The sequence below is a fragment of the Hyaena hyaena genome, unplaced genomic scaffold, assembly GCF_003009895.1.
Source record: "Hyaena hyaena isolate Hyena2069 unplaced genomic scaffold, ASM300989v1 scaffold_729, whole genome shotgun sequence".
In the NCBI taxonomy this organism is placed as follows: Eukaryota; Metazoa; Chordata; class Mammalia; order Carnivora; family Hyaenidae; genus Hyaena; species Hyaena hyaena.
In genome coordinates, this window is record NW_024081361.1 from 313,327 (window position 1) to 601,684 (window position 288,358).

Here is a 288,358-nt window from a genome sequence, read left to right on the forward strand (position 1 = left end):
CCACATTTCTTGAGCACTTGCTATTGCTAGGGCAGAGGTAGATACTTCCACATATATTATTACTTCATGTAATCTGTGCTATAACCTCAAGGGCCTTGTCCAAGGTCATCTGAGTCCAAACTGAAAGAATCCATACCCCAACCTCTTTCCAAACCACCACGCTGAATCAAGAAATGACAGCCTTGGAACTGGAGCCAAAAGCCTTGATGGGGGCCTGAGCTCTTGCACTTATTACCAGCCATACCCCTTGAGCCAGTCTCTTCGTCATCTGGGCCTATTACTTCTCTTCTAAAATGGAGGTGGTAAAACCTACCTTGTGGAGATTCCGAGCTCCTGCCGCATGGAGCTGGGAGGCAGCAGCAGTTGTCTGAGGCTGGCTGTGGGAGCAGAGCTGTGGTGGGCTCTCCCTCCTTCTCCCGTTGAGGGCTCTCTGATCTTCCCTCCATGCCTTCTCCAAGAGGAGCCATCGTCTGACTGGAGGGGCGAGAGATTATTTCCTCCCCTGGAGGCAGCACTGCATCGCCTTCCCCGACTCCCTTCCTTAGGTGCCAACATTATTTCTCCCTCTGTCCACCCCCAACCAGGGTCTCCCTGCCACAGGCATTGGCAGCAGCTTAGAAAACCTCACTGTCACATGGGGGTGGGGGCAGGGGACTGGGGCCCTACCTGACCCATTTCCTTCACCTTGGCTCCAGATACCTATCCAGGCACTGAAGGTGGTTTGAAGACTAACGTGCTATGGGACATTCTTGGTTGAGATGAGGGAGAGGGTCCCAGTCCCTGGGAAATCATCATAGCACAGGGTTTTGCACCTTTCCCAGCCCAAGGGTGGGAAGAAAGGAGGCAACCCAGAGCCATCTCCAACCCTAAGTCCAGGAGCCAGGAAAGCTGCTCAGTGACCTACCAAATTATTTAAAACATAATTCAGGATTTCAAATTGTTTAATTCTCTGGGCATAATAATATGAAAGTCTACAGCTTGCTTTTTGGACATCCTACTTTGAAATGCATTTTCCCTTCTCATTATATGTGAATAAAAATGGAAGCTTGCCTCCACTACACCAGGTAGATGATCATAGCTCCTCACTGACTTTTCAAGGGCAACTACAATCCCTTAGTTACAAGGGCTGCAGTAGGAGTCATACTGTCTGGGTCAGTGCTTCTCAGTGCTACTGCACACTAGAGTCCCCTGGGGAAACTGAGGAACTCGCAAAGCCCAGATCCCAGGCTGACTAGTCCAATCCGAATCTCTGGAGCAGGTATGAGTATTTTTTAAAAAGCTCCTCCACTGATTTTAATGGGCAGCTGGGACTGGGAACTCCTAGAATAGTGGCTGAGAATTCAGTCTTTGGAATAGGCAGACCCACAGATGTTACTATCTGTATAGCAATGGGCAAGTCACTTGAACTTCATGTACTCGTCTATAATGCCAATAAGTGGTGCAGCACTTCCCATTTTTTCATGTCCCAAAACACAGAGAAATTTTTAAAATATTTACAAAGCATTCCAGAGTAAACAAATGAGGGACGGCGACCTTCTTGGGTGCTCAACCATCCCAAGGGCTGAGGGTATGGGTATCTGCATACTGTGCTCTCTCAAGGCACACTGGTTGGGGGCTTTGCAGAGACAAGTGAGGGAGGGATTTTACCAAATCACCCAAGCATAAACTGTTAGATCTAAAAGGGAACTTTAAAAATGGTCATCAGTCGCAGGGATTGCCTTTGGTCAAAATCAAACACCTGGCCAGGATGTGCTTAACTTCTCTTTGATCAGAGGGCAGCCTGGGTCCCCTGTCAGGGAAGCTCACCTACATCCCCCTGGGTGACACGTTGATTCATCGGGCCGCAGCTTTTCTTGCAGCCCATGAGCACGGCTGGGGGACAACTGTCTTAAAGTGCCGCGCCTGTGCGGAATGACAGCCCACAAGTGTCATTGCTCTTTTTCTTTTCCTCTTCAATCTGAAAAGCTGCAGTCAATGAATGTGTGCAGAATTAAAGCGAGGAGTGTGGGAACAGAGGCCTGATCGGAGAGCCACTCAAGACTGACAAGTTGACCACTCAGCATGTTGAAGTCATTTGTCTAGCTGGAAGATTGTTTTTCCTCTTTAGGTTTATTTCATTTGCGGAACGGTTGGGGTTTCGGGGAGCTGTTCGGGCCCTGACACTTGAGCTGCTTCTGCACCGCTGATTTATAACAGACTCTTGATTCTGGAAACGCTGGATGCCCTGTTTACATGCAACCCAGAACTCCCTCCCCCTGCCACCTCCGCAGTTCCATTCCCTCCCCCTGCTGCATGGAGATGAAAAACCAGAATGTAAAATATCAAATGTGCTGGTGACAAAGAAAGGCTACAAAGCCACTGGTTACATGGGCTTGAAAGTGGAAGCCAGGTGCATTTTCTCCAGTATGGCTACAGATCGTCTTTGAAACAGATGTCACCCGCTCCTCCGCCATTCTCTTCCCGTAAGGGAGGCGCAGAGCTCCAGAATGGGAGACAATAGGCATTAATATCCATTGGAATGACAGCTGTTTATGACTCGCTTTGCACGGGACACGTGTCCCCCAAGCAGAATGATTAGCGCTCCGGCAGAATACGATATTTGTGGGTAATCAAAAGTGAATGGCAAACCGTTTGGACTAATGGGAAGCAGGGTCCATATGAGCCTTTCTGGAAGTTCCCAACAAGAGTAAATAATAAAGCGAGCTCACAGCAGTAGAGCAATAGCTTCCCTCCTACTCCTAACATGGTGGATTTATTTAGTGTATCCTGGGAAAACTTACCTGCCTCGCCAGGGTGTTATGAGGATTAATTAATGTTTGTAAAGTGCTTGGAAATCCACTGAAGAAATGTACCTTGTCGATGCAAATTATTATCATTCTATAGTGCCTTTCATCCCAGAATCTCAAAGTGCTTCCCCAACAATTAATTAAGCCTCACTACACCCCTGTGAGAGAGGAAAGCATCATTCTGTTGCCGCTAATACAGCAGAGTTTTTGCACCTGAGTCACAGAGTCTAATGTTCAAGTCGCCCTCCAGGAGGGAGAGAGACCCCATTAGCGAGCATCCCTAAGTGCTTCATAATACATGAGTCACTAACAATGCAAGGCAAAGCACTATACTCGATACCTATGGCCATAAGGACTTGTTTAATTTTGTTTGGTCCCTAATTGTCTGGGCTGCTTGTTTTATTTTTCTCCCTCCCCTGTAAAGCAATAAGGTGCTTGTCAGATGAGAGCCCAATTAGCAGCTGTAACGAGTTACAGTGTTCTGACTACACCTTCTAATCCGCTTCCTCACCATCTGTAATTCCAGAAACAGGTTGCACCCGTCTCCCACCCTGCGCATCCCCAAAGAAGTTAACTTACCTTTCACAAAAATTTTAATGGCATTATTAACAGGATGGGCAGTTAGATGCTGTGTTAGCAATCCAGAAGCCATGCACACATCTAACATATGAGCATCTCAAGCATGTATTGTAATTCTTTTTTCATTACAAGTGCAATAATTCATAAGCACAAATCTCTTGTATTGGCTCCTTTTAAAAGAAGCCTGGAAATCAAGTGAGCATGTATAGCATTCCAGTGTATGCTGGAGACAAATCAGCCTGCAGAATCCTCACCAAATGCATTTTGAAACAGAATTTTTTTGGCATCAGCTCCGGACAGGTTTAAGACAGGCTCAGGAAGCCAAAGTTCTTTTCATGAAAACCTGGGAGGAAGATCACGATTTCTAACTCTAATCCTATTTCAAGGGTTGAGTCATGGTGTGATCTCAGAAACATTCCTGAGGCTCACATGACGATTCCAATTTCTCTTGTGTTCATCTTGGAGCTGGAAGACCCAGGTTTCCAACTGGGTTGTCCACCTACCAGTCATTTTAGCCCAGACAAGCCACTAACCATGCTGAGGCCCCACTTCCTCATCTATAAAATGGGAATAATGATGACTAATCCTATTTCAAGGGTTGAGTCACAGTGTGATCTCAGAAACATTCCCGAGGCTCACATGAAGCTTCTGATTTCTCTTGTGTTCATCTTGGAGCTGGAAGACCCAGGTTTCCAACTGGGTTGTCCACCTACCAGTCATGTTAGCCCAGACAAGCCACTAAGCATGCTGAGGCCCCACTTCCTCATCCATAAAATGGGAATGATGATGACTACCCTACGTACTTTTTGTGTTGCTGTGTGAAGGGAATGAGATCATTTTTATGTGGGGGTGCTTTGTAAACCGCGAGAGCTAGACAAGCATGAATGGCTGCTAATAGCAAGAGATGAGTCATCTAAGAACGCTGCAACCATAGGAAGACACATTTGTTCGTAGTCATAAATCGCATGGCCATCTGTAGGTGCAGCATACTTATCCATGCTAAGTAGCTCCGATAAGAGAAACTGAAGAGCTCTCAGGTTTTGAAACTCTTAGGCGTCATCAGATGGATTGTGGCAGTTTGGTTCTGCTAATCTAGCTCCTTCACCACTTCCTGACCCTATCCCCATCTCCTAGTCCTCTCGTTCTGGGGAAGATTCCTCCCCAACACCATGTAATCATGGTGGGGCTTTCATGTGTGGAGTTTCTCTGAGAGGAGGCACATGACCCAGGTTGGCCAATCAGAACGCTGCATCCCCTGGCCTAAGGGATGGGCATCAAGGGAAGCATGGCCAATTGGAGACTTTTCAAAGATTAACGTTAGGATGTTGGGAGAGAGAAGTTCTATTCCCACTGAAGTTGCTAAGCTGGGAGGATGCAAGTTGCCTGGCACTTGAACAAAGCCAAGACATTCTGAGGCAAGAGAGAAATGATTGTTTGAGGCACATGTGTTAATATGGGGCAATGACTTAATGCCTTGACAGCATTGTTTGGATTCCCAGATCTTGCTGTTCCTAGACTTCTGATTTCCTAATTAGATGAGCCAATGAATTCCCATTTCACCTGAGTTGATTTGGGTTGAATATCTGTTCCATGTGATAGTAAATGTTTAGTTCATTCAGGAATGAACTGACCAGTGAAGAATAGACAAGATTTATCATTTCATCTTTGGGGGAAGATGAGTCACAAAACCCCAAACTCCATAATTGGATGAAGCAGTTGTTTTGTGAACTTCTTCGTAATATCTATAACATAGATAGAAAAGGTGATTTGAAATGACTCTGCTTTTTAAAGAGAATACAGTTGGCCTCCTTGCAAGTCAGTTGGGCTTCATCAGAAGTTTGGCGTCTGTTCTCTCCGTCTGCTCCTTATCATTTAATCCATATTGTCAACCAGTAACTGTTCTCCTGATGTTAGCTCCTGTGCTGGGCTCCCCCCTCTCTTCTGCACACCCTAGCCAAAGTCTCCCTTCTCATCTCGGTCTCTCCGTTGCATATTATTCTCAGTAGGGTCAGTGCTGTCCCGTGGGAAGATTGGGGAAAAGTTTGGAACCTCTGAAAGTATAGCACACTGCCTGACACATAGAGGGATCTTGAACTTACTAACCAGTATCGGCTGTGACATACTGCTCACTGGATTTAAGGGAAAGCCAAGGCACAAAAGAATGACTTATTTTTATTCTGACATCAATCTGGTTAGGCCAATCAAAACATTTAAGGATAATTGGGGCGTGTCTTGTGTGCGTGTGTGTTTGTGTGTGTGTGTGCGTGCTTTAACTCACAAGATTTTGGTTGACTGGATTGGGGTAAATATGTATACTTGGGTGCATGATGATGAACTCCAAGTCTGATTCCAGATGGCCTGAGTTCAAATCATGATACACTGTGTGACTTTGGGCTAATTATTGCTTCTCCATGTCTCATTCTCCTTATCTGTGAAAACGGGGGGGAAAAGAAGCCTATCTCATGATCGTGAAAATCAAATTGATTTGTGCCAGGAGAACAGATAGAATAGTGCCCAAATCATAGCAAATATTCAAAAAGAAAAAATGTAAGCTAGCATTATTGAGAGTGGGCTCTGCCTGACAGTACTCACTCAACTGTGGGTGTACAGGTAGAGAATCTATCAGCTCTCCTCAACTGTACAAGCTGCACCTCAGAGTTTACTTGACTATTCTGCCTGTGGAATCAGGTTCTTGTTTCTCCACGCTGAATCACTGTCCTGTGGGGTTGGGCAGCAGAGGGCATGATCAGCAAAGCCCATGATGGTGCATCACCACCACAGCAAGTCACAGATGGTGTTCTGGGGACACCAGTCGCTGTTATGAAAACCAGCGAGAGGAGACCAGGGATGCCCATCAAGGTTCAGTTAAGAATCACAGAGCTCTTTTTCTGGTTCTTGTTGATGCTTTTTCTGGCTAGTTACCTTTGTGAACATTTATTTGTCTTGATCATGTCCCAATGGTAGGTTTCTGCTCTCTCTGTTTGGACACAAACTTTTACTTTTTTGCCAGTTTCCTTCCCCACTAGCCCTCATCTGATCTTTATTTGCATCCCTTTGCTTGCGTGAGAAACAGTTGTTCATGAGTGTCAAATGGATGAAACAATTCTCATGGTAAGGCAAGGTTATAAGTCCTGAGGCTCCCACAAGGTAACTTCTGACCTACATGCACTTCATTCACAGAGCTTTGAAATTTGTTCAACGTGCTAACAAGTCAGAGAGTATTTACAGAGGAGGGATGAGTCAAATGGGGAACATGAACAGATGGAGAAGAGCCAGTTGTTTGCTTCAAGAGTACACTTCCCACATTGGAATGCATCAAAGCCTGGCGGTATACACTGCATGAAAGTCACCCACATAGTATAAAACTGATTTAATTTACTACCAAACGCTTTGTTTTGCCATTACATAATCACAAATGTGCCCCAAAAGAGGCAGTATTGGAATGTAAGCCAGGGCAAGGAGCCAGCCAGACATGAGTTCTAGTCCTCATTAGGCAGTTTCTTCCCCTTTCTTACAAATCCTCTGTGGCCATTCTGACCTGCGACAGAGACAAAGCATGACACCATGCTTGTCTGTTGACTTGTCTTCCATTTACCTCACTGAGGGGTGCGGTTTACCGGGCAGATTCTAAAGCATACTGAAGATATAGAAAAGGTAATTGACATTGTGCCTTGGGGTGTTGAAGTGACTCCCAGTTCCACCTCCCTACATCCTGCCTCCTCGCTTGTGAAATCACTGCTCTGAAAACAGAACTCAGTGTAGCTAGAGAAGGGCCTGGAGAGGAAAGCTCTCAATGCATTTTCCCACAAGGCCTTGCTGTTAAATCTCCTACAAGCTCTAGGAGCAAATTGTCAGCGATCCACTTAGCCGGCCCTAAACACCTCAGCCACCTCTACTGGATGAGGGAAATTGCTTTCAGGGATAGATGCATCTCAGGAAAGTTGGCTACAAAATGGATTTCTATAAAGAGAATTCCATTTTCTCCTGGCTTCCATTACAAAATTGGAAAATTTGTCACACTGGGGGGGAATCCTCTCAGGAGACTAAAATGAACATTTGGGATGAAAAAGAAATTAACGTAAAGCCATAGCAATGGCACGTCTCTTGCTGGAACGCATCAGTGCCTGCTGGGATCCACCCAACGGTTCACTTTCCTTTTGAACCATTTCCAGCATTTTGTGGAAGTGTTGGAACTCATGAACCTTACACACAACCACCCCTCCTTCTCCTTCCTCACCCAAATCTATTAGAATTTTCCCCATGATCGAAGGTTTCGTTTCTATGGTCTTGCACCTCTCACAACTTGCTAGTGCTCACTCGTATTAGTCTGAATAGGGCATTAGTTGGCAACATAACATTTTATTCATTCATTCACTTATTTATACCCTGCTTCATTCCTATAAATAATTTGATGTGGCTTACCGAGATGATAAAATGGTATGTTTGTATTTCAGACTTAATTCTACTTGTTTGCCCTAATTAAGTCAATTTTGACATTTTAATGTTGTAAGTTATAGCACTGAATAATAAATATTAATCTGTTGGAGTTGGAAGAGTTTGAGAGGTCATCTAGTCCTACCTCCCACCCAATATAGCTTCTGTCATATCTTGTCCAGTGAAATGGAGAGAGATCCCTACTTCAGCTCTATAACAAATTATTAAGAAACAGAACAAAATTCCCTCATGAAATGGTTCGTGAGAAGCCCTCATTGGTGATGTGAAGCTTGGGGGGTTTTCCACTGAGTGGAGAAAAGTTTGAGTCTCTGTGGGAAGACTCCGCCACAAGTAGCCCTAAGTTCCCACTATTAGGTGACAGATGTTACTCTCAACAGCAACACCTGAGGCATTTCTTCCTTCTCTTTCAGTGCTTCTCCCTTTTAAGGGTTCCTGGAAAAGCAAGGGTCTTTGTTCTCTGAACTCTAGCTCCCTCTCCCCGCATGCCCACCTCCAGAATAAAACTGCTCACTTCATGGTCATCCACACTGATTCAGTGGAATTTCCTGCACCCTGTCCACGAAATCCCTCTGTCTCAAACTTCCCCTTTTTTGGGTCAGTTCCTCCAGTTACTTCCTCTTTAAAGACTTTGTGAATAAGGCATAGAGTCCTTCCCTTGGCCCCACAAGGAGTGACAGTAGCTCTCCTGTGGGGAGAGGAAACATGAGCAGGAACATTCATGTGATAGCTTAACTGGTCAGGTGATTCTCAGAGACCTCTCCTGATCTCCCTACCCATGCCGCAGGGCCAAGGACACCGCCTTCTGGCGAGGACACACCTCCCTCAGAACGCTCTAAGTCCCATCACATCTGTGACGTTGTTTCAGGATCCCTGGGAGCCTCCATATAATGTAAAGTGGGTTTGCATAATCTGCATCCACGAGATCCTGATGTCATAACCCCAGGCTCTCAGTGACTTCCCTGCAAAGGTCTGTGTCTCACCCTCGGCACACATCAGCATGGTTCACCTGCAGCCCAGCTCCGCTCCTCGTCTCCTCCGCATGCAGGGATCCAGGCCGGTACGTGCCATTCTCATGGCAGAGGCAAAGGACAATGGCTGAAACACACAATGACTCTTCCACTTGCAGGTTATACATGTCACTTCCCCTCAGACTCCAATGGCCAAAGCACGAGTCTGGCCAAGTCTGACATCAAAGGGGTGGAGACAGGCACTATACCTTAGAGAAGGCACTGCACACCGCAGAACAAAGGACGGATGTCTCATCCTTTTGCAGTTAATGAGGTGAATAACTGGGACCAGTAGTACAGCCTATATCAGTGACATTAAAGTTTGGGGAAGGGTCCCACAGAGGCGCTAACCTGCTTGTTCCAACTCTACAGTATCAGAGAGTTCCGCTGCCCAGATTTTGGGGGCATCACCTCACTGCTATTTCTTCAGGCAGCCCTGCATATCCTTCAAGGAATTTCTTTTTTTTTTTTTTTTTAATATTTTATTTATTTCTAGGAGAGAGAGAGAGAGAGAGAGACAGTGTGAGCAGGGGAGGGTCAGAGAGAGAGGAAGTCACAGACTGAAACAGGCTCCAGGCTCTGAGCTGGCAGTCAGCACAGAGCCCGACGCGGGGCTCGAACCCAAGAAACGCGAGATCATGACCTAAGCGAAAGTCGGACGCTTAACCGACTAAGCCACCCAGGTGCCCCTTTCAAGGAATTTCTTATCTTTGCTTTATACCACACTCTTCACTCCTTAGCTCCCTCCTCACCTCCCCCCCCCCCCCACACACACACACGGGGCTGGGTCTCCTTTGCTCTCCCAAGTCCCCTACCTCCCCTTCATTCCCAGGCTGTAGCACTTCCCAAAACCTCCTCTTTTACTTTGGAAATCTTTGGGGACATAAGGGATACATGTTCTTGCCTGTTCCCATTTCCTCCGGTGGGTAAGATAACAGGAAAGTCTCAAGTCCTTGTGGTAAGAGAGGGAAAGAAAGACATAGTGTGGGCTTGACTTGAGGAAGCAGTTTGTTGTTGTTTGCTCTCTGAATTCCTTCACTTACAGTAACATTTTAAAGAGACCTGATATCTCACACTGCAAAAATTTATCTTCTGCCAATAGGGCTTCCCTAAGTTTATAGATGAGACTCATATTCTTCCTGCTAGCAAAGCTTTTGTACCTTCTTAGTCTAAAAAGATATGTCTCCTTCACAACCTTTGTTTACATACAAATTGCTTTTCTGATTTATCCTTGAGAGATGAGCCCCAGGGTGACACTTTTACGATTTTTCAGTGTGTGTGTGTGTGTGTGTGTGTGTCTTCCATTTTTTTGCTTTTTGTTGTTGTTGTTGTTTATTTGTTTTCAGGACTAAGTAAAATCACTTCTGCGACTCAGTCAAATGGAAGCCAGATGCAGGGTACCATCCACATCCATTGAACAATCTCACCCTCACACGACTGCTGCAGTATCTTCTCTCTTCCAAAAGTACCATTATTTCTTTATATTCCTCAGGACCTTCCTCCTGCCCAAAGGGCCACGTACAGATGAGCATTTTCAAAGTCTTATGTCCACATGTGCTTCTCCCAGCCTTGCCCTGTTCCTTATCATTGGACCATGATTTCTTATCACTGTTTAAGCTCCACACATTTCAGGGAGATAGCCCAAGGCTGTTACCGCACACCGGCCCTTCTAAATCATCTCCAAAACAATGCTGATGTGCAGCAGGGCCTTCACTTTCCAGTTGCCCAATTGTCTCTCTACAGTCCCTTAAGGAACTCCCACCTGAACTCTGGTTCACCATCCAGTCTCTCCCGATGGTGAGCACCTCTACCCACAGCCAGTGACAAAATACTCTAGTGGAAAAGTACCTTGTGACTGGCCCAAAGCAAGACTCTAGTGCCACTGAGGTATGCAACTTTCTTGGTTTCTACGCCAAAAAGGTCATGGCCTTTGACCTTCATGATGTTTGTATTCCTGCCCCTGTGCCTAACCCTGCTGCTCCGGGACAAAGGGAGCTAACCTGTAAATTGCCTGGCTTTTTCCTCCAAAGTACAGATGACCATTTGAAATCATGTAAAGCTAACCACCTCTGAAAGAACACACATTGAGAGAGGGCGGTGGGTACAAATGTCCGGTGAACTGACGCTTCATAAGGCCATAGAGTAGAAGAAAGACTAATCTTCCAGGGAGACCTATCAGTTCCAAACCCCTCATTTCATAGAGGAAGAAATAGAAACCCAGAGTGTCAAGTACAACTCGCTTTCAGGGCTGCCGAATGACAGAAAGTAGACTCCCTGTCCCCCAAAAGAATGCTCTTTCTGCTTTACTGTGCCCTCTCCTTGGGCTAAACACAGTAATTTTTTTTTCAAGCAACAAGATACCAACAAAGAGATATTTGAGATATTTCTCTTTTTGAGAATGTTACATGACAAATAATGGCAATGTGTCCCCATTTAGATAGGAGTTGATTTAACTTAGTTCCCATCAAAGCTGGTAGAAAGAACATTCAGTAGTTCTTCCCACCTAAGCACGCCCTATCTGCTTGTTTCTGGAGAACGCCTGCCGCTCAGGAGCGGATGTCTTTCTACATTTATGCACGTCATGCCTGGGTCTTTCCCTCTTTTGCTCACAGTCTACCCCCATGTGATCTGCACTCACAGATGCACTGGAGGAGGAGGAGCTACCGCTCTGCACAGTCCCAACTACCCCCGGAAGCAATTTGGTGCTTAGTAAATGCTATTGTTGGGTGACATGTTTTTACTACAATGGTGATATCTATTTTGCTTTTTTTTTTAAATCAACATCCTAGTGACGGACCCCAGTTTGGCCAGCTGATGCTGGTTTGCGGGATATTGCAAGATGGGGGGTGGGGGGGCGATCTAATACCAAGTTCTTTTGTAGGCACATGAGTAAACAGACCATGTGAGGTGGGGAGAGCTGAAGTTTGAAGTCTAAACACTGCCCTGTGGTGAAAGGATAGCACTTGGTGCCAGGAGTTTAGAGTTTAATTTCCTTCTTAGCCAACAACTCTTCGTGTGGTAAATAAGCTGACATTCCTGTACCTACAGGCAGAAAGACTGTCTACACATCTCTGGAGCATATGTTTATTTTGCAATTAGCAAAAGGTAAAGGGTCTTGTCTGAAACATTTTGTGAGGATCCCAGACTTTGACACTGCTTCCATTGACGGTAAGCATCTCCCTTCTCTTTAAACATTGCTCCTGCCACCACATTTTAAGACTCCAAGAATTTTTTTTACTAACTCTAACAGACAGCACAGCAGAATTTGTTCAAACTGACTTTTTAAAATCGTTTTCATTGGATCTGGGGTTTCTCCCGCATGTTACTCTTGAAAAGAAAGGATCAAAATATAAAAAATATAAAAGCTATCATAACGTATCGTATTTCTGATGGAATTGCCCTGGTGAGTATTTTAAAAATAGCAGCCAAAGACGCTTTCATTTCTTCTCATCACAATGTTGCAAAAGAGCCTAAATACAGCTTTGCATTTGTTTAACTGAAAGCTGCCATTTCTCAGTGTCAGCTGGGTGTTGAGTCCCAAAATGATGAGCACAGTTAACTTCAGCTACAAGGAAAAAAAAAAAAAAAGATTATGAGCCTTAGCATATTTTTTTTTACTAGAGTCGCATTGTTAAAATGATTCTATGAGACATTCCACAAGGAGAAAATCTACAAAAACTAGAATTAGAGAAATACGTGGGATGGATTTGGATTTGATATAACTTCTATTTGGCAGTGCAAAAAAAGAAAAAAGAGAAAAAGAAAAAAGAAATGCGGATACATTGAATTTCTCTGGTTCTCTGGCCTGGGCAAATTCATCATTAGTAACAGGAGCAATAATAACAATAAAAATAACACAAATAAAGACCATAAAATGGTGCAAAAGCCTTTCATGGTTTTTATACATTTTGGCCTAACTTAATGGTTTCAGAACTGATTCCAAGCAAATATACTTTAGTTAGTTCCAGATCAATCTATACCCATAGGGCAAATCAACCTTGCTATCCTTATTCACCTCAAAAATACGTGCTCTCTTCAAACAGTGCCTTCTTTTATATTATGTATAATATACTTGGACTTACAAAAACGTTGTTTCTTTATGTCATAGCTCAACTGCACATTTCTGCCTGAACCAAGGTGCCCATAATGGAAATAACCATGACCATTGAGTTGTCCTGAGCTGGGCAAGCAGTTGCAATGTGACCAGGGTACTGTGATGCTGGTGTTTCTTCTATGTATATGTGTGTCTGCTTTGCTTTGGGGAAAGCAGGAGGGGATAGATAACAGAAGGTTGGGTGTAGCAATCCTAAACTCTGAGTCAATTTGCCTGGCCATGGATTTTCAGGCAATTAAGGAAATGGACTTGAAAATTAACTCATGGGTATGTGCGTTGGGCCTTGAGCGAGGTCCATTGACTCCTGCCTTTCTTAAGGATGATGTATCATTGATTCTTCAATGGGATTGCCTCGGTCTGGTTCTCCCATCCCAATGGACGTCAACAAGGGATCCAGGCAAGGAAGGATGGAAGACTTGGGTCATCTATTTCTAATCAAATGTGTAATTTTAAAAAATTATTCTTACACTCAGAATCTTACTATTTAAGCCATAACTAAGGGGGGGGGGGGGAATCTGTGTTACAGGAAGATTACTTCTGCTTTGAAAAAGCTGTCTTAAGAAATGAAAACTCACAAGACCAGTTTTAGGAAGGCAGAATTATCTGGATCCCCAAGGACAAGAAATAAAAAAAATTCTCCACTAATTCTTCTCTTTCTTTAAACATTCTAAAGCCTTATTGAATTTCAGTTATAAGTGGGAAGAAGGCAGTTTACTCTACTGGAGAGAAGAACATGTTAACCTCTTTTTTTTCTTTTTTTAAAAATCTTAACAGAGTGTCTGAGAATTCTAGGAAAAGACAGCTCTTAGCATCACAAGGGCAATATAACTTTGAATTTAGTTTGTAAGGCTGGCATTTGGGGAAATATAATAAATTATTTTGATACTTTGGGAAGTTATTTGGTAATTCATATTAAGTTGCCGTATTTATTTTAAGACCTAGTGCATAAATCTCATGTTTTCATTAATTCAAAAAACATTCATCAAGCACCAATCATATGCCTGAAACTGGGTTAAACACTGAGATCCTCTGATGAGCAAATGTTACTGTGTATTCAGTTATAAGTAAAATCTAGTGAGAATGAGCCTCCATTGGGCCCTTGCTATAAAAATTTAATATAAACATAATTTGAAAGTTTAAAAATACTTCAGAGATCACCGAATTCACAACCCACAGAAAGAAACATATTTTACATGTGACCCAGAAGACTTGTGTTTATGTATATATGAAATATATATAAAAATGGAAATAAGTTTCACGAACAATATATACTCTGATTTTATTTGGATCTATTGAAATTTTTTAAATGTTGATCAAAAACTGCTAAGTTGACTTTGTAACTCACTGATGGATCTCATCCTCAAGTTTGAAAGATATCAATATAGTACAAGTCCCTGTCTTAAAAATGAGAGTGAGCCTGAGTCGGTCACTTGCTTATGGCAGAGGCTTGGTTGGTGGAAGGGCTAACACAGATTTCCTGTCTGCTGGTTTTCTGCTCTCAATCACATTCTCTTATTTTGTTTTCTTTTCAGAAACTCACAACCACCTTCTGAAATGATCATGCTCATTGTTGACTTGGGTGTCATCTGTCTCTCCCACTAGGAGAACACCCATCTTCACTGATTACTCACTATTATTGCCCCCCATGCAAAGCATATAGTACGTGCTCAATAAATACCTTTTGAATCAGTGAGGGCTCTAAACTTATCTTGCTTTATATCAAGTGCAAATTTGCCTGAATACTTTGATAGGGCCATTGCTTCGGAATAATCACATGCCTTGTATGAGTCAGAGAACAGAATCAGAAAGAGGCAAACAGATCTTGTGACACAAGGAGCACACAGTGTCAGTGAAAAAACTAGAACCAGGAACTAAGTCTCCTGACCCAGTTCAGGGACCTGTTAGTTCCCTCTGACATGTATGTCTTACATTTTCAACCTAATGATTAATGTCACTGGGCTGACTTGTCCTAGAATACTCCTCACCCCTGAAGTGCAACTTTCCCCTTTTCTAAGGGCTAGAAGAGCTCAGTGTTGACGAAGCCTCAGTCTTTGTGATCATACTGCCAGTCCGGTATAGCTACAGGCATACTTCCAGATGTGTTGAAAGGTCAAAAATTACATTTACTTCTTCTAAATTATGATCAAATCAAATGGGAAATCAAATGGGAAGTGTTTTTACATCCAAGCTCCTAGCCAAATTCTAATAAAGAGACAAACTTGCTTTGTAATTTAACTTTGGGGGACTTGTTTAAAGGAAACAAACTGCTTCTAGTCAGAGAGGTTTTTTGTTTGGCCAAATTTCCTGTATGATTTTTTTTTCAGCTTCTTAGATACTAAACTCCAGGCCTCTGTGTCAAAGAAAAAGAGAAAGGGAAGTTTAGAGAGAGCTTGTGAATTTAGGCAACAGAGGAAAGCTCAAATTCTGCAAAATGACCACTGTTTCAGATAGCTTATATTGCAACTGACTGCAATTCATCAAAACTCCAGTGCCCCCTTGAGAGAGCCCCAGCTCCGTCTGGCACAGGGTTGGGGGTTCCTTATTGCAAGTGCACGTTGGGCTTTTTCCATAATAACCCCCCACTGTGCCCAAAATGTCCCCGGCCCAACTGAGGCCTTCATAAATATCTAAGTCTAACAACTGTGATGGAAGATTGAGAGGAAGTGCCTTTGATTCTAAAACAAAAGTTTCCATTGGATTCTTCTCAGTGACGTTGAGCACAGTGTTCGGCATGGCCTGGGAGTCTTCTGTATCAGATTTAGCAAATAATAAACATAGGATGGCCAGGCGTTCCATACCTTATCTGGTGACCCTCGACCAGGGATTCCTCAGGTTTCTCCTGTCTAGCTTATGGGAAGTTTGGATTAGAAAGGGAAAAGGAGACAAAGCTAAAAGTGATCATATTTATTGTGCTCTAGAAGTAATTTTCCGTTTCATATTATTCCAGCATAAATGTTGCCCCTGCATTCCATTCACAATGCAAAACATCAGGGTACAGAACTCCCATGAGGGCTTGTTTCTGCCTAATGTACCCAGGGGGAAAGCCTAGAAAACATGAAAGCAGTAGCTAGAAGCTTTAATGAAGTTAACCTGCTGAAACCAGGGGAGGTTTGCCTGAACTACACCTGAAAGCACTTTGATTATGGCATCAGCTTCAAAAGAAACCCATTCCGTCATTTCTGAGCTCTGCTGCATTGAGAAATAGAATTGTACCTTTATATTCAGGCTAATTTTGCTGCCTTGCTGAGGGCTGAAAGCATTCTGAGGCGTTCTAATGGCGTAAGGGAGGGGGAGTACTCCTTCCCATCCCCACCTCCCGCATCACAAGCCCCAATGGACAGAGGGTGCTCTCAACCCTCCAGATCCTAAGAATGTAAAGTCTAGTCTGATAAATGCCTTCTGGTTCCAAAAAAGATAACCTCCCACTTTCTGGTAACATGGAGCCAATTCAGGTTCTACAGGTTTGCTTAAAAAGGAAAAACAACAAACCCTCAAAAAAAAAAAAAAAAAAAAACCCTGGCCTTTGTAAATTTCCCCTCCCTTTACATTTATACTTTGGTTAGCTTTTTAATATAACTTCCTTCTCCATTTCCTTTTATTTCATAATGCTCTGCTTTTATACAGTCCTTCTTTCTTTTTTCTTTTTCTTTTTTTTCTTTTTTTTTTTACTTTTGCTGATGTCTCTCCTTAGTGTTCTTTTCATTTCCTTGTGCATTCCCTTCTTCTTGGATTTCAGTTCTGCATTTTCTCCTGTTGTTTTCTTTTCTGGTCACAGCTGCCCCCTAATGGTTGTCAAGATCATTACTGCTTAGGGGGAGACACACACAGAGAGAGAGAGAGAGAGAGAGAGAGAGAAGGAAAGAGGGCAGAAAAGAGAGCTGTAGAGAAACATAAAGTGTGTTTTTGGTCTTAACTTGGAAACATAGTATCCACAACTCTGGAAGAACTGAACCCAAATCCTCTGTCAATGGGGAGGTGAACTGGGGTAGTAAATTACAAAACTGGGGGATTGGGTGGGCAAGAAGCTTGAGTTCTCATTGAATACATTTCATGCTGTTTACATTTGTTTAAGATGTACACGTACCACTTATCCTCTTTTTAATTTAGAAAACAAATAGAATCCAAGTCTGGAGATGGAAAAGGAGACTGCCTCTGCAAATCATCTTTCCTTGCAAAAAGCAAGCATCATTCCAAGCCTCCTCCCCCAACAGGGATCCCATCCTGATACTAAAGTTGATTGGCAGCTCAGTAAACTGCGTAGGAGTAAATATGAAGGAGGAGAGTGGGAACTAATGACTAGGGTGGGTGTGAATTAACCCACCCTGAAGTCTCCTCAATTGCAAAAGGTCATCCTCCTGACTCTTGCCTTTCCATCAAGACTTTCATGCTCAAATTAGCAGCTATCGCCATCATAATGTAACAATCACCTGACATGTAGATGTCTAATTAAGGCACCATAAGTCACAGGTTACAAATTTGAAAACAACAATAACAGGAAAAAAAATCCCTTGTAAATCAATGGGGGTTTGATAGGGTATGTGTGCATGAGAGTGAAGGAAAACACGTTCATGCATGGGTGGAAGATTCAAGTTTCCAGGAATATTAATCTATACATGTAGTGAGAGACTGAGAATTTTCAGCTCAGAATAAGATTTTCCTGAATGGTGGAACATTTCAGATCATAACGCTAAATTTTCCAATCACATCACATATAAAAGCCATGAAGTTACAAATAAGTTCTGGGCTTTTGTGATTGTCAAATGGAATCTGTTTCTTGTTTTGTTTGGGGGCATTTTGTTTGTTTGGTCGCTTGTTTTTGTTTTTTTCTTGAGGGTCTAGGAAAAGGCTTTGTCCAGAAATGTCTCTTCTGAAAGCCCTGTGAAGATGCCTAACATACTCACTATTACTCTTTGAGAAAGGTACTCAACGTAAATACTGTGACACTGGAATATCCAATTAAGCCCCATCCATGCATTAATGTCTTCTTGGGAGATAAATGGTTATTAATTTTGATTACTTAGGGTGGCTTTGGAATTAGGACTAAAACAGTTTTAAATTTATGAACAAGGATGGCGTCAAGAAACATTCCTAGCCAAAAATCTAAACTGTAAAGGGATGGAAGTCATTCAATCTAACCCCTTCGTTTCTACAGGTGAGGAAACTGGTCCTGCATTAGTTAATAGACTTTTCAAGGACACCCACAGGCAGTGGAGACCCAAAGTCCATCTGTCGTGACCTCAGGTTTCTGCGTCCCAACCTGCTTCTCTCTACTGAGGCCTGGAGCTGAAGCCAGGAGCCACGGGAGCACTACTGAGTATCTGATTCCTGGTGAGCGCTCTGGAAAAGTCATCCAAGAGAGCACAGACGGAGCACAGGATGATAGATAATAATATGATCCAGCCTCTTCCTCTTTGCCAAACAGACACCAAACATTTTCAAATCATCCTTTTTCTGATGCTTGGATTCCCATTTTGGTGAACAAGTGAAGTTGCCCGAGAGACTCACAAGGCTATGGGTGTCTATGGGCTTCTGCAGGAAATCTCAAGCCCTGGTATGTGATCATCTAGAGCTGAGCTATCTAATGGGGTAGCTGTTGAACACAAATGGAATCTGTATTTTTTGAGGGGCTCGGAAATGTATTTAACAAAGTTAAGTACAACTTAAAATTCAGTTATGCCTTCACGCTAGCCAAATGCTAGTGTGAAATGCTTCAAATGCTCATTAGCCATAGGAAAAGCACAGGTGTCTCCTTCATTACAGAAAGTTTCGTTGGAGAACGCTGCTCTAAAGAAAGGGTCGACGGTACTAATGCCTCCGATGTATAAAAATCAGTGTGGTTGAGAGAGATCTGCCACAACTCTTGCCTAAGCCAAGCAGAGTAGAGGAACACTTTGCCAAGGATTCCAGGGATATTTGAATGAATTTGGTACATTTTGCTCATTTGTTTTTCATTCATAAGGTCCCCTCCCACCTGATCTAGTGTCTGTGTCTGTGTCTGAGAGAGATGGGAGAGACACAGTTCGAAGTGAAGGAGGTTCTTGATACTTCATAGAAACCTGTAAAGATTCTGGGAACCCATCAAAGGTAATATCAAGCACTGATTACGAGGTAGTATTCAAATGCATTGAATAAAATAAAAACGTCATTTAAAGGGTGAGTGGGAGACAAACCTGCTGACCAGGGTTCAAACCAAAGCAAGAATACAAAACAAGGACTTATTACATTTTAACTGAAGCTTTGCCTCTGAGACAGATGTAGCTAAATATTAACTGGGGCGATGTAGTAAATTACAGATTAAGACGCAATTATGCCTCGTATCTCCCCCTTTCAGGGTGAGAGCTTGTCGATGTTAGGGCTCACATAAGAGGAACCACCATGTGACAGGTGGTGTCTACTGTGGAAGCATGAAACTTCTGGAGCCTTTAGATCCTGTAATCCCAGGAGACAAGACCCAAGTGTCTTATTTGCTTGCACACCTCGTGCATAGTCATGCTTCCGTGAGCATTTAATAAGTACAATGTGATGAACGCAGATGGAACACCATACCTGAAACAAAACTCTAGTACCAAGCAGTGGTGGAGTGGGCTGGCGGTGAAAGGGCTAGATCCAGCTTCATCAACCTCATCAGTTGGCACCTTGGACATGTTCTTGCAAACCTCCCGCCCCCACAAGGGGAGGCTCTTGGTGTTTTCAAAAGGCTCTTTGCTGTTGCTGCTGAATAAATGTCACAAGGTAAAGGTGGAAAATACCACCACTCTGGCATTTTAAGAGACATGCTCTTGGAGACTTTTCCCTATGTTTTCCTTGAAACACCTGCCCCCTATCTGAAAAGTGCCTGGAGAAAAAAAATGCGGAGAAGAAATACTTGTCTGGGTATCCCTCAATGGAAGTATATATATATATGGCTAAGTGTAAATACAACATCTCAAAAGAGAGGTTTTCAATTCCTGGCCTGTTGAACATTTGCATCAGAATCATCTAAAAAGTGTTTAAAAATAGACTCCCAGCGGCGCCTAGATGGCTCAGTCAGTTAAGCATCCAACTTCAGCTCTGGTCATGATTTTGCAGTGAGTTCAGCCCTGCGTCAGGTTCTATGCTGACAGCTCAGAGCCTGGAGCCTGCTTTGGATTCTATGTCTCCCTTGCTCTGCACCCCCAGCCCCCCGCGACTTGTGCCCTGTCTCTCAAAAATGAATAAACATTAAAAAATAAATTAAAAAAAATAGAGACTCCCAGACACCACCCTAGATCCGAGGAATCCGATCTGCAGGAAGATGGTGCCCAGAGATGTGAATTTTTACCACTTGCCCTGGGTGATTCTGATGCACCTTGAGGGTGGGACTGTCTAGCTGGGCACACCCATTTTCCCCTGGGGTGTGGCTAGGCTACAGCTTTCTCTTACCATCTTTTACAAATCTGTTTTATGCTCCCTATATTCCGTCCTGTCAAAGGAATGGAATGTAGGATGGGATTATCTATTATTATTTCACAATTAAGGATAATGATGTGAAACGTCCCAGGTGAGTCAGAGATGCTGCCAGGAATCTCAGCCTCCCTAAGTTAGCTGTTTTCTAGTCAGTTCTGTATTTCTGTTAACAAGCCCATTGTTTCTGTCCATGCTACTAGTCTACTGGTAGGCAGGCTCCTGTGTGGGCTCCCAAAATAATGAACAGTATGGAGCCTGGCTCCTCACCCCTGAACCGCTGGTCAAAACCAAACCAACTGCAGCCACCCCCCCCACCCCCCCGAGATTCCAAGTCTAGACAAAAATGGGCTGGCAGGTCTGTGCCAGTCCCAGGCTGGAGAATCTCCCAAAAGATTTATTTTCCATCAGGCACAAATGGGAATTTTGTTTAGTTCCCGGGAGTCCTTGGAAGTCCTGGATTAAAGAAATTCTAAGTCCTGCCTGGGCCCATGAGCCCTTGTTCAGTGTTCTGGGGGTGATCCCGTGTCACTGTGAATCTTCCCTGGTCTGATAAAGGGCTTTTAGCTCCTGGAAGTAAAACCACCTCCCAAAGTGCTACTTGCAGGTAGTCCTAGCATTATTTATTGAGTGCTGCCCCCTAGAGGATTACAAGTGGTCTGGCAGCTTGGAGTCCCCAGGGCTCTGAACCAGACTCACCCTCTCTACCCAATGGCAGGAGATCACTCAAAGGGATGGATGAGAATGTCTTGCAGCACTTGTCCCAAGGACTGCCGGGAAATAAGTTAGCTCCCTCTTTAGGACACCTCTGAACAAGTAAAGTCCGTAATACTGGGAATCAGGTCCAGAAACAGAACACTGGAACTGACCCTTCTCCTTAGGTGACATAGGACCGTCAAGGCAGCCTGATGGGGGACCCTCAACCCAAAAACCCCAAGAGCAGAAGCCCAAAGTTGTCATTCTTATAGTTTCCCAATGGGCCTCGGTGTACTTTTTCTCTCCTCTTCCCTGTACCCTTCACCTAAACTCTGGCTGTAATGTTCCCAGAAATAAGATTCTTCCATGTGGGACACTTGATAGACTGGGTGGGCACACCTGGTGAGTCGTGGGGGTGGTTGATACTAAATGGCTTTCTTTATTCAGGCTGTGTCACTATAGATAGTGTTATTTGTCCTTGGGTTAGCATGTTGGCAATGATAGAAGCCAGGATCTCTGCTGAGGGTTCAAAATCCAGACTGCCTCTTTACTCCATTAAATATTGATGAGAGGCAATCTTTCTGTGCAGCTGATGTTTAAACAGGGAAAAAAAAGTAAACCTGGAGTTTTCAATAATGTGGATGTGCTCTCAAACCAGGGAAAGGAGGAAGAGGGAGAGAAGGGATGAAAGGCAGCCTTTAGGCCAGCCAGGGGATATGCTCCCTGGAAGAACTCACCAGGCCTCTGTTAAATGCCCTTTCAAACCAGGCATCTAAGATGAACAGTGTGATATGCGGCCAGTGGGTTTACACAGCACTGTAAAATCCCTCCACGGCTTGGCTCAACTATTTGCAAATCACTTCTGATTCAATTTTGTTTTGGTTATCTCAGTGTAAATAACAGTTAAGTGGGAGTTACAATTTTTCAAACACTAAAAGTGATAAACAAAGCTAATGGCAAGTCCTGATAAGGAGGGAAACCACCCAGAAGAATCCGCAAGTACAAGCAAAGAAATAAACAGGATAGTCAGATGTGTGTGTGCTTCTTGTCACCGAAACTTTATTTTTCTTAATCTGCAGAGTGGCAGAGAAGGTATATGCAGACTGTTATTTAGACTGTTCTTGTTAGAGTCTTTATGATAATGTAGTAATAGGTGCTTAGTGAAGCAAGACAGTTTGGGATCCACAAAGCCATCCTCGGAAACAAAGATACAAGTGTTTCCCCAGCTGTTAGCTTGCAACTCCGTCTAAACAGTTTTCACACCTCCGTTTAAAAATAGTTGGCATAATGCTGTTTTCTTTCTCGGCGCGCTGTGACCACATTTCCATGGGGAAAAGGTGGTAGTTACAGTAGCGTTTTGAGGAGCCTTCATGTACCTGTACTTTGGGGGAGGATTAGGGAGACCTCAATTCAGTTACCTTAAGAAATTCTTTGCAGAAAGTCTCTCTCCTGATAGTTACAAGTTGGGTGCGCAGAGAGAACTAAATCCTCCGCGAGCGAAGACAGGAGTATGTTTGGGACACAACAAAGGATCTGAGCAGTAAACGCACGAGTGTTTGGGGTGTTATTCAGCCGGGGCTGACGGTGTGTGCCGCCGCCACGCACTGCTGCCTGTGCGAACGCAAGGCCGAGCTGCCGCCTGGTTCCCCACACCAAACACCGTACGCCACCCAACTCCTCCCGTAACGCCATTGCGCGTGGCATTGTGCTGGGTTCTACGTGTGTGGCCTCGGAAGCAGGGAATATGGGGGAACAGGGATTTCCCCCATTTCCTGCAGAGTCTCCCTCGGGGGTGGGGGTGGGGGGACAACGCGGCCAAGGGCAATGCGCCCTGGAGGTGGCCCGGGGCGCTCCCTCTCCGGGGCGGTGCGCACGGGCGGCCGGGCGCAGCCAGCCGCCGAGGTGCCCGGGGCGGGCGAGAGGTGCCGGGTGGGAGAGAGAAGCGGCTGGGTGGGAGAGGGGAGCCTGGGTGGGAGCCGCCTCAACTTTGATCGGGCCGCGGCTGCAGGGGCGGGGGGGACCGCCGCCGCCCCGCCCGAGCCGGGTGCCACGGCGCTGAGCTGTGCGCCGCTCGTCTCCGCGGCTGCCTCTTTAATCAGGAACACAGAAGGGGCGGGCCCTGAGCCGGCGCGTAATCGGATAGCTCTGCCGCGGCTCTGACATCCACATGCTGCTCGGCCTGAAAAGGCTGGGGGGAGCCGGAGGGGAAGCAGAGAAGGCGAGCGAGGCACCAGCCCGCAGCCCGCCCCCGGCACATCCTCCGACGCGCAGACCGCGGCGAGGCGCTGGGCGAGGTGGAGGTGAGGGCGGGCGCGAGCGAACTCGGAGAGGGGCTCGCTCACTCCCAGGCGATCCCAGCCGCCGCCGCCCCGCCAGCAGCAGCAGCAACAGCAGCCGCCGCCGCCGCCGCCGCCGCTTCTTTCCTCGGACTCCCCTCGGCAGGCTGGCCGAGCGGGTGTAGTCGTTGGGAAGGCTCCCGCTAGGGCAACCCGGCGACGGCAGGAGCTGGGCGGCCGCCTCTCCCACTCGGGCCGTCCGGCGGTCGGTGCCTCCGCCCGCGTGTCGGTCCCGGGTGCCGGGGGATGAGTGTCAGTTTACGCCTCTGAGACCACACAGCTGCCTGGGGGCCGTGTGATGCCCAAAGCAAGTCTGGGCTTTTATTTTTATTATTATCATTATTTTTTTACGCTTGGCTTTCGGGAAATTTTCGTGATGTTGTAGGATAAAGGAAATGATACTTTGAGGAACTGGAGAGGACATAGATGCGTTTTGTTTTTAAGAGAGGAAACCCGTCCCCCCTTCCCGGCTTGCTCGCGCTTTGCTGATTTCAAGAGCCACCCTCCTCTTAGGTGAGAATCCAGCAAGAATAAAGGTGAAGACGGGCCGTCAGGACCCAGGAGGGAAACACTGACCATTAGAAACCTTTGCAGAAGACACTGTAAGGAAGAACGTAAGAGAGAGAGAGAAACACGAAAGACTTAAAATTATACAAGAAATCTACAAATCCAGCTCTGGAGAAAGCCTCCTTCTCCAAAATGGATATGTTTCCTCTCACCTGGGTTTTCTTGGCTCTCTACTTTTCAGGACACGAAGTGAGAGGCCAACCAGGTAAGACCCTAAAAGTTTTTTTTCTGTTCATTTCAACATGCTTTTCCCTTTAAAAGCAACCGCTCATACTGGCCACACAGAACGGCATAGAAGGAGGCTCCCTCAATACTAGATAATTTAAAGAGAGATCCCAGCCGGCCCTCCCTATACCACCACCTCTTCTAAAACCCAACTTTTCTCTCCTGCTAGCTGTGTGTGTGTGTGTGTGTGTGTGTGTGTGTGTGTGTGTGTGTGTGTGTTTTGAAACATAGACAGAATTTGGCGGTGTTCAGATGTCACATATGGACTGAATCAAAGGTTTAAAAATACTACAAAGCCTCTGCATTACAGTTTTTGGGATTTTTCCCCCTGTCTTGAGGCAGAACACATCTCCCTTGAGTTTCTTCAACCTAGCCAGTGAAATATAAATCATTTGCATTCTCTCCACTTAGCTCCATTGAGCAATGTTAACTGAAGGGCTTGGGAAAGACAAGAGTCTAGTTTTGGTTTCCCAATACTGTGGATTCTTTGCCGAATGTGTGGATTCGCCTCAGAATTCTAGGGCTCTGGCTGATGGAGTAAGTTGGCCTGCGGCTGAGCTGGGGGCTTGGGGCTGAGCTGGGCACTGCTGGTTGGCCCTGCTCTCTTTCCTGCATCCATGTGTTTTCTGGGAAAGTAAATCGTGTTCTTTGAAAAATTCGAATTAGATAAAACAGACTGCGTGGCCTTCGAAGGTCTCTTACTCTTGTGAAGTGGTTAGAAACTTCTGAGTGGAATTTGTTCTCAACCACTGCCAAAAAGGGTGTGTGGACAGACTGCAGAGATAAGAACTGCAAGGCCCAGAGCAGTCTGGGGCCAGTATTTGGCAGCAGGGAAGAGGGCTGGCAAGGGGCACCCTGCCTGAGAAGGGATTTCTGGTTGCAGGGAATCTGGTGGGGCTTGTCCTTCCTTCCCCACACCGCTCTCCGGGGTGAACCTCTCTCCCCTCTGAGAACAGTGCCTGGAATCTGACAAAACTCTTGGAAGCTGCTACAGGTGATTGAGAATGGGGAAGCCATCTAGGGAGGAAACAGGGAAAAGAGAAAGAGGAGATAAAGCCTCCCTGAAGTGCCCTTCCCAGAAGGCACCTCCAAGGCTAGGGCCGCAGTGGTGGAGCTAACCCTTTGCAGCTCCCCGGGCATGCTTCCCGCCCCTCATCACAGCGGGCTGGTGGGTCCTGTGGGAGCCTAAGGGGAAGCGTTGTGCCTGGTGCCCTGGTTCTCACCGCCAACACACCCCATTTAAGGTTGAGTGTTTACTAGAAGGGACGGAAGGCTGAGGAATGCCCTTGCTGTGGAAATCCACACGTTTGCTGCTCCTTCTCTGCCATAGCTGGTCTTCAGGGCAGCTGCAAATCGTATCAAAGAGATGGGTGCAGGTCCCACTCGGGGAGATTTCCTGTGTCTCCCCATTCCCTCTTGCCTTAATTCTAAGTTCCCAGCTTGAAGCGAAATTAAATTACCTCCCACAGACCTAGATGCTGCATAAATTATGTATGTTTGTGTGATTCGCTGTGTATGTGTATGTATGTGTGTGTGCGCGCGCGCGCACGCGGTGAAGATGCCCACGGTATATTATGTATTCAGGCACGGACTCTAGTAGGCCCTGGCGAGCGCGCGCACACTGAGGCACACACCGGCTCGCGCGCGCGCACACACACACACACAAACACACGCAGACCACACAACTTGTTATGTGTGCTCTGCGGCGCGGGAGGGGCCGTGAACACTCAGGGGCCATCTCCTACCCCAGATGTTCGCACATCTGTCCCCGAGCTCTGCGCGAAGTGTACGTGTGTGTGCGACACCCGCTCGAACCCACTCCCGCTCTGCCACCTGCCTTTCGCGCTCTCTGCAGAGCCCCCTCCCCCGTCGCCCGGGGCCGCGCTGCGTCACTTCTAGAGAAGCCCAGAGGCGCGGTGCGCGGGACAAGTCGTCCACTACGACGCTGCCGCAGCAGCCTCACTGCCGGGGTGGAACCACCTCGTGGGACGCGGAGCTGGGACCCGCCCTAGGTGGATATTCTCCAGCCCCTTGCAAGAGCGATCGCAACCCGCGGGCAGCTCCGGCTTCCTGTCGCAGCACCAGACTGGCACCCGGGGAGCTGGCAGCGGGGGGTAAAGGGCGAGGCCCTGCTAGCCCTCTGACTCACCCGGCGCGCGCCTGCCGGGAGGGGGCTGAGCCCAGCCCGCGGCGGCGGCGGCGGGAACCCGTTCCGAGAAGGAGTGAGGGGAGCGGGAAGGCGAAGGTGCATGAGGGGGAGCAGCTGAGCAAATAACCCTGCGGCCGCGGCGGCAGACTCGCACTGGCCCGCAGCCGGGAGCCCGCACGTGCTGCGCGCATCGGGCTCCTCCGCTCTGCCCCGGGGCCGACCTGCCTCCCTCTTGCCTGTCTCGGGGGCTCAGGGCCGCTCCGAGGGCCCTGCCCCGAGCGCCCCCTCCTGCCCCCCGCGCTCCGCCGAGCGCTGAAGCTCTCCCCTCCCCCCGCCGCCCCTGGAGGCCCGGCTCCGAGGGGCTGGGATCCGAACGCCCGCCGAGCTGGGAGGCGGGACGCCGGGGTGGGATTTCGGAACCCAGGGCGGAGAGGGGCGGAAAGGAGCCAGCTCTAGCCGCGGGAGCGCGCGCCACTTACACTGCCTCTAGGAGCGCCCAGCGCCCGCCGGTGCGCCTGAGCAGGTGAAGAGCACGCGGCGTGCTGGCATCCACGTGGTGGGGACGTGGTGGGGACGTGGTGGGGACGCGGTGGCCCCCCAGCCCGCCCCACCCCTCGGCGCCGCCTCTAACGCCGCATCGATTTGTTTGGGCTGAGCAGCAGAAACACAGCCGCACGATCCATAAACATTCTATTAGGCAAAAATATTACGAGCGAAGGCAAAACCAAGGCTCGAGCCCCGGAGAAGTTGGCCGCCTCCAACTCCTCTAGCCTGGTCCCCTCCTCCTCCTGACTAAGGACACCCCCAGGGAGAGGCCTGCGGCATTTCCTCCACGCTGCCCACTGCCAGAAAGTTAAGTCGCCGCCGCGGTTCTCTGCTCGGGAGAATCCCCTGCAGTCGCCGGCGCGGTCCGCCTCCCCTCCCCCGCCGCCTCGCTCCTTGCTTTTCCACGTGAGAAAAAGAAACATTCACGGCCGCTGCTCCATCTTCACTGACGGATTTCTTTTTAATATCAACACAGGTTAATGGAGGCGAGGCGAGCGGTGATTAAACGGCTGCCCCCACCCTTTGCCTCAGGCTGACTGCACCGCAGTTTTTTCCAACCGGGTCCCAGGCGCCCGGCGGCTGGGTGGGGGACACCCGCAGAGCCAACGTCCAGGGGCTGGCGGGGGGGTGGGGGGAGGTGGAATGAACCCGCTGCTCCTCTGGGAACCGTGGGGGTGGGGTGGGAATCGGCTTTCCTGGCAAGCTTAGGGGATCCGGCTCATCCTTGTCGCAGCTTCTGCGGCTCTGGTTGAATTTCTCTAGAAGGGGAGGGGATCCACACTCTGGTTTACTGGCGTGTGCTCAATGCCCGCTGCCCTCCCTCCACCTCCTTTCCTGTCGGTTTCAGACAGAGCAGAGCCCCCTGGCGCTGGCCACTCCTTGTCAGCGCCTGGCCTCGAAACCCTTTTGCTAGAGTTAATGGGGGTGGGGGTCTCGGGTTTGCTCAGATCATTCAAGCCCTGACAATGGGTTTCTTCAGATCGTGGCAACTCCCAGCCCCAACGCCCCTCCTCCGGGACACACCGCTTGGGGCGCAAAGAACCCGGACCCTATAACCAACAACCTTCCCCCGCACCACCCCGCCTCTGAGCTTTGATCTGTGCTTGGTTTTAAACACCATTGCCATGGACACGGGCAGACCCGGTCAATCAACCTTGCGTCCAGAATGGATGATCAGATAAGAGGTCTAAATGGTCTGTGGGAGATACCTCTGGGTTTAAACGAATCCTAATAGAGAAGCAGTGACGTTCCAGGCGCCCATATAGGGCAGAAGTTCTTTTTTAGCCTGTCTCCCCAAAATGCGGGATGATTCTGGCCAGGTAGAGGTATAATAATTTTTGAGCAAATGTGAACTCCTAGATTGTACACAGACAGTCTGCTCTAGGCTCTGGACTGCTCTCGTGCCCACGTTCAATGCGTGCCCAGTAAACTTTACCCCATAAGCAGCCACTGGAGGTAATGAAGCTGTTACCAACTGCCAACAGAGCACACAGTGCAAACCAGTGGAAAGAAGAGAGCTCCCCGTGAGCGTTCCGGGCAAGCACCTTCTTGTCCAGGATGTGCCCGGTAGAATTGTGAATGCCCAAGCTGCACTGCTGGCTTGGACTTTGATGTTATTCTGCAGAGCCCTCAGATTAAGTCACAGAGCACACAACTGGCAAAATGGAAGGTTGGAAGGCTGCAGTGGCTGGAACCCCAGACAATCTAGACAGGACTCCTGCTGTCTACCAAATGGCTCTCCTCCCCTGCTGTCGAATGTAAACTCCGCATTCTGCAGCCAGAATGGTCAGTTCCTATCTTGGTAGCAAAGAAAAAGTTAGGAGTCCAAATGCTAATCCATATGCAATGGGGCATGAATGTAAGCAAGGGCAGAGAAGGGTCTGGGGGCATCACTGGGAAGAAACGCCATGCACTCAGGTGATTCTGAGGCCCATACCCGCTATCTTTCATTTCATTCAACTACTCATTAATCAAGAGAATGAGCTGACTCTGGGTGACCAGTGTGGGACAATTCTTGGTTGACTGAATTCAGAGCCAAGTTCATTGGTAAAAGTTTTCAGAATAAATTCCCCAAAAGTCAAGGGAAAGATGAGGAAATCGAACTGAGATTTTCCTTTTTTAAAAGATGGAGCAGAATCATAATACCTTTTTATTTCTTGCACGGAAGCAAAAGGACTTGAAAAGTAACATCTGGGCAGCAGTTTATGTTATCATTAACATATTTTAGGTATTTTATCATTTGACCTTTATTTGCCACTGTATAATCTTTGAGGGACCCTCCTTGAATGTCAGACATGAATTTGAGCCCCAGAAGTTAGTCTTTGTACCTTTCCTTACAGGCTAGGAATTCACTTTTCTTCCTTTTCTTTTTTTGATTAACCCATTCATGGAAGAGACTGCAGAAGTTGGTCCTAGAAAGCCTACAGCATTTTTTAAAGCTTTATCTGCCCTGATGAGAAATGGCCGAGGGGCTTCATGGTTTCATTAGCTAACAGGATTCGATGAGGCTGGATTCCTGGACACAGTGGCCCTGTAGCATGGCTGGCCCTCTAGGAGAAAGCATCTTCTGAAGGTTTAGGAAGCTGTCAAGTTTAGATAAGGCTGAGCTCCTATCCTATGGGACCTTGGTTGTATTAATAAGAAGAAATTAATTTTTAACCACTGGGAATGTTGCCAAATTATGTGACCTTTGGCAGACCAGCTGTGCTATAAAAATAAATCCCCCATTTCTGAAAATGCTGCTCCTATGCAGTAGAACAATAACAATGTGGCATTTAGGATAGGGTTGAGTGGGGTTGAGAAAAGGAGACAAATGGGAGTTACCAGCAAAAAAAACCCTCAATGTTGTAACACATGGTTTCAGAGCCGAAACATCTATCCACACCACCCTCCCTCTGCCAGGGACATACGTTGGTTTTTCCAGGACACAGAAAAGACATGCAGGGTGACAAGGAGCCGGGTGCCAGCCTGCGCAGGGAGTGGAGAAGGTGCTATGTGCTTCTAGCCCTCCCCACAGCCTAGCCTTGAACACATCTCTCATTGTTCATGCAGACAGATTACTGGCACAGGAAGAGAAAAGGGAGTTTTCACACACGCAAAACATTTGTCTTTCCCTGCATGGCACTAAATAAGTTTGTCACAGAGAGGTTTTGGGGAGCCCTTCTTTGGGCTTCCCAGCTTCTAAGGCCTGGAAGCCAGACTGCCTGGGTTTAAAATCCAGCGCAGCCATTTGCCAGCGCTGTGGTCCCCAACACTTAATCTCCCTGTGCCTCAATTTCTTTATCTGTGAGGTATGTTTGATAGTAATACCTGCTCCATAGGTGTTTCTTTTTTCTTTTGTTTGTGTGTTTTTGCACTGTGCCAGATTATGTGCACTACTGTTCAGTCCGTATCAAGCCCATTCTGAAAGTATTTAATCTTCGGAGCAGCTTCAGTGAAGTTAACTGTATCTCATGATCACAGAAAGCACATTATAACCATTGTGGTAAGTTTATGTTATTTTTATGAGTATTTTTAATAAGTAAATAATTATTCACTCCCGGCTCTTACCCCACTGAACGTTTGTCTGTGTTTTATAAGCTTCAGATGATCTCTCAGCACACTGTTCTTCAGAGAGCAATATTCTTTGCTGGATTTTCATCTTAGATTTACTCCTCGTTGCATTTTTTTCTCTCCTTGTTCTGCTTCCACTGTTCTCATCTCTTATTTTTTTAAATCTCTCCCCTTCCCTCCCTTTCCCCTTCCTCTTCCCCTTCCTCTTCCCCTCCCTCCCCTCAAGGAAAGTGTGCTCAGCAGGGAGCACTGTGTGGAGGGTGCTCCCCTGAATGTGCAATAACTTCTACTCTGGCATTAAGGCCCCTCAGCAGCTGAACTCAAGAAAGTCATCATAAAGACAAAATAGCTTTTACCCAGCAAGACTCTTAATAATCCCATTTCCCTCTGGCTCTTCATAAGAGTCATGATCTAATCAATAAAAGGGAGGGGGGCGGTCTGGGAATAACAACAGGAAAGCTCGCCGCACCAGTGTGCCGTGGACGGGGCTGCTGGCCAGCTTAATGCACATAACCAGTGATAGCCTGCTCAGCGCCTCTAAGGAGTCTGATAACCAGCGATCAGGGTTCTGGCCAGTCTTTCAGCAAAGAAGATAGAGGGAATTGCAAATTACTGGGCTGAGCAGTAATAATAATTGCTTTGATAAAGGGGAAAAAATAAAACAGATGTGCCCTAAAGGCATAATGGGGACCAGGGGAAGGGAGATGGGGAGATGTAAGTAGCGAGAAAGAAACGGAAACCCAGCAAGAGATAATCTGTTACCGGCAAGCAGCTTAGTGATGAAGTAGTAACGTGCATCTCCCTGTTGCTACTGACAACAGATATCTAGAGCTCACCTTTGCAAGAGTGAGGGAGGCAAAGAAACCCTCAGATAAATTATTTTTACCATCATTAGGATTAAAAGGTAAATATCTTTTGAACTGCATCATTATTATCGGAGCTTTAGAGTGTCTTTGGAGACATGGTTCACATAACTCAGCCCTGACTTATGACCAGGGATTATTATTCCAAACAAGGTAACTGAAACTCTCAGTTCGCCACTAAAAAATCTTCGCATTTAACAGTGGCTGTGGGTTGGGAAAGAAGGGTCGTACTAGAGAAGCAGAATGATTTGTGATGAGGCTTCGTCAAGAGTTTGTGATACTTCTGGTGATAACGTTAGCCAGCTGGTAACTGAATAACTCACCAAACCTCACAGACTCTGACTTTTGGGAAAGACTCAGAGTCTGATTCTATAAAGTTCACCAAAGGCAAATGAGGAAGGAGTCATCCCCTCGAGTTGCCGTGATCGAGCAGAACAGACAAGGCCTTCCGGAGCCCTCACACACCCTAGAAGACATTCAAGAGCTTCAGTCGCAGTCTGGGAGGTTCGAGACAGGGAGGGGGTAACAGTAGTCTTGGTGTGAGACACCAGGGAGAGCCGAGGTCACAGCTGAGCCTGGATGGAGAGGATGGATGGGCTTTAGATTTGGAAAAGGTGTATAGGGGAAGATGGGAGCAGAGGAATGGATACTGGTTTATTTGGGGAACACTCAGAAGCTGCAGTTGAGACTGTGTGGAGGGAAATCATTGCGAATAAGGTCGGAAATGATCGGTTCGGCTCAATGCAAGGCCCCATTGCCAGGCCAAGGGGGTTGGATTTCATTCACTAACCAATGGGGAGCCATTGATGTTTCAACATAAGCCTTCAGTTAATCAAAATAAATGAAAAAAAATATTATATTACCTTTTATTCTCTTTTGGTTTTTGGAGAGGCCTCAAAATTATTCTTCTTCCATTTCCTTCCCCAAATGTCTGTTGAAGTGGTCAGGAATTGTAATCCCAGATCTCTCATCAATGGCATCAAAATTGCATTTGCAATGAGGGCTGGAAAGGAATGGACATAAATATAAACTAATGATATTATATTGGCTGCCCTATTGGAATTGCATTTGTTTATGATATAAGATGACAAATAACAAGGTTACCACAGGTGGCATGATTCGAGGTCAGAGGAGGTAATCGCATCAAACGTACATTGTAACAATTAAATGAAGGTTCATTTTTAGAATCCAGATTAAGGGGGAAAGACTTTCCAAAGGTCCTATTTACAGACCTGATTTCCAGTTCTGCTCTCGCTGAATCCACGGGAAGTGTTTCCGAAGCAAAAGCCTGCCTGGCCCCTCACTCCTTTCTCCATGCTCATGTGCTGGCCTCAGTCCGTCGCTCTCATCCCCTCCTTCCTGTCGTCCCAGAGGTTCCTTTATTCAGATTTTGAACTTTATCACTGCGAAAGTTCACAGGGATTTCCATTTGCTGTGCCTTCAGGAGTACATCACTCACTGCCACCCGGCCCCATAAATTGAATAGATTGCATCCCTTCCCAGTTGCCTTAGGAAGTGGTCAAACAGCCGCATTCCTAGGCTGATGGATTGGTTCATTTCTTCCCAGCTTAAGCCAAGATACAGATTTTATGAGACTGTCTTGTGACAGACTGAAGTCGCTTTGAATAAAACAAAATCCAGCCTCGGCTCACAGAAATAACTCTTAAAAAGCAGCTTATCCAGGGTTAGTGAGCAAAATTTGGTTAAAACCCTGAGCGGAGGACTTAGATGATTCAGGCAAGGGATTTGAAGAAACTCTTTTTGGGCTTTCCTTTTATGTGCCACTGTTGTTGACATGCTCACACACAGAGCTGCACATCCACACTATTCATCAAGTATGCAGCCACAGACTCAGTTAAGGAGAGAAACACACGTCAGTAGAGTTAATGTGATTAAAAGAGACATTTGAACTCTCCATAATGCAAGACAGGAAAGTCCTTTGGAAAAATCCTAGAGGTGGCTTCAAGGCTTACCAAACAGAGTGAGCAGGAGTAATACCTCAAATAAATGTCTTGTTCTCTAGGAAGGGAGACAAATTTTAAATTTTGGGGTCCATCTATTGGTTCTAGGATCTTTTCCTCACCTCATTATACAGGCTTTGAATTTTAGAACTGGAACCGACCTTTAGAATCACTCCCCTCATTTTACAGATGAGAAAACAAAGGCTCAGAGATGTTTACTGACTTACCCAAGGTCACACAGCTTGCCCTTGGTGAGACCATGTTGAACATAAGACTTCTTGCTAGTCAAGGGTCAAGGTGAGAACCGTCTCTCTTTTTAAGTGGGAGAAAGAGCTTCCTCTTTGCCTTGGTACTAATAATTTAAAGAAGGAAATGCTATAGAAGCAGAAACTGGATGGGCTTATGCTGTGGATAAAGGATAGATTATATAATAAATAAAGTATCGTATTTTCACAGGACACGAGACTGACTGCTTTTCTCCACCAAGTATATGGCCCTCAGGTACATACAAGAAATAGATGTTTGGAGTGCCCAGGTGGCTCAGTAGGTTAAGCATCCGACTCTTGATTTCAGCTCAGGTCATGATCTTGCAGTTAGTGAGTTCCAGCCCCACATCGGGCTCTGTGCTGCTCGTGTGGAGCCTGCTTGGGATTCTCTCTCCTTCTTCCTCTGCTCCTCCCCAATTTGCTCTCTGTATCTTTCTCAAAATGAATAAAAGTGAACTGAAATAAGTAGACGTCTTCTAATCCGTCTACCCCTTCTCTTTTACAAGGCATTTTAAAGTAACAAGGGAACTGATATCTAGTTCAGTGGGTTTCAAACCCTGTTCCAAGAAGCCCAATCTTATAGCAAAAGCCCCTCGGAGGTGATGAGGGAACAGTGGGGCCCAGACTCGACACCCTTCTGGCCTCCCGACCTCCCGCATCCAAGAGAGCTCCGCTTCTATCTGCTTTGGACATTGGAGTTCTGGGCAGTTTCATTCAAGGAGAAAAAGAATTTTGAAAACTACACGCTTAGTTCAATCCACTCATTGAATTACAGTTTAGGAAGCTGAGACCCAGGAAGGTCACCAAGAATCCAAGTGCTGTGTCCCCTCTTGCCACTGTCAGACCATCCTACCTCCCCACTTCGTTATCCCAGACCCACCTCAGACAGCAACCAGCCTCTCCAGTCCCACCTTCAGCCAGTCCTAAACTTCCGTTTTTGCCGAGGACTTTTTCCTTCAGCTGGGCTAAACCAGGTGATCTGGCTTTTCTTCTTTGCTATGAGGCTGTCAGCTTGCTGTCACCTGGTGTCACCTGGTATCTCTGCCTTTCCTAAACTAAGCCATTGCAATTCTATTTTTTTTTTTTTCTAGCAGAGAGAGAGACAGCGTGAGCAGGGGAGGGTCAGAGAGAGAGGGAGTCACAGACTGAAACAGGCTTCAGGCTCTGAGCTGGCAGTCAGCACAGAGCCCGACGCGGGGCTCGAACCCACGAACCGCGAGATCATGACCCAAGCGAAAGTCGGACGCTTAACCGACTAAGCCACCCAGGCGCCCTGCAATTCTAATTATTTAAAAGTACTCACAACAGTCAGGCTTCTTTTTAGTGAATATTGCCATCTAGTTTAGGCCATACAGTGTTCCTTTAAAACAACACCGGTTGAATTTACTTAGAAGGCAGAGCAGAATTTTTTTTTTAATTTTTTTTTTTTTATTTATTTCTAGGAGAGAGAGAGAGACAGCGTGAGCAGGGGAGGGTCCGAGAGAGAGGGAGTCACAGACTGAAACAGGCTCCAGGCTCTGAGCTAGCAGTCAGCACAGAGCCCGACGCGGGGCTCGAACCCACGAACCGCGAGGTCATGACCTAAGCGAAAGTCGGACGCTTAACCGACTAAGCCACCCAGGCGCCCCTAGAGCAGAATTTTTTTTAAAGATTTTCCTTAACTCCTTGTGACTTCCTAAAAATCTGGTGTCACGGAGGAACTATGCTTTGTCCTAATTGGGTTCCACAGGAGGGCAGTTCCTTTGGAAGCCGGCAGAGCACCTTAGAGTTGTAAGTGGGTGAATACAAAGTCCCTTTCCCAAGACCAGATGCCCGCTTACATGTAGGCACCATCAGATGGTACTTAGGTGAGTAGCAAAACAAGGGCACTGGAGGAAGAGAAAAAACAAACAAAAACAAAAACAAAAAAAAAAAAAAGGAGAGAGACAGAAAGATAAAGATGTCAGAAATAATCTGACATTTCACATGTCAAATAAAAACACCTAAATACTCATCTTGGGGGCTAAAAAAATCAGACCTTTGTGACTTTAGGACTTTATTTCCAATTACATCTAGAGGTGCCACTTCAATCCTTTTATTCTTGGGCCTTTGGGTCTTTATCTGGCCTGAGCTGACTCATCCCTCAGACTTCCCTCCCAGATGTAGGAGAAAACCCGATCTGAACAGCCCAGGCCTGGGTTTGCCTGCTTCGCTTTGGGACATGAATTTGCCCCAGGTGAAAGGTATTAGCAAAGTAGTTGGAGAAAGAAGTTCCTTGTCAACTCACCAAACAGGCTCAGTTGCTTAGACTTCACCAGGGTCAACTTCCCTTCTGTGTGTGGAGACTGGCCTAGAGGGGTTTGCCCTTGCGTTCAACTCTCTTTTGCCTGGGCTGGACTCCTCTGAGACAGGACAGAGAGCATTTATGCTGTTCCTTCTGGGACACAATACGGGCCTCCAGAGTAGTAGATGGTATAGCTCTTCAGAAGAAAGCCTAGCTCATTTTGGTTGGGGTGTGTTTGTGTTTAAGAAATGAAGGGTCCCCAAACCTGGATATGAAATATCAATTATCAAGGGGAGGTGTAGAGGGATTAAGTGTGTTTTCCTTACAAGTTTTACTGATATCTTTCACGAATTCGGTTCTCTCCAAAAAAAATAGAGACAGAAATTCTAGTATTTATCTTGGTGGATGTATGTCTGTGCAAATGATGTGTGATATTTTATGAGAGGGTGTGAAAGTGTGTGCAGGACTGAAGTGTGACTTTCTAATATGTCTGCATACCCGATGTGTGCACAATAGCCACGTCTGTGTGTGTTTCTGAGTGTGAGTGCCATCCACACGAGAATGTGAGTTCATAAATGTTTGGATCTCGAAAGGGTTAACTACACAAAAGCAAAGTCGATGTTTCAGTGAGTTTTCAAAAATGTTAATAAAGCGCCTTGATTTTCTTCCGGGTAAAGAAAGGACAGAAAAAAAGAAACGTGTTACTCCTTTATCTTTCAGTTAAGTTTTTACCGTGGAAAATACAGACTATCAGCTCTGGGTTCTATATCGTTCAGAAATGTTTTCTGAGTGGGAAAATGATTACTCCTGGTGTGGATGAGAAATGAAACCTGCATATGAGGAAGTTTCCTGTCTTTATTGCTGATTATGTGTGCCCGGTCTAATTACTGAAAGGCTGAACTTGGGGGGGAGTGGAAAATTGAGGAGGAGAAGTTCTTCTTTCAGGAGCAGCTGGACAGAAGCAGGGCAGGGGTGGGAGAAGGGGGTGGGGGTGATATGGAAACCATAACAGTTACTAAACAGGAGCTCAGCTCAGATTCCTTCTGCTGAGCTCCAAGGCGAGAAGTGTGGTTTGGGGTGAGCGTGCAGCAGGGCGGTACTGGATGGCAAACTAGCTGGCAGAGGAGCGGACCCGGCTCCAAAATTCCCTCTCCTGCCAGCTCGGTAAGAGCAGCTGGTGATCGAAGCTCCCACACCTCTGCTTTCTCAGAGGGTCCCTCTGGGCCAATTTCACATGCATGAGCCGGCACCCAGGGGCCACAGTTTGACTTGCTGGAAGGTGCTAGGCGCCCAGCATGGAGGTGGTGCGGGCATCCGGGCAGCCTCTGAGGTGTGGCCGCAGGGGAGCGGGCGGCACCCGGCCTGACTGCTGGCCTCCCCTCTCGCTGTGCGGAGGGCTGGGCCCATTGTCCTGCTGGACTGGGGAGGGTGCGGGGTCATTAGTTAGAGGATGATGTGGTTGCTGCTAGCCAGAGGAAATGGCCTGCTTTTGTTTTCCACCCAGTAGGAAATGGAACCTGAATCCATTAGATTCTGGGCAGTTCAACACGGCACAGTTTGAGCTCTCGGAGGCACGTTGCCTAAAAGGCTACTTGTGTGGATTTGTGTGTCCCAAACACCATTGTGCGGCGTGCCCATCTTTTATGCATTTAAAGTCTGTCAGGCTGGTAATCTAAAGCAGAGGTCTGGAAGACAGTAATGCCAACAGACATGGGGAATAGTAAAGTGCACCTGTAGAGTTAAAAAATGCATGACCCTTTCCCTCAAAGAGGGAACACAGGAGAAAGACCCCGTCCTGGAGGGCGGCTGCTGAGCCGTGATACATAATTCACGGGCCCATGCTGCTCCATGCAGATGGCGATATTAACTCGTGATTGATGCTAAGAAAGGGATACATCTCAGGAAGGTCTCCAGGAGGCTTCTGAATATTTCCAGGTCTCTTGTGCCTTCCCATCTTCTGTTCTACTATGGTATTAAGCAAAACCCCCATTCCCCAGGAACCCCTCCTGGGGATTACAGAACTTCACTCCCAAATGTATGAGAGTCTTCAAATGTCATCGCCCACCTTTTCTGCCTTTGAAGTCGCCCCCTTGCCTCCTGGTTCACACGGAGCTGTTTACCTCCAGCCAGGCACGCTAGGAAGGTGGGGGCCGCCACTTCCCCTGCAGCCTTCTTTCAAGCAGCGGGTTACTGGTGGCTGCTGGACAAAGCAGCAGCACACCCTGGTGGTGGTGACCAGGCAGGAGGGACAGTGGGTAGAAAGCAAGAGAAAAACACAAAGCACTTTTGTCGAAACTCTGAGGTCAGAGCCAGTGAATTCTCCAATGCAGATTTTTCCACTCGGTCTATAATGAAATAATAAATCAAATTTGTGGTGTATATGGAATTAAATGTTTGGCGTTTTTGCTGTTTCTTTCTTTAAAAATAAAAGAAGAAGAAGAAGAAGAAGAAGCTAGAATCACCCTCCAGGGCCCGTTCTGGCCCAAAGCTGGAAAGGCTTCCTTCCCCATCACGTGTAATTGTTACCAGGCTCGCTTGTGGGTCGGCACCACAAAACCGCTATTGTCAGTTCCTGGAGCCATTACTTCTGGCTGCCTGGGCTGGGCTGGGAGACACCGAATGAAACGAAGGATTTATGAGATAAAGATAGAGATGAGAGGTTTGAGCAAGAGGAAGACAGGACAAGGAGGGAGACAGGAAAAGGCAGGGGGCATGTTACGTTTGCAGCTCTCTTGTGTTTTTAATCTCAGACCACGTAATTAGGAATATTTATGATCATTTTCTGGAATATTTTCATTCGAGGAGTGCTTGCGATTGTGAGCACATCTGTGTGTGTGTGTGTGTGCACGCGCGCGTGCGCATGCACGCACACGCAGTTGGGTGAGTGGGGTGGAAAGGATGAGCTGAAATAATCTCTTCCACTGCATGAGTAAGTAGGTTAGTCTTCTGGACTGCCATAAAAGGTCTGTAAAGCGGTTTTATTCAGCCACTGGTAGCAAAGAGAAACAGGGAGGGGGGGAAAGGCTGTAGCATATTTGAAGTTCTTTGGGTTCTTTGCCTTCTCTTTCAGACTCAGCCTGTGGAGGTCGTTTGAATTCCAAAGATGCTGGCTATATCACCTCCCCAGGTTACCCCCAGGATTACCCATCCCACCAGAACTGCGAGTGGATTGTTTATGCCCCTGAACCCAACCAGAAGATCGTCCTCAACTTCAACCCTCACTTCGAAATTGAGAAGCACGATTGCAAGTAAGCACCATGTTGCGCCGTTGCGTGTCCATGAGGCACACACTCCCCGCCCCCCTGCTCCCCCCCCGGCCTCCCTCCCACCACCTCTGCCACCGAATGGCAGGACCCCCTATCCCAGCATCTACTCAACAATGGCCCTGGGGGGAACCTCAAGATGATGTGTACTTTCAGGGGAAATCAAAGCCTAGTGCATCCCACAGCATGGAGGAAAGAGCCTTCCTGAGTGAAGAGTGTAGAGAATAGCACCCCATCTTCAAAGGGGGCAATGTAGGAGAATTCCATCTGGGGGCAGGGGTGGACTACAAGATGCCAGCCCTTGACCTTGGGATTCACTTTTCCCCTGGAGATCTCCCCATTTCCACTGCTGCCACCGCATGTAGAAACCCCACCAGCTTCCTTAAGAAACTAGCAGCCAGATCTCCCACGTGGAGACATCTTTGCACCCAGACCTAGAGGATCTGGCTGCCATTTGATGAAGCAGCAGCAAGAGAGTTAAAAATCTGAGTCTACACTGGTAGGTCCAAGATTCGCATTGACTCTTGTTATCTGTGCTGCACAGGTTACAGTCCTGAAGCCAGTGATAGCGATTTATTTAACAGACACCGTTCTAATTGCTTTACAAATATCAATCCATCCAGTCTTCACAGTGGCCCTGGGAAGCTGGTGCTGTCAGGACTTGCATTTTGCAGATAAGCAAACTGAAGCCCAGAGAGGTTGTCAGTCACTCAAGACAGCTCAGCCGGTCTCACGGCATCACCCCTGCTGCCCTGGAAACACATAGCTTGGGAGATACCAAGTGGGCATTTAGACACCTGTGAGTGCTTTAGAAACACCTCCTTGACACCGAGTTCCCTCAAATGAAGGTGAAGGAGCAGGTCGCATTGTAATGTCAAGAATATGAACGTGCTCTGTACCACCTAGTGGGCTCTATCTGAAAGTCTTTGCTCATTGAAACAGCAGTGCAAGTTTTCTGTGCAGAAAAGAATGTGCCAACGATCCTGTTCTGCTCCAGACGTGCACCTGTGATGTGCCACTGCTCTGACATCTGTTCAGTGTCCCCTTACGATTCACGAGCAGGCGGGACTTTCCTTGTGGCCAAGGTGTTGCAAGTACTGAAAAAGTAGCGGGGCCGGCTGGTGAGAAAGGTGCAAGGGAGCAGGGCCTCCGTCCAGGCCGGCGCGTCCTTGTGCAGGAGACAAGGCCCCTCTTCATCCAGGGCTAGACTGAGAGGCGGTGAATCAATGTCACTGTTATCCTCCGGAGAAGGCTTCACACCTACATAATGGCTGTCTCCTAGCAAGAGGTAGTCTTCACTGAAAACCCGAGGGTTTCTGGGATGGATGCTTCATGTGACGAAGAGTCATAAGATGGATTTTCTAATCCCAGACCTCCTCTTGACCCAGTGGATGACACAGGGTAACTCATCGGTTCCTCTTTGTCTGAGTTAAAGGTGCAGCCTGATAACACGTGTACAGCATCTCAAGCTTGCTGATTGCCCGCAGTGGACGTTAGCTAGAGTTTCTATTAGGAGAGCTCCTCTCTCGGGTGTCTTTGCTTCCGGTGCCTTTGGCGGGGCTGCAGAAGGCTGGCACAAACTGCAGCGTAATGCACAGAGAGCTTGGGTCTGGGCTCAGAGAAATTGACTAAGCACCTCTGTCGACTGAGGGCCAAATTCTGTTATGCTTATGCCAGCAAATCTCCCAGGGAAATTGCTAAGAGGTCATCTTACGTATATTCATAGTGGCAGGGGGAGAAGGCATGGCTCTGGGAAGGAAAAGCTCAGGGAGCTGGTGAGCGTGGCTTAACACGTGTTGGGAAGTAGGAAAGGCCAGGAAAACACGCTCCTGCCCTATTTGGGGCCCCGGGGCCGCCTTCCTCACACAGGACTCAGCCCTAGGGATGGGGAGAACTCAGATCGCTGGGGTCTCTGGCAGCAAGAAGGGACAAGGGACAAGGATGTGGCCTCACGCTGGACTTGGAGTAGGGGAAGCAGGCAAGTTACAGGTTATCTTCTGGCTTATCATCCTTACTAAGTGGCTTCCTGTTTTTCTCCCCACTCCCCCATGGATGCTTCTGGCTTGAACCAAAAAGGTCAAGAAGGTCAGAAAGAAATCTTTCTGGGGTCTCTTTTCCCCAGCGTCAAATTGTCAGGAAGGCTCTGTGGGGTCAAGCCTCCACAGAGGCTTAACCTTGTTCTTAATTCTCTCTCCCTCCCCCCCTTTCCCCCTCTCTCCCCATTTCTCTGTCACTCTTGTTAATTTCTGTTATTTGGAAAGACACATCCGGTTGTCTGAACTCTCTCACTCTGCAAGGTATTCTTAACATTCTTCCCTGGCCATTTGCATTCAGAATAAATAGGCTCCTCCTCCTCCCACTGCCTGTATCTCTTGCTTGTGAGAGGAACAATTAGCCTAATTGAAGTCCTCGAAGTTCTGTCTTGTTCCTTCTCTCTTGCACTCTCCTCTTTTCATTCCAAGGGAGCTCCTGGGTTTGGAAAGCATTTACTACCTAAGGAAATTAGGCTCCTTTCTCTTTTCATTTCCGGTGCATGTTTCGAATTGGACTTGGCTCTCCAGGCCCATGGCGTGGATGCTCACCAAGAGAAAACTGCCAAAGCTGTCCTCCTGATGAGAGGGCACAGCAGCAACACCCCCGCACGCAAGGCAAGTGAGTAAGAGCAGCAGGAAAGAGCTGGAGACAGGGCGGTGGTCAGCACCTCCCCCTCGTGGTTCCCCATCTCAGTCCTGTGTGTGAAGAGGTTGCCCCCCGATCCAAGAACAGGACCCAGCCAGTGGCCCCTGGGCCCTTGGCTCTCTGTCCTTTGAAATCGACAGCCCAAAGGTTGAGGCTGTTGATAAATAAACTCCAGACAGACCTTTTCCCCCTAACGGTCGCTTATTAATTTTGTTCCGTTTAAGCCTGCTGTCTGCATGGAAACTTTCGCTCACAAGCCTCAGCTTTGCCTGAGTCAGTGCAATCCAAGGTCACCGCCATCTGTGGCGAGGTCCCCAACTCCTCCCACAGGCTATTAGCAGGAAATCAAAGCCCCAGCACCCACAGGCTGCTCTGGGGCCTACTCACCACCGGCCGTGGGCAGGGTCCAGAGGCCCTGGTGGCCCTGCCACATTGATGTGGCCAAGGGACCAAAGGGCAGGACTCGGGGCCATCTGAGCAAACAGGGGCAGATCGCCCATTCCCCTGGTGAGGAAAAGGATACTGCTGCCTTTCAGCTGAGTCATCAGACAAGAGGCTGAACATTAGGGCTTTAGAAACATGTACACAGAATCGAATCTGTCTCTATTTCTGAAATCTAAAATGTATACATTTTTTAAAAGCCCTCACTCACGTGAGTGTGAAACGTGGCTTATTCATGAGTGCCCACAGGGGCGTGGCATCCTCCCCATTCCAGAGGCTCAAATGAAACCAAAACCGAGACTCTGGGTCCCGTTAAGAGGTAGTTGGTCATTGCCAGATGAGTATCTTTAAAAGCATGCTTCACAAAGCGCACAAACCACCAGGAAGACCTGAAAGAACATTTCTCGTTAAAAAACAATTTTGCTGAGGCGCCTGGGTGGCTCAGTCAGTTGAGAGTCCGGACTACAAGTCCGATCTCACTGTTTATGGGTTCGAGCCCGACATCAGGCTCTGTGCTGACAGCTCAGAGCCTGGAGCCTGCTTTGGATTCTGTGTTTCCCTCTCTCTGCTCCTCCCATGCTCATGCTCTGTCTCTCTCTCTTTCTCAATAATAAATAAATATTTAAAAAAAATTTTTTTAACATTTTTGCTAAAAAAAAACCCACCTGAAGTTTCCACTAATGATTTTATGTGTGTGTTCAGCATAGCACTATCTTACATACCTTGTGGCACTAAAGAGCGGCACTGAATCAGAGCGAAATTTTTAGATGCCCTAGCATGCTCCTTTAAAGTTCTGATGTCTTTTTTCGAAAGGATTTCTGATAATGAACGTTCTAAGTCATATGCCACACTTCCCTGTTTTCTTAAACAAAACCAATACTAAGGGGAGTCAACTTTTTCTTGATGATTCAGGCTTCTAATTTTATTTTTTCTGTCTTTTTTTTAATAGTTTATTGTCAAGTTGTTTCCATACAACACCCAGTGCTCATCCCCACAAGTGCCCTCCTCCATGCCCATCTCCCCCCTTCTCCTCCCCCCACCCCCATTAGCATTCAAGAGTCTCTCATAGTTTGCCTCCCTCCCTCTCCCCAACTATTTTTCCCCTTCTTCTCCCCCAAGTTCCTCCTAATCCGCCTGTATCTGCCTGACTTATTTCGCTCAGCGTAACACCCTCAAGTTCCATCCACGTTGCTACACATGGCCAGATTTCATTCTTTCTCATTGCCGTGTAGTATTCCATGGTATAGATAAACCACATCTTCTTGATCCATTCGTCTGTTGATGGACACTTAGGCTCTTTCCATGTTTTGGCTATTGTTGAGAGTGCTGCTATGAACATTGGGGTACATGTGCTCCTATGCATCAGCACTCCTATATCCTTTGGGTAAATTCCTAGCAGTGCTATTGCTGGGTCATAGGGGAGTTCTATTGTTAATTTTTTGAGGAACCTCCACACTGTTTTCCAGAGGAGCTGTACCAGTTTACATTCCCACCAACAGTGTAGGAGGGTGCCCCTTTCTCCACATCCTCACCAGCATCTAGAATCCTCTGATTTGCCCATTTTAGCCACTCTGACAGGTGTGAGGTGGTATCTCAGTGTGGTTTTGATTTGTATTTCCCTGATGATGAGGGATGCTGAGCATCGTTTCGTGTGTCTGTTGGCCATCTGGATGTCCTCTTTGGAGAAGTGTCTGTTCATATCTTCTGCCCATTTCTTCACTGGATTGTTTGTTTTTCAGGTGTGGAGTTTGGTGAGTTCCTTATAGATTTTGGATACTAGCCCTTTATCTGATATGTCATTTGCAACTATCTTTTCCCATTCCATCGGTTGCCTATTAGTTTTATGGATTGTTTCCTTTGTCAGACTTCTAATTTTAAACTTCACTTTTTGTGACAGAGGTTAGGTACTGTCCTATTTCAATCAGGTAGTTTGAGGTTTGAGTTTTGGTTGACCGTTTAAACTTCCCAAGACTCAGTTTCCTCATTTGCACAAGTGTGATAATAACTACATGGCAAGATTTCTGCGTCTTGTTTATGTGGATACATGATGAATTAGCCACTGCGTTGGCATCTTTGTACTTTGCCATGGGGAAGTTTGTGACTTTTTCCTATCAGTACTGTTTGTTGCTTGTCACTTCCTGCCTCATGGACCCTTCCTCTTTTGACTTGTTTTATTGTGACTTGACTGATTTGTTTGGACTCTTTTATTGTGTTGCACCTATTTTGCTTCAGAAGGTCTTGCTGTCTATTGGGAAGTTTTGGTGCTGGGGTCTCAGCTCTGCCCCAAGCCAGTGTAACCCCAGAGCCAGCATGTCTGGTTTGCTTCTGTCATTGAGCTCATGGCACAGCAGGGACTGGGGCACATCCCCAGGGACAAAGTATAAGAACATTAGTGCTCGGGGGTTCCTGGCATCAATGGAGAAGCTCAAGGCTTCTTCAGAAAACATCCCCTGAAGCCCACCCGTGTTCTGCATATTTGAAGTTTAGGGATTTTTGGCCTCTAGCTAAGTGTCCTGGATAAGCAAGGTGCTCTTGCATTTATTTATGCCCAGCGGAGCCCTCTAAATCTCAGATGATGTGTCTATTTCTACCAAAGTAGGGGACGATATCTTAGAATGGTAGCAGTTTCCCAGGTTGATAAACGGACTGTAGTAAACAGAGGGAGCATGCCAGACCTCAATAATCTCACCCTCCCCACCCGGCCAGCAATGATTCTTGCACTCACTGAGCATCCTCAATTCCAGCCAAACAGCCAAAGACAACCTTGTATCTGTATGAGACCCTGTGAGTGCCCAGGGCTTGGACCCTCCTCCCTCTCCCCTCTGCAGTGTCCAGCTGCACACTCCCCTTCTCTTCCCCTCAATTTCCTTGATTCCTCTAGCTCTTTTATGGGTCCCAGTGCTGAATTCCCAGAGCATTGTGTATTGCCTCGATTTGCTGGCTTGCCTTTAGTTTATACGTGGTCAGTGTTGTATTCTGAGCATGTAAATCCTCTAAGGGCATGGACCTCATACTTCATTTCTATACCCCCGGCAGCTGGTCTTGGAGTACTGAGCAGGCACATGCAGATGATTGTTTCACTGGTGTTTTTACATGTGAGATGCCAGGATATGGGTCAGCATGGCATGAACGTGCATTGAAAGGCAGGCAGAGCTGTCTTCCTTATTCACCCAACTTGTGCTGTGACAGGAAGATGAGACGCAGGCATATGGAAGTCACTAAGCTCTTTGTGACTTGGCCTTTCACCAGCCAAATGGCAATAGACGATGCATTCAATCATAGTTATTAAACACCTATGATGTGCCACATGTGATGATCGCGTTGGGAATGCCGAGATGGCACATCGTATTCTTGGTCTTTGTGGAACTTAGAGTTTGGAAGCAAGTAAAAGATACGGTTGGGGCGCCGGAGTGGCTCAATTGGTTAAGCGTCCGACTTCGGCTCAGGTCATGATCTCATGGTTCGTGAGTTCGAGCCCCGCATTGGGTTCTGTGCTGACAGCTGGCTCAGAGCCTGGAGCCTGTTTCGGATTCTGAATCTCCCTCTTCTCTCTGACCCTCCCCTGCTCACACTGTCTGTCTCTCTCAGAAATAAATAAAACATTAAGAAAATTTTTAAAAAATATGGTTATCAGTGATAAAGCTACCACATCTGGAGCATCACCTATGAGCTGGCACTTTTCTAAGTGCTTCACATATATCATCTCATTTGATCCTTGCTTCAAAAAAAATGTGATGTCATCATTAACTCTTCCCATTTTGCAGAAGAAGGAACTTGGGCTTAAAGCAGTTAAGCATCTGGCCCAAGGTCCCACTCACAGAAAAGGCAGAGAAGGGATTTGAAAACAGAATGCCCTACTTTGCAACCTGTGCTGTTTACTCTTATGCTCTGCTCCCCCCGCCCCCGCCCTCCCAGCACTGTGCACGCTGACTGGGGATATGGTATGGGCATGTGATGTGAGCCCACAGCACTGAGACCGAGCTTGGGCTGGGGAGATCTGGAGAGATCGGGGAAGGCTCCCTGGAAGAAGTGATGTCCGCACTGATCTCAAAGAAGTTAGGCAGACAAAGGGGGCGTGTGTGTGGCTGGCGATCCAAGTGGACAGCATCAGGCCAGAGACAAAAAGGGAAAGAATTTGATGCCTTTGGGAACAAGAGTAATTGAAGGGTCATCCTTGTGGCTTGCTGATCAACAAAACTTCTCAGTGAAGAGGTACCTGAGCAAAGCTATTGAGTTTTATTTCCTGGCCAGGCGTCTCCCATCTCAGAGAGGGACTGTGGTCAGGAAGTAGGAAAGACTAAGAGTTTAAGGACTCTCTGCTGCTCTCACCCTCCCTGGCCTCTACAGTTTTGTACCCTATATCCAGGGACCCAGTCCCATCCCCGGGTTAATACCTGAACGTGGGGTTTGGCCTGGAAGAGTCCAGAAAACACTGATTTAAACTCCACTTGCCAGTTTACTCCTACACAGCACTCTCTCTGAACACACGTCTCTTTCCTAAGAATAGAGGGCAGGAGGGAGGCCACATTGCCCAACTGGAGGCGTGATTTCAGCTGGTGTCCACCTGAGTCTCTGGAAATCGACGCAGAGTGTAAATTCTCTGGTTCAGGAGAGTATCTTGCACTCAGGAGAGAGCCTCAGGTTGATTACTCATGACATTATTATAGATTTACTGCCTGCCCAACCACAGAAATATTCTCATTCCCCCAAGGAAACCACGAGTGGCAATTCTCTTCTGTATTGCAATCATCCTGCCTAATGACGGAAACAGACCCTCTGCAGGTGCGTGGTGCCAGAACAGATGGCCCCCGGTGCCGTGACTGTGGGGTTCACCTGGCAGCTGACCCCAGGTCACCAACTCTGACCAAGGACTCCACCCAGAACTTAGCTTGCAGAAGAAGCGGGGGGAAAAAACATCATAGACTGACTGCTCTCCTCCTCCTACCAAGGTTAAAGAGCAGTTGGGACAAGGGTTATTTTTGGCAGTTTGTTTTTAAATATGCGATGTTGCAATCACAACTCTCCAAATGCAAGCTTCGCTGCGGATGTCCTTCCTAACAATGCGTTTTTATCTCCTGATTGAGAAAATCACTGGAGGTTTTCTCGTACACAATGCCACTTGTTCTGCCTCTCAACCCTGGCACCTTCTCTGAAGCCAGAGGTCCCAGAGGGCAGGCGTCTCACCCCATGTAACTGCGTGTAATTCTCCCAGCTAATTACACCGGGTGAGAGGCTACCTTCAGAAATTCAGTGGGAGCGCAGGGTGTGGAGGGGTTAGAGAGGAGAAGGAAGGAGACCAAGTGAAGAAATGAGATTTTTCTAAAAAGGGATTTATGTATTTCCCTATAGTTATGAGTCCTATAGAAAATAATATGTACTCTTTGTCTTTTTCGGTGACACGTGGATTGAAACCTTTGGATTAAGAGAAACTCCATAGATAATTTAATTCCATTCTTGTACTTCTGCCCGGATAAATCATCCCCCCCAAAAAAATATACATATTAGCTGCCCTTGTCTTTCCTTCTAGAAAAGAGCTTCCATAATCGACCTTCATTATAAAACCTAGGGCCTCACAACTCATCTCAGTGATTGCAGAGTAGATGGTTGTATTTAATTTACATAATCAGAATTTTTTTTCCTAGAGGGAAAATCCCTGAAAAATGTTCGCTGGGTCAGAATAAAATTTTAAAAAAGAAGAAGAATGAAAAACGTGTGAACTGGGCTTAGGTTTGAAAAGCCGGCAAAGGACTTCATGCGAAAAAATCCACATGATTTTGGATGCTTCCCCCCGGCCCCAACTTCGTAGCCAGGCATCTTGGCGTTCTGTATATATGGGACCGGGTTCTCCTGTTACTCCCATTTAACAGGTGGAAACACTGAGGCTCTTAGAGATCTCACAGATAGTAACGGTAGAACTGGGATCTGAAACCCACCACACAGAGCTGCCTTTTCACACCTAGAGCTGTCACCTGCTGTGCCCATGCTTAGGTATCCGGGGCCTCTCTGATTGCCTGAGCCATCCTTGACAAGTCTTTGCTGTTTTTTACTCCTTTTCTTCTCCTCTTCCGGCCACTCAGTCCCCTCTGGATGCCAGCAGGGCAGTCAAGGAGAGAGAGATCTTTCTGTGACTTTAAATACAGGCTGGAGGCCTGACTCTCAGTCGATGGTGTCGTCTGCCCCCCTGTCATCCACCCCCTGATCCCCGCCAGCCCCCCTCACCATCCTCTTCAAATTCTCTGCCATCCCTCCACCGCCTCACTCTGCAGCTGGAATCTGAAGATGTGAGGGCTAGTAATAGAGTGTCAGCGGAAGTAATTGATTCCTCACACAGAGAATTCTGCTGCCTTCAGTGTCAATGGAGCTGAACCAGAGTCTTGGAGGTGAGCGAGACATGTAAACAGTCCATGGCTGAGCTGTCAGGGCGAAGCCAGACACACGGGAGAGCGAGCCAGAGGGAGGACGGTGGAACAAATAATTGTTTTATTGGGAAGGAAAGGAGTAAATAATATTTCAGCCCAGGAATTGGCAGTTCGAAAGAGACGGTTGAGAGCTTGCAGCAGAAGGAGTCGTGATGCAGGTTTTAATGGAAGGGTTTTTTCTTTGTCTCAAGGTAGGTTTCGTCCCCCCCCAGCCGCCCCTCCTCCCATTATCATCATTATTATCATTAAAATAATTACCGTAACAATTACGGTTGATGAGACCTGGAGTTTATAGAGCACCTTTCATCTAAAAGTTCAAAGTGATTTATCTGTGTGTCATCCCTGTGAGAGTGGTAGGAGGGTAAGAAAGTAGTTTTTTTTTTTTTTCTTTTTTGGTCTTATCTGCTGGGAAACTGAGGTCCAGGCAGATTCGGGATTCAGTGTAAGCCTCTGGACAGGCGGCTGGATTCCGTGGTGGGGGTACTGACTCCTCTCCTGGGGGATGCTTGTGTGGCCCTCAAGGCTCAGCCCCGCACGCGGTTCGTTCCTGCCCACGGTGCCCGGGCCCTCCTGGCCCCAGCTGTGAGGTCATGGGCAGCCAGCCAGCCAGCAGCCCGCGCACAGAGCAAGCGGTGTTGGAGGCTGCAAGGTCTGACTCCCCCCCGCTCCCATCCTGCTGAGAGACTTCCTGCAATCCGGTTCCCTTTCTCGTAGGAGCTGGTGTCCCTTCTAGACCTGTTTCTTCCTGGCTCTGTGGAACCTCCAGCCGAGAGGACCCAATATTCCCGAACGTTCACTCCTCCCACCCCCAAAAGACGCCGGCCAGTTCTTTCAGGATAGAGGGCCATGTCTGTGATGGGGAGGGGCGCGTGCTTTCACGAGCTCTGCGTAGACCCGGCCCTCTTGCACCCATTGCAGCCACAGTGCTTGCACAAGGCAGCCGTCGAGGAAAGCAGGGTTAGCCAGCGGCGGTTTGAGAGGCGGAAGCCGTTCCAGCTGACCGGCCACCGAGTGCTGTATTCAGAATGTCCACCCTGGCGTGGCAGCAGCCCTTCCTGCTTGGACATTAACGCAGGCCCATCGTTTCCACAGCAAGGTGCTTTTTTTGCACAGTTGTGACAAGGCTGCCCCTGGAGCCGGGAGAAGCTCTGAGCTCTGTAACCTGAAGCTCGCAGTGAATGACATCCAAGGACGGGGCCCATCACACCAGCCACGTATTCCCAAATTGTCCCCTGCTTGGATTCCTGCGTGGTACATTTTCCAGGCAAGCTCTGTATTTTCCAAGTTTTGTAACAGAGGCTGGATGCCAGCAAAGGGGGATAGAAGAAATGATCGGGAGCCCAAACCTTTAGAAAAACAGTTTTCTGACGCTGTGTTTGATTCCCTGGTGCCCGGTGCACCTCATTCCCAGCAGGCTCCAGTTTTTCGGACAGATGGGAAGGTGATGATTTGCTCTCACAATTAGACCCTCTGGGAGCCAGGGTTAGTGAGTGCCTGTTCCAGAGGGAACCGTCTGCCCGGCCAAATGCAAGGATGCTGCCAGCACACCAGCCCTGGGATGGTGTACTCCCATGTCCCCTCAGTGGATACCAGTCACAGAGACGTGATCCCTGTTCCCATTTCTGAGATGAGGCAAACTGAGGCATGCAAGCTGGATTGACCCAGGCCAGTGTAGGACAATTTAGGGAGTCTCGGGCCTTGCTGGGGTTCACCTTCACATCCAAGCACCAGCACACTGGTACACAGACATAAATTATGGGCTTCTCTTACCTCCTTCCTACTCTAGTATCATTACCAAATGCTAACAAGGGGCCCTTTAAGCTAACTGCAGGAGTGAGGATTTTATAGACGTGTACAGCAGACAGAAAAAAGACCCAACCGTCATGCTGAAAACAGCCTGCCCAATAGCCTTAAACTTCACGTTGGCACTGGTCGCCTAGAAAATCAGCCCTTACATAAGCAAACACGTTCCGTCCAAGCCAGCCTCCACAGTGCTCGCGGGTCCAGGAGTGGAACAGATCCATGGCCATACAGCCCCAGGAATGTGTTTTGCCTGGGAGCCAGGTCAGTGGGGGAAGCGGCGTTCAGCCAGGGGGTCAGGGGAGAAGGGCTGGAGACTTTGTCGTGTGCCCTTAGTTCTCCGAAGGTTCATCCACCGTGAGACTTCTCAGACACCCTGTCTGGAGCGGCCTCCTTCCTCACATTGCGAGGTGTTCCTGGCAGCCTGCTCCGTCAGGAACAATGAGATCGGCAGGCCCCTCTCCATCATCTCAGGGCCTCTGTGGAAAACAACCAGCAATTATAAATAGATGGTATTGTAGTTTCCATTTTCTTGCCTTCAAGGTTTTCTGGAATCATTCCTTCAGTTTGTTTTGGGTTATTTTCTTCGCATACTTCCTTTGCTGGGTGGTCAGGTTTCCTCCTTTCTAAAGAGCCACGGTGACCCTGGCTGTGTGGGGACTGTGGATAAGCTCCACACATCAGAGATTCGTGGTGGGAAGAAATGAAGGAAAAAAATGAAACTGCCAACAGTCGCCATGGATAAGGCAGCAACGCTGACACAGATACGCAAACAGATGTAGAGTCTTGGCACCATTTGAGTCCCGTAGTTATTTTACAAGTAATAACAATAACAACAACAGTAATAATAGCAGCAGTAATGACTAACGTTTCTTTATTGAAGCCTTACTGTGTGCCAGGCGCTGTGTTGAACTGTTAACATGCATTAACTCACCAAACAGAAGGAGGTTGAGTAGTAGTTGTTGTTCAAGACCCACTCACAGGTGGGGAGCAGGGTTGGGGGGGTTGTTTGAGTTTAGCCTGGGCTCAGAAACATGGGATTGAAAGGGAATCTCAAAAAACTTAAGGGATTGAAGCACTGTTGATGGATTTGTACAGAAGGTGGATTTTTAGAAACCCCCATCCCTAGCACTGAGGTTGGGGGGCATCGAGACTGTCTCTCTACCTTTATGACTTTTCATTCCATCTCCACGTGTTCAGTTTCCAAGATGTTAAGTGTATGTTACCTTTCTCTCCCCCACCCCCGCCACCCAGCTTTATACCAACAGGGGCAACAGTAAAAATAGCCAGGGGATCCCTGTGACTTTCTAAGGCATCCAGCACTCTTCTGAGCTCCTATGTACTTTGGTAATTCTTCCCACAATCCCTTAAGGTGGGGACTATTATTATGTCCATTTTATAGATGAAGAAACTGAGATTCAGTTTAAATGCCTTGCCTGCAGTCGTGCCATTAACGAGTGCTGAAAACCAGATGGGTTTACCTGCGAAGCCCATACACTACACCTCTCATAGTACACACAGGCTTGTTTATAACAGATAGGTTTCTCTATAACAGTAATTTAAGATTATGCTTGTCACAGACCTAGGAAAATGTGCATATACACAACCACACACAATTTCTGCATTTGACTTATCAGGGTTTCCTCACCCACTGAAACTCATCTGTGGACCTTACTAGACATGCACAGGCTTCAGAATCCACGCTCTAGATGATACTTTAAGAGCTTATAAATACACAGGATACTGTTTTCTCACTCGATGGACCATATGTTCACATATGGGTATATATGTGCTTATAAAAATACTTCACTTGCAAAAATTAATATGTTATCCCATCTGAACACTTAAAAGCAGAACTGGGTGAATCTTGAAACCATGAATTCCAAGTCTGCTCACTGCTTCTATTGGTAAGATTTGTCTATTAATTTTGGCAAGTCCCGTGGGCTTTGTTTAAACAAAACAGCTAAATAAAAAGAGCAAGATTCTGTTAAGTCTCTAACCGAAACCAAGCAGTTTCTTTATACCCAGTACCTTCTAAGGGTATTGTACGGTGGCAAGCTGTTATTCTTTCTGCTCTCAGATCTTCAGCCAGTAGTGAGGCAGAAGGATGGAGGCAAGGCCAGTATGCCCAGCGTGAGACCCCCTGGATCTAAAGCCTGCCTCTGACCTGGGCGGGTCACCTGGCCTCTCTGAGCCTAGTTTCTGCATCTCTAAATAGGTGATAACCATAACAGGGTGTGGTGTGTATTCAATGAGGACTAAATGAAGGGCTATCTAAACTGGGGTCTAGCCTGTAATAAATGCTCAATAAATGATCAGTACTTTTTCCTGTTGATATTCCCATTGATGTCCCGGCTTCTTATGAAATGGGTGGCCCCGATGAAAGGGAGAAATTCAAGGAAATGACATTTGCTTCTTAAAATAATGTGCCCTGACAGTGAGCCGCTTTTTCCATTAAGGCTGGATTTCACTGTTGAGCTGGAGACCAGGTGACCTGGCTTTGGCCTTGAATGGACCAGAGACTTCACCATCATGCAGACCTGCCCACGGTCTCTTTGTGTCTCAGGCGGCTTCTTCACTGGGAAGTTGTACATGTTGCCTTGTTTTTCCCTCCTATTTTCCCTGCAGGTTTTAATGTAAGGATTAATAAGACAGTGTTTGTAGATGTCTTTGAGCTTCCCAGAAGAAAGGCACTCCAGGAGGTGGTAAATTCTCTGGCCTCCATAATCTACTCATGAAATATGGAACTTTGAAAGTGTGAGAAAAATCTCAAATCACTTTGACAGCATTTTAATTATAGTTGATTTGTTTGCCGCTAATAGTGAAAATGCTGTCAGCATGATTTGAGATGTTTCTTCCACTCAAAATGTTATATTTCGTGTTTTCGAGTCATGAGGCAACATTTCGGTTTCCAGATAAAACCAGAATAGCTCAGCGAATGTGTTAGAACACAAAGGCGAAGATCGCAAAATGGACCCAGTGTAGCCAACCTCTCAGAAAATGTTGTCACAGAGTGAATTCTTCCAGAATTCCCCAACCTTAGGCCCCTCATTCGTGTACTCCACAGAAAATCGTGAGCCCTCCAGGCACCGTGCAAGTACAAGAGATTCAGCCGTAAAAAGGCGAGGTCCTTGCCCTCATGGTGCTGTCTATCTAGTGAGGACACAGATTCTAGACAAATAAACAAGTATATTGACAAGACTTGGACAGATGAATAGCTATCAAGGCAATAAGCCGGTGGTAGCGTAGAGAATAAGGGCATGCTGCCTGAAGTAGGGTGGTCAGGGCAGACTTCTCTGAGGAGGTGACATTTGCCCTTAGAAGGATGAGACGGCACCAGCCAGAGAGAAAGGTAACAGAGTATCACAGGCAGAGAGAAGAGCAAGTGCAAAGGCCCAGAGGCTGGCTGGAAAGAGCTTGCCGTGTGCAAAGTGTGAGGTCTTAATCGTTTGTGATACAAGCAGCATAAAAGGAGGCACTGACTGGTTGGCAAAGTTTGAGACTTCAGGACTTGGCTGGGCACCCGGGCTCTGATGTCTAGTGGATCTTGCAGCACAGGCTCGGTTGGCTAACCCGGTGTTTTGGTGGCCTGCTGGGAAGTGTCAAGCGTGGATAGAGTTACGGGAAGTAGAATGCCTCTTTTCATGTTTGCCTTGGTGATGAGAGGAAGGGATGAGACTGTTGCTTTTTCATACCTCTCCCGTGGTCCCTGAAAATTAATTCCGCTGTCAAGATCCCCACGCCCCAACTGTGGGTTTGGGGAGAGAAATTAAGACTTTGAAGTCGAGGAAGAACAGACAGAAAACGTTCTCTAGACAAATGCTCAACATGCAGATGTCGGAATCTGTGAGGAGAAGAGGAAAAAGGCATTCGGGAACCATTTTGGAGAGAAAGAGAAAGGTAGGGGTGGAAATGGCTACTTGAGCTTAGGAAAGTAAATAGATGAATAAAATAATAAAAGGTAGCGTGAAAGCTTTGGAAGGAATTTTTTCATTTGAGGGTGATTACGACTAATGAAATGCAAACACAGTAGTTAATAGGTCCGTTAGCTGGTTTATGTTTTCTTCCGGAGAATGAATAATGTGTTCTAAGAGGAATGGCTTTTCAGGTTATCCTACCTGACTGTCGCTGGGGTAAGCCCCGGGGTTAGACCCCAGATTCTTTTACCACACAAGCGCTCGGTATCAGATGCTAGATGCGGGACCATGTTTATTCCAAGGCCACCAACTTCCTGATCCTCTGTGAGCTCTTCCAAATGAACCTGACGACGCCGAAATTTCTAAGGAGATTTGCTCCAGCTGTAGCAAATCCCTAATAATAAAAAATTTTCCCCAAATGAGTCAGTCACACAGGACGTGAGACGTTCTCTGTGAAGTCAGCATGTCATCTGGTGTGTGCCCTTTACACAGAAAGCTGAGCCAGAAGACCTGGTGGTTAACTGGGGCTTGTCCACAGGGGAGATCCCGGAGGCACTGGAAGTGGGGGCGAAGTGGGGGGGCCGGCTAGCCACCCAACTGTCACTCTGGGCCCCTTTCCCCTCAAGCAAACCCTGATAGGAAAATCCAGTTTTTCTAAGGAGTTTAAGTGAGAGCTGATGACTTGCTTCACAAAAGGATTCTCCAGAGAGGTCCTTTAAATAACAAGCTCAGAAAGAAAATGTATAGTGTGATTGATTTATAGGAACCTTTTTCAAAAAATGCATCCCTTCGCTTTCTGTGTATGTAAATATCTACATATTTTTGTACATATATTTGTAGCTGCCGGCATTACAGAAAAGGATTTGGGGTAGTGTGTTCACTGAGCCAATTGAGGCCAGCTTATAGCTCCGGCGTGTGTTAGGTAGCCCTGCTTCATCGCTGATTGGGTTAATCCCCTCAATTACTCCTTGGGTGATTAGGCAACCAGATAAAACCCTCCCTTTCTGATGAACCAGCCAGTGGGATGTCAGGGCCTCTCTTTGTCCTTTCCAGAGAAACAGGCAACAGAAACACTGGAGGTATCTGGTGGTCTTTTAAAAAAATGTGCTTAAGCATTTACTGAGTGTGGGCCATGTCTCTGGCACTATTGTAGGTGACCCAATGCCGTGTCTTATTTAGTCCCCGCCACGGTTCTCTAAGGCAGGTGGTGATGGTGATGCTGATGGTCATGAGGGTATTTACATTTTCATCTGCTGCGTTCTGAGAGCCGGGTTATTTTCCTCAGCTCTCCTACTTTGAAAAAAAATCTTTTTATCTTATTTTTTCTTTTCTTTGATTCTATTATGTCTTTATTTATTACTGAAGTGCGTTGACATACGATGTTATGTCAGTTTCAGGTGTACGATGTAGCGATTCCACAATTGGATACATTTCACCCTGCTCACCACCATGGTGCGCTTACCATCTGTCACATGAAAAAAAATTCCTAATGTTAGCAGCATTATTTTATATATTTGCAGCTTTTTAAGAAATGCAAGCCCATTGTAAGCAATTCAGATAATAGAAGAGAACAAAGAAGGAAGTAGAAATTACCAATTATTTCACCACCCATATATATCTCATTACTGTTCATATTTTAGTATGTAGTCTTTCAGATGTTTTTCTTTATGTAAATGTAAGAATGTGTACATGTGTGTGTATATATATATTTTTTAACACATGCTTTTTTAAAAATCTATTTTTAATCTAACAATATATCATGGCTATTTTCCCATAAAAACAAAATATCTGGACCTACAGCATTATCTACTATAGCAGTGGAGTATTCTATTTTATAAATACAAAATTGATTTTACCCACCCTCTGTTGTTGGATATTTAGATATGATGCTGTTTATAAAGAAGTCATCTTTCCACTTTTCTTTTTTAATTTTTGTTTAATGTGTGCTTATTTTTGAGAGAGACAGTGCGAGCGGGGAAGAGGCAGAGAGAGAGCGAGACGCAGAATCTGAAACAGGCTCCAGCCCCAATGTGGGGCTCGAACTGGTGAACTGTGAGATTCTGTGCTGAAGTTTGATGCTTAACCGACTAAGCCACCCAGGTGCCCCTACTTGCACAAAGATGCATAAACATCTTTGCATAACTGTCTGATTATTTTCTTAGGAAAAATTCCTAGCAGCAGAATTGCTGGATTAAAGATTTTGTCATATTTCCAACCAAATGCACTCCAAAATGTTTTAATAGATGTTCATTCCACTTATACTGCATCTCACTTGCTGTATCTCTTCGCCTCAGAAATGGGTGTGGGAATACAATAAATCACAATTGACGTTCACTGAGCAGTCACTAACTACCAGGCTCAGTACTGACACTTTATACGGATTAGGTTGGTCATTTGAATCTCACAACAACCCTAGGAGGAAGGTTCCAATATCCCATTTTACTGTCATTTTCCCCACTGCTAAGGATCAGAAAGGTTAAGTAACTTGCCTGAAGTCACCCAGCTAATAAGGCTGAACTGAGATCCAAATTCAGTTCTACTTCTGGGATTCGCTGGGGGTGGAGGCCAGGGGGACGGGACTCCTCCACGCACATTCATACATTGGCTGCTCCAGGTGAACTGGATAATGTCTGCTTTGCTGGACACAGCTGGCTTCTCCACTGTTGTGTACCCTGTCAGGCATCCCCATTACTCAGCAGACAGTGCCTGCCCAGCAGTGCTTACCTCAGTGTGGAAACAGTAAGGAGGGATTTTCCAGGAGGTTTGGGGGATTTCCTCTGAGAATAAATTAAGTGTCTTTTCACTTTTGTTTTGGAAGTGGGGAAGCACATTTTCAAAGTCAGCATCATCTCCTAAACTGAAATCACAGCTTCCCCCACCCCCACTGCCTTGCTCAGTCTGTAGCTATCTCATCAGAGCTCCTGGGGAGAAACTCTGCCATCTTGTCTTCTCCAGACTAACCAGCTTCTGTAATTCTTTTGACTGTAGGATTCCAGGCCTGTGGGGTCCAAGATTGAACTAATCCTGGTCCACTCCTCAGACTTCCTTCACAGGCCTGTTTACTCATAAGCATCTGTGCAATCTGAAATACGGCTCCTGGGGGCTGCGTCAAGGCCTGGGGCCACTCCAGCTCAAACAAGCCATTTCTACAGGCAGCCAGATCCTACGGACCCATGTGTGTGGCAAGAGCCTGCAGGCACATCCCAGGGAGAGTAGCTTTTCCAGTATCTCTCTTTACTCCCCCACCCAAAAAAAGAAATGTTCTCCATGTTGTTTTAATAGATTGATGGAAAATAAACAGGGAGAGAGAAGGAAATGGCTGGTTGTTGGTAAATAATCGTGCAGTGGCCAGCAATTTGCAGGGAGCTGGTGGGGAAGGAATGTCCCACCTCAGCAGCTGAGACAGGGATGTTTACTGGGGGCCCAGAGAAGGAGCATGGAGTCGTCACAGCAAGACTCTTGGAGCACCAAGCCTGGATATGTGTGCCTGTGCAGATAAAATGGCGCCCGTGGTGTGTGCGCCATTCCACGACCGGAGCCAAGGATCTCTTTGCCGTGTCTTCCCCAACCTGGGGCCACTCTGATTCCATTTGAAATGAGCTCAAGCTTCAGAACAGGGAGGGCAGCCTGCCCTGCAGCTTGCTGAGGCTAATAGTTGTTTGCTCGTCGACTCTGGGTCCCCGGGGATTCACCCCCTGCTTTTGGAGAAAGGTTTTTATTGCCTTATCTAATATGATGCTGATTCCTTTTAAAAACGTGTTGTTGACTAGACATTGCTGATGTGGACTTTGCAGAGTCATCTCAAGGAAGGAGGGCGCCCGTGGTTGGGAGCTTTTGTCACTAACAATTAAAGATAAGGGAAGAGGGGATGACCCAGGAGAAAATGGAAACATGGGAGAGAGGGCAGTAAAGAAAACAAAGATCCCAGGAATGTCCCTAGTGCGCCTGGCTCAGTGCCTAGCACCTTCCTTACACTTTTCATTCCGTCTCCAGCCCAGCCTTCTGAACTGGATATTTTTATCCTCGTCTTTACAGATGAAGAAATTGATCTCAGAGGGGTTAAGTAACTCGCAGTGATGAAGAGCTAAGACAAAATGACTAAGATTCAGAGAGATCATGATGGAAATAAAAGTGGTGCTACGGAAGGAAGGGAAAATGTTTGTTTTGAGATAATTTGATAGAATGATGCTACTGCTTTTACGTGGGCAAGAGATAAAGCCTTAAAATCTAGCCATCCACTGAGGCGCCCATTCTGTCCGTGGCTTCGATAAGGCAAAGCAACTTCCTATATCTAGGTTCACCGGACTATACAAACAAACCAAAGTGCCCTTTGTTTATCATCCTGAAACACCTGAACATCTAGAAATGGAAGGCACAGGAGCTGGAGTGAGACAATGGTCCCTTTCATCTCCCGAGTGTGATCGTGGCTCACATGTGTCCCTTTCTCCCATTCTCACATAGGTATGACTTCATTGAGATTCGAGATGGAGACAGTGAGTCCGCAGACCTTTTGGGAAAGCACTGCGGGAACATCGCCCCGCCCACCATCATCTCCTCAGGCTCTGTGCTCTACATCAAGTTCACCTCCGACTACGCCAGGCAGGGGGCAGGCTTCTCCCTCCGCTATGAGATCTTCAAGACAGGTCAGTGTGGTCATGGGTGGAGAGCGGGCAGCTGGGCGTCTCCAAGAAGACAGGTCGCCGCCATCTGTGTCTTTGGGCGGGGCACTGTATAAGGGAAATGTGTGAGAGTCGTATGTGCATGGAGGGAGCCCAGGGAGACGGATGGGAAGAGCTACAAAAGTTGGAGTTGGAAGAGAGGTTCAGGGTGACCCTGGAGACAGACCAAGATGAAAACCCAGTTTAACCTATGATCCAACTGGAAAGAGTGCTGGGGGCTGCCTGTCAGGCAGACAAGCATTTGTTTGTGGTACCGGAAGAGTAGGAAGGTCAGTTAACTAGAGAAATGCGTTTGAAAAGAATTGGATGTTTGTGGGTTTTTAAAAATCACAATAATCTTCATGGGGGAAAAAGCAAAACTCAGTTGAGTTTCCTCCTAATTGCTTCATGGTTTAATGTTGCCTTTATCTGGGATTTCATGGGCAGAAGGACATAATCTTTTCAGTAGTAAGAGTCTCCAAAGATCTTTACTGTGATCCTCCCAGTGGGGTCATCCAGGAGCGTTTAGAATCAAATGTGGCTCCTAAGAACTCCCCTTGCTGATCCATTTTACCACTTCTACCTGCCGAACCCCTCCTTCCTAAGTTCAAGGTATAGCTGTCCACTGAAAGGCAGTCAAAAAGATAGAGACAGAGAACACGTCACTTCTCTTAAGGCGACTGCCTGCTTTCCACAAGGTCCGCCTTAGATTACTTTAGGCCCTGACATTATGCGCCCATTCTTATTTCCAGACCTGGATTGAGCCAACGTTTATTCATAAGTCGCTAGTTCAGGATATGCACTAAGGCACTCCAAGCAGCATGCCCTTCCTTCCGGTGTGAGAGCTCATTGTCTTGGGGCTGAGCAAAGCAGCCTCCAGCTCTCCCCTCACCCCCAGCCCGCTTCCCAGCCTCACAGGCTCCCACCCCGTCTACCAGCCTGGCCCCTCCGGAGCCTCCGTTTTACAACTTGTGGACAGAAGCTGGTACAAGGGGAGGCTGGCTGCCTTGTCATCAAGAGGCCCAAGTCCGACGCCTCTTGAGTTCAGTGTAAGGGGACCTATTCATATATATTTTCCTTTCACTAAACAGTTCTTGAAAGGAAGTGGGAGCTGCTGAAAGCACTTTTTATATCCACTCTGTCTAAATATTTGTCAGATTTGTCTGCCTGAGAGCAAGAACGGAGAATCGAATGAAGGGGCGGGCGGAGGGAACTCTGTCAGGCATCACCAGGCCCCAGTGGGAGCACGGACTGTCCCAGGGCACAAGTCTCAAGAAGGCCCGTCGGTCACGGGTTACCATGCTCCCAACCCACATGAGGTCATAGAGACTGACAATGTGTGTGTCCAGTGTCTCGTGAGGCTGGGGTAAGGCTCCTGAATTCCTTGATCCACATTCCCTAGAGTCCTGCGCAAGACTCAGTCCATGCCACCAGCTCAGATGGAACATTCACCATACCCTCTTCTGCTGGGGAGCGTTCGGGTAGAGAGAGGCCAGAAAGGAATAAAGCACTAGAAGAGGGCCAAACAGGTGGGGAAACCCTCAGCACCTAACAGATGCACCGTAGATGTGGATGACCATAAGTCAATAGATATGTAGATTGAAAGGAAAACTGTAATATGAGGCAGAAGGCGTAAGCGCTAAGTAAAGGTATGATTAACGTGCTATGGTTATGAAAATGAGGGCTCCACTGAGTGGGTTGGCAAGCAGGGGATCTGGGAAGTCAATTAGAGAGCAAGGTCACCAGTGCTGAAGCTGTCACTCAGCTCTCCTGTGCTGACAGTGAACAGAAAACTGCTCCAAGCAAGGTCTTCCAGGGAGGTGGCCAAGTCCAAACAAGGGTGAGCAGGACCATTAAAGCTCATCTCTCTTTCATGCTTCCTGACTTAGTATTTCACAAGGGATGATGCCATATTCTCCAGAAAGGGTGAATGTTAACCCTAACCATCGTGCAAATTTGAAGGGACAATGTTAAAAGTTAAAATGCACAAGAGGGTGTCTTAACTGAGCAGTGCTGTTTTGAGGACAGTTAGTCTGTGGATGTCTAGACACAATGGTGCCAGCCATGGAAGGTGGTTTCGGCATGGAGCACCAGGGCAGCCTACTTGAAGGATGAGGACTCCCTAAAGACGGAGGACAGAGATTCCTGTGGTGGGAGAGAGAGCCCCGCCGACAACTGCCATATTTCTGGGGAACGCAAGAGAGAAAATGAGAGCCCCATGGTCTTCTTGGGAGCCGCTGTCACCTGCCTTCATGCCTGCCTGAGAGAGAAGCCCTCAGCATGAAGGCCAACCCTGTGGGAAACACATACATGTGCAGGCCACAAAATTCAAAGCTGGAAAGTCTAGGAAGATGAGAGTTCTTCCAGATGTCATGCCCTCCGTGCACCCACATTTCCGCTGTGGGAGTCCTGAAAGAAAATACACAAAATTTACGTCATCCACAAAACATGAGAGAAATGCGTGAACATGCTGAAGAAATCCAAACAAACACAGCTATGTTTGCTAGTCACATTCATAGAGAGAGAAGCGGTGGGGTGGGGGTGAGGGGTGGCGTACGACTCGAAACACAGATACACAAAATAACGATACAGAGGACTGTGGAAGCCTTTGACAGCACATTGCCCTGGCAAAGCTCAGCTGCTGAATTCTACTGACAGACACAAACCCACAGTTCAGGTGCAGAAGTTGGGGGTGGGGGAGGAATGTGGCTTGAGTGCAAGGTGTACATCTGCCCTGCGTGAAGTGGTTTATAAAAGAGTCTATATATTACCAGACTGTCCACATACAAAAGAGCACACCGAATAGCTTGCAGACTTAAAGGAGCTCGAATTGCCAAATCATGAGCAGGACAGAGAAAGGAATTTCAAAATAACTTAAAAACTAACATTGGGAACTGAATCACTGGAAAACGTGGTTATTTCATCTGTTCATTTTCTGATACCCTCTTGACCAAAGTTCAAGTTCAAGATTTCCACCCTGGTGCCCAGTGACATTTCAGAAACTGACATCTCTGGGGTCATTTGCAGAGAAAACTTGGGAGTGCCCCCCTGCTCCTACTCCCTGAACTGAATTCACCTTTTGGGGTCAGGCCAAGCTCAGTTTGGATAAATCCACCACCACGTTTTAAATAGCTTTCTGCGTGTAGATTCTTCCTTCGCTTGCAGAGTTATTGTAAAATTTATAGTGGAAAAAGACGGAGTGGGCATTTTTCACACCAGAGTCCTTTGGTATGAAATCATTCGCTGCAGCCGACATCCTCTAGCTCGTGTGGACAATCTGAGCTGAGTGAACCTGAGTATTTGTTGACTGGGCTATTTTTTTTTAGCCTTTGATTCTTTTCACACATTGCAGAAAAGGATCTTGGATGAGGTAGATGTCTGCAAGACTCCCCTTTTGTCCCAAGATGGTCACCCTCTTCTGAGATCTCTCCTCCACATTTAACATTCAGCTGCCTGCTTTCTGACACTTTGACCACAGTCCAAACCGTAAGGTGGCACAATTACAGACGAATGCACCACTGCAATGGACAAGTCTGACTGTTCTGCATAAAACGGATAAAACTGTTTTTCTTCCTCAGTTAAAATAAGCCAGAGAATATACCCATGTATAGCCATGTGTCCGAGATAGATACATACGCTTTTTTGGTGCTTTTGTTTGTTTGTTTTGCCATAAGAATATCATATTGGGGGCACCTGGGTGGCTCTGTCGGTTAAGTGTCCGATTTTGTCTCGGGTTGTGATCTCGCAGTTATGAGCGAGCTCTGCGTCAGGCTCTGTGCTCCAGAGCCTGGAGCCTGCTTCAGATTCTGTGTCTCCCCCTCTCTCTGCCCCTTCCCCACTTGTGCTCTGTCTTTCCCTGTCTCTCTAAAGTGAATAAACATTTAAGAAAAAAAGAATATCATATTGAAAAACTCAGACCAGTCAAGTGCAGGACCTCAGAACCCTGGAAACCATGGCTACTTAGAATGTCATATTCCCTGGGCCTCTCTTGGGCTTAATAGGTGTCCATTGTGGGAGAAACCAAAGAAAGTTTCCACCCAAAATTCCTCACTCCTGTGTGGGGGTGGGGGAGGATTCAGCTGGCGGGGGGAGTGACGGGGAGGGGGAGGAATTCCCCTTGCCCTGGAAAGGAATGACAGACAGCAAACTTGAGGAGGGAATGTCAAGATGCCTTTTCCAGCTCTGGAAGCCAGTTGTGGATAGAGAGTTAATTTCCTCTGGCTCAGTGACCCACATGGAGAAGGCTGCACAATGGCAATAAACACTAACCTTTTCAAGATTCCTCTCAGCCCCCCAAAGACCGGCCAGCTGGCTTGGCTTTGCCAAACTGCCTCATCCCAAACCATTGAGGAGGCCCTCCGGAGCGTGGGGCTTGACAGTAAACAAAGCTGGCGGCTCAGGGGTAAACAAACTGGGGAAAGGCCGGCGCAGCTCAGCCCCCTGGACCCAGCTGCCCAACGGGCCACCCCACCCGTGACTGACGGAGTGCAGAGCCTCAGAGATGCATCGCTTTAGGGAGCCTTGGGAATGCTGAAAAGGTTAGCTCTCGCCTTTCCCCCATCCCCACGCTGCCAGGGCACAGCGCAGGACTGAAGGGCGAAGGTGATGGATGGGCAGGTAGGGATGCTGGAATTTCCGGGCCGAGGCTAAAGGAAGTTGCAGTCTCCCTTCTCCCACTTATTTGCATGGCACCTTTTCCAAGTCAGATGTGTGCGCTTTCCAGAAAGCCATCATCAATAAAGAGCCTCGCGGAGGGCCCTGCTGCAGGAGCCTCGGATAAAGACATCGCTGAGGGCTAAGATCAGCGTATTGACATCACGCAGTTATACTTCAGTGGGATCCCCAGAGGACACTTCCTGCCAGTAAACACCTGGTTTATCGAGTATTTCTGTATTTTTTCTTCATGCTTAGAGTGCTTATTATCCTCCTCATAAATCCTGCTACCTTTTTTTAAATTTTAAAATCAGTGCCTAGTGAAATCAATTGTGATTGTCCAGCTTTTACATCCACGGCGCTGACTGGCATCACCTCTGGCCCCTGCCGCCCCGTGGGCCCAGCGTCCCGGGACCGGCCCAAAGCTCACGCTGGCCAATGGTGGCTGGGTGCGAGCACATGAGGGCCCTTTTCATGTGACTCCACCTAGAGGCATTCGCAGATCTGGTGGCTGTAATCCCCTTGGAGCTCTTACTGCCCTCGGAGCCTGCACCGGGATGCGAATGTGTGCAGCATTTAATAAGAACGCCTCCGTGAGTCCCAAGAAAGCAGACGCAAGAGCTTTGGAGAAAAACAAGGCCATCCGTACCACAAAGGAACCAGAAGCCTTCCAAATGTCAGTACACTGCCGCGTTTTTCCTAACTTGCTGCTGGAGCGGCCTTTAACATCCCCAACGCCCTGCTGTGATCCACCAGCTACAAACGTCGATTGTTAATTGTCTGGCCACTACAGAGCAGCTCGTTTTAATATAGTCATGACATGAATGAGACCCGAGCTCCCCTTTGCCCCTCCCCTGAGGCACCTTGGATCTTGGAGGGAGAAGGGGGCACTGAGTTGGCTCTGGGACAATAGGGGTTAGTGTTGAGGTCAGCAATAAATAAGGGGTAACATTGTTTTCCCTGCTGGCAATCAGCAAGCCTTCCTTAAGGATTGAAATAACTTACATTTCTGGAGCAAGCAGCTGAGTAATTGAGAAAGAAGACTCTGTTCCTCTTTTCAAGGGAATCTCTCCCTTTCTCTCTCTCGCTCTCTCCCTCCCTGTATCTCACACACACTCTTCTTTCTAACCCCAACTCCTCAATGGCTGAGCTTCCTGTATTATGTAGAGCAAGCCCGCTCTCCTCCCCTAATTTCTGTCCTAAAGAAAGTCTGACTTAAAGGCTTGAGATGTGGGTGTGAAGACTATGTTGCTTCAAGGGCCTCTCCAGTGAAAACAAAAGCCTCCTGAGTAGGGGGATTGGGGCTCAAACATGTAAACAACCCATGTGACAGAGGCAGGAGAGAAAGGCATTTTCTTCTCCTTTCTTAATGCTTACAGTTCTCTTTGACATACAGGCTCCGAAGACTGTTCAAAAAACTTCACAAGCCCCAATGGGACCATCGAATCCCCTGGGTTTCCCGAGAAGTACCCACACAACTTGGACTGTACCTTTACCATCCTGGCCAAACCCAAGATGGAGATAATCCTGCAGTTTCTGACCTTTGACCTGGAGCACGACCCTTTGCAGGTGGGCGAAGGAGACTGCAAATACGACTGGCTGGACATCTGGGATGGCATTCCGCATGGTAAGTAATGTCGCTATCATGAGCCACTTCTCAGGAGCTTCGTCTTCGCCTGTGAATTGTTTTAGTAACAATAAAACAAAAGAGAGAGAACAAAGACTTCAGAGTTCCTTAGGGTTTGTGTACGACCCATGATGACTTTCTCTTCTTATTCTTCACCAAGAATGATTTCAGAGAAATTTCAGGAAGGCAGTTTCCTTTCTTGGAGATATTTCTTTGGAGAAGGGTAGGAGGAAACTGAGTAGATACTCGAATGAGGATGAGAAAACCTATCGGTAATGCTCTTTTCTGCCCCGAGTTGTCAGGATGTCCACAGAAAATGACTCAGTGACCACCCTCTATGCCCAAATAGGATGCTAGAGCCAGACTGACTAGGTTTGAATCCTGGCTCTGCTCTGAGTAGGTCTGCAACCCTGGGCAGGTCACTTAAACTCTGTCTCTTATGTGTATAAGTAAACCGTTTTCATCACCATTATTATTACTATGGTTTTACTGTTATTAAACAGTCACAGATACCAAAAAGGTGAATCACTCAAGGCCCAGAGGAACCAGTGCTTCTTGGGTGGAGGCCAACCTAGGCCTTGAGTAGAGTCAGTATCAGAAGAAACCAGTCGTTCATTTTTGTAGTCAGTATTCACCATAATGGAGACGTGATGACTAAGCAGTTTCATTTCCTTAGAAAATCATAGGACTTAGTCAAAAAACTCGGGTTTGAGTCCCAGCTGTGTTATTTCCTAGCCGTATGAACATGGAAGTCATGTGACCTCTCTGAACCTCAATTTATTCTTCTGTAGAACAGGAAGCTTTCTGTAGAAATGATAGCTTTCTGGCCCATCCCTGAACAGAGCGAGAGAATAGAATGAGGCCAGGTCAGGGAAGGTACAGTTGACCTTTGAACAATACTTGGACTGCCTATGCAGTTGAAAATCCACATATGACTCTGATTCTCCCAAAACTTAACTGCCAGTAGCCTACTGTTGACGGGAAGCCTTACCAACAACATAAACAGTCAGTTAACACACATTTTGTATATTATGTATGGTGTATACAGTATTCTTACAATAAAGGAAGCTAGAGAAAAACAAAATGTTATTAAGAAAGTCATAAGAAAAAGAAAATATATTTACAGTACTGTACCATATTTATCCAAAAAAATCCATGTATAAGTAGATCCACACACTTTAAGCTCGTGTTGTTCAAGGGTCAACTGTACTTTTTAATGTTCAGGAAAAATACTACACATTGTTCTTAAGATGTATTTTTGGTCATTCTTTGATGTCAAGGCATACCCAAAGAATGCTCTATGGAGTGACTTGTGATTGTGGCAAGGGTAAATGTATTGAAAATGGAGTAGTTTGACCTTCCGTTTCTACTGACTTGTCTTTGTTTGAATGTCCAGTTGGCCCCCTGATTGGCAAGTACTGTGGGACCAAAACACCCTCTGAACTCCGTTCGTCGACGGGAATCCTCTCTCTGACCTTTCACACAGACATGGCGGTAGCCAGGGATGGCTTCTCTGCACGCTACTACCTGGTCCATCAAGAGCCACCAGACAGTGAGTTGGCCAGTTGGGAACCTCTGTCCCATCCTTCAGTCCAGGGCTGTGAGGATGTATAATGAAGAAAGGCTGGCCTCTGGGGGAGCAGGAGAGAGAAACCCTCCAGAATTTATAGTAGCATCTGAGGTCAGGGAACAGGGGCTCTATCTTCTTGCTAGGCAGAGATTAATGAAAATAGAACAGATGTCAACTGAGTATTCATTTCTTTAAAAGTAAGAATGTGTACCAAGAGTTAGTTATTCCCAGAGTAAGTCTCAGAACCATCTATGAATGAAAGGGAGATTAGTTAGGATATCTATCTAGAGTCCCCCACCCTGTGCTAACATTTTTTGAGTCAGTGGCTATTTTTCTGTCTCTCTAAGTCTCAGTGGCCATTGTCAGAAAACTAAGCAATGTTTACACCTCTCTCATATGAATATATATATTTTACTTTAAACATCTCTGGCCCCGGGTAGAGCTTCTCTCACTAGACTGGTACATGCATGCACTTTCCCTTCATGCTTCCAATATACACAGCTCCCGAGCTTCTCCTATGTGCCAGGTGCCATGCAAACAAAGCATAAAGTGCGGCTCTGGTCCCGGCTACCCGGGAAAACCCCAACCCGGCTGTGAGTCTCCTGCCTCCACCCACATTGACTCTGAACTCCCGCATCTTCAGATCAGCTCCTCTAGCACGTGCTTCACATGTGCTACCATTTCCACTTAGAAACCAAATGATAACGTTAAGTACTAAAGAAATAGTTGAAGGCCGCTTGGAGCTGGGGACATGATGCCATGGTTGTAGACAGCTTACTGCATGCTTACCTATGCACATGGCAGCCTGGCCTGCTGGAAAGGTGACGGGTTTTGTTCTGGGTTTTGCTTTTGTGCTCCTTCAAAAAGCCCATGAAGATTGAGTGACAGGAAAACAGTACTGCAAATTGCACCAAGCTCCGCAATTGGCCGGTTCAGTCACAGAGCTAGAGAATGGATTTGATACCTGGAAAAAGTGCTGGTCTTTCTCAGACACATGCGCACACAAATATTGACCAGTGCCTGTGGTATCCATGGGAAGGACAGCGATTGAGCTAATGGCGCATGGCCAGAGTAAGTAACTTCTGGTTCCATTTGCCCAACAAGTGGCTCAGCGGAAGGGAGTGACACACATGTGCTCATGGAGAGGTGTCCCAAAGACAGGTATTTACTGCTTTGCAATGTCTGTCTTCTGCCAGAACTCGAGACAGTTGAGTGAAAGAAAGAAACAAAAGTGCCTCCTGGGTGTTTATTAATAAAGCAAGCTTCCCACAAGGTATCAGCCCACCCAGATCCCCACGAGTCTCACACGTTTTACCTGCATTTCCGTAATGGTGCATCTGCTGTCTGAGCATCCATAGCCTGCAGCACCAACAGTTCTTGTCCTTTAGATTGTACTTTTAATTTGTATGATGATTCTTATTTACCCACAGCCTGACTTCTTTTAGGTCCAACTTGGTGTCTTTCACACCCAGAGGGGTTACCAGTGTCTGTGACTTGGCAGGGTTGTGGTTTAAAATGTGAGTGTATAATGAGGCCTTTGAGATGAGGGAGTTCCTGCAAGGACCTGCCCCTAGAAGGGAGCAACATTGTGAGGGTCCCGGGGGTTTGAGGTTGAGAGACCTAACTCTGCCCTTGACCATCTCCACCCCCTAGACTTCCAGTGCAATGTGCCTCTGGGAATGGAATCGGGCCGGATTGCGAACGAACAGATCAGTGCCTCCTCTACCTACTCTGATGGAAGGTGGACAGCTCAGCAAAGCCGGCTCCATGGTGACGACAATGGCTGGACACCCAACTTGGATTCCAGCAAGGAATATCTCCAGGTACTTAGATACCATAGGGAGTGCAGAGTGCACGTGTATCGTGGACAAGAGAGGTGGCTCCTCAGCTGGTGCGGACAGAGGACACAAAGAAAATAAAGACAGCATCCGCGAGAACCTCATTCATCCATCCATCCAAAAACACATGGGCCAGGCACGATCAGACTTAGCCTGGCATTGTGCTAACTGCTGGGATAAAATGACAAGTAGGATGGACACTGCCGCTGCCCTTGTGACAATTAGCAGGCCTTGGAGAAGTTGTTTGGCTTGGGTGCTATTTGCTTCTCAGTAGAGATAATCCATGGAACATTCTATAAACACTTCCAGATCTTCCTCATTCTTGGCACCGGGAGGCATCAGAGACTTGGTAGGGGGAGGGCGTCTTCCTAAGGGCAGACTCGAGTCGCTAGCTGAGCATGGCAGCTTCTCATGATCTTTGCTATTTGGAGGGAGCCCTGCCAGGAAGGTTTTGCACATAGCTATCAGGAGAACACATGGGGAAATGTCACTACCGGGAACGAAACTCTAGTTGCCCAGATGCTCTGCAGCATCTTTTCAGACTATTGTTTGCCTTCCTTCTGAATAAGACTTGCAGTTGATGCCGAATAATTCCCCCTAAAACCACAGACTGGTCCAGCTCCCATCCCCCGGGGAAGAACAGCTGCTGGGTCCATGCTAGAGCAATGACTGCTTTTATGACACACACCAGACAGCCTTGTGACCCGTTGACAAGCCTGTCCTAGTTCTGATGTGACACAATGACCTCTGTTCTGAGAAGGATGTTGCAGAACAGACAACAGGAAAGGGAGAAGCACCACTTAGAAACTTCCAGGGAGTTCACAGAGGTTCTAACAGCACAATCCTAAAGCCATTTTGTATCTCTCCTCTGCCTCTCCAAAAACCCTTCTAATCCTGCAAAGCTTCCAGAATGCTCTCCTGTATAATCAACGTTCCATTGATTTTACTCCTTATTTTTGGTCCCCAATCATAAACTTCTCGTATTGCTATCCAGCTGTTTATCATACACATATACAGCTCTGCATACATCTTCCAAATTGCTTACTATGCTGAGCAGATAGTAAGTAGCCAATATATGCTTCCTGAATCAAATTTTACCAGTGAGTGCTGGCTAACTTTTGATCACACGGAGGTTGCCATTAAGAAACACTATGGCCAGCAAAGGAATGACACCGAGCAATTTCCAAATGGGTTTGGTGTTGTGGGGAGAAAGGTGCCTCAGAGTGTTGGCCATCTTCCTCATCGAGCAAAAGGTCAGGACTTGGTGCATAAGCCTAATTGCTTGGGCAGACTCTGCATGCTCTTTGACCCTTTAGTGACCTGAGTGACTAAATACACAATGGATTGAGGGACTGAGGGGAAGGACTGCGGGAACTGAGCGAGGCAGCCCTGAGCTGAGATGCTGCAGCTAGGGCATCATAAGTGAATTGGATGGGACTGGACTGGACTGGAGTGGGGTGGAGCGGAGTGGATTTAGCCATTGTTCCTTAGAATAGCATCTGCTTTCGCTACATAAGGCAGGCTGTAGTTTAGTAAGAAGGGGTCATGGTTCTAGATGTGCAAGGATCCTTTTAAGATAAACTGAATACTGTCTATTCAGATTTGCAAAGAAGAGAAAAAAAAGAAAAATAATCAAGTTACAATTTCAAAGGGGTCCAATCAAGTGTCAAGTAAGTTGAGTTGAACCATCTAGTTCACACTGATTCTGAGTGAATCGCAGACATGACTTGTAAGCTGAGTATTACATTTGTGTCCTTTGAAGAAAAAGCAAGGTGATGCCCTCCTGTTCAGGAGCTGCAACCCCCTTATTCCTCCTCTGCCTTTCCTCAGGTGGACTTGCGCTTTCTAACCATGCTTACAGCCATTGCCACGCAAGGCGCGATTTCCAGGGAAACCCAGAATGGCTACTATGTCAAATCGTACAAGCTGGAAGTCAGCACTAATGGTGAAGATTGGATGGTGTACCGGCATGGCAAAAACCACAAGGTAAAACCCATATCCCCACCTCGAAGGCACGCGGGGGTGGTGCAGGAGGCTTGGGACAAGAGGAGCTTCAAGTTGACCCCAAAGGGGGGAGGGGGGCTTGTTCCGTGAGGCTCAAATAATTGATGGAGGCACGGGAGGCGGTGGCCCTGAAAATATTCTTTCTTATGCTAAAGCGATTGGAAAACACAGTTTCTCCAACAGCCTGGCTGCTGTTACATGTTGCACAGCAGAGAGAGAGAGCAGGCAAGCTTGCGGAGTGCTCTCTGACTGCAAATGAAGGAGAAAATGTGTTCCCAGTCCGTGCCTCCCTATACAGGACTCATTGAGCATTTATGGCCCGAGTCCCTTCCACATGCTGGGTTAACAATCACAAAACCACATGAAACTGTAGTTCAGGAGTTACCGAGGTCTGGAAATGAAAGGGCACAAATCCTGAGAGGGAATCACAATGTCCCGAAGAAGAAAGAGAACAATAAATAATGAGGAGAAATTCAGTTTGTCAGGGATGGGATCTGAACTGGCAATCATGCTTGGCAGCAAGGCATTGAATTCGCTCAGCTGGTGCCTTCAATGTCTGTGGCCCCCGGAGGTGTGTCCATGTGGGTGACGTGGGGTTTTTGTTGTTCACATGGATGCATGTCTGGCGCTCCACTTACTTAAGACACATGGCATTCTGGCGGTGAGCGGGCCTGTGGCCGGCGCTGGCGATACGCCGGTTAGAAGGTGCGCTCCGCGTATGATGGCTTATTGGAAGTGGCTGGTGGTCTTGCTGGGCAGGGGGAGAACGCTGTCATGCATTGGCTCCCAGCTTTGGGAGGAGAGTGCCTGTCCTTGCCTGAATGGACGTGGGGACAGGCAAAGAGACCGTCCTCTTTAGAGCTACAGATCCCCTGCCTGTCGAGTTGTGAATGATTAAAATGGGACACGTGGGACCAAACCTAGAGAGCCAAAGATCTTTTCCAAACACAGCCTCCTCGGCTCCTACCATTGCCTCGAGGCTGCTGGTCCCCGCTGGTGCGACCGGAAACCTTGAACCGAGAAAATGCCGAACTATAATGTCGGCACTGATTTGCTCGGGAAATGTGAGTTTTTAAAGCAGTGGATTTTTTTTATTATTAAAATCGCCATAGTAACATGGCACCATTCATCTGAAAATCACGACTTCTAGATATTACCAGGTGTCTCTCTCTCTCCCCCCTCTCTCTCTCTCTCTCTCTGTCTCTCACACACACACACACACACACACACACACACACACACACACACTTTCCTCATTTCATGAATAGAGAAAGTGAGGTATTTAATTGAAAGACCTAGACCAGGTCTGGTTTCTCGCTGACTTTGTTTATTTCAGTTGCAAATATCACTTGGAAATGGCAAGCCGGAGTTAGCATTGGATGCTGGGAGCATGGGCTGAGTCCTCACCCCAACCTAGTCTTTTCCCTGCCTTCTCTCCCCACCCACCCTGTTCAGGAAGAAATTGATAGAACCTAGAAGCTGCGCCAGGCAGGCGAAGGCCAGTGCTGAGTCGGAGTGGGTCCTGGGGGAGAAAGAGGAGCTTCACCTGACGGCTTCCCCGGCCAGGCGCAGTGACTAAGCAGTGCTGGCCAGAGGGATACTGTAGCAGAAGCTGGTTTTAAAAGCACGCAGATGGACTGGGATGCTATTTAAAACACTATTTGTAGGAAATCTGCTTTTGGAAATACCTTAGCACTGCACATTTTGACAGAACACTGTCCTCCCTGGCTTTATCCCTGGTATTCATTCTGCAGGGAAGCTATTCCTGAGAATTGAATTTAGCTTTCTGGGCTCCTTTGGAATCATTCTCAACTTTTTCATATTGGATGCATTATTCTCTCTCTCTCTTTGTCTCTCTCACTTTCTCCTCTCGCCCTTGGCTAAATTTTCTTGCCCAGGAGCCAAGGGGTAATTTCATTTTCATTTTGTTGTTGTTGTTTGGCTTTTTAGTGAATCAGTCCTGCCCACATAAAAGTGCTGGGGCAGAGGAAAAGCCCCTTCTCTCCCGATTAGATAATTCATTCTCTGGCTACCTAGAAGGAGGCTGGAGAACGGAAAGCCTGCCAATTAGGTGTCACCCCTGCCCCACACTCCCTTGCCCCACTGCAGGTGTGGTGGGAGATGAGGGAGACCAGCCCGCCCTCTCCCCCAGGGGTGATCTCTGCTGCTCTGTCATTAGCAGGTCTATCGCCCAGATGTCTGTATTTAATGTGCAGATTCTGCGCCGCTCACGGAGCGTCAGCGCAGCTCTCTGGGCTGTTCAGGTTGAAATAGTTGAGTGAACCATGCCAAATAGATTTGTCAAGTCTGCTGCAGTTTGATTCGATGCCATGAAGAGGAGGCGGGTGAGGAGGGGCGTCGGGGGCAAATGGGGGGAGAGGCTTCGTCTAGGCCGATCGTTAGTGCTGAGTTTCTCTTTGTAGCCGCTGGATGATGGGCGCCGTGCCAGGCCAACGGGCCCTGGGTGGTGGGCTCGAGAGCACAGTTCCGACAGCAGAACCCGTGAGCAAAGCATAGCAGGGGTGAGGGCAGCAGCCTGCTCCGCTCCATGGTGCTGAGGGAGGCTTTGCAGACACAGGCCTGAGCACGCGGTATGAAGAGGCGATGGTGACGTTGGGGGCAGAAATGTGGGAACTTGGTTTCCACTCCCTGGACACTGTCAGCACCAATGCAGTGTGCTGAAGACCAGGGAATTGGGGAAATCGGAGGAAAACAAGATTAATGAGTGCTGGAGGGGGTAGGGGGTGGCCGTGCTATTTCCTTGTGAAACACTGTTTACAATTTGGACCCAGGCTGGGCTGAGGCAAGGCGTGGGCCTGTGGGGGAACGACTTCCTTCTCTTGGCCACGAAGTGAGGAAGACGAAGGAGCTCTTTCTAGCCTCCTGCAGCCTGTGAGCAGCCTCTTCTTTGTCTCTTTCCATCCAGTAGGTCATGATGAGGTTGCCTATGAGGGAGGCATTTCTCTATTGTGGGGGGGAGGGGGGGGAATTGCAAGCATCCTGGCAAAACACAGCCCCCTTACGCAAGCCACATGTACAACACATCCCCAAATCCTTATCCAATTACATATGCCATAAATATGGAACCTATGATTTTCCTATAGGGTGGGCCCTCCTTATGCATATTTATGGTGTAACCACAAGGCAGAGAGCTTGTCCGCCTGATGGAGCCCATATCCAGCCCATGTGCTCCCTTAGATTATACAAATTTCTTCAGAGATATTTCTTCAGAAACCACAAGTAGAAAACTACAGCTTTTGGTTTCACCAGCTATATTAATAACACCCCAAACATAGATGTAGTGTTGTAAGTACAGTATCAGAAGGTTCGTGTATGTGTCTATAATTAAAGGCACAATTACGTACACTAAGACCAAGAGAGGGGCATGGAGAAAGATGGGAGTAGCTGGAGGCTCGAGGTCGTGGCCAGGCCCCCACTTACCTCTGACTTGCTGGTTCTGTGAGTGCACACTGGAGGGAGTGAGACCAAGACTGGTGTCAGGACAGGGGGACAGAGGACAGTGCCCTAATATGTCTAAGCCAAAGCCCTTGTCTTCCTTTCTCCCTTATTTGGCAAGCGTGGGCATCTCCTGTTGACATAGCCCTGGTTACCTTGCTCTTAGTCACAATGCTGCTGGCTTTTCTGATGTACTTGGAAGAAATCTGGGCTCAAAGAGAGAGTCTGTGGGGGTGCTAAATATATCTTGATGGCCAGATTGAGGATGGGAGGGTGAGGGACAGGGATGAGGTCCAAGCATTTTCAGAATTACCCTGTAATGAGTGGCAGGAATGCACGAAGCCCATCACATGAATGCAATCGCGGCTGCCAACGGGATCAGAGAACCTTCAGGCACCACTTCATTTGCTACGGAATGTAATGCTGTTTCAAAGACTGGAATGGAAACTCTTAGAGTAATTTGCCCCAGGGACGTGGGAAACCATGGAGTCCCCATGAAAGTCACCTAGTCACAGGGCTTGGATCTCCAGGAAGGTGTTCCCAGCGATCTGATCTAGGCCTTGACATCATCTTGGATCCAGAGGGAAACTGGCTTCCTAGATGTTCAGTCTAAGGGTCAAGAGGCGTACGTATTCCTGGAGAGCCTCCATTACTGTGGAGATCCGAACCTGTGCTCCCGCCGTGTGGCTCAGCACGGCAGGCTCCTGGAGTTACATCCCAGAATGGGCTACGTCGTGGAATCCCGAGGATGGAAAGCTGAGAGCGGTTGCTTTGTGTTTGATTCGGCCCTACGCCTTCAAGACACACGAACGCCTCACTTCAAAAGTTCTCGGTCCTGTATTTATTTTCTAGATTAAAACAAATCGCTTTGAAAGCCACTTGAGAATTTAAAACCGTCTGTGAAATTACCGGAGACTTAAGAGGAGAGAGAGTGGTGTCCTAAAACCAAACCCCCCGCATCTGTCAGTGAACAGAACCACGTGGCAACTATTTTCAGATACCCTTAGATGATGCATTGTGTGACCTTGGAAATTTCTCTGAATGCCCCGTGCCTCAGTGTTTCCGCCTGCCCAGGTGGAATGGAGCCGCAGCTGCTGTCGGCAGAGCACCTTGGGATTGGTAGATGGAAGGCTCTCTGCACACAGAATTAATATATTAGGTCCACAGATCTCTTCTTGAGATCTTCTTGAGCAGAAGCAAGTTATCAATTTAAAAAGTAACAAGACCCCATGGGATATTTATCTGCGTCTTTTAAAATCGTAGGTCTGGAAGGGACCTGACAAGTCATCTGGGCCTCTGCCTGCATCTGATGGGCCCTGCACTGGTGCTGCCCCCGACGAACACGAGCCTCCTCGGCTTCACTCCTCTGTGAGGGATGCAGTTGTTCCCCCAATTAATAATGTGTAATTTTCAAAAAAATACTTTTTTTTTTTACCTCCTGTTGGATGACTAGCTTCCCCTTATCCTTTTCATTGTAGATTTGTTTATTGTGCATAAGATGACGACAGTGACTCAAGCTGTCAGCTGGTAATGGGCCCCAGACTTCAGAAGTCATGCATACAGTTGTCCTGTTGAGCCGGGGTTGTGTGCATTCCGAGAAGGGCCGATGTCCTTTTGAAATTCACGTCCCCCAGTTTCTCTGCTCCCCTCGGTTATAACAGAGAAGAATCCAGGGCCCTGGTAATTAAGTTTGTCCCTTACGCATTTGCCATGAGATGAGCTCAGACCTTTAGCCTCTCCACTTAGGAAGCCCAAGGGAAAATGTCATTACACATAAGCTTGGAACCTTTTCTCTATTGGGCTCCTGTGGCTGGCTTCACCCAACTCCCATGGGTGCTGAATTATCTCTGGGAGCTGAGGCAAGCCTCCCTGGCGCTTGTGCTGCTCCCTGCCAAATTCCCGATGCTTTCCATCTCACTGCTGCGCAGAGGCCAACAGGACAGAGCAAGCGAGCAGGGCTTATAAAAGGAGTAGTCATTTTGCTTGGGCTGGAAAAACCCAGCGTCTCTAGATGAGCATTGGCGTGAACACCTCATCTGCTAGGTTGCCGGGTTCTTTGCCTTCACCATTCCCTGCTCGGAGATGTGCTCAGATCGCACTGGAACAGGAAGGCGGTTGGCAGATAGGCTCGGGACCGTGACGCCTCATACCCTTTTGTGCTCTCTCCTGCCCCCCTACAAGTTAAAGGTGCCGTCTCAAAAAATGTGACCGTGTGTGAATGTCTGTGATTCTCTCCCGACCTTTCCAGGAGGACACTGGCCATTCCCTTCCGTTGCTCTGATGCTGCGCTCTCCTCCACACCATCTCTCCCCCAGCCCCAAATCCCTGAACTGCCCTCCCCTCCTCTTCTCCCTGGTGCTTTCCTGTCTCCAGCCCCGAAACCCTAATCCTGTTAGTATGCTATGTTCCAGGGCTCAGCGTCTCGATGGGGGTAACATAATCCTGCAGTAAATCTAACGGGGACCCGCTAGGCACACACAGATGGGATGCGCAGTCCCACCCACCTCCACCCTCACCCTCAGGAAGAAACCGGCCTCCCCCGCCCTCCACCCCATGACACGTTCCTGCTCCTCTGTCTCCTCCTTTGCATCAGCAGAACTGCTTGATGACAAAAACAGCCCTAAGTAAAGGAGCAGGAGACAGGAGGGCATCATGGTCAAAAATGAGCATTTGGTGGTTAAGGAATTTTCTCCGCCCTGCCCCCCTTCTTCCACTCCCTGAAAGTCTCCCCCGCTTCTCTCTCATATCTGTATATGTATACACATATATATGAGACGCATCCCTTCTGACTCTGTCTGGCTGAGTTCCCACATCCACTAGAATGAAAGCAGCTTTAAAAAAATTTTTTTATAGTCTTTAAGGAGGAGTTTTAAAAGAGAACTGTCAAGGCCATGATTTACAAAAAGGAAAAAAAAAAAGCGTCCATTGCCTTAACATCATTCTCCCCGAGTACAACCGTGCCCCTACCCTGCCCCCCACCCCTCGCTTGTTCAGTGCAACAGATTCATTCAACAGGATGGTGTTCGTTGATTGACAGTTTATTTTTATGTGTAGACCCGGTGGCTGGTTTTAGAGAAGATGCCAGGGAAGGAGGCGGGGGACAGAAGACAGGCATTTGGTTCTGCGACAAGGATGAGTCTGCTCAGTTGTTGCGGAGAGAAATTTCTAACGTGTGCCACTGGTCCCCCAGTCCCTGCCCTCCGTTCATGCCACCTCTTTTCTGCCTGCTTCGTTCTCCTCCTCCTTAAGTGTCCGTGCCAAGTAGACTGAAAAGGAGAACTTTGGAAGCAATGAAACATTTATTAGCAGAGAGAAATATTTATTAAAAAAAAAGGAAGAAGAAGAACATCTCCCGCACAATTTCTACCTCAGGGCTCCAGCACTGCGTTGCCTTTGAAAAATTGCCTGCTTTCTTTGCAGTCCCTGGAGCTGGCCACGTTCAGATATTTACAGCAAAATGGGAATAAACTGTAGGTCATAGCATAGGTAACGAAGAGAAAGGCGTGTGCAGACTGAATCCCAAAGCCCTACTCGGGTGGAAGGCAGTGCACGTAACGGGAGCCTGCGTGTGTGGACTGAAGGGCCCGCCTGCTTGAGGAAGGGCAGACAGCCGTCTGACACCGCGAGCCTGCATCCTGTCTCTCTGCCAAGGAACTCAAAGACTGTGGTGGACGTGGAGTGGCCACGCCATCCCGGGCCCCTGGGCGATGACGGCGGAGATGGGTGGTGTGTCGGAGAGGGTCGTGGGTCTGGCAGGAAACACCCCTGCCCGGAGAGGCCTCCACTTGGCTCGCACTCCACTTGTTCTCTGCTCTGCTAAAGTAGCCGCATACTCTTAAAAGAAGACTTAAGGACAGGGCAGCAGGGAGAGGTGGCTGTAACAAGAAATGGGGTGAAAACTAGAGAAAAGATGACCTCAAAACCATCAGGGATGCCTTCTGGCTAAATGTTTCTTAGGTCACATATATTATTTTCTTTTATTTTACGTACTAGTAGAGCCCATGCCTTAGGAGCTCATAGGTGTGGTCAAAACATGCTGGTTTTCTTTTCCTGGTCGGGGTGTAGAAAGTAACCACACTGGGATGTTGGGTAGCAGCCATGTTAATTGGCAGGTGCCTCCCACCCCCCCAGAGGTGCAAATCAGAGACTTTTTCAAGTGCTACTGGTTCTCACTGAAGGTAAACCAACGGTCCCAAGAATCAATGGGAAAGTGTTGGCTTATGTTCAGAATTCAGCAAGGCACCAAATGGATTATCCAAACCACTTTGTTCCCTGAATTCCTTTTTAAACTTGGTTTACAGAGATGCACTTAAAGAAATCTAGGCGTTCAACATACACACACACACACATACATATCATTTAATAATTACATCAGTCAATGCCATCCTTACCTCTTAAAAAACAAAAAACTAGGGACGCCTTGAACACACTTCTGGTTTTCTTTTGGATGGGAAAGCAACCCTATTAGCGTTTTTCTTTTTTAACAAAAATGTATACCATCTGTGACAGCCAGCTTTTAAAACAGATGTTATGACGTGTTATCATCACATTTTGATGATCTGGGTGTCTTATGCTTATCTGGGTGTGTACCATACACTGATGATCTACTGAGTCTTCTCAGTATGATGGACACCTTACTGTCAAGTTATGGCCTCGAACTAGGACGTGAGAGTCAATGGCGCTCAGAACTTGAACCTGGCCCATTGAACAGAGACCCATTTGTTACTTTCGATGTCACTTTCACTGTAACATCTGTCCTGGGTGCCGTGCGGGCATTGGAGCCAGCAGGGAGGGCTGGTGGACTTTCGTGTTTACCTGCAAGCCTGTTATGGACTTTATTTTCCTGAAGGAGAAACCGGGGTATCTAAGGATTATTGATTTGCCTATCGTGATTCAGTGAGTCGGCGGGGAGTAGGGAATAAAACCAATTTCCTGGCATCATTTCCCATGCACACAACCCCTTACCTTGCAGCGCCTAGACTAGATGCCAAGAATCCATCTCAGAGAATTTGATCAGAAAACATATGAAGGGTGATTCTGAAACCACAGAAGCATTGAGAAAGTCATAAAGATGTATAATATATGATAGCATTTACCAGCTATAAATAGGAAGATGCGGGGAGAAAAATAGAGACCTTGTAAATCCATTGGGTCAGGAGAAATAGAAACTGCTTAATATTTCATTAAAAATGGATTTTCATAAATTGCACTTGGATATCTTTGGGTGAAAGACGATATGGAAGGACTAAGGTGTTGTTATTCATTACTTTTCATTATTAATAATTTGAACTGTTATTGAGCGAAAACATCAACAAGGTATACCCTCCCTCTGAGCGAGGCACTCACCGTGTGTTTTGGGCACTATGTGAAGGGTATTAAAACCCACAGCACTCATCCACCGAAGCACACGGGCTGTAAGGGACAATGGACAACTAAAATGCCTTGTTAGAGAGTGGACGCTTGCTGGGGCAGTTGTAGGTGGAAACTCTTACGCAGAAAGCCTTAGAGTCTAGGAGCCAGGAAAGGCCTTCCAAATCAACTCATTCAATAGAGAAGGAAGTTGAGGCCTGGGGGAGGTAGAGATAATTGCCTCCTCTGTGTGTCCTGGCTCCTGCTTCAGAGGCGTTTTGGGGATTATTTTCCCCACTCCGCCACACCCAGAGTGTGAGGCGTATCCCGAGTTTAATCACATAAGGTGGTATTCCTTCAGCAAAGGGTCGAGAGAGCAGGGGCAGATCTGAGCACAAGGTCAAGGGCAAACAGGAAACCAAGAAGAAGCTATGCTCAGAAACTCAAAGGATAATTTGAGGCCACATTGAATGAGGCTTCATGTGGTTCCAGGCAGGGGCAGGAGCAGAGTGAGCAAAACAGAATTAGAATGGAGCTGAGTCGGAGCAGCCCGCTAGGTGGCCTCCGCAGAGAAACCATGTGCCCGTCCCCCCTCCAACGGGTGCCACCGGAGGCAGAGACCCAGGGGGTTCACCCAGAGTCTGGGACCTCATGCGTCTGTGGGAAGACCAACCCCCTTGCCAGACCGGCTCACTCGCGTGTGGCGTGGCCATGCCCACGTGCAGCCACCCTCACGCACATACCAACCGCCCAAAGGCAATCCAACGACACAGTCATTTCCTTCCTGAGCGGGAGGGAGGAAAAGGTTTCTCACTGTTGTCTGCCAAGGCTGAGAAATGAAGGGGTCAGATAAGATAAAATTGGATATTAAAAACACATAAGACGTGCTGTGTTTCTAAACGGTAACAGCGTGGTGTGTATGTTGTGGATTAGCAGCTGTGTTAAAGTTCAAATCCACTCAACGCTCTAGTTCTGTATTCACATGACAAACCAAGCTCCCCTCCCCATATGAATTCCTCAGCATCTCCGGATGGAAGCCACACACAGTAACCGTCACCATCCCCATCCTCAGGGAGCGGGCTGGTGGTGGCCCCTCACTGCTCCCAGAACCCTCACCAAATAAGCAAAGTGCTGCATTTGCTTCTGCCCTGCCAAAGCAAAACAAAAAAAAAACAAACAAACGGGAGCCTCTGCCTCGTGCTGAATTCTAGGAGAACTGATTAATCTCATTCTCTTGGATCCAGTTCCTCCATTCCTTTCTCAGAGCTACAGAGTCCTTTAGAAGCACCCAAGAAGCCATGGACTGGGCATGGCCAGGCCAGAGCTGTCCTGTGCCCTGTCTCCTTTTCTGGTCATCCCTCTCCAAGATTAAGATTACAGAGGCTTGAGTACCTCTCTCCCCTTCTCTCCCTCTGCCTTTCTGCAGGTGTCTGACCTTAAGCCTCTTTCCTCCTGTCTCCCTGGTCATTCTTCCCTTGTTTTGTTTTCTGGCCCCTCTTTGTCCCCAGTCACTGTAAAGGAAGCAGCCAAATCAAACCTGGGAGAGACGGGTGGTCAAGCAGTTCTGCCTCTTGCTCCCTGTGGGTTAGCAAGGCAGCAATGGAAGGAACTTGGCCTTAGGACTGGGCAGGAGGCTCCCCAGGGAGGAACGGGAAGCAGCAAGCTGGGCAGGCTATGAGGGAAGCTCCCCTGGGTCGGCCAGCTCAGCACCAGGAGCAAGGGGTTTAAACTGAATATGGTGGGCCAGTGATCTCCCATCTGTCTTAAGCGAGCCACTTCCCCTCGTCTGGTTGCATAAGGTGTAACGTCTCTTACCCTTCACCCCCACCACTCGTGCTGTGCTATTAAATGGCTCTAACTTTTGACCTCAGCAAGTGGGAAATATGGAGAGTTCAAGGTTGCCAAATGGCAGAGCTCCTAGCTACAGTTCGTGGGAAAGAAAGGACCACGTTGTTAATTAGCTCTAAGCCACCGTGCAGCCCACTGCTGTTACCCAGAGCTTTCTGAGTCGGGATTATAAACACACATCCTTGAACAGCAACTCCACCTCCATTCAGCCCATGCTTGGAGACCTTAAAGGCTCCAAGACTCCTAGCCAACAACATAAACGCTGCAAATATGTTAAAAAGAGATGACAGGCAGTGTAGGAAGCCACAAGCCTACAGCCTAAAACCATGGCAGGGGCTTTCGATCCGGACAGACCTCTCTGAGCCTCCGTGTTCTTGTCAATAAAGCAGAAATAATAACGCTTACCTCCTGGGGCATTCTAGATGTAATTGTTTTTACACCGTGTCTGGCTCAGGGGTATCCAGGCATACCAGTTTCCCTCGTCGTCTTGTTCCAGCCCTGTCAGTGCCCAAATAACTGGCATGTTATAGGTATCATGAGCTGAAGTATTTAGTCCCTCGACCCAGAAGAAATTGCTAGTTGTTGTAGAGCTGGCTGTGAGTAGATTTGCAAAGTCTCTTGGTTGTTAAAGCTATGACAGGTATGATTTAGAAGGGATGGTCGGTTGGTCTTTCCCCCCACCCTTAGCCAGAGAAACCAAGAGAAACTCACATATACTTGCGCCAGCTACTTTTGTTTTAATGGAGAGCACGGAAAAACATAAGGTCCATATGGCAGTTATTGATTTGGGCCATCTGGTAAACTAGGACTTACTCCTACCATGTTGGCTTGGAAGCTACTCCAAAAAGCCTTTCCTCCCCTAAGACATGCATTGGTCAGATGGGGACAGAGATGGATTTCATTATAGGGCGGGGATTACAGTGAGAGGAAGCCAGAGCGGGACTCTGAGAGACTGTCTGCAACCCTGACCCTACAACAAAGACCAGAGAGAACCAAGAAAGTGTTGATTGACACAGGGCCATTAGGGGTAGATGGCGGCCCCCAAGCTCTCACCCGGTCATGGAGCAGGGAGGCCTCAAAGTAACTAACAAAACAACTGTTGAAGCACTTTATAAAAATACCCTGCGAATATTCCTATCTGCCTGCACCATGACGGAGGGGGAGAATCAAGTTCAAGCTAGTGAGCGAGGTCTGCCAAGCCCTAAAAGATGACCTTTCTGCTCCATTTTTAAAGAATATTCCCCCTTTTTTGCCCCTCTCCCTCTCTCTGCTTCTCAAAGTGTTTTCCTTGTCAAGGCGCCTTCCTCTGCTTGCTCTCGGCCAGAGGCAAAATTTTCCTTTCCTCTAAAAGTTTTCGTGAAGACCGTTGATTGTTCTCGAGTTAGAGCAGTGTGGGAAATTAAATTTCTTTTTCACGGTGCTTCTATCGAAGCCCCAAACAACAAACGCACTGATTATTTTTAAACTGGAGGGAAATGATTTTCGACAGAACTTTTGCACCGCCTTCAAAGGCCGTGTGAGTGGCCAAGCTACACACGGGGACGTCAAGGGTGGTTTCCCGTCTTCCGCTCCAGGTGTTCCAAGCCAACAACGATGCCACCGAGGTGGTTCTGAACAAGCTGCACACACCGCTGCTGACCAGGTTCGTCAGGGTCCGGCCCCAGACCTGGCACTCCGGCATCGCCCTGCGGCTTGAGCTCTTCGGCTGCCGGGTCACAGGTGAGGGGGAGCCCCGCTAAAGGCTGGGAAGCTGCTCGTGCCCCGGGCTCTGCTCCCACCTTCCAGCCCTCTGCAAATGGCATGATTGCACCGCGTGACCTTCCCTGAAGGTCCGCTTTTACCCAGAACTCTGTTTATGCGCATCTAATGCTCCCTGACAGCAGACCCTGTCTTGCCGTAGCCATTTACCCGTGTCTTCGCCACTCGGCCATTGGCTGCACAAGTATTTCTTGAAGGCCTGCTGTGCGCCAGGCCCCACACTGGGAATGAAAGTGGACAGGAGACGTGAACGAGCAGATGGGGTCTCTAACGTCATGAAACCTTTTCAGGCTGGTGGCAACATAGATAATAACGTAATCAAGCACCGGATAGTTATCAGTTAGGACGCGTGTCTGAAGGAAAAAGATCAGGTGCTTGAGAAACAGTGGCTGAGGGGACCTAACTGACTGTTGATTGGAAGCTTGGGGCTGGGCTTTCTGAGGACATGGTAGTAAAGCCTGGGGATGAGTAAAGGCTACTCTGATGATGACCGAGGGGAACAGCATTTGGAGTGGCAGGAACAGCATGTGCAAAGGATGCAAGGTAGTAAAGAACTGTGATAACGAGTGGAAGCAAAGACCTGACCCCAGGTATGTCTCCATCCGGTTGGGAAAACAGTCACCCAGGAAGCGGTTCAGGGCTCAGCTGAGCTCCCCTGCGCCCACCGCCCTGGGAGGCTCAGTGGGGACTGGTGTCATTGGCAAGGATATGAGAACCTTGGCTAAGTGTGAGATGCTTAGGTCTGCCAGGCGCTGTGCCATGAGCATTTGTGTAGTAACTGGTGGAATCCCCGTAACAACCCCCGAAAGGTAAGTTCTGCCACTAGCCTTCCTTTAGACTTAGATAAACTGAGGCAGAGAGCAGTTCAATCATTTGCCCAAGGTCAGACAGCTAGTGAGCAACAAAACACACTGGGACCCAGGCAATCTGGCTCCTAGTTTGGGCTCTTAACCATAATGCGAAGAAATCGGTGCCTACTTACAGCATTTGATAGTTGGGTTCTTCTGTAGTTCCCTGTTGATGGGAGGTGGTACCCGGTAGGCAGGGTGCCAGCTGCGAGCTCTTGCATCCCCCTCCCCTCCACAGATGCCCCCTGCTCCAACATGCTGGGGCTGCTCTCGGGCCTCATCCCCGACTCTCAGATCTCGGCCTCCTCCACCCGCGAGTACCTCTGGAGCCCCAGCGCCGCCCGCCTGGTCAGCAGCCGCTCGGGTTGGTTCCCCCGGATCCCTCAGGCCCAGCCAGGCGAGGAGTGGCTTCAGGTGGACCTGGGCGTACCCAAGACAGTGAAGGGCATCATCATCCAGGGGGCTCGCGGAGGAGACAGCATCACTGCCGTGGAAGCCAGGGCGTTTGTGCGCAAGTTCAAAGTCTCCTACAGCCTAAATGGCAGAGACTGGGAATACATCCAGGACCCCAGGACCCAGCAGCCGAAGGTAAGTCATTTCTGGAAGATTCCCTAACTTTACCCCAGACAGGGAAGTTAAGTTGGGAGGTGCTGCCTTCCCAGCTAGACAGTCCTCACCAAACCCCTGTATTCTAATAAAACAGGCATTAATTGATCGGTTACTTTGTGCCCGCCACTCAGCTAAATGCCATATTTAATTCTTACAGCATCTCTGGAAGGGCGATGGTTTTGTCACTGCCATGTTAGAGGTGACAAAACTGAGGCTGATGACCTGGGGTCATACGTGTGGAGAGCCACAGTTCAGCCACGGCCTGACTCCAGAGCACAGACACCTACCCATCACTCAGCACTGCCTTTCTGTAAAGTTTGACACCCTTTACACCCTCTTTCAGATGAAGTTTCCTTGGAACTGGCCAGACATCCAAATGGGATGTAGTTTTTGGAGGCTAGACTATAGAAACTAGGGGATTACTTCCAAAAACAACTGTTTTTTTGGATGTCTCTGCCCTCTTTATTTTCCCAGTCTTGAATCTGCTTAGATCTTTCCCACCTCTCACACTGAGGCTGGGGAGAGGCAGGAGAAACTTACCCAGGCCAGCGCAGCCCACCCCAGGGAGAAAGGTGCAGAGGAGCCCCAGCAAGGGGAAAAGAAACCGTGTCTTTGTCCCTCACCAGGTCCATCTTGGGGGTTCTCAGGCATTCTGATCCTAACTGTTAAGTTACCCTCATTTTCCTCAGAAGAGCAGGCCCCTACCAAAGAAGGGGAATTACACGTCTCTGTTTGATCCTTTTTGCTCAGCAAATGTTTCCATTCTTAATGCAGAGGCACGGGCTGGTTTGGAGGCTTTACGGTGCCGGCGTAAACACCCAGCTCACAATTTAGAAGCCTGGAGAGGCTCAGGAGTTGGTAACTAGGATCTTTAGTGGGTACAGCGCCCCATGGGTTTTCCCGGGGGGCGCTGACCCTGGCTCTGCTTGACCATTCCGGTAGCCTGGGAAAGGAGGTGATCTTAGCCAGGGTCGGGGCCTGGGCCTCGCCATGACAGCGCCCCCTTCTGGAATGTGGGCATCCTGCAAGTGAGGTGGCCGCACTACCTCCCTAGGTGCTAACCAGCCACAGCCCCTAGCACGTCTCCACACCGTCATCGCCCAGGTCGGTGGCTTCCACATGTGCTCTAGTTTGAGCCTTTGACCAGGACAGCCACACTGTCCTCGGCGCATGTAGCGGGGCTCCAGGTGACTTTGTTGTGACAGAATTGCCTCTGCTAAACAAAACTGAGGAGCATAGTCTCAGACTATCAAATATGTGGCGAGAGGGTGCTGTCATGAGCCTAGAGAAGAGGACGGCCACTCCACCTTCACCCTGTCCGTGACCTGAGAGCTAGCAATGAGCGAGGACTATCTACATCTAGACTTTCAAGCATTAACAACAAGAGCCTCTAAGACAATGGGCAAAGCAGCCAAAAGCTCACTTCTCCGCTCTCCAGCCAAGTCCAGCTTAGGGCTCATTCAGAGCCTAATTCTTTCCCGAGTCCTCAGTCTCTCATCACAGGATAGAAGACAGAACCTGGCAATTGCCACTTGCATTTGCTCCCTCCTTCCCATGTTTCTGGGACCCTAGGCATCTTCCAAATGAACCACAACCTTGGTCTGAGAATGGAGCTCCTGTGGGTTGTAACGTCCAGCGAGTTGACTATGAGGCTGCCTTCTGGATGGATGTGAAGGGCAGGGAGGAGAAAGGGAAGACGAGGAGGAGAGGGGAGGGCATCCCACAGAACAAGGGCTCAATGGCCTGTCTCTCCTGCAGCTCTTTGAAGGGAACATGCACTACGACACCCCGGACATCCGAAGATTCGACCCCGTTCCTGCCCAGTACGTGCGCGTGTACCCCGAGCGGTGGTCCCCAGCAGGGATTGGGATGCGGCTGGAGGTGCTGGGCTGCGATTGGACAGGTAAGGCCCATTCTCCACTCCCGGTCTCACTCACGTGGTCTCGTGACACCCAGGGAGGGGGTCAGACCATGAGGTGGATGTGTGGAGGGGGCAGCCTTCCCTGCTGACAGCTGGAAACCCGGCCCACCCCAGGCCCTGCTGTGTTCTTCTGCCTCCGACCATGGGCATTGCAGCCTCTGGACTCAGGACAGTTCCTCAAGGGATGTGCTTTGTCTTTTTTTAAAGACTCATTCCGGCTCCCCAGCCCAAGTCTCTCAAAAACAAATCATAACCGCACACCACCCACCCAAATTCAATTAGACCCTGACTCTTCAGGCCAGAAGGCTGTGGCTGTTGATTTAGGGAAGGGAAAAAACCCCCTCATGATAATAAAGTAATCGGTTTATGTCTGAATCTGGCCTCCAGATGTCAGGGGCTGAGAGACTTCATTTTCATTTTGAAGCCACATCTGTAAAAGGCATTTATTTGCTCAGAAGGGACCCTGTTGCAGGGAAGTCGACAGAACAGGACTTCTTCCCCGTGAGCAGCAGGAGGCTTGCTCATTCCTGCCCGCCCCTCGTCAGCAGCCCAGACTGGGGCCGGGGGGGGGGGGGTGTCCTCGAATTCTCCTTAATGTAGATCAGGCCCACTGAGCATGCCCACTCTTCTTGTTTCTGGAAAGCACCCCTCTCTTCTGAGTCAGGCCCCACCCTTCCCGCGGGCACCTCCTTTAGCAGAGCTGGCACCAGACCTCACCTGGAGCTGGCCCCCTGCCCTCCAGAAGGAGCTCAGGGGACCCCCCCGAACCCAGTGCCAGCAGGAGCAGCAGACAGGCCGAGCCTCCCTCCCCCTCCCCCGGGATCCCAGGTATCTCCATTTGCCTGTTGGTACCATACCTGTCACGGGCTCACCCAGCAGGGCGGCGGGAAGGATTAATAAGGGCATGTCAGAGAAGTGCTGCTGGCTCCCAGGGAGAAAAGTGCTGCCCGTGTGTCCGCCACGATGGCAGGAGGAGGGGCCCCATGGAGGCACGCAGGCTGGGAGTCGGGCCCAAACGAGCCTCTCCCTCCTTTGGATTGAAGGCAGCCCCCAGTGAACACGTTTTAGTGGGAAGACGCTTTATTCCCCGTCACGCAGGGGAAAGGCCAATTTCCCTGCAGCCCCTGCACGTCGCCTGTCCACGTGCAGGTGCTAAAAACTGCCATCCAGCCGCGCTACAGGCTGGCTTCATTTACAGCCTCTTCGAAATCAAAGGGTTAGAGCTGCAGGGGCCCCAGGAGCTTCTAGGCCAGTGGCTTTTAAATATTTTCGACCATGATGGACAGTTTAAAATTTATATCACAGTCCACTTGACTTGCAGGCACACATACAGACACACAGTGTGTGCATATGGGCTGTCGTGTATTGGTAAGTGCCTGGACCCTGGCACAGATTGCCGAATACAAGCCCTGTCTCTGCCAGTCGCTGGCTGTGTGACCACAGACAAGTCACTGAGCCTCTCAGCATCTTGGTAATCTCAGCTGAAAAATGGGAATCATAAGAGTATATCTACCCAACCCCCCAGGGTTGTTATGAGGATTCAGTAAAATTATGGATGTAAAGTACTTAGACTGCTGCCTGGCACCTAATAAACCTGTTATAATAAGTAAATACAACGGAACGAAAAGTTCCCAGATCAGTGCCCATTTTCCCCACATGAGCGCACTCTGAAATATAGTTCACGTTCAAAAATTGCCAGTCATGACCCGTCACATTGATTCCACAACTTACTAACGAGTGTGGCACACACTTTGAATAAAAAAAAAAAAAAATCAGAGATCTAGGCCAACATCTCTTTTTTAAAAAAATTTTTTTAATGTTTGTTTATTTTTGGGAGACAGAGAGACAGAGTGCAAGTAGGGGAGGGGCAGAGAGAGAGGGAAACACAGAAGTGAAGCAGGCTCCAGGCCCTGAGCTGTCAGCACAGAGCCTGATGCAGGGCTCGAACCCACGAAGCGCAAGATCATGACCTGGGCTGAAGTTGGACGCTTAACCAACTGAGCCAGCCAGGCGCCCTGAGGTCAACATCTCTTTGGAGATGGGGAAACTGAGTCCCAGAGAGAGGAAGCTACTTGCCAGAGCTTGCTTAGCTAGCTGGAGGCCAACTCCTGCTTCCCTTCTTTGCTCTGGCGTTCTGTGCCCTTCCTCTCCCAGGCTGGCCCTACTTTATAACTGGCAGGACAGTTGCTAATGTCCTTTTCCTCTTATTACCCCCCTACCCCAGCCTGGCCCAAATTGCCCTGGCGATGGTCAGCAACAGGTTTCTCATTTCAAAGTCCTGCCTGGCCATTCCTTGGAAGATCAGAGTTGGGGCTTCTTACCCTCCACCCAGCCTCCTTCCCTTTGAAGTCTCTGGACATCTGGTTTCAATTGCAGGGGAGCGTTGCAGTTTGATGGGCAGTTACCTCTGGGCTCCCAGTAAAAGGCAGCGGACACGGCCCCGCCTTCTCCCTTTTCCTTCACACGCCATGCCCTCTCGCCTCATCAGCCCCCTGTGCCCCTGGATTTGACATTATCCTTACCAGCCAGCTTCCTAACATCCCCCAGTTTCTGTTCTCCTAGGCCATGTGGCTTTTTTTGCTTTTCCAATTCCCATTCCTTTCGGCGACTCATCCTTGGCTCACTTCTTTCCTACCCTGAAAAGGATAGCAAGATAGATAATAGGGCTGGCCTGAGTCACTGCAGCTAAATAATTTGACAGGGCGGCTTCACCTGTTAGTTTGTTTGTGTTTCAAATGATTACTTCTTGCTTTGCTGCCCATAGTTTGCTTTACAACCGAGTTTTGAGATTTTGTGACACAGCGACAAATTTGAACTTACAAATTAGGACGCTTCGAGGTTATTTTCTATTTACTGTGAGCAAGAGGCAGATATGGCAAAGGGAAGTATGAAAGGTTATGTGCGTAGTATTTAATAGCAGAAAGATGGGAAGTCGACCGTGAAAAAGCTATTCAGCGTATTTAGCGATTTCCTTCAGCTCCTGGCTTTATTAAATGGTATCCTGAAGTGTGCCTGACAAAGGCGCCTAATCACGTACAATAGTGCAAAGGAACATGTCTAGAAATCGGAGGAACAATGCACCAGCTTATTCGGGGAGTCGCGTTGGAGGGCAGCTCTGGGAGGAAGACCCCACCCCGCAACACACGGACTTGAGCGCCAGTTACCAGAACCCGTCCTCGCCCCGCCCAGGGCCTGACTCATTGTTTGGTTCATTTCATAAAAAAAAGTTGCTGAATGAATGACTGGCAGGAGCAAATAGATAAGTGAATGGAAGGGTGAGTGAATCACCTAGAGCCTGGGACAGAACGGACTGCCTGCAGCCAGGTTTGGCCCGGCCAAGCTCTGTTGCGTGCTCCTTGTTATAATACTTTGAATAAGTTGCCAACATTGACAAGTCTAGAGAACTTCCATGGGGAGTTTTGGCTTCATGTTGGAGAAAAAATTCTTTTGCAAGATCTGGCCACATTGGGCCACCTCCCCTCAGGCCTTCAGTGTGCCGGAGCCAGTCCTGTGGCCGCCCTTAAATCGGGCGTGCGAGATGCCCTCTGCCACCTTCCATCCCACGCTTCACTCTCCCCGCCCCCACTCAGCCGTCTACAGTAGCTGTTTGTGTCCAGGAAGCGTTTGAATTTGCCACACCCTGACCTGACCTAAAGGCACATCCTAATTATTTCCACGATGTGGAGCATGAGTCCCTTTGAGTCCATATTCCTTCCCATTCAGTTTTGTGCAAACACGAACAACAATGTCTGGAGTTACACCTCCCCAGCTGTCTGGCTTGGCCCTTGGCTTTGGCTATTGTGCTTCTGATTATCTTGCTGTAGGTGGGCCCCCGAGGTCAGTTAGCTTGGGTTCAAAAAAGTTCTGGCTGAGTCAGAGAAGACTGAAAGGAGAATGTCTCTTCCACATAAAAGAAGGGGTGAGCCGGGCAGGGAGGCACGTCAGCAGTCGCCCGAGGGGCCAGTGCACAGGAAGCTCGGTTCGTGAAACACCGAGATTTTCTCAAACTATTTTAGAGGGACACCATCCATTGTGTGTGTGTATGTGTATTAGATCACCCAGACCACGGATTACCCCGCCGTGGGGTCAGTGTCCCCCACATCCGTTATGGTCCCACGTGGCCTTTTGTGCTGGCCCCAGGACCTCTGCTGTGGAGTAAGGAGCACAGGATTGTGTCCGTGCCTCTGTCGCGGCCGTTTCTGCAGCTTGGGACCATTCTCGTTCAACTCAGACAACGCCCCTGACTTCTTGATAGCACACAGAGATGACTCCAGAGGGGTGCGTGTGTGTGTGTGTGTGTGTGTGTGTGTGTGTGTGTGTCCATCGTCAGTTGTTATCCTTTCCCTCCTCTATAGGCCCACACTTAGGGGTACCTGGGTGGCTTAGTCAGTTAGGCATCCAACTCTTGATTTTGGCTCAGGTCATGGTCCCAGTGTCTTGAGGTAGAGCCCCACATTGGGCTCTTCGCTGGGTGTGGAGCCTGCTTAAGGTTCTCTCTCTCTGTCTCTCTGTCTCTCTCTGTCTCTCTCTCTCCCCCTCTGCTCTTCTCCAGCTTGTTCACATGTGCTCTCTCTCTCTCTCTCTCTCTCTCAAAAAATAAAAATAAATAATTTAAAAGGACACTTAGTTTGGGGCACCTTCCCCCTGCTGGGCTTCAATGCAAGCTACCATATACAGCGTTCATTCCCCTCTCTTTGTCGTTATGCAGACTCAAAGCCCACAGCAGAGACCCTGGGACCCACTGTGAAGAGTGAAGAGACCACCACCCCCTATCCCATCGATGAGGAGGCCACGGAGTGTGGGGAGAACTGTAGCTTCGAGGACGGTGAGAACTGGGGCCAGAGTCATGGTTCATCCCGGAAGGCACAGTGCTGACAATCAGAGGCAGCTGGTCTGTGGCTGGGGTAGGGACTTGGCTGTCCCCTGGCCAGAAGTCAGGGAGGTGTGTGAGGTCAGAGGCTTGGGACAGTGACCGTTCACAATCAATCTAGAATCACTCAGATACGAGAATGAGCAGTACAGCCAACAGGCGAACCCGCTAGTCATCAGCTGAAGATAAGAGTCCATCGAGGGAGGACCCCCCCTTTGAGAAGGCTCCCTTTCCAGCCCTCGCTTGGCATCATTAGAATTCTCAGCCTTTTTCTACTCAGCTATGTCTCCACCATCCAGTCAGGTGAAGATCTGGCAGTCATCTGGGTGACTTGGTCCACGGAGCACGGTGGTCAGGTTAACAGAGCAGTTAGCCACTCCTTGACTGAATCTCACTGTGCCTTTGCACACTGCTGCTTGAGAAAGTGTAATATCAAGGCTCCATAAAATGGCACATCCCATCCTCCATGGGGTGAGTCGGAGTGACAAAGACAGGAAGCTTCAGAGGCACCTCAACCCTTCCTTCAGATCACAGGGCCCCCTAGTTCTGGATCAGCCTCTTCCCCTGGGCACCCTGTGTCACCTGCTTTTTCATCCTCTAACCACATCCAAGGGAGATAAGAACACTAATTGGCAGAGCCCAAAAGAACATCACCTTACCGAATATGAGGACGTTCCCAACAAACCGCAAACTGGAACACCTGGCATTTCTGGCTAGAATTTAATGCTTGCCAGCATCCACTTGTGGTAAATTGTGGATCATTATTAAACCTTCGTTAAGTGAAATGAGGGAAGACTGGTGGAGAGACCTGGGAAGTGGCGGAGACACACAACATAGCCCTGGCCCGGTAGGTAGATGGCACAAAGTACCGAGGCCGTGCCAGCGGAGTGGATGGCTCCAAACGATGCCTACAAAGGAGAATGGGAGGGAAGCCAAAACTCAAGGCTGAAGTTGTGTGACTGAAAAATGATAATTTAATGCATATGATTTTAGGAATGTGCTTTTGTATATTGTGTGGGTGGGGGGACACTCTTGGTCAGGGCTACTTGAATACAGGATTCTGACATTTTAATGAACTTGTTTTTGTTGTGTAAAGAGGAGAAAGAGACTCGGAGAATCTTCCAAGACGTGTTTCAGATAGTTTGGGAGCTCACAGTGGAATGCACGGGGAGCTCATGTACGGTATGGGATTAGCAGAATTGGCTTTGGTGGAGGACAGGCTCTATCTAAATGGCAGTCCAAAGGGGAATGTCAGAGTCCTGCCGCAGACTTTCAGAAGTTGCACATCATTTTCCCGTTTATGGTGGTTTGTTTCATGTTAGCTTTCTTTGGTGGTTCCTCCCTTTTCTTTTTTTCTTTCTATTTTTTTGCAAAAGGTCTTTTTGTGGAATTTGGTTCCTGAGATACAGTATGCGTGTAAACATTAGAGAAGAATTATGGTATATTGAATTACCCCATATTTTTTAACGGAAAAATAGAAATTCAGAAATTGTCGGGGGGGGGGGGGGCGAGGGCTAAGGGCTGGCTTTTCCAAGCCACAGGTTGATGCTTCTGTAATAGATCCCATGTGTTTCTCCTCAAGCCAAGCTGACTTTGGCCCAGGGCAGGCAGACGTGAAGTAGTGCCTCAGGAAGCGGAGGCACAACTAGAGCCTGGTGGCGGTGTGCCTCCACGCCCGGCGGTGCCCTTCCCCTAAGAGGTGCCCTTCCTCACCCCCGTGGCGCGAGCAATTTGTTTCCACCAGTCTGTTGTACCCTTTAGACTTCCTAAGCTGCATTCGAGGCCTTCCCCACGGAAATTCCTCTCTGGGAACCCTGAGAAGGGAAGTGAGAAGGCCAAAGACCCCACTTCCTCCCTGCTACTAGCGTTAGCCAGCACTTTTCCGCTGTCTCTGTAGCCGCTGTCGGCAGGCATCCAAATTTGGATTCCCATTTCCTCTCTCCCCCACCTCCACCCCCGCCCCCACTTAATCACGTATCTGGCACCAGCTTACACTGGGTTTTCAGAGCTGAGTGGTGCTTAGGTGAACGGGGAAGCAGACGGGACAGGCCAAGGCACGGTCACTTGGGACACTTCCACGAGGAAAGCATTCTCTACTGCCCCTGGGATCTTGGCCTGCAGGCTCTCGGTGCCGTGCGGAATTATGTTTTCTTCTGGTCAGCGCCGAGCCAGGCGGCCGGCTGGTCTGGCCCCCTCGTCCTGCCCTGACTCGCCAAATCACCTACCTGGCAGTACCACCCCACGGGGATGCCGAGCTGACCCTGTGTTTCTGGAACAAAAGACCCATCACAGGAGGTGAAAGGGAACAAACAAGACTTCCTTGTTTCTAAGCTCACTTTCTCCTCCCTGGCCAGCACCTCCCCAGCATGTCGGCCCCTCTGGATGCTAATGGGCTGCCCCATCCCTTCTGAGAGCCAGGTTGGCAGGAACCAGCCTTCCACTGAGGCACCGGGGAGACATTCTTCATGGGCACTTAGGGAACAGCAATTTTCACATGCGTCTGCTCTCTGAGGTGGACAGAAGAGCCTGATTAGAGCCCGAAGCCATTTGGTGGCCTCATTTATAATTGCTTACTATGGGAACCACTGGCAGACTTGGCTTTCATGCCTGGGAAGGATGAGACCAAAGGCTGACCCGAAAGCCAACGATCGCCAAGATGAGTTAAATGAATAAGCAAAGGGAGCCACTTCTTTCTCTGCCCCCCACTTAGGCCTTGCCAGCCCTTTCAATAGCACCGCTGTGGCTGTTGTCCGAACCCATTTCATTTGCCTTCTTTGGGTTCTTTCTCCCCCCGCTTTCAGACAAAGATTTGCAGCTCCCTTCAGGATTCAATTGCAACTTTGATTTCCCCGAGGAGCCCTGCGGGTGGATGTACGACCATGCCAAGTGGCTCAGGAGTACCTGGGCCAGCAGCTCCAGCCCACACGACCGGACGTTTCCAGGTAAGCCAGCTCCGGAGTCAGAGACGGAGGAGGTCAGGGGAGCCTGCTCCACGTCTCCCAGCCCCAGATTCCCTCACGAGCTTCGCAACTCCTCACCGCAGAGCAGTCCTCTGCTCCGCGCCCACAAACCACCGCAGTCTTTGCTTACACCGTCACCCTACACCATAGTTGGCTGTTGGTTCCTAGACCCGTCTTGGGATTGTGGTGCAGCCTAGGAGTGGGGAGGGAGCAAGAGAGGCCAAGAGAAAAGAAAGGAAAGGAAGAAAGAAAGAGCGACTGGGTGGTTTTAGGAGAAGGGATGAGTCAGTGTCCCCTTGTCTCCATAGCCAGCGCTCACGGCTGACATCACAGAGCCTCTTGTCAACACCAAGCCGGCTATTGTTCCTAAAATGACTCCTTAGGAGACCACTGGCCTCCAGCCTGACGGCTACTTCTCCAAGGGTATCAGCACTTTCATAGTAAACCAAGTCGAGGGTCCGAAATGCCACCACACCCATGGGGTCTAGCAGAGCCGCCTGGCACGCGGCCTCCAGGAGAGTGTTGATGCCAGTCCTTGAACTATTGTTCAGCCGCTCTTTCAGAGCCAGGTTTTGGCAGCCCCTCCTGGCACTGTTGTTCAAGGGGGGTTGCCTGTAGCCCTCCTAAAAGCCCCCGGAATCGAGGGTCGTCTCTACTCTCTCCACTGCAGCGTGCTTTTACAGTGGTGTTCTGGTCGGGGTTTAACCACCAACTCTGAGGAAAAAGAATAACCCTGCTTTGTAATGTTTGCAGCTTTTGGGGGTGTGTAGTTGCCTCCCATGGCTGAGCTACCAACAGGACGTGATCAGAAGTGGGGCCGGGCAGCATAGTAGCTCCCGGATGTTGTTTTTCACTGTCCAACGGCTAGAGTAGATACGAATGACTTCAGGAGCATTGATACTGATCAAACGTATTAAAATAATTAGGAAGTGTTGAGTCTTGAAAATGTATCGCCTTTCATTTTCAATATAATTTATTTAATGGTAACTTTATCTAATTTAATTTTTAATAATGACTGCATTTACCAACTACCTTGCAAAATTCCAGAAAATTTAGCTGTCGGCTCTCACAAGTCACTAGTTATGTTTCCGTTTCTCGGCACCCCTGGCCTGGACCCATAAGCATTTGGGAGGAAAGGGTGTTGATTCTGGAAATTAGTAGATCAAACGTTGCCTGACTAGAGAATAAAAGGAAGAAGGGGCCTCCCTTTCTACAGGGTTCCCCAGAGCTGCTCTGCAGCCCCCCAACCCCAAGGACTGGCCACATCCCCTGTCCCCCAGAGGACAGCAGTGGGACGGATGCCAGGAGAGCTCTGCGGGCTGGCCTCCTGACACAGCCTGCACTTGCTTTCCTGGAGGGGTCACAGCGTCTGCTCTGGAGAAAAACATTTTCATATTTCAAGTGTTTATCTCTTCAGCATTTGAGTGCTCGGCGAGATTAATATCTGAAGATCACTGCGGCCTCGGGCAACGGGAGAGAGCACTTACCCTCATCCCAGCCTTAATCACCCTCCCCCCTCTCGTTCACTGCAATAATGTTTAATTAATATAATGAGCCTCCTGCACGTTGGAAAAAAAATACTTATTTTTATAACCCAGGCTGGATTTTTCATTTCATTTCCTCTCCTTTGAGACTTGGCCCAATTAATTGCTTGTTTTTCCCAACCTCCACTCTTCATCCCAATGTAAAGAAGGTTTGTGGGGTATGCATAAGTGTATGTATGCATAGTGTGTACTTGTGGGCTATGTGTGTATGTATGTGTTGCCTGTGTGTTTCTCTTTCAAGGTGTTTGTGGGTTTTGTGTGTATGTGCAAATGCTATGCATTTTATGTGTAGATGTTTAGGTGTTTGTGAACATGTGTATGCATGCATTTCATGCATGTTTTGCATGTGAATGTATGTGTTTGCATTTGAGTGTGTTTGTGGTTTGTATGCATGAGTGCTTTGTGTGTGTGCGTGTGTGTGTGCACGCGCGCGCGTGTATACGCATCGTGTGAGGTGTGTATAAGGGGGCAGCTTGGCAGAGGCACTTTGGAAGAATGGACATAGACGACACAGCGTGGGGGAGATTTACTGGCTCTTACTCAACATCTGTCTTCAGGTTCTACCTAAAAATTTGACTGCCTCCCTTGCCATCTTCTGAGCAGATTTTCTCTAAGAATGTCTAAGGCCAGCCCTGTCCAGGCCACAGGCCACCAATTAGCAAGTGACACTTCTGGGAGACCTTCAGTTACTCTCTATTTGAGCCTGGCCTTTACCTCTGTCCCTCTGTCCCTCTGCCCGTTCACCTCAGCCTCCCCCTGCTGCAGGCCTCGCCCTCACCTGAGTGCCCCCTCCACCACCCTGGCTACTGGTTGGAAATTCTAGTTCTTGTCCTCATTCCAGTTGACTCATTCCACCCTGCGGTTTGGGAGGGTTTTTCAGAGCAAGCTCACAAAGCGGGCAGAATTCCAGCGTTTGGCTGGATAGATGGGGACAGAAAGAAAATTAGGGCCATACGGAACTGCTAGATCTAATGTTGTTTCTCCCTTAAGATATTGAGAAGGAAAATAATTATTTTCCTCTTCCAGAGGAATCCCTGAAGTTTGAAAAAGTGACACTCGTAACCTGTCTCCAGAAAACATAACCCTAATATTGTTTTCAGAACCCTTCCTTCTATTCTCTGATGATTTTAATAGTCATTTGCTGTCCTTCCCATTTTCCTTCTCCTTACAAAACTCAATATGGGGCTTTAAGCAGGGAAGGATAGAAAGCCCTTTCTGTTCAGGGTGGTCCTTTCTTCAAAAAAAAAAAAAAAATGGGGCCCCGAGGGGAGCAGTTGGGAGAGAGGAAACAGCTGTGCCTGATCAGGGACAGGGCAAATGCTGGACCTTCCCAGTCAAACCCAAAAGCCCTGTATCCCCCACACTTTGCCCCTCCACAAAGAGGAGGCTCTCTTTAAGAGAAGTGTGCCCTCTGTTTTATCCCCTCATTGGATAGATAAACTGAAGTAATTGCATGCAAGAAAGGAGGTGGCTCCATCAAGTGTAGAGGGTGTCGGGGTAGACGAGGAGGGAAGAAAGGAAAAAGAAATAGCCATGTTGAAATATCATACACAGCCTGTTTGATTAGAAGTGTCTGTGGAAACTACTTACATTCCTTAGATAGTTTCTGAATTAGTTCTTTACTCGTGTTTTGTTTTGTCTTTTTTTTTCCTTTTCCTTTTAAGTCAGCAATTATTTCTGTCCTTTTGGCCCGTGGGGATAGTTGCTCAAGGCTGACAAGACACCCCCTGGTTTCATGCCACTGTTTTTGTTTTTCAAGATGATCTTTCAAGCCACTCAGAATTCCTTCTTTTAGTTCTTTGCTTGTGGTTTGGAAGCTGGAACTGTGCTTGCACCAGCCCCTGGGGACCCTGTCCTGAAATTCAGTGACCCCTGGTGGTTGTAGAGGAATCGGTCCGTGTCCTCTGAGAAGCCACATTGTCTTTCTGTGTGGCTACGACACAGGAAATGTCTTCCCTATGGGAGCTGTAGTATTTTCTCCAGACGTTCTCAAGTGCGATGGTCATGACCCCTGTTGAGGATGACCAGGTCTTTACGGAACAAGGCAAAACCTCTGAGATGATAATGGTGAGCTCACATGTCTAGAGCTGTACTCTTTAATATGGTAGCTATTTCCATTTTAGTTCATTACAATCACATATAGCTAAAATTCCAGTTCCCCATTCCAGGGGCCTGGTGTCCATGATAGACACTGAATGGCACAGATGTACAACACGGCCGTCATCACAGAATTGTCTTGGTCAGACAGCTCAGATATCTACCGGCATTGACATACATGTGACCTCTGGGGTCCTTGCTGATGCTGCCTCCCCCATGAGGGGAACCGATCCCATTGTAAACCAAGAAGCAAGTAATTAGGTTGATGTGCCTTCTCTGTGGTCCCTTAGTGAGAATGTCCAGTGACAGCTATTTTTGTCACTTCACCATTCAAATTCAGTGAACAACTATAGTAGAGTAAGCAGGGAGCATAGCATTAGACAGTGTGGGAACTAGTTCATTCAACCAAAAAAAGTAAATGCTAAAGAATACCAATAATATTAATAGTAGTTGTTACTGTTACTATTATCACCATTATTGTCAGGAATGAGAGGAGAAGACTAGAGAAAGAGAGTACCATGTCAGCTTCAGAATCCTCAAGTGTGTGGTCTGCCTAAATGTGTGTTCTGCTATACATTTGTTGACCTCATGAAGTAGGCTTATAGTATTGGTCTGTTTCAATAACTTGAAGTCATGGAAGTGATATAATGAAAATAGGTAGGGGAGCCTGACTGGCTCAGTTGGTAGAGCATGAGACTCTTGGTCTCAGGGTTGTAGGTTCAGGCCCCATGTTGGGTGTGGAGCCTATGTAAAATAGAGGGATGGAGGGAAGGAAGGAAGGAAGGAAGGAAGGAAGGAAGGAAGGAAGGAAGGAAGGAAGGAAGGAAGGAAGGAAGGAAGGAAGGAAGGAAGGAAGGAAGGAAGGAAGGAAGGAAGGAAGGAAGGAAAGAGAGAGAAAAGGAAGAAAGAAAGAAAAGGAAGGAGGGAAGGAAGGAAACAAACAGGGAATGCCTATTTGTAACAGTACACCATTATGGAAAGACAGAGCTTTGGCTGCCTAGCATTTATATGTTTATTGGATTGAGAAGACCGAACCTTTACTCTGGATTCAAAAACAAGCTGAAGACAGAATAAGAATACAATGTTCTGAAATATTCGAATTTTATTAATGGTAGCTATTCCATCAAATGTCAGGGGTAGAGTTGTTAATGTCTCGTGGGGTTGTTTTGATGCAGATTGGCCATTTATAAACTCTATGAGAGCAGAGGACCAGAACTGTGGTTCACTGGGGAACATGTACATGAGAAGATTAAGTGTGGAGGAGTAGATGGTTGCGAAGAAATTACGGAAGAGAATTGATGAGTGAACTTGCTCATGATGGGCTTGATATTTGACAGTGAACTAATAGTGACTGGGTGAATTAAAAAGCAACTCTCTCTGAACTCAAAAGACCTCCCCTGTAGGTGGGATCGATGGTAGCAAAGAATCCAGAAGCTGCATTGGCATTAGCTTGAGTTGCCTTCAAAAGAGGTTGATGAGGCTTGGCTGGGACACAGCCACTGCAGACACAGACACAGGACATTCTCAGGCTTAAACTGTGATAGATAATTAAAGATCAGGAACAACTTGGCTGAAAGAAAGCCAGTATTTAAGGAATAACTTCAATTGGAAAAGGAAAGCATAGAGGCGCTTCTTTAAGAAAAATAGGAAGGAAAACAACTCTGACTTTATAGAAAAGACAGCAGTAAAGAGAAGCTGTTATCCTTTTTTTTTTTTCCTGAAAGTCCTGATTGGCTGAGTCTCCCAGCCGTGTGCAGATTGATAACGAAGGGCAGAATGATAACAAGACCGCCTCAAGTGCAAAACCTTCATGAAAGCTGACACACTAAAAACACACACACACAAACAAACAACCATCTCTAAGAAGACTCCTGCAAAAAGCAGACCTAAAACCTCCAATGTCCACAACATGGTCAACTGTAAACCTTGCAGACATCCTGCTGAGTTCACGTAAAGTCAATGTTTCCCTTAACTGGTTGTTAATTTGAGGACCTTAGAAGAGATAGACTGACCTTGGGAAGCCAGCTGACGGGCTGACTCATGTTTTAAGCATGACCTATACAGAGAGATCCCCATATCCTGCAGCACTAAATATTCCTTCAGATGGTTGTTCTGGTAGGAGGGCAAGTCGCTAGCCAGGAGATGTGTGTGTTGGACAGATGGCGTGTTTGGCTTCGTGATAGCCAGGAGGATCAGACCGGGGATTTACCTCAGGGTTTGGTAAGGTGTGGACACGACTGATACCGTTACTCTTGGGCCAAACACAGTCACGTGTTCACACAGCAGTGACGCAGCTGAAGCCAGATGCGGCCATAAATCGCCAGGTGAAATGTCAGGAGACCCTTAATAGAGGCAGCAGCAGGTTACAATGCCTGTCCGCTGCACTTCCTCTCTGCCCTTTTGAACTCCTGTGGTTCATTCCCGGGTGATTATTTTCCCCTGGATCATGGGCAACAACAGATGTTTTGAGTCAAGAACCTAGCAGAATGCCTCCCAAATATGTCAGGTCCAGGAGGAGAGGGATTGAATCTCTGGGACATTATTTCTTCATTCTCTTCCAGCAACTGAACATATTTCCTTTCTGTAGTCTTGTTCTTGGGAGCTATCCCTTGCCGGCATCACCACCATCAGCTGCAAGAACAAGAGGACGACCTCCAGTAGGCAAAGCTGGCTCTTAGCTGATCAGTGGTCACGTCTGGGGACTTCTTAACAATCCAAAGGGCTTTTCCTTGAAGTCCAAGTAAATCACTAACGTGGCTCACCCGTGCCATGCCAGCCATTTGCTCTATCAAGTAATCAACAGCCCCCGTGTACTTAAAACTCCTTCCGTGTTTGGCAGAGGTGAGCCATGAATTAGAATGTTCTGGAAGAACACATACATGGGTGCCATGGCTTAAGAGCACTGAAGCACTTAGCTTAGAGGAAGGTTGGTATAGACCTCCCACCATAAATGAAGGCTTGGAAAGTAGACGTGGAAAGAGGCAAAGATTGCGTTTCCCGAGAAAGTGAAGATGGAGGGCCTGACTTCTTCATGGGTGAAAATGTTTCCAAGTCAGAGGACAGAAATTGGCTGTGCTCCATCAGGGATAGAAGGGGGAACGTGTGTCTAAATGACAGCAGGAAAACCTAAAACTGAATTTAAGGAGTTCCTGACAGTTAGGGTTATGACCCAGAAAACACATTGCTGGTGCAGCCTATGGAATCTCCTTCTCTGGAGAATTTTAAGCAGAGGGTGGACAGCTGTTCTGGGGATGTTTACAGCGTGGTTCCTCTGGGCAGCCAGGCTGACCCGATCTCAACCGTCTCTTGAGGTCCTGCTCTCATTCCAGAATCATGTAGTACTTTATTTCATCTACTGTATCTTGACAGGAAAGACATGTGGTAAACAGCACAGGATGCACAAGTATAGGAACTGGCTGGTTGCTGGGGTTGGATGGATCCATCAATCCAGAGAGCATCTTCACTGTCCTCAGGGCCAAACCATACTTCCTTGTGAGTCTAGATTGGTCTTTCCAGGCTATTCGTGCTCTTATGACCCTTTTTCTTTCTTTAAAAAAAAAAAAAGGCAAGTATAGCAGGCAGTGTGTGTAGTGACATACAGATCATAGCTTTTATTGAGCACTTACTATATCCCTGTTACTGTGCAAGGCACTTTGCATGGCTTATTCTATTTCCTCCTCCTCCTCACAGCCATATCCAATAATGCTGTTATTATATCCATTTTACAGATGGGGAGACTGAGGCTTTAAAAGACTAGTGAGCATTAGGCCAAGATTCCAACCCAGTTGAGAAGCCATGCCCCGGCAACTCTACTTACACCAGTCAGGGCTCCCGTAGGACATCACTCTCCAGCAGTGGTCTCGAACACATTGCCTCAATTCTGTGAGCCTCTGTTTCCCTTCTGGTAAACCTGGAGGAAACAATACTAGTTTCACAGACCTAGACTGCACAGGGAAGGTCACATAAGAAAAGGCAGACAAGGCTTCCGGTGCAACATCTGGCACATAGTAGGTGCCCAGGGAATGTGAGTTCTCTTGCCTCTGCGTTTCCTATCCCCTCCCTGGGCTGTCCCTGGTCTGAGCCATTCCTTCATGATGTCCTGCTTCTAATCAGGCCTTTCCCAGTGACAGGCAGGGACATTTTGCAGCTCAGCATCCCTCTGATGTCTACTGCTAATTCCTTAAATTTACATATCATCTTTCTTCCCTCAAGCTCATAGCACTTAACAGACAAGTGGGGCACAAATGATTTAACTAAGTGAAATTCAGAGGCCGGCTTGTCTTGAGATTCTGCAAACTAGTGGATTAGCTTAGATGTCAGCACTGAATTATGATCCTTCAGCTGCTCGTGCTTAGCACACCACCAGCATTAACTCCCTGGTCTTCCAGTGGTCCTTTAAATCACACGAAGCAATTATCGGTCTTATTGTGAGGGAAAGGGGTGGGGGGAGCGGGGGAGGAGGGGGCTAGCTCTGGTCCTGGGGCGAGGCAGTCGGCAGTAGTCGAGGAGACCTGTGGCCAGATTGTGCCTGAAGTTTTAGCAACAGGATGGGTAAATAGAACAGACCCAGATAAAATCCAGCCAGCACGGCTCTTTCCACCTCCACACACATTTTACTTACTAAATTCTAACCATTATGCTATGAATCCCCTGCCGCTTAAGAATGTAAATTCACACAAGTGACAGTATTTCTGCCAAGCAATTTTCAAGCAGCAAGTGGGTCTTATTTGTGAAACTGTGAAGGAAGAAGGCTGAATAATAAGTCTCTGAAATCTGGTTTCCTTTATATATGAGGTAGAAACAGTCAGGGCTCGGAAATTACTGCAGCATGGGAGTGTTTGGGGGCTTCTCACTGGTGGCTCCGTGGTGCATCCACAGGTCACCCCGTTATTGTCAGTGCACCTCGCCTTTGAAAGGGACTGTGGGCTTGGGAGAGCGGGAGGGAATTGTGAAGAGACTGTCTGAGTCTGTGGGATTCCCAGAGGCAAGCTGATTCTCCCTCTGTTCTTGCTTCTCTCTTATGAGAATATAGAGCCTCATATCGTTTTTTATCCATGTGTTTGTCATCCATCCAGGGGAGCAAAATTTTCTTGAGTGGTGGCATACATGTGTCACTGTCTAGGGGCAGGGAGAAGGAGCAGTATTAACCCTTATGTGTGTGTAAGACCGGGACTTAATCATCTAACTGGAGCAATGAGAAAGACAGCGATGAATCAGTTAAATTACAGCACAAGGTAGTGGGCGGTTATCTGCTAAAATGCATGCAAAATGGCCTTGAGTCTTCTTAAAAACAAGGTGAAGGGGCACCTGGGGGCTCAGTTGGTTAAGCTTCCAATTTTGGCTCAAGTCATGATCTGGAGGTTCGTGGGTTCCAGCCCCACATCGGGCTGTGCTGACAGCTCAGAGCCTGGAGCCTGCTTCAGATTCTGTATCTCCCTCTTTATGCCCCTTCCCCGCTCTCTCTCTCTCTGTCTCTCTCAAAAATAAACATTTTTAAAAATCTAATAAATAAATAATAAAAAAATAAAAACAAGGTAAGATTAGTGATACGGTCAGCAAACTCTCAAGTATGGAGAGGAAAGAGGCATTAGTTGAAATGTGCCAGCAGAGTTAGGTGAAGAACTAGCAAAAGAGGTGGGAACAGTGAGGTGTTAGGGGAGTGAGGGGGATGGTAAGGAGTTGGGGGGGGCGGGGAGGCCAGTCTGCCTTGAATAGAGTGTGCCTGCTTGCCTGGCCTCGGGGCAGGTACCTGGGGCATGGCTGAAGAGAGGAACCTACTGCAGGCATGTGGAAAACCTAACTCCAGGTACAGCTCTAGTACCCACTACCCTCTCTGCTTTGCACAAGTTGCTCGAACCTTTCTGAGCCTCAGTGTCTTTATCCTGTACAAAGTAAGACTAAGGAGATCTAGCTCACAAGCATCTAGCATGGATTAGATGAAATAATGCATGCAACGTGCTTTGGAATCCGCAAAGCGCTCTGCAAATATGACTTGTAATTACTATCATTAATAGCGGTGGTAATGAGATCTGATAGGAGAAGCTTAGGTTCGGAAGATCTTTGAGTGTCTCATTGTGACGCCCATGCCTCCTCCCTTGGCAGATCACCACCTTTAAAATCCTCTGTTATAGGCAGCTCCTTAGGTATCTGCACTGACTTTGACCTTGCAGAAGTCTCATGTTGTGGAGGTATTAGACAGACATGGTTCTGGATGGTGAAGGAGACAAACTGGAATCCCAGCAATGCGTCTACACTGGTCTGATTTGACTCCAGGGGAGGGGAGCTTCGGGAGCAATAATCCCAGAGAATCTAACTGGAGGGGACTTCGGGGAGCCAGGAAGGAAGAAGGGAGATGCCTGGGGGGAGGGGGGAAGAAAGGAGCTGGTTTGGGGCCATTGATAAGAAGACTGTCACAGGCTCATTCTTGCGAGAACTGTGATGTCAGCAGGAGTAGCAAGAGCAAACCAGTGGCCCAGAGACTAACCTGTTGATACAGGGCTCGGGAGTCCTCTCCCCTCCTCTGCTGACAAGCCTGGGATGTTCACAGTCCCTGGTAACTAAGAAAGCTGGGTGCACGCGTCTCAGATTAACATGATCCTGAAGTGTCTGATGGGCTGGCTGTGTGGTGTGAAAGTGCCCCTTCCATCTTGCAGAAGTGTTCAGCATAAGACGTTTCAGGGCCAAATGGAGGCAGTGAGATTGTCTCCTCGAATCCCAGCCTGTTTTCTGTACAAGTGGCCAGGATGTTCCTGTGCAAGGCGGATTTGCAGCTGCAGGCCCCCGTGCCTGTACCTGCAGCACATGAGGTGTGCAAATGGCAACAAGAACTCAGTCTTCTGCATAGCATCTGATGCACTTGAAAACTAATCTACCTAAAGGCCCATTCTCCAAACATTTGCACGGGTGAAATCTTAATTTCCCATCATGCGTATATTCTGTTAAACACACAGCCTGCGTTAGTGATAACGACAGTGCCTGTTCTCAGTGGAGCTCTGTTTGCCAGACTCTCTGAAAAAGGCCAGTTCTGGCCTCACCAGGCTGGACAGGGGAGGTAGTGGGATGTCGAGCTTCTGCCTCACCCCTATGCAGCCACCGTCCCTTCTTGTGCTTGAAGTTGACCCTGGGCTTCTGAATTGCAGTCCCCAGAGCCCAGGCACCATCTAGTAGCACTGGTGGAGACAGACGGTTTTAAATGTCAGCCATTTGGACAGCGCCCAGACAAGATGACAGAGGCTTGAAGCATGAACCACCTGGCTAGAATCACCTTCCAGCCTAGCAGCCACCTCAGCCCCGTATAACTTAGTTCATTAGGCTGCATCGGGCCTCAGATAAGCCACTGGTGAATAGGACATGGGTCTGGCATCCTAGCACCCAGGAAGAGAAGACGTAGCACAGACACCACCAGCCAAGACATAAGGCCAGCCGCACCGAGTGCCATGTGTAAAAGAGGCACAGAGAAGGTGATGCATGGAAATAGGCAGGAAGGACCACCCGGACAGTAGAGACTCCAGAAAAGGGTAGAGACTCCAGAAAAGGCTTCAAAAGGAAGCAGCGTTCGAGCTCAGCCCTGAAAGCACCTTGGAAAAGAAACACGGGGCCTGGAGAACAAAGGCACGAATAAACAGGCACCTAAGCTCTTGTCCCAGCTTTCCCGGGGAGCCGGGGGGGGGGGGGGGGGGGGGAGGCACAGCTGCAAACTGGTCTCTTTCCTAAGCATTTACCAAGACCCTCTGGGTTTGTTTCCCTCAGATGACAGGAATTTCTTGCGGCTGCAGAGCGATGGCCGGCGAGAGGGCCAGTACGCGCGGCTCATCAGCCCTCCCGTGCACCTGCCCCGAAGCCCCGTGTGCATGGAGTTCCAGTACCAGGCCACGGGCGGCCGCGGGGTGGCGCTGCAGGTGGTGCGCGAAGCCAGCCAGGAGAGCAAGCTCCTCTGGGTCGTCCGCGAGGACCAGGGCAACGAGTGGAAACACGGGCGCATCATCTTGCCCAGCTATGACATGGAGTATCAGGTAGGGCGGTGACAGGAGGTGGGTGCAGAGATCCGAGGGGATCTTTGTGATGTGTAGTTCTGTATTTCAAAGGGCCCTGCCCATTCATCATTAGGGAACGTGGTTAAGCGCGGCTGTTTTCATTGTGTTTCTCACATTGCCATGGCAACTAAATGACACTCTTATTTGTTATTCAAAACGTGCCTATCTCCACATCCAGACTTGGTTCTTTGTTCCTCCTATTGCCTTTTATATTGCCAAAAATCTTCCCAACAAATGTTTCTTCTCTCCGTTTTAGTTTAGATTGCTATCAGGTAGGCTGACAAAGGGACACAGAAGCCAGGGAAATAAACATAAACCAAGCTCCGCACACGCACACACGACGGAGGACTGCCCAGCCCTCTCACACCCCAAGGAGAGGGGGACACCCTGCCAGACCTGTCCCCGGGTGAACCTGGGAAGCGAAGAGTTACTGTTTGCGCTCGGTGGCCAGCAGACCAGAAAGACTCCCAAATGAGTGGTTTCTCTCCCAGGAGCGGAGTTCTATTATCTCTGCCCCACAGAGCGAAAGACTGAGGCGCAGATGGGTCTGCACAGCTGTGGCCGAGGCTTGGGTAGGAGTAGACACACTGTGGAAGAGGTGACCGAGCACCAGCCAAAGCATTAACCTGCTCCTCCCCAGACGAGAAGCAGCAACAGATGGCTGGTGAGGCAGCCCACTGCTCGCTCAGCTTGCCAGAGGACATGTGCTGGTTTGCGGAGAGAACCCGGGGACGGTGAGAGTGAGGAGGCATTGAAGACCACAGAGCAGAGGGGCCTCTGGGTGCTGCCCACCCGCAGTCACCCTGGAGGCTGTAAGGTTTCCTGAGTTCCGCCCCGCCCCTCACCGTTTTCCCGTTTGTAAACCTTAGGGCATCCTGTTCTAAGTACCTGTTTGCATTTTTGTCTCCCCCACCAGATGGTGAGACTCTCTGGGCAGAGGGCCTGGCTTATTAGATTTTGTAACTGCCCTTGTGCCTGGCACATAGTAGGTCTTCAGTGAACTATTGGTGAAGGAAGAGGTCCTTTCCCTCCTAGTTGTAATAATGGAACCATAAGACTGTTACCCCAAGGCAATCTAAACCCAGTGCTGTTATTTCCCACCTCACGACCACCTGTCATGTGCTCTGAGGTTCCAAATACAGTACCTGGATGGGGCATTTGAAAGATTCATAAGAAAGGACCCTCAAAAATCGCTAGAGACATCTCAAACCTCCTTTCAACGTGTCCTAGTTCTGGTCCTTTTAATCAACACATTCTGGTTACTAGACAACAGTGTCCATCACCTTGTTATACATATTTTTAATCCTCTCAGATATACATTTGATTTGAACCTCTCTTTTTATTTTTATTTTTTTTTTAAAGATTTTTATTTATTTCTAGGAGAGAGAGAGAAAGACAGCGTGAGCAGGTGGAGGGTCAGAGAGAGAGGGAGTCACAGACCGAAACAGGCTCCAGGCTCTGAGCTGGCAGTCAGCACAGAGCCCGACGCAGGGCTCGAACCCACTAACCGCGAGATCATGACCTAAGCGAAAGTCGGACGCTTAACCGACTAAGCCACCCAGGCGCCCCTGAACCTCTCTTTTTAAATTAAGATTTCAAGCACCGTAGCCATGTGCTCAACAGATGTGTACCAGGTATAGTCACACAGGCACACGCACACATGTGTGTGCGCGCGCACACACACACACACACACACACACACATTTTAAGCTGCAGTTAACAGAAAATGGGAAATCTTTGCACCGTTTGAACCAGGCAGCTCAGTTAACCATGGTTCTTGTTCTTCTGGCTTCTAGATTGTGTTTGAGGGAGTCATAGGGAAAGGACGTTCGGGAGAAATTGCCATTGATGACATTCGGATAAGCACTGATGTCCCACTGGAGAACTGTATGGGTACGTGAATATCTGTCTCTTTGTGGCTCTTCCAAATAAGATGCCAAGGGCTAGGATATACAAGAGGAGGCAGCATGCCATTTTCAAACCCAGTGATACCCCGGGGGTAGAGCAGCAGTCTATGCAGGAGGTGAGGTATGAATGTAGCTGTGTCTTAGGCTGCATTCAGGAGGGGAGGGGTATAAATGAGGTGAAGTCTTCTATCTCCTGTTCCCATTCAGAAATAGACGTGCATTAAGTATATGAAGACTCAGGATGCCAAGACCCCATCATCAGACTCCAGCTTTTAGCAAAGAAAATGCTAGAGAATGAGAGCAGCTGCCAGTCAGAATTACATGCTGCAAAGATTTGATGTTTTTAATGGAAGCCTTCACTGGTGAGCGGAAATAGTACATATGTTATATCAGACTGATAACACAATTACCCAAGTCGTTCTCTTACATGAATGAATTACACGGCAAACTATGGCAGGTGAAGTAAGGTTTTAGAGTTTGCTTTGAAACTAATACCTTCAGCACTCAAGATCCCAGAGTTGTAAGATGAAACATCGCATGGCAGGTGACCAGCATAAGAAGGACACCGTGACTGTCCCTTTGGACAGAAGTGCTGAGCAACCAGCCCACGGAAGATGCACACACTTTACCCAGGCCACCCCAAGGGCATCCTGACCATCTCCCATGAGAGCCATGGACATTTCCAAAAGCAGGAGGGAATCCTGAGAAGGAATGGGACCTGCTCTGACTTGGCAGAGTAACTGTAATCACTCACCAAGTGCTTTTCTTGGTACACGGGTCCCGGATGTGTGTGCCTGATGATGTCAGGAGCGCCTGGGACCACCCCAGTCCCTTCAGGCCACCCTCGGGCCCAGGCATCTAAACATAATCTAGGCTCTGAGAAAGTAATCAGTGGTAAGTGACTGATTACAATCTTTAGGGACCCATTGCTCTATAAAGGACTTTTTGTTCCAAAGCAACTTTGGGGCTCTCTCCCCACCCACCCAGCCCCCGTGATAGTATGCTAGACTTAGACGTAGTCTAGAGCGTGAGGAGGACACGGGACACTTTCCATGGGGAATTACCAAAAAAAAAAAAAAAAATTATTGAAAGTCATCATCATAGCCCTATTTCTCCTTATCTAACTCAGTATTTTTTCTTTTTTTTTTCCTCCAGAACCCATATCGGCTTTTGCAGGTGAGAATTTTAAAGGTAAAAAAAATTGTGAGTTTTTTTTTTTTGCATGTCTTTTTCTTCTCCCCATGTGATGTGAATTTAGCATGGGGAAGAAATCTCCAAACTTGACAAACCTCACAGGAGAAAAGAGACACCACACCTTCCCGCCACTAGATGGCACCAACCATACCTGTAGATTCCGGGAAAGGGGATTGAGATCTTCACTGTCTCCTGTTTAATTAAAGTTTAGAAACCTATAATAGAGACAAATAGGTTACAGATAAACCTTTCAGCCTTGCATTGTCCAACGGGGAGCAATGAGGCTGAAAATGCATGAGTGGCAAGAAAGGAGAAGCTGTGGGGGAGACTGAACAACAAAAAAAAATCAGTAGTAAATTAAAAGTGAAATGAGGTGGCAATGATTTATTTTCGCCTGAAGACGGTTTCTTTCCAGCTGCAGGGCACCCAGCAGCGGTCTCAGTGAACCCTCAGTGACGTACAGTGGCAGGGCGTTTTGCGAGGAGGGAAAGTTAGGGGAAACACACAATGAAAGATGATCCTAAGGGGAAAAATTGCAGAATTCTGGAGCTGCTGTCTGGTAAAGGCAAGAAGGAGGCGCATTTGCTGACTGGAGTTAGAGCATTCATAGGGGACTGAGAAACAGCACAGGCCATTTTCTCCCTACTTACGTAGAGAACAGAGCAAAGAGAGGGGAACTGGGGAGCCTGGATGGTGGTAACCACTGTGCTGTGGGGGTGCAGGGGTCCCACACTCTGCCCTCCTTATGCTCCAGGGAATTCTCTCCGATCAAATTTCCGCCGACATTCCCCATCCTGAGTGTTTAGAAGCCACTGTAAGTTCTTCCTCTCTGTTGGCCTGGGTGGCAAAGATATTCAGACACTCACCCTCACCTGAGGGCTGGGGATTTTCATACCCTATTTTATGCGATCAGTTGTGAGGCTTGCTGTGCCCCGTTTGCACTGGCTGGCCTTAACCCCAGAGGTAACGGCATTCCAGAGATAAGGAAAGTCATTTTTATATCTGAAGTCTAGACTCGTTATCTTTGCCCTCATTAATCTGTCCAGCTCGTGGCTAGAAAGAGATGAATTCCCGGTTTGCCACCTAGATGCGCTGTGGACTCCAAATCATCTGGCCTCATTTTCCACCCCTCACCCTGTAAGCAAATAGGTGGGGAAGAAAGTGGCAGAACAGAGTATGACAGACGGACGCAGAATACAATTTCTTTCTTTCTCGCCCTTGCTTCCTCCCGAACGGGACCCCCACTCCCTGCTGCACATTTAAAGTGTGGAGAGCATTCATGTGCATGTGCTGGTTCTCTATGGGTGTGAGATTTATGTGAATGCGGATCTGAGCATTGGGAGGGAAGCTGAGATCTGAACTGAATCACTTGGATCGCAGTTGAATTCAAGTTCTAACCTCTAGGACCCAAGGTAATGTTTGTGTTGGGGAAGCGAAACCTGCTGATTAAGACCCAAAGCTCCCGGGAAGGCTGGCTCTAGGCTCACAGCAATGGCCACGGACATGGTTGTGAGTGAGGGCGCGTGTCTGGGTCCATGACTGACAAGTACGGGGGCTAAATGCTCTGCTTCTGTAAGAGAATAAACAAACCGGGGCACATGTGCTTCCTTGAGGTTGTGTTTACCGTGAGGCTTTACAGTCCAGTCATGTTCTCTTGTAAAAAATATATAAATAAAATATCATCGGAGCTGCAGTGCTCATTTAGCCAAAATAAACACAGAGCTTAGTGACTTGAAGGTAAGCATCTCCAGCACTCTCTCGATGGGCTGATCCGGAGCGGGGGGCGGGGGAGGGGGGGGTTGAGCAGTGCGCAGGTGGTGTGCATTGGCCCATGGCTGTTGTCTCTGGAGGTAACAAGCTCTTTGGAAGAAGGAAACTGAGTCTTGAGGGGCAGAGACTGGGCCAAGGAACATAATCAAGAACAGGAGTGGAATTGAAAATGGACACTTTCTATCTCAAGTGGTGTATGTGGAACTCTGAGTCGGTAGCTAGCTGAACGCAGGGCCAGTCCTCTTTTGGGCGGAGACCCCTCTGGCCTCAGCATGCAAGTCTGGTTTGACTCAAGCAAAGCCTTCCACGGGGGAGAAGAGGACCATCTGCCCTGTCTAACCTCATGACTGGTACACCGTTCCTCTCCTGGTCAGGGCACCGGTGGCCCTGGTGGGGACCTGGGTGTCCTGGAATTAAGTCAGCCTTTTCACTCAAAAAGGGGAACAAAGAGAAGTCAGGTTTGGGCAGGCAGGATGCAGAGAGTTGGTGGTTCAACACTAATAACTGTAGATGGTTACATTGTTAGCGTGTTTTTTTGACTCTGGGTTATTTTTCTTTTCCATTATAAATTAACCATGGGACAGGCGAAATCTCACTCTTTGGGAGAGCCCAGTGTGGGCTAGGTAAATCTTTAAGGAAACGCAATGAAAGTGACCACTGGGCTGGGTCTTGTTCGGTACTCTTGATCTTTTATACTTGCAAGTGTCTTTCATTTTTCTGCCTCTTACTCATTTCTCGCCATGAAACATTTTTTTATTACAATCACCTTGTGTTTTCTGCTTCGTGTGTATACTTTGATTGTAAACCAGGGTGTGAGTCAGTAATGAAGAGAAACAAGCCATAGAAAGCGAGAGAAGGCATAGAGAGAAGAAACAAGGAGAGGAGAACATGAATAAGCTGCCTTGTCATGTGATTTGTAAAAAGACTTTTGTTGTTGTTATGAGTCACATTTTAAACAATGTAGCCCGGGTGTGCATTTCTTTCTTCCTTTCTTGTATTTTTTTTTCTTAAGCATCGGCTATAAACACAGTGCCGTCATGTATCTTTTTCTAGAATGTGAGCTTTAACAAATGAAAAACTGTATAAAGGAAAAGAAAAAAAAAAGAACCGAAAAGTGGTATAATTAAGGTGATGGATTATTTCCTCTTAACCGATACTTTCTTTTTTCAATAAAAGAAAAAAGAATAAAAATAAAGAAGCCAGTAAAAACATGGAGGGCCCATGATTAGAGCTCTGTAGTTGTTGACCGAGTAGTTATTTTTAGGAGCTCACGGTAGACACGAGAGGTTTTGTTCATGTCCGAGGTTGGGGACTTTGAACAACTCAGGAGCAGAGTCTGGGTCTGGTGTCCTACCCGACAGAGAGCTGTGGAAATCCCAGGCACGTGGGGGGACGGGGGGGGGGGGGGGGGGGGGGGCGGCTCTCAGAGAAGGTGGTTGTTACAGTAAAGGATTCAGAAGCCCCGTGTCTACCACTGATGGATGCTAAAAGTGCCTCGTATTAATGGCTGTGAACTTGGGTGTTTAGACCAGTGCTGAGAGCCGTGGGCTTCACTAGGGTTTCGCTTTCTGCAGCCCTGCTCACTTTTCATCCAGGTACAAGCAGGAGAACATGGAACATCTCGGTCAGTCTCCTGGGCACAGAGGGGAGCAGTCTTAAGAGAGACCCATCCTGGTGTAGTGACAGAGCTGGCCGGGCTGTGCCTTGGGTTTTAAGTTCCGTTCATTTGGTGCCAGCTAGTCGGTCTCCACCAATTCCCACCACCTCTCCTTTTTTATCCCCACCCCCACCCCCCGCTGGCTGTCTCCCAGAGGCAGTGGCCGTCAGTGTAGCATCGCCGCACTGTCCTTGGATGCAGGATCCGAGGCTGGCCTCCAGTGCCCTCTCCCCTTGGGCTCCTCTCTCCCAGAAGCACTTCCAGGAGGCGGGGAGGGTTACATGGCCGAGAGGCAAGAAGCAGTCCTACCCCCTGCGGGGCTCCAGACGGGCGGCCGCGGCGTGCAAGGCCCGCTCCTTGGCCCCCTGCCCTGGCGTCTCCGGCTGCCGGACGGAGGCTAGGTGTTGCTGAGCGAGGCAGCCTGGAGATGGAATGTGTGTAACCCGCGTAGCTGCTTGGCGGCCACAGCTCGCCGAAGGGGACACTGAGGCATTCTTTGTGAGGTTGGCTTGTGCAAGCTGCCTCTCCCGTCACAGAGGCCCGACGCGCCCCTCCTCGCCAGCCCGCGGGTCCTCACAACAGCTGCCCGCGTCAGCTTCTCTAAGGGGAGAAGGAAATCTTTCTCGCCGACTTTTCCTCTCTCCAGGAAGAGAGCGCCACCAGAGAGAGGTGTCCGAAACCGCAGCCAGGCACAGCCCCAAATTCAGGGGCACTTGGGGGAGAGGCGGGGGCTCAGGGAGCTTCGGCGAGCCCAGAGCCCACCGGCACCCTTCCAAGGCCCCTCTAGACGCTGCCTGTTCGGCAAATTGAAGGGTCGTTTCTCAGGGAGGTGTTGTGCTTTTGCATTCTTCTTCCAAACAGGTCAGGGGACGTGGCCACATTCTTCTACTATCTTCTGTAAACTTCTCCAGAGGAGCCAGCCTTTTTTGCTTGTTTCTTTAATCTCACAAACTCAACAAGCCTTTTTATCTGAAACACTCCTTCACCAGCACCTCGTTTCCAACCTGTGCGGAAGGGAGCCGGCACACGGGCCAAGTCTCCTTACCCCCACGCCAGGTCTTGCTTGCAGTGAGCCTTGTTCCCTGCTTCCGGGAGAGGTGACTCACCACCAGTGTCTTTCCAGGCGTTTCTTTGGGGAACCTGGGTCACTCATCCAGGCCCAGAGCACGTTTGATAAACTTGGCTGTAGGACATGCTTTCTCTACACAGTGGTTCAGAGAGAACTTGACTGAGATAGTCCTCAGACAGGTTCAGACGGAAGCTGGAGGCAGAAAGAGAGGATGACTTCCTGTCCCATCCTAGCTTGGTTAGAACAGGGGTCTGCATGCTTCTTCTGGAAAAGGACAGATAGTAAGCACGTTGGGATTTATAAGGCTGTGTCGCAAGTCCTCAGCTCTGCTGTGGCAGCACAGAAGCAGCCGTAAGCGATATGTGAGGAGGGTGGCTGTGTTCCAGAATGGACACAACTAGGCAGCGGGCCAGAGTGGTCCTCTGACCCCTGGGTTCTGGCACAGGCTGGGGGTTCGGCGCACGTGCTTCTGGTCCTGACCCTGCTACTTCCCAGCGGCATGCGGTTCCCCTGAGGGCTCTGAGCCATCACTAGGGTTTTGCTATGTGCCGCTCTGCACTTTTCCTCGATTTTCCTCCAGGTAAAACCGGGAGGAAACCACTTCCCCTCTCAGATTCTCAGGTCTCCCATCCGAGGCTCATGAAGAACAAAGAAGGTGATTCATGAGGAGCCTGTCGCCTAATACCCTTCACATGGAAAGTGGGCACTCATGCAGCCGGTGTTATGGCCACGTTTCCCAGTGGTTTATTAACTCATTACCCCTGTGTGCGCAGGAGGAAGGGAAGGAGTCCTACCTACGGTCTCCTGCTGTGCATTGCTTCTTAGAATTTATTGTTTGTCAGAATTCAAATTCTTATGCCTTTGCATTGCCACTTTCTCCAGGGGGCTCAGAACTTTTACAGATGGAAGCCTGCTCAGCCTTCCAAATACACTTGGAATTATTGACTATTTAAATATCTGGTTCTCATTATCTCACACAATGAGAAAACTTTGTGGAGAATTAGAGGATGGTAATTAAAGAAAAATAGTTCAAGAGTTGAAGGCATTTTCCAATTGGGTAAAAAAAAAAAAAAAATGGTGGGGGTGGGGAATGTGAGTAAGTGACAGAAGTTAGGGCAATCAAAAGAAACATTCAGGTCCAGCACATTACCAGCTCTGGACAAGGCTGAAGTCTTATCCACCCTCTTTCTCCCATATTGCGGAACCAGCCCAGGCTCCTTTGTTACAAAGCAATGGCCCAGTCACCCCATATGACTGAGGGGATTTGTGGAGCCAAAATAGAGGCACCTGGGTGGCTCAGTCTGTTAAATGTCCGACTTTGGCTCAGGTCATGATCTCATGGTTCGTGAATTCAAGCTCGGCGTTGTACTCTGTGCTAACAGCACAGAGCCTGGAGCCTCCTTCACATTCTGTGTCTCCCTCTCTCTCTGCCCTTCCCTGGCTCACATTCTGTCTCTCTCTGTCTCTCAGAAAAATAAACATTAAAAAAAAAAATTGGGGCCAAAGTAGAGCCACTCACCAACTTGGGCACCTGGTGCAGGTGACATCTGTCTGAAGGGGCCACCTTTTGTGCAACTTTTCACCTAAGAGGCACAGTATGAGTCAGCAAAATCGCTAGGACTTTCCAAGAATAACTATTATGTGAAGTACCAGTGGGTTGTTAATGTTTTCCAGGGAATCTCGATGCTGTTTCAGATGCATTCTCCCACCCATTTGTTCATCCATCCATCCATCCATCCATCCATCCATCCACCCATCCATCCATCCATCCACCCATCCATCCCTCTGACATCCATTGGATTCCTGCTCTTGTCTGGGAAGACGCTTTGGAAGGGCACGTAACCCCTATTGATCTATCACCTTTCTTTTCTCTGTCTGGCAAACCAGAGCCTCAGTATATAGCCCCTGAAGGCTGCTACAAAGCCAGATTCCAAACCAGCAATCCACCTGCCCGTGGGAGTTAAGTCTCCTTAGCTGGAGAATGTTCTGAGAAACTCTGGCCCCAACTGTGGGTCACCCAAAATTCCATGTGGGGAATGAGAGAAGAATTGATAGATGGACCTTCTCTTTTCTAACTCCCTTAACATTAAAAGCACAAACTCACATAGCATGCTTTCTTGTTTCTAAAAAACAAATGTCCAAGGAAAACGTTTAAGGAGCTAATGTACTGTCCGTCATTGTCCATAAGATGGCCTTTGTCATGAATACTTTCTTCATGTTGAATACTTGGGGGAGGGGAGCACTGGAGGAAAGAGGAAGGAGTCTCATACCTAAAGTGGACTATGTCTTCCAAAGCAGAGCAGGGCTCTGAGACCAGAGGTCTTGCTGTGACTCTGAACGTGTCCATGTGCTGTGATTTCCCCTTCCTCTGGGGTCCCCTGAGACCCCCCCCCCCACCGTGCCCCAATGTTGTCTCTCACAAGAAATGCTTCAGGAGCAACATTAAGGCCCAGCCCTAGCAGTCTGAGCCCTGGGGGGCTTTTTTTTAATGTTGAAAAACAGCATTTTGACGGAAGGAAAGCAAGCCTTTGAACTGACACTATGTGATTTGGAAGGAACACGGGCGGTTGAGACCATTCTTTGCTTGACAAAAATTTCTGCTTCTCCCTTTGTGGTAAGGCCAGGTGCTTCAGGTGGGGAGTGAATCCCTGTGGGTGTATCACCTGCCTTCTTCTCATTAGAGGAGGGCTCTCACTGCGGTGCCAAATCGAAATCAGAGGCAAACCCAAGGATGCCCTTTGGGAAGAGGGGGTTGGCACTGGAGAACTTCGGCCCGTCCCCATACACTTTGTTGTTTCTCGTGCATTCTTCTGAGCCCACATGAAAATCCAATGGCAGGATGGTTGCCAGGCAGCAGATACTCTTAGTGACCTGAATAATGAGTTGACACCAGTTCACTGTGACTCGAAAGCTGGCCATTTCCAGGAGCCGTTTTCAGTGCCTTGCTTTCTCTTTCTGTTTCTATGCATAATCTTCAATATGGTCACAAAGATTGACAGAGAGAGAGAGAGGGAAAGGGAGGAGGAGGCGGAGAGGAAGATAAAGAGCTTTCTCAGCTACAGAAATGAAATTATTAAAAGATAGAAGTGCTTTAGGAATAAAGAAAACTAGAGTAGGTGGTAATGAAGAAGACAAGGTAGATCGGGGATGGCGGGGCCATAGACGTGGCTGCCAGTGTATATATATGCCGTGTGACACATCCTTATCAAAACTTGTCCAATACTGCGCCCTCCTGATGGCCTGAGAGGCACCAACAAACCCTGCACTTTAGCGGAAGGGAATCCCTAAAACTAGAGGAACCAGTGATGAAAAGCTGGACAGGTGGGCAGGCTCTAGAAGATAGTCCCAGAAAAAAACGCTCTCATTTTTCTCCCACTTCTGAGACAACATCAGAAGGTCTGACCCACCCCTCAGCTATTCCCCTAAATGAAAGAGAGGCGGCGTGGTGTTCAGGCTGAGGAGTTGGCCAACACTGACCCACAGACACAAGGCTTCACCTGAGAAACTCTTTAGGTCATAAGCATTCATGGAGTGCCTTCTTTGTCCATTCCCTGAGGTAGACATCAACAGGAGAGGGAGCTCTTCCACTTGAGGGGCTCCCAGTCTCGTCGGGGAGGCATGAAAATCTAAATGCACCCTGGCTGCCTCTTGAGTATAGATACAGCCACGGTGTAGGACCAAGGATGGATGAACAAGGTAGTGGCCCCTGCCAGCCGTGGGTCCCCTGGGGGATCCCAGGGATAGAGAGGACACATCTTTCTGGCCACCACCACTTGATGTAAGCAGCTAGGGATGTAAGCTTTCATAGGTTAAGCATACATCATTTTTCAGAAGTCAAGATCACGTCTGGTTTGGGCAACCTCCAAAGCTCCGAGTCCCATTCTGGGCCAGATTCTCATCTGATGTAAATCTTTGGGAGAATCAAGTTGTAGCACCGTTTTGCATCAAGTGGGACTCTAGCCAGCCTTTCCCCAGAGTTTCCCTGGGCTTAAATCTGCTATATCATCTCCATGGCAACCAGAGGCCGGCCAGTGAATGTGGTTGCCTTCGAAATCCTCTGCTAGCTTCTCTTCCCTCCTCTGTCTTTTCCGAGATTAAGAATGATCTCCCTCCCTTGGCTCTCACTTACTCACTCTCTCTCTCAACATACCCACTATCATGTGTGCCCACATTTTTTTTGTTGCAACGTCTTCCCAATCAGCTCTTAAAATACTCCATTCAATTAAAAAAAAAAGAAGAAGAAGAAGGTGCGTTCGTCATGGCTTGATAGTGATAACTGACCTGTTTAGACAAGACCAGGCTGATTTCGATGGGCACAGAAGCCTGGGCAAGCCAGAGTGGAATTCACCTTTAAGTCTAGCCAGCCTAATTAATACATTGTTTAAGAATGCTGGCCAACCGGACCAAATACTGTATTTCCACCCCTTCAGAGAATCTGCCTGCCGGAATCCCAGAAGTCATTCCAGCATTATTTACGTAATTGTGCGCATCTGTGAGTGTATGTATGTGTGTGAATCTTAACGATTCTGCCTATGGTAGAGTAACTGTGGTTTAATGGAAAGAGAAAGGAAGGAAGGAAGGAAGGAAGGGAGGGAGGGAGGAAAGAAAGAAAGAAGGAAAGAAGGAAAGAAGGAAGGAAAGAAGGAAGGAAGGAAGGAAGGGAGGGAGGGAGGAAAGAAAGAAAGAAGGAAAGAAGGAAAGAAGGAAGGAAAGAAGGAAGGAAGGAAGGAAGGAAGGAAGGAAGGAAGGAAAGAAAAGAAAGAAAGAAAGAAAGAAAGAAAGAAAGAAAGAAAGAAAGAAAGAAAGAAAGAAAGAAAGAAAGAAAGAAAGAAAGAAAGAAAAGAAAGCAAGCCTTGTAATGCTGTATAACCACTGTCATTTAACGTCTCTGAGCCTCCGTGTAAACTTCCATTTGTGAAATGGGTCCGACAGTATCTATCTCATAAGGTTGCGAGTAGGGAATAATGTCAATCATTTAAGATTGCTTGTCACGAGCGAAGTACTCAGTACCATCTTATCCCCCTGTCCCCTTCCCTAACCACTCCAAAGCATGTATGTGTTTTTCTTTTTTTTTTTTTTAATTAATTTTTTGAGTAGTCTGCATGCTCTCAGCCTAGCAACACTCTTCTGTGTCTCTCCACCAGGGGGCACCCTCCTACCAGGGACCGAGCCCACAGTGGACACGGTGCCCGTGCAGCCCATCCCAGCCTACTGGTATTACGTAATGGCCGCCGGGGGCGCTGTGCTGGTGCTGGTCTCCGTCGCGCTGGCTCTGGTGCTCCACTACCACCGGTTCCGCTATGCGGCCAAGAAGACCGATCACTCCATCACCTACAAAACTTCCCACTACACCAACGGGGCCCCTCTGGCGGTGGAGCCCACCCTAACCATTAAACTAGAGCAAGACCGCGGCTCGCACTGCTGAGGGCCGAAGCAAAGGACAGCACCCAAAACAAACGAGAAAGACTTCAGACACGTTGCCTCGATTTTGCACTTTTTTCTCCTCACCTAGTCTCTGTGTGGACTCTCAGACATCCCTCTCTCTCTCCTCTCTCTCTCTCTTTCTCTCTCTCTCTCTCTCTCTCTCGGCCCAAACCCTGTGTGCTTTTATTCATCCTGACCATTGTCCTTGGGTTCTGTGTGTGTGTGTGTTTTTCCTTTTATTGATTCCAAACCAACCACCCCCAACTCTAATGCTGCATCTTGGAATATGAGAAGAGATACACCCCTCAGCACTTCACAACTGAAGGCTCAGCTGGTTTTCTTTCAGAGACTGGTTCCCTGTTTCTTCCCCTTGCCTTATCCCATACCTCCTCTCGGTGGGCAGTCTGCCAGGAGATGGGAGAGGAACCTGGATCTGTGTGTTTGTACATAGTATATATATTTGTGTGTGAATAGCTCTGTGGGGGGGGCGGGGCGCGTGTGTGTGGACGTGACAGAGAGACTGGTTCATTGTGGGGGGTGGTGTGTGTGTGTGGGTGTGTTCAGAGAAGACCCCCTTTAACTCTTGTGTTACTTCTCCGGGGGTACATTCTATGAGAAAATAATATACTGTACTAGTTTTGTTTACTTGGAGAAGAGATTGAAGCTTTTTGTTGCCTTATCTAGCTCTGGCTGGCTTTCTGTTGGCTACCGTTGTCATCTCCGGGTACCTAAACAACCCGAGGCCATATGAAATGAAGTATGGCCCCTCCCACCCCTATCCCATTCCCGATCCACCCGACCCAAGAGGAAAGTTCCCCCAGCGCACTCAGACGTGATCCCTTGTCACGTCTCCTGGAGTCCTTGAAGTAGCAAGATGGCAGCCATTGGGTGCGTGCAGAACCATCTCTCCTTCCAGCCCTGAAGCAAATCTGTCTCATGTTGCCTTATGAAAGAGAAGTTCGTAATGAATGTGTAGCTTTTATCAGTTGAGTCCAATCTTGGAGTAAGTCATAAAGAATAACAAATCTGAGACTGGTTTAGGAAAAATAGTAGCCTGTTTAAGCTGGGAGCAAGGAGTGGAGGAGAGAAAGGCGGAGAAGGAAGGACTGAGGTGGGGTCTTTTCAAAGTCTCCTCCCTTGGGGGTTTATTGTGCCCAACTTGGGATGGAGTTGAGTAAGAAGCTTAAAAACTGTATTCTTTGGTGTTATATTGGTCATTGTAATAGCATTCGTAAAGTGTGGGGGGAAGGGATCATTTGCTTTCCTTTCATGGTGTTAATGTGTGCCTGACTCTATAGCCACTAAAACCGTTAAGACTGTCCAACTGACTTATTTAAATCTTATGAGAATATTAAAAAGTTATCATTTTTATTAAAGTGTCAATTGCCAACCCTTAAAATGCTACCCCTTAAAGCATCTGTAGCATCTGGCAAATACACCGTCTTAGGCTGGCCTGGCGTTTCCAGATGTTGCTGCATCGGGAGTGGGTATAATGAAGATAAATCTGTTGTTGCCCACGTGTCCTCTCTAAGCAACACAGGGAGAGGGACGTTGGCGATAAGTTGCCTAATGATATTGTACAAAGGATGGATTCAATAATGAAGTCAATTTCATTGATAGAAAACGTGTATTTTAACGAGATGCTCGGTGACTTGGGGCTCAGCCTTAGGGGTGTTGGTTTCTCAGCTTCCTGCTAGGAATACACTGGGGAAGCGTGAGATTCTCTCCAAAGATGGTTGCCTGGGCTAAAAGCCTCCAGGTACCTTCTGAGAACAAAATATTAATTTTTTTTGGCTGCTTGGGAGAGAGAGACTTTTAGCATTCTTTCAGAATATACTCACAGGCCCCTCCAGCACACACTCACTTTCGCATCTGGTTCGTTTCATCCTTCTGAAAGAAAGGTGCTCTCCCACTCTTATTCTATTTCAAAGAGCTACTCTTCTCAACCACAGCAGCTCTGCCAAGAAAAGAAAAGATGAAAGGCTAGAGCATGAGCTACCTTGAGATTTCAAGTGTCCTACCCCAGCTGAAGATGGAAAAAAGGCTGGGAGAGGGAGGAGGGGCGCAAGCCCAACATACCGTGTGATGAATTCCATGCCAGTCACTACGGGCTTTTTATCTCAGGTGTCCACATCCAGCTGTGCACTTGGGGCCAGGCATTCCCTCGGAATGATTGACATCCCTGTAGGCACCCCGTGGAGGCGTGGTGTCGGGAAATTACACCTGGAAAACCCAGCCAGTGTAGCAACTGTCTGAGTTACTCTATACCCTTGAGGATTTCCCTTCTTTACAAGAAGATGACAACAACTTTGTGCATTTGCTGTGTCTTTATCTGGTGCCCCATGTGGCATCATCTTTATGTACACGCCATAGTTGAGAATATGAGACTGCTCAAATCTTTGTGAATCCCATGAGCACTGCATCTGGGGATGTCACACTTTCTCCTCTCTCTCTCTCTCTCTCTCTCTCTCTTTCTCTGGCCCAGCCACTTTCGTAGTATTACCAGGTACCATGCGAAAAGGGCAGCTCTTTGACAAAATCATGCTTTGCAGCTTTAGAAAGCAAAATTCTGTATTTCATGGAGGGAGGGAAGGATCACTCTCTTCTAAGAAAGATAGACTGGACAGGTGAATGCATGCATGCATGTGTTTAGAGTTGCTTCTCAGAAGACAAAAAGGTGATAGCAACTATTAAAATATAAATGAATGAATGAATGAACTCAAGGTCTAGCTCGGGCTGGTAAAGTTTTTGCCTTAGTAGAGGTTTCATAGTAACAGCTCCAGGAGGGAAACCCGTATCTCTGGGGTTTAAAAAAAAAAAAAATCCCTTCCTTGATATTACTCTAATGATTGCTATCCCCTAATTGCTGGTGAAGGCAAGAAAATTTTTTAAAAAATCATAGCATTGCCATTGATAAAACAGGACCCTGAAAATAAAGTGAAATTGTCTCTTCCCTCATACCACATTTTTGAGATTAAAACCAGAATAGGATAGGAAATCCAGTAATGTTTCTGACGTTGATACCCCGTCTTTAAAAAGACCTTGTCTTGAAACTAAAAATAGCAGGCAAGCACCTAAATAATCGACAATTACCAAAGAACAACAGCAAAACAGGAACACGTAAAGATTTTTACTTCCTATTCTTAGTCCCTCTTCCTATAACTGTGACATCTCTTGCATTGCTCAGTTGCCTGTGTGTCAAAATAACTTGTGGACATTGGAAACTATTTGAAAATGTATTGTGTGGAATGTAATAAAATGATGATATTTTTATACAAACATCTGGGTTTTTTTTTTTTTTCCGATTTGCCTGTGAGAACAAAGTTGAAACGTAGGCTTTGAACAAATGGATGTTTCCGAAGTTTGACTAGCGCTTTCTGAGCTACAGGGCATTGCTGTGGGAGGTAGGTAGGTGGGTTTTCTTCTTGAGGCTGAATGCCAGTTTTTTCTTCTTTTATTTTTATTACTGCTTGTTAGGAGTTTTATCCAATTTGTGCAGCTGAGCCAACTTTTATGATTGGTGTGGGATTTTGCAGAAGTTGCTAAGTGCTAAATTGCTCAGTGTGATTCCACAAAATTTCTCTTGATGACAAATCCCTGGAGATTGGACTCTGCTTTCATGGGCCCCCAGGGGGAATGGGACCAGTGGAGTTGAATCATGTACTCGGCCCCACGGAGACAGATAGCTTCCTTTGGAGAAGAAGCGGCGACATCAGACCCCTCGCCTACCAAACTATTTCTTCCAGGGGGACACTGCTGTCTAGTTTATGAGTACTTTCCCAGACAAAATGGGACCTTACGGCATATTCAAGGCTCCAGAAAATTCCAGACTTCATTCTGGAGCAAGTAATGAAGATCATTATATGATGACTATGTACCTGGAACTGTCTGGATACAACAGTGTATAAAAGGAACATTCCATAAAAACTTTGAGAGGGGCTTGGGGAAACTTGCCCAAACAGCCAGATCTTGTTGACATGTGTTTTTCTTAGGTTCTCCTGTTTGCATCGTTAGTGAATAGTTTTATAAAATATTTCTATCAGTGGGGGATGGGTGGGGAAATGTAGACAATACAACCTCCCAGAGAAGTAGTAGCCAAGAAGAAGGCGTGGAAGGATTTTCCACCTGCCCCCCGCCTTTCCTGGGGTGTATTCAGAGCATTCCATAGCCCAGAAGACTTCCTCAGGGGTCTGAGAACCATCCTTAAAGTCTCTAAGAAAAGGAACATGTCCAGAAGACCCAGTTTCCGCCAGAGTCCTACTTTTCCCCTCTAAACCCAGATCCAGGAAGGAATACTTTTTACATCCGTAAAACCTGCCCAAGGGGTGCTAAAAGGAAACAGGCCTTTGCTTTTCAGATCTTCCAGGAAACTCTGTTAGTGCACATGGCTCAGTGTAGATGTCACTGTCTTCTGCTGGAGAATAGAGTAGAATGCCCATGATTAGAGAGCATTGTTTGTTCCTCTAACGACAAGCATAATTACCCATTTTGTCTAAATGATCTTTGGCTTTCCTTAAAGCCATTTGTTCCCATTAGTAAAGGATAACATGAAAGCCTCTCAGAAGTACTTATTTTAGGCAAAGACCCAGGCTCAGTCAACACTTCCCTGAGCTGGCCTGGGGCCAGATTTGCCAGACTAAATTAAACCAGCCATCACTTATGGTTCATTAGCGTTACTGTTTTTGGAGCCACCGTTGAGAATTTCATCATTGCTCTTCCTGCTTTGGTTCTGGTCCCAGGGCTTATTCTGGAAGCATTCTCTCTTCCCCAAAAAGGGCAAAGACTGTTAGGACTCTAATCTTAGGCATCAAATGTGGCACTGTTATCAGTGTGGTATTTCAGACCGAGCCCAAGCGTAAATGTTACCGACACTGTGTTTCCATGGATCATAAATACCAGATGTCAAGGCCCAGTATGTCTTCTTTGGCTCCCACCTGGCCCTTTATGATGGTTTAAATGTGTGTTCTTGCTGTTGAAGCAAGACACTGCCCTCCTAGACCAGGTAACCCAAGCCCAGCCAGTCTGCTACGGCACGGCATTTGTGCCCATCACCCCTCTTCACTGGCTTTGCAGTTGTTTTGCACAAACATTGTGGCCTTTCTGTAATCTTCGATGAAAAGAGCTTCATTTTTAAGTTTTGATTTGTCCGTGCTGTGGGCTACACATCTGAGCCAAACTGTAGGTGCGGCTTGCTTTCTCTCTTTAATTGTGCACAACACTGGGGCTCTCCCAGCTATCATTTGCCTTTCATCCCCTTCAGTGATGGCCCAAAGAAAACACAAAACCAATCCAACCAGAGGAAAAGGAGGGGAGAGAGGAACACCAGCTGATGGTCTTACAATCAGCAGGGAAAAGAGTTGCCTTATATAAATAAATTAAAAGCTAGGAATAGTGTAGGACTTAATTAAGCCTGATGTAGATCAAGTGCACTGGAGTATGTCTAAAGGTTAGATATAACCAGAAACCTGCAGCCTTAAAAGGCATCAGGCCACATGCCTCAGCCAGAATTCACTTGCAGTAACTGTGTGGAGGAGTTCTGTCTGGCCCCAGACCTAAGGGCTGTAGAGATAAAAGATGTGGAGAATCGCCAAAGAACAAAATCCCTCTTAGCCTAGTATGATGCAATGGAGAATCTCGGTGGTTGGGGGTAACCAGCAGAAACCATTCTTCCCTCCCCCCACAGCCCAGTGGGCAGAAGACCCAGAATCATTCTACTCTCTTCTGGGTAAAGTAGTTGTTCTTAGGCTTTGCTATCACTGACCTCCAAGAGCCCAAAAAGACTAAATGCCCACAGGCATTGCACCAAGAAGTAGGAAAGACTATTTGGGAAATCAGCACCTGACATGCTAGCGGCACACTGGGCATTGCAGAGGGAAATATCTTGTTTGGGAGGCTTAGACCAGAGTGGCTAGTGATCCTGAAAGAAGTTGTTGGGAAAATTTTAGGATGATAACTGGCTGGGTGTTTCTCTCGCTCTTTTTTTTTTTTTTTTTATTTAACGTAAAAGTCATACACAACTACATCCTGGAAACGTGTAAATCATAGAGCAGAAGCAGATGTCCATTTCATTGCTAACCTGTCCCACCCTCTTCCCCCGAAGGGAGTAGTCACTAGACACAGCTTGAGGTATATATGTCCGGGCCTTGTTTTAGACCTTTACAAACCTGTATGTTTGTGTCCAGTTATGTGGTCTGGCTGGCTGGGGTTCGGTTTTGTTCTGCATAAGTGGTGTCACAGCATTTGCTCCTTTGTTGGACAACTTTGTCCTTTTCGTTTCACAGACTCTCGACAATACTTCAGCACGCACTGCCAGATTGCCCCAAGCTCGCGTATAGCTTTCCATATGGTACCCTAGTTTACTAACTGCTCCCCTACCGGTGGGCACTCAGGTTGTGTCTAATTTTTTTTTCTATTATAAACAATACTGCGATGGACATCTTTGAAGTTGCGTCTTTGTGCACGTGTTTCTCTGCTATAGAATTAATCAGCCAATGGTGTGCCTGTTTTCGTCTTAACTGATGCTTCCAATGGCTGAGGTTAACCTTTCACAGTAAAGCTGTCCCCATTTGAGAGAGTCACAAACTAGTGGACATCCTGGGATTCTGTCCCCTCCCACATCTGCATAGGCCACTTAATCTCTGGGACTATCTCTCCTTCCTGAAGTGGGTGGAGTGCTTGCAGGAGAAGACTTTGGATAGTTTAGCTGAAGGGAATTTTAATTGCAAAGACCTTTTTTTTTTTCCTAACTGTCAATCTGTGGAGAATGTGGCCTGAGTGTAAGTGGCAGCTCACCAGCTCACTGTGGCAGCTGTGGCACGGGTTAATTCCATCGCTGGGTTCTGTAGGCAGAGCCCTGTTCTCCATGATTAATGAGTTCCACTTGGTTTCTTCAAAGAATGACTGTGCTGTGCCTTGCTGTTATTTATTTATGTTTCCTATTAAAAAATTCATGTAAAAAACATCCTTTAAGGTCAGTGCACTGTATTGTGCTGCAGACGAAAATATTCCAGCGGCCGCAAGTAGGCCCACATGCCAACAGTAACTCTCCAGTCCTTGAGGCCTTAGGACCAAAGCCCCCATATCGGCCTCACAGTGGAGCAGGCTTTCCAGGCCAAAAGGTGGTGTCCAGCTTTTGAGGAGGTCCAGGGCTGCTGTGACCCGAGGAAAGTCACCAGGAGGCGAGGTCATTTTCTAGTGGGAGGTTTGTGTGCGTAGGCAAAGCTGCTAAGCCCCAAGTGGCTCCAGCAAGGAGTGGTGAGTGGAAGAGAAGCCAAGGGGCCTATTTGTTCAAAACACCTTTTCTTCCAAGAGTGCTACCCTGATTTCTACTGTGCACTGAGACAAAGAGCTCTTGGGACGTGGACTCTAAGCATAATGGACAGTGTCTACAGCCATTTATGGGCTTTATGGGCTTTTTTCTCTGACCTGCCAAAAATCCAGGACTTCTGCCTCTTGAGCATGAGGTCCAGGTAGATAATTCGGGGTGGCTCAAGAAAGAAAGCATGAGCATGACATATGGATGAGCTAGAATACATCACTGCAAACACACCAACATACACACACAAGCCATGTTTCGTCTTCTATGTGTAATTGTGCAAAATTGAACTCTTTAAAGATCATTAGCTAGCGTGCCCCTAAGCAAGGGCTCTGATCCAGAACTGGAACGGTACTATACCACGTCATGGCTTTCAGCAGTAGTGTGTTCTTTGTCGGGGAGCAGGCCTCATTAACACGGCGCCCGGACTAGAGTTCTCTGACTTGCTAGAGAGCAGCCAGCTCCAGTAATGATGGCGGTGTAGAGAAAGCTTTGAGCTGGAGGTGGCCTTGACCGAGGTCCTATTCTCAGTCAGCTCGCTAGTTATTGAGGCTGCATTTTAGCACAGCCTGTTAAAGAACCATTCCGTCCCTTTGTGTTTCCTTACTGCCACCTAGGGGATGGGAGAAGGGGACCCATGTGGACTTCCTCCTGGGCAGTTCCAATAGCTGGCACTAAGGCAGGATGATAGGCATTAGGGCCTAGACAGGGGCTGACATGGATGGTAAAAAGCAGCTCCCAGAGTACCTCATTAGCCTCGGCCAACTGCAGACCAAGAGTGTAAGCTCAATAATAGTGTTCATAGGCAGTCCAGACCCACAACACCGTCATCCGTCTCGCTCTGCAATTCCCAATAGGGCTGCCATCCCCTCCTTTTCCCCAAGGAGGACCTGTCTCCATCCCTCTGCCTTTGTGCCAGATATTGTTCGTCTTCAGCCTCCAGCCTCCCCTTTCTGCACCATCCCTGTCTCCTTGTGGCCCCTTCCCCTCTCCTCTGTCATTCTCATACTTTCTCTGCCTGCCCCCCTTCACCAAACTCTTTCCCAGAAAAGTGTGGGGCAGATTCCCTCAAACAAAAGCTCAGTTGGTTACTTCCAAGTAGTCGTGTTCTTACTGGAGACCAAATTATTCTCTTATGTTATAATTACAGTCCTGGGATACCAGCAAGCTCCTGGGGGAAATCACCTCTTGAGTGGAGAGAGAGAAGTGCCTTTTCGGAAGCCCTAACCTCTTACCACAGTGTTGTTCATTCTTATGTTCTGAAGAAGAGCCCGCCTTTTAAGTATAGCAAACTTACTTGGTGGGACGCTTAGGACATTTTTTCAGGGACTTACAAAATACGAGGGGACGTATTAACAGGACATCTCTTTTTCACATTGGAAGCGAATGCAGTTTTGCTTCTCTGACGCCATTCTTTCGCCCTAGGTTGTAGGAAACTACTCCACCTGAGTGGTGTTCCCAGTATGCACGCTTCCTATCAGGATTGGAGGAGAGAAGAAATGTCAAAGCCCACTGAGGGAGCTCTCTGAAATGTGAAAATATAAGAATTTCCCTGAAAGTTTAGGGTTTTCTCACCTTTCTACTCTGAGAAGGTAGCCAACAAAAGAAGAGTCTATTTCTTCTTGTTGACATGTCCACTTAAAGTTATGAAGAATATCTCTGATTTTTCAGAGACCTAGGGTGGAGGAGAGATTCCAGAAAGTTCTTCCATCTCTGGAAGTTTTGTTGCTGGGTTTTTCCAACCTGCACAATTGTGAATCCCATCTTTATAGCTAAATATTTCTCTGGTTGCATTCTTCTTATTCTCACACCGTTGTTGGGGCTCAGTGGAGCCATTCTGGCCTCAGCTGCTCATCTGCGTCCACACTTGAAAATACTGCTAGTTCATCTCACAGCTTTCTCATTTGCAGTTAATATTTCCAATCCTTTTTAGTGTTTTTACCTAGCTATACAACTAAAAATAATAGGAAATAATAGCTAAATTCAAGGTCAGACTCCAGATATCTCAAACCAAACCCCCGTGTTTTCCAGCTCGAAACCATTTGAAAACTCCAAAAAATATTTTTTCCATGACTTTGGATATATTTGGATATAAGCCCAAGAGATAAAAACGCATGATAAAGGATCTTCTGGTGGTGTTTCTAAACTCAAGCCAAACCCAGCAAGGGATGAATGGCTCTCGAGTACCCTGACTCTCTAATGGAGGAGCTTGGCAGAGCTTTCATCAACATCTGAACTTTTGGCTCCTGTAGCAACTGGGGATGAACAAACTGAATTAGGGAAATTAAGTGTGGTGGGGAGGGGGGACCTTCAGCTGATACTAAATGTTAAACTGAATTAAATACTGTGAAAGGCCAAGAAATATCTCCTAGTCCTTCATTATTTCTCATTTATTTCAGTCCCAGTGTTACATTTCCTGCTGGGATCAAAACGAAATGGCTGAGAGAATTTTCTAAAGACCACTCCCATCTGAAGAGTCCAGTGATTTAGCTGGCTCAGGGATTTTGAGAACTTGGAATCAAATTCAGCAAGGGTTCTAAGTAGCCAAGAGCTTATCCCACATAAATCACGGCCCCAAACAAGTTGTCGAAAATGTGGCTTACTTGCTTCACCACTGATTTGTTCAATGACTTACTGCATTTTTCTACCCTCTTCTTCAATTTCATTCTCTTTAAAGTAGAAACGATGACACCTGTACCTGTGGAAATGAATGATTTCAATGATTTTCTGTGTGTAAGAGACTGTTCAATCCTTGCTTTGAAGGCTGATTGCAGTTTGGTGGGTTAAGTGGCCATGTTAAGGCTGGTTTTATCAGTCTGGCTCCAGTTGAGGTGGAAACTTAAAATTTGGGGCACAATTTTCCCACTTACTTTTTCGATGGCCAGTTAGCAGGGCTGGTTTCTAAGGCAAATGGGCAAGTATTGGAAACATGGGACCTCATAGCTTCCCTTCACATGTCTTTTTCATGGTCTCCTCTTTCCACACATACCTTAAGATGGCTGCCTTCAGGGAGCAACAACACAGGAGAAGAGAAACCTAGAGTGAAGACTGGGGTAGTGAGCAGCGTGGGGTTCTTTTCTGTGGGAGTCACCTTGTCTCCTTCAACCAGCAGCCTCTTGAGAGTGCCCTCATCAGAAGGGCCCTCAGGCCTTTCTCATTTTCTTCCCACTGGACATAGAATACTAGAGCAGGGAAGAACATGAGTGTTTAATTTCGGGGGAGCAAACTGAGACTCAGAGGGTCAATGACACATCCAGGTTCTCATACCCGCAGTGGATAGTGGAGCTCAGACGAGAAGTAGGCAGCCTGTTCCCAGTGCAGCACTCCTCCAAATGCCATGCTCCTTCCCTTCAGAGAGAGAGCAGAGCTGCACTACATGGTTCCTAGAGGGTCTCTGCTACACACTCTGGCTCACAAATTTGTCATCAGCTTCAACCAGGCTTCTTACTCCACTGCTTGAAGGTGGCATGGAAGGGACTCTTCCAAGAAAAGCAGTGTATTTCAGTGTCCTGAAGTGATCTCCATGCAAATAAACCAGGAATGGACTGTCCTAAATGATTTATCTGAAAGTAGCCAGTGGTTTGGGGCAGGCTTTTCACTTCCCCAGCAATCTTGTGGAGTTCCTTTTATTGATGCAGAAAGCAAACAGAACAATGTCCACGCTGATCCACTCATGGTAGACCACAGCATAGCAGTAGTGGTGAAAGGGAAAGTCGAAGCTCTTCTAAGAGTCATTGCAGAAGAGCAGTCTAACACCAAAGGATATTAATTTAAGAGAAAAAAACTGGAAGAAAATGAGGGAAAGAGGAAGATAAAGTGTGTGTGTGTGTGTGTGTGCGTGTGTGCGTGTGTGTGTGTGCGTGCGCGCACACGCACGTGCCTATAAGGTGGGGAAGGAGAGAATGGAAGCCAAGGCTGGGAGAGAACTTTCCTGTTTGAGACCTAAATCATACTCAGTGGGGAATTCCCCAGCTGCAGGTTGAGTGTCTCGGGGTGTTTCTCCTGCATAGCTTGTGTGGTCCACCAGGCAGTGTTCCAGACCCCACAGGGAAAAACATCTCTCCTTAGAGTAGGTTCAGTTTATGGCTGCTATGGCCATTAACCTTTTATGCCACAGTGTTGCAATTTACTGACAAGGACACTTGAAAATATGACTCTTGTTGGATGGAAGGAGTTCTGGAACAATCAGTGTTTTGATAACTAGCCACTATGGGCCTCTTGCCCTGAAAAAATCGGATTATAAGAGATGGGCTAAAACCCTAAATCACTCCTCACTGTGTACCTCACCCACCTCTTGATGGTGCTAAGGGAAGGGACTCCTGAGGAGACAGGACTTTGTAGCCTGATGCTTTGATGACAGTATGAAAATGACCAGGTTTTATTGAACTGGGTTATTTGTTTGGTTTTTAAGTAGTGGCTGCTGTGCTCCCTTGATTATTTAAACTCTATTAAACTCTGTTCTGGTCCTTCATGAGTTGACTTCTTGCTCTTAGTGTGCTGGTTCCCACAGCAGCTGGTGGAGGAGAGGAGCAGAGACCCGACTCTCATGTAGGGGAATCCAGGTGGAAGATATGTGGCCAGGCATGGCAATCTCTTTTGAATTCCTTGATGGAGAAGATAAAAATATGAGTAAAAAGGCTCAGGTGCCATGTTTAAAGCCATTCCTATCCATCAAATGGATAAAGGAGCTTGAACTCGCCAACTGCCACCATGCCACAGCCTCTCTTTGAAAGCACCCTCCTCCCCCTGCAAATGTTTTCCTTCCTGGCAGTGGCCTGGCCTCACATCCCCAGTCCCTACCCTGGATGCCAGCAGCCCTTGGAGTCCCCTCTACAAGCCCCCACATTCTTTTAATGCTGTTTTGTCATGGACAAGTCTTTGTTTCCCAGCCATGCTGAAGGGCCTTGATTGTAGACACCTGGTCCCATCTGTCTTCATTTTTCAAAATCCTCAGTGTGGTTCCTGGGCACTTTGTAAACTTCTTTAATAAATGATGATTGGTTGACTGGTTGGTTAATGAAGACTACCCTTGGATGAACAAGTAAATCAGCCTTCCCCCTCTGAGTAACGCCTATCACGGAAAATGTGAGCTTCAAATTTCAGATCATATTTTCACAGTCATGAGAAGTCCTCCTGAGTTCCCATCAAAGTGGTTGGAGAGTGAGACAGGCAAACAGCCAGAGAGGGTATATCCAGCCATCTTGGATCCAAGACAAGGCAAGCCCTTTTTCACTGTTAGAATAAGGTAGTAATTATATGGTGGTGGTTGCAGTGTCTTTCCTATACCCAGAGAACTTGAGGGCAGACCTGGGTGGAGGTGGGAGGTTACCTCTGGCCCTCACACAGTACAGAGAGTCAGAATTCAGGCTTTGGGGTCAAACTGGCTGAGATTGAGTCCATACAGGGTCTCAGAGGAAGTAGGGTCATATGAGCACAAAGGTGAAAGTGGAAGTCATGTGGGTGGTAAGATCCTTTCCAGATCTGTGTTATCCTAGAGGTGTGGCCCATTCCACTCCCCCTTGTCCGTCCACCAATCATAGACACGCCCACCAACTAAACCAGGGTCCTAGAAGGTCCTCTCCAAGTTTGTCCTCATTACAAAAAAAGAGAAATTCAATTTAATTCCAAGTCCATGATCCCCTACATGCTTGTGCTATCTTTTGCTATCCAGGGAGGTGCTACCTCATCATTTCTGAGCTCATCATTTCTCCCTCCTCTCTACCCTTGCCTCTTCTTTCTGGAACTTTAGGGACCTGGTGGGAGAGCCACACTCCTTCCTACCAGCATCCTGAGGAAACAAGCTGAGGTTTACCTATTGGGCTTAACAGAAAAGGAAAGTGGCCCATGAGGGACAATGGGGCTTTTGAGAAAGAAAGCTCTTACTCACAGATATCAAGAATATTAGCAGGAGGGCTAGAGAAAATTACTATCAAAGTAAATTGCTTTTTTTGTATAAATGTTCTCTTTATTTGGGTTTTCCCTGGTGTGCCATTCTTTCCTTAAGGCTTGATGAACAGATGCACTTTTGGAAATGTTGATTAACTTACCCTTTTGTTGACCCTTCCCACTCACCCCAACTCCTGGGAGCAGTGATTACACAAAAAGCCAAGTCAAGCCCCTAGAGTGTTGTTCTTCACCTTAAGTAGCCTTTGATTCACCAGGTGCAGAAATCTCGGCACATCTGAGCAATCAATTACATAGAACCTTAGAAATGGACCAGTTCTGGGGCGCCTGGGTGGCTTAGTCGGTTGGGCATCCGACTTTCGCTTAGGTCATGATCTCGCGGTTCGTGGGTTCGAGCTCCGCGTCGGGCTCTGTGCTGACTGCCAGCTCGGAGCCTGGAGCCTGTTTCAGTCTGTGACTCCCTCTCTCTCTGACTCTCCCCTGCTCACGCTGTCTCTCTCTCTCCTACAAATAAATAAAAAAAACATTAAAAAAAAAAAGAAAGAAAGAAATGGACCAGTTCTTGGGAGGTCATCTCATCCATTCTTCCACCTCCAGAGACAAGAGGCTGTGATCTCCCAGGGCAAAATGTTCTCATACTCATTACCATCCTTTTACCCTTTTTCCTTTAAGATCAATGCCACATCCACCCCCTTCTAGCCATGATCAATAGAGTCCTAAGAATTCTTCCCTGAGGGGGTGAGATGGAGCAAAATGGCATTCTAACCTCCAAGAATCTGTCACATCCTTGGCAGAGACCAAATCCCTAAAAGCAAGAACAGGATTTGGCCCAAAAGTCACTGGCAAGAGCCCCAAAGTTTTTGTATTAGGCTGATTTGCATATTCTTATCCAATGTTCTGCATCTCTTAACCATGAAGGTGTTAAGACATATGAGCATCCCATCAAAACAATTAATGGATGGAAATGTGATGCTTCTCTTCGATGTTTGTTTGTTTATTTTTTCATAAGGTTAAAACAAAATCTCCAGATTGACTTTCACAAGCTCAGTTTGATCCCTATGACAGACACCACCTGCCTCTTGTTGATTCATATTCACATCTTCATTCCAGGGAAACAGCCTGCATTATAGGGGCCTGGAGAATAATGCAGGGGATGGGCACTGAGATGGGGAGGCTGGCGTGACCTGCAGGTGCCAGTTGCTGTGCTAGAAATATGCCAGAAACAGGCTGGATTTATGGCAAATCAGTGCCACATGTCATTGATCCTTTCAGGTGGGGTCCTGGCAAGTTGTTTTGTTGCCTCCCTTACTAATGACTGGGGGGGGGGGGGGGGGGGATGTCAAAATGTGCTTTAGCACTTTGGCCAGAAATGAGGAAGACTTCTGTCTAACATGATTAAAATCACTGCCTCCAGGAAAAGACTGAATTTCAAGGGTGGCAGTGATAGATCAATCCTCAGTTCATGTCATGGTCAAGTAGGTCTTCCCTGAGTGTGCTGATGAGGGAAAGTTCAGGCCGGTGTTAAGTTCTTTTTTTTCCTCTTGTTTGACAGTATTAGCTATTTGGGATTTGGGTTTTGATTTAGACCTGGATTTTTAGGTATCAGTTTATAGTGCTGACCTCAAGGTTGTTCACCTGACTTGGGGTTCAGTAAAACTCCTAAGGGGTCCATACACTTGCCGATGCCATCTTGAGCTGACAGCCAGGGCAGACATAATTAACCTGTGAGAAACAAAGAAATGATAAATCACCACATATTTGGTTCTCATTTTTGATGTTTTACCATTTTAGACAGGTAATTTTCATTGGCTCTGATTTCTAGAAGATGGACAGCATAGTGAATGGACTGTCTTTCCCACATCCCCCCAAAAATTATCATAAAACTTATCATAAAAAAGGAAAAGATAGACAGCGATTATACTGGAGAAAATTCACAGTAAATTAACCTAGCTCTTTTCAAGCCTGGGCTAGTCAGATTGGATGCCCACGTTTGACCTATTCTAAGCCATAAAGAAAGCCAATGGAAAAGTAAACTGAGAAGGAAAGACAAGAGATACCAGCACAGATACGTGGAGGTGGAGAGCCATTATGACATTCTTTCCAGTTCTACTTCTACATTAAAACACACAATGATGAAATGTGACTTTGTTAAACTACCATGTGTTTACTTGAAATCCAGAGGAGAAGGGCCCTTATAGTATATGTCTACTTAGAAGCATGCATGTGAGGAGCGTCAGTTACACTAAATAAACATCACAGTATGAGCAACTGATGGTGGGCATGCCATCCAAATTGCCTTGGATAAATGCAGACCTATAATGGCAATGAACTACAGTCATTACCAAGACACAAGTAAGGATTTACTTAGAGCTAAAGACCTTTTTTGTGTCTGTTCTTCTGGTTGCTGTTGGAAATAAAGACAAATCATTTGAAGGGGAAAGTATCCAGTAATGTACTTACTAAATGATCTAGAAGCAGATGTGATTCTTTAGCTCCCCACTGTACTGGGGAGTCATTCTCAGAAAGGCTGCATCTCTGCCTGTTAGCTATGGCAATAGAATTTGTTATAACCTGATTTGTTTGTTTTCTTTTTCATTACAGTGGACATTCCAGAAATACACGGAAGAGAGGGCTATGAAGATGAAATTGATGGTGAGTATTGCTATGATTTAGCAGATAATCATGAAATTCAAGTTTGGTTATAAATACGTCAACAAAAATAATGCCTAGGGTATTAGAAGGCCAGAATTTAGAACTACCAGTCAAAAGTATAAGGGAAAAGAATCCAGAGAGAGAAATGGAGAAACCATCAATTGCTTTGTCAAGGTCAAATTTCGAAATTTAGAAAGTTTATTGAGTTCCTTCTGCCTAATCTGAAACAGGTCCCCTACTTCAGGCAACTTTTGACATTGATGAACTTTGAATCGGATAAACCCTTTAGAAGTAAAAGCGAGGCGCTTCTATATGTGGTGCTGCTTGAACCCATTGACCTCTTCCCAAAAAGGACCTGAGTAAATGAGTATAAATGTGAATATTCTCCTAGGCTTTCTGTGGTTTCCTGTTCCCTGGCTTCAGGGGAGCCTTTCTCACACTATCCAAGACTGCAAGTTGGGGCTCATTGCCAGATTTAGGTTTCTTTTCTACAATGCCCATCTTGTATTTAGTTCAAGTTCTATCTCCCACTTCAAATACACATGCTTCAAGAGGATGAAGCGAGAGCCCTGACTGGATGACCGCTGAGCAAACATGGAGATATAATTTCTCCCCTCGACTCAGAGCAGCACACGTCTCTCTGGGCTTCTCTGAGTGCCAGAGTTGATCTCCGAGAGAGAACACCACAGTTCCTCTCAAAGAACAACGTTAGACCAAGATTGATGCATTTAAGAAGAGCCGTTTATAGAACAGCTGCTTTTAACCTGACCTTAATCAAACACTTCAAATGTAGTTATAGAAACAGAGTGACTAACCCAAACAGCACCTTGTTAACTCAGCACAGACTCTCCCCGTGAAACCCCATCTAACGCTCCTTTTATGGGCAAAGCTGTGGAACTGGCCTACAAGGAAAGGCTGCAGTAGGTGCAGCAGTAGAAGCACTGTGATGGGTACAGAGAGCAGGGGATGAGGACACAGAAAGTGTGATTCCTATTCCTAGTTTAACTGCTTGCTAAGTCTGGAACCTCCAGTGAGTTACCTGGTCACCTAATTTCTTAGAAACTTGAGTTTCTTCATCTTCTTCTTCTTTTTTTTTTTTTGAGTGGGGGCTGGGGAGGAGGAGCAGAGAGAGAGAGAAGGAGAGAGAATCCCAAGCAGGCCCTGCACTGTCAGCATGGAGCCAGTCACAGGGCTTGATCTCCTAAATCATGAGATCATGACCTGAGCTGAGATCAAGAGTCGGACACTTAACCAACTGAGCCATGCAGGCACCCCTGAGCTTCCTTACCAGTTAAAAAATTATAATACCCTGACTTCTTCATGGGATTATTGGGAAATCTTACAAAATGAGCTGTGGATGTGGCCAGGCCTTGGCCACACTGTTGAAATAATACGTGTATTAGTCTGCTAGGGCTGCTGTAACAAAGTACCAAAACTGGGGGGTGTCAACCCACAGAAACTTATTTTCTCACCTTTCTGGAGGCCAGTAGTCCAAGATCAAGGGGTCAGCAGGGTTGGCTCCTTCTGAGGACCACGAGGGAAAGAAGAATCTGTTCCAGGCCTTTCTCCTTGGCTTGTAGATGGTCATCTCCATGTTTCCAAGGCAATGTCCCACCTGTGCGTGTCTCCCAATTTCCCCCTTTTAATAAGGACACCAGCCATATGAGATTAGGGCCCACCCTAATTACCTCATTTTAAGTTGATTATTTCTGTAAAGACCCTATCTCTAGGAGCACCTGAGTGGCTCAGTTGGTTAAGCGTCCAACTCTTAATCTCAGCTCAGGTCTTGATCTCAGGGTCATGAGTTCAAGCCCTACGTTGGGCTCCATGCTGGGTGTAAAGCCTGCTTTTAAAACATTAAAGGCCCTGATCTCCAATAAAGTCACATTCAGAGGTACTAGGGGTTAGAACTTCAACATATGAATGTTGTGGAACACAATTCAACCCATAACAGTAAGGCAAGATGTATGTCAAGTGAGTGTGGTGGCTTGAAAAGCCTCTGCCGCTCAGATGTCCAGCAATACTAAATTGGGAAACTTGTCATGTGAAAATAGTCTCAGCCTGTCTATCCTTTGGTTTAACTTGAAGCAAGTGAATGTGGGAGGGTGAGGAGGCAAAGAAAGAAGCGTGCCCAGATCACAGGACCTCCCCAGTGCCCCAGAGTCACACTGAAGCTCCTACCAAAATCTGAGCTTACTTAGTAGGGTTCAAATTATTTAAATATCAAGTACTTAGACTGTACCAGCTATGTGCTGGACACTAAGCACTTTAAAAATACTAATTCATTTAATCCTCCTAGCAACCCAGTGAGGCAGCCTTAACAGTATCCCTGTTTTATAGCTGAGAAGACAGAGGCAGAGAGGTTAAGTAACTCATCCAAAGTCACACAGCAAAGACATGGTTAGGCTGGGCTTTGATGCCAGCCAGTGCAGTTCCAGAGTCCCCTTGTTTGTCTCTGTGCACTGACGAACCTCTGCAACTGGGCTGGGCTGCGGGGAGCGGGGTTCAGTCACTTCGCCTCCAAAGAGGCAGTGCCCACAATCTCTCATATGCTTGATGTCACAGATGAGTATGAGGTGGACTGGAGCAACTCTTCTTCCCCGACCTCAGGGTCTGGTGCCCCTTCAGCCGACAAAGAAAAGAGCTGGCTCTACACACTGGATCCCATCCTCATCACCATCATCGCCATGAGCTCCCTGGGCGTCCTCCTGGGGGCCACGTGTGCGGGGCTCCTGCTTTACTGCACCTGCTCCTACTCAGGGCTGAGCTCCCGCAGCTGCACCACGCTGGAGAACTACAACTTCGAGCTGTACGACGGCCTCAAGCACAAGGTCAAGATGAACCACCAGAAGTGCTGCTCCGAGGCATGACGGATTGCACCCAAATCACATCTGACGTTTCATTCCAGCAAGAGGGGCTAGTGAAGATTACGTGTTTTTTTTTTTCCTTTGGAAACTGAATGCCATAATCTCGAGCAAACGGATCCAGAATACCGCAGGTGTGGACAGAACAGACAGATGAGTAGAGGGAGGCAGGGAGATGCAGCTGCAAAGGGGGTTACGACCCACCTAGAAGCACGGTGGCAGAGTCGTTGCTGGGACTAAGATGGGAGCTCATCTCTTTGGGGGTCACAGTTCTATTTCATTTGTGAGTTTGTTGTTATTATATTTTATTTCTTCAGTCTGTGAGCAACTCAAAGAGGCAGAAGAGGAGAAGGACTTTTCCAGGACAGAAGCAGAGTGGTGGGCATGGTACTCTGCTTCCTCTTTCTAATCAACACTTGAAAACCAAAAGGTCTTTTCAGACTTCTCATCTTTAGAAGAAAAAAAAAAAAGCTCAAAAAAAAAAAAAAAAGCCGTCCAACTTATCCTGTCCTCTGATCGTCTTACAACTTTACGGGATTTGCTGTGTGTAGGTTCATGCCAGCCAACCCTACAAGCTGCCGTTTCCAGTCGTAGCATTTAAGTAGGATGTTGTTGCCTTTAACTTTTTTTATCCAGGGGAAAATTGCCATTTTAGGGTCAGCATGAATAGCTCTTTCTTATATGCGATTTAAAATAAACCAGAATGGAAACTTCACACATCAAAACTGCAGAGAAGCACCTCCATGTTAGAAGCAGACAAGCCTTAACGTGCTTCGTGACTAGGAGCCATTCATTAAATCTAGACCTAGAATTTGTGGCTGTGAGGCTACTTCGTGTGGGCCTCTGGTGGTGGTTTTACTTTTTCTTTACCCTCCTCCTTGCTCTTCTAAAACATATACATACACACACACACACGTGCACATTTGTCGGGTGTGTAATCCCCAAGGCATAGTATGGTTTGATACTCTCAGAGATGGGGTGGGAAAATACAGGCTGTTAGTATGTTTTGTCCCCCAGTGAGATGTAACTGGAGACCGCTGGACAGAAAGGAGAACAGTGGAGAGGGAAAAAGAAATCCAGCCTCTGTGATCATGTCATAGCAAAGGCTAAGCACACTGTACATTTTGATGAATTCATCTCTCCAACAGGCTAGTGAACATTGACTTCTCCTTGGGTTTACAGCCACCACCTCAGCATTTCAGGAGAGTCAGGTAGGATGTATACGAGCTGATTTGAACCAGAAGTGTGCAAGGACTGTGGACCAAACACTAACACTGCTTCAACCCCAGAGAGACTTGTGTTCTTACACACACACACACACACACACAATTTATGTGTTTTTTATTAAGTGCCTTGAAACAATGAAGAAATCTGTATTTTCCCTCTATGTAGAAATCAGTGAGTATCCTACAAGTAAGGCATCCCTTCTTCCCTAACCCCTGTGGCCCCACTTCCGGCTCCCCCAGCTCACCGCTGATCCTACTAATGGTTTGAGCCCTGCTGCCCGAGAGATAGTCATAGCCCTCGATGACTCTCAGCTACTCTAGAAGGGGAGGTATCAGAAAAATTGTGTGAAGGATAAGATTGTCCACGTCAAGATCGAAATCTTGATTTTGTAGTAATGCCTGAAGATTGCCTGTGTGCTGGAAATACCTTTGAAACCCCACCAGTATGCCCAGCCTATTGCTTATCAGTGGTAAACTGTCAGACCATTTTTGCTGCTATGGTCACCCACAAGTTCATTTGTCTCCTACCCAGGTGAAAGGGAAAGGGTGAATGGGACTGGCTGGTTCCTTTAAATGTTAACTTATGGAAATACTAGTTCAAATGGTAATGTCACAGTGTTTTGTATGCAGAGAGGGAGAGTCCAAACCGACAGCTATTTATTCATATGTGTGTGTCTTTGCGAGCCTTTGAGTTCTCTGTATCTACTGTGTATGTGAATGGTCACGTGGGACTCAGTGATGTTGTTGTGACTTTGACCTAGGGCCCGAGTGTCACCGCTGATCTCGCACTCGTTGGCACAGTGGTAGTTAGAGGTGAAAAGTAAAGCTGTCAAGCCCAAGGGCTTAGCTTTAGGACGCCCCTGAGCTGGGCATGCAGCAGAAGCAAGTTTTTAATTAGCCCATACTCCTCTTCGCCTTCCCATGTAGCTCAGTGTTCAGGAAGCTAGCAATCCTAGAGATTTCCAGAAGTTGTCTGCAGAAGAAGAGAAGTTCAAACACCTACTCTGGGGGGTCCCGGCCCACTCATGCTCAGCGGGCCATTTTATAGTTCCCCAAAGACCAGCTCTGTCTTCAGCCTGCAGTTCGCCTCTAAGTTACCCACAACCCAACCTGCATCCCTCTCCCAGTCCTCGAACCATACTCCCCATTGGCTGGTTTGAGGCCCTGGGTGGGCCCTGCTAAAGGAAAGCCAGCCAGCCAGGGCTGCATATAGATACCTCAGCAACACTGGAGGCTGGTCTGTCGTTAGACAGTAAGACAGTAAGACAGTGGGGCCTGATTCTAACTCGGCAGAAGGCACCCGGGTGCATTTGTTGTCTCTATCTGCAGGTAGGCTAGCTGACCCGTCTCCTTGAATCGTTCCCTTTGGGAAACCCAACTCACAGTATTGATCTCCTTTTTTGCCTTGTACTGAATGACACATTACCTCCACGCTCTCCCGGACTAGGCAGTCAACAGGGCCACAGGGTTGCTTTCTCTCTTAGGCGGGGATGGGGAGTTGACAGGGATGAGGGTCCGAGGAATGAGCATGAATGCAAGAACACAAGAGGAAAGGTTAAGCTGTCACACAGAACGTTAACTTTTCCAGAGTTTGCAGCTAAAGGTATTTGACCATTCGCTGGCTGAGCCAGATCACGGGAACTTGAGAGCTTTTACTGTGATTCTTCAATGTAAAAAATAAACGACAAGGTCAAACTGTGTTTATATGATTTGTATAAAGCCTTTTTAAGATTGCTATTTAAATAAACACTATGCCAGAGATATTTTTCTGCATATTTTTTATTGGCGACCAAGATACTCGGATTTAGCATGACCAAAACATCCCAGTTTGCCCGAGACGTTCCCAAGTGTTAGCACTGAAAATCTGACATCCCTGGAGACCCCGCAATCCCAGCCAAACCAGGATGGTTGGTCGTTCTCCTAGGACAACATTTCTAAACACTTTTTGTGGAGTTAGTACGTTGATCGGCTGGCTGGCTTTTCATAAAATGGAAATACGATGGGGCTGGGGAGTAGGCTACCTGGACAAGTCAGCTACTTTAACTCAAAGGATTGCGGGGATAGTGTTCCAAGACTATGATCCCTGTAAACCCTTCTTCTGCCAAGATAGTGCCAATCCCCTGCCACTTTTGACTCTTCTACTTCCTGGTCAAACATTTGCTTGTCAGTGTCCATGCTGATTTTAAGGTCTGTGACACCGCTTCTCAAAGTGTGGTCCCTGGGCCAGCGGATTAGCATCACTTGGGAATTTGCCCGATTTGTACATTCTCGGGCTCCGCTCCAGATCTACTGAATAAAAAACTCTGGGAGGAGAGCCTAGGGATCTGTATTTTAACAACCCTTCTAGTGGGTTCCGGGACACTTTCAAGTTTAAGAACCTGTGGTCTAGGAGAAAGGAAGAGTAGCCTGGCCTCACAAAATGGTCAGGGATCTTTTCACCTGTGGGTTATTGGATTCAAAGCAAACTAGACTCTGGCCAGGGAAAGCTAAATTAGGAAGTTGAGTTCACCTCTAGGTAGTACAAGGCCCCAGGGAAGGAGGAGGGAGAAGCTTTATTATGAACACATATATGGGAGACTCAGTAAGACAAATCTGCCCCCATCCTGAGGCTCTATTCACCCCAGAAAGGAAATTTGGTTCAATCATTTACTCAGGAAATGTTTTTGAGAACTTCCTGATTCTATAAGCTCTTGGAGCTTACACTCCAGTGAAGGGGACAGAAAGGAAATAGCCAAACACATAAAATAAGGACTGGTTATGTAAAGGCAATAAACCAGTAGCTCTGATGGAAAATTACTAGACATTGAAGGTGTAATATTTGTGTTTCTTAAGTTCATATTTGCAAAACATGACTCTTTATTACTGATGTTATAGGACATGCAGTAATTAAATAAAACTGTCTTTTAGAGTCAACAACATTTATCATAATGAAACCTAATGAATCTGAAGTCTAATACAACACATCTCTTTAAAACTTATTTAAAAAAAAAATTACGAGGGCCACTCCCACTAAATGGTTGATCGGAGAAAGCATCTCTGAAGAGGTAATATTTAAGCTAAAACCTGAATTGAGAGGAAGGGGTCGGCTCAGCCAAGTGCCTGGGAGAAGCTTTTCAAGTTGAAGGAACAGCTGTGGGAAAGAATTCGCTGCGCCCCCTAGGAACACAGGCAGTGGCTGGTTGAAAGCATGATCATGAGAGCGGTATGGAGAAGAGGCTGGGGAGCGGAGTCACAGCGGGGATGCTGTCGGATCTGTATCACCCTTTGGCCTTCCTTATAGAAAAGAGAGCTCCCCACCACCATTCCTTCCCATTCTTCACTGGCGGTAAGGCCCCCACAATCAAATTTCTGCAACTTCCCTCTCTGGCTTTCTGTGATCCTGACGGCATCGTGTGTCTCCTGAAATGCCTGCTTCTATCCCATTACTGACCCGAGCAACAATAAGAGAGGTTAAAATGAAAGCAAATTTTTACTTTCCTTTAACTGAGCTTTTGGGTATTTTTAAAGTCCTAATAAACTAATAATATCTCCTGGTCCCTAGCCATCTAGTGTTTATAGAAGGTCTTTTTTTCCTCCCTTATCTGCATCCTTCTGGAAATGTTTATACAATCCTCAGGGGAGGGAGTGAAATGAAGTTGGAACAAGCCCATCCTTGAGGGAAACAGGACCCATCTGGATGCTGAGGTACCCTTGTCTCTGCAACGTTGGTGGTAGCGATGGGGGGAGGGAGGGGAGCCTGAAGAAGAAATGGAAAGATGACTCGGTTCCAGTTCGTACAGGCTTCGGGCTCTAATCCCAGGCTGAGCTAAACAAATTCCTGGGGAAACATTTTCCCTCCAGGGGATTGGGTGTGAGAGGAGGAGGTGATGGTCAGAATAGGAAATGCTACCTGTGTGGGTCCTCAGATTTTCCTTCCATCCACCCACGGCCTTCACAGAAACGTGACTATTGTCCCCATCAACAAAATGGGAAGAGCCCCAAGAAGCCTGAGGAATGGGAGGCAAAGGCACAGCTTGCTGCTGAATCCCCGAAGTCCTGGGCCTCACGGCCCACAAGGCTCGACCTCCTCATTCCTTCATTTGACCCTGTGAGGAGCTTCTGGAGGAAGGGCATGCCTTCTTGTACTCCCGGAAGACCAGGCTGAGAGACCTCTGGGGAGGTTCTGCAGTTGTTTCTGCAGCTTATCCAGAGAACAACAGCTGTTTCCTCTCCCTTACCTGCCAGAAAACCCCATACACCTGTGTGTGCAGGGGCACTGTTCCTGCCATGGCTGGCTTTCAAGTGCCGTCAGAAAAAGAGACCCTGGGGCGCCTGGGTGGCTCAGTCAGTTAAGCGTCCGACTTCGGCTCGGGTCATGACCTCACGGTCGTGGATTCGAGCCCCGCGTCAGGCTCTGTGCTGACAGCCAGCTCAGAGCCTGGAGCCTGCTTCGGAGTCTGTGTCTCCCTCTCTCTCTGACCCTCCCCTGCTCATGCTGTCTCTTCTCTCTCTCTGTCAGAAATAAATTTTAAAAAAGAAAAGAAAAAGAGACCCTTCCAGTGAGGTGTACCTCACCCACCCCGGGCTCTGAGCTTCCCCTCTCCCCCCTCGTGCCCTGAAGCACCAGGTCAGCAGGGCCCCTCTCTCCACGGAGCACCCGGCCCACGCACGTCCCACACAGGGTGCAAAACCCTGTCCTGAGGGCCGGCCAGGCCCGTGTGCACACAGAGGAGCCCAGAAAAGTGCTCCACCAGCAAGGAGGTAAGGCCCAGGGACCTAAGACCCGGGATGTGCTCTCTGCTCCGGGCCGCTCACCAAACGAGCCAGCCTGGGCCGCTGCGGTCAGGCACGGACCCTCCGACACCCCCGTTCAGACAAAGTCCCCTGGAAACCCATGCAGCTCTTGCCAAGGGCAGGCGACAGCCCCCGCAGCCCCCAGGCCTCTCAGAACCATCCGCAGGGCCAGGTTGCCGTGGTTTGGAGCGCAGCTCCGCTAATAAATCTCCATCCTGAAGCCCTTGACTGCCTCCGCTGGGAATTGAAGCGAAGCGTCGCCGAGCACCCGCCGGCTGCCCCACCGCCCTGCCAAGTGTCACTCGAAAGTGTCCTGGCAGGGCCTTGCTCCAGAGCCGTGGTGGGCGGCCTTTCTGGATTTGCCCTCTTTCTCTACCTTAACACACACCCTTACCTCTTGTCTTCTTGATTACTCACATTTCTCTTCCCAGGCAATAATTTTTAAATCCTATGGGAGTTCAAAGAACCCTATAGAAGGTTTTGAAGTCCCCAGTGCTCTTCTAACCTTGAACGTGGGCATGCTGAGGATGTGGGAGAGCTCTGGACCCAGGACTTGAGAGACCAGGGTTCTCGGTTCTACCTCCAGCACAGTGACCTCAGGAAAGTCATGGATGTTTTGGCTTTCCCATCTGGGAGGAGGGCAGTTGGGCTAAACCAGCTCTGAGCCCCGGGCTCTGACATCCTAGCCAATGGAAGAGTTCTGTTTAGGTGTCTGTGTGTCACACGGCCCATGAGGAAAAAGCTCCGCAGAGCTTCCTGTCCCTACCTTCTCCCCGCCTCCCTTTGCAGAGGCACCTGGAAGCACATCCTTGGGCTTGACCCCACTGTGGAGCCGGCCCAAATCCAAGCTCCGTCTCAGCAGAAGTGCTCTTTGCCAGAGCCCCATGGAAGTAGATGTGCTTCCTGGTCTCCCACTAACTCTTGAGGAAATAATTTAGGCATGGATTCATTCATACAGTCAACACGTTTTATATTAAATGCAAACTATGTGCCTTGCTCGGTGGTAGGGGACAATGATACACATAACAGACCTTGTCCCCACCCTCACGGAGCTTACAATCTAGATGGACATAAGTGAATCCAATAACCACACAAATCTATCATCACAACCATGGCAGGAGCTGCGGAGTGATGTGTGGACAGCTGTGAGTATATGAGGGGTCAGGGAAGCCTGAGCACCACAGCCATTGGGAGCTGCAATCTCGGGCCAGGTCAGATGAATGGGAAGGGCAGGGGGAGAGTGTGTCAAAGAGGGCCAGCATGCACAGAGATTTGGAGCCAGAGGAAAACCCGGGTGGAGTAAAAGTGGAGAGTAAAGAGAAGCATCTCGTTCACCTCTATATCAGGACCTCCAACTCATACCTGGCCCTTACCATACAAACACAATAAATGTTTACTGAATGAATAAGCGACTTGTATCAATCCTTCCTCATTGCTGCCTATGCTTCACTATAGAGGCAAACCTGACAGCAGAGCTCCTAGAGACTGCACTGAGAATTTGTCCCCACGTTCCAGTGTGGAGATGGGCACTATCTGTTTCTGTTTAGATACAATGATTTTGGTTAAATGTATTCAGATTAAAATACTGTTGAAAAAGTTGGAGGCTTGCCAGAGTTAACGAATTAAGGTATCCCGTGCAGCCACTGTGGAAAACAGTATGGCGATTCCTCAAAATGTTTTACACAGAATTACCACAATTCCATTTCTAAGTACGTACACCCAAAAGAGTTGAAAGCAGGGGACCAAACAGACACTTGTGCACCAACATTCACAGCAGCATTACTCACTGTAGTCAGCAAGTGGAAACAACCCCAATGTCTATCAACAGATAAGTAAGTAAACAAAATTGGGTCAAACATACAGTAGAATACTAGTCAGCCTCCAAAAGGAATGACGTTCGGGGGATACATATTACCACACAGATGAACTCTGAAAACATTATGCTAAATAAACTAAGCAGGACACATGTCATATATTCCCACTAATAGGAGACACCTAGAACAGGCAAATTCAAAGAGACAGAAAGTGCATTAGAAGTTACCAAAGGCTGGGGGGAGGAAGAATAAGGAATTATTGTTTAACAGGTACAGAATTGCAGATGGTGAAAAAGTTCTGGAAATGGATGGTGGTGATGATTGCACAGCATTGTGTATGTACTTAATTCCACTGAATTGTACACTAAAAAATGGTTAAAATGGTCAATTTTATGTTCTGTATATTTTACCACAATTTAAAAAAGCAACTTGCCTTTTAAAAACTGTTTTATTTTTTATGTCTAATACTTGGGACATACTTAAACTGAAAATGTATTCTTTATCTGAAATTTAAATTTAACTGGGTATCGTGTGTTCTATCTGGCAACCCTAACTGGGGGGCTTTATCATTACCATGAGCTTCCTAGAACCTTCCCAGGACTCAGGTGCCATCATTTCAAAACCATAACTCGGTGCTTGCATCTGATAAGAATGAGTGTACAAGATAGACGCAGGAAACCAGAAGGGTGCCTGCCCCAATTATAGACTCAGCCCTACCCAGGGGCCACAAAGCGACTCCCTCAGCCCTCACTTGCTCCATCAGTGAAGAGGTAGAGATTAAAAATCTTGGTTGGGTTTCCCATCTGTTGTTTAATCATCATGATCCACAAATGCACTAAAAGCTGGTTGTAAACCCCTTCTTACGATTGACCACGTGGCTAGAATTACAGTTGCAGATGGTGACGCTCGAGCATATGACTCAGACGATGGCCTTGTCCCCCACCATCAATGCATCTTCACACCAGAGTTGGTAAGAACCCATGGGGTGCCCAGATGCCTAATTGTACCACCGCTTGCACCCATGCCTTCTCGATGAAAGAAATTGCCTACACAGCTCATCATGCAGCAAGAAACAACAGGTGCAAAAGGCAAAGGCCACTTTGGAACCATTTGGACCAGAGAACATGGCTCAGTATAACAAGAGCGCCCACAGACTTGGCATGCTTGCATTAATCTGCCTGCGATATGGGCCTGGAATCAGACCACAGCCCTGAAGTCCACGGCTGCCATTCCAGGTGGTCCCACCTACGCCTTCTCTCAACCGAGACGAAAGGCAGCTGGGGAGGGCATTTCGTGAAGAGATGGGTCGTGTCCAATTCATTTTTACTAGGTGCTGACAAGTCACTGCGAAAGTCTGGAAATGTGTAGCACAGCAAAAACACACGGGTCACAATGCACTGGTGAATGATTACCAGAGGAGAAATTCATTACAGGCTGCTCTCAGCTCCCATCACATAAGGAAGTGTTACATTAACAAGATGGAAGGCCCCTGTGCTCCCCTCCCCACCACAGCCGCCACTGCCACTGCCTGCCACCCCACTATTTCAATTTGTGTTGCACGGTGCGAGTAGGACCCAAAGGCGGGGAAGTTAATTCAGCTATACTAATCAAAAAGCGGCCGCAGTGGCAGCCAAAGCCAATTGCAGCAGATTCGACCTGCATGCTACGTGAAATTCTGTATGTCCGGCCCATACCAGCTATGACTGCTGTCGTCTGGCACCTATCCATGGCATTAAAACAGGGTGAGGGGTTTTTTGGGGGGGTGGGGGAGGGCCCGTCATATAATTTGCTTCTCATCCTTGGTGCACGTGTGTCCCGGTAGGTGTGCCTGGCCGTCGCCCCTCTTGGCCTCCAGGTTCCCTCGTGTTTCTAACCTTTGCTGACACAGACACAGACAGATGTAGATCCTGTGCTGGAGACAGCTGAGTGGCCAAGACGAATAAGACACACTGGGTTTGGAGCCCTTCTGGACCAGCAAGTTCTGGGGCAATGGGAACAGGGAGTCTCCATTTTGTAGTGGCCAAGAGGACGTTACAGATCAAGATCAAGTGGCCTTCAAGTCCTTGCTATCCAGTGTCACATGGCAGTCATTGTCTCATTCCCCTTTCTAATCCCTCTTCTCCAATTACCATTTCCCACATTAAAGAGTCACAGGCCACAAATGGAAGGTTAGCAGAGAGTCAACAGCACGCAGACAGACGGGTCAATAGTTCTTCCTTAATGGGATTTCTGCTCCTTCGAGATGCCATTCACATGCCTAGGGGCCAGCCAGCTGAATCTGCTTTTAAAGTCAAATGCGCAGCGAAGCCCAGAGCAGACAGGCTCTGCCTGGGAGGGGGCTTCTCCACAGGTGCCTCCACAGAAGACCGAAAAGCTCAGTCCTCTGGCCTCACCCTTGAACCCAGCTCCTCACCACTGAGAGGCCCGGTCACACTCCTGTTACAAATGTCACCGTAAAGTGGATGAGCGAACCCCCACACACTCGCCGGCCAACACGAGGCTGCCTATCCCACCTCCCTTGCAACGGGCATGGGCTGAAAGCTGCCGTTTCGTTGTGCAGCTTTCTCTGGGCTTAAGCAGAGAGAGTGCGCCTCTTCCAGAAGTGCATGGTGGAGCCATGCCCTCAGCTTTCCTCACACTGGGGAAACCTTCAAAACTGTTCCATTTGTCTAAGCCCCATCCATCTTTAATGTCAGAGCCTACGTTTTCTCCTCACTCCCTTTTTCAAAGCAGCCAAGAAAGAAAATGTCACTGCATTTGGGGCCGATTCAAAAGCCAGGCTTAGACGAATGTTCTATTTCATTCTCCTGCCCTCCATGTTTTTATCTCCTGGAGAGTCTGAAGGGGCTGCCCCTCCACCCGCTTCACTCCTGTGTTCATTTGGCATCACTCTGTCTCCCCTCTGTTACCTGCTCTTCACTTGCATTCTTCGAGAGCATCAGCCTCAGGGCTCACAAAGCTCTAGTTGTCTGCGGCCCCCGTAAGGAGGACGCCATGCTGATATTTCCCGGGGGGGGGGGGGGGGGGCTGGCCAGGTGAGGCTGTCGCCACCCCCATCAACATCCTGACAGGGATCTGGAGGTTGAACAGCTGATGCGAGCAAATGTCCCTGTGCTGCCTTTTAGAAACCACAATCCCCAAATTTGTCCAAAACACATGGAATCATCCCAAGTTGCGGCAGATGCGCTGGGAACAGTGTATGTACCTGCTCTCCCCCATATGCCTCAAAAAGACTTTAAGCCGTGAAGGGCAGGTGGCAGTTCAGATGAAAATGACAGGTAGACTGCATCCCTGACAGACCCTGGCTCACCCAGAAGTAGGGAGCTCATGCCCTGATTGATACCTGAGGGGGTGGCTGTCGGCAGGGAGGACAGGAGGGAGATAAGGGACTCAATCAGTGTCAGACCCATCCTGACGCACACAGCTGTAAATCACTTTGGGCAAAGATTCTTAGCTGCTGGAGTGAAGAAAGGCGAGCAGGCAATAGAAAAATAAGGGACAGGCACCTGTGTGGGCTCAGGGCTCTGGGATAAAGACGCTTGGCTGGGCTCTAGATGGAGATGCACGAAACTTGGAACTCCATCCATCCATCCATCCATCCATCCTCAGTCCAAGCAGAGGTGCAGCACTTTCCTAAGTCAATTGCCAAGAGTTAGAATACAATCTAGGGTGAACTTTAGAGTGTGTAAATTATGTCTCCATAATGCTGTTATAAATACATATATTACAACCAGCTGCCCAGGATGACCACAGCGGAAACCCCCCCTCCTCCCCTTCCACCCACTGCAGGAAGGCAGACGGGATCACTGCTGACCTCCTCGCTTGTCTCTGTCCACTGATACCTGGAGTGAGAAGCCGCACCGGTGAACTGTAAGGAAAAGAGGCTCAAAGGCTCAGTGCTTTGATGAGAAAAGATTTCTCCAATCCAAGAAAACCCCAAGACTGCACTTCAACAACTCCCAACCCTATTGCGGATGTGATTAGCACTGGCCAAACCCATTTCAGAGATTGTCTTTCAACATGTTTTAATTAGACATTTACAAAATAATAACCTTATTTTTCTTTTTGTCCAGGGGACAGAGATTCCTAAATTGGAAATAATGAACGGATTAGCGATTAACTAATTACTGGCAGGTGTGGGAAAAAGCCATCTACAGCTTCTTAGCATTTTCCCCCTTTCTCTCTTAAGATCATTCCTTCTAATTTTAATTAATTTTTTGCCACCCCAGCACTCCTCTTATCAAATATTCAAATAAACTAAACAAATAGAGTGTACTGAGACCAAAGTACTCAATATGGTATTTAATTGGAACTGTAGCCTTGTTTCCTCCCGGTGGGTCTCGGGGTTGGAAGCTTTCCCTCGCAGTAGAACTGGACTCCAAAAGTACATTTTTAGCATCTAGTTAATCTTCCTTTCAGGTGCCCAGGGTATGGCTTGACTGAAACGAGAAGCAGTAAGCCACTGAGTGGTTTGTGGTTCCTCTTCCCCGGTAAGGAACGGAGGCGGTAACACAACAAGGCGGTGGACTTTCTCCCGCCCACCCACGTCACCGTTCACTTCTGCGTGTCTACACCACGCGAGCCCACGCTGGCGGACGCACCACCCAGCTGCTGCGCCGGCGGAGGCCTGGTGGCAAGTGCGTGCCTTTGGCGGCCACACCACTTTCGGCCCGGCAGGGGGCCTGCTGGCACAGTTGCGCACCTCAAGGGCTAGGTCTGGCGCAACGATCCCGATCCGTGTCCTCAAACCCAAGTCATGGCCAGAGGAGGGGTGACAGGCAAGACACGTGCTCGTGTACTCACCCCCCAGGTCACGTGGACCTCATATAAGCTCTGCTCCTTCCAAAGGGATGGCGGCTCCAAACGGCTATGGTGGGGGCACCCGGGATGGTTTCCTGAATGAGCGAATGGTCCTTATCTAACTGCAAGAGAGGGCTTCAAGGACGTAGGTCTGCCTGTAATGGAGCCAGAGCTCTTGGCTGTTCCAAAATGAGTTATGGGCTTCAGGACATTACTCTGGTGCCTTGCAACCGTTGAGAGAGGGCCTAGGCTGTCTTCTGAAAAGCAGCCTCATCGTCGGGCCATGACCATAGATTTATCCAGAAATAGTGATTAGTAAGAATAAAGAAGGAATGGAAGGGGAGTTTTAAAAGTGCGTCTCTGGTGACCACTATGTCCTTCAGCTCAAAGTATTTGCCTGCAGATTGAGGCAAAGACAGAAGTAGTTTGCTGTGACTGATGGAGCCCAGATGATTCCCTGTCAAGGATTTCAGTAACCATGAACTGAAAGGTACAGCAAGGTGGGGGGTGGCGGGGAAAGAACCATGGGGATTGGGGACACTGCTAGTCAGGAAGCTGGCAAGGAAATGAGAGCTGCTTCTCAGGGCTCCTAAAAATCATGCGGGCGGAACAAGGGATCCAGCCGGAGGGAAGATTTTTCTGGTGCTTCTCTCAATCAATCTTTTTCTCTCTCCCAAATTCGGAAGCATGGAAGGACGGGAATACTGATCTAAGGATCCTAAAACAGCCGTGTATACGGTTTTTGTTTTTTAACTCTCAGGGAGAGACTATTGGGCAGCTGTAAAAAATCATAATAGCAAGAAAGTTCTTTACGTATAAATACGAAACGATCTTTAAGACATACAGTGAAGCCAAAAAGCAATGAAGAACCATGTCTAGCACGCAGCCCAGACCATATAAATTGCAGGGCTGTGCAAATTGAAATGGAGGGGCAGGGGGGTCAAAAATTATTAAGAATTGCAAGATAGCCAGAGCAGAGCATTAAATCAAAGGCAAGGCCCTCCTGAACACAGGGCCCCGTGTGACTGCACATGCGTTCTCCGCACCCACAAAGCCAAGCTTGCTCGCATGCCACCATGCGGTGAGCCTGAAATACTAAACAAGAACTAAATAACAAGGTTTACCCATGGAGGAGTAGGTGAGAACTAGGGGAAGGAAGAGAAGAAAGGAGAAGAATTTCCACCATAAGCCTACTGATATTTTTTTAATGTTTGAGCTCTGTGGATGAGTTACCTAGTCAAAACTAAAATAATTAGGAAAAACTTTTCAGGGTTCTAGAAAATTCCACATAGACTATAAGCTATACATAGGCTCCAATTTGCATTTCTCAGCGATTACATGTTGCTTTGTGAAAGTCCTAATAATGGGAAGAAGCTCAGAGAGAGAAACATCCAATTGTAATGGCGAAAGCCACAACGGTCCCCTTTCTCACCACTCACTCACTTGCCCTTGGAATCGGACTTCCAGGAAGCCAAATAAATAGCACTGGGGGGGGGGGGGGGCGCGGGGGCGCGGAGGGGTGTATGTTGGATCTCTGTGACTATCTCCTCGGCCTCCTGAACTTTGGTAGGCCTTGGGCACATGGGCCAGTGTCTACTTTCACAAAGGCTGCCCTCCAGGTTAATAAGTGCTACTCTTTCTGTGAGCAAAGGGACTCCACATCTCATGAAATGCATGGGTTAGATGAATGATCAGTAATAACAAGATGCTTCAAATTTAACTAAAAGACATATCCATGTGTCTGCAGACTGGTGCAACCCAAAGAAATAGAAGCAGAATCTGAGCTGCTCCTGAATTACAGAGTAATTACGCATACTGAGTGCCTACCGTGTGCTGAATGAATTATTCATTTTATCCTCATGATTCCCTGCAAAGCACATTCCACTAATTTTCTCATTCTGTGGATAAGGAAACTGAAGCCCAAAGAGGAAAAGTAAGTTGCCTGATATTACGTTGCGAGTGTAGGATAGAGCCAGCCAAAGATATCCTGGCTCCAGAGCCCACACTCTTAACCACTCAGCACATAGGAGGGAAGCCCCAACTTTAATGTAAATGATCTGTATGATACCAACCTAAAATTTAATCATTCTTCTCAGCTGTTCTACCTAATGGATCTTCCATCCAGACACCGTAGAGCTAAATTTGGAAGTAAGGGCTGCCTACTTTCATTTGGGCAGATTTGGCTATGAGTTCTTTTGTGCCATCAAGTCAAATGAACACTCGGCTCACCATTGTTTAAGGCCCGCATTAATGTTCAATATGGCCCTGGACTCCCGTTTTTTGGAAATGTTTCTTAAATCTTGACAACTTGACACCTCTTGGGGAACAACTCTCCCAAGCCTGACCCGTAAGCTCTACAAGTGATATAAGTGGGAAGGCAGTTAAGAAGAGTGATGAGGAATTGCTTCCAAGAGTACAGATAAATCAATAAAATAATCCTGAGGCACAGAAGGTGAAGATCAGAGGCAGATGTTAGCATTCCTTAGCTGAGGGAAAGAAGACTCCAGGACTCAATTCAAATTGGCTGTAAAAATATTATAAGGGCTGGACCAAACTGCAACATTCCCTTGGGAATTTTTCCCCTTGTGAGTTGGCTGGGACACCAGGAACAAGTAGCTATGTAGGAGGATCATACATATGCCTGTACCATCTATATTGTCTTGCATTTATCTTCCACCAAATCATGGTGACACTTTGATGAAACAGCCATATGTTTGTGGAAATGGTGAATGAATGAATGAATGACTCATCAGTCAACTGATTATCATAACCCTTAAATGGGTTATACAAGAAATATCTCATCATAACAATCCAACCCCTCCCTGCAGCCAACCAATGAAATATTCAAACAATTTCTTCCCATTGACACTTTATGGTAATTGCAGAAATTCTATCCCCAGTAGGCAGAAGCTGGAGATGAAACAGAACCAATATCAAATTTCTTCATCAAGAATTGGAAAGTGAAAACAAAGTGTTTTGAATGTAGTAAAAGAGGAACATTCTGCAGATCCGCTTAATATATTGCCCTTGAATGTCTAAATGTATTTGTGTGATACTGTCAAGTAACTACTCAATAAATGCTTTAAAGCTTGTCTCGCTTGTGCAAATTTAAAATATTAAGAGAGAAAAGGGATTTGGCTGAGTTTTACAAATGCAATACCCAAGGTAGTATGGAGGGAAATAAAAGCAGCTGGAATTTGTGTAGTTGCTAATTTAGTTGAAGAATAATCATCCCTCTAAGAAAAAAACGTCCCTCTCTCACGTCTGGAAGAACCAGTTATAGAAGGGAAGGTGTGGCTTGGTTGCCAAAAGGACTTTTTCCTCATTGAAAAATGAAAACCTTAATTTTATGCAAACTACCACGCAGTCTTGTCTTTGTCTTGGTCTTTTTCTTTCTTTCTTTTTTTTCCCCTTCGGTTTCAGAATGATGAAACAGGAAGCAAGGAAGTGGTTTGGGGACTTTTATAGGACTAATAAGGCCATGCTTTCTTGGGAAACATACAAGGTGAACCTCAGCCAGGTGATGAGGCACTACAAGGAGGTCAAAGTGCGAAAAATGTTCAGTAAAAGCTGGAGGATGAGGGAGACTGCCAGCAGCTGTGAGGAGGGACCAAGGAATCGGTCTAACACTCTAAGAATAATTGAAAACAGAGAGGGAAGAAAGGAAAAGCAGAGTTACAAATAAACGCCGATTGAGAATCAAAGTCTAATGAGACAAAGAACTGAAGCTGCACATAGATTTTTGTGCAGCAGTTCTTTGTTTTTTTAAGGTGAGTATTACTTTCTATACTCTTTTAAAAGCTATAGTGAGATTTTCTTGCTTGCATTTCTATTTTTCTCAAAATGAGTGATCCCTAAAACTTTTCTGCGTCAGAGTCACCAAGGAAGCTTTTGAAAAATGATGATTCCTGAACCCAACGCCCCAAAAAGTCTCATTAGGTGGATGAAGGGTTGGGGCTCAAGAATCCGTGTTTTAACAAGGGACAGGAAATAAGTCCTAGGTAATTTGATGCAAGGGATTTACATCTCACTATTGAGAAGCTACTCTTATGATTTATATGCCAGGTAATGTCCCGGATCTACGCAGCTGGAGCAAGGAATCAGCACCAGGTGGAAATTTATCAACTTGCAGGCATAATGAGAAAGAGGGCTCAGAGAGGCCAGAAGGTAGTGATTTTGTCATTTAAATGTGATGTAGTCCAATCACTACTCAATAAATGTTTCAAAGCTTACTTGGTTTGTTCCGATTCAAAATATCAAGACAATAAAAAGAGGTTTGGATGATTTTTACAAATTCAATACCAAAAGCAATGTGGAAGAACAACGAGTACTCGCTTTGTAAGCGGCTAATATATTGTAAGGTTTCAGAGTCCAGGACACGTGGAAATAGGAGTCAGGAGAGAGGTTGGAGAGCTACAGAAAAGTTTTACCTACCTTTCAGTTCCACCTGCCTCTCCCCAGAAGTGATGACCTGATAATACACATCAAGCTAATCTGCTAACGCCTGCATTAGGAAGCCACCATTTGGTGGCAAATCTCTGTTTGACCGATTCACCTACCTCTCTAGGCGAAGCACATCCAACTCTGCCTTACCAATACAAAGCATGTTCTTCTGATTTAATTGCAACCTTTCCTTCAATTGAGAGGACATGGGGGAAAAAACTGAATTGAATGAAAAAGAACCCTGCACAGAACAGCATTTTGCTACCTCTCAAATATGCATGTACCTCCTCTCTCTCTCCTTCCAGCAGTATGCGAGTTCCATGTAGCAGTGTGGCCCTAATACCAGGAACTTTTGTAATTTCCTTTTGTGGAATGCCTGTGGCTACCGTACGTCAATAGAAATGTAGGAAGAATGGCTTCTTACCTGGATTCTGCAGAGGAAGTTCTGTTTTTCATTGACCCATCATGGCACTCGTTCACCCAGAGAAGAAATATGAGCTGAGACATGCTAAGACACATCCTCTCTTAGAGAAGTTCAACCCCTACAGGCTCAATAGAGCCAAGGATTTCTCAGAGGGCTCATTTCCTGAAGCTTTCATCATTTCAGAGCCTCTTCTGGCTCTTCTCTCAAGGTCCCTACCTCAGTTACCCAGCTATTAACACCATGACAACCATTAAGGACTACAAGCTTTGGGCAACACAATGTCCTCTGGTGGGCAAGTGTTTGACTCACAAAGTCACAGTCTTCCATACCAATCTCTCATCTTCCCATTCATCAGTAACAGCAGATGGCACAAGACATCAAATCTTTGCAGGAAGCCACTGCCCTATAGCGTGATATGAGGAAGCACTGAGCATTTGGCTTCAGATACTAATTTGCATGACCAAAGGCAAATTACTTTTCCTCTCTCTGGGCATCATTTTCCTCCTCTATTAGAGGGGTATTTGTGAGAACTTGAGATAATGTATTCAACATGCCTGGGACATAATAGGTGCTCAATAAATGGTAGATAATATTTTATGCATGAGCCTCAGGCTAATGTATGTGTGAACATTTAGTTATTAATTAGAAGGTAAATGAAAGCTGGCTGGAGGGAATTGCATTTGACCTTTAGCAAATTATTTCATTTAGATGCGCTGATGCAAAACTATCACATCTTATAAAGAAAGATGAAAATAAATCTGGCTGACAAAAGATACTTTAATAAATACTCAATCTTTCTCCAACACCCTCTCAGTCTATGACCCCCCTACTATAATTTGTATGCCATTTAAGGAGGCTTTGTACCCTTCCCTCACTTGTCATAGTCAATCACCGACTGATCAAGGGCCAGATTCAGCTCAATAAACCTTTCTTGAGCGCCTGCAACTAGTGATGCCTCCAAAAAAGGAATTCTCAGTGCTTTTTTCCCCCTCCAAATAAGCTTGCTACCAAATAAGCATGAGTATACTGGGGTTGGTAGAGTCTCTCTAAATTATTCCTCGGCTGAGATCAGCTCAGCTGGTATAACAGGATGTGGAAACCTAATGGGTCCATCCTTTTATGTGCTCCATATTATTGACAGGAAAGGAGAACCTGCTACAGTCCACATAAAGCACCTTGTAACATGGAAGCCATGGCCTCTTATAGGAAGAACAGGGTGTATGTTCCAATTGATGAGAAGACAGGGTAAAAGGGAAAAGACTAGGGCTCACTGCAGACCAGACAGAGAAGAGACACATAGATGCGCCATGACCTTAACTTGGAAATTCATGGAGACTCAACCAATGAATGGTTAAGAAGAGTGTTAAGAAGAAGGGTGGGATCCATGAAGGCCTCTCTGGGGATAGAGAGCAATGCACCAAAGAAGGCAGGCTGAAGATGTTAAGAAGGATTATGAAGCTGGAGTAGCCATTTTTTGCAGAGGAGTCAGTGATAAAAAACTGGCTGGCAACCTTAGGGAAGAAGGGAGAAAAGGCTACCAGGCGAGAGAGAGAGAGAGAGAGAGAGAGAAAACTAGAAAAGGAAGGAGAGCCATAAGAGGAAATCAATTGTTGATACTGCCCTGTTGGAAAAGATTCTAGATCCCACAGCTGAAAGAAAAGAGAGGTGTGTTTATCACATGCAAGTCTCTTATGGGGCATCATACATGAGTAAATAGTGCTATCAGGGGTCTCATCTGGAGTTTCTCTGCCTCTCAACCTATCTGGGATGAGGATGTGTTAGAAAGTCCAACCCGATGAACTTTGCAAAAAAGCTGTGATTAGTTTTGGAAGGCTCCCACTGTGCTAGCAGCCAGTGTAATAGGCTCACACGTGGTGACTGATTATGCCCATTACCATTCCTGCATATTCCTGCCTTCAGAAGCCCATGGAGGAGCAGGAAGGAGGGTTAGGCAAACATCCTTGGGACTGGTTTTATTAAGCTAATGTACCAGGCATTGCCCATTTTGCATCCTTAGAAGCCATCAAGCCCTTTGAACTTAGCATTTTCATCAGAAATGATCTATTTTAAATCATGATACGGCAAATCTTTGGAGTGCCTTTTATCCAAGGACCTCAAAATACATTACTATTACTGCTGATTCTCAGCATTTGGTAGCTGGTATTACATTAATTCTCTAGATGGTTAAGCTAAAGCATCTAATGGTGAAATGCAAAATCAGCTACAAAGGTAGGAAAAGAGTTTAGAGTACTCTGGGTCAAGCTCTGACCATTTATCCAGATAACTACGCTTCCTGGTACATGCCAACATCTAGATGCACAATTACGAGCTAGGAGCAAGCAAAGACTTTATGACCGTCCATGCATAGAGGACATTGGTCATGTTGGTGGCTGCCACACATCTTTTACATATGCATCTTATGTTTGGAGAGGAACTCACTTCCCTATCTCCCTTGCAGCTGCAGTGCAGACATGTGGCCTGGGCTCTGCCAACCAGACGCAATGTTGGGAACAGCAAGTCTAGTTCCTAGTCCAGAGGTTGCAACTGAGTCAGTTATAGTGTTAAGTGCATGGCGGTGGCAGCAGTAGCTTCCCCATCAGACTGGTTTGACAGCATAGTTGTAGGCATGTTTCTAGAGGCTTAGCCTCTAGCCTGGCTCTTCAGCTCTCTCCATGATCCTATGAACTCCTCTGTACCCTTTGAACAAATCCTTCTCTGCACAGGCAGCCAGTCTCAGTTTCTATCACTTGCAGCTAAAAACCCCGACAAGCATTCCTTCATATCCCATGGAAAATAGAGGTTCACAGACTTCCTTTTATTCCTTTTAGATAGGTTGATAACTACATATCAACCCATCTTTGAAACTGAAAGTCATTTGCTCAATTGGTATTTGGTATTTGCAAATATCTAGCATTTACTGAGCATTGAAGAAGTACAAAAGTCTGTGCTAAGTATTATGGAAAATATTTGCTGGGTTCCTGCTATGTGCTATATATCGCACTGAGGGCTAGAATGTCAGAAAATCCAGGAAAAACAGACATGGCCACCACCCTCCAAGAGCTGGCAATCCACAGGGAAAGGCAGGCAGTAATTGAGGAATCACACTCAGAACTGTAAAATTGCCACCGTGATAAGTGATATGAAGGGCAGAGAAAGCATCCCTGAGGGAAAAATATGTTAGCATGAGATATGCCTTTGAAAAGAGCACACCAGAGTCAGTTGGCAAATTAACTGGAGGGAAATCAAAATAGATGGAGACAGACCAGTTTTGAGGCAATTTTAGTTATTCAGGAGGGAGTTGATGGTAGCTTAGACTAGAGTGGGAGGGGCAGAGAGAGAGAAAAGGACAGACTCGGGAGATTTTTAGGAGGTAAAATCGAGAGGACTTAGCAATATATTAGATGTAGGAAAATGAGGTAAGGTCATAGATGACTCTTAGGTTTCTGACTTGAGCCACTGGATAGATGGTGATGTCTGTCCCTGGAAGAACACTGGGAAAAGATCATGTTTTGTAGGACACGGGGAGCTCAGTCTCACACGTGTTAAATGAGTTGCCTTTGAAGCATCCATGAGGACTGGAGCTCAGAATAGATTATTCTGGAGGCACAAAATCATCCGTGTACAATTGAAGCTATTGTATGAAGGGGATTTCTTAGGGATGAGTCAAATACAGCCTGGGAAGAGAAGGCCTTGGACCTATTCTTAAGGGGCGTAAAGAATAGGTCAAAACATTCAGGGACCCACGGGTCAAAAGCGACCAAAAGGTAATGATAGTCTGCCTATAAAAACATCAACAAGGAGAAATGCTTTAATCCAAGAAACATATCTTGATTCTATTGATACAAACTCCCTGACAATCAGGATCACACACTCAGTGGCCTAGCCAGTCTATACCTAGTTAATGGGCCAAGCAGGGGCTGTGGCATACAGCAAGACACATGTCCTATCTAAAGAGTGTATTTGGTTCCAAGCCCAACCAAGCAAGTTATTCCCAGATATGGTACTTGTATCCATTTCCCTCTATTAAGTCTCCCACTGTTTGAAATAACTACTGAATGCACCTTGACTGAAATGGTATTTAACCCAGATTTCTACAGTCAGAACCCAATTCGCTGCTTCTGACTTGGAAACAATCTTCACTTCCTGTATGTTATTTTCCCACTAAATCCCCTGTTTTTCTATTTCCAAATAGCAGTGATATCTCCAAAAGACTGTTCTTTTACCCCAAACACTTTCCCTAGCTATAAATACTATCCCTAAAACTATTTTCCAATGTCTAATACTCTAACCATAGTTACCCACCCCCCCCAAAACCCCTTCCATTACTCAAATCCATCTTAAAGACAAAGGTAGCACTGACATCATAGCCCCATGGCATCATAGCCACAACCAGAGGCTAATCATCTCCTGGTACTATAAAATAGCTTCACTTAGAAACCAGGAAGGTAGGCCAGCCAAGATAAAGGGACAGTCTCTGGAAGCCAATGGCAGGAGTGAGGACAATAGAATTTTGGAGTAATCTTGAAGATGGCCTTGGGCAGAGGAAAGAAAGTGAGAAAAACCAGAAAGCAAAGGGAGGCAAGAGCTCTCAATGTTAATCAAATCTGGTTTTTTACTTTTTTTTTCTTTTCTTTTATTGTTATTTTTTTACCACTCACTACCAGTATATTTGCTGGCAGGTCTGTAAGATCGTTTCCATGTCTAGGGATTCAGGGTTTTGGTGGGTTTTTTTTCTTCCTTTTCAATATTCCTCTGAAGTAATACATTGCGTGTACCAATTTTAACTGCCAGGTATTGACAAAACCTGATATGTAGTTGAACTGGATTTATTTCTTAGTTTAGTATTACAACACACACACTCACTCACTCACTCACTCACTCACACAAAGTCAAATTTTTCCTCCCCCCTCCTACTCATCCCAATCCCAGACTGAATTCTTAAACAGAGACATGAAACAAAGCAGACCATCAGTGCACGTGTGGCGTAAGCAACTATTGGGATTTTCTCTGCCTCAACCTATACCAGGTGAGTCAACCACACACCTTGCCTGGGTTGCAGCTTCCAAGGCAAACAGCCTCTGGGAGACATTACACAGCCCTGACACAAGATCGCTGTTGATATTTTCCATACAATCTTGGTTGGTGTTGGTAAGAGCTTGCCCCCAAATTCCCTTCTGTTGACAATTGGCAGGACTTCTGTCAACAAAAATTACATCCACCAACACCTAGAAGAATGTCTCACACATGGTAAATACTCGATGCTTATTTAAAAACAAAAATTAGAAGAAAATCAAATGCAGATGAGCCGTCCTCATCTAATAATGAGTGAATATAGTAAAGCGCTTAGTGTCAAACACTTAGCAAACATTACATAAACATTAACAATTAGTGTTATTATTATCCTCTGGAGTCCTTACTGCTCTTTGTTCACATTCTGGGAATCCAGAACCTCTCTCACCTCTCTCACTTCCTTCTCTCACTCCACCCCTCTTGTTTAAATACTATCACAATTTTCAGAGAAATTTAAACCATACCTCTCCCCACCACACACACACACACACACACACACACACACACACACAGGGTATGGTCTCTCAGGCATTGCTGATGGGGCCTTAAGCAGCAGAGCTCCTACAAAAGGCAATTTGAACACATCTATCAAAATTACAAATATTTTTCAATCCAGCAGGTCACACTGGAGAATTTATCCTACAGATTAACTCACGACCATGTGGCCTACAACAGGTACAAGGTTGTTCACTGCAGATTTGTTTGAAATGGCAAAATGGAAATGAGCCAAGCGTCCATCAAAAGGGAGCTCATTAAATAAATCTTGGTCAAAGCATAGTATTTGAATACTATGCAGTAATGTAGACATTTTCAGTGAGGACATTTTCTGTGTACTTTCACATGAAGATCTCCAAGATTGTTGCAAAGTTGTTGTTTTTTTTTTAATGCACAGGGTAACAGCATATAAAACATTCCAAATTTTGTATAAAAGTGGTGGTGGGGAGATAAGAATATATAGTTGCATTTGTTTTACATTAAGGAATTCTGGAAGGATGTGAAGGAAACTAAGTGGAACAACTGTCATAGCAAAGGAACAGAGAATTAGGGGGATGAGGGAGGGGAAGGATTGAAGGGAAAACCTTTCACTGTAAAACTTTAAGTTGTCTATTTAAGATACACAGATAAATAAAACCCCCTTACGATTTAAGGAGCATTGTTCCCTGACAGGGCTCTATCATTGAAGTCGATATTCTGGAAGTTCAACATTTTGACCAGTCTGTCCCCTATTCTCCAGGCATCTTCCTTCACACACTGGGGGCTGATACAGCCTCCAAGATGAGTCATTGTGCCTGGAAGCTGGACACCTGTGTTGGCTAGCTTGCCACAGTCTGTTGGACTATGGTCTTGTTCTCACATCTTTGTATTCCTTCTGATGCACAAGAGTATAAACCAAGAAAAACCTCTTGGGCCACAGACTCAATATTACAATTCTTCATTTCTTTGCTTTCATCGGTTTAAATCCAGACTTTTAATGTGATTTGCAAATAGCTTTGTAGGATATGATATTAGAGGTCAGAGGACTTCTTAATCCATCTAAAATATATATAAACACACCACAACAAAAATCCATTAAAAGTAGAAATAGCTAATCCTTTACTTGGGGGGAATAAATAATTCACCTCCTGGTTTTCCCACCATAAATCAGTTCTGCCTTAATCAGGTGCCAGTGCTAGAAGAGGAAAGAAAAGCAGCTGTATTAAACTTTGACAATTAAAAAAAAGGAATGGAAAAAGTGGGGATGAACCATTTGTTTTCTTTCCATGTATTTCTCTAAACAGACTACATAATGAATGAGCTGGGGAGAAGCCAGTGTCTTCATTCTATTTCTGAAGAAAACCTTTCCTGTGTTTTTACCTTAGGAAAAAGATGTATGTGACTCACTTTAAGGGTTCCAACAATGCCATATGCCAACCCTCTAATGTGATTCAGGCACCTGCACAGGCTTATTCCTGCGCCAGTGGAAGATCTACTAAGAAGAAGCTGCCATCCTGGCTCCCTCAAGCTCAACTGGTAGAGAAATGGAAGGCCCAGAGACAGAATAATGCAGGACTCGTTCTATACAGCAAAGGGCTCCCACACTTCCTGGAGTCAGGAAGGATCAGAAAGGCTATGGAAAAGGCTGAAGGATGAAGAGGACCCAGTCAAGGAATGAGGCTCAAGTCAAGCGAGCCACTTCAATGCAGATGACCCCTCCTATATTGCTGGTAGAAATATAAAATAGTGCAGCCACTATAGAAATTTTTGAGGTGATTCCTCAAAAATTAATATAGAATTCCTATGATCCAGGAATTCCCTCCCAAGTTATATAGCCCCAAATAACTATAAGCAGATATTCAAACAAAACCTGTACACAAATGTTCATGACAGCACTGTTCACCATAGCCAAAAGGTGGAAACAGCCCAAATGTCCATCAAACTGGATAATAAGATGTGATATATCCATATAGTGGAATATTATTCAGCTACAAAAAAGAATGAGATATTATATCCCAGAGTATGGATAAGCCTCAACACCATTATGCTAAGTGACACAAAAGAACACATACGCTATAATTCCACCTGTAGGAAATATCCAAAATAGGAAAATTCAGAGAGACAGGAAGCAGATTAATAGTTGCCATGGCCTGTGGGGGAGAGAGGAAATGGGAAGTGACTGCTTACTGGCTATAGGGTACCCTTTCTGAGTGATGAAAATGCTCTTGACCTAGTCAGTGGTAATGGTCTCACAACATGATGAATACACTAAATACTACAGAATTGTATATTTTTAAATGGCAAGAGGCAGGGCGCCTGGGTGGCATAGTCGGTTAAGCATCCAGCTCTTGATCTCAGCTCAGCTCATGATCTCACTGCTCGTGGGATCAAGCCCCATGTGGGGCTCTGCATACTCTCTGCCCCTCTCCTGCTTGTGTGCACTCTCTCAATCTTAAAATAAATAAATAAACACTAAAAAAATAAAATAAAATGGTCAAGATGCTAAATTTTATGTGAATTTTACCTCAAGAAGAAAACTTGGTGGCTTTATTTTAAAAAATCATTTATTCTCAGCCATTCATCTGTAGGTCATCTGAGGGTAAGGTGATCTAGTGTGAGCTAGACTGGGCTTGGTTCTGGTCTATAGGCTGGAGCCAAGACTGCCTCCCATGTCTCTCATTCCCTCACAGCGGTAAGCTAGGCGGAGCATCTCCTCACAGCCACGGGGGAAGCACAAGAGTGCACACCCAATATTCAAACGTATCTAAAGCGTTGGTCTGCATGATGTCTGTTAACGTCTCATTTGCCAAAGCACACGGCTGAGCTCAAGGACAAAGGGCGGGGAAGCACACTCCAGTACTGGTGAAAGGAACTGCAAAGTTGAGTGTCAACATGGAGGAACCTGGAGGCCATTATGCCAAGATAAAAAAAAAAAAAAAAAAAAGCCAGACACAGAAGACAAATACTGTATGATCTCACTTGGATCTGGACTCTAAAAAAGTCAGACTCATAGAACGAGAGTAGAACAATGGTTGCCAGGGGCTAGGGGTAAGGGAAATGTGGAGGTAGTGGTCAGAAGTACAAGCCTTCAGTTATCCGATGCATAAGTTCTGGGGATCTAATGTACAGCATAGTGATTACAGTTAATAACACTGTATTGTATATTTGAAATTTCCAAGAGAGTAAATTTTAAGTGTTTTTCACACACACACACAAATGTGAATTTGTGAGATGACGAATGTGTTAATTAGCTTGATTGTGGTAATCATTTCACATTGTATACATGCATTAAATCATCACATTGTACACCTTTTAAAAAATCATAGTGGGTTATGTGGAAACTAATTTGACAATAAACTATTTGTAAATAAAATAAATAAATAAAATAAAATATTTAGTGGAATTTAAAAATAAAAATAAAAATAAAAAAATTAAAAATCATATTGGGGGCGCCTGGGTGGCTTAGTCGGTTAAGCGTCTGACTCCGGCTCAGGTCATGATCTCACAGTTCGTGGGTTCGAGCCCCACATCAGGCTCTGTGCTTACAGCTAGCTCAGAGCCTGGAGCCTGCTTCTGATTCTGTGTCTCCCTCTCTCTGACCCTCCCCTGCTCACACTGTCTGTCTGTCTGTCTCTCTCTCTCTCTCTCTCTCTCAAAAAAATAAATAAATAAATAAAACATTAAAAATTTTTTTAAATAAAAAAAAATTATATTGGGGGTGCCTGGGTGGTCTAGTTGGTTAAGCATCTGACTTCAGCTCAGGTCATGACCTTGCAGTTTGTGAGTTCAGTCCCCGCATAGGCTCTGTGCTGACAGCTCAGAGCCTTGATCCTGCTTCGGATTTTGTGTCTCCCCTTCTCTCTGCCCCTCCCCTGTTCATGCTCTGTCTCTCTCTGTTTCTCAGCAATAAATAAATGTTAAAATTTTTTTAAATAAATAAAAAATTAAAAAATCATATTGCACAACCCAAATATATACAATTTGATTTGTTATTCATATCTCGATAAAAAATGGAAACGCATAAATGCATAAGGATAATTTTAAAAGTTGAATGACAAAACGCAGAGACAAAGAAAAGGGTAAAGAACTGGGAGCTATAATCCACTCTATCACAACTCGTAACGCACATTGGAGACCTTCTTCTTTTCTCCTAAATGGCAAGAATTCCTCCATATCTTTTCCACAAGCTTTTATAAGTTTTTAGAGCAAAGGGCCTCCTCCTAAGGAATGTGACCCAATTCACTCCAGGTAACTTTTACCATATTGTAGAAAACACAGATAAAAGTCGGTGTTTATAAACACAGCTGGGCTTGGCTAATGGTTAGCAGATGGAACTGATGGGTTCCGAGGCAGTTTCAAAGTCCTTACTATCAGATTACACATTTTCAGGTGTGTAGGTCTCCCACCGTACTCAGTGGCAAATTTTAAATCTGACTATCACTCAAGGGAGGAGAGAGGACATGGCGGACAGGGTAGGAATTTTATGGGCCAGTCCTGGAAGTAGCAGACATCACTTCTACATTCTATTGGCCAGAACTGAGTCATGTGGCTGCAAATTTCACAGCTACAAAGGAAACTGGGAAAGGCAGTCGAGTTGTGTGCCCAAGAGGAAAAGGGAGCTGGTGAAGTGAATGGTTAGCTAGATTTGCCACATCTGATATTAAGCTGCCTTTACTTGAATGTCAAGCCATCTAAAGTTGGTTTTAAGAAGTGCAAATCCGTTGTCTGTGGGAGCTTGGGGGGCCACTTCTTCATGGCTGGAGTAATACAGGAGAGTCCTGGAACTAGATTTGAGGACATTGATTTCTGTCCTCAATAAATGAGCACAAATCAGCTCAAAGGAATGGAAAACTATACCAGAACTTAAAGAAAAAGCATGTGAGGCATCAGTGACCCACAGGATTCCAGTGCCTGGAATCCAAACACGAAAACGGAGTAAATTCTTAGAGACAGGCACCATCAAACAACAAAGCCTTCCCTCCACTTACGTCCAGCCTAGGGAAGCAAGACTTCCATATACATTACATAATTCACTGTTCCATTAATGGCTTGCTCCCTAGACTTTTACTGTCACCTTGAATAAATTTAAGATTGAACAAGCAATGTAATCAAAGTGATTTGGACACAAAAGTCTTTCTCTCCCACTCTTTCTCCAACCTTCCCCCTCATTACAGCTGCCCTGAACGGGAGTAAAGGAAAAGCGAGGCGCGTGAGGCTGTTAACACCTCCAAGGCCAATGAAAGACAAAAGGAATTCAAAAATCATACTTCCAAAGTACTCTCATTGTGCTTCGTGGAGCTGGCAAGCTCCTTCTTTCTCTGCAGTGACCTAGTCTTCTCCCCTGAAATTTCAAGCCAGTTGCCATTTCCACCTCTCTCGACTGGGGGCTTTATTATCTTAAGGTGAGAAAAGTTTCTTCGGCAGAAGTCTGCCTGGGAGAGAAATCAGAGTGATTTAAGCAGTGCCCGTGTGTGTTGGAGACGGAGGAGAATCTCCAGCTGACACATCAGAGAGGAAAAAGGTAAGCTCGGATGCATTTATTAAGGGAGGTCGGGTATCTGTTCAGCCAACCCTTTTTTTTTTTTTTTAACTCTCAGATACTATTTTAATGAAAAGCCACCACAAGTCCACAGCAAATCACAGCTTTGAAGGAAAATGTCAATCCCTATCAAACCCCGAAGAATTGTTGGAGCTGATGGAAATCTAAATTCATCAGCTACTTTCCCCATTTCTCCCTCCACGGGTTCCAAGCGCCCCCCCCCCGCCCCCCCTGGCTTGCTCCGGAGTGGAGAAATGGGGCTGCAAATCAACGCCTGGGGGACATCCCATCAGACAATGGGAAGGTCTAAAGAAAGGTTAAAGCAGAAAGGAAACGGAATTTATAGACTTAGCATTAAAATCTTAAAGGACCTTAGGAACAGCAATGAATCTGATGTTAGGAAAGGCAGGGGCTGTCAGAGGCCACGGCAGGCAGGCCTGGCAAGGGCCATAAATCTAAGCTAGAAGCAGAAAACATAGGAGTCTTTTCAGACTCTGAGGCAGCGTGATGAAAAGATTCCAACCTGGACTTAAAAGAGCGGCAAGGCCGCAGAGGCATGGCGGGGAAGCGGCGGACTGGGGACTGCAAATAAGGAAGGCAAGGCGGGCGATTGTGGGGGCGGGAGAGGGGGCAGCTGGCTGGCAGCGGCCCACAACAAAGACACCAGCAACAGGCGTTTGGCTGAGGGGGTACCTTTGAAACTGATCCCCAACGAAAGGAATCAGAAAAGATGCGGTGGCTGCCTCATAGATGAGATGGGAGGTGGGGGGTTAAAGAAGGCTGTGAAGGGGGAGCCGGGGAGGGGCAGGAGCCTGCAATGGTTACAACACGGCCTGGGAAGCCAAGAACTCCCAGGATTGGCTTTAATTTGCACTCACTCATCCTGTCGTATTTTGGGGTTTGGGGTTTTGGTTGTTTGGATTATTCCCTCAGGGGCCCAAGGCAAGTACGTTAAGACGCTAATTAAAATACATAAAAGGACCGCAACTGAAAATAACCATTACATTAAGTTACCATTAAAATGCCAAGCTCAGTGGCCTTTCCCTGAGGGTTAGCCTGACTGAAGAGCAGGATGCGGGGATGGCCAGGGCTCATGCCAGCTTCCCCGCTGTCCCAGAAGGAAGCACTGTTTCCTCTGCCTCAGTTTCCCCCAGTGGAAGGGATGTCGGTGGATGTGTTTCACAGTTGCCAGAAGGGATTAACTGAATTAATGTCTCCACGGTATACTTTGAACCTCTGAGATTAAGTTTGTCGATGCAGTGATAATGGCCTGTGTACATGTACATATTATATCCAAGCATTTATGAAAGGCAACCTTTTCAGTTTTCTGAAACATGGTAATCAATATGTCTTCCTCTCCGCGTCTAACATTCTCTTCTAGTCTATTTATTTTCTACATTCTGCATTTCTTTTTTATTCCCTAGCTGCTTTTCCCCTCTTACCAAATTTCTGTCCATTTTTCTCTCCTAGCTTCCATCTTCTCTCTTGTCTGCCATTTTGACTCTCCTCAGTTTCCCACTCCTCCCATATGTCTCAGAAACTAGAGAACAACTCAAATGCAATGTCATTTCATAGGTGAATATGTATAGTCATTAATATTCATTAGTTTTCTTAAGCTCTAGTAAAAATTGGAAAAAAGGCTGCCTTCCCATGTGTCACACTGGTTGACTAGCAGGCTGTACTTTTAATATAAGATTCTCACCCTAGGGAGAACCCTCTGGGAGGGTTGTTGCACCAAGCAAGGAAAGGGAAGATCAGCAAAGTTAAAAGATGATCTTGGGGGGGCGCCTGGGTGGCTTAGTCGGTTAAGCGTCCGACATTCGCTTAGGTCATGATCTCGCGGTTCGTGGGTTCGAGCCCCGCGTCAGGCTCTGTGCTGACTGCCAGCTCAGAGCCTGGAGCCTGTTTCCGTCTGTGACTCCCTCTCTCTCTGACCCTCCCCTGCTCATGCTGTCTCTCTTTCTCCTAGAAATAAAAAAAAAAAAAAAAAAAAAAAAGATGATCTTGGGTGCTCGACGTCACTTTTCATCAGTGAAATACAAATGAAAACCACAATGAGATACCCCTCACACCTGTCAGAATGGCTAAAATTAACTCAAGAAACAACAGAAATTGGCGAGGATGTGGAGAAAGGGGAACTCTTTGGCACTGCTGCTGGGAATGCAAACTGGTGCAGCCACTATGGAAAACAATACGGAGGCTTCTCAAAATATTAAAAATAGAAGTACCCTATGACCCACCAATTGCTGGATAGCCTTTGTATCCTTTTATCCGAAGGATACAAAAATGCTGATTTGAAGCTGCACATGCACCCAATGTTTTTAGTAGCTATGCTAACAATGGCCAAATTATGGAAAGATCCCAAATGTCCATCGACTGATGAGTGGATAAAGAAGATGTGGTGTGTGTGTGTATATATATATATATATATATATATATATATATATATATAGGAAATTTACTTAGCAATGAAAAAGAATGAAATATTGCCATTTGCAACAATGCAGTTGGAACTAGTATGTATTATGCTAAGTGAAATAAGTCAGTCAGAGAAAGTCAGATATCATATGATTTCTCTCATATGTGGAATTTGAGAAACACAGCAGATGAACATAGGGGAAGGGAAGGATAAATAAGATAAAAACAGAGAGAGAGGCAAACTATAAGAGACTCCTAAATACAGAGAACAAGCTGAGGGTTTCTGGGGGGCGGGGAGGGGATGGGTTAAATGGGTGATGGGCATTAAGGGGGGCACTTTTTGGGATGAGCACTGGTTGTCATATGTAAGTGATGAATCACTGGGTTCTACTCCTGAAGCCAAGACTACACTGTATGTTAACTAACTTGAATTTAAATAAAAATAAAATTTTTAAAATTAAAAAAAAAAAAGATGATCTTGGGGGAGAAATTTAAGCCTCAGTAGTGATAAGCAATATGAACTTCAGGAGTAAATTTACTTAAGTGCATTTCCCAAAGATAGTCATCATCTTTTCACATCCTAGACTCACTAGCAGATTAAGGGGATTTCAACAAAATTTTAAGATTTCAATCTTAGACTCTAGAACCTAAAAAAATGCCCTATGGTGTCACAAATTCAATGTGGATCATGAAAAAAACTGGCTGCTATGACTCAGATCTAGCAGGTACTACCTTAAAATACGGAAAGAAGCCAAAAATGTCTGTGTGGAAGGTAAAGGGTATGTAAAAATAATAATAATAATAATAATGGAAACATAAACACTATCTCATATGTAAAGAAACTCTGATATTAGGACCTCCCATAAGAAATAACTTTTTTTTGTGCTTACGTCAATGGACCATAAATGAATGAACTTAATCTGACTTCTAACTAACTCATTTGGTGAAAAACTAGTGGACTAGAAGTTTATTTGCAGAACTGGGGTCTTTCAGCAACTCAATAACAAGTTTCCTGTTTGACTTTGGGCAAGTTATTTAACTACTTGATATCTAAAGTTACTCGTCTGTAACACGAGTAAAACAATACGATAGCCATGTTATTTTTGGCTCTTGGGCTGCTCCCAACTTTGGATGTGTAACTGAATCTCACAGAGGAATTTCACAGAATTAATGAAGATCTGCAAATCCTGAAGAGCCTCAGGTTGAATGTTGACTTCACAGTATTATCATTATAGAGTAGCTGTTAATAGCCCCTTGTACTGTCACCCCCTCTCCTAGGTCATCACTCTCGTGTGTCTGGTCTGTGCCCTCTGTGCTTAAGAATACATCCAATCCTTTACTCCTAGAAAGCCTTCTTGTCATTCCACCATCCATTAGAGCCCGTACCATACTGTTCCTCTAAAATGCATAGAAAATCTTGACTTTGATTTGTCTCTTCTTCCTCCCACTTTAATTCCTTATAATCCAGTCTTTGTCCATCACTGTATAGTTGTACTTGTATCAAACCCCATCCGACTTCAGCTCAGGTCATGATCTCACGGTTCGTGGGTTTGAGACCCATGTCAGGCTCTGTGCTGACAGCTAGCTCAGAGCCTGGAGCTTGTTTCAGATTCTGTGTTTCCCTCTCTCTCTCTGACCCTCCCCTGCTCACGCTGTCTCTGTCTCTCAGAAATAAATAAAACAGTTTTTTAAAAACCCAATAGTTTCCCTATATACAAATCCTTCTAGAAACTTTGTTCTTACCACTTTTTCTAGTATTATGATAGGCTGTGTTTAGACTTCTGAAATACATCCATGCAGCAGATCACCTCCAACCTTTCTGATAACTCCCTGGCAGATTCTTATTTCCCCTTCTGCCCAATGACTGTGCCTTATAATTTTCTAGTTCTTTTCCATGTAGCACTGCCCGTAAGTGGTTTGTCTAATTATGTAGACTTCTTATCAACTACAGGCATGATCTCCAGCTTCCATTCTTTATCTTTTAGATCCGCAGCATAAATGTTGTCCAAGATATACATGTCAGTTACCCATTGTCACAATGATAGTGCATAACAAAATACCTTAAAACTTAGTGGTTTAAAACACTAACCAATTTTCATTGCTTGTGAGTTTATGAATGCTCTGGGTAGTTTTATGATGTGGGCCTGACTTGATTGATCTCAACTGGGTGTGTTCATATACCTGCATTTTCCCAATCAGTCTATCACACCATAATTGTCCTGCCATCATATAAGGCTAACCTTTGTTGGCAGTATTATCAGCATTCCAAAACTCCAAACTCCCTACGCTTAGAAATTTAAGACCATCGGGGCATGTGGGTGGCTCAGTCAGTTAAGTGACCAACTCTTGACTTTGGCTCAAGTCACGATCTCATGGCTGTCGGGCTCCTCACTGTACGTGGAGCCTGCTTAAGATTCTCTCTCTCCCTGTCCTCTGCCCCTCTCCTGCTCATGCTCTCTCTCTCTCTTAAAAAAAAAAAATGTTAGAAATTTAAAAACATCATTCAGCCTACTTCAAAATTCCAGCATTTTTTGAATCTTTTTTTTTCTTCTTGTATCCCACGTAGGCTCTTAAAATTATTTCCTTACCAACCTCCACATTTCCAAAGTTGCAGCACTCCCTACAAATCATCTCAAATGGAGACCTACATCCCCCTTCCATGAACATTACTTTGATCTTCGCAGCCTCTTATAAAATTCTCTGCTCCTGGTCATGTTCCTCCACAAATATTTGCATACATGTGCATGGATTGGTATGCCACATCTTAAAAATTAAAAGAAGAATGGAATTGATAGCAGAATGACTTTTTTAAATAGAAAAGAAAGAAAAGAACAACTTAATTAGATGGCACAAAAGTTGAAATCCAGTTAATCTTTTTCTTCTAACTGAGCCAAATCCTGGAAAACTCTGAAAATGACATATTAACATCCTCAGTCCACTCACTCATGCTGTATATCCATCTCTGACTACTTATAATAAACAGACATAACTGCTGGAAAAATCATTAATCCAGATCTTATTGATATAGCTACTGTCAAAATTAATCATCTCTTCCCAAGCAAGATAGTTTTCCCTTTGCTGAATTCATTGGCGCCGAGGAGTAAAACAAAATGTGCCTGGATTTTCAAAAGTATGTTTGAAAAAAATCCAAACACAGTGAATAATTTCTAGAACTAAAACCTGTAGTTGGAGTAGAACATCCTATTCAGGCTAAAAAATGAAACATTTTTCACGTGTTGGCTCATTTTTATTCTCAACCCTTGCTTACTGTTCTTCCAAAAATGCCCATGTCTTTACCTTATCTCTTATTAACCCTATTTCTAGAATCAAAGGTCTTGGTCCCCACCACTCTTCTCTTCTCCAAGCTTCCCAACATTCCTTGGCACACAGCTGAAACTTAATAAGTATTTATCCTTTATGGTTGTAGTGTGGAACCCATTTCAAATGGACCACCTCTTTGTCAGTGGACTTCACAAAGGCACAAACTTACAATGAGAATGTGCAGTCTTTTGAACATTTGGAATATATGCCAAGACTTTGGTCTGAACACTCTTCCCTGGAGATCTCAGATTTGTCTTTCTTTTGAGTTTGAATGTGTGTGGTTATAGCTATTGTTCTTGAAAAACCAATGACTGGTGTTTTTTCTTTGGATTGGTTTAGACTCATGGCTTTAAACTAACTTTAATCCATTAACAGTTGCCCTCTATTCTTTCTTTTGGAGTTTGGTTCCCTTTATACTTTCCTCACCCTGTGTCTTTTAGAGACTCAACTTCTCGGTCTCAGGGCCAACTCTGAAGATCTTTGGAGGGAAGACTGTCCCCTTTGATTTTGTTTAGTGTAAATCTAGCCCTTTGCCTTCTCTGTTTTCCATGGCTCAGCAATTATTAACCACTATATGTAATCTTGAACACTGCTTTCATCTATATATGTTCAGGTATCCTATCCTGTGCTCAGTCTTAGGAAACCACTAGGTCCTTTCTGGTTTTCTTCAGTTACTGAATTTGAATTTCTAATTTTCCTTCCTGTCTTCAGTATAGAGTTGATCAGACCAGAGACTCATAGTAACCAAGCAAGGTAGGACCAAGGTTAGAGAGGGCTAAAGTTACCAGGTTGTTTTTCTTTTGTATCTTCCCATTTTTGAGGGATTGTTACCAGTAAGTTAACTTCAAGCTCTATATTTTATAAAGCTCCTTTTCACAGAGTTTACTGCAGCCCTTTCCTCTTCTCTCCCACAAACTCTTGAGGCCCTAGAAAGTCTTCTTTCAATCTATACAGACAAGCAGCTCCACTTATTAGTTTGATTCAATGCCAAGTTACTTTTCTGAAACACTTTCAGTCTGCACTATAAGCCAACACTCCCACGAGAGCTGGCTTGCTTCCTTCCCACACTGAGGGTGTGAGAGGGGAAAATAACACCCCACACATCAAAGAGCAATCCTACTCAGGTCTGTGATTGGTTGAGAGACAACGCAGGGCGTGGCTCTGGGTCAACTGTTCAGCTCTTCTACTCATCTTCTTTAACTTACAAAATGGAATAAATGATGAACAGGAAAATTAAGCAAATCAAACAAGATTAATTAAGTGAGCTTCTCTTTCCACATGCTAATCCACATAGTGAGGGGAAGCAATTTCAAATCACGATGTGAGCAGTAGCCAAAGCTATTAGTGGGTTGGGAAATGGAGTGCATCAAGGGTCAGATTTATAAAACAGGGCTCTTTCGCCAAACCTCTGAAATTCTAAACAAAAACAACACTCAGATATATTGAAAAGACCAACCCGAAGCATCTGGTTTCCTTAGCTGGTGCACATAGCAGGAGAAATGTTGGCAGAACATTTGATTACCATAAAAGAGAGAGCTATGCAGAAACCACATTAGAGTAAACTCAACCAAAACAAAGTCAAATGTTTGAACTGTTTTGAATAGATTATGGTGGAGACTTGAAAAAGGGTCTAGCCTGGATTAATGAGAAATGCAAATGAACTGGCTCAGAAGCAAACTGGCTTCCCCTGTGAAGTGACCCTTTGCCCCTCAGATTTGGGGGTGAAGTAAATACCTGTCATCTACAGAAATGCTCAGAGGCACATTACATCCACATGACGGGTGGTTTGAGCCAGGCACGTTAACCATTTCCAGAGGAGTGATAAGTCAGCCTGATGCTGAAGTGTGCCTGTAGATCCCCTTTAACTGCCAGCTCCACCCCTCTATTCCTGTCAATGAAGAACTACATAGAGCAGCTGGTTTTGATCATCTCATCCATGGCAAAGACTGTGAGAAACACATTTATTTTGGTAACACACAGGAATATATATACACTTACAAATACATATTAGTACATGCTTTTTTTCTCTGGGTTGTATGCATGTCTATTTATTGTCTAGGGTTAGCAGTAACCTTCAATCAGTCTTTCAAAGTGTCCTCTTATGGGCTGTCAACAAAACCTTCCCTAAATTGGGTTCTTGGCAGCTGGATCCAACCACCACTGGAAACCAAACTGCTGGGCTTTGGAAAGCCCAGCCCATCCATCTGGGCAGCCCATTTTTTAAGGGACTCTGACCTCCCCTGGAGACCTTTTCCTCTAAGCCCCTTCTAGCATTATTGTGTCTAAAGAGACTATTAAGAAACCAAGACTATTTTGAGAATACATGAGTGGTTCTCATCACACTCTCCAGATCCTGTCTAGAGTGGGAGCAAAGACTCAATGATTTGTGGGCTTGGAGGTTCAATGAATCAGGAAAGTTTTCCCTAAACTAATGTTTATGAAAAGAATAGAGAGGTAATATAAAATTCGGTTGACAAAATGACTGGGAGTCTTGGTTATGGTTCTACTTTGCTGTCAGGGAACAAACTTTGAGTAATAACCTTACTGATAGTGAGTTATTTTCATGAGGGCAGTTTAAGTGAGCTGCTCCCTCTCCCTAGATAGCCAGGCTGCCTCATGCCAGGGAGCCAGCACCACTCCCGCTACTTCTGATGCCTGGGGCTGAAAAATGCGAGGCAGCTGTGGGAGATGAGAGCCAGGCATCATTCTATTTATTTAACTACTCTTCTGGCCTAGGTACAATCATAAGGTTTTCCATTTACATGATCTGTTAATTGGATATCCATACCTGCCCAGCCTTGATCCATACTTAGAGGTCCTAGATGCTGACCTTGGCTACTTCATTCCAAATATGGATGCCAACAGGGGCCAGGAAAAACACCTGAGAATATCGTTCTCGGTCCTTACCATGCATAAGAACCAACTGGTAAACTATAAAACACACATTGTTAGGCGCACCCCAAAAGATTCTGACTCATTAAGTCTAGGGTAAGGTCTGAGAAGCTACATTTCCATAACGTTGTATTTCTGACAAGGTAATGCTGCTGCTATTGGTCTATAGATTACACTTTGAGCAAGGCACCACCTTTAAGAAAACTGTTATCAGAAGAGGTCAAGTCATTACTCCCTCTTCAATCAAGTCAACACTAGATGTTAACTGAAAACTAATTTTTCCCAGGTAAGAAGAAAGAAATCTGGGGTCTCACATATGCAGATATTTATCTTTCCCTTTCACTGCTGATCTAATTCTACTGCTCCTTCAAGGCCTGGCTCAAGTCCCTCTGGAGCCTCAACCAGATTCTCCAACCTACAATAATATCTCCTTTATCTGAACTTCTACTGGACTTCAACACAAGATTGCCCACTTCTGTTCATAACAGCTCTCTAGTTGTTCCTTGCATGTGAATTTTGTCATAGATCTAAACTCTAATGCAATTGGACAAAAGCCCTCTCAACACTCACAGAGCAAAGAGTAGGCACAGAATGTTCCTTAAAATGAATTTCAAAGATCAAAGCAGAACTAAATCAGTGTGCCTCTAAATGTAAGAACAGGTAACACTGGAGAGTTATGATCATAAAGGAATCATCAGATTAATCCATCACCATGGCATTTTGGCTGTGGTTTTAATTTTTTGTTGTTGTTGTTGTTTGAAGTGCCTGGCACAAGATAAAGAGAGATTCTACTGTGTGGAACAATAAATGACTTACCTTTTCTGGTATTTTTTCTCGACAGGAATTAGTTCAAATTGTGCCCAAGATATTTCCATATTGGATGTTGCTCATGAAATACATTTAAAAGTAGTATGATGGGGACTATCTGTAGAATGGCAATCTAAGGAGGGCTGAAGACCTTCTCCCCAGGTAAATACCACCTATAAAAGAAAAACCATTTAAAGTCTCTGAAAAATTTCCTAAGGAATACATCAAATGGAGAAACATCCATTTAAGAAAATCTACTAAATCTTAATATAAGATAATATGTATATTGAGAGTCTTAGAACAACACTAATTCAAAAAATATAGTTAAAAGTCATTAAAGGAATTACAATGTTACTAGAAAATAATCAGTGAATGCAAAATAAATATATGAGGCAGACATTTACAGCAGCACTCTCAACAATAACCAAATTATGGAAAAAGCCCAAATGTCCATCAACTGACAAATGGATAAAGATGAGGTGGTTTATATGACAATGGAATATTACTCAGCCACCAAAAAGAATGAAATCTTGACATCTGCAATGTTGTGGATGGGGCTAGAGTATATTATGCTAAGCAGATTAAGTCAGTCAGAGAAAGAAAAACACCATGTGATTTCACTCATATGTGGAATTTAAGAAACAAAACAGATGAGCATGTGAGAGGGGGTAAAAAAATGGGGGTGGGTGCCTAACAAACCATAAGAGACCCTTAAAGATAGAGAACAAACTGAGAGTTGATGGAGGAAGGTGGATGGGGATGGGCTAGATGGGTGATGGGTATCAAGAAAGCACTTGTTATGATGAGAACTAGAGGTTGTATGTAAGTGATAAATCACTAAATTCTACTCTTGAAATCAATATTGTACCGTATAATGACCTAGAACTTAAAAACAAATTTGAAAAGAAAAATAAATAAATAAACGTTTGGTAGAATTTGCCTGTGGGGGCACGAGGAGGAGGGAGATATGAGACATATAGAAAAAAAAGAGAGAGAAATATTAGACATAAATCTAACCACATCAATAGAAACACTAAATACGAATGGAATATACAATCCAACCAAAAAGCACAGATTGTCAGACTGGATAAGAAACAAGGCTCAACTACATGTGTCCACAAGAAACACATACTGAGGGGTGCCTGGGGGGCTCAGTGGGTTAAATGTCAGACTTTGGCTTAGGTCATGATCTCACGGTTCATGGGTTCGAGCCCCATGTCGGGCTCTGTGCTGACAGCTAGCTCAGAGCCTGGAGCCTGCTTCTGATTCTGTGTCTCCCTCTCTCTCTGACCCTCCCCTGCTGCTCTCTCTCTCAGAAATAAATAAAACATTAAAAAAAGAAACACATATTAAATTCAAAGATACAAATGGGTTGAAAGTAAAAGGATGGAAATAGATATATTATGCAAACAGCAACCAAAAAAGACCAGGAGTGCCTGTACTAATATCCAATAAAACAGACATTAAAACAGATAATGTCATTAGATTATAAAATAAAAAATACATTTTATAATATCTATCATTTATAGAAATAAATGGGATATATTATAATGATAAAATTATCAATTCATCAGGAAGATATGGTAATCATAAACCTATATGTACCTAACAACAGAGCCTCAAAATACAGGATGCAAGAGTTAGCAGAATTGATGGGGAAAAGATCAGTCAACAATAATCATTGGAACTTCAATACTCCAATTCTGGTAATGGCTATAACAACTGAAAGAAGACTGACAAAGATATGTAAGACTTGAACAACATAAACCAGCTAAATGTAACAGACATCTAACGAATACTCCACCCAAGAATAGAATATTTGTTCATCACTCAAGCGCTGCAGACTAGAGACTAGACTCTCTCATCTGACCTGTATGCCACACTCATCTCTAGGTGGTTGATGAGGAGACTCACCTGAAACAGACTGCATGTGCTGTGGTCCCCCTGCGGAATTTTGAAACGCTGATAACAGGGGTGCCTGGGTGACTGTCTGTTAGGCATCCAACTTCAGCTCAGGTCATGATCTCACGGTTCGTGAGTTCGAGCCCTGCTTGGGGTTCTATGCTGACAGCTCAGAGCCTGGAGTCTGCTTCGGATTCTATGTCTCCTTCTCTCTCTGCCCCTCCTCTCTCTCTCTCTCTCTCCCCCCCCCCCACCTCTCTCAATCTCTCTCTTTCTTTCTCTCTCTGTCTTTCTCTCAAAAATGAATAAACATTAAAAGAAATCTGAAATGCAGATAACAGAAATAGGGATGGTTGTTGGGATTCACAACAGTGGTAGAAAGTATAATTAGAAGCAGGTTTTTCTTTTAATGTTTTATTTATTTCTAGGAGAGAGAGAGAGAGAGAGCGTGAGCAGGGGAGAGTCAGAGAGAGAGGGAGTCACAGACTCTGAAACAGGCTCCAGGCTCTGAGCCGGCAGTCAGCACAGAGCCCGACGCGGGGCTCGAACCCACGAACCGCGAGATCATGACCTAAGCGAAAGTCGGACGCTTAACCGACTAAGCCACTCAGGCGCCCCAGAAGCAGGTTGTTGTTAAAACTTCTGAGCTTAGGAGAGGAAGGCTCTATTATGATCACTGGAAATTATTTTTAAATCAATCTGAAAAAAGGGTGTACCCGAGGTTGAATAATGAACTTTAATTAAATAGACAACCTCACAGATTGTGCCTTTTGAAAATTTTCTAAAATGATAGCAAACAGCTGAAGCTTTTTATGGTTTTGATGACTCTAGTTCTTATGATTATATAGCTGGATTTCGCACCATTCTGACATATAGTTCCTATTGCAACCTGTGTATTTCATCACAGTCTACACATACACCTGACTTCCAGTGGCAGGACGAGTGAGGTAGAGCAGTTCAACCTCTGCCCTAAATGGAAAGAGAGGGAGCATACTGCAAATGCAAATGTGTTTAAGGATATTGTGTTAAAATGTTTCCAGACGTGCGATCGAGCAAAGCAGGCTCACAGTCTTAATCTGGGACACCCTGAAAAAGTTGCAGCTCAGGACCAATTCAGAGTTATTTCCAGGGTAGTTGAATTTCAGTCTGGCATCTGTGATCTTAGCATCTGTAATCTTTGTCATCTTAGTATAATATTTCCAGAAAAGTTGTTTAAATCAATATTTTATTGGAAACATACAGATAGGTCCTTAAACAGACTGCTGCTGATCGACTGGGACTTTTCCCTAGCTTCACACTTAACAGGTATTCATTTTTCTTTGCAAACAGAGGCCAGATACTGTCCTGTTGTTTTGGTAGCTTCAATAGCAATTCTGCAGAGAATATGTAACAGGATAGTTTTAAAATAATTCTGATTGGATTATTGAGAATGTGATCTTGCAAGCGGATATAACAACTAGCATTTCTTAGATTATTAAATATAATATCATTTATGAAGCACTTGCATGTACTAATTTAGTTTCCACAAGACTTTAAGAGGATGACACTATTTAAACAATAAGGACACTCAGAGAGGTAAAGTATCTTTCCCAGTACGACACGGCTGTCAGGAATGGAGCCAGAACTTCGATTCATATTCTTGTCAGTGGCTTTAACTACTTTCCTAATATGTTGAGAGTCGCCTCTAAATTGTTACATCCATCAGAAACCCTGGTAACTCCATCGTGAAGCCTACGCACCGCAGTAACTAGGACACACACATGAGACAACACACACAAGACACATACACACATGCACATCCAACATATGTACCCAAAACACACACCTACACACACACACACACACACACACACACACACCCCTTCTTTCCTGACCATTCTTACCTCCCTCTCTCACCTCTGTACTTCCTCAGAGAGGTAGCCAGCAAGATTAGTGAAGTCAGAATCTCCAAGCCATTTACTTTTTAGGCGACCATCCCTAGAAGACATCAGTGCTCCAACCTTCAGTATTTCGGAAATACCCTATCTCCCTCACAGCATCCTGTGAGGATCAAATAAGCTAATGTTGGGAGAGCAAATAATAGTGGTAGAATTCATATTGACATTTATTTGCCTTCCTTGGGGTAACTTCGGAAACTAGGCCTCAGGACCTCATTCATTACTCTCAGGAGCCCTTGACTGATATCCAAAGGGTTAGCTATGTTATTCATTCGTTCTTCCTATTTCTGAGGGGAAAAATGTAAAAGAGGTAAGAAAGTCCAGAACTAGACTAAGCCAGCCTAAACGGGCATATCCCAGATTCTTTCTGCTCCTTCATGAGTTTTCTGGATCTAAAAACTCAAATGATTCCCAAGACTCCATGGCAACCAGCTTCTGAAAGAAATATAGTCACATATACCAAGCTGGTGTGAGGCACTGATTAGGGGTCTTATCCCAACCTTTAAGGTCATGGAAATGACACAGACATAGAGAAATTCCTACTGAAAGAAAAAGACCCACATTTTTCAGAGCTGGATTCAAAGAAGCCTCTGGTGCTCAGGGGCAGAACCAGAGATCTGGCTTATGGCTTTCACCATGAAGAGATGAAAGGGAAGGCATGGGAAGTCACAGAGCCTGTCTGTTAGAAGAGAGTTCCCCTCGCAAGGCCAGGGAGGTAGGTGACCTCAGAGATTCATTCTTCACATTTAGGGGTGTATATAAAAAAGAAGGCTGGCATTTTGATTGGTTGATTTCTTAACCCCTGGGCTTCCTGACTAGCCATGGTAGCAGGAACTGAGGACAGATGGCCAGACTGAAAGTGCCAGTTTCCAGAAGAACTAAAGATGAATTTACCTCTGCCTATAGGCCCAGCAATGAGGCCATGGGGCATAGACACTGGGTTGCAGGTTCACCTGACACCACTAAGGCACAGGCCAAACTGGGACAATATCAGGGGAATGTGGCCCCACAGTACCATGGGGAGGATGTCTGAAGGATGTAGTCCAGGCTCGCAAAGCTCAGGAGCAGCTGAATTCCCATCAACAGGCCCTTGAGGGCTTGTTGGGGTCTATTTCTCCACATCAAACCCAAGGTCAACAAGCTACAACACTGGAATGACCTCCTGAAAGGGGACAAGCAAGGTCCCCACTGGCAATCGGGTAGAAAGAGGCTCCCCCCACCTCCCTCCCCACCTCTCACCACAGAGGGAAAATCACAGGAAGGGAGGATATACAAGATGGCCAACCACACCTTTACCTCCTCTCTGAGCTGCTGGGGTCATGAATGCAACCAGTGCTGGGAGGAAGGCAAAGAGCTTTGAACAGAATCTGAGGTTGAAAGTGAAACTGCAAAATGAATGAGGGAAAATTCCAACAATCAGAAGGAGACTGTTCTAATAAGCAGAAGTGAGTGAAAAATTATGGAATCCAACTGAGAAGTTGCTAAGGGAACCTGCTGCCAGCAGGTAGGGAGGGACTCATGGTTGACAGAGCACAGCTGGTAGGAATTATTGGAAAAACAAAGCTGTTTTCGGGTTTATTTGCCAATAAGGTAAGACCTCTCCATCTAAGCTCTAATACATCAATGGTGACTTTAAAGCACATCCATCTTCATCCAAATGGGCCAAGAGTCAAGGCAGTGAGGGTAGAGATTACTTGTAGAGCCTCTGGAGTTGGCAAGAACCAAGGGTGAGACCTGGCACCACTGCTTACTAGCTACATGGCCTTGGGCAAGTTCAACTCCTCTGTGCCTCAGTTTCCTTATTTGTAAAAAGACAACATGATAGTTATTGATCAGGAGAAGTCATGTGAAGCGTTGAAGCCCAGTGTCTGGTAGACCGTGACTCCAAATGTTCATTATTGTCTTTACTACTAATCTCTGCTCAGAAGCCCATAGTGGGTTCCAGATGCTGCCATCTTCCTTCTCGTTTAACACTCTCGTTCTCTCTTCTCTTGGCTTTCTTGCTACCATCCTCCCTTCCTCCCTTCTTAGTATTCTTGTTAGCATCTCCTCATGTACGGAACTCCCTGGGCTCAGCCCTGGTCCTCTCCTCTGTCACTTCCTCTGTCTCCCTGAGTGACTGCACTTACCTGCAGGCCCACAGTTCAAACCCAGGTCACTTTCCTGAGCCCACTTAAAGGATTACAGACCCACTGCTGACTGGACTGTTCTCCTCGATGTTTCCTGGAAACCTCAAACTTAACCTGTCTAAATATGGCTCTGGATCTGCCACCACCACCACTCCTTATGCCTGACCTTCCCACCCAACTCCTCTCCAGCCCAGCTAGATATTCAAGCCAGAAACTTGCAGGCGGTCCCTTAAACCTCTCTCTCCATTACTCTCCATCACCAAGTCCTGTTAGTTCTTCCTCTAAAATATATCCCTAATCCGTTCACTTCTTTCCTCTGTCTACTCCCACCACCACGGTCCAAGCCACCCTTGACTTTCACAAGATAAAGGCAATGGATTCCTAACCAGTTTCCTTGCTTTCATTCCTTATTTTCTACCTTTATTTCATGGTAAAACACACATATATATAATTCACCATTTTAGCCATTGTGAAGTGCCCAACTGAGTGGTATTTAGTACATTCACAGTGTTGTGCAACCATCACCACTATCTAGCTGCATATCATTTTCATGACCCCAAGAGGAAAGCTCATCTCCATTCAGCAATCACTTCCCCCCAGCCCCAGGCAACCACTCATCTGCTTTCTGTCTCCACAGATTTATCTATCTGGACACTTCATATAAATGCAATCACACAATATGTGACCTTTTGTGTCTGGCTCCTTTCATTTAGCAGAATGTTTTCAAGATTCATCCATGTTGCAGCATGCATCAGTATTTCACTACTTTTTATTCCTTGCTCCACTCTTGCCCCCTATTTATTTTCACAAAGATGCCAAAGTAATCTTCTAAAAGTATATTATTCCCTTGCCTAAAACTTTTCATCAGCTGTCCATTGTGCTGACGATAAAGTGCAAAATCCTTCACATGACCTTCAAGGACCTGCATCACCTGGCCTTGGCCTATTGCTTCACCTTCATCTTGCTCATCATCTTTTCTTAGATCACTTTTTCCAGACACATTCATCTTTCTTGGCTCCACTGAGGCTTTACCCTGTGCACATGTTTCTTCTGCCACAGATGCTCTCCCCCCCGCCCCCTTTGCCTTCTCAGAGAAGCCTTCCCTGGCCCCTCAATCTAAATTACATTTTTCTGAGGGCACCCTGTTACTTTACTTTATAGCACACATTGCAATTTGTGATTAAGCAACTGACTCTTTACCTGGCTGATATTCACCTTCCCCGATAGACTGTAAGTTCCATGAAGTCAGGAGCCAAATCTGTTTTCTTTATCAGTGTTATCTCAGAATCTAGCTCTAGGCCTCCTAAATAATAGTTTCTCAAAAAAAAAAAAAAAATACTAATGACTGAGTGAGTGAATGAATGGATTTTCCAGGGCAGAGAGAATGGAAAATAGTAACTGGACCCTTCTGCTGTTAGAGAGCCTAGTCTAAAATTGCAGAGACGAGCCTAAGCACTCATTTACCCTTATCATCACCACTATCATCAACAGTGGCTTCCTGCTGACCTAATGGTGGCTGCACTGTGGCAGCCTCAGGAAAAAAAAACACACTTTCTGGGTAATTCCAGTTCTCCTCCTACAATTTTCACTCCAGGCAGCCAGAGGCTAGGGGCTAGCAGCCAGCCCCATGAAGAATGACTACAGGGCAACAGAGAAAGATGTGGGATGATTTCCTGGCCTCTACTCCTTTGCTGGACAAGTTACCCCTCAAAGCCATGCTTCTTAGACGTCCCTGCTCACAGTGAGACAAAGATGCCACCCTCACAGCTCCTACGCACCATCCTCAGAGAAATGGACAATTCAAGAGAAGAATGGTAGGGCTTTAACCAAAACACCAAAGGAGGACCATCATAAATAATTACTCATTGATACAAGCAACAAAAGCTTGACATTAACATTCATCCTATAGGAGACCAGCTTTGCAGACCACCAAGGAACCTGGACCACACTTTGAGAACATCTCTCTAAGACGATCTGAGAATTTCCTGCTAACCTCCCTGACTTTATTATTGTGGTCCCACATGAAACCCAGTGCAGTTAAGCTAGCTTGATTTTTAACCAAGAGCAGCGCCAACCCTGCTATGGTAGCTCACCGCCCTGTGTACTCTGCGACTCCACCATCCCTGCTGTTGGTGCCTCTGGCAGCTGGTACCATCTCCCTCCTCCTTTGATGTGGTTCCCCATTTGCACATGGGCTGCCCTGAGCACATCTGGAGCTAAAGAACTACATCCATTAGTTCTAATGCTCTGGAGCTTTAAAACAATCAGAGACCACAAGTGGACTTTAAAAACAATGAGACCATAAACACAGCTTTTAAAATTCTTCACCCTGGCCCAGCCCTGTAAGGGAGCCCCAAGTCCCAAAAGAACATTGGGTAATACATCCAGCTAGTCCATCAACAAATATTTGCTGAACATTCCAAGTGCCAAGTACTGGGCTGGGGACTGAGGTTAAAATGGTGAAAAAGACAGATATAATCTTTTTCTTGACTGTTTAACAGCCTAGTTGGGAATAAATAACTCAATCACTTTCCAGTTTAGTAACTGTTATGATGAGGGAGATAAAGGATCCTTTGGCGCCCATACGAGGGACCACTCATCAAGACTTGGATAGGGAAGTCAGAGAAGGCTGCCTGGTAGAAGTAACACCTAAGCAGAAAGGTGAAGGATAAGTAGAAATCAGCAAATGAAGTGGATGGGGCAGAATGAAAAGTGTACAAGATAAAGGGAACACACATGCAAGGGAGCAGCAGTAAAAGAACTTGAGGAACTAAAATAAAGTGTAAGCCCTGTGGTGGGGGAAAGAGTGTATGAGAGAGGATGCTGGAGAGATAAGTAGCAGACAGGTCTCATGGAGCCTTGTAAGTTACTTCACAGAGTTTGACATTTCTTCTAAGGGTATTGAGGATCCAGGATAAGATTTGAAATAGGAGAAAGGGAAATTTACATTTTCCAAAGATCTCTTTGACTACAATGTGAACAATGCATTACAGGAGCACAATAACAGAGATAGAGACCAGCTAGAGCCTATGTCACAAAACCAGATAGGTGATAATCGATAATTGTCTCGACTGGGATAATGAATGGCACTGGCTATTGGGAAAGAAGATAGAGTTCTTTTGGAGCAAAATGACTTAATAGTAGGGTGAATGGGAGCCTGGAGGAGAGAAGTAATGATGACACTCTGGCTCAAACAAATAAGTGAATGATCATGTAATTCATGCACACAGAGAAGCCCAGAGAAGGAGCAGACAAGTTCAGTAATGCACAGGTTGACTTATAGGTGTCAGAAGGACATTCACATGTGGTTGTTAGGTAGGTAGTTGAATGTGTATGTAGGTCCACAGCTCAGGAAAGAAATCTGGGCTCTATAACCACAGTTGGGAGTCAAGAGCATGTATTTGAAGCCATGGTAGTAGATTTGAATCCACTCAGAGAAACTACTTCCTAGTGGAGGTTACAATTAAGCAGAAGCTAAAGGATGGAAAAAAACACCAGATGAAGTAGAAGGGTAGAGAAAAAGCATTCAAGACAAAAATAGCCATGAAATTAAAGGACCAGAACTGAGAGAATTTGACAATCTAAATTATATCTAGTACAGTGAGAAGATGAGAGTGCCGCTGGAATGGACTTTATAGAGATACCAACGTGGGCAGAAAAAAGTATGAGGAAAAAAGACTAAAAACTGACTTAAAAATAAGAGAAAAACAGAAGTCAGGGAAAGTGAATAATTCAAGAGGCAAGTTGGTCAACTGGTGACAGGATTCCCTAAATAGTTGTTGAATGAAAATAATTGAATTACATGAAAGATAAAAGTCCACTGAGTTTAGCAACAAAGCTCATTAGTGACCTAGAAAAAGGACTTTCACTAAGGTGGGAACTAGGTCTGGTGGGATAAGTGAATATGGGATGAGAAGGTGAATGTAGATTCGAAGAGTTTGGGCTAAAATCCCAATCCTCACTGAAGCCTAATAAAGCCCCTGCCCATCCTTCGAACCAAACACAGGTTGACCTGTGCCACCATCCCTTCGCTCAGCATAACTCAGCCACATGGTCCCCCTTTCAGGTCCCCCGAAATCAGGGTCAGTCACCCACAGTGTTCCCTCTGCCTAGAGTTCATTCTTCACTCCGGTCCATCTCAATCACCAGACCAACCAGCTTCTACTCATCCTTCAAGGCTCAGCTTAAATGGAATGTCCTCAGTGAAGGCTTCCTGGTTCCTCATGTTCTCCAATTCCCCATGAGGTTGTATTTCATTGTTACACTCTCTTGTAGCCCACTTCACTTTCCTCTGTACCACTTAACACAAGTGCAATGAATTATTTGTGTGGATATTTAAGGTTGACCTCCCCAACTAGACTATAAAGTCCCCAAGTAGGCTAAGGACTAAGTAAGAGGTAAGAGGATGATGGTGGGTGAAGAAATGGTTCTCAGGTGGGTGGAGAGCCAACCTCTTCACGGAAGCAGGAGACAAGGGGGGTAGGTATAAATTCAGGTTTAGAGGCAGGAAGTTGATAGGGTGCCTGTCTATGGGCTTGTTCTCCCTCTGAAATCTCATTTTAAACCTTGATTTCTCTTGATTTTAAATAGTCATGTGCTTATTTGAATAGTCCCTTAAAATGTTCCTTTGAAACAGACAAAAGTTTAAAGAGACACATAAATAAAAGAGATGGGAAGAGAAGATGGATTTGAGGTACATTCTGGAGTTATTTGGTGATTGACTGGATCCAAGGATGATAGAGAAGAAAGTGTTTCATTTCTTTTTAATATAGTTTTTCTCAAGGTTATACAGGCACACAATGTAAAGAATCAAATAGTTCCTTAAGACTTGTTGCAAGGGTGCCTGGGTGACTTAGTTGGTTAAGCGTCCAACTCTTGATTTCAGCTCAGGTCATGATCTCACAGTTCATGGGATAGAGCCCCCCATCAGGTTCTGCACTGGCAGCAGGGAGCCTGCTTGGGGTTCTTCCTCTTTCTCTGCTGCTCCCCAGCTCTCTCTCACACTCTCTAAATACACTTTTAAAAACATTAGACTTGTTGCCACAAATAGCAGTCCCTGCCCCCCTTTATCCTTTCTCCAGAGGCAACTAATTCCAATTCTTTCCATGAATCCTTTGGGTATTTATGTCCATATCAGCAAATAACATGTTTGTATTTCTAATTCCTGATTGTTCTTTTGTAGGCATTATGCACAGACTTCTCATTACGGAATATGAGGATTTAGCTCTTTCTTTTTTTTTTTTTTTTGTCAGATGCCTTCATCCCTATCACACACATGCACTCCTCGTGCCCTTACCCACAATTCTCTAAGACACTGCCTCACATTTTTTAGATAGATTAATATGCTGTGTTTATGTCTATGACTAAGTAAATTCTCTTTCCAGATGAACCATGAGCTATCCCATGATTACTTTTTCTTGCCTGCACACATTTCTGTTTTGTCTGACATCAACATTTTACTTTCTTGTTATTAACATAGTTACCACCAATTCAACTCAACATTCCCCTCTTTTCCATGTATATGAATGCACAGAGAGACTCTCAATTTCATCTTATTGAATAAACCCCTGCTGCATCCATCTGACTTGTTCCAGATTGCCCTCAGCACCTCAGTTCTGGGTGCCTGGTTGTCATGGTGCTCCTCCTCTCTCCTTTGTTGAGTCGTCTGTTTCCTGTCTCCCAGATCTTCCTCTTTCTTGGTTTACACCCTCAGCATATCCTCCAGGAGCTTCCTGAGAAAGGGTTGATGGCAAGTAAAGTCCGGGAGACCCTGCATGACTTGAACTGTCATTCACATGCTACCAGAGTCAAAGACAACACATATACATGGTCATTTCTACAGATACAGCAAAACAGTTATAAAATTTGGCATAAATTCATGATTTAAAAAGAAACTCTTGGGGTACCTGAGTGGCTCAGTCAGTTGAGTCTGTCTGACTCTTGATTTTGGCTCAGGTCTTGATCCCAGAGTCATGGGATTGAGCCCTACCTTGGGCTCCATGCTGAGTGTGGATCCTGCTTGAGATTCTCTCTCTCGCTTTGCCCCTCTCACCCACTGTGTTCTCTCTCTCTCTCTCTCTTTCTGTCTAAAATTTTAAAAAAAAGAAACTCTTATTAAATAATTATTCACAATAGCCAAAAGGGGGAAACAATGCAAGTGTCCATCCATAGATGGATGGATTTACAAAATGTAGTTTAGACATATAATGGAATATTATTCAACCATAAAAAGGAATGAAATTCTGATACATGCTATGACATGCATGAACTATCAAAACGTGATACTAGCTGAAAGAATCCAGACACAAAATAATAAATATTGTATGGTTCAACTTATATGAAATATCTAGAATAAGCAAATTTATAGAGACAGAAAGTAGATTAGACAGTATCAAGACCCAGTGGGGGAGTGGAAGGTGTTACTGCTTAATGGTTACAAAGTTTCTTTTTGGGGAAGTGAAGAGGTTTTAGAAAAACACATATTGGTGATGGTTGTGTAACAACATGAAGGTAAGTCCACTAAATTGTACACTTAAAATGGCTAAAATGGCAAATTCTATATTATATATATTTTGCCATAATAAAAATTTTTCAAAAAACCTCAGCAAATTAAGAATGGAGGAAACTTCCTTAGCCTGATAAGGAATACTTACAAAATAACAATAAAACATCATCTGAAATGGAAAAACATTAGAATAATTCTCTTTAAAATCAGAAATGAGTAAAGACAGTCCAGCCTTATCATTTCTATTCTGCATGATATTTACAGTCTCAGCCAACAAAAAAAAAAAAAAAGGAAAAAAGGAGAAGAAAAATAAAGATGAAATGGAAAGGAAGAAATAGAACTGTCATTATTTTCAGGTGACATAATTGTTTGCCCAGAAAAGCACAAAAGATCTATGAGCCAATTATTAGAAATAGTAACCAAGTTTAGTGAAAGTCAATTGCATTTCTGTACTGTTGGAATAAACAACCAGAAAACATAATTAAAAAGAAGGCAAAATTTACAATAATTTCAAAGTATACCGAGAACCTAGAAATAAATCTAAATATATATGTAAAACCTGTACAGGGAGAATGATGAAACTTTATTAGTAGCCAATAAGATGACCCAAGTAAATTAAAGGATATATCACATTGTGAATAGGCAGACAATAGCATAGTCTTGTCCATGTCCCCAGTTCAAAAAAGTTCTAAGCAAAATATTAAAATGCACTTTCATGAAAACTGATAAACTGATTGTAAAATTTGAATGAAAGAGTAAAAGGAAAAAAAATACTCTAGGCTTTTATGAAGCAGAGAACATGCAGAGAAGATTTGCCCCACCAGGTATCATGCTTTTTTGTGAAACTACAATAATTAAGACAGAATGATATTGGTACTGGGTCAGACAAACAGGGCTTGAATAGAATATGGAGCTCAGACATAGACCCACACATGCATAAAACTTTGGTGTAGGACAGAGCTGGCCTGCCAGATCAGTGAGAAAATAAATACAGCAAGATTTTTAAAAGGCTGGGGCACCTGGATGGCTTAGTCGGTTAAGCGTCCGACTTTCGCTTAGGTCATGATCTCGCGATTCGTGGGTTCGAGCCCCGCGTCGGGCTCTGTGCTGACTGCCCCTCAGAGCCTGAGCCTATTTCAGAGTCTGTGTCTCCCTCTCTCTCTGACCTTCCCCTGCTCAAGCTGTCTCTCTCTCTCTCTCTCTCCTAGAAATAAATAAAAATAAAATAAAATAAAAAGATTTTTAAAAAGGTTATCCATACAAAAAATCATGAAAGTAGATCCCTCTATCATACCACATACCAAAATTAATTCCAAATGGATTGAGGGCCTAACTAAGAAAACTAAAATATTAAAAATCTTTTTTAAAAAATCATAGGTAAATATCTTTCTGACTTTGAGACAGAGAAAAATTTCTTAAGCAATACTCAAAAAATACTAACCATAAAAAATTTTATAAATTTGGCAATACTAGAATCTAAAACCTTTATTTGTCAGAGCACCTGAGTGGCTCAGCTGGTTTAGCGTCCAACTCTTGATTTTGGCTCAGGTCATGATCTCATGGTTCATGAGATCAAACGCCACATCTGGCTCTGCACTGACAGCACAGCCTGCTTGATTCTCTCTCCTTCCCTCTCTCTATGCCTCTCTGCTGCTCACACACACACACACTCTCTCTCTCTTTATTTTTTTTAATGTTTATTTTTTAGACAGAGAGAGACAGAGTACGAACAAGGGAGGGGCAGAGAGAGGGAGACACAGAATTCAAAGCGGGCTCCAGGCTCCCAGCCGTCAGCACAGAACCCGATGCTTGGCTCGAACCCACAAACCGTGGGATCATGACCTGAGCCAAAGTCGGACGCTGAATCGACTGAGCTACTCAGGTGCCCCTGTGTCTCTCTCTCAAAATAAGCACTTTTAAAAATTCAAAAAATAAAACTTCTATTTGTCAAACAAAAGTGAAAACAAGCTGCAAATAGGGAAAAGATAAGGGCAATATATAATAATCATTCTTAGACAATAGGCATAACTGGTATTGTCCCAGGAAAACAAGATGCAAGGTCACCGAACGTCAGGCCCCACAGCTGTGCTACTGGCGCGAAGTTATGAGAGACTTCTGTCCTTGAACAGCTGGTGACAGTCACAAGGATAGTCAGAGTATTGCCGTTCACAAGAGCAAAACCTGGTGTTAAGGACTGAATGCTTATGTCTGTCCAAAACTCATATGTTGAAGCCCTAACCCCCCCCAGTGTGACAGCTGAAGGTGAGGTCTTTGGGAGGTAAATAGGTTTAGATCATAAAGTCATAAAGTGGGACCTCCATGATGGGATTGATGTCCTTACAAGAAGAGAAATCAGAGCTCTCTCTCTGCCATGTGAGGACAAGCAAGAAGGTGGCCGTCTGCAAGCCAGGGAGAGGAACTTCACTGAGAACTGAACTGGCCAGCACCTTGATCTTGGACTTCCCAGCTTCTAGAACTGTAGGAAACAAACATCTGTTGTTGAAGCCACCCAAACTATGATACTTTATTATAGCAGCCCAAGCTAACTAAAATGCCCGGAAAAAACCCAAACACCCATCCACAAGACAGTAGATGAACTATGATGCATTCACACAGTAGAATACAACAGGTCAACAAGATTAAACTAAAGCTATACACAGCAATATGTATAAATCCTAAAAATATAATGTTGAGTTAAAAAGTAAGTCCTAGGGGCGCCTGGGTGGCTTAGTCGGTTAAGCGTCCGACTTTCGCTTAGGTCATGATCTCGCGGTTCGTGGGTTCGAGCCCCGTGTCGGGCTCTGTGCCGACTGCCAGCTCAGAGCCTGGAGCCTGTTTCAGTCTGTGACTCCCTCTCTCTCTGACCCTCCCTGCTCACGCTGTCTCTCTCTCTCTCTCTCTCCTAGAAATAAATAAAACATTAAAAAAAAAATTTAAAAAAAAAAAAAAAAAAAGTAAGTCCTAAATGGACATACACAGCATAGTATGCTTTTTGTCAAATTAGAAGCAACTTTTTTAAAAGTTTACTTTGTACATATGATTGGATGAGAGTGGATCAATTTATGCTATGTCAACATAGCTAAGCTAGAGCCACATTTCCCAGAATTCCCTTTCCTACATAGATCTGGGTTAGCAAGGCCCTCAGAAGATATTTTGAACAGTATTTAGAAGGTGGACCTTCCTCATGTTCAGACGGCTGGTACAAGGTACCAGACACTGTTGCAGCTCACACACGTTGTCACTGACCTGCTGGCTCATCATGTTAGCATGGGGCACCCGTGTGGGTCCACGGCAACTCCCTCCTCTCCTCCACCTTCTGTGAATACTGGCCCAGTGAGTGCAGCCCCTGGGGCAGCAGCTGAAGCCATGCTTTCTCAGCTCCTGCTAGGTCTTTTCCGTCAGCTTCTCCAGCTCCTGGTCTAGGCCCAGCACAAAAAACAGAACAATGACCATACAGCAATAATTTCACTAGCTCAGAGTTCAACTACATGGAGTTGAATCTCTGTCATAAATTCCATGTTCTGTATCATTCCTGTGCTTCTGTTTCTATGATCAAATCCTGACAGATGAGATAAAACAATCTAAAAAAGCAAGCAAAGGAATGACAAATACAGGATTCAGAATGCTGGTTACTCAGGTTGGGAGAAGGCAGGAAGGCAGACTGCAGGAGGACTGTACGGGTAACTTATTTTCATAATTCTAGCTTTTGTGCTGAGTGGTGTGTTCACAGTGGCCTGTAGCATAAAAAATAAATACAGTTGGGTGTATGAATAGATGGATGCCCAAGTATGGACCAATGAAGGATCATGAATACTCTAATTATGTTAACCTTAGGTGAGAGAAAGGGCAGAGAGACTACAAGTAATTTCTTTGGAAAGAAGATACCCTAGATATCACATCATCTCTTTAACTTACCTCCTGTTGATTTAGACGTAGTTCCCTGGACACATCTAATTGCAAACGAAGCTGGCACATATCTTCAGTTGAGCACGCTGTGTTATCTGAATGAATTTCAAGATGATCTAGGTCTAAAGGAAAGACAAAGACAAGGGCTACTGAGAGATAATGAATAGGCTCTGCTCCAGGTAAGGGATATAGAGACATGGATTTATGAGGTATTTTGAAGAAAGGATTGGTAAGCTCTATCATGAACATAAATGTCAAAAAGCACTTCATGAACCAATGTATGAAACCAGGAGTTTCATGGGTGAATGTCGTGGATGTTTGTTTTGAAGTCCTCAGAAAGGACCTTCTGAAAGGCACTGAAATTTTCTTTAGGCGAATCATTTCTTCTCCATTGGATATGCTCTCACGTGACCATTATCAGGTACCATGTTTACCCCTCGCCAAAGTGCCACCAAGAGACCTGTCTTAATTTAGCTCTTGCAAAAGTAAACTGAAAAGTCAGTAAAGCTACACGAGACTGAGAAAGTTGAGGCCCAATTCTGCCCTGACCAGGCTGCTCCTAATAGCAGATACTCCTTCAGTGGCTCCCATCCTAGCCTTCTGAGATGCCTTGTCTTGAATCCATTTTCAGATCTGGTTCTCTAGGTTCTTTGCCATCTTTGGAAGTTTCCAGAATCCTTCCAAATAAACTTCCAGTAAAGTTGCCAGAGCTGGTTTCTGTTGTTTGCAACCAGAAAACATAAGTGGTATACCTGGAGACCCGATATGCCTATAGACTCCATAAACCTGGATACTCGAGAGGGGCACCTGGGTGGCTCAGTCGGTTAAGCATCCAACTTCGGCTCAGGTCATGATCTCATGGTTCGTGGGTTCAAGCCCCACGTCAGGCTCAGTGCTGACAGCTTGCTCAGAGCCTGGGCCCTGTCTTTGGATTCTGTGTCTCCCTATCTCTCTGACCCTCCCCTGTTCATGCTGTCTCTCTCTCTCTCAAAAATAAAACATTAAAAATTTTAGGGAAAAAAACCCCTGGATGCTGGATACACCTGTCATTGCCACCACTGATCTGGGTCTTTATCAATGTAAGTCATCTCTCTGTACTTCAGGTTTCTCACCTATAAAATGAAAAGATTGAAATAGATTTATTTCCAGGTTTCCAATCAGTGGTAAAATTCTATGATGTGATTTAAGCCAAATTGATGATCAAAGAAGGGAAACCTATAAACTCTTTCCTACAACCTAACTTCCAGAAGCCACTCTGTGCCAGTGCCGCAGCCTTCTATAAATATAAGTAAGACCAATGCAGGTTGACTCTTACAAAAGATTGAAAGGCAGCAACAAAGGCCAGCTCCCAGATTTTACCCCTGCCCTACCAGGAAACTAACCAAAAAGAGTGATTCATGGGAAAAAAAAAAAAAAAAAAACCTGTTTTGCTTTTATCTAAAGGAATTCTGGACAGATAAAGCCAGGCTGCCCACAGAATTCCTATCATGTCAAATTCCTGGTGCATATGTAATTGAATTTCTCCTTCTCACTCCCATCACCACTACTTCTGGAAAAAGGCATGTTGAGGCGGGGAAAGAGTGATGCACATAGTCTGTTGTTCTCCTACATAGATTCCATAAGCAAATGTTCAAGTAGGAAAAATAAAGCCAAAGTCAGTTATCATCTTCCAGCTAACAATACAGTTGAGCAAATGCAGCAATATTGCAGAAAACCAGCCAATTCAGAACTCCCTATGAAGTTGTGATGATTTCCCTAGATGTCCAGGGGAGAGCAGAGATGCAGCTGATAAAATGCATGGCGTGGATTGAACACGTGCTTGAAGAAAGCAACTGACTGCAGCTGTCTGTGTGATTTGGCAACCTGCGACTATTCAGACAAATTTAAACAAATCACTACCCCCGGCTTCCTGATGCCTCCAGGAAAGTCCTATAATGACTGCTCTATGCTGGCCTCCTAGGCAGGGGTGAAGGAAATATGCAGATTCCACAACTTTAAGGCTTTCCTAGGGCTTTAGCTCAATGTAGCAGCTGCCACCCTTCCACAGATTTGGCTGTTTTCTGCAAAATCCAAGTTTTCATTAACTAATCATATGTTTTCAGCCCTTCCCACTGTGGTGTGGTATCCACAGCTAGCATGGTAGGCACCAAAGTCCCATTCCCCCCACAGCTCAGCCTTATGGAATCCCAACACCCACAGGTAGCCCCAGCTGGGGGAAGCTGAGGTTTGCCCTCTGCCCACCTGGCTGTGCCTTTCTAACTCCATTTCCAAGGTTTAAGTGGGAGCCTTAGTAACCGGGTCCATGCATGTGGCTGTCACCTGGAGGCACATGTCCAACCCTGAATCCTGGCAGTTGCCTTCCCCCAATCTCTCCTACAGCTGCCAGAATGGCTACAGCTCTGCTTGGCGGCCACAGTCATCTAGTTAAACATGTTTCACTGACGGGAAAGAGATTTATCTGCTCTTACTGGTCTGGAACTTGATGTAGAATGGGTGGGTGGGAAAGAAATCCTACCCACTGAAGTCTCCTCCCCTCAAAAAAAAAAAAAAGAGAGAGAGAGAGAGAGAGAAAGAAAGAGAGAGATCAACAGAGACAGAGATAGAGAGAACTTTAAAACTTGCTCTTTTTGCCCTAGCAGCCCTTCAGTCAAGTAGCACTGAAGGAGATATAACAAAACAGTCTAATGGGCCAGCAGCAGAGGCTGTTGGGTCCCTTCAGGGAGAGTTGTGGCCCCATCAGAGAGCCATGGCTTAGGAACATTGAGGAGGGGATGAGTAGGGCACACCTGTCCTCACAGCCAGCACAGTGAAGAAGTACTCACTCCACGCAGCATGCTTGGGGAAGGGCAGTTAGAAGGGTCTGAGTGCAGTCAAGAAAGCTCAGGTGGTCTGGACAGCAGAACGAGAGTTCCTCCAGGAAGTCAGCAACCCAGAGGGAAAATGAGAAGAAAGAGAGAGAGAACATAGGTTCTCTATATGATGATTATAAGTCAATATAATCACAGAAGAAACATCTGAGCACCTAGTTTGTAACCATGTACACAGCAGGTGCTCAGTAAAAACTTGCTGGTAATGGAGTTAACCGTGACTTGTTAAATAAAGCCTGCTTTACTGTAAATACTGAAATAAATACAGTATCTATTGGGTAACCAGGGTGACTCAGTTGAGTATCCAACTCTTGATTTTGGCTCATGCCATGATCTCGTGGTTGTGGGGTCAAGCCCAATGTTGAGCTCCACACCCAGCGTGAAGCCTGCTTGGGATTCTCTCTCCTCTCTTCCTTTGCCCCTCCCCTGTGCACTCACACACTCTCCCTCTCAAAAGAACAAAACAGTATCTATTGAATTAAACCCAACTGAAAGGAAGCAGGTTAGTGGTATATTCTGAGAAGCAATGGAAAAAATGGTCCCTGTCCCAAATCCCTTTCCTACTGGAGCTGCCAGTGTGCTAGAAATTTCCAGATTCCTCTAATGGATTAAAGGAGTAAAGAGAAGTGTTGGAAGGCAAATATTGTCCAGGAGAGATAATCATGAAACTACCGTGATTACCATTCATCCAGGATGGCAAGTTGAATCCAACTCAAAAGCCAGCACTGATAGATTCACAGGAGTGCCTGGAGCTCTGACCTGAGAAGGCTGTGAGGCCAAACATGGCTCAGTAGAAAGTAGTACCATGCTAAAATCACTGATAACTGCAGGGATGTAGAAAAGGGCTTGATATTAGAAATGCCAATTATTTGCCCTACCTGCCACTTAGCCTGAATTCTCTGGACATATTAGCCTCACCTTATAGTCTCCTATGTGAATGTAAACTGAAATGAACATTCACAATTTAGTAAGGGTCCAAAACATGAGGATTTTGCTTAAAAAAGCAGGCCAAGACATTGATAGGCAGTATGAGCCATGTGAGTTTGAGGGTAGGGGAATGGAGAAACGTTATCTGAATTCTAACCTTGCCTACTTCAATCTTGCCTTGAGTGAGCACATACTACAGACTCTACAGTCTGGAGGACCACCACAACTTTTACTCCCCATTATGTGAATTTTTCTGGCCTTTGTTAAACATCAAGTTCCACCAAGAGTGGAAGAGAGTGAAAGTGTCATTCTGTAAGCACCAAGGGATATGCCAAGAGCCTGCTGTGAGAAACATAAGTCTTTGAAGGCTCAGTTTTAACTTAAGAATTCATGTAAAGTTTATATGCTATTATATGACTATTTGCTCTCATGTAGAAATATTTAAATCACTGCTCAGTTCTATGAGAGTAATGTTATCTGTTGTAACAGATCAAGCCCAAACCCTCAGTGGTTTAACACTTTAGATATGTGTTCACTCACCCAAAGTCCGTGTGGGTGTGGCTGGTGGGTGGACAACCTACCCTGTGACCTTATGACTCTGCCCTCATTCAAGGCCTCTGCAACCTCTCCATTCAACTGTGAGATGGGAAGAGAAGTGCTTCTTAATTGCTTGAGCCCAAAATTCACAGCCATTCTCCCCACATCCCTTGAGCAAAATGTCATCACATGGACACAATTAAATGCAAGAGAAGCTGGGAGATATAATTCCTGACTACCCAGCAACAATTCTGGGTAATTTTACCTCTGTAGTTAATGTCTTATCTTCTCCATCTCTCCAAATCAGGGAGAAAAGTTAATCTTCCAGAAAGCTGTGCTGAGTTTTATCCCCTATCTTTATTCATCCCAAGAACATTACGACATATTCCCAGAAGGGCATCTATCCCCATTTTAGAAACATGTAAGTAGTCCACTTTCAATAAGATTCCATTTCCATCTGTAGTCTCAATGGAAACCAATTTGAATGGACTACCCCATTTACCTCCTCTTCTCTCTGTTCCCTTTCTCATCCTCTCAATCCAGTTAGGTACCATCAGTATTTTGAAAATGGGCCCAAAGCCATGTTGAATATTACCAGGAAATAGCTGGCTGGCTGTCTACCAAGAGGCCTTCCAAAGTGACATTATCTTAATGAATTTTTCACGGTCCAAGGTCTGGCCAGAAGATGTGCAGGTCCAAAAATTCAATCTTGTTAGTGTTCCAGGATCTGCCTGACTTGGGACGGCTGACTTCTGTGAACTAAATTCAGAAAACACCAGAACTTCTCACCAAAATGTCAACACCTCTATCGACAAGGAGATGTGCAGTTGTCAGAAAGATCAAATACTCACACTCTTCTCCCCAGCACTTTTTCTCCATGCAGGAAATCTACACATGAAGTTGATTATAATCGGAAATCTCCTTAGTGAGTCTGGAATCAGAGCAAGAGCAGTTTAGTTAGATGACTTGAAAGCTTAATGGCATCACACGGCTGGGACCTGATGAAGCCATCTCCCCTGCAACATTCATACAAGCCTTTCAGGGCTCCCTCTGGCTTGTCCTTTGAGTTCTATTCCTACCAACTCCCATTCTGATTGACATATTCTTTCTTTAGACACCTCCAGACCATCAGTGGGGTTACTGTCACATCCATCCTTTGCCTTCTTATGACATGACTGACTTTTTGTCTCTAAGGTGTATTTGTAGATGTCTGGTCTCATTCATTGTGTTGATTTTATAACCTAGCTCTCAGACCTCGGAAAAGAGAAAAGAGGGAAAGGGCAGATAGTTCATGCTCCTCTCTGCCTATACCAGCAGATATATTCCTAAAATGGAATGTAAGGACTTATTTGGAACATGGAGATATTGGATATTTGTAGATCTTTGACCAAAAAAAAATAATAATAATAATTCTCTCCTCTTTTGCAGAGACTGAGGCAAACTTAGCAAGATGCTTGCAGGCTTCCCAGTCAAGGTCATAACCCAGAGCTGCTAGCAGCAAATATACACATGAAAGATGAATCCTAATCAAAGCCAAGAAAGTTCTCCAAGTTCAGCACCAGGAAAAGGTATTGAGTTTCAGTTGCACTGGGTGAGAACCAGACTGTGGATAGAGGGTCAGGTAAAGAACTAGCCATGGTGCAAGAAACAGATCTGGAAACAAATGGCAAGAAGGATTCCAGTGAAACAGAACAAGGTGGAAGCATGAAAACAGGGTGCCAAGAAGCTTCTTCTTATTGGATACTGGCCAGTTTAAAGCCCAAGCCTGAGCCAGACACCAGGCAAGCTGGGAAAGCAATCTTTAACTCAGTTTGGAACATCAACAGGCAATCTCGTAGGGTGGTAAAGAAAGGGACTCAAGCATGGAGAACCATGAAAAATGGTCCACAGCCAGACTGCACTAACATCTAACCAGAACATACAAGAGACCTGCTTTGCAGTTTCAGCTCTGACAATAATTGCAAGCTTGACTTCTGCAACTCACTTCACCTCTCTGAACCTTTCTGCAACTCCATTTACCTCTTCTGTTAAATGAGGCGTTTGAAATTAGTGCTCTCCTTCCCTGTTGTATGACTGACACGGTGCCTGCAAAGATAGTGCACCCCTCTGAGCACACATTTATGAATATCCTGTGCTGAAAAGATCACCTGCTAGAAAAAAAAGGGGACTTTGTAAAAACTTTTTAATTTATAACAAAATACATGCATAAGAGTGTGTGAAACAGTCCTGTAACCAGCTCCCAGGTTGAAGAAACAGGACGTTTATCAGCATCTCAAAAGCTTGCCTATGTCCCTTCCCTGTAGCTACCTAACCCCAAAAGGAACCACATCTTACGTTTCAAAGAGGATGATAGATTAGTTTTGCCTGTTGCAGAGCTTTATGTAAATTGGATCGTATTGTATATACTCTTATGTCTGGTTTCTCGCATTCAGTTACTTGTGAGACTCACTCATATCGTCGCATGTAGCTAGGGTTGGTTACTCTCATACTGCTAACAGTTGTCCATTGTATGAATACACTGCAATGTATCTGTCCACCTTATCATCCATGGACTTTTAAGTTCTTTCTGATTTTGTTATTACAAAGAATGCTGCTATGAAAATTCTTATACATGTCCTTGGGTGCATATTTGTAAGCATCTCTGAATTTGTTATCTATTGCTGTGTACACAATTACCACACAATTCAAACCACACACATTATCTCATTTTCTGTGGGTCAGGAGTCTGAACACAGCTTAGCTAGGTCGTCTGCTTCAGGGTCCCTCACAAAGCAGAATCAAGGTGTCAGTGAGGGCTGGGATCTCATCTGAAGTCCAAGTTGGGTAAGGATTTACTTCCAAGCTCCCACTGTGGTTGTCATAATTTCATTTTCTGGAAGACTATTGGACTGAGAATCTCAGGTCCTAGCTGGCTATTGGCCAAAGGCCACATTCAGTTCCTTTTCATATAAGGCTCTCCAACATCAAAGCACAGAAGCCAAGAAGGCAATAGAGGGAGTATGCTAGCAAGATAGAAATTACAATTTTAGGAAACATGATCATAGAAGTATATCCTGTCATAATTGTTGTAGTTTACTGGTTAGAAGATCTCAAGTCCCATCCACCCTCAAGGGGAGAAGATTACACAAGAGCATGGGTCTCAGGAGGTGAAGGCCACTGGAGGCCATCTTACTGTCTGCCTACCACCATTACAGCTGCGGTTATAGCTGGGAACGGAGCTATCTGCTCACAAGTCCAGCTTCAGTTATGGAAATGCACTAGTTTTCCAGTGTGATTCTGCCAGTTGACACCCTCACCAGCATTTGCTCCACATCTGGGGCAGGTTTTTACCCAGGTTTCCTTCTGGGGTGAATTATCAAATTGGTTCTGGTGAAATTAAAAAGTGGCTTTCTGCACCATGGTCTGTAGGACATGGGGATTGTGCCTAACTCCCTGACTGAACTGAGCAGAATTCTGAAGTCCCTGCCTGGGGCCTTCTCACCCCTTTTCTCCACTGTCCTCAGAGGCGATGAATCTCTGTGAAACACAAAGTCAGAGAAGGGCCAACGACAGCAGCACTGGTAGTGCTGGGATAGTGGGTGAGGGGTCTGGTCAGAGTGCCACCAACTCATGTCTCCAGAGTCCCCTGGTAATTAGCCAGGCTCCATCAAGCTGGGGTGAGGTCACTCAGCCAGAGTGACCCTGAGCCGTCCTGAGTCAAGGAGCTGTCCTGAGCTGTCAACCAGTTCTGCATTGATTCCCAGCAGCAGGAAATGTGTCCGTCGTCTTTCCTCTTCCCCGGTGACACACACTGCGGACGTTCAATAACTGATGGAACATGACAGGAGTAAAAACACTCGCAGCATCTCCTCCCAAGAAGTGCTTCCTAGATTTCTCCATTTCAAACAGAGCACAGACCTCGAATGTAAAAGAATTTGAGGGAAAGAGCAATGAAGGGGATGAGAGCATTTCTAGGATTTACATGAATGTGATTAGTATCACTGCCTGGGGCACTTGGGTGGCTCAGTAAGTTAAACGTCTGACTCTTGATTTCCACGCAGGTCGCGATCTCACGGTTCCTCAGTTCAAGTCCCACATCCGGCTCTGCGCTGACAGTGCAGAACCTATTTGGGATTCTCTCTCTCTCCCCGTCACTCTCTGCCCCTCCTCCCTCTCTCAAAATCAATACATAAACTTTGAAAAAGATACATCTCTGCCCATGCATGTCTACCAGGGTAGAATCCTGAAAGCCATTAAATAGTGGTGGTAACAGTAATATGAGCAAGCTGGCTGAATTCGAAAACTTCAAGATGTCTTCAAAGAAGTTCTTGAGAGACAATTGACTTGAGTATGTTCTGCATAAAATACCCTCCCGCGGACACCTGTGAAATGTTGAGGCTAATTGGGGCTTCTGATGCTGATTGTGAAGGAGTCTGGGGGTGGCTGTTTTCCCTCCGCTGAACTCCATCTCCTTTTCTACTACTCCCTTTCATTGGGGCTGTTAGTGTATCGGATGTAAAGAGTATTAAATGGAAGCGTGCTTTTGTGTGGAAGTCATTACAGTGAACACCTGTTCACTGTTGAGTTTAATTGGACTACAGCTGGTGCTGATTGTGTGTGAAGGGGGGCTGCTCTTCTCGCCCGCCGAGGAGTTCACTGTCAGTGGTAACAGTGGGGAAGTCAACTCTAGGAAGTAGAGCACGCGCATGCCACAGTCAAGTACTGAATGTCCTGTATGGCCCGTTGCCTCTGAGGTATCCTACGGTAAATTTAGTCAGGCAAGAAGTAAAAAAGGTATCTGCATCTTTGGTCTATTGTATTATATCAGCTCAGTTCCACACATGAAATTTCAGGGGAATATGGGGAAAATGATTAATGTTATTAGCATAATGATTTACAAAGGAAACAAAGAAATGGCAAATTTGTTCAGAGGGATATTCTTAGCAATATTAGCAGTTCGCCTATGTCCAGAGATGATAGGCATTGAGCACGCATGTAAATAGGAAGCCAGTAACAGGTCAAGGGTTGGCAGACAGTGGCAAATTCAGATCACATTCCTAATAGGAGCACAGAAAAAGACTATGTCTGTAGCCTCTAATAATAATAATAATAATAATAAATATAATAAATTAATAAAATAATTTAAAATTATTTAAAATAAATAATAATAAATTCAAGTTGTTGACTTAAAAGAAACAGATGCTGACTTGCAGGTTTCAGTAGTTTAGATGTAATTCACATTACTTATTTAGTTAATATCAAAATGCAATGAAACAATGAAACATTGGGTACTACTTTCTAAGAGCCCTTGCTTCATATTCATATTTATATTCATATTATTAACTTCCATGCTTCTGAGGATGACCTCTGTGCCCCAGGGATGGTAATGATCTCCTAGAAACCATTAAACATCCATGCTGAATCTACACATCCAAGGCAATCCCTTCCAAAATACCAACAGCATTTTTCACAGAACTAGAACAAACAATTCTAAAATGTATTCAGAACCGCAAAAATCCCTGAATAGCCAAAGCAATCTTGAAACAGAAAAGCAAAGCTGGAGGCATCACGATTCCAGACTTCTGAGTTATATTACAAAGCCGAAGTAATCAAAACAGTATAGTAACGGCACAAAAATGGGCACATAGATCAACAGAACAGAACTGAGAACCCAGAAATAAATTCACAATTTTATGGTCAATTAATCTTCGACAAAGCAGGAAAGAGTATCCAATGGAAAAAAGACAGTCTCTTCAATGAATGGTGTTGGGAAAACTGGACAGCCACATGCAAAAGAATGAAACCGGACCACTTTCTTACACCATACACAAAAATAAATTCAAAATGGATTAAAGACCCAAATGTGAGACCTTAAACCATAAATATCCTAGAAGAGGGCACAAGCAGTACCTTCTCTGACATAGGCTGTGGCAACTGTTTTCTAGATAGGTTCCCTGAGGCAAGGAAAACAAAAGCAAAAATAAACTATTGGGACTACATCAAAATAAAAAGCTTCTGCACAGTGAAGGAAACAACAAAACAAAAAGGCAACTACCAAATGGGAGAAGGCATTTGCAAATGGCATATCTGATAAGAGGCTGGTGTCCAAAATATATAAAGAACTTATAAAACTCAACACACCAAAAATCCAATTAAAAACTGAGAGGAAGAGGGACGCCTGGGTGGCTTAGTCGGTTAAGCGTCCGACTTTCGCTTGGGTCATGATCTCACGGCTCGTGGGTTCGAGCCCCGCGTCAGGCTCTGTGCTGACTGCCAGCTCAGAGCCTGGAGCCTGTTTCGGTCTGTGACTCCCTCTCTCTCTGACTCTCCCCTGCTCACGCTGTCTCTCTCTCTCTCTCTCTCCTAGAAATAAATAAAAAAAATATTAAAAAAAAAAAAACTGAGAGGAAGACATTATCAGACATTTCTACAAAGACAACATCCAGGTGACCAACAGACACATGAAAAGATGCTCATCACCACTTATCACCAGGGAAATGCAAATCAAAGCTGCAATGTGATATCACCTCACACCCATCAGAATGGCTAAAATCAACAACACAAGAAACAGTGTTGGCAAGAATGTGGAGAAAAAGGAACTTCATTGCACTGTTGGTGGGAATGCAATCTGGTGCAGCCACTGTGGAAAACAGTACAGAATTTCCTCAGAAAGTTAAAAATAGAACGGCCCGGGGTGCCTAGGTGGTTCAATCAGTTAAGCGTCCGACTTGAGCTCAGGTCATGATCTCACAGTTCGTGGGTTCGAGTCCCATGCCGGGCTCTGTGCTGACAGCTAGCTCAGAGCCTGGAGCCTGCTTCAGATTCTGTATCTCCCTCTCTCTCTGACCCTCCCCTGCTCACGCTGTCTCTCTCTCTCTCTCTCAGAAATAAATAAAACATTAAAAAATTTAAAAAAATAGAACTACCCTACAATTCAACAATCTCACTATTAAATATTTAACCAAAGAATACAGAAGCACTAATTCAAATGGATACATGCACATCTATGTTTATAGCAGCATTATTTACAGTAGCCAAGATATGGAAGCAGCCCAAGTATTCAGTGATTGATGAATGAATAAAGAGCTGGCATATATAATATATATATATATATATATATATATATATATATACACACACACAAACATACATACACACATACAGTGGAATATTATTCATCCATTAACAAAGAATGAAATCTTGCCATTTGCAATGACATGGATGGAGCTAAAGACAGTAATGCTAAGCAAAATAAGTCAGTCAGAGAAAGACAACCACCATACGATTTCCCTCATATGTGGAATTTAAGAAACAAAAGAGCAAAGGGAAAAAAAGAGAGACAAACCAAGAAACAGACTCTTCACTATAGAGAACAAACTGATGGTTACCAGAAGGGAGGAGGGGGTGCGAGGAAATGGGTGAAATAGGTGATGGGGATTAAGGAGGGCACTTGCCATGATGAGCACCGGCTGATGTATGGAAGTGTTGAATCACTGTATCATACACCTGTAACTAATATAACACTGTATGCTAACTGGAATTAAAATAAAATCTTAAAAAAAAAAAATCCATGCTAAAGCAAACCTGATGATAGTGGGTTTGCACGGTTTGGCAGAGCTCACGCCTCTTGGAGGGAGCTAACAGGCACTGGGGGGCATGACCCACCTGTGGAGAGGTAAAACAGAATTGTTCCTAAAAGTAATGAGAAGAATGGTTGTATCTAAAAACAACTCCAGGAATCCACTTTTTGCTGTTTGGATATTTACACAATCCCTTTACCCACAGAATAAGAAAGCTCACTTGTCCCTTCTAGCTTGCAGACTCTGAGGTCCTTGTCACCACCCTCAGCCTGGGAGGGGAAGTGAGGCTGAGAGTTTCCTAGAGCCAAAATCTGGGCAAGATGTAAAATACGTAAAATGTGAACCTCCCTTTCGTCAAGCTCAACAGCCCTCCCGCCACAATCACAGCAGCCTTTGTCCCAGAGATCCAGCTGCCACATGAACTCACCAAGGCCTCACGGGGGTCGGAATCCAGCTCCATGTGCCATTTTCTCTATCTGTGCAGTCTCGAATTAGTCATTCCACCCCGTGGGTAGGATCAAATGAAAAAACTTTGCAAAAATGCTTTGTCAACTGTGAGGAGTCTTACAAATATAGAGACGTTTATGACTCATGGGGCAGTTTTTCAGTCCAACTGAAAACAGATTTTTCTGTGTGAGAAACTGTTCCCGTGAAAGGCAACAGTGAGAGATTTAAGGGCGGGAAGTGTTTGCACTCTCCTCCGTTCTCTTTTTGATTGCTTATGATGAATGATTCCTCTCAAGCCGACACCAAATACAGCATTGTTCCTGATCAATAGGTGGCCTTCCCCAGTTGTTTGCTTTAGTCCTCGGCCCTTCAACCAAATGGTACAGTTGTGCTCTTTGAGGAAACAGGCACACGCACGCGTGCACATGCACACACATGCACATGCATCCTCTGTTTCCCAGCACAGATGGTAAGCAGTTTGAGCTCGTATAAATGAGGTCACAGATACTTCCTTGTATGTCGGCATGGTCTTTCTATAGCTACGCTAATCCCTATCAACACCCCGAGTCGTTGGAAAACATGAGATGCCCTTGATCAAATGACGTGAGTGCGTGTTCGGTAGAAAGGCCCTGAGGGATGGTACGCCTGGTGGCCTAACACCTTCGCCTCTCTGCTCACCTAGAAGCCACCATGCTGTCCAAAGATCAGCCTATGCTGGCTCAACCATTTTGCCTTTATGTGATGGGGCCTGAAACAGTGATGGGTGTTCATTTTCCTAAATGAAGAAACAGAGGCACACATGGAACATTCCCAAACTGAACTCAGGGACTCTAACAGGTGCCGTGACGCAGACGTTAATGAAAATGGCTGCTCAAATGACCACTGCTCTGAACAAAGTCAGAAAGCTGGCTGGCCGTGAGTCATAGAGGATGTCGGTGTCTATCAAGGGCAACGCAATAAGGCCCCAGCCTGTTTTTGGTCTGGGGGCATGTGCCTGCACCCCGTTAAGGAGACTGTTCCAAATAGGGAAATAAAGGAAAGCTGAGACCACGGGGGGCGGGGGGAGGGGGGGCAGCTCACAATGGCGGCACTCAAGAAAATGCCTGCACCATGTTGGACGTTCAGACCTAGGCTGTGCGCTATGCAAGACACCAAGTCTCCAGGTTGGTATGTTATAGAAAAGGTCAACCCTGTCTGTAGAAAGCTGGGTACACTCAGTTTTGGCTGCTGGATGTCACAAGCCCGGGGGAATTCCTGGGGCCACACACTTGGCACTCACAGGTTGAGATCTCCGTCTGAGAACCACAAGAACAACTTGCAGTTCACCCAGCCGGTCCTGCTCCTGGCCTGCCCAAGCCACCCGGGCACAGCTGGTCTTCACCTCTCCCCGACTTCACACACTCAAGTCTGCACTCTCCCCTAACTCGGCTGCTCAGCTCCGGGCCCCAACCAGCATGGCAATCTCTCCATCTCGCCGGACAGCCCGGCTCGTCTGCTCCACGCACTTCTTCGGATCGCGCACAGAGAGGGGGTGAGCGTGCGCGCCTCCAATGGCCCCCACCCGACCAGCACCACATGCTCCCTTCCCAGCTGCTTGGCTTCGCTCACCTAATTGGAAACAGTGATCTCGACACCAGAAAATGCTCTAATCCTGCTCTGTGGCCCAGGCTGCCCCACCCGCTGGAGGAGCCTGCTCAGCTGCAGCAAAAAATTATCTACTTGATTTGCTCATTAGTCACAGCCTGTCCTGAGCTGGGTGGCTTTGTGTATGTCCTGCGGGAGGTGACAGTCTGGCAAGAAGACCCGCACACTTCCGTCCTCTCCCTGCTCTGGTTGACCCACCAAGCCAGTCTCCCACACGCCATCCTGGGTCCTTCGTGTTTCCTTCTAAGCAAAAGGGAACTTTCACTCATTCTATTAGATGGGTGGTGCTCGTGCAGAACGTGCATCGGGAGATTTTATCAGAAGTGCAAGTTCCCAGGCTCTGGCCCTGAAGATTCTAATTTTGTAGTTAGAGGTGAGTCCTGGGAATCTGCATTTTTATTAAGCACCTGCTCCAGGTGATTCCTGTGTGATGATCAAGGACCACATGTTGAGAAACCACAGAAACTGGGAGCCCCACAAGGCCTGGGACCAGGGACCAGGGCCTGCATCTTTTTTGCCATTTTCCCAGCTTGTGGCAGAGGGCTGCACACAGTAGGTACACAGCAAACACCCATACCGGATGCATGTCGGAGCGGCGGCAGCACGAACGCTATCCTGCTTTCCTGAGGCCAGGGTGTACTGGACCTAACATCCTGAAATAATCTAGGAGCATATAAATGGAGCAACAGAGTTCATAGCCTTTAATGTGGCAATTCCTATTGGGAGGAATGTCCATGTAAAATATGATAGAAAAGGTTTAAAAACTGGTTATTTTACGTGAAAGGAGTTTGGTATCTCGACACAGCACTCAATACACGAATGGCCAGGTCTGTGATGTTTTCTCGTGAACGAGCCCTTCCTGGGCGCTGGGACGCGAGTGTGTGAGCCAGGTGTATGTGAAATGATGCAAATGAGTGAAGCAGAACCCCACACAGTCTGTTCCCGCAGAGCAAGCGTGTGCGCCGCCGAAGCTCAGGCGTGCACAGGGAGGGCTATGAGTGGTTAGCAGTTAATGTTCCTTTGGTTCTTTTTATGTGCAAAACAGCTCAAACTCATATGAACTAAATAAAAACAAATGAGGCTGCTGCCACGTGGCTGGCCTAGAGCTCCTGGTAAACATCTGAAGAAAATGACGGCAAGGGGCAGAAAGCGAGGCATGGAGTAAAAACATCTGAGACGTGCATTGGTTCTGACAGACGGAGGAAATCACTCCCAGATGCCTGGACGTGGTCCTCCCCAGGTTCCTCCCGGGATTGTCTGGGCTGGGGTCCTCTCTCCCCTCCATCCCCTCCTGCCTGCATCCTCTCTGAAACCCAGGATCCCCTTGGCCTGGTCCCAGGAGAGCAACATGTGGCCGCTGTCCTCCAGAAGAGCTCCTGCGTCCAGCCCTTCCCAGCATGGCCCTTGGGGTGGGGGGCTCGGACCCGCAGCTAGAGAGCGAGGCAGGTCTTAAAGGAACGGAGGAGAATATTCCTAAGACATCACCCTGACCACTCACACCCTCCCTGTTTCAGGCTGTTCTCTCCCCCACTTCCGTCATTCTTCCCCCAGGGGGTGCGGTTAAACAAGGTAACATTACCAGAGGCCAATTGCTGGTAGGTTGCCTTGCCGCTGACCCCAGAGAAAGGCTGGCCAAGAAGGTGCGCTCAGGGGAGTGGGGCAGGAAATGCAAAGCATGAGTGGTTTCTAACGGACCAGGCGGACCAGGTGGACCAGGCGGCCAGGTCTAGCCAAACAGCATTAGCATCAGCATCTCTCCCCAAAGCCAAAGAGAAGCGGAGCCAAAGAAACAGAGGATTTAAGCACCATCGCTTTGGCACTAGCACTTTAGAAAACAAAACCAAAATGTACAACATCTCAAAAGCCAAAGATCTGCTCACAGCACTAGGATGGTCGGCATAGGAATAAAGTACCAGGTTTTCTCTTTTAAAAGGCGGACAGGGCAATGTTTCCAACATGGTCCTGAAAGGTCTCACAGTGATTCCTTTCAGCCATTCCCAGAGCAGGACAGTGAGGCGGCATGTGAGCATTGGACACAGAGACCTGGCCAGTGTGCACACAGATAGTGGAAGGACAAAGACAGAAGACATTGTCACTGATCACTGGGCCGAGGGCCTCAGCCTTCCCTCCCTTGGGGCAGAGCACGCCAGAAACGTGTGAGATTGTTTTTGGGGATGTGGATATTTTCCAATGGGAGGGGCTGTCCTGCTCAACAAAATCCTATCCAACTTCCAAATGTCTCACCAGACAATTGTGTAGGAGAAAATCCTATTTATAATTTAGTTGAGCCTCGACCCTAACTTGGATTTTACATATAGACATCAGGCATTTTTTTTTTGCATGGTTTCAATATTCACTGAATTCTGAAAATGCACTTCTTGTGTAAATCTAGGGGAGACTGTACTATTTTATTTGATTTTTATTGAGCTGAAATTCATCTTAAAGTGAATAAAGATAAAGCTATCTTAAAGTGTACAAATCTGCACACAAAAAGTATAAATATACGTTCACATTGTTGTCCTAAAGTGCTGTGTGATACTGTGATTTATAATAAGATGTAGATACATTTTTGATCTTCCTCCCCACAGAGCTCCAAAAACCACTGAAATTTCCTAAGCTCTGAGGAGCAACAGTGATGTTGTTTGTTATGTTAACAAAGTGGCTTTGGAAGCACCTAGGTTAAGGGCAGGTTAAAAGAACCAACCCATTAGAGTGCTGGATTTTCAGTCCCACCCTCTGACCTCCAGGGGGCAGGTGTTGGGAGGGAGAAGGGGCTTGATGTTGAATCAATCACCAATGGCCAATGATTTGATCAAGCATGCCTATGAAAGGAAGCCTCCATAAAAACCCAAAAGAGAGCTTCTTGGCTGGCGACCACATGGATATCTGGGGAGAATGGCACGCTTTTAGAGAGGGCTGGAAACTGCACACGCTGTTCTGTTCCTTGCCCTTTGTACCTCTTCCATCTGGCTGTCCCCGAGTTATATCACTTTATAATATTCTAGTGATACAGTAAAATGATTCTCTGAATCCTATAAGCCGTTCTAGCAAATTAATTGAACCCAAGGAAGGGATTGTGGAAACTGCAGATTTATACACAGTCTGTCAAAAGTACAGATAGCAACCTGGACTTGCAGCTAGGGTCTGAAGTCCAAGGAGGGATTCCTTGGAACCTTGTCTATAGCTGGTTGGTCAGAAGCACAAATGGTAACCTGGATTTGTGACAAGCATCAGAAGGTGGGGGATGGAGGGCGGTGAGGTGCTAGGTGGGTCATCTTGTAGGACTGACCCCTTAACCTGTGGTATCTAAGGCTATCTCCAGGCACATAGGCGTCAGAGCAGAGTGGAATTTCAGACGTCTGTAGGTGTCTGAGCATTCCCCATCAGTGGGGGGAATCCCATAGGCACATATGCACTAAGTTGGATTCGGGAACCCTATATGAAGTTCTAAAACAGTTTTATCACTTCAAAAGAGAACCCCATATCCAGTAAGCAGTCACTTTCTAAATAGGACAGAGGCAGAGGACCTGAACAGACATTTTCTCAAAGAAAACATATAGATGGCCAACAGACACATGAAATGATGTTCAACATCACTCATCATCAGGGAAATGCAATTCAAAACCACAATGAGATATCACTTCAGACCAGTCAGAATGTCTATTATCGAAAGACAGGAAATAACAAGCACTGGAGAAAACGGACCCCCTCATGCAGTGTTGGTGGGAATGCAAATTGGTGTAGCCGCTATGGAAAACAGTATGGAGAGTCCTCAGAAAGTTAAAAAGAGAAATATCAGATGCTCCAGTAATTCTACCTCTGGATATTTACCTGAAGAAAATGAAAACAATATTTGGAAAAGATACATGCCCCCCCCCCATGTTTATTGCAGCCTTATGTACAATAGTCAAGATATGGACACAACCCAGTATCCGTCAACAGATGAATGGATAAAGCAGATATATTTATAATGGAATATTTTTCAGCCATAAAAAAGAATGAAATCTTGCCATTTGTGATAACGTGGATGGACCTACATATGGCACTATGCTAAGTGAATAAGTCAGAGAAAGACAAATACCACATGATTTCACTTGTATGTGAAAACAAACAAAAAAAAATAGAAACAAACTGATGGTTGTCAGAGGTGAGGAGAAAGGATGGGCAAAATAAGCGAAGGGGATTAAGAGGTACAGACTTCCCCAATTATAAAATGATTAAGTCACAGGGTTGAAAAGTACACGATAGAAAATATAGTCACTAACATTGTAATAACTTTTGCTTGGCAATGGTAACTACATTTAATGTGGTAAGCACTTCGGAGTGTATCGTTGAGTCACATCAGTGAAATGCCATCACTTTGCATCTATGGAAACAAGATGACAAGGACACCAGAAGTGCTGTCCAGGAAGAGAGGTTTATGCATGTTATCTGACAAAACTCTGTGGTTTCCATCCCTAACGTTTAAATGTTACATGTGTGGTGGCCTCAGAACAATTGAGTACTCAATCCTGGCTGATCACGTTCATGGTGAGGGTACTCGACAACACAGATGGGCTATAACATTGTTTCTGCTCAGACTGGAGGACATTTACAGGGTGCCTCTTCCTAAATGTAGCTCTCTTCCACCAAAGCCTGTGTAATAACCATCTCACCGGCACACTATATAGAGAGAAGCTAGTCACAAACAATAAAGCAACAGAGAATATTGAGAGGGTTAGCCTCCTTAAATTTCAGCTGCGTATCTGCACAGCAGTAAATTAGAAACAGGAAAAGATGGAGCTGTAAAAGAGTTGATGAAAATAGTCTTCTTAAAATATTCTATTCACTAAATTAATAATAATGGTTACCGTTGGGATGTAGCAGAGGAAAATCTGCCCGAAGATATTCCAACTTTCTCTGTGATTGATTTTTCTTTTGTTTAAAAAACAATTTGCAGAACATTGATTAGCATGTTGTTATCTGCAAATTCTGGGAAGTGAGAATAGGAACGCATTTTCTCTGTAAACTTCTGTATTTTTTCCTCAAAAATGACAGCAATTCTAGACAAAAATTAAGCATTCTCAGAAGTTTATTTAAAACCCTTAAATGTAACCAACCTAGCCCCAAATAATGAGAATCACAGCAAAATGGGTAGATGGGAGCAGTGTGTTAGAAGGAGAGAACTAGATTGGGCCAAACCAGAGGCATTTTCTAGGATGACTCCTGCAGCTGGGAGAAAGCTTCCAGAAGTTCACCCATCGTCCAGGACGATGGGCATTCACACTGGAGCATGTGCAACAGTAATTTTGTTTGCTGTGTTGAAAACATTTAAACTACTATTTTCCATTCTGTGCCTAGATCAATTTTTTATGCTCTCTAACTGGCACCCCGGGCTAAAAGAACTTTTCCAGGCATTGCTTAAGATAAATCTGGGGCCAGGTGGAACCCAACTGACGTTTCAGCTAAGAGTCTGATGCCTAAAAGAGCCAACCAGTAAGACGCCTGTGGTGAATTAAAGATAACCACAGCTTCTTTACTTCTCCTCCCATCAAAAAAGTGGAGCGTATTTCCTGTCCCCTGGGGAACCCGAGCTGGCCATGACTTTCTTAGCCAATAGAATTCCGAAGCAGTAATAGTCTAGAACTTCCGAGGCGAGGCCATAGAGGTCTGGCAGCCTCCACCATGACTTGAAACAGTGGCTCTGAGAGAAGCCAGCGACCACGTAAGTCTAACTGCTCTGGGACTCATGTCTTGGGAGGTAGCACAACTAGAGGAGTGAAGATGGAGAGATGGCTACTCCAGCTCAGGCACCAGACAGATGTGGAAGGGAAGGAGCCATCTCGGACATTTCATCCCCAGCAGATGTGACCTGGAGAAAACCGGAGAAGCCAACCGACAGCTGAAATCACAGCCTCAGATAATACGACCCTGGTGGAACCATTCAAACAATCTCCAGCCATTGGAGCCAAGCAGTCATCATGGGACAGATGAGCTGTTCCCACTGAGCCCTATCCTAATCCCTGACTCAACAAAATCTTCACCATGATAAATGCCATTTGATGCCACTTTGTTTCAGGGCTGTTTGTTCCTCGGAAACTGATAACCAGGACACTGCCTCTAGCTGAATCAAACTTTTTGATTATTGCTTGGGTGCGCAAGAAATCATATGTACCTTAAATATCCAACCCAGATCCAATGTGAAAATAGATGTTTTTGACTTGCAGGTGGTTACAAACTTTTGCTATTTCTCCAAATCTTGTCTGTTTTTATTGTATTATTTGTAGATCTGAGGACAAAGGACAAAGTTTGCTCCAAGGACAGGTGTTCCTTAGGAGTGAGCATAGAGCAGGGAAACTCCATGATTTAAAAGAAAAAAGAAAAAGTGGGACATGCTGGTAAGTCAAGATTAAATAGGTTTTTATTCCTCTTAAAAATTTTTTTATTTGTTTTTGAGAGAGAGCATGCCCATGAGTGAGAGACAGAGAGAGAGGGAGACAGAGGATCCAAAATGGGCTCCACGCTAATAACACAGGGCCCGATGCAGGTCTGGAACTCATAAACTGTGAGATCGTGACCTGAGCCCAAGTTGGATGCTTAACAGACTGAGCCACCCGGGCACCCCATAAATAGGTCTTATTCTTATAAGACAGAAGAGGACGCATTTCCCCAAGTCTATTTGGTCATGAAAAAGGTGTTTCAGTCTACATACCACCCTGCAGGATTAGTGTTTCACGGAACACCCCTTAGACATAGCATCCGAGCCACTTGCCGGTACCAGTGCTTCTGTCTTAGTTTCGAGCTGTTCACTAGGCAGTGTGCACGGTGTTCTAGAAGCACAGCACACAGCAGCGTGTTCTGGGAATTGCACACATAGCATGGGCCTTTCAGGGAGAAGCCCAAAGACAAGGCGGAGATGGCATTCAGTGAGTGCATCTAGCCCCACCCCACGTTTCTTCTGATTCAGCCCCACTGCCACACTGATGGTTATATATATATATATATATATATATATATATATACATAGCCAACCCCTCTGAGAATATAAAGAATAGGAGGAATAAAAGAAACCAACAATGGTAGAAATGAGCATGCAGCCCACCCTGTCATTGTTTTAAAAAAAAAAAAAAAACTATTTTGCCTTTGATTCTGGGAAACGCATGCCTGGGAATATTCCCCAGACTCCTCACTTGACCCTGATGGAACTGTCCCTTTTATGCCACCAAACGAGCTCTGTGATTAGTCATGCCCGCATCAGCTGGCAAGTACCCAAGCAGTGCCTGAGGCCGGTCCAAGTGTTTCTCCCACCAATTTGAGCTGTCAGATCCACTCATTTTCCTAAGTTAGTAAGGCAGTTCAATCATCCTCAAAAGAGACATTTCCTAAGGGCCAAGTCTCACATGCTCCCTAGAATCGCATCCAAGTGGGGACTCAGCACTGGTCTGACACATGCAGGGACTGCGATTAGGAATTCAGAGAAGCAAATTCAGCTGCCCCACACTTGGACCTTTCCACTCTGAATGCTTCTTCTCAGTTACAAGGGACTGGCTGGCCATATTTTTTCTAGGCTCCTCATTCCCGGGACTTAAGATTAACATGAGGAATGTTCTGGCCTTTGTCATCAACTTTATAATTTGGGGAGTTTCATATAAATTTGGAGTGTTTTTTTCATAGCTTCGTATTTTACATCCGTCCGTCTTCCTATTATAGGGCTTGGAATCATGGATTGTGACAATCCATCTACACGTTTGTATGTTCAGCGGAGTGGAAGCCCTCTTGTTACCCCGAGATGCCCAGCAACTAGCAGAGTGCTACGGCTTGGTTATCTCACCCTGGGCATCTCCTCTGTTTTCAGGCATGAAGAGGAGAAAAGAGAAAAGATTAGGAGGGAAAGGTAAGTGCCAGCTAAGTCCATCCCCTTTTATCAGGAAAAAAAAGCTCAACATCTGACAGTTCTAGAAGTCCACCCAATAAGTGACCCTTATAGTTCATTAACCAAAGCTGAGTCACTTAGCCATCCCCTGAGTACTGGGATCTGTGTTGGCAAGGGGGGGATTTTAACTAGACACTTGGTTGCCCTAAACAAAATAAGTTTCCTTAGTAAGGAAGAAGGACAGAATAGATGTAGTGTCAACAACCACAGTGTGTGACATTGATCAAAATGAAAAGGCCTGCTTGTTTTTATTCATAAAAATAAATAAAGTTTTAAAAAGGTGTGTTTGGGCATTTTCAACCCACAGGTAAAGATACAACTTAATTTTTTTAAGGTTTTTAATTTTTTTTGAGAGAGAGAGAGACAGAGAGTGAGTGGGGGAGGGGTAGAGAGAAAGGGAGACACAGAATCTGAAGCAGGCTCCAGGCTCTGAGCTGTAAGCACAGACCCCAAGGTGGGGCTCGAACTTGTGAACCATGAAATCATAACCTGAGCCAAAGTCAGATGCTTAACCGACTGAGCCATCCTGGTACATCCTGATACAACTTAATTTTATTTACATAAGATACTAGTGAGAAATTCTCCTACTCCTCTGGCCAGTGGAAGTATCCAATGGGGGAGGGAGGGTTCTTTTTCAATAAATCACTCAGCTGTCAGAAACTGAGCCCCACCCCTCCTCCTTCATGAATCACCAGACCACACCCCCTTCCATTTATTTGCCCGTGTTGTGTTGCAAATTAACTTTTAAAAGGCATTTTTTCCCCAAAGAAAATTAAAGAATAGTGTCCCCCCACAGCCACCACCCAGGATAATGAACTATAGCTGCTGTCATCCCAGGAGGGCTTAATGACAGTGTTCGATGTGTGTGTGGACAGCCGACGCTCCCTTCAAAGTTGTCTCTCTGAATGGGCTTCAAGATGTTTTGACTATTATCTGTTACAAAGAAACTCACTATTAATTGCATATTGTCATAGCTCTTAGTCCAACATAACTGTTAGCCCAACAAAGCATTCTCTCCTCAGGAGAAGGGGATGGGGACTCGGCCTAATCTGTTCCCACTAGGTAAGTGGTTTCTTTAAGTCGCTCTCAGCTCCCTGCCTTAAGTGTTCTTGGAGAAAATCAAGGGAAGGCTCCATTCCTCTCTGTGCATGACCTCAACTCTTTTCTAGCCAGGTCTCAGGATGACTCTCGTGATCCTAGAATCCGTCAGGACAATGCAACCACATGAGCAGCATTTCTCAACAAGGTTCACGAAGAACACCAGGAACTCAAAGGCACTGGGGCTGCAGAAGCCCCAAGTAGTTCAGGCAGTGGTGGCTACTTCCCGGCCTCTCCCTTACACTTTCCGCCCCTCTGTGTGAACTGGGGAAAAAATGTGGTTTAGTGGGAGGCTGCTGAGTAAGGAAGTCGGGAAGAAAAGGAGGAAAAGTAGAACGGAAGTGTTAAAATTCTTAATTGGAGGGACATTAACTTTTAACTCCAAGAAGAGAGCAGCAATATCATTATTGTGCTAGGTTCGGGAGCTCTACTCCATCTTGGACAAATCCAGGGAGCTGGACCAACTGTACCCCTAATCCATTCCCTAAGCCCGCATGGATTGATCTTTTAAAAACACAGATCCAATCACATCCTTCCCCTTCCTATTCAACTCCAAAGGCCCCCATTGTCTGCTAGACAAAGCCTATGCCTCTTAACCTGCACACAAGCTCTCACATAAATGGGCCCAGCCTACTCTTCCAGCCCTGTCTCCTGATGGCTCCCAAAGCCACACAGCATCCACAACAGATTGCTCACCACTCCAAAAGTCAGTGCACTTTATGGCGTCATACCTTGGCACATACTGTTTCCTCTGCCTAGAATGTCTTCTCTTCCTTATTACTTGATAAATTCTTATTACCCTTCAGGACCCCATATAAATGTCACCTCCTATGTAATGCTTATCCCAAGCCCCCTGGCAGATTTCATCCTACCTCCTCGGGGCTCTATGCACTTTGCTCCTACTCAACTGTAGCACTAATCATGTTGTATCCCCATGTTCCTATCTCCTCTGTTAAGTCATAAGATAATCTTCTCAGCAGTTGTGTCTTATTAATTGGTATAGATCTAGCAACCAGTACAAGCAGAAGAAGAAGTAGAATATATTGGAGGTTAGAAATGGACAGATGGATGGACGGATGGATAATTTGTATTATACTAGGTATCTTGGGCTGTTAAAGAGGCTCCCCTAAGCCTATGAACTATAAGAAATCTGCAAACAAAGAATCTTTGAACTCAGACTCAGGTGATCCTAATCCTAGTAGCTTTATAGGTCCCAGTGTCCTGATCTAACAAATAAGAAGGGCATTTCCTGCTCTAATGTTCTATGAGTCAGTGATAGTCTAAACCATTGCCATCCAGTTGAATTTTCTGTAGGAATGGAAATATTCTAAAACTTGTTCTACCCAATAGAGTAGTTGTTAGTCACATGTCACTATTATGTACTTGAAATGTGACTAGTGCAACTGATGAACTAAGTTTGTCATTTTATTTAATTTTAATTAATTTAAATTTTGTATTTAAACAGCTAAATGTGGCTAGTGGCTACCATATTGGACAGCACAAGTGTAAACCATTATGCACAACCCTACGTTATACCTCAGTGTACTGCTACTTAATACCATCAAAGGCATTATTATGTGGGATTAAGTGGCAAAATTCTCCTTGTCTAGTCTATCACACCTACCTGGCCTGAATTCACTCAGTTAAAATTAGAAGAACCAACCCAGAGATGCCCAATGAAAAATCAAAACCTACTGATGAATCTGAAAGTATGACCTTATACAACTCCAAACTCCTTGGTCCTTAAAGTCATCACTCCATTTTTTAATGTTTATGTATTTTATTTTGAGGGGGAAAAGAGGGAGAGAGAGAGGGGGAGAGAGAGAATCCCAAGCAGGCTCAACGCTCAGCACAGAGCCAAACATGGGGCTCCATCCCATAAACCATGAAATCAGGACCCAAGTTGATATCAATAGCCAGATGCTTAACCAACTGAGCCACCCAGATGCCCCAAAGTTGTCACCCCACTGAGGACAGGAATGATGTCATGTTCATCGTCATATCTCTCACAACATCTAGAATCATGCCTGGCACTTAGCAAATGCCCATTAACATTTGTTGAATTAATTTACCAAGATTGTCAATGGGAAAGAGCATTTTAGGTATAGACTTGAACTCTAATACTAACAACTTCACTCCCAAAAGCCTATCAGCCCATCCAAGGTGATTAGTCATAAAATCTGTTGACATTCAACAACAATCAAGTCTCAAGTACATGCTATGTCTAAACCTAGGCCTTTTGCCATTTACTCAGGACCCAGCATACAGAATACCTAAGACAAAGTTCCTCCCATCAGAGAATACAGTTTAGTGGTAAACAGAGAAACACACAATCATTTCTAATTCCAGAAGCCACTGACTCCATAAAAGTGCACAAAAGAAGGTATACAATCTCTCTTCATTTTCACAAGTTTAAGAATCTCTGTTCTTACCACAAGAAAAAAAAATTGTAACTATGTACAGTGACAGATGTTAACTAGATTTACTGTAGTGATCGCTTAAAAAATATGGAATCATTATTTTGTACACCTAAAACTAATATAATGGTATATGCCAATTATTTTTTTTAATTTTTTTAATGTTTTATTATTTCTGAGAGAGAGAGACAGTGTGAACAGGAGAGGGTCAGAGAGGGAGGGAGACACCGAATCCGAAAGAAGTCTCCAGGCTCTGAGCTAGCTGTCAGCACAGAGCCCAACACGGGGCTCAAACCCACAAACCGTGAGATCATGACCTGAGCCGAAGTCAGACGCTTAACCAACTGAGCCACCAGGCGCCCGGTATATGCCAATTATACTTCAATAAAGAAAAAGATTGTCTGGATTGGACATCATGGTAGACATAGGCTTACACCTCCAGATCCTCTAACAATGAAGGACTCATTGCCCCAGCACTGAGTGCCATTGCAGACAGTCTCCATACACCAGTTGCTTCTGATAGTCCTTAAAAATGGTCAGACAGGGGCGCCTGGGTGGCTTAGTCGGTTAAGCGTCCGACTTTCGCTTAGGTCATGATCTCGCGGTTCGTGGGTTCGAGTCCCCGCGTCGGGCTCTGTGCTGACTGCCAGCTCAGAGCCTGGAGCCTATTTCAGAGTCTGTATCTCTCTCTCTCTCTGACCCTCCCCTGCTCACGCTGTCTCTCTCTCTCTCTCTCTCTCTGTCTCCTAGAAATAAATAATAATATTAAAAAAAAAAAATGGTCAGACAATGCACGAGTATAGGCACCCGGCCATCTAGTACCTGTTCCAGATAAGTCTGTAGAGCCATTTAGTTGCACAGATTGCCAAGAGTTTAGCTGAGGCTGTCCTTAGACCTGCGTGGAAGCTTGATTTCTCCTTGTAGCCACGTCTTTGTTCCACGCCACTCCCAAGGGCCTTCCTTAATAAGCCTCTTGCATGTTAAGCTCTGCCTCAGAGTGTGTTTTCCAGGAAACACAACCTGCAACAATTAGTAGCCCAAGTTTTAATAGAAAGCAGGGAAATAGATAGGGGTTTGGGTGGTACATCATTTCCCATCTGACTGGCAAAGAGACCCTGTTACTCACTGGTAGAATTTTAAGCACTGCTAACCCCTGGCACAACAGAGCATCCCAGTCCAGTTGTAAAAACTGCCACTGTGGGTGTACCGAGATGAATACCAAGGGGAGGGGATGCATTAGCTGTTGCAAGGTGTCAGGTGTTTGAGAAATATGGTGGCAATTGTAATTATAAGACCAATGTTGGCTATTATAAGGCTTCACTGATATTCTGAAAAAAAATACAAGAAAAAGCTGAGAGGATTAACTGAAAGCTAGGTGTCTCTTTGGTAACATATAGAGGATCTCATCTCATGCAGGGCAACGGCAGAGAATGCTAAAGGCCGGGACCAGCTAAGCCCCAAGTGTGAACTCCCAACCAAGGAAGGTCTGTTCTGCTGAGGTCAGGGCTATGGTTAGGATAAAACAGGACTCTGACACAAGGGATGGGAACGGCTGAGTTATTTCCACTCCCCTGTGCTCCACCACAAATTTTGAATCCACAGATTCCCTGAACTTTCTGAGCCGGCAGAAGTGGCCTCACCACTGACTGGAGATGATGAGAGTCTTTACCGCCACAAGGCCACAAATGCCCCACCCAAGACCTGCCCCTGCCTCCCTTCCTGATCACTAATCTTAGAACTAGGTTTAGTTAAGCCACAACCTGACTCAGCTGGGGACGTGCCGTGCCTGGTAAGGGGGAAAAAGAACTATACTTTTTAAAAAATTTTTTACTGTTTGTTCAGTTTAGAGAGAGAGAGAGACAGAGTACAAGTAGGGGAGGGGCAGAGAGAGAGGGAGACACAGAATCCAAAGCAGGCTCCAGGCTCTGAGCTGTCAACACAGAGCCTGACGCGGGGCTCAAACTCGAGAGCTGAGAGATCATGACCCGAGCCGAAGTCGGCCCTCTAACCTACTGAGCCACCCGGGTGCCCCAGAACTATACTTTTAAGGTGCTCCAAGACCTAGCTAGCACACACCAGCATGAGCTGGGAGAGCATACATGGAAGTGTATTCTGAGGGTGCTTAATCAAGAAGGTTGGCATAAAGGACTGGATAAATAAGAGTTTGTCAATTTGAGATCACTTTCCCAGGATGAAAGATTTAACACGTTGGCAGGAACCCTGGAAGATGGTAAAAGCTCACAGGAAGATGGCTGCTAGAAGAATACAATAAGCAACGCTCACATTAAGTGAGGTTAAAATGCTAGCACTGCCAAAGCTGATAGTGGGAGAAGGGAGTAAAAGTCTCGGGGAAGTGGAGATGCTAGAATGGATACACTAAGAAAGGCCAGAAAATCTACAACATGATTACATTCCACGAGAAGACTCGAAACAATGTGCTAGTGAGAGGGGTACCAGAATCACCAAGAAATTCAGTGGTAGCTCTCCTCTCTAGGCCCAGGCTGACAGGAGAAAAGGCCATTACAGCGTTAGGACTTGCGGATAATCAGAGGATGGAAGACTCCAAAACAGGAGAGGCAGGTTGGCAGTGCATAACCATCTGGGGCCAGGTGCGTTCACTGGTCCTAATGAGCAGCAAGTTTGCAGAGGGGCTGAGTGAGGGGGTTGCCCTGCAAAGAGTTTCTCCTGTTGGTTCATAAAACATGAAGTACAGGGACATCTGGGTGGCTCAGTTGAGCATCCAACTCTTGATTTCAGCTCAGGTCATGATCCTAGGGTCATGAGATGGAACCCCATGTCGGGTTCTGTGCTGAGCATGGGCCCTTCTTGCAGTTCTAGCTCTCTCTCTCTCTCTCTCTCTCTTTCTCTCTCTCTCTCTCTCTCTCTCTCTGTGTGTGTGTGTGTGTGTGTGTGTGTGTGTGTGTGTGTGTGTGTGTGTCTCAAATTTAAAAAAGAAAACATGAAATATCTAGGGGCAAAATAGATGGGGCAGCCAACAAGGGTACTACTCAACTTGTACCAACTAAAGAAATCACACATTAGATGATTAGGAGACCAGAGATGGTTATTTTAATATCATCACCTCTCACCCACTGTTATGATCCAGAGCGCACTGACTGAAGAAGAGGCCAGGCCTCCAAGAAAAAAGACCTTACAATACCACAGCACGTACACACACTTCTAACTCCCCCCATTCTTCAAAAGGATCTACGTCCACTCGTTCAGGTAACTAATGGGTCAGGTTAGAGAAGAGCGGATACCCAAACATTCTGAGGACTATTGAACACAGGATTCACATTGACAATGATACCCAGAGACCTGCTATAGTAGGGGCCTATGGGAGCTAGGCAACAAATGGAATGTTGGCCAAAGTTTAACTGAGAGTGGGTCCACTGAGTCCACAGAATCATCTGGTGGTTGTTTCCTCAGCGCCCAAATGTATAATCAGCATAGACATACTCGGTGGTTAGCAAAACCCCTAAATTGCATATTTGGACTAAGAGTATGAGCTGTCATGCTCAGGAAACTTCTACTACCTGCCACCTCCCAGACAAGAAAATTAAAAAAAATCATACCCAGGGGGATATGTCAAAAAATGGGGCCTCCCTCAAAGGTCTAACGGTGCACTAATTCCTATCCCTAACTGCTTGCGGTTACTGAGGACTTAAAATGTTGTTAGCATAACTAAGAGACTGCATTTTTTATTTTATTTTATTTTATTTTAATAAAATATTAAGACATCCTCAAGCCATTTGTTGGAAAATGTTTAAATATGTTTGGCACAACTTAAATATATGAGTCTATTTCTTCAGTTGTGCATTTTATGATACCTAAATACAGATCGAGTATTTCTGATGAAACCTTAACATTGGAATTGGATGGTGCCAGAAGTATAAAATACACTTAGCACCAAAAAAAAAAAACCTGTAAAATATCTCAGTACTATTTTGTTTACTGCATATTGAAATATTGCTAATCGATCGAGTTAAATAAAATATGTTGCAAAAAAATGAAAAATAAAAATAAAATATGTTGCTAAAATTAGTCTCATTGCTTCTTGTTACTTTTTTTATGTGACTAGTAAACATTTTTATTTATTTTTAGCTAAAACATGGAAAGAGCCGGGGTGCCTGGGTGGCTTAGTCTGTTAAGCGTCCGACTTTCACTTAGGTCATGATCTCACAGTTCGTGGGTTCGAGCCCCACGTCGGGCTCTGTGCTGACTGCCAGCTCAGAGCCTGGAGCCTGTTTCAGTCTGTGACTCCCTCTCTCTCTGACTCTCCCCTGCTTGTGCTGTCTCTCTCTCTCTGTCTCTCTCCTAGAAATAAATAAAACATTAAAAAAAAAAAAAACATGGAAAGAGCCTAAGTGTCCATCAACGGACGAATGGATCAAGAAGATGTGGTTTATCTATACCATGGAATGAGAAACAATGAAATCTGGCCATGTGTAGCAACATGGATGGACCTTGAGGGTGTTATGCTGAGCAAAATAACTCAGGCAGAGAAGGACAAATATCATATGTTTGCACGTATAGGAGGATTAGGAGGAACTTAACTGAGGACCATGGGAGAGAAGAAGTGGGGAAATGGTGGGGGAAAGGGAGAGAGGCAAACCATGAGAGACTCTTGAATGCTGAGAACAAACTGAGGACAGGTGGATGTGGGGGGGAGGGGGGTGGGCATGGAGGAGGGCACTTGTGGGGATGAGCACTGGGTGTTATATGGAAACCAATTTCACAATAAACTATTTGTAAAAAAATTTTTTTTAACATTTTTATTTATTTTTTAATTTTTTAAAATTTATTTCTGAGAGAGAGAGACAGCATGAGCAAGGGAGGGTCAGAAAGAGAGGAAGATACAGAATCTGAAGCAGGCTCCAGGCTCTGAGCTAGCTGTCAGCACAGAGCCCAACACAGGGCTCGAACCCATGAACCGTGAGATCATGACCTGAGCCGAAGTTGGAAGCTTAACTGACAGAGCCACCCAGGCGCCCCTAAACATTTTTAAAAATTACATACGCGGCTCACATCATTTACACCGTGGAAAGCACTGGCCTCAAGGATGCAAAGGTTGTGGTTCCAAACATATCTCCGCTCAGCAGTCTCGTTCCTGCACAAAGCAGACAGATCCTAGAGTCCTACAGAACACCACAGACTCAGCAGGTAGAGACCCCAGATGCAGGCATCACGTCAGGTGTGGTTTCTGTCCTAGAGCTTATTAATGGCATCTTACGTCCATTTATGCTGCACTTGATTCAACAAATGTGTTCTTTCCCATCCCTATCAGAAAAGAGGCTCCGAGACAGTTCCATACCCACGAAAGAGAACAGTACACTTTTACACTTTCGCTCCAATGGACTCTGACCTGGGTTCAAATTCCACATCTCCACATGTGGAGTTCGATTAATTACATCCACCTCATGGGTTTGATGTGAAGACCAACATGGGCTAATATGTACAGGGTGCCTGGCATAGAGTAAGGAATCAGTAAATATAGGTCTCTCTTCCCCTTGTGGCCAGAGAGGAACACCTTGGATGATAAGGCACCCGGGACACTTAAGTTCACATCAATAGACTATTACCTCTATTTTGTTATGATACATACTGCCAAGTTCAGGGAGGGCCAGTTGCTCAGCCTACCTGCCAGGACATATATTAGTGGCTCTCAACACTGGGTACCACTGAAGCTGCATAATAGAATTACCTTGGAGAAGTTTTTGTTGTTGTTGTTGTTTTAAATATTTTATTTATTTTTGAGAGGGAGAAAGACAAAGTATGAACGGGGGAGGGGCAGAGAGAGAGGGAGACAGAATCCTCGAAGCAGGCTCCAGGCTCTGAGCTGTCAGCATACAGCCTGACCTGGGGCTCATACTTGTGAACCATGAAATCATGACCTGAGCCAAAGTCGGAAGCTTAACCGACTGAGCCACCCAGGTGCCCCTTGGAGAGGTTTTAAAAGATGTGGATGATCAGACCTCAATCCCAAGGATCCCAGCTTAATTTAAACTTTAAAACTTATACTCAATTCAGTTAGTGGAAAACTTTTAAATATGTTTGGAACAACCGGTCTGGGTAATATTCATGTACTTTTTTTTTAAGCTCCCCCAGGAGATTCCAATATGCAGCCAGGATTTAAAGTCACTTTTCTGCCTTGTCTTCGGTCTTGGATAAGCGATCTCCCCTCCGGGCTGTCTTTCTAAATTAATACTAAATCCTCATCAGCCATAGGTAAAGATTAATGAGATAGTGGCATCTGTTATGTTTGAGATCCTTGAGAGGGAAGAGGGGCCTCAAGATATAATTAAGGCCATTGTCATTATTAGTGCTTAAGTTTAAGGAAGGACTTAGAAGAAGAAGGCAGACCCCTTCTCCTCCTGCTCTGACCGCCCCCCCGCCCCCCACTCCTGAATTTATCATTCGGAATGCGATGTGCGGCCCACAGCCTGAGGAAGGTCCTAAAGCCTGTTAACGTGGAGGCCGGCCCAACCCAGCCAGGTGTGAGCCGCAGTCTGACGCTGTTTGCTATTAGATACAGCAACCCCAGTGTCAGTGTATTTGCAACACGTTTTAAGATTGGGTCAGGAGGCCAGGAGCTGATGATGGATTTTTTAATTTATTTATATATTTATTTTGCTTACTGGCAAATTTGAAATTTGTAGCGTTCTCACACAGCTGCTGTAAAATCGTCAGGTCACAGAGAACAGGCACCAATGGAAGGGACGACAATAGATTCTTTTTGTGACATTCTATGTGGTCAGCTCATCCCCTCCAGATTTCTCTGTCCCGGGGGGACAGTGAGGCACCGAAAGGATGGGGCACAAGGGTTTGTCATTGGCCTGCCGACTGGGACATTGGTAAGGGACCACCGCCTCTGCGCTGAGCAGCAAATCAACTTTCCACATTGTATATGTTGTTCAGCTGGGTCATCACAGCTGCCTGGCACCCCAGGTAGGTGTGGGCACTCCCAGAGCCTGGAATGACAGAGTGCATTCTACCTTTCATTGCCAAGTGCTCCTCTCTAAGCCCATGGATAAGGTTCAAGGGCAAAGACCAACCTCACACTGTTCACTTATGGTTACTATATGTTGCCCCCCACTTTGGGAAAATGTTTAAGTCACTTCCTTTTTTTTTTTTTTTTTTAGAGAGATACGGCGTGTGTGCAAGTGGGGGAGAGAGGCAGAGGCAGAGAGGGAGAGAATCTTAAGCCTGACACAGGGCTTGATCTCACACCCTGGGATCATGACCTGAGCCAAAATCAAGAGTCAGACGTTCAACTGACTGAGCCACCCAGGTGTCCCTAAGTCACATTACTTCTAATCTCTATATGTTTTCACTGAACATAGAAAATGCCATCATTTTCCACTAGAATCAGAAAATCTTAGCACAAGAAGCACGTGAAAGGTGAGCTATCGCACCTCCCGTTCAACTTTTTCATCCCAGCCCAACCCCAGTGACACATCTGCCTGTCCCTGCTCCGTGGTCTCCTGTGATGGGGAACTCAATTGATTGTCCAACTGCCCATCCCCAAACTACCTCAAGTGACCATCCTTACTGTGGCTTCAGAATACAGCACACCAGAAAACTGTTTGAGGTCCTTGGGAGTGAAGGCAAACACTGAGCAGTCTGGTTCCACACAGGGAGGACGCGGAGTGACAAACACGGAGCCCACAACACCCGGAACCCCTCCACCCCTCCTGCTTCTCCGTGACCTGGAAAGTCACCTTGGAGTGCAGGGCAAACAGGCCTTTGTTTTCTTCTCTTCCTTGGCTCTTCTTTTTTCCCCTTTTCTTGTTAACATTTGCAAATCCTTCTCCTCTCCCTCACCTGGCAGCCGCTACCAGTCCAATGGCATTCAAGCCTTTGAGGGCCTCCCTGAACCCACCATCCACCCTGCAGACGCACCTCCTTGGAGCCCCGAGATGACGCCGCACGCCCTCTGCTGAAGGGCATCCATACAAAAGACCATGAGGTTTGGGGTCATGGGGACTAGACTCAAAATCCAAACCTAACAGTTTATAGCTTCATGCCCCTGGGAAATGACTTAACCTCTCTGCACCTCGATTTTCTCATTTGCAAAGGTTAATACTGATCTTTAAAAAGTTGGGAAAATGAAAAAAAAAAAGTATGTGTAGAAAACAATACATCACGTTAACAAATCCAAGAAGAAAAAGCCTCCTAAATAAAGATAGAAAAAATTTTGATAAAATTTAACACTCGTTCGTTTAAAAAAGCAATACAATGGCAAAAGAAAACATGGTGAAATATATTGATTGTTCTCGTTTTTAAAAATGAACCCCCATTCGTGATAAAAACATAGAGACGAATTAGGAATAGAAGTGGATTTCTCTAACTGACAAAAGGTATCTGTAAAACAACCACAGCAAACATCATGCTCAAGGGTGAAATGGTGAAAACATGCCCATTATTTCCAAGGTTATTCAGCACTGTGCTGGAGTCTCAGCCACAGCACTAAGGCAAGAAAAAGAATAAACACCATCACAGTGAGAAAGGAAGAAACCCAACTGTCACCATTCGGTTAAGATCATTGTCTATATAAAAACCTCCCAAAGAAGTTATACATAAATTACTGACATTTATTTATTAAAATAATTTATGTATTAAAAATATTAAAGTGGGGCGTCTGGGTGGCTCAGTCCATTAAGCACCCAGACTTCAGCTCAGGTCATGATCTGGGCCTTGAGTTCAAGCCCTGCATCAGGCTCTGTACTGACAGCTTAGAGCCTGGAGCCTGCTTCAGATTCTGTGTCTCCCTCTCTCTCTGCCCCTCCCCTACTCATGGTCTGTCTGTCTGTCTCTCTCAAAAATAAATATTTAAAAAATTAAAGTAAATAAATAAAAATTAAAACAAGAAGAAAATTTTAATGTTTGTTTTTGAGAGAGTGCACAAGTAGGGAGGGGCAGAGGAGAGGAAGGCAGTGGATCCACAGTGGATATCTGCAGGGAGCCTGACTAAGGCTCAGACTCGAGAACTGTGAGATTATGATCCAAATCAAAGTCCAACGCTCAACAGACTGAGCCATCCAGGTGCCCCAAAACAAGAAAACTTAACAGTGTTGCTGGACACACAAATCAAAATGCAAAAATCATTGTATTCCTTAATACCAAGAATAGAGAAAAAAAGTGCTTTGAATTTTAAATACCATTTAAAATAGAAGCGGGGTGCCTGGGTGGCTCAGTCATAAGTATCTGACTTCAGCTGAAGTCACGATCTCACAGTTCGTGAGTTTGAGTCCCAGATCGCGTGAGCGGGTGCCCCGCTTCAGGTGAGCTAGAGCCCTGCTTCAGATGAACACGAGCCCCGCCTCAGGTAAAACAAAAGCCCCAGGTGAGCCCTGCTTTTCTCTATTTCTCCCAATAAGTAAGTAAGTAAGTAATCAGTAAGTAAGTAAGTAAATAAGTAAGTAAGTAAGTAAATAAATAAATAAATAAATAAATAAAAGCAAACACACAAAGTATTTAGAAATAGACATAGGTGTTCTGAATCCTCATACTGGGTTTGTTCCTGGCCCCCCATCTTATTCTGCAGTGGCAAGCCAGCTGTCAGGCTCAGCCTAACTCCACCCCCGCACTCTGCTTGCTCATCAGGACCAAGGGCTACACTTGAGAATGGACAAGAGAGAAACACACTATTTCTCGTTTCTGCTACCTGGTTCCATGTGTCTATTACTCCGACTCTTTTCTCTCCGGCTGATGTCATGTGAGCTCGACACAAGGCACCAGGTTTGGCCTGGCCAGCTCCCGGAGGGAGTCAGGAGGGCAAGGTGGTTAAGAACAAGAATCAAACCCTCAAGGAAATTGGGTGCAGGCTGAAAAAGAGCAAAACAAATATAATCAGGACTTCTATCAGACAAGTGTGGTTTCAATTCCCACATTTGCCTTTTACTAGCTCTGTAACCTAGGGCAATTTCTATAATGACTCCTCAAAGGCATAATTGAAGCAATACACACTAGTGCTTGAAACAAAGTAAGTGTTCAATAAACATCAGCAATGAGGATGGGGCCCTCTATGGGTTAAAGGAGGTGCAGACATTACTTTAAAATAGATGCAATTTTAATGTAGAAATCAAAACTGAACCAATGAGATATAATTTATTGCCTAACTGCCACTGACAAATACTAGTAAATGTCTAACTCCTAGTACTGGTGAGAAGTACTTCTTTTGAAGTGAGAAAGCTGAAGGGACTCCATTTTAGAAAGGCTCCATGTTCGCTGTTTTTCTGTTGGGCCATATTTTGCCTCTGAATAAGTCAAAGAAGCTATGCTCCCACTTCGAGGGAGCAGCAAGAAAGTTAATCATTCCCTGAGTGTTGTCCTAAGGCCCAAAAACCTGATAACATCTAGCAACACCTAAGAAGAACCAGATCCCAAACATATTCCTGGACATTGGCTTCAAACAAACCTCCACTGGCATTGGCATCAGTACCCTTACCTGTGTAACCTATGGAATAACACCTACTGTTCACCTGACACCCTCCTTTGGTTGGACCGTGGATTCCTAAAGGAACACGTACCCTAGATCCTTTCCCAATATAAACCCCTAGCCCTAAGCAATAACAAGCCTCATTCTCCTTTCTGAGGCTCCCAGACACTCTGTCTGCTGTTCTCTGTCACTCACCCTATTCAATAAACTCTGTTTTCACTTTCTCCAGATCCTGTTTGACTTCTATGCTGCATGAAGCCAAAGACCCTCATGGCTGGTCCTCTGGGTTCTTGGATTCAGCCCGCCTGCGTCGCTTTCACGCAATGAGAGGACTATAAGTTGATGCAAACTTTCTGAAGCAAATCGAAGCAACTCCTATTAATTACTTTCAAAACGTGTATATCCTTTCACTTACAAGAATGTGCGTAAGAAAATAACTAGGCACTTGTGCCAAGACACACACCCAAGTACATTAACTGCAACATTGTAAATAATTGGCAAAAATTGAGGAGGAGGGCATCTAAGTACCCAACAATGGGAATTAAAGAAATGATTATAAAACACTCTGCAGTCACCGGCAATTACATTGTAAGGACATATTTCATGCCATGAGAAAAGGCTCAAAACATATTTTAAAGTTTAAGAAGCTGGCTTCAGAACAGAGGGGAATTTTTAATATTCTACATAAAAAAGATGCGGTTGATTTACTAAAATGTTATGAGCAGTCATTTCTGTACAGTGGGAATAAAAGCTACATTAGTCTTTTGGTTAATAAATTTGACTTACACATTTTGAAATGGTGCCTTGAAACAACTTACGCCATTCTTCAGACTGGCCGAGCAACTTTCGGGAATAAGGAAGAGGCTTAGGAAGCCCTCACCGGCACCGCGCTGCCAGCCGGGGCTCCAGCTCTCACCCACCTTCCCCTCCCCACTTGGATTCCAGGCAGCCTGGAATATGGTCTTCTCTTTGTGACAGTGGTTCAGAGGAAAGTTCATGCAACACCTCATGAAAATGCTTCTAAAATATTTTTCAAATGTGATTGTACTTTATCAAATAAGCAAAGCAGGAAAACATCATTTCCAGAAACAAATGGAATGTGACCAAACAAAAGAAAAAATGTGGAGTATAGCGATGAATGTTCCCATTTTTGTGCCCCCATGTCCCATTACAACGTTTGCCAGTGAGGGAATTTAAAAAAAATTTTTTTTACCTTTATTCATTTTTGAGAGACAGAGACAGAGCCTGAGTGGGGGATGGACAGAAAGAGAGGGAGACACAGGATCTGAAGCAGACTTCAGGCTCTGAGCTGTCAGCACAGAGCCCGACACAGGGCTCGAACTCACTGGCAAGATCATGACCGGAGCCAAAGTTGGACACTTAACCGACTGAGCCACCCAGGTGCCCTGGGAATATATATTTTTTTAATCTCAGAAAATGTCATGGGGGCGCAGGGGCAAAGTGACTTGTTTCAAGTGAGAGCCTGGGTTCCACGCCTCAGGTCTGCACTTCCTTCAGCAAGAGAGAAGGAGCTGGAGGGAGGCTTTTTTGTTTGGGAGAAATAAAGGGTTTAAGGTGGAAAGACTTGTAATTTCTTTCCTTCTTTGTGCTTTTCTATATTTTCCAAATTTTCTACGATGGATACAAATTGCTTGTGTGACCAGGTCACTGCTGTGATTTTTACGAGAGGCATGAATCCGCAGCCACTGCTGTTCCAATGACAACATCTCAAGTGCCCTGGAAAGGACTCCTGCACCTCCTGAGGTTGCCTGAAATACTTTGAACTGAGAATAGGAACTCTCATTTCACTGAGGTAAAGCTGAAAATTCAAAGTGCTGGACCAGAGGCGGAGCAAGAGGCGTCCATGTCACGTACCTTAGCGGGGTGCCCTGGGAGGGGGCTTCTTCGTCGAGGGGTCCACTTTAGTAGCTTAGCCCTCCCCTCCTAAGCCCACCCCAAGACAGCCCTCCGCATCATGTAGGTTGGGTCCCCTGTCCCCTGTCTCCCCTGACAGAAAATGAGCACTCGGGGTCAGTCAGGGGGTGAGCAGGCCATGCCCTGCCCTTCACAGGAATGACACCAGTCCTGAACGCTGCTGCCTTTGCCCCAATAAGGCGTCATCGGGATTCCCCCGTGCTCCAGAGCCTCAGAAAGGAATCAAAGCCTCAAACTCTCACCTGGGTCCTCTTAGACCTTAATGTCCCACAAGAGTGACCCCAAGTCTTTTCTCGGGAGCTGGTTGTTTATGGCTTCCTAGCCCTCTCTGATCCCCACATGAGATGCAATCACGCCCCCACTCCCAGGAAAGGAGGGGGAGGAGGAGGCAGTGAATGGAGTCGGTGGCTGGACTTGAGGCTGAGTGGGGACATCAAGATCTCCTGCTTGAAACAGACCTAGACTGAGGTTGCCTGGGTGGCTCAGCTGGTTGAGCATCTGACTTCAGCTCAGGTCATGATCTCTCGGTTTGTGAGTTCGAGCCCCGTGTCAGGGTTAGTGCTGGCAGCTCAGAGTCTGGAGTCTGCTTTGGATTCTGTGTCTCCCTCTCTGCTGCTGCTCCCCTGTTTGTGCTCTGTCTCTCTGTCTCCCTGTCTCTCTCTTTGAAAAATGAATATAAAAATTTAAAGAAAGAAAGAAAGAAACAGGCCTAGACTACAAGTATGCCACCTACTTCAGCACAACACTTTTCTTTTTTGTTGTTGTTGTTAATTTTAGGTAATAATTTATTTATTTTTTTATAGTTTATTGTCAAGTTGGTTTACATATAACACCCAGTGCTCATCCCAACAAGTGCCCTCCTCCATGCCCATCACCCCCCTTCCCTTATCCCCCACCCCCATCAGCCCTCAGTTTGTTCTCAGCATTCAAGGGTCTCTCATGGTTTGCCTCACTCCCTCTCCCCAACTATTTTTCCCCTTCTTCTCTCACTTCATCCTCCGTTAACTTCCTCCTAATCCGCCTATACGTGCAAACATATGGTATCTGTCCTTCTCTGCCTGACTTATTTCGCTCTGCATAACACCCTCAAGGTCCATCCATGTTGCTACACATGGCCAGATTTCATTCTTTCTCATTGCCATGTAGTATTCCATTGTACAGATAAACCACATCTTCCTGATCCATTCGTCTGTTGATGGACACTTAGGCTCTTTCCATGTTTTGGCTATTGTGGAGAGTGTGCTATGAACATTGGGGTACATGTGCTCCTATATATCAGCACTCCCGTATCCGTTGGGTAAATTCCTAGCAGTGCTATTGCTGGGTCATAAGGGAGTTCTAGTGTTAGTTTCCTGAGGAACCTCCACACTGTTTTCCAGAGGGGCTGTACCAGTTTACATTCCCACCAACAGTGTAGGAGGGTGCCCGTTTCTCCACATCCTCGCCAGCATCTAGAGTACTCTGATTTGCTCATTTTAGCCACTCTGACCGGCGTGAGGTGGTATCTCAGTGTGGTTTTGATTTGTATTTCCCTGATGAGGAGGAATGCTGAGCATTGTTCCATGTGTCTGTTGGCCATCTGGATGTCCTCTTTGGAGAAGTGTCTGTTCATGTCTTCTGCCCATTTCTTCATTGGAGTATTTGTTTTTCGGGTGTGGAGTTTGATGAGTTCCTTATAGATTTTGGATACTAGCCCTTTATCTGATATGTCATTTGCAACTATCTTTTCCCATTCTGTCTGTTGACTATTAGTTTTATGGATTGTTTCCTTTGCCGTGCAGAAGCTTTTTATCTTGATGAGGAAAACCAAACGGGAGGCATCACCATCTCGGACTTTAGCCTCTACTACAAACCTGTAATCATCAAGACAGTATGGTATTAGCACAAAAACAGACACAGAGACCAATGGAATAGAAGAGAGAACTCAGAATTGGACCCACAAATGTATGGCCAACTAATCTTTGACAAAGCAGGAAAGAGTGTCCAATGGAAAAAAGACAGCCTCTTTAACAGATGGTGCTGGGAGAACTGGACAGCAACATGCAGAAGAATGAAACTAGATCATTTTCTCACACCATGCACAAAGATAAACTCAAAATGGATAAAGAACCTGAATGTGAGACAGGAAACCATCAAAACCCTAGAGGAAAAAGCCGAAAACAACCTCCTTGACCTCAACCACAGCAATTTCTTACTTGACACATCCCCAAAGGCAAGGGAATCAAGAGCAAAAATGAACTACTGGGACCTCATCAAGCACAACACTTTTCTTACTTTGCTCCAGTCTGAAGGGAACTCCCAGGCCTCCGAGTCCAGACTCCCTCCGCAGATCTAAGCAAGCCCGGATTCTCCGGGGGTGTTACCAGAGCAGCCCAGAGCACAGATGTAGAAGCCACCGAGACATGGCATCAAATCCCAGCTGCCCTGGCCAAGTTCTCCACACTCACAGAGCCTCCTGTTCCCCACCTGTAGTGGGGACCTCGGGAGAAGACAGGTCAGACTTCGCTCAATACATCGTAGCTGCGATTTATGAATTATTTCACCGCCTTATTCCAACCCCTCCCCCCCACGGGCAGCAGGTACTGTAATGAATCAAAGCCCAAGAACCTAATGACTATTGGTTGTATTTCTCATCGGTTTTCTACTCGCGTCCACTGAACCACAAAAAAAATAAACATAAAAATAACAAGCAACCAGGGGCCTCATGTAATAAGGGAAAAAAATCTCAGTTTTGTATGCTTCTGTTTACAGAGGAAAAACTAATAAAGGAATACAAAAAGATCAATTTTCCTACTTTTTAAATTTTAGTACTTCACCTTAAACTTACATGAAATACACAAGCAAGAATATAATATTTTATAATAATATATTTTTTTACTACCGCCACTCAAGGATGAAAGGGGAAAGAAATCCTCAGGAAGGAGGCAGAGACTTGTAGAACAAGGAGATGGAGGTAGATGGGGCAGGGCTGACGGCGGCATCCCAGATACACCCAAGAAAAATGTGAGGGCCGCAGTCATTGGGAAAAAGGAGAAGCCCTGGGAAGGAAAAGAATGACAAAAAAGACAAACACGGCCCCCTGCCCACCCGCAACCTCTGGCCACCTCCCCTCACCGCGCTCTAAATGAGGGGTCCCTCTCTCTGGCAGGTAACACAAGAAGCTCCCACGTCGCTTGCGATGGAGGAACAGCGCCATCTTGTGGGTCATTTAGTTACTGGTTCTGAAGATCTTCTGAGTCCCGTTGCTTTTTTACTACCAAGGACATACTTTTCTTTTCAGCAATTAAGAAAGAGGAATCTGAAGCCCCTTAGTTTTAGACAACTTAGTGAGGATCAAACACAATGAAGTAAAGGCCTGGCGATCTCCCTCACCAACATCATTCACCTGCTGTGAGGATCTGACTCTATTTCCCTATAACCACATCCAACAGAGAGGGTTCCCTGCACGAATCTAAACCACACACCCAACAGAGGGCATTGCATCAGGGGCAGGAGCTGGCATAGCCAATGGGCATCCTGCAGGAAACAGGACACAGTTGGGAGGCAATGTGACTTGGCTTAGGATTAGAAGTGTTCATACCTGGGCAGAAAGGAGTTGGATTCGTGCCCCAGAAGATGGTATTCCTTTCCAGGGCAATGTGAGATTCAGACCTAGGGGTACCACCATGGCTCCTGGTGTTGCTGAAAATAGTCCTTCTTTGCAGCTTTATTTTAATACTGGAAACGGACTAAAGGGACAAAGGGAGTGAACTGAACAAGAGCCATGCCTTCAGTTGGTGGAATGGCATGGTCATTAAAAACGATGCTGTATCAAGCCATTTGCTTCTAATCTGTGCACTCCTCTGTGGGGTGTGTGTGTGTGTGTGTGTGTGTGTGTGTGTGTTTACTTACTTTAAATGGATTACATTTTTAAATGATGCTGTAGGATATTTAATGGCATAGGCAAGTCATCTCGGTTCTGTGTTAAAATTTAAAAATGCAAATCTGGGGGCGCCTGGCTGGCTCAGTGGGTAGGGCATGTGACTCTTGATCTCAGGGTCATTAGGTCGAGTCCCATGTTGAGTGTAGAGATTACTTTAAATAAATAAAGCTCACCTAATGAAAATGCTAACAGAATTTTCTTTAAAGAATACAAACTTGTATTATATACTTGAATATATACTACATTATATATTGTATTATATACTCAAATGTTGCTAAAAGAGCAGATCTTAAATGTTCTCACCACAAAATAGAAGCGGTAATTATGTGACATGATGGGGGTGTTAATTAATGCTGTGTTGGTAATCATTTTGCAGTATATAAATGTATCAAATCAATGTGTTATACACAATATTATATGTCAATTACATCTAAATAAAGCTGAAAAATACAAATCTGAATATGTCGTAGTATGGATTTTTCTTTCTTTTTTTTAATATTTATTTATTTTTGGGGCGCCTGGGTGGCTTAGTCGGTTAAGCGGCCGACGTTCGCTTAGGTCATGATCTCGCGGTTCGTGGTTTAAGTTTGAGCCCCGCGTCGGGCTCTGTGCTGACTGCCAGCTCAGAGCCTGGAGCCTGTTTCGGTCTGTGACTCCCTCTCTCTCTGACCCTCCCCTGCTCACGCTGTCTCTGTCTCTCCTAGAAATAAATAAAACATTTCAAAAAATTTATTTATTTTTGAGACAGAGACAGAGCATGCATGGCGGAGGGACAAAGGAAGAGGGAGAGACAGAATCCAAAGCAGGCTCCAGGCTCCAACGTGTCAGCGCAGAGTCCAACACGGGGCTCGCACTCAGAAACCGTGAGATCACAACCTGAGCCAGAGTCAGATGCTTAACTGACTAAGCCATCCATGCGCCCCTGGATTTTTCTTTCTTAACTCCACTTTCAATTTGTGCTATCATGTCACATTTCATGTGTTCTTATAAACCATGTTAAATCTTTTCTGGAATAAAATAGAGACCAAGTGAGGAAAATAATGTTTACAATAGATGCCCCACTTCCCAAATTGATATATGCACATGGAGAGAGAGAGGAGAAACAAGATACACAACAATCATAGACATTATGACTTTCTCTAGATTGCTGGTAATTTTTTTTATTTTGTTTTATTTTACTTTGTCTTGTTTTTTAGTTTTCTTCATTTTCTACAGATATTACTTTTTAAATCAGAAAAAGCAGTACGTTTTTTAAAGGAAATGAGTTTCTGCACTAGCGCTGCCATCCCCAACCCCTCCCCGGCTCCCCATTTCCCGCCCCCACCCCCCGCCCCCCCACACACATATTTCTCACAGGCCTGGTGGGCCAGACAGACCCTCATAAACCAAATCAGAGACATCCTGGGACATTCAAGCTGGTTGCCAAAAGTACCCCTCACTTCCAATAGCTTCCCGTGGCTGCATTAAGCAACATGAACCAGGCCGGCCCGCAGAGGAGGGGACGTGTGAGGCCGTTACCAATCAGATATTAATATAAATAGGTTTGTGGGCATAATGTGATGACTCTGGGCTGGGGCTGGGGTCAGGATGTTGGGGTCGGGATATTGGAGCCAGTGACTTAAATTTCCTCATCTGTAAAGTGGACACATAATTATACTTCCCAAGATTAAATGTGATAGCACTGCATGAAGTTGACACTTACGCAGGTCAAAAATGGGCAAATACCGGCAATTTCCTGGGGTTCAAGGTGTGCCTGGAGTGTGCTCAGTGCCGGCAGGCGGCTCCTTCTACTTCAGGACAATTTTAGGGGCCCGTGAGGGAGGTTGAGGCAGATGGAGACGAAAAGCCTCAGCACGGTGCCGAAGGCCTTGGAGACACAGTCTTGCAAAGGTGCTCCCAGACTCCCTTCTGTCGTATTAAAGCCACCTCCCAACATTCTCCCCACACACACCCCTACCCCCACCCCGCACACATACCCTGGACCCTCCTGACCTCATTAAAAGCACTTTCATGAGGCAGAACTTCTCCCCTGAATCTCAGCCCTGCACGATTCACCTCTTGACCCCAGAGAGCTGACCTCAGGGCAAGAAGCTGGACTCCTCCCTCCAGCAGCTCCCCCTGGAAACAAGCTTGTAGGCAGGTGCCGAGGTGGCGGTCTTCACTGCCTCCCACTCCGGGGAAGAGACTGTAATTCAAGCAGCCTGGTTGTGGTGCTCCCATAGGTCCTAATTAACTCTGTTGCTCTAAGTTCCATTGCACTGGGTACTGGGTCCGCGGAGTGGGGAGCCATGGGAGGCAATAGTGGGAGGGCAGGGAAGGAGAAAGCTAGTCAACTTGTCAGGGCCTTTCATGGGGGGTAATACAAAGTTGGGGATTTCCTTTAGATGTCGGATTCTGAATTAACTTTCATCTCAAACAAAAGGTCTGCCCTGCTCCAGCCAGAGCTGCCAATGCCCCCATGCCTTTGATAAGGACTTTGAGTTTCCTCAATGCCATCTTTCAGACTCGGATGTGTGGGAGCGCCCAGCTGGTGGGTTGGGGCTACATGAGAGGAAGGCAGGTAGACCGGAGGAGGAGTGGAGGCGTTAAGGGGCTCTTTTATCCTTGGGTTACTTACTCCAAGGATAACACCTACAATTCACATTAGAAAGATCTACATTGTTTCATTTAATGCTCCAAACAGCCCTGTATGTAAGAAGAATTTTAAGTGAACCCATGGGTTCGGAAAAGACAAGAATCATGCTCAAGTTCACACAGGAAATATGTGAGAGAGTCAGGATCCAAACCCACATGTACCATCTCAAAAATCCATTCTCTTTCCAAATTGCCACAAATCTGAAGGGGAATAATTGTTCTAGAATGGACACTCCCAAACTAGGGAGTCAGAAACCCAGTTATGACAAGGAATACTGCCGAGATACGGCAAGGAATCTAATTCCGATGGGACATCAAGCACGGTCCAAAACCTTGGAAAGACAAAAGTATGACTGACTTACAGAACCACACCAATCCAGGTGCTATCCCACCATTTTTCAAACACCATAGATATTAAGATAATTAAGATACAATTCATTGTATCATTGCTTTCTATTGTTGCTCGGTTGCTGTGGTAACGAGCAACCCCCAAATTTCAGTGGCTTGCAACAACCAACATTTATTTCTTATTCAGACTCCACGTGGGCTGCAGGTTGGTTGCGGCTGAGTTCTGCTCCATTCTGTGTAACTTCTCGGTCTGGGCAGCGGACTGAAGGAGCAGCCCCCGACTATATTATGCTGCGAGAGACCTGGTCGTGTTCTGCAGTCACATAGGAAGCCACTGTCCTATCGTGGCCCAGGTACAGAGTGCAAACATCCACCACGTCCGCAGGAGGCAAAGGAAGGGCAGGAATGTATAGGCGTCTTGTGAGAAGGAACAATTAATCATGAACCTGAATGCAACCTATCACTTTGCAGATTTTCTCAATCAGCAAATACTAAAGGTAGAGCTGCAGTCAGGAAGGTCTCAGAATCAAAATGTTGGGAGGGTCCTACTGAGGGAATAACTCGAAGTCTACTTTTAAAAAAAAAAAATTGTTTAATGTTTATTTATTTTTGAGAGAGAAACAGAGCATGAGCAGCAGAGAGGCAGAGAGAGGGAGACACAGAATCTGAAGCAGGCTCCAGGCTCTGAGATGTCAGCACAGAGCCCGATACAGGACTTCAAACTCACAAGCTGTGAGATCATGACCTGAGCTGAAGTCGGATGCTTAACCAACTGAGCTGCCCAGGTGCCCCTACTTTCTTTTTTTAATGTTTTTATTTATTTTTGAGAGAGCACAAGCAGGGGAGGGACAGAGGATCTGAAGGGGGCTTTGCGCCAACAGCTCCCAGCCCAATGTGGGGCTTGAACTCAAGAACCGTGAGATCATGAGCTGAGCCAAAGTTGGACACTCATTCGACTGAGCCACACGGGTGCCCCCTGAAGTCTACTTCTAACACCCCAGTTACCCCTGCCCGAGCTCCATCAGTAATGAACCGGGGAGAAACCAAGGTGGACTTCAATACTTAAATATTGGCTTTAAGGTTCTAAGGTCAAACTTAAGTTGTCCCCATTTGTACCTATCCTGAGGAGCAGCTTCAGATGACGTGGGTCCATAGGAAATGTCACTCATTGCCCCCCACCAAACAAGGTGGTACAGAATGACTTCTATTGGCCAACTCTGGGGTCAGAGTCTTACAGAAAGTGGGCAGAGCCTTGGGAATTAGACCACAAGGGAGAGTTATATCATGCCGACTGTGTGCGGTGTGAGACGGCCTGCAGTTGACTAGATTCAGCCTCCCAGCCTCATATGGTGAGCAACACCAGGGCCCTGAGGATCCATGACTTGGCCAAAGCTGTACACACCAAACCCGAGACTGTAAAGGGACTAGAAATCAGGTGTCCTGACTCCCAATCTCTTTTCTCTACCCACATGCTGCCTTGATTAATGTACCTTCCATTCAAACTGCTTTATTTTGTTTTGTGTTAACTTTTCCTTCCCCACCACAAGGCACTGCAGGGTCCACTCCTTGATAACAAAAGAGAAGTTGCGGGAAGAAAGAACTCGCACCCAGAAAGCAGGTGTCAGCTGTCCATAACCCAGAGGCATCAAACAAGGGAAGAGAATCCAGGATTTTTTTAAATTATGTAAATGATGAAAGCCACCTTTTGCTACATCCTTTGCATCAGAACTCTTGGAGCATTTGTGGCTTTGATTAATGAGGCTATATCCAAGAATGATATTTATGTTACCCGATAAAGACACCATGGGGTTGTTGCGGCCTCAATTTTGGCAACTTGCTCAATATTCAAGCTGGGCTTTTTTTTTTTTCCTTCTATCTTATCGACCAGGTACAAAAGGATGTTGTTTAAATGAGAAAATCTCTTCCTTCGTGTACTGTTCTAAACTCAGTGGGTTCTCTTTGCAGCCAGGTGAGAAAAAGTTGCAATTTCAATGCAGAGAGCCCTTCTGAATGCCTGCGGCCTGGGAGGTATAATGAACAAGCTTCAGTCTTGGATCGGTTCCCAGACCCACAACGCGAGAACGCTGTGGTGTCTAAACAGAAGTCCCTGGCTTTCTTTCAGTCCCTAGTCTTATTAGGTTTGACGCTTCTTTATTATGTTTTGTTCTGCATCTCTAAATCCCCCTTCTGAAGCATAATGCTGCAAACATGGGGTCTGCACGCCCAAGAGCATTGTCCCTCGGTCGCCATGGTAACTCAAGCGCATCCACCAAGCACTTTCCTCCAAATGAAATAGCAAGCGCGGGCTCTGAGCTTGCACCTTGCATGCACCCACCCCAGTCAGTGAATATCCCCACGGGGGTTTCTGTTTATGAGCGAGAGCTGGCAAGAGCCAAAGGGGCCGGCGCGACTGTGTTTTATCGACTTTATTAAAATACCTGGGATACACATTCGATTTCTATTTATTGTTGTTTCACCTGTGCCGAGAGGGGAAGTGCCGGCACTTGACAAATGGGCTGAAAGGCTGTCAAGTTTCACTCTGGTGTTGGTGGGGAACAGATGCCGAAATGTGGTTTCATAATAGCGTAATAAGACTTTGTACTTTTACAGCGCCTTTCATCAGTAACTCTCAAAGGCTCCCTCATTAGTCCCCGCAGCCCCCTGGGAAGGAGGTAGGTGGTGAGTGGGTCCCCCCACATGGCAAGCCCAAGGCAAAGAGAGGCCTCAAGCTAGTTGCCTAGACATAAACAGGACACAGATCCACAAACAGGCCATTGGAGCCCCTGTCTGATGGAGCTGTTCTAATCGTGTAATTATCCAGCAATCGTGCCCATCATTTGCATTTTTAATTCCACTCATTAAACTTACGGCTTCTGTTTAGGGAGACTTGTCTCCACACATCTCAACTGTCTGAATGCCTGTGGCTGGCCCTTTTATGCAGTAACCAGGCATCCTGATAGAAAGGTTGAGGAAAACATTTGCTTGGTCCCACTATAAAATAGCACATGACCTACCTAGGCAGAATGGCATGGGAAATGCTTACCTCCATGGAAACGCAAAACAATACGTTCTGAACATCCCCCATGTCCATGGGGGAGAAACCCTCAGTAATCCCGAAGTCATCTCAAACCTTCCACCCCACCCCAACGACATCTCCACATTGTTCAAAGTGGGTGGGGCCTTGGATACTATCTAAAGCCAACGCCTCCATCTTCAGATGAAGAAACTTAGCGCGAGAGAAATTTGCCAGTTAACTACAAGCCCCCGGCTAGCCAGTGGCAAAGGGGATCCTGGGGCGCAAAACCCAAATGGTCCACCCATTGGTTCACAACCCCCTACCACCCTGCCTAATTGGATGATCCCAAGAGAAATGCATAAGGAAAGATTTGGACAGCATGTGTTGCCCTCGACTAATAGCAACATAAGCTCCACTAACAGAGGTTCTGTCTATTTTGCTCCTCTGTGTCCCAGAAAAGAGAGCCTACTATATCATGAACTGTCCATACGTGCTCAGTGATGATTGAACACCTGTGCATAACCTATTCAACATGGTTCAGGGAGAAGATCACGGAGCAAGGACTCAGAAAATCCATTTGAGCCTCAGCCTTTTCCTGTGCACATTGGGGCCCCATCTATGTCCCGCTGGATCCGTGGGACTCTTGACCTTGCCATGCCCTCTGCCTGGATGGATTCCCCTTATTGAGGGTTCAGCTCAAAGGTCCCTTCTCAAAGAGTTCTTCCTTGACCTACATGTTTTTTGATTATCTCCTTCACCCCAGTCATTCCTTTTCACGTTATTCTATTTTGTGCCTGTTCTGGGAGTTGTGAACACGCAGAGCTCATCCCACAGCTCTCTCCCCTGCTCTGGATCTCCTCCGTTAATCTCCCTGAGGTCAAGGATTTTTGTACGTCTCATTCCCCACACTCTTCCCAGGACCTGGCCCAGTGCCTGACACATGGAAGATGCTCAATAAATATTTGTTGAAGGAATAGATATGGAATGAAAAAAAAACAATGAAATGGAAAATGCTAAAAATCATGAAAACGAAAGGATTTGCTTCAACACAAGACATGTTTAGTATTATTGTGTTACTCCTTTTGATCAACATTAGCAGCAAAGTGGAGTTTCACTAACCCTCTTTGAACATAAGCAAATTTCCAGAGTTGATATACGTCTTCAAAACATATCCACACAACATATCATTATCTCCCTGTTCCAGGTGATCCCACAGTTGGTGTTCTCACGTTTGTCTTGGCCTCTGGGGCTTTATTAATGTAATTATAGACACAAGTCACCAGTTAGGTATATAATTGAGTGGTTGGGATTATCTGTATAAAACTAACCACTGAAAGGCACAGCCAGAGTCACCCAGGAAATCAACTGGTCCAACTGGTCCATTTTACAGATGTAGAAACTGAGGCCCTGGCAAGTTAGGTACCTGCCCTAAGCCACCACATGGTTAATCTGGGGAGACATCATAGGACTTCAAAGAAACAAGCCTGCCCCTTTTATATAAATGGCAGTTAATTTCAAAAGATATAAATTAAAATGACTTTAGTTAAACATATTATCAAGGAGATTTCCTCTCCTTCCTAACTATAAGAATCATTGTGAAGAAAACCATCCCCAAAAGGAACAAATTGCATAAGGTCATCCAGAAGGACCACAAGAACAGAAGCAAACTTTGCACTAAACGTCACTCTCACACTCTCAGAGCCCTGCCCCCTCTTTCACACACAGCTGTTTTGTAGTAGCCCTTCACTAGTATTCTCTCTTATTATGAACAAACCAACAAAAAAATAGAAGCATCACTGGGCCAATCAAAATGGCACCATCAGGGGGTGCCTGGGTGGCTCAGTTGGCTGACTCTTGGTTTCAGCTCAGGTCCTGATCTCAGTCCACGTTCTTGAGTTCGAGTCCCACAGCAGGCTCTGCTGACAACGGGAGCCAGTCTCTCTGTCTCTGCCTCTCTCTCTCTCTCTCTCTCTCAAAATAAATAAATAAGCAAACAATGACAACAATCAAAGGGCACCAACAGTATTTCTTGGGTTTAGGAACAAAAATCCAACATACTACTCAGACAATTATGACATATCTGTCGTCTATTACAGGCATCCTTTGTAACTTCCCAAATGTCACCATTCTCAGCCACGTCAGCCCCCGGCGAGGCCCATTCCCCACAGGGCCTTGCTTTGTGTCTGGTTTTCTCTTCTCGGCTGGGTGTGTGAACTCTGGAGTGACCTGCGCCCATCAGTCCCCACCAACCTTCTCTGCGGGAGGACCCCGGACTCTAGCCCACCGCGGTGCTTCCGGTTGCTATCTGTGTTGCTAAGAAGCAGTGCGATGCAGCTGGTGGATGAGAGCCCTTCCTTGGCCTCGAGCCAAAGACCGTGTGATTCCTTGACTGCTGTCCATACGCCATCTCTCTCAACTGAGTGTCAATCTGACAATTTTCTCAAAATAGCTGCCCCTGTTCTAAATATTCCTGACAAGGACAATTCGGCAGTGCCTGCCTGCACAGTGTCCGATGGCTTCGAGATGTGCCTTCCTATCAAGTGACTGTCCCAGTGAGAATACACATGGCTGCATCCTCAGTTTACCACTGAGCAGATACCTTGGAACCCTGCCCTTGTCCATTTTACAGATGTAGAAACTGTCATATTTCCCTCATTTGGCATTTTCGAAAACACAAAGTTAGCCCTAAAAGATTAATTCCTCTTCATGTTCTGAGCACTCGCAGTGCCTCCAAATCCAGTGGCTGTCACCGTGACTAAGGTGGTGTGGGCTGAACAGAGAGATCTCCCGAGGCAGGAGAACAACTCTTGATTGTCCCTGGGGCTCATGTGACTGTCTTGCTGGTACTTTCTAAGTCCCTCGAGGATGTGAGATCTTATTTGTCTTCATATTTCCCCAACCCAGAGTGGGGCCTGGTCCACAGTGGGTGTCTCTTTGTGAATTGACATGTAGGGTCTCGCTTTTGTTTTCTTTTATTATGGGAAACTATGCACAACTTAGAAAGGACCATCTTAACCATTTTAAAGGGTGCAATTCAGAGGCATTAAGGAATTCACAGCATTGTGTGGTCACACTTTCTAATTTTAAAATATCTTCTCAATAAAAATAAGTTCAGATAGGTTAACAGATTTTCCTAAGAAATGAATAAACAAGGGACGTGTGGGCGGCTCAGTCAGTTAAGCATTCAAGGACTGGTTTCGCTCAGATGGTGATTTCACAGTTCGTGAGTTTGATCCCTGCATGGGGCTCTGCGCTGACAGTGCAGAGCCTGCTTGGGCCTCTGTCTCTCTCTCTCTGTCCCTCTCCTACTCATGCGCTCTCTCTCTCTCTCTCTCTCAAATAAATAAACATTTTTTTAAAACTTTCATTATAAAAAAATGAATAAACAAAAAATAAAAAATGGAGACTGATTTCCTTTTTTTTTTTTAATGGTTTTATTTATTTTTGTGTGAGAGAGAGAGAGAGTGAGCAGGGGAGGGTCAGAGAGAGAGGGAGACATAGAATCTGAGGCAGGCTCCAGGCTCTGAGCTAGCTGTCAGCACAGAGCCCGATGCGGGGCTTGAACCCACGAACTGTGAGATCATGACCTGAGCCGAAGTCAGACGGTTAACCAACTGAGCCACCCAGGTGCCCCCTTTTTTATTTATTTTTTTAATGTTTATTTTATTTTTGTGTGAGAGAGAGACAGAGCACGAGTCGGGGAAGAGCAAAGAAAGAGGGAGACATAGATTCTGAAGCAGGCTCCAGGCTCCGAGCTGTCAGCAAACAGCCCAATGCAGGGCTCGAACTCATTAGCTGTGAGATCATGACCTGAGCCAAAGTTGGACGCTTAACCGACTGAGCCACCCAGGTGCCCCTATGGAGACTGATTTAAAGGAAATCTAGACATGGTATGAATATTGTTTCCTACTAAATACAACTATTATCACTACTTAGCTGTTCTGTGACTATCTCCAGCATTGAGAACACATCCTTTAGGCAGCCGTATTGAGCACTCTGCTAGACACTGGGAATAAATAGACAGAAAGACATGGCCATTGTCTGAAAGAGGCTTAAAGGCCAGAAAAAGATGGGGGCTTCTTTCTAATTCCCCACACCATCATGCAAACCTCATAAGGGCGGGGATATTTGTCAGTGTTTTCCCTACTGTATCCTCAGTACATCGAACAGTGCCTGGCAACACTGTAGGCACTTAAAAAATATTTGCTGAATGAATAAATAATGAAAGTTTTGCTGGAGAAGTCAGAGAAAGCTTCACAGAAGACATTAGATTGAACTTAGTCTTGAAGAAATAATTTCATAAAGAAAGAGCACTAACATCCTAGTGGAGAAGAGGGTCTGCTGGGAATGCTTGGGGACCAGGCAGGTGGCGTGAGCGGATGCTACGGGAAAGGACACGTAAGTAGAGATGGGGTCGTGAAGAACCTTGTACGCCATGTTGAGGGAACTGGAGTTTTCATTTTTATCTAGCAGATGAAGAATTTTGGCATTTTGGAAAAGTCATTGAATTGCGCTCCACATTTGTAGCACTGACCGAAGCTCACCATCCGTATCCCTTCCCCAGCATCAGAGACTTCAGTCATGTGATAGTACCCCAGGTGCCTCATATCGCCACCCTGTCTACACCCCGCCAGTAACTCCCCCGGCCTTTCCATCCCAGCCTTCCCACTAAGGTCCCCGCTCCCTGAACCACTTTCTCCTTGGGAAGAGAAACACAGTGAGGAAAGACCTGCATGAATCCACTTGGGGACCTCTTCTCCATAGGGTTACACTCTCAAACGTCTTTTAGGTTCTTCCCATCCAGCCCCGGTTTGGATTCTCCTGGGGGCAGATGCTGGGACCAGAACTTGAGAAGGAAGGCGTTCTGGGGAGTGATGCCAATGTGAATAAGTGAGACAGTCGGGAAAGTGAAACATGTAATGAAGGGCAAGCTGGTGAGTGAGCTACCATGGACGGAGGGGACTCTGGAGCTCAGCCCATCTCCCATAGAACAGCATAGAGTACATCTTGCAATTGTCTCTGGGAAGGCCAAGGAAGCTGGAATATTAATCCACCAATCCCTAACCCTTTGAAGCTGGAATATTAATCCACCAATTCCTAACCCTTTGACTAAGAATGCCCTGGGTGCATTAAACCCCAGACACCTCAGGCTGACAGAGCCTCAGAAAGGCATCTGTAGTAGGGAGACACCTGTGTACACGGGGGCTGTCTTTGCACCTGCGATGAACACAGAGCTGGACCGAGGGGATGGAGAAGGGCATCAGTAGCATAGTCCATGCCACCTGTCCCACGGGAGGTTCATTTCTCTTTTAAAACACTGGCAGAAACAACGCTATGTGTTCACTGCACCATCTCTCCTTAAGCACACAGGAGACCACACGTCAGAAGATCCCTTGTAGTTAAGCCGCTTCATTCGCGGCTAAGTTGAGGAAGGGGTGCCGCTGGACTACGTTGTGCCCAAGAGAATGTGGAAAGAAGCGATAGAAGTCCCTTCCAGGCCTGGCCCTTAGAAACCTCCTAGGTGATCCCCCAGGTTTGGCCTTGCCTTCAGTGACTAACTTGAAGGCCAAATGGAATGTTGTGACTTCATTAAATTAATATGTGTTAAGTGGAGCACAGGGTGCCAGGTAGTAAGCTGCAGTTCAACAGCAGATCATAAGAGAAATCGAAAGAGAGAAGTTTATCATTCACAGTTTCTGAAGAAAGGACACGGCAAACCTTGAGCGGCCACATGGGGAGGTCAAGGCAGAGTGCAGACGAAAAAGAGAGCAACAGGACCTGAAACACACTCCTTCCTTAGGGCCCAGGGGAGAGTGCTTTGGGACTCCCCAGCTGACCCAGATTAGTCAATTCCAATCAAAATAGCAGGGTTTGGGGGCACCTGGGTCTCTCAGTCAGTTAAACACCCGATTCTTGATGTCAGCTCAGGTCATGATCTCATGGTTTGTGAGCTCAAGCCCTGCATCAGGCCCTGTGCAGGCAGCATGGAGCCCGCTTGGGATTCTCTCCCGATCCCTCTCTCTCTACCCCACCCCTGCTCACGTTCTCTCTCTCTAAGTAAATAAATACGCTTAAAAAAAAAAAAAGTGGGATTTTAGGAAGCATAAGGCATGCGGGTGCTGGGAGGTGGGGGGAGACCACTGATCATAAGGACTGTTGAATCCCTCAAAACAGAAATGTGCATGTGTTTGTGACACTTTGCCTACTATCTAGGACATGTGCTTGCAGGAGGGGCTAGTGTCAGCTTAAGGTTCCTGCAGGTCACCTGCTCAAATAAAACGGATGTCAAGGCAGCAATACCATAGAGTAACTTAGCTAAACTCTCAACAGGGTAGAAACACAAGCTAGAAGCAGTGTTTATCCCTGAGTCCCTGCATGAGGAGCTGACCAAGGAAAGTGACACAGGTCACTACAGACTGTGGCATGAATGAGAAATAAACAGTTGAACGAAGTCCCTTGGGTTGAAAGATTTACTTGTTGCAGCGGTAGAGCCTAGCCTGTCCTGACTAATAGAGGATATACTTGGGCTCTGCTGGGAATCGCTACATGCCTTAGCAAAATGTTTCTTTCCTCCTCTTTCCTTCATAACTGGAAAAGAATAGCTTAACGCAATTTTAAGACTTGAAACAGTAGGCTTATGTTTCAAAGAATAAATAAGCTTAGCTGAGTGATATTCTTGCAGTTTGCAACGAACCCATGAAATCCAGCTGGTATAATGGATTTGATAGCATCTCTCAAGGCCCCCTGCCCACTTTAAGACCTCAGTTTTAGCAGTAAGGTTCAGCTTCCCACCCCCTCCACTTAACAGGTCTAGAGAAACTACCAATTACTACTCAACAGCCTTGCGTGGAGCAGCCCTTGGGGTCAGAGAATGACATCCTGGAAAGCCATTTGCAATGATTATGTAATTAATATTATCATGATGTACAACTGAACGTAATGGTTTTCATAGATGGAGACCTTTGCTTCCTAAGCTATTCTTCAATGCAAGGAGATCGTGTGTTCTACCTGCGTGACATTCAGGAGCATCCATGGGTAACCTCGTTTGTAAGTTTTACCATATGACATGAAGTCCTTTCTTTAAAACCCACGGGTTCTGGAAAGTTCTGAACTAGGTTTTGTGGCTTCTACATCACCTTCACGGCCTTTAAAGGCATCAGTTTCCACAAATGCTTGATTGTGGTCATTGATTCCCCCCAAAGTCAACACTTCTTTATTGACTGAGAAAGACATAACTGACCGAAACTTCACCCAGCTCAATATTTACCTAGAGACAATAAATCTCAACACTGGCCAGAACTGAAAGTCGATGGCTATGTATTGTTACAGACTCTCTTTTGGCAAGAGCAATCAATTGGGTATGGATTTTGAAATAATTTCATTTTGATTGGAGTGTGGGACTCGCATGACAATGCAGGCAGAAAATAAAGGGTGGAGAGTACGATAGGAAAAGTTGCTCCTTGTAATCCCATGGTTAAATGTAGTGCTGTGAGCAGCACTTAAAAAAGAAAAAAGACCCTGTCATCTATCAAGCATCCAGAAGGGCTGCTTTATGTGAGATGATGTCATCATAATGGCAGAGTGTGTTAAGCCCTCGGTGAATCCCCACCGGGTGTTTGTCCTGCATGAGAATCAATTACAGAAAAGATAAATGGTACATTAGAAGTGTCTTTTGGCATATATTTCACTTCTGATATATGTTGTTCTGCTGAGCAACAAACGATTTAGATAAACCTCAAGGTCATGTTTGGACCAGAGAGATGTTTTTCATTAGCCAGAGGGTGACCATCCTGATAAGAGAAACGGCAGCTTGTGGAAAATTGTCGAAGGCCCGCCTCCGTGGCGGCGGCCCCAGAGGCTTACCTGGGCCGCCTGGATCACGGTCACTGCCCTGGATGCTCCCTGAAAGCCACATCAGCAGCCAGACTGAGGATGACATCATCTCCCAACCAGGGCCCCTCTGAGCCCAGCAGGCAGTTACTGCTGTGAACTGTGATCACATGTCGAGGAGGGACCCCAGAGAGGGCGTCTTCCCAGCACAGCTGCTTGCCCATCACAAATCTGAGCAACAGCTGAGTTGTGTCTTTTTCCCCCGTGAGAGCCTATGACCTGTGGTATCACCTTCATTTCCTATCTTGGCCAAGCGACTTGCTTTTCCTGAGACTTCTTTGTAATTCCACGTGGGAGAAAGGAGAGTGTGTTCAAGCCTCCTTTGGGTCACCTGGGTGTCCATTTCCTGGGCCCTGGGTCTCAGATCCTTGGCACTGGACATGTGTGCTTCCTGTGATACCCCATGGCTGCCGGCCTGTGTGGGCTGCCACGCTGTCACCCTATGTCATTCAACCCAGAGCCTGCAGTGACCTCTAATAGAGGACCTGTCCTTTCACACTTCACTGCAGCCTCAGAGGCCTGCGACCTCCACCCTGCTCCATGTTTATTCCAAAATCTTAAGTGTTATTAGGGCACTCAGTCACTGTCTTTGTAAAAGGCCACCTTCCATATTTCCATAAAGACAAATTTAAGTATTTCTTCAGAGCCTTATACTAGGAAGCTCCCTCCAACCCCTCCAATCATGGGTGTCTTCTCTGTCTTCCCTAGTCTGCCGGATACAGACCGCCTGCGCTGTAGTCACCCGGTTATTTTCTGTCACCTCAGTAGCCAGAAGCACCTTGAGACATCACTCCCATTTGTTCATCACCTTATCATCAGTTAGAAGCCTGGCTCTTGGCACATAATATGTATTCAATAAAGATTTTTGAAATAAATGAGAAAGTCCTAGGACATAAAATGTATGTGCCCGTATTTTTCTGCTGGGGTCCGTTACAACGGGACTTCAGAGACTGACTTCTGTTTCCCCCACTCCTCAGAGTAGTAACATCAGACACTCAGCAAAAAGTCGGGCCACTTAAGGCCCAGCATTGCAGGCCTGTTCACCGGCTCAGGAGGGTGCGGGCCTCTTACCAGGTAGAGGGCAACGGGCCCTCTGAGTCACAGGTTCTAAGCCAAGGAGCACTGCTTTCTGACTTGTGAATCTTTTTCCTTCCTTCCGTGAAGAACTTGGACCTGACCAGAGAGAACAGTGAGTTCAGCAAGAAGGAGGAGGTGCTCCTGAATCACAGGCACGCTGGCATGTTTAGACGCACCCTCTATGTCCTCAAAGCTGCGCTGGAGGTCCCCTCCCTGCACGCAGCTCCTGGGCCCCAGCTCTCCCCACGGTGCATCAGGACCACCTGGTTATTTCTCTGATCCTTGTCTTCATCCATGTGTAACTAGCTGAGGTTCGAAAGCTAAGGCTGAGGGTTTTTTAATAGCTTGAGTTATAATTGATATATAATATTACACGTTTGAAGTGTACAATTTGATAAATATATTTTTTTATGTTTATTTTTGAGAGAGAGAAACAGAGTGTGAGCATAGGAGGGACAGAGAGAGAGGGAGACACAGAATCTGAAGCAGACTCCAGGCTCTGAGCTGTCAGCACAGTGCCCTACACAGGGCTAAAACTGACGAACTGCAAGATCTTGACCTGAGCCAAAGTCAGACATTTAACCAAATGAGCCACCCAGGCAGCCCTATATATATATTTTTAAAGTAGGCTTCACGCCCAGCACAGAGCACAACATGGGGCTTGATCTTACAACCCTGACATCAAGACTTGAGCTGAGATCAAGAGTCTGACATTTAACCAACTGAGCCACCCAGGCGCCCCTAAATATATCTATTTTTTTCATCCACAAAACCATCCCTATAGTCAACATAGTGAACATATTCATCTCCCAAAGTCTCCCCACATCCCTGTTAGCCTACCCTCTCCCAGCCTATTTCTCTGGCAAAATTGATCTTTCTGTCACTATAGATTAGTTTGCATGTTCTAGAGTTATAGATAAATGAAATGATATAACATGTACTTTTGCTCACTGACTTCTTTCACCCAGCATAATTATTTTGAGCTCCATCATGTTGTTGCATGTATTAATAGCTGACTTAAGGCCCACAGTTTTTCAAATCTTATCTTGAAAGTTTGAGGGCATCCCAAAAATTGGAAAAGGTTGAGTACTTTTGATACATTATAACAAAGACTGTCTAGTTTGTTCTAGAATTATAACCCTGATATCAATGGGAAACTGATAATAAGGAAAGACTCAGAATAGGAGAGGAACAAATAACAAATGGTGACAAACCACTAAAAGAGCAGAGAGAAGGAGCTGGAAATATCTCCTGATTTTCCATCTATCTGTAACTCTCTCCCCCACCATGCTTCCCCAAGACCCACTGTCACCAATTCATCCTAATCCGTCACTGCAATACTTCACTTTCCTCTTCCTCCAAATATCTCACTTCTGTCATAAATAAAGCCTTCTTTTTTTTATCACCTACCTTTAGCTGAACAAGAGAAAGAGTGAAACTACCTCCCACTCAAACATCTCACTGGAAACTCCACTGATTTTATGTTTAGAATTTTGAATCCACTGTGACCTGAGACAAATATTTCCTTTGCAAGCTCCCACGTGAGGGTCCCAATGCCTGGCTTCATCTGCCTTCCCCACCACATCTCTGGGACCTCAGCCCAATGAGGGGATATTACCCATTGGGTATAAAGCAAGCTGATCTCCATACATTATCCAGGTAGCCAGGGACTGATGCCATTCCAAGTGGGTGGCTTCTTCGGAGTCTCACTCTCTGTAATGAAAAGCCTATACAGGTGTGCTTCTCTTTGCTATGACAACTTAGCCCCAGGTGCCAGCACAAGGTCACCTCACTGCCTGCTGATTTTCTAGTCAGTCCTTCTGGCTCAGGAGAGCTGGTTCTCATGCCCCAGTTGCCTTTTTGCAACCCTTAAATGTGTAATGCCTTCCCTCCTCGACTTCTACATGTACAAGTGCCTAAATCCCAGAAGGCTGACCGCGGTGAGAATCCCAACTTTCAACAAGCCATGGGAGAGATACTGGGTTTGCTATTTGCTTTGTAAAAAAAAAAAAAAAAAAAAAAAAAAAAAAAAAAAAAAAAAAGGAGACAGGCAGAGAGAGAGTCCCAAGCAGGCTCTTCGGTGACAGCCCAGAGCCGNAAAAAAAAAAAAAAAAAAAAAAAAAAAAAAAAAAAAAAAAAAAAAGTCCCTTTATCCTCCGTGTTTGTTCCAGAACTTCTAGCATAAAAATTACCTATTTAATGGGCATACTTTAATGCATTAAATAGCACAGATTCCAAAGCTATGGTTGAAGGCAGGGCAAAGTGATTCCTTTGCAGATAAAGAAGGCGCCACTCCAATTACTGTAAACCTGGCCACGAGTTGCCAGGCCTATGGCAATCCTTTATCCAGACTGGAGGGGAGTGTCTGGCCATTCCTTCACCCGACACTTCACAAGTGGAAGACTCTTTCCCTCCCACTCCACGAGCGGCCTGTGCCAAGGATTTGCTCATGCTTCTAGCAGGAGGCTTAATTACTCGTGACGTCACTGGTCATGCTGTAGCTGTGTAGGGCTGCAAATATTCTGAGTCTTCAAGGACCCTTCTCCACCGGGTCCTGACCTGTCCTTACCTGGCCTGACCTCCTCTGCCCCTCAAATCATCCTTCCGGACTGTGACAACATCATGGGCTTTTCCTTCACTCTGCCCCCTTTTTCACACTGTCTCCTTTATCTGGATTGCCTCCCTGGTCCCAAACTCACCATCTTTGCCTACTGAAAATCTGTCCGACCTCAAAATCTTGACCTAAATGCTCCCTTGTCCTTTTTGATTCTATTAGTCCCCCAACCAAAAGTGATTTCCTTCCCCTTTTTCCTTAAAGCACTTAGGTCATTCTATAAGTACAGTAGATCTCCAATTCTGCCTTGACTGTAGCTAGAACAATGTAGATAGCTGTCAGTGTATGCCTGACATTTGAGAGGACGTCCGGACAGACACTTTGCTTTCACCTGGTTTAGTGCACCTAATCTTCAAATGACTGTCTAGGTCTCAAAGAAGTTATTTAACTCTTCTAAGATCACAGAGCTAATAAGTCATATATTTGAACCTATGTGAGCGTGACCTGTGCACTCAACCATGGTACTAGACAGTAAGCTCTTAAGAAGAACACCTCTAGGGGCGCCTGGGTGGCTCAGTCAGTTAAGCATTCGACTTCAGCTCAGGTCATCATCTCACGGCTTGGCTCGTGGGTTCAAGCCCCATGTCAGGCTCTGTGAAGTCATCATCACTGAGCCAAAATTAAGGCATTGGCAGGGCCCCACTCCCTGCAGAGGGTCCAGGGGGAGTCCTTCACCTCTTCCAGCCTCCTGTGGCTGCTGACATTCCTCGGCTTGCAACCACCTCGCTCCAATCCCTGACTCATCCTCACGTTGCCTTCTGTTTGCCTCTCTCACACGGAACACATGTGAGGACAGTTAGGGTCCATCCAGAGAATCCAGGATAATGTCACCGGGTCAACATCCTTCACGCAATCACATCTGCAAAGACCCTTTTACCAAATACGACAGCACATATGGGTTCCAGGGAATCAAGCCTGCTCCTGCAGGGCAGGTGTACCGCCAGCTACAGCCACTAACCTTGACTCTTACTCCAGGCGTCTGCTAGCAGCTGATTTTACAACTTAACATGTTGTGTCTAAACTGTGAGATGAGACTCGGTAGGAACCCCCTCCTCACTCCCTGATAAACATTAAAAACGACTCAAATTTCACCAAGATCTCCATTAGAAGCTGGGTTCAAGCACAGAAAGTCGATCCTTCAATAGAAAAAAAAAGAAAGGAAGAAAGAAACAGAGCTCATTCCCCTCAACAAACATATTGTAGGTCACATTTTTATGGCTGAATCAACAAAACGCTCTCCATAAACTGCAGTTTTGTGCAACACAGACTGTTTCAGAAAGAGTCCTCCTGCCAAGATGAGAAGTCGATGCAGCTTGTTCCTTACCCTGGTGTCTCTGAGCATTCTTTCCCACGTATCTGGGGGTTGCCTGTGCTAATGGCAGGGATAGTATATCATCCTCCGGTGACCAGCCAGCTACCCGTCCAGTAGAGGCCCAGGGAATCTCAAAGCACAGAGCATGAAACACTTCAAGGTCCTGTGGTAGAAACCCCAGACAGCTGTTGTCAGAGGAGGTTACATAAGCATGGTAAGGAGGGCCAATGTCAAATCACACGCTTACGTCGAGCTCATGGACTCTGACAACTCCAATGCGTGAGTCTTTGCAAACAATCCTCCGTTTGAGAAACAACCTTGCTAGACGATGCTCAGATGTGGAGAATACCCAGTAGGCCTTTGGTCAATATGATTTTATGGTTTGTTTAAAAATGGTTAAATAGCTATTAAGCTTCCCTCTCTCTAGCCTGCGTCCCTGCCTTCATATAAGTCATGCGCGCATTTGCTCTCCCTCTAAATCTCTGAGATGTATAAACACACACACTATCTGTAGTTTGATTGCTCCATTATGGGGAGGAAACATCATGATTTTTCCACCCCTGTTGAAGGTTAAGGATGTAGTCACAACCATGAACGTGAGCTCACCAGCCTTCAGTAACAGGCTCGGTCACTTATGAGCCATAAGAGCTCTCTCGGCCCTGAGACGCAGCCAAGGGTGGGGGTGTTGGTGGGAGGAGGGTCCTTTCCAATCCATCCTCTGTATCAAACAGCTCAATGAAGTTGATAGAATTAGACAGCTTTCTTTTCCTGGTGATAGTTCAGCCTACTCTGTTTTATTTCTGCTGGGTTGGCACTAACTGGCCAGCCAGGTTGTTAACCATGTTTATTACTCACAGCCCAGGGAGTCTAAATAAATGCAGCCGGAGAGCCCACGGCGCATGCTCCCTCAGGACCCTCTGGGTCAGGCAGGAAGTCCCTTCCAGAAGCAGATTTCAGTGGTTGCCAGTTGGATGGCCATTTTGATCGGGAGCCAGACCCAGCTTCTCTTCCAATGTCACACTTGGGGGAGGCTCAGCAGCCGTGAAACCTCTCCAGGGACACTGTCATCCAACTGTTACACAGAACATGGATTTGCCTGACAAGCCTGAAACAGCACAGGGTATTTTTCCCAAATCCTTTATCTATGCATCCCAAGAAGGTTTCGGTTAGGATTGAGCTATATTTTATACCATTCGGCATGTTGGCAGTTCACCCCTTCCCTAACATGTGATGTAGAATAACATTATATAAGGACTTGGGGTTAATACAATAACAGAATTCAGTCTTGGCATGAACAAGGGAGAAACAGAGATTAACAGTCCACACTATGGAAACTCACAAATTCAAAGACGCCAAACGTTTTCCTTCTGATTCATAGAACAAATCCTTATTAGCCAAACAGCTCCTAAGAACAAAGGTGAGGTTCTTGCAGTTTAAAAATATGACCTGAAATTCAGCATTTTATTCATTAACATTAATTTGTTCTCCAAGACTGGAGGAAATAGAGGGCTTCATCCATTGCTTGGAGAATACGAAATCATTCAGTGCCTTCTTGATTGCATCTATTCGGTGTGGAAATAAAGGAGGCTTCCATTTCACCAAGAGTGCAAGATGTCAGTGTTAACCCTGTCGCAATATTCCTTTGTGGACTCCCAGGAAAGAAGAGAAAGGAAAGAGGGATGGAAAAGCAACAGAAGGAGCCAGAAGAAGAAAAGGCCCAAAATCTCCGGGAAGTTGTTGACATAAACACATGACCTTTGTTAGAGACTTCTCCTCCTCCTAACTTTTCACACAGTCCTTCCCAAAAAGAAGCCGCCTGGGTGGCTCAGTCCATTAAGTGTGTGACTCCAGCTTGGGTCATGATCTCGTGGTTCATGGGTTCGAGCCCCATATTGGGCTTTGTGCTGACAATTCAGAGCCTGGAGCCTGCTTCAGATTCTGTGTCTCCCTCTCTCTCTGCCCCTCCCCTGCTCACACTCTGTCTCTCTGTCTCTGTCTCTCAAAAATAAGTAAACATTAAAAAAAAATAAATGCATGTGCCTAGACCATTCTAGATCTACAGAAGATTTTCTGCCTACATCTTCAAAATCCCAGGAAGTCTAGCCTCATGTATAAATCTTTACTCCTACTTCCATTCAAGAAAGACAGAATCAAATATGTACTTGTCTTACCCAGAGAGACATAGAAAATGGGGAGCTGAAGCTGAGATTGGAACATGGGAACCCCCAGTATTCATGGCCACCATGCCTGTGCAGGCTCGCCGGGAGGGTAAGTGAAGCTGGCAGGGAGGGTGGGGAGGAGGCTAGGATGCTGCTCCAGGTTCAGATTCTGTTTTTCAGATCTGATTTCCTCCTCTGCACCTTAGGAACCTGTCTACCAAATGGAGACTGCCCATGAGCAACCAGGCAGGGTCAGGGTGATAAGCCCCCAGGCACATTGCCATGCAACCAGGAGCAAATATTACTGAACAAACAGGCTTAACTATAGGTTGGCCAGAGGCTCTCTCAGACCTGACTTCACATTTCATGGCCAGAAGGATAAGCCCTCAGGCTGAGGACAGACATAAGCAGCTTACTGGGTTGTCTTGCTAAACATGATAACTACACACTGGGAGAAGGAAGAAGTACCTCATGCTTCCTCCATCAGCAGTAGCGGCTCTGTGGTAAGTATTTTCTGTTGATCAAAGCAATAGAATTTAAACCTCAAGTCGTTGTTGCTGTGCTTGGAAGTGTTGCTCATGGGTAAGAAATATTTATAAAATTCTTATAGGTTTAAAAAAGTGTCTCTCAACTCTTAGCCTAACTACTAAATGAAGAGGCAGATCATTGGAATGAGCAATATATTTCCCCTCGAAGTCATGGTGTATATTTGATTTTCTTCTTTTTTTTTTTTTTAATGTTTTTTAATTTATTTCTAGGAGAGAGAGAGAGACAGCGTGAGCAGGGGAGAGTCAGAGAGAGAGGGAGTCACAGACTGAAACAGGCTCCAGGCTCTGAGCTGACAGCACAGAGCCCAACGCGGGGCTCGAACCCACGAACTGCGAGATCATGACCCAAGCGAAAGTCGGACGCCCAACCGACTAAGCCACCCAGGCGCCCCTTGATTTTCTTCTTACATGTCATTAAAGTAATACCTCAAATTTTTATTATATTATTTAAATAGTTATAAAGGATACATTTTCCAGTATACTCGATGCATCTTTTAAAAGTATTTTTATCAGAATCTTGAAGCTTAGAATTTAATGTCTCTCACATAACCTGTTTAGAAAAACTAAATCTTACTGTCAAACCAATTATCAAGTCAAACTCCGTTTAAGTCAGAAAAAGTCTAATTTTACTTTGTTAGCTCCAAAAAATGTGTTAATACAGCTTCCATGAGAATTTCCTCTGTTCTGGATTCTAATTCCAAAATGGACGGATGGATGCATGCATGCATGGGTGGGTGGCTGGGTGGTGGATGGATCAGTCAGAGCCTTACATGAGTTTATCACCAGAATGAAATAAGGTATTTTCTCTCCTTCAATATTTCTTTTTTGTTATTTTTATGGGAAAAAAACATATTATATAAAATTTACCAACTTAACCATTTTTAAGCGTACAGTTATATAGTATTAACCACATTTACATTGTTATACAACAGACCTCTAGAAATTTTTCATCTTGCAAAACCAAAACTCTATATTCATTAAATAATAACTCCCTATTTCCCCTCACCATAGCCTCCAGCAACCATAATTCTATTCTGCTTCTATAAGTTTGACTACTTTAGGTCCCTCATATAAGTGGAATCATACAGTATTTGTCATTTTGTGGCTGACTTATTTCACTTAGTGTAATGTTCTCAAGCTTCATCCGTATTGTAGCACATGACAGGATTTCCTTCTTTTTTTAAGATCAATAGCATTCCATTGTATGTATAAACCACGTTTTCTTTATCCAGCCATCCATTGATGAATATTCAAGTTTCTTCTACCTCTTGGCAACTGTAAATAATGCTGCAATGAACATGGGCGTGCAAATATTCTTTCAATATTTCTCAAGAAATCTCTTTTTTTTTTTTGGTCTCATGAGATCCTACCTTCAACAGCAATACATTATTAAAATTTCCCTTTAAGGGATGTCCTGGGGTATTCTATTTCCTAAAAAAATACACCAGAATAAAACCAAGGTTGGTAAGAGGAATTTTTTTCTTTCTTAATGTGGGGAAAAGGCGATTAGAAAAAGAAAGTCAAGTGGCCTGGCCGAGCAGACAGACATGGTAGAGTTGGGTTAATGCGAAGGACGTATAGAACTTGTATTCCCGGAAATCTACCCACGCCCCTATAAAGTTTCCAAAGACTCCCAGAGCATACATATCCCAATTGGAAAACAACTAATGACTTCACACAGTCCCCGGCACCTAGAACAAACCCCACAAATGTTAGATTTCAGTACTGCCTAGCCCAAGAGAATGCATCACTACATATACAGCTACACTCTCATTCTCCACACCACCTCCCTCCCCCCCACAACAACAACAACAAAGAAACTAAGAACATGACCAGGTAACAGGTGCCATGAAAAATTAAAATATACTGAGCTGAAGGAAAGAAATGTATTTTAACCCCCCAGCAGGAAAGGTGCTCATTCCCTGCTCTTTGCATGCCTTATTAATGATGATGACTGTTTAATCACATCCCCTGGTGGTGGGGGAAACATCTTGTTCCCATTCATTAGGTCACAATAACTTTTTTGTTCATCCAAAGTGCTTAGGATAAGGTTCAGTGCCTAATGTCACTGACAACACTTCTAATTGAAATCCCATCTGAAACACTGCACCTACATAATGGAGACCAGCCAAATAATTCCATGCCTTTCCTAATGTCTTCTTCCTGCTCCCGTTCTAAGCTCTTGTACTTTATTCAACAGCAAGCCCTTTCTCTGAAGTGTTTAGACCGCTCAGCAATTGACTGCCACCATGACCCAAGATTGGCAGTGCAAAAGTAAATGTTTGTTGAATGAATGCATACAGGCATGCATGAATGAATGGATGAGGTAACAAATGAATCCAGAGTGGAAGACCACAAAGGACCTGATTCCCTGGCACCAAAGAAAATCAGAATGAGAACACTCCCCGAGTGTTTTAATCCTTCTTGCTAAGCATAGCCTCGACTTGGTTGACACTAATTAAGTCCTCAGCAATAGCTAATGAACTGTTCGATAAAACTAACCAGGCTTACATCCTGACCCCAGAAAAGGTCAAATGAGTCAATGACCCAACTCCACAGCCAGGTAGCAAAGTCCTGAGAGCTTTCCTTCAGCTGTTCCTCAAGAGGATGGCTCTGCCACACAGCGCCCTGTGCTTCAGGCTTGGCAATCATTTGGACTTGCTGCTTTCCCCACCTTGTGGGTGGACACACACATCCATTTTCCAAACCACAAGCTTCATGCCATCCCTAGGGAGTCTGATCTACTGAGCCCTCACAGAGGGTCCTTCCACTCTTCCAGATCCTTCTCTCTGCTCAAAGAAACACTCCCGAACCCCACACTTTGACCTCCCAGCAACACTGTGATTCACTGATTTTGACAATTCATCCCTTCCTTAAAAATCAAGAGACGGTAAGCAGATACCCATGAGAAATAAACATGGCAAAACTTTCTGTAAGTTGAGGGAACCATGATTCTCTCAGAGAGGTTTTGTCTCTGCCACCTCTATCCCTGCGTGTGAAAGTGCATCATTGACTACCCTTACCAGGACACAACCCAGGCAAGCGAGTCATCCTACAATCAACCAGCTTTCAGTAGACTTGGAAATGTCGACTGTGTCTGAAAATGGGACTAGTTTAGTTATTTTTTAGCACTTGGCCTGTCATAAAAACATTCTCTCAAATCCCAGTATTTTTCCTACACTCACATAATAACTTCGAAATGTATTATTGCTGAGAAACCACATTCTCTCTGCCAACAAGTCCCTGGAGGGAAGCTCAAGCGGAAGAAAAGAAGTTTTTACAATCACTTCACGAGAGAAAGTCACCCAGCCACTGGACCTAATCAAGTTTTCCAAGACACTGGCCACGGCTGACACCCAGAGCTACACTCTTCGTATTTGAGCTTTTTCTTTTCCTTCCCTTTAAAAGAGAAATGGCAAAATCCTATGCTTTTTCTTCCACCGCAAAACATAATGGGCAAAACGAGCAACTACCATTGTGGGAATGCTAATAGACATTCTAGCCTGTGAGTAAAAAGACTTACCAGGACCAGAGGACTAATTAACAGGTCAGCCGGTAATGCACTACCACAGGAGGAAATGTGTATTTAAAAAACAGGGCTGAATGGGTACTGCCGGCTACTGCTGACTTTACTGCTGTTCTCATGACCTCTTGGAAGAGCATTAGCATGGGGTGGAAGGGGGGGACTTCAGTCCCAGCCCCGATTAATGCGCCCCTGTCTCCTCCATAAATCAGGGGATGTGAAGCCCTTTCAGAGGCCTGAATTTGGAAACAGTGATCTCCTTCTTTAGTCTGATGAATACTTCAGTAAGCATACCTGCCTTTTGGTGGCTCAGGCTCAGAGTCACAGGAAATGATGGTCTTGCCTTCTCAGAGCTTGGGCTCCAAGGAAAGGGACCCAATGTCTGCTTTCTTTCTGTGGTTACAACTCTTGCATGGAAGGTTGAACCTGAGGCTTACATGTCAGTACGTCTGGCATCCCTTCAAACAAAAACTTCTATGAGGTGGCAGGCTTGCTCACTGGCTATCCGTGTTCTTAATGGGGAACCAGGGACATCTAGTACCTGCCAATGCTTCTAAATTAGCAAAGAAATATTACCAGTGGGCTTGTTTTAGTGTTATGTGTTTCATTAAAGTTTGAAACATCTGAGTACCCATCCGTTTTTCGATGAAAGCAATTAAGGCTTTATGGTGAGCACACATGTAAATAACTGATGTCCACATTCTCAGTGATGGTCCTCAGCAAAAAGGTGAGTTCATGAAAGTGTGTGTGTATGTGTGTGTGTGTGTGTGTGTGTGTGTGTGTGTGTTAGTTTCCTTTTATCGTTGTCACAAATCACCACCAATGTGGTACTTCAAAATGTGTGGATTTATTACCTTACGGTTGTGGAGGTCAGAAGACTGACGCAGGTAACCCTGGGCTCAAAGGTGTTAACAGGGTTTTGATACTTTCTGGAGGCTCTCGAAAACAACCCATTTCCTTTTCTTCTAGCTTTTAGAGGCTGCCTGCATTCCTTGGTTTGTGGGGTTTTCCCATCTTCAAGGCCAACAGCATAGCATTTCCAATCTCTCTCTTACACTGACCTTAAGCCTCTCTTTTCCATACTTAAAGGACCTTAGTGATTACTTTGGGCCCAACTGGATAATCAAGGATAAACTCCCTTTTGAAAGGTCAGCTAATTAGCATCTTTAATTCCTCACTGCCATGTAACATAATATATTCACAGATTCCGGGGATTAGGACATGGACATCTTTGAGGGCCCATTATTCTGCCAACTAAGGCATGTCTGCAATGGCCCCTTTCTTCACTCTGTTCCCTCCTCAACAGCATTCCTCCCGCCACCAGGGATGCTGGTTATGAGGATTTGGAGAGCGCAATAGTCTACCCTACTTGATGGTTACATCACAGCGCTCCTGACTTCTCCTCTTTTGTTTCCTCTTTGTCTTTAAGGGACATTTAATTTACCATATCTGTTTGCTTTTTATTCCACCATCCATCTCCATCTATTTTATCAGCTGAACCATTTCTTAGTTCCTTCTCTACCCCTAACTCTATGACTTCTTTCATGGAACCCATGGAGTACTAAGCTGGACTGTGTACTTAGAAAAGACCCTCAAAAAAGAGATCCCTCAGTTGCCTTCAGGGGCAGCCACAGGTGGGACCAGAGAAGGACTAGATACGAGCCATCTGAACACAACCTTGGATCTGACAGTCCAGAAGCGGAAAAAAAAAGAGGTCTGCTCATCCCCAGAGGAGCCGTGTTCCTTAGCCCAGTGGAGAAGGGCTCACCTGTCTGAAATGGTGGCTTGGGACCTGCCGCTGACCTTTCTCCATCTGCAGAGTGAATCTCTCTTTGATTGATTATCTCCCCAAAACCTGTCCTGGATTCATGAAGTACCAATACTTATTTTTGCCAAGCATCTTGTTGAAGCTTTAATGATAAGATGCATTTATGTCTACAAGGCCAGCCTGTAGAATTGCTGGTGTGGTTTTAGAGTTTTGTTGGCTAAAAACAATACTTCCTTCACTGGACAGGGCCCAAAATTCACTTCTAAGATTCACTGATTAGGGAGACATTTGTATAACTTGAGGCTTCCTTCAGATGTTAAAATAAAAGATCCTGTGGAAGGGTTTATGCATTTAATACCATAGATCGTTCACATCTCTGTGTGAATGAGTGCTGGTCTGGCCCCAGCCAGGGTCTGAGAGGTAAGAGTATGAATAGAGACAGCGATTCCCTTACCTTACTTCTAACCGAGTCCATTCCTCAGTGAGGTAAAGTCACAGGGCCCACGCCCCACCAGGACTCTGGTGTTACAGGCACCGCTTAGCCACACATCTCCCATGGAAAAGGGTGGTACCTTTTAAGGTATCTTCTTCCCCCACATGCCTTCAGACCGCTTCAAACTTTCAAGGCTCTTCTGCCAAGATCCACTAACCGGGCATCTCAGGAGCATGATACATGGTGGAGATATCCTGTGGGACATTATGTTTCAGTGGTAACTTTTTAAGTTGATTTCTTTATTTTGAGAGGGAGAGAAAGATCAAGTATGTGAGCAAGAGCAGGGGAGGGGCAGAGAGAAAGGAAGAGAGAGAGAGAGAGAGAGAAAGAGAGAGAGAGAGAGAGAAAGGGAGAGAGAGAGAGAGAGAGAGAGAGAATCCTAAGCACTGACCGTACAGAGCTGGCTGAGAGCCTCGAACCCACGAACCACGAAACTATGACCTGAGCCGAAGTCAAGAGTCAGTTGCTTAACTGACTGAGCCACCCAGGTGCCCCAGTGCTGTGGGACTGCATTCAGGACAAGGGCGTTTTCCTCATCAGTAAACCGGAAAGAGCGACCTCCTCTCTGGTTGGAGGTAAGGACTAAGTGAGAAATCACATAAACGGTGGTTATAGGACCTCCCCCTGCAGGAAAATGGGGACATGAATGGAGGTGACAGAGGAAACAAGCAGTACGTTTCACAGCTTTTCCTCAGTCTTTGAAACAGCGTGCCACTAAGTCCCAAGCTCAGAACCACCTGCTACTACGGACATTGCCTCATGCAGTCCTTACAGCTGCCATTTTCTAGGTGAGAGAGGAGGCTGGGGAGGTGATGGAACTTGGCGGGAGAGTGAGAGGCAGAGCTGGGACTCCCGACTCTTACTTTTGGGCCTCTCTCCCCTTCAATTACATGGGCCCAGTCCCAGAATAATAAGTAAACGCCTCCTTAGGTCTGCCTATTATTACCAATATTAAGAATTGTCCTTGCAATGTGCCAAGGCCTCTGCTAAGCACATATCACAAGGAATACTCACAGCCACCCAATGAAATAATATCGGTCCCACATGGCAGACAAAGAACTTGATTCCCAGGGAAGTTAAGCCACTGTCTTAAGGTCACACAGCCAGTAAAAAAGGAAGAGTTCTCAGATTTCACCCAAGTCAGTGTAATTTTGACAACTATACATATCCCATCGATTGACTGGGATAAAGATTAAAAAAAAAAAAAAAAAAAAAAAAACCTCCTTGGGTTTGTTTCTGCTCACTTCACCATAATACAGCATGCAAAACATTAAGGAAAGAACTTTGAGAAAGGGACTTAAAATCGCAAAACACCCCGAGTTTAGAGGAAAATCCAGACACAAGATGTGAAAGGGCTATGATATTTAGAAAAGATATTTAGGAATGAGGCAGCACTTTTTAGCGTAACTCAACTGATTTAATTTTTTAAAAGAAAGAATAAAATTAAGAGAGAGAGAGGAAGTTAAGGTTTTTTGTTATGTTGCTTTGTTTTTTTGAAGAGCAAAGTACCCAACCAGGGAATGCTCTCTGCCCTACACAGAATCCATCATAGAATGCTGCAGATTTTCTGAGACCAACTGTGTATGTGTGTGGAATTATTCCCCCAAGGAAAGTGGCCGAAACTCTGTTACATAGACTCATATAACTGCACTGGACAGAAATGAAGAAAGACACTCCGGAGAATACTCTGCCTGGTGGGAGGGGAGACCAAATGACCCAAGAGCATGAAGACTTTCAAGCCACATGTCCCACATTCAAATTCACAATTAAGCACATGGGAGCCTGGAGGAGAAGCATCTCACAGCCAGCAGGTGCTCACAGAAGGAGTCCCAGCTCCCATGAGCCCCAGGGACCAGGCATCACTCTGAGGCATCCCTGGCTTCTCACCAGCCTGGCGGACCCTGCTGACTGAGCCTGATGGGGCGACACGGGCTTCTGCCTGGCACAGCCACGCATACCCCCCACCCCACCCCCGGCCACCATCATGATCAGAGCCCTCCCCTCGGCAGGCTGCCCATGCTGATGGATTGCATCCTGTCAGGATATTGATCCTGGTGAACTAGGGGACCCTTGTCTATGATTAAAAGAATCTGAGCATAAAGAAAAGTCTTGAACTATAGATGATACCATGCCACTTGGGAGACATTGCCAGAAAATCAACTCCAAATGGAATGTGATTGAGACCATAAGCATCTAGGGAATGGGGCACGAGGAGATCCTACACAGCCGGAAGGTCTCAGCCAGCTGTTCTCCAAACACTGAGGCCACGTGCCTCTGTATGGAGACCAGACCACCCACCAATGTTCTTGCATTATGACCTTGCTTCACATCCCTTTAGCAAGAACAAATTAGTCCCCACAGAGCCCAGGATCCAAGAGTAGAAGAGGCCTGTGGCCACCATGTAGCTCCCGTCCCACAGACCCCTCAGCACCTCTTCCCTCCTGAGTCCACTGCGGAATAGAAAGGGCACTTGCAGGTCTGAGACTTTCCACATCTCCCACCTGTCCTCAGGTTCAAAGTCTCGGAGGAGTTGACAATCTTCCTTTCCACTTTTTGTGCTCTCTTCCACTGACTTCCTCTGCTCACCACGTTGGGTGTCCCTGAGGAAGGCAATCTGAGCCATTTAAAGTCAATGAAGGGGCTCCTGTCCTTTGAGAGCCAAGGTTGATCTATGAGAAACAGAAGGGAGGACCTTAGTGGCTCCCCAGCATGAAATAGACTTGAACAGACATAAAAGGGAAGCAGGTACCATGATGCAGGATCTGAAAATCTGAACATGAGCCTCGTCAATCGTTCACTGTATTGTGTGTTGGTTTTCGAGATGCATTTCCACTAAGGGCCGTTCTGTATCTAATTCATCTGGCTCTCACTTTGAGTACCTACCTGACAACAATAGGCTTTCCTTTGCACTGTGTTTCATGGCTGGCAGTGTCCTTCCCTATCAGTCACTCTTTGTGTCTTCAGCCAGCAGGCTCTGAGCACTTAATGTGTGCCTGGCACTGTGTTGGGTCACAGGGATGAAAGATGGCAGAGCCCCTACCCTACTTATGTTGGGAGAAATAAAGACTGGAATACAGAGTGACAGACACAACGATAGAAGAGAGCCCTCTCCATGCCCAGACGGGGAGAGGGGTTAGCTGAGGAAGCTTCCTGGTGGTGGTGACCCTGAGCCCAGTCAAGAGGGCCAGGTGAGACTGGCCAGGGAGGAGAGCTGAGCCCACCGGAGTCAGGAAGCTGCTGGGCTTTGGGTTGGGACATCACTGCACCATTGGCCGGGATAAAATGGCGGGACAAGGTCAGCAGAGGTTTGAGTTCACAGGACTTGTGCTCCAGGCAAGGAGCTCAGCTTTTATCACAAAGATCAGCAGGATGGCATCCACGTTGGAGAAGGGTCTTTCTCACTGCAGCGGAGAAGGGGTGGAAGTGTGGCAGGGAGCCAAGAGGCTGGAAACTGGGAAAGCAGGTAGAGAGAGGGGAACCCACGCCCTGGGTGGCTGTAGGGAGCTGGTGAAGGATACAGATGGAAAACAGATTAGGAAAGTCAACAGCACTTGGGGACGTATGGCCATGGGGTGGGGGGGGTGAAGGAGAAGGAGCCAAGAATGATTCCCAGCATCTGACTTAGAAGCCAGGTAGAAATGATGTTATCTGTGAAAGTGGAAATTCAGGAGCAGGGCAGGGGGTGTGAGAAGGAAGTGACCATCAAGCCAGGTCGGGACATGCGGGCTACCCTCAGGAGGTCTGCGTGAACACATGCAGTGGCACTGGCCTCTGCTTCGGGATCCTGGATGTGGGCTGGAAGGGGAGCGAGGGATCCAGGAACCCACAGGGCAAGCTTCTTCCTGGTGAAGGGTGTTACCCAGGGAGCACACATAAGGTTGTTTAAAACAAACACAACAGTTCATAGCAGCACTCTCAACAATAGCCAAAACATGGAAAGAGCCTAAGTGTCCATCAACAGATGAATGGATCAAGAAGATGTGGTTTATCTATACAATAGAATAATACAAGGCAATGAGAAAAAATGAAATCTGGCCATGTGTAGAAACATGGATGGACCTAGAGGGTGTTATGAAGAGAGAAATAAGTCAGGCAGAGAAGGACAAATATCATATGTTTGCACATATAGGAGGATTGGGAGGAACTTAACGGAGGACCATGGGGGAGAAGAAGGGGGGAAATAGTGGGGGAGGGGGAGAGAGGCAAACCATGAGAGACTCTTTAATGATGAGAACAAACTGAGGACTCATGGGTGTGGGAGGGGGTGGTGGGCATGGAGGAGGGCACTTGTGGGGATGAGCACTGGGTGTTCATGGAAACCAACTTGACAATAAACTATTTCTAATAAATAAATAAATAAATAAATAAATAAATAAATCAACCACAACAAAAGAAAAATGGGTATGGACAGAACTCAGCAGACAGCAATACTTAAGAAACTATAGAAAGGGAGGGCAGGGAATCCACAAAAAAAGACTAATTTTAAAAGCTTGAGAAAGAAAAAAAATCAGGACTTATATGCCAATGATATCTCAATATTTTAAAATTAAGAAAATAAAGGAAAAAAGAAAAAAAATCAAGAAACGGTGGTGTCATGAAAACAAAAGGAGAGAAGGCAGCCTCCAGGACACAGAGTCTGATTACTGTTCCCATTTTACAGAGAAGAAACCTGAAGTTCAGAGACTCCAGGAGATTAAACAACCTGTTCAGGGCTTTTGGTTTAGACAACAGGCTCAAATTCAAGTCTTCCGGGTCAGCACAGCTCATGGCTTACTCTCCCAATCTGCTGCCCACAGAGCAGGCTCTTGGATTCAGTCAGTCAGTCAGTCAGTCAGTCAGTCTTCATTCACAAAAACTGTAACTACTTCTTACTGTCAAAATAAGTCCCTGGAAGTGGGGGAAGTGTTCCACGCTAATACGTTGATAAACGAACTGAAGAGGGGTTCTTCAGGTGCAGAGCAAGACCAACAGTTGCTAAAATGCCCCATGCCAGCTCCACCCCACCGCTCCACCCCTCCCCCCCCTGCAGGGTGCCTGGCAGGTCCGCATGGGGGAGACTATGAGAAACGGGGGTGGAAAGAAGCTCGCGCCTGAGACACCCAGGCACAGAGGGCAGGGGTAGGGGTGGGGGGACTTGCTGCGGTGGTGGGTGGTGGATGGGTCGTGGCTGGGCACAGTGACTGCTTTGCAAAGCTGCCCGCGGGCCGGGCGTCCTCCCTCCGGTGCGCGAGCCTGGAGCGCCCCCTAGTGCACGTCACGGACATAAACATTCCAGGGAGCGCGGCTGGAAACCAGAGCTGGGAGGGAGGTGGTGCTCGGTCCGTGGTGCTCTGCTGGAGACGCCGGGGAACATTCTCCAATCCTAGGTCCTCTCAAATCCTCGGTCCAATACGGCCAGTTCAGATGAAGTGAGGAGGCTTTCCAAAGACGTCTTCGGTGGCCTGAGCACGTTCACCAGGACTGCGGATGACAACGAGCAAAAGAACTACTGCATAGAAGGCTGAAACAGTTGGACAGCCCCCGAAGAGAAACCCCATGTTGCAGGAAGAGCTAGGCAAAGTAGATACAGAGAGAGAAATCCAGGCCTTGAAACCCACCTTCCCTGACCACACCATTAATTCCAGCCACACTAAAGGCTGCGTCCAATGAACAAAATCATTTTCCCATGGAAAGAAAGAGAAGGGAGAGAGAAAGAAAAGATGCATGTGTGTCGTGAGGGATTCTTTTTAAAGGGCAACGACAATATGCGAAAGAGAAAAATGCAGGCTCCTTTGTAGAAACCGGGAGGAGGCCACTTGATTTGGGATTCGCTTGATGTGGGAATGATGGAATCTCCCTCTTCACCCAGCTTAAGAGTAAATCAGTCTTGAAATGTACCAGAGAAACCAACAAACAAAACATTCCCTTCTCCCGCATCTCTCACGCAAAGTGTCCCACAGAGGCTCCGCAGAATGGAATTGAGCTGAGGTCTGCAATGAGAAAGCATATACGCTATAAAGGAACATTCTATATAGAAGCAATCAATCCAAGGTGATTCATGCAATCAGTCAGTCAGAGGTGTAAATCCCTCGGGGCGCGCGAGGTATGCCGCTGGCCTGGATGCCTATTTTCTGGGGGCAATGAATGAATGGATTTCTCCCTCCTTCCCAGGCTCCAGTGCTTTTAGCAATTGGCACTGTGGCAGGATTTATACCACGGTTCTTGTAAATTGTACCTTCTCTCTCTCCTTTTCAAAGGTTTCTTTCAATAAAATGCAGATGGAATTGTTGGAGAGCTGCTTTTCATGTGTTTATAGGTTACTTCTGCTCGGCTGCTCAGGCAGGTGCGTGTCTCTAGGCCTCTTTGTTTTTTTATTTTCTCTGCCTATTAGGGAAATGGAAACATATGGATTCCTTGTTGGGGCCCAGCGGACCTTATAGAACGGTATCCCTGTTACTTTCCTCACACATCTTCCTGTAATCACGTGGCTCTGAATTAGCCTCTTAGTCCCTGGTGGAAAAGCCATAATACTGGGGAAATTCAATAAAATGTATGTGTGGTGTGAATGCCAAAACATTTACAAAAATAGATGGCAACGTGGTCATTTATACACCCGTGTTAGGAGAGTCTTAGCTGGCGTTGGTGATGAGTCACAACATGCGTAGAGAAGCAGACATTCAAAATGGCAGATGTGAGCCTGGTGTTCAGGCTACCTAAGATTTTAAATCCAGTTAGTACTCAACTAACTAAATTGGAGGCTTGATTCTGGATCTGAACCTCCGACATAAATATTTCCAGGTTACATGAGCAGCTTAATGCAGAGATTCTTTACCAGGAAGATGGAGTCTAGAAACACGCAGAGTGTTCCCAGAAATGAATGGTGAAGCCTCACTATAGATAATATTCCCGTATTATAATTGTCATTGTAAATAAATAACTCATTTGCTGAAGGCTGCATATGTTTTATTAAAAGGCCCCACCACTACAGTCCTTTAGGAAGAGGAAATACGTAAATGTCCACAATTCCCAGCAGAGTGCTTATAAAGACTCAGGAATACGGTGTCTACACTGCTCAAAAGTTCAGGAAAACATCCCTCAGGTGATGACTATCACCTGGCAATGTTTCCTGCATGCCAGTCAAAGGGCAGCCCAGGAAGAAGGTGGAACAGGCAGACATCGTCCCCACCCATATCTGGACCAAAACACAAATGCAGCCTCTGATGTATTAAGTTTGCAACATTTTCGATCGGGGGGCCCAAAATGATTTGCAGAGGTCCAGACCAAACGTGGTTGGCTTTCACCTGCTTGCCTGAGCCTTTCTGGAACACTGCCAAAGTGGCCATCCAGAGGGAGTCACACCGTACAGCCACAGCCCGGACCATCTTCTCGTCACAATGGGTGGGGAGACTGCCTTTCTGGAGAGGAGATCCCACCTTCCCCAGACCCACTCCGGTTTCGGAGCTCCGGCTGTCTGAGGAAGGATGTGGAGACACTTTCCCCTGGTGGAGAATCACTGTATGTAATGAGCGTGACCCACGACGGAGCTTTTTGTTTCCTGCAACAGCAGGAAAGAGAGTCACTGAAAAGGAACTGCTTGGAAAATTCTTACAATGCGCCTCATGACTTGAATTTGATTTTTCTCCTTTGCGATTCCTGGATCCAATACTACAGCAGCTTTTTCCTTAAAGAAAGTAGAACAAGGCCTAGCAGTGGGGTCCCTGACCTGGCCTTGACCACCCCACCCCATCCCCTGCCCTCCACAGTCCCAGCTCTTCCTTAAACATGTAACCTCAGGCCGACTGAGGGGCGTCTGGAGACTCCCTTTCTAAATCTGCAAAATGAAGGGCCTCTGGGTGGCTCAGTCAGTTAAGTGTCTGACCTCGACTCAGCTCATGATCTCAAAGTTTGCAAGTTTGAGCCCCATGTTGGGCCCCACACTGACAGCTCAGAGCCTGGAGCCTGCCTCGGAATCCGTGCGTCCCTCTCTCTGGTCTTCCCCTGCTCTCACTCCTCTCGCTCTCTCCCTCTCTCTCTCTCTCGCAAAAATAAAGATTTTTTTTTTTAAAAAATTGTTTGAATCTGCAAAATGAGAAGTTTGGACAAGATGATTTCTAAAATAATTTCCAACCTTAACTCTCTAGGAGTCCACATATTAAGTGTCAAAACTGAAATATTTAAATGTACTGCCGGTTACCATGCAAATACGAAGATGCTGGTGACTTAGGCAAGCCCAGAAGGGATTTCTCAACAGGGCAAAATTGGTCGCTCCACCCTTGTGTGGACTCCCTTCTGATCATCAGGCCTCATTCAAGAGGTGGCCCGGCGGGGTACCTCAGGCATGGAAAGGATTGCACAGCTTTTGTCCCAGAAGCATTTTCTCGCTTGGTTTATTGCCAGTGGGAAGATGTAATAGATACTAATTAAAATAACCTGCTGCAGCATCTTTCATCCTGACAAGTATCTCATCCCCCATCTTTACATCAACAAATCAAAGGATTCTTCTACGGATCTAGGGAGAGTAAAAGAACAGGAGTCACACCTCGCGCTCCAGAGAGGCCACAAGTTCTTCTGTGAGCCTGTGATTGCAGCTATTTCAAATGTAATTACCTCAGTCACCCCCCACTGGGCAGGGACTCTTAAGGTCTGCTCAGCTTCTAGTGCGTGGCTGGTGCTCAATAAATGACAAATGCAATTATAATAATTAATAATTCATATATTAATAATGCAATCCTTTCCCTACGCTCAGTAATTGCCCGCCAACATGCCATGCATACACACAGCCACGGGGGCTGCGGGGCACCCTGGAATTTCTCCCCACTTCCGTAGAGCTGTGTCCAAAGGTCACCTTGAAGAGGCAGTCCCAGCCACCTATTGCCACCTATTAGTCTAACAAAGATGACTGGCGTAAGTGCTTCCTTTCCTTTCCGTCTCCTTCCCGTTACGAATATTCGGAACCGTCTTTGGAGGCCGAGTCCCAAGAAATAAATGCCGTGTTGACACAGTCGATAGCTGCGTGGCAGCCTCATTGTGCTGCCCAGAGGCCCGGCCGTCACCATGCCTCACTCCTCCCCAGCGCCTCCGTCCTTCCTTATCCAAAAACTGCAAAGAACTCGGGCCCCTGGGATGTCCATCCAGACCCTCCCCCACCAGAGCCTCGAGGAGTGCGGAGCCGCTTATCTGGGGTGAATTGGTGAACTCGCTTTGGCAAATCCTTATCCCACAGTGAACAGACTGTTCATTTCAGAGGCAGTCACAGAAATCAAAAGCTCAAGCAGGTTATTAATATCCGAGCAAGTCTTCCCAGAAGAGGGCTAATGTTGATCTCTTTATCTCATCTGTGTTTTCTTTTTTCCTGGAATTCTTTGATTTTTCACAATGCAGGTAATTCTACTCTGTTTGATCAGAACTCACTCAAGTTGTCTAATGAATTTCAATTGCCAGTTTATTTAGTTTTCCAACTGGCCTCTCCTCCCCGGACATTCCAAGAGATTTCCAAACTAGGATTAAAACCCCACCCCACCCCAAGCACCCACCCCAACGCTCCCTCCAGTCCCCCTCTCCCCCACCCCCACCCCCAGCCAGTCGCTTGCTTCTCCCCCAGACCTTGCCACTTTCTGTGAAGTTAAGACTTTGGTCAGCAGGAAGTAGAGAGGCTGACGTCATCACACAACTCTAATCCTTCTGGAGCCCAGAAATGACTGACCTATTGTTATGCATAAAATCCACTCCCACACCCTAACTCTGAAGGACCGGAAGGCAAAGGAGTCCTTTAAACTGATCACTTTGCTTCTTACAAATTGCTTTCTCACATTGCTTTTTTACCTTAATTTTTTCCAGGCTCCAAGTAAAACCCACTCAAACACAGCTTCTGATTTCACCTTCAGAGGATAAAGGATCTATGAAACGAACTTTCAGATTTAATTTTCTGGGTGTTGATTAGATCACATTCATCAAGATAATGTTTAATTGGAGAGCTCTGTTAAGCATACAACTGGCACCCGCTGGCCCCGCGTAGCTGCTGATAATAAGCCGGTGTTCCCAGTTTCCACATCTGCAAGACTCGGTCTCACTTCTGTCTCCAGGCCTCCTGGAAACAATGCTCTGGGCTTGGTTTTGGTGCCTTTTATGCCTCATAGGGGCTGAGAATGGAACTCTTTGATATCAGGTTTTCTCTCTCCCATGCTTCTAGTTCAGCACCAGAGCCAAAAGTGTCTCTGCGTGAACACTCTCCTTGCAGACCATTAAAAATATCTTTGCCTTGGGGCGCCTGGGTGGCTTAGTCGGTTAAGCGGCCGACTTTCGCTTAGGTCATGATCTCGTGGTTTGTGGGTTCGAGCCCCGCATCAGGCTCTGTGCTGACTGCCAGCCCAGAGCCTGGAGCCTGTTTCAGAGTCTGTGACCCCCTCTCTCTCTGACCCTCCCCTGCTCACGCTGTCTCTCTCTCTCTCCTAGAAATAAATTAAATGTTAAAAAAAAAAAAATCTTTGCCTTCAGTTCAGTTCTTTGTTTTACTGAGTTGGAGATTTCTCATTAAACAAATACATTGCTCGCTTATCCGTAAGCCCATCTGTAAGACAAGCCCAATAGAGCAAACCAACCACCTTTCCCTATAAGTCTGTTCTTCCTCTCCTGCCCTTTATATGAATCCGAGGACGACACCCCTCCCCGAATCCAGAGGCTGGCAACCTCTATCTGTAAAGGTCCAGGTAATAAATACTTTAGGCCTTAGGCCGTAGAGTCTCTATCATAACTACTCAGTTCTGTTGTGGAGTGAAAGCAGCCATCGACAACACATTAAGGAATGGTGTGGCGGTGTTCCAATCAAATTTTATTTACAAAAATAGATGGCTTCCCAGATTTGGCCCTTGGGTCATAATCTGTCAAGCTCTCTGACCAGAAACCAGGGAACCCTCAGGTCTCTTTCTCCCTTGAAGCCCATACATCCAATCTTACCTCCTAACTATTTCTGAATTCTGCTCTTCCTAACCATCTTTAGTTCTTACTCCACCTTAAAGAAGTTGCAGTGGTTAATTTTAGAAAATGCAAGGAAGCCAGGAGGCCTAGCTGGCTCTGTCAGTGGAGCGTGAGACTCAATCTCAGGGCTGTAGGTTCAAGCTCCATGTTGGGTATAAAGATCACTTTTAAAAAATATCTTAAAAGAAGAGAAAAGATGCAAGAAAGACAATGGGGCACAAGAAAGACAAGCTATGTTCAAAGGAAATTGCTCATGCAATAAAAGATTGGAGAATACATTTATGTTTACCATATTTCATCAAATCTAAGATACCATTGATTATAAGATATGCATTAATTTATACATACCACTAAGAGAGAAAAAATATAGCCAAAACTATAATCAAAGCTTTCTTATCACTTAGAATTTTTAGTTTATACTTCTTGATAAAATTATTTTAGAGAAACAAGACATTGATTTTTGTTGTTTATCAGTCTTGTGCATATAAAATATACACATATGGGGTGCCTGGGTGGCTCAGTCAGTTAGGCATCCTACTCTTGATTTCAGCTCAAGTCTTGATCTCACTATTTGTGGGATGGAGCCCCACATCAGACACTGCACTGATAGCTCAGAGCCTGCTTGGGATTCATTCTCTCTTCCTCTCTCTCTCTGCTCTTCCCCCAACATGTTCTCTCTTTCTCTGACCCTCTCTCTCTCTCAAAATAAATAAATTTTTAGAAAATAATAAAACATAAAATATACACGTATATGAAAATTAATTGGTTAAACCTCTGACATGCAGAATCTGATTCATACATCATTCTCTCTCTAGAGTCATAGAAGTCTGTATCTATGACAGATTCAATGCCTCCTCCAATGCCATCAAGTTGATGACAATGCAGCATTTCTAGAAAGAGTGCTCTGCAGTCATGTCCAGCCCCTGATCCATATTCTGCACGCTTTAATGCTGTCCTTTTCTTGATCTTACTAGACTGTGTCAAAGGAATGTTTGCCAACAACAGCCAGAACTCCTATTCCTTCTTCGACGAGCCCTTAAATGGTGTGTGGCTGAGGACATTGAGGCCATGCGGTTGCCCGGTGGTGCCACCAGGCAGAGCAGACTAACATGCTCATGACGGCAAACAAGTGCACCCTGAGTGTGCATGGAAGACAGCAGCTACAACCTAGTCCTGATCTCAGAGATGTTAATGTAAAAAAAAAAAAAAACAAAGATGTGCATCTTAGCACCCATGAAATACAGTATATATTTTATATGTTTTTAAAGTTTACTTATTTATTTTGAGAGAGAGAGAGTGCATGGGGGGGAGGAGAGAAAAAAAGAGAGAGAGAGAGAGAGAGAGAGAGAGAGAATCCTAAGCAGGCTCTGCGCTGTCAGCACAGAGCCTGAAGTGGGCTCGATCTCATGAACTGTGAGATCACAACCTGAGCCAAAATCAGGAGTTGGACACCCAAACAACTTTATATTGTAAGTTATAACAATGTTTTATGGCATGGTTTTTTAGATTAACTACCAGTCATTGTTACCTATAAAATATTAAGAGAGCTTCTGCTGTGCGTGCCAAACAGTAATATGACAAAATCAGTCTCTATCGAGGTGAGATCTGGAGCTTAAATAACTCTCTTTGGCTGAGTATGTCACTAGCAGCTAGACCATCTCACTGGCTCAATCTTTAGCAATTGAGGGGGTTGGGGGGGAGAAATTTGTTTTTTCCCCAAAACTCTTCCCAATAGGCTTGAACAAGTCTTATTTCCCTACTGATTTGGCTTGAAAAAGCTCAGCCACGGTGACAGAATGAGCAATAAGATTCTTAGGCTGCAATCTTCTAGTCCAAAGATTGTGCCATGACCTCAAATTTGTGAAGTCTTGTGGGACCCACAAGATACAAAAGGCAAGAGCTAAGTTTCACAGGGAAATCCCTCTGACCTTGAGAGTTTGTATCATTCTTCCAGATTCACCCTTAGCGGGCAGGGGCACCCACGGGGGAAAAGCAGCTAGGGCCTTTGGGCTTATACGGGACAGGTCCCCATCAGACGCTCGGTCTACCTCCGCCTTCCCCCTAGAACGAGTTGCTAGTTCAGCTTTTGATTACAAAAACAGTGCCACTTACATCATTGTACAGCTAGAAAGGATCTCGAAAAGCCAGATCCCTCAGGCTCCAGCTGGAAAGACTGGAGGAAAGTGGGAAAGAGTGGATTTGCCTGTGGGACCACCCGTGGTCAAGGACAGAGTCCAAATCCTACCCCCATGCCTTGGGACTATTGCTAGCAAATTCCTTAAGTTCTCCAGACTACTGGTAAGACAATTTTTTGATTATTAAAATAAAATGCCACCCACCCTAAACCGCACAATCAGAAATAATCGTTTTGAGGCGTCTGCGTGGCTCAGTTGATTAAGCATCCAACTCTTGATTTGGGCTCAGGTCCTAAGATGGAGGCCTAGGCCGGGCTCCTCACTAGGGGTGGAGCCTGCTTGAAAATCTCTCTCTCTCTCTCTCTCTCTCTCTCTCTCCCCCCCTCTCTTTCTCTCTCCCCCGCTCTGCTCCCCTCCCCCCAAATAAATAAAATAAACATTTTTAAAATTATTAATGAATAAAACCAATGGATTTTTTAAAAAAGAAAGAAAGAAACCTTTTCTCCCTTCGCAACGTGAGGGAGGGTGGTACTTGCCAAAAATCCTGTAAGACCTCTTCTTTTAAGCTTTAAATGGAATTAATTAAAGCACTTGGGAAACCAAATGCTACGGTTTGATTTTCTCGTGCAGGTTGTGAAGAACGGCAGCAGAGTGAGGCGCGGAGCCCAGGCAATGGCTGGATGGAGCCACACAGCTTCCGCTGCTGACAGTCAGCATCTGAACCGATCCTGATAAAACAAAACAAGCCAAGTTAGGCATGAGCCCATAGCACCCTTCTTCCTGCGTGCCCGGCTAATCCGGAGCGCCCGGGAGACTTTCGGGCAGGCGTGAAGTGATGGGGTGGGGGTGGGGGACCAGCGGGAAGGGGGATGGCGGGGTCACTTTTCTCTGTCTTATTTCAGCTGTAAATTTTCTGGGCAATACGACCGTGACAATTGATTTATTTTTCATTTAATACAGATTTATTCTGTGAAGCTTTGAACACTCACTGACTCAGAATGGAGAATTTTCAGTTTAGCAAAGCAAACGCTCAATAAATATTATTGGATATGAAATTTGTTAATCTGCACTTCCCCTGTTTGGAGATAACCATATTTTCTGCTGCCCAGTTTGACAGATCTCCAACCTCTAGCATTTCAATGTTAATCTGAAATGATAAGTGATCAAGGCTCATAACCTATTTTCTTTTCAGACAAGACTGACATTTTTGTAAGAAAAATCACCTTCTTAAAATCGCCCAAAGAACAAGTCAGGAGTCCCTAGGGAATCTAATCAGATATATTATGCTAACGATGAAGACACTCGTGTGGCAAGCCCTCAAGAAAGGATCTTAAGGAAGTAGAAATTAAATTGCCAGGTCTAATGGATTCCCTGTGTGACTAAATCATTGTATTATTTCTCATGTTTGAGGAGATACACAAATTTCACGGAGAGGCCCACTCCCAGCTCAGATATTCCTGCTTTAACAGCTGCTACCTTGCCCTGTGTCTAAGGTCAGGTTCGCCGCCGGTGGAGCCCAGCGGTTCCTACTCAAGTGGGCTGAAAGCATGAAAGAGTTTTCTGTTGACATTACTGTGATGCTTCCAGAAGACCCCTCCGCAGTCTGTCCCAGGGAAGATTCCGCCTCTCCTCCTCATGATGGGAGGTGGTGGTGATTAAAGGAATCGGGGTAGCTGAAAGTGCTTTCATCTGAGTCTGAATAGCACAGGATGGTTCGGGTCACCCAGCTGTCCCAAAGAGGCCCTGCCCCTCATGGCCTCCAACCTTCACCTCTCGTTTCAACAGTCTGCTTCTTCTTGGGCCCTGTTTCTTCTGCAAACTCCAGAGAGAAAACTAAATCAACCATCTTAAGTCTTTGGGGGGAAAGGGTGGCATGAATACATTCAACAAAGAATAACAAACTTTTTTTTAAATGTTTATTTACTTTTGAGAGAGAGATCATGTGCTGGGAAGGGGAAGGGGCAGAGAGAGGGGGACAGAAGATCTGGAGCAGGCTCAGAGCTGACAGCACTGAACCCGAGGCGGGGCTTGAACTCACAGACCATGAGATCATGACCCAAGCCCGAGTCAGGAACTTCACCTACTGAGCCACTCAGGTGTCCCAAAAACAAATTTTTGACCTTCTCCTTTTGATCAGCCTATTGTCCAGGGCAACCCCAGTAGCAAAATCTGAACTAGCCCTCAAGGCTGTGGGTATGACATACAGTTTTTTACCCTCAATTCCACTTACTACATTTACATTTTGATATGGTTTAGGTTTTATATATATATTGGAAATCATCATTTAGGATATATTGAATAATGGAATGAATATAGTCCTGTAGTCTATAATAGCACACGTGTTTATATGCATAATCTGCATAGTACAGTACAGAATGTCATTTTTTTCAAATGGGCTATAAATAAGGCCAAATTTTTAGCTTGATATCAGACCTCTTCATCCAAACTCAGACAGGAACCATGTCCTTTTTACAAATCCTAAGCTTAGTGAACACTAAAAATAACGTGATGCCTAAAGTTTAAAGTTAGTTCCTCAGGGAATTCTTTGCTCTGATCATTTCTAGCAGTTTCTACCAAATTATTTCCATTCTCCAACATCAGTTTGAGTTACGTTTTAACAGGACCTTCCCCAGAAAAGTGTATCTACCTATTAGGGAAAGAAATCAGAAAACACTGTAACTACATCTCAAGCTTCCTCTTTCTGTTGTCATGTGAAACAGGCAAAGGGAAGAAAGCAGATGATCCTGAGCTGAAAACGGGGTGTGCGGCAGCATTGGCGGCTCATTACCTGGAAGCCTGAGAGTTCCTCAGAAGGCAGGAGGCCAGAACTGCTGGCCCCCACGCAACCACAAGGCCGTGCCAACAAGCCCCGACCTCAGTCCATGAACAAGGAGAGGGCACCAGACGAAGCACCTGCAAGGCAAAGGGATGAGAGAACTTCCAAACTTTGATATGTGCGCTCATGAAATGGGTGAGAGGGTCTGCATGAAACATAGAAGAGCTCAGGATTCTAGGTGCCTAGGACCTGGTTAGTCTTCCCTGTATGAGTGCTCTCTACTGCTACCCGTCTTAGTTTGCTCAGGCACCCTGCCACAGGCTGGATGGCTGAAACAACAGACATTTATTTCCTCACAGTTACTACCGGAGGCTGGAAGTCCGGAATCAAGGTGCCACCATATTGAATTGCTGGTGAGCACTCTCTTCTTGGCTTGTAGATGGCTGCCTTCTCCCTGTGTCCTACAGGGACCTTCCTCAGTGCGTGCAAGGGGAAGGAGAGGGACAGAAAGAGAAAGAGAAGGGTTCTCTGGTGTCTCTTCTTATAAATTACTAATGCCATCAGACCAAGGCCCCACCCTGAGGATCTCATCTAATCCTAATTACCTCCCAAATGTTTCCTCTCCAAATACCATCGCCTGGGGGTTAGGGCTTCAACATATGGGGAGGGGGAGCAGGTAACACAAACATTTAGCCCATTGTATGACTACAAGCCCTAAAACAACCAACCACAAAGTCTCAGAGCCATGCAAAACAGCCATTTATGTCTCACATATGTGTGAGGTTCGTTGATTTCATCTGGAGGCCCAACTTATGTATTTGAGGTCCAATTGGGGGTTGGCTGATCTACACTAGATCACCTAGGGCCATGTTCCTGGAGGCCCGTGTCTCTTTCCTCCAGCAGGCTGGCCTGGCCCTGTGCTCCTCATGGTGACAGAGGAGTCACAGAGAAAGCAAGCCTTTTCCATCATCGGGTGGTGTCACATTTGGTACCGCTCCATTGGCCAAAGCCAGTGCAAGTATCTGAGCCCAGAGGGCAGCATGGAGGGCACCATGATAAAGTGACACTCCTCAGTGGGTTGCAGAGAGGGTGAAAGCCCCGGCGCCACCCTTTAATCTTCCACACCACTCCATAGTTGCTCAAATTAACTTACCTCTCTGAAGGGGCTTCTGTCTCCTCCTCTGAGGCTCATCAGAATATGTATGTAAGACTCGTCAGCTTTATTCATCTGTGATAAGTTTTTTAATGTAATATTTCATGTATAACTTCATCCTCCTGATAAAATAGTTAAATAGTGTTTGAACACTGGTTAAACAGTATTTTAAGCAATATTTTGACAAAGGAGGGGGTGGGGTTAAGTGTACAATGTTCAATGAAACCAAGAGAGCTCACCAGAATGTAATACTTCTTGGATTTCTTGGGTTTGGTCTCTCTCCTCTGCCTCCCCTTATAGGGTGTTTTCCTCTGAAGAGAACGGTGGGGGTAGGGAGTTTGGCTTAGCATGTGAAGTATCCATCAGGGTCTATTTGCAACCAATTCCTGCTTGTGTGAGAAAGATAACACCGGATCTTGAAAAGTGACTACGTGTGGGGAAAGAAGGAAAAGACAAAAGAGCTATTGTACAGACATCCTGATGAATTAAAAAAAAAAAAAAAAAAGCTAGGAGATTTAAATGGAAAATTTAGGACTATGAGCATATGAGTTGTCAGGATAATTGAGAACAGGTAATTTCTTCAGTGATAATGAACTAAGGTAGAAGCGCTGGAAACAGGTTGTACTAAAATATCAAATTTAGGGGGCTCCCCAAGAGACGGAGTGACGCACGTGTTCTGGCGGCGAGAATGCATCGCAACCCTGCCCAGCTGGGCACATGCACGGCCCTATTGCTTGTGGGGCCTCCGAAGGGGGCCACAGCCTGCAGCAGATTCCAGGCGCAACCAGCCTGCCCTTTCTGCAGGGGGCACTGGGAGTCAGCCCAGAATGAGACCCAGGTGGCAGAAAGGAGACCAATCCTTATCCAAGAGCAGCCAACGGTGCGGGGCTTTGTGGCTGGGGAAGAGGTACCGCGTTACTCCTTCCTGGGTCCCTCAGGTGTGCCTCCGCTAAGACAAGCCCCTGGCACACCCTTGGACCTCAAGGAAAACCCTGCCTCTGTTTCTCCATCTGCAGAACAGAGCCATTCAGGCCAGAGCAGCTGAGAGCAGGCCGTTAGGGCCAGAAATCACCGCCCGTGTCCCGCCGCGCCAGGCACCACGGTAGCCCCTTCACGCCCATCAGCTCCCGTTCTCTGAGAAGGATCACACCCCACGCTCTGTGAGAGCCGGCTCCCCAAATGCAGACACACTAGCCTGGGAGCACTCACAGGGCGGAAACCCAGCAAAACTAAGAGGAGGTAACGAAGCCATCGGTGGGCAGAGTGCTGGGGTGCTTTGAGGAAGGGTCTGGTGTCCTGCTGGGTCCTGGCCCACCACACGCTCCCGCCCTCCTCTGGCAGCACGAGTCACCGGCCCTGGGCTTGGCCTGCGAGGATGTGGAGCTCCGCAAACGGCCCACATAGAGACTTCCAGACGCCGGTGGGCACAAGCTGTCACACTTGTCGCTAACACCAAGTGGCCTGGGGAAACCCCTCCCTCCCGGCACTTGCGGTAGCTGGGGCCGCGCCCCCAGGCTCCGAACAAGGACAACAGGAGGCTCAGAAAGCCTGGGGCCGGGAGGCAAATCAACGGCTGTAAAACCTCTTCCCATCGAAATAGGACTCGAAGTTGAACTTTAAATAAGTCGTCACCTGACACGCGATCACAATTGGATTTCCACACCCGGGTTTCTGAGCAAACTATGAGGAAATGAAGGTTTTATCCAAAAGAAACCAAACAGGGCTGCTTTGATGCTATGTTTGTTCTGAGCCCTCATTTGTCATTTACTTGACTGATAAACAGAGGTGATTCAAAAATCAAAACAACACAAAGATGAAACTTAGAAGACACCCTTCAGCCCCGTCAGAAAATCACCACATCCTCCAGGAAACCACAGCCACACAAGGGGAACACAATAGGAAATGAGAGATGCAGGCGCGGCCCCAGCTCACAATGCAATAATCTGCCTTCCACCAGCCCTGCGTCGTCTCTCCCTTATCTGCCTCTGCCTCTGGGCTCCCACTCAGCGCATTCTCTCTGTAGATGGACGCTGCACCGAACACCACAAAATAGGTGACTTTTATACTAAAAGGAATTCAATAAAAGTGAAATACATAAAAGCCAGTGCTTATAGATTTTTGTTATGATTCTTTGCAGCCAGGCTTTAAAAAAAAGCCTCTGCTGTGGGGCGAAGTATAAGCAATGTGTCTTGCAGGAGGAGACTGATGTCCGGAGGCAAGGCTCATGTGTCTGCACGAAGACAGTCCCAGCCCCGAACAAAGCCCCTCCCCTTCCACAAGAACCGCATTCCTGCGTAAGCCCCCTTGTGCCCACGTGCTTGCGGACAACTTGCTTTCTGTCTGTCCTCTTGACGGTTTTAGGCACCAAGGAGGTGGTCGCCCCAAACTGCATCTTTTTATGAATCTTTCACGAATGCACTTTTTTCCCATAAGCAGTGGTAATCTAATGTTCACAGAAATTGATGAGGGGCCCGGGTGTCAGCAGAGAATCAGACAGATGGCAATTTTGACAGTAAATAATCATAATGCTTTTCACTCTCTTGACCTCAACGATTTGAGGGTCTCAAAACGCAGCAGAAGCCTAGACTTACAGGGAAGGAGAGACCTTGGGGAAGGGCATCCTGATTCTCCTTCCAGCTTCTCACCCAGAGCTCAGACTAAAGGAGATGTTCTCATCTGCACATGGCCTCAGACCACTGTGGGGACGGCTGTGTGCCTGGCGAGGACACAGGTGCAGCCCACGAGTTATGGGACATGCCTCCTCATTGCCAGAGTCAAGGGCAGAGGACACAATGAGCTCCAGAGCCGTCGCAGTGAGATGAAGAAGCTGAAGAGGAGCTGGAGGCCGTGGGGGCGGTGCGGGAGGCAGCAGTGGGCCCTCAGAGCCCCGTCCTGGCAAGAGGCGGTGGCTCGGGCCACCAGGAAAGAGCAGATGCTGGCAAACCTGGCAGTGACCCAATCGGTCATCGCCCCGTGGAGAGCGCTGGCTGCCCTGTTCTTCCCCAGAGGACCCCTTCATAATCAGATGCTAAGAGGGCCGTGTCCTGTGCATAGCGACTCACTTCACCTTCCACTTGCCGGCCGCCATGACAGCACTTTATGAGCCACAGTGCGCTAGTATTTCCAGATGTGGCTACGACACAGACCACGGCCGTTACAAACCTTGGTGCGGCGCAGAAACGATGGAGGAGAAGTGAGGAGAAGGAATGAAGTTTTGCCTTCGGTCGCCCACATCCACACACACCAGTACCAGGGCCACGTGCACAAGGACCAGTTTAAGGTGCATGTCTGGCAGATTGGTGGTAAATATAGTGATATGCCATTTTTCATCATTTCATAAGGTTCAAGGCCTCCTGAGAACTCCCTCCGTCTTCGTGGGCCCCAGAATCACGAGCATTCCAGCCAAGCAGCTCAGGGCTGTCTGCGCAGAAGTCTCTCCCTTCCCTCGAGGGCCCCATCTCTCCTGAATCTTAGGTGCATCCTAATCCCCATCTCCTTTGAAAAAGTTAATGTTGCCTTTGACTAGAAATGCAGAAACTAGCCTGTGCCCATAAAAGTCTATAATAATACCTTGTTCCTAACAGCCAAATACAAAAAGTAGAGGCGATTCCATGTCCTTCTGGCCTGCTTTATGATGTCCAAACTCTGAACTGGAGGAGTTTCAAAATGTGACAAATTTATTAATTTATTTTTCCAATTTAAAAAATGTAGTTGTTGTAGCCTTCTGAAAACCCACCTTGAAACAACAAATACCAGCAAGTAAATAGTGGGAGCTGACCAGTCACTATGAAATAACGAAGGACTTTTTATAAAAGTCCTGTTTGGGGCACCTGGGTGGCCTAACCGGTTAAGCGCCCAACTTCAACTCAGGTCATGATCTCCCCATTTGTGGATTTGAGCCCCACGTCGGTCTCTGTGCTGATGGCTAGCTCAGAGCCTGGAGCCTGTCTTTGGATTCTGTGTCTCCCTCTCTCTCTGGCCCTCCCCTGCTCATTCTGTCTCTCTCTCTCTCAAAAATAAGTAAAACATTAAAAAAAAAATTTTTTTAAGTCCTGTTTATGGCTCAGTGTTTCTGCTCTAAGTACTGGCTTAGTCAGGAATGGATTCAGGCATCATTCAAACAAGATAGAACTTGGGGCGCCTGAGTGGCTCAGCCCGCTAAGAGTCTGACTTTGGCTCAGGTCATGATCTCACAGTTGGTGAGTTCGAGCCCCGTCAGGCTCTGTATGGACAGATCAGAATCTGGATTCTGTGTCTCCCTCTCTCTCTCTGCCCCTTCCCCACTCATGCTCTGTCTCTGTCTCTCTCTCTCTCTCTCAAAAAGAATAAAATAAAACATTAAAAAAAACCAAGATAGAATATAATGTCTAAAGTGTTCCAAAAATACAACTGTTCCCCCAAAGGCACCCTTCCACAGCTCCTCTGCACAGACCTGCGGCAGAGAAAGTCCAAGCATCATAGCATGACAGTACTCTGCCATCTGGTGGCCGTTGAGTGAAATGACCCTAAACGCTCAGCCAAAAGAACAGACGAATCACACAAGCCACAGCAATCATTAACACAGTGGTGTTCTGAAGCCCATTACCAATGAGCAGTGAAAGCTGGGATCCTGAAAAAACAAATTTGAGGTGGAAGAATCTCCCTGAAGCACCACAGGTATGAATGAAACGCTCTTAAACTGCTCAATTGGCTGAGCCTGTCTAGTTACCCAGCACAGGTACAGAAGAACAGCAGTTATTAGGTCTGCAAAGCCCTTCAATTGCACGTTGATGCTGATGCCGACCATCTCTCTGTGCCATGCACGTCTCTGGTGGTCGTCAAATGGAGAAACAAGTAGCTCATTTGGGTAATGCAGTTACAAGATGGGAAAGGGGATCTGGAACGTTCTGAGAGCCACCTGTGAATGCATTTAAATAAGTATGGTCTGCATGAGCTTGTCTATGACACACCAGTCCCAGAGACAAATCACAGGAATTTGGAAAATCGGCCCCCTGCTCCGTTTCTCCTGCACATTTGTCATTTCTTCCTCCTTGGTGATTCCTAACCTACTTTTAAAAGTGAATCCCTCAGAGAAGTCTGGCAGAAAAGCTGTTTTCCTTGTTTAACTCAGACTCAGACCTACGTTTCTGGGACCTCTGAGTATGTTTTATTTGTTGTTATTTGGGGTTGGGGTTTCTTAAAAAAAATTTTCATGTTTGTTTATTTTTGAGAGAGAAAGACAGAGTGTGAGCAGGGGAGGTGCAGAGAGACACACACACACACACACACAACTCGAAGCAGGCTCCAGGCTCTGAGCTCTCAGCACAGAACACAACGCAGGGCTCAGACTCAGAAACCATGAGATCATGACATGAGCCGTAAGTTGGACACTTAATCAACTGAGCCACCCAGGTGCCCCTACTTGGGTTTTTTAAAAAGCAATTTTATCCATGAGGGTTTTTTTTTTATGTTTATTTATTTTGAAAGAGAGGAACATAAAGAGTGTGGGGAAGGGTCGGAGAGAGGGAGAGAGAGAATCCCAAGCAGTCTCTATGCTGTCAGTGCAGAGCCTGATGAGAGGCTTGATCCTATGAACTTCAAGATCCTGACCTGAGCTGAAATCAAGAGTCTGACACTCAATCGACTGAGCCACCCAGGTGCCCCTGTTTTTTTGTTTTTTGTTTTTTTTTTAAGTTGGATCTTTGTTTTGGGATCCTTTTTTAAAAGTGTAGTATGAGCCAGAGCATTTGAGAAACTCAGGTCTAGTGTAGTCTCAGCTCTGCTGTTAGCTGAGCAATATTTTGGAGAGTCTCCTAACCTCTGTGTGCCTTATTGTCTTCCGATAGAAACTAAGAGTGGAGAAGGAAAAGAAAGCCTTTTACTTCAGCCATCCCTAGGCTCTACCATTGTTTTCCCACCCGCAATCAACCCTCAGCAATATACACTGTGGATTATCTGAAGTCATTCATCTGTGAAATTGTCAAATGACAACACACCTTTTTGCCTCCCTCTCCCCACACCCAACTAAGCTGTGAAGAAATAATAAAGAAGAAATTATAAGAGAGAAAGAACAGGAGAGGAAAGAGCCAAAGATACACAATTTCGAAAACGCTAGGTGGATAGAGAAATAGTGACTAGCTCAAGTCATAACATGCGGCAATTGTGTCTTCCAAAGATGGCCATAACCCTTCCTATCTCATATGCTCCACAGTGTGACCTTGCCACTCGCCCACCAAGAGGGATAATCTAATCTCTCTCGCTCTTGAATCTGGGCGTGTCTTCATGACTTTCCTGTAACCAGTGGAAGTCTTGCTGCTCTGCCCTGTCTCCTAAAAAGCTTTCTCTCGAAACATTCCCTCCTGGATCCCAGTAGCCATGCTGCGAGGAAGCCCAAGCCACACTAAGTAACACTGTGTAGGTGCCCTGGTCCACAAGCCCAGCTGAGCCCAGGCTTTGAAGCATCCCAACCCAGGGGGCAGACAGCAAAGTAAAGAAGCCCCAGGCAGAAAAGCTTTCCCGGGCTACTGTATCTAAAACAACATTCTCATCCTGCTTTACTTTTATTCACAGCCTTAATGTCATTCATTTGTTTATTATTCTCCCTTGCTAGAATATAATCTTCATAAGGTCAGGGGACTTTATCCTATTAACCACTATATCCCCAACCCATAGAACAATAGTTAGTACATAAAAGGCACTCAATAAATATTTGATGAATAAGTAAATGAATAAAACAATCAGAAAACAAAACAGGGGAAAATGCAATCCATGCAAAAAAACAGAATGAAACTTCAACAGGTATTAATTAATATCCTCAGAGAGATGTATAGCGTCCACATAACAAGAACTAGAAGCTGTTGGGATAGCAAGGCAAAGAAGAATAAACAGAATAAGAAAGAGCTTATACAAAGTAAAAATGTAGTCGCTGAAATAAAAAATTCAATAGAAGGCTTATTAGATAAAGCTGACTAAATCTTTCAGAAAGCTGCATCAAAAGAAAATGAGATAGAAAACGAGGGGGAGGGGGAGAAAATTAGGGGATCAGTTGAGGAGGGCTTGCATCTAATGTAAAATCCAGAAAATAGGAACAGAGAATATGGAACATAGCTGAGCAGTGCAGGGAAATCACAGGAAGCCGTGTGTGCCCCAAGCCAGAGAACTCCCCGGGAAGTGGAGCAGACCACAGAAGCCGGGGGACCCCTGGGAAACACAGGACTGTTGGATTGGGTGATTTGTCTGCGCCTTTGGAGAAGCCCTTACTGAGTATTTTGTTGGAAAGTTCTGTTAAGTATTTAGGAAAAAACCCCACAAAACTTTGTGTGTGTGGTGGTAGATCCATAGCAAACTCCAAAACTAAAAAATTAAGGGGATTAGGGGCGCCTGGGTGGCTTAGTCGGCTAAGTGTCCGACTTTCGCTTAGGTCATGATCTCACGGTTCGTGGGTTCGAGCCCCGCGTCGGGCTATGTGCTGACTGCTAGCTCAGAGCCTGGAGCCAATTTCAGAGTCTGTGTCTCCCTCTCTCTCTGACCCTCCCCTGCTCACGCTGTCTCTCTCTCTTTCTCTCCTAGAAATAAATAAAAAAAAAAAAATTAAGGGGATTATTAACTCCAGGAAAAGCAAAACATTATACAGCGTAACCTAGCAGGAAAGAGACAAGGCTATTACCGTACCCCCCAACTGTGAGGTCAGCATGTTGGTAGGATGGGGGAGAGAAAGGCACTGAAGGAGAAGTGGACGTGAGCTAAATCCAAGCCAGAAGCCGGGAGTCCATGTCCACCATGCATCTCTAACATGTCTTAAGATAAGCATATTATTTAGGTGCGTGGAGTAAATACAGGGGAGGAACAAAGAGCCCTTTAAATGGGGACTTATGGAGAGTAGAGGCAGACGAACAGGAAATTAATGTTTTTCTTTATAAGCTCTCCGATACTCACTGGTTTTACAGCTACGTGCCTGTGTGTCTTCGATATACGTACATACACATATATATACATATATACAAGAGACAAGGAAATCGAATAGAATATACAAGAGGCCTGAGGAGGGTCCGTGGCAGTCCTGGCTGGTAAGATCCTGGGCACTGTTTTGTCTGCCTTCTTCTTTTTTGCATTTTCCAGATGTTCAATAATGAGAATGTACTATGATTGCAATGGAAAAGTCCCGATGAACATTTTAAAGAACATACTGCAAATATTTATGCCAAAGCGATAGTCCCCAAATCTTGATATGCACAGAAATCACGTGGCGAGGGACGTAGAAGCCCAGGCCTCGCCCCCCGGCGAGTCTGGACTTTTATAGATGCCCTAAATATACCAGAAGTGCCATAGTGCTCTAAACCAGGACATTTTGCTTTAATTTCCTAAATTACGCAATACGCGAGGCATCTACAACGGACAGGAAGTTTAGTGTCCCTCTGGGTTGAACCATTTTCTCCCGCGCCCGCGTGTGCTTCCGCACACGCCTCTGCGTCGCTAGCGCCCCCAGCAGGTGCAGGCTGAGAGCAGAGATGCGCATTTCCGCCGGGAGATGTGGGAACCACTGGCTGGGGACCCCACTCCGCAGGGGGTGCTCCCCCACCCGTCCCCGTACCTCTCAGTTTCAGTGCTAGCAGTTGCTCGCTCCACAACGTCTGGGGTCACTCTGTGACCACAGCCACAACAGAGACACTTGGAATTTTCCTGGAAAGTATGATTTGGTGGAGAGCAGCAACAGCTAGTAAATTCAACTGAAGAAAAGTTAACACAGTGAAGCAAATCTCCTCAGGCGGCAGGAGTCCCCGCTCCTCCACCCCCCCACCCCCCGCAAGTAGTCAAGCATGAGTCGCCCCACCCCCCACCCCCAGGGGATGGCACCACAGGCTTCCCACAGCCAGGAGGCTGGATCTCAAAGCCCCTCAGAACCCTAGAGCGGTGGTTACCTAAAGCAATTTTGCCCACCCACCTCCCGCCCATGAGACATTTAACAGCATTTAGAGACATTTTTCTTTGCTACAGCTGGGCACCGGGGTGGGATGCCGCTGCCATCTAGCAGAAAGAAGTCGGGAACTCGGCTAAATAGCGTAGGACACACAAGACAGCTCCCCCCACCAGCTCCAGGAAAGCATTATCTGACCCAAAATGTTAATAGTGCCCAGACTGACAAGCCATGTGTTAGAAACTGTGATGGAATTATTCAAATGAGCTAAAAAGATTAACAGTTTTCTTCTTTTACCTCCATTATCTATAAATACGCCGCTTGATAGAATGTGTTCCAGGCCATGTGCCAAAGTTGGGACCGTTTGTAGACAGGTGCATTTGCAAGCACACCAGTCGATCCTTCCCAAATAAGATCAAGACACACACTATTACCATCTCTCCTTAGCAGGCACAGACATAATCTCATAAAAGATGCTTTGCATGATATGCTTTTTTTTAAGTCTTATTTCCCAGTGGAAGCTGGAGATGGTAAAAAATAAAATCCGTATACAAAACTAGTGAGGAAAACAATTTGACGAGCGATGTCCAATGCTAAAAATAAAGTAGGAGGTGTTAGTTTCCTAGTGTTGAGAAGAACGGCAGATGCTGTGAGGCAAGTTCAAGACATCAGCATGACATATGTTGGAATGATGGATGTTAGATACAATCGTGACATCACACCAGAAATAAAAGATCGGTCAATATGTTAGAGTAAGGTGGCACTCTACAGATCAGAAGATGACTGCCATTAAAAAGATTGTTTGTTGGGGCCCCCGGGTGGCTCAGTTGGTTAAGCATCCAACTTCGGCTCAGGTCATGGTCTCACGGTTCATGGGTTTGAGCCCCGTGTCGGGCTCTGTGCTGACAGCTCAGAGCCTGGAGCCTGTTTCGGATTCTGTGTCTCCTTCTGTCTCTGCCCTTCCCCCATCACGGTGTGTGTGTGTGTGTGTGTGTGTGTGTGTGTGTGTGTCAAAAATAAATACTAAAAAAATATTTAAAGGTTGTTTTTTACTCATAGTTCTCAAGAGGAAGTACACACCATGCCACAACGGCCATGTGGGGAAGCACCAGACCAGGCAGGGGGCAGAAGGGAAGGCAAGGCCTAGAGTCTTTACTGTGGCTTCCACGGGAAAGAATGGGTGAAAGAGTCAGCAGGCTCCTCTAAACGTGTAGGGTTGGCTAGTTAGGGTCATGTCCGCAGGCTCTGGGCGGAGGGGTCCCTGGTGGTCTGGTC

At 46.0% G+C, this 288,358-nt stretch overlaps 1 protein-coding gene and 1 long non-coding RNA gene across 4 annotated transcripts; one reads left to right on the forward strand and one right to left on the reverse strand.

The window, feature by feature from the left end:
• The first annotated feature begins 23,300 nt into the window (after window positions 1-23,300).
• On the forward strand, window positions 23,301-140,694 carry NRP2 (neuropilin 2). Of its 3 annotated transcripts, XM_039218007.1 has the most exons (17): window positions 23,301-24,167; window positions 38,858-39,035; window positions 58,768-58,949; window positions 65,014-65,244; window positions 66,641-66,796; window positions 68,468-68,637; window positions 70,483-70,638; window positions 82,884-83,028; window positions 84,154-84,503; window positions 86,283-86,427; window positions 91,154-91,270; window positions 94,117-94,257; window positions 105,666-105,928; window positions 107,746-107,842; window positions 109,012-109,032; window positions 134,791-134,841; window positions 137,407-140,694. In XM_039218007.1, the coding sequence occupies exons 1-17, from the start codon at window positions 24,095-24,097 to the stop codon at window positions 137,709-137,711; spliced, it is 2,781 nt and encodes a 926-aa protein (XP_039073938.1). In that variant the 5' UTR covers window positions 23,301-24,094; the 3' UTR covers window positions 137,712-140,694. The 3 variants fall into 3 exon arrangements, with proteins under 3 accessions (XP_039073938.1, XP_039073940.1, XP_039073939.1); XM_039218009.1 differs by lacking the exons at window positions 134,791-134,841; window positions 137,407-140,694 and adding an exon at window positions 121,095-122,213; XM_039218008.1 differs by lacking the exons at window positions 134,791-134,841; window positions 137,407-140,694 and adding an exon at window positions 118,691-119,053.
• LOC120220820 lies at window positions 65,240-68,451 on the reverse strand. The gene is made up of 3 exons (XR_005525666.1): window positions 68,130-68,451; window positions 67,604-67,758; window positions 65,240-65,293 (listed from the first exon to the last, which is right to left on the reverse strand). It is a non-coding gene; the product is annotated as an uncharacterized LOC120220820 (long non-coding RNA).
• Window positions 140,695-288,358: the final 147,664 nt, after the last annotated feature.

Coding starts and splice junctions, on each gene's coding strand:
- NRP2 (XM_039218007.1), top strand. CDS start 24,095: ATGGATATGTTTCCTCTCACCTGGGTTTTCTTGGCTCTCTACTTTTCA. Junction 70,639..82,883: donor GGCATGGCAAAAACCACAAG/GTAAAACCCATA, acceptor CTTCCGCTCCAG/GTGTTCCAAGCCAACAACGA. Junction 84,504..86,282: donor CCAGGACCCAGCAGCCGAAG/GTAAGTCATTTC, acceptor TCTCTCCTGCAG/CTCTTTGAAGGGAACATGCA.